This window comes from Rhinolophus hipposideros (genome assembly GCF_964194185.1).
Source record: "Rhinolophus hipposideros genome assembly, chromosome: 7".
NCBI classification, from domain to species: domain Eukaryota; kingdom Metazoa; phylum Chordata; class Mammalia; order Chiroptera; family Rhinolophidae; genus Rhinolophus; species Rhinolophus hipposideros.
This window is the reverse complement of record NC_138053.1, coordinates 12,317,959-12,606,316: the sequence shown is the minus strand read 5'-3', so window position 1 is coordinate 12,606,316 and position 288,358 is coordinate 12,317,959. Positions and strand designations below refer to the sequence as shown.

The following is a 288,358-nucleotide window of genomic DNA, read 5'->3' as shown; positions in this document are numbered from 1 at the left end:
CATTCTTCTGGGGACTAAAAAGATCAGGGAATGTTTACTTTGTTCTTGCTTCCGGACACCTGTGATTTAGGCCATTCTTAAAACTGCTAGTACCCATCGTGGAGTCAAAGGAGATCAAAAGCTGAGTCCCGGACTCCACCTCAAAACTGTGAAATAGATCCCGTTTGGCGTAGCTGAGAACAGAGAAAAGTTAGGCACTGACAATAACCTGACAAGGCTTTATAAACCAGAACATACCTTACAAATGCCAGTTATTACCATCCTTTCTCAAAGCTGTTTTGCAGACATATTTGCCTGAAGACCCCATGGTACTCAAAATAAAGCAACAGTAATTCAGAGGCAATTGTATTCCTTTTAAAAACATATGTTTCATTGCAGTATAGGAAGCTAAACCTCATTTTCTGCTTAATGCCCACTTGACAGACTTGGAATAAAATGTCTGCTATCGTCTTTCAGGTACTGTGGAAGTGGGTGCTGAAGCAGGACTGTTATGGAGTAACCATAGCACAAAATGAAAAACACTTTGCCTCATGCCGCCTCGACGACTGTGCGAATGATAAACATCCAATAAAAGCCACAGCACCAAAACCCAATTAATGTTAGTGTTAAAAAGATGTTCACCCATTTCAGGGAGAAAAAAAAATACTACATAGTTATAATCAGGGGAATGATGAGCTATGGGCAAATAAAAAAGAAAAAACCATTAGGATTCATGGTGGGTAATACATTTACCATTAGTGCTCAGAGACGCACTGAAATTAAAACAGGAACACTAAAAAAAAGAGAAAGAAGGCAAACAGGAACATTGTCTTGTGTGATCCGATTTTCAGAGACAAGAGAATCCAAACCCAGTCATTCTTTCCCAAACCCAGTCCTCCATATCTCACTTATTGATATCTGAATAGATATGAAGATGACTTTATTTCTCCAACTTAAGGCTGTGCTCCTGGTTAAAATACAAATTCCTGGAAGAGGGAGCATTTAGAATTTCTCATCATTGTCCCCGAGAATGAATGAGTTTCTGTTTTATTCTGTGAAATGGGAGGATTTTGTTCCTAAGTAGGGCTGGGAAGGAGAGAGGAGAGGCAAGGGGCAGCCTTGATTCTCTTCACGGTTTGCTTAGGACCAGGGCAGCCTGAGGTATTACGGCACAGGTAGTGGCAATTTATCCAATGCCCATCCTTTTCTGTGGTATCAGAGTCCCAATTTTCATTTTGGGTAAGCATATATCCAGTGAAAGACCATGTTTCTAAATTTCTTCCCATCTTACTCCTTGCAGCTGGGGGTGACTAATAAGATGGAAGCAATTGTTTAGCAGAACTTCCAAGAACACTCCTTAAAAAAGGGACAGGCCTCTAAGAAGCATATATGTTGCTTTATCCTTCTTTCTGCTAGGAATGCAGATGTGATGCTTACAAAGGGCTGGTACTCCAGCAAACAGTCCAGTAAATATGAGGATTATGGGACAGCACTGTCAGAACAGAGAGCTGAAAGGAACCTGGGTTCCCATACCAGCCCTGGACTGTTCACCTTTGGATTTCTTATTACATGAGGAAGAAATATATCTTAATTAAACAACTCTTTTTTCAGGTGTCTGCTACTCACAGTCAAACTCAATTCCTAACTGATGCAGACATTTTGTAGTAAACACACACAGACACACACGCACACACAAAATAAAACAAAATTTAAAAACCCTGAGCACAGTTCTGGACCCCACAACCAAAGATGGATATGAACAATTTGGTACACTTTCAGAGGTGAACCCTGCCTCCACACACACACAAATGCTTTACCTTATCCAAATACATTTATCAGGCATGTGATTACCTGTAGTATTCAACTGAGTTTCATGATAGAAATATTTCTTGTTTTCAAGTAGCTCACAATCTGTGATAGGCTACGCAGATGCAGTCATGGTGAAATATTTGAAAAACAGTAGCTGCAAAGACAAGTTAAAAAGACTAGCCATATTTGGAGAGACTATAAAAAGTGATGTAGAACGTCTATCCAAAAGGATTATTGCACAAAGGATTTTGACCTGGCAGTTCACATATCATGTGAGAACAAACAAGTACCGTAGGAATGATACTGATACTGAAAGGATATTACTAAGCGAAATGGGAGTTTAGAGGTGAATTTACCAAAAAGCCAATGAAGCTTACCCTTCAGCGCCCTTCATTTGCATGAGCCCCTTCCAAGGTCTTAGGAGATATGCTAGACATATGTTCACATGTTTTGTTTTTCTAAATTTTGCAAAAGTAATACATTTCAACAATGACCAGTTCAGATCACTGTTTCTTTCCTGTTGGACTTTCCCTGTGTCGCACTTCCTCTTGTGTTGGATGGTGGCAGAACAACTGAGGCACCTGTGGGATCTAAACAAAAGGAAGTTGAGCTAAGGATGCCCTCAGTTTTCATTTAATGGAACATAGATACCTCGTATAAGTGGAATCCTACACTTTGTATTCTTTTTGTGACGTCTTATTTCACTTAGCATGTCTTCATGTTGTAGCATGTGTCTGAATCTCCTTTCTTTTTAATGCTGAATCATACTCTTGTATGGATATACCACGTCTTGCTCATCTTTTCATTTTTTGATGGATTTAGGTTGCTTCTACCTTTTAATTTTGTGAACAATGCTGCTGCAAACACAGATTGCTAGTATCTCTTCAAGACCCTGCTTTCAATTCTTTTGACTATATCTGATGTGTAAAATTTTAAGTGGAGGATTAGGGTCTCATTGATGCCTAGTTAAAATAGAAGTTCTGGCCCATAAGGAATTTTAAAAAATAATGCATATATGCAATTATAAACACACTACATATATAGTCTTTTTCTTTTTTGGTGGGACTTGCACAACATAGAATATATGAGAATTTCTGTACTTGTAGATACAAACCTACAGCAGTACTTCAAAACATTGATGATTTCTGTGTGTGAAGAAGTCACATTTTATGCATCCAGTTATGAAAAAAAAAATTTTGATCAATCATGCTAGAGGAAAGACTGATTTATCTTTCTGTTTTCCCTATATGAAATGTTATAAAATCATTCCTATGAAGAGGTGATCAAATATTTTGCAATCAAAAATTGTAGAAAACAAGTGTGAGCGAGGTGGGTCTGTCAATTAATAAATTAATTGTATTTTCCTGGATTTTGTGGTGTTCATGGTCTTGTCAGTTTTAAAAAGACTTGTAATATGTTATAACTTTTTATCTCCTTCTAAATATGTATTCACATTCTTACTCAATTTTGTATGTGTAATGTGTTTGTTTTCTTAAAGAGGACCCCTAAATTGTATATATTTTGGGTCCTACAAAACCTGGATCTGTCCCTGTGGGGTTTTCACAGACCTTGGCTCAGGAGGTCTCAGCATCTTTACCTCCTTCCCTCTAGATATCCCAGCTTCTTGTGTCCTGGTGCATTGCGTAGGAAATGTCCATACGGGGTATTCAGGCCCAGATTGAACAAAGCCTATCGCATTGATGGGCACTCAGTCATGAGGTGGTAAGTGCTAACCAAGCGGACTCCTCTTGGGCCATCCACCAGAGTGATCAATGGGGGAGGGCTCTGGGCACAGGTTTGAGAGGTTCGTGCCTCACTGAAGGTTGGGCAGTTGGTGGTAATGACGTGGCTCCCAGGAGCTTTTGTGAACTCATAGTTCCTTTCAATTTTCGGACAATTTCCTCAGGATAGGTTCTCAGGCTCCTTCACTAACTCCTCCCTCCACACCCTCTGCCCAACATACCTGATTTCTTTTGGTCTGGAGAAAATCCTACTTCTTTCTCTGAGTTTTTATCAGAGATACTCCTTCTCTTCTGAACATTTTATCTTTTTCTGTTATTCTTTACACATAGATTTTAATGGCCTCTCAAAAATAGACCCTGGGGTCCTTAGCAGCCAAAAATTGAATTTTCATTTCCAGGGGTGGCAGGAGGAGATGTTAATCTTCAAGTCCTCCCAGGGGAATAAGAGAAAACCTCTATGTTCTATCCCCTTAAAGCAGCAATGCAAGGGAAGACATACCGCATTTAAGTTGCCATATTAAAAGAACCTCACTATTCATACCCTGGCACATAAGTCATAAGGATTAACAGAACTTAGAGTTGTAAGTGAGATTAGTGATCCTCTCGTCAACTCCTATATTTTACAAATGAAGGGCGGAAAATGCCCAGAGGGTAAATGATGCCGCTAAGGTCACTGCCCTGGGAGCCACAGAGCCAGCTAGGCTCCACTCCAGGCTTTGTAGTCCCCAGTCCAGTGTGGTTTCTCTCTGTCACCTTCGTGTTAGGTGTGGCAGAAAGGTTTAGATAGAGTTGTGGAATGCCATATTAATACTATTTTGCAAAAATGGATTTAGACATTTCTGCTGGAGGTTTAAACAAATTGAGTAAGTTCTCATTCATTTGAGTTGGCTTGAGTCTGGCCTGCCTGGAAGCTTCCGAAAAGGCTAAATTGTTAAGATCCTTTTAGCCTTCATAGTGTATAATTTTCATTCATGTGTCCCCTTAGCAAGAATGTCATGGGACGACTGGTTGGCTCAGTTGGTTAGAGCGCGGTACTCATAACACCCAGGTTGTCGGTTCAATCCCCACCTGGGCCACTGAGCTGCGCCCTCCACAGCGAGATTAAAAACAGTGACTTGACTTGGAGCTGATGGGTCCTGGAAAAACACACTGTCCCCCAATATTCCCCAATAAAAATTATTTAAAAAAAGAAGAATTTCCTGAGGCATCTTCTATAAACAGAGCATTATATTGTGTACACAGAATAACAGAATGGGAGACAAAGTGGAATGTAAAACATGGAGCTCTGTGATGCAGGCAGACCCCTGCCATTCAGGTGCCCAAGCTAAAGCGCTGGCTCTCCAAGGTATAAACTGTCCATTGCTAGTATGTGGAGACAGAGACAGGAGTGCAGTTTCCAGGCTCTCGGCTTCATGTGGAAAGGTGCTGGCTCAGGTAGTAAATGGCCGTCAGCTGTGGCTAGTTGGCCATCAGCTGTAACCAGTGAGCCATTGGCCACTAATATAACTGCCATCGCTATGCTAGCAGCGAATGGTGGCTGGCAAGGGCAGATTGCGGTTAGCACGGCAGATTGCTTTTGGCAAGTGAGGTTGGTTGGTAGAGAAGCAGATGGCAGGTTGCGGATCGTGTGGCTCCTGCCTCCTGTGTCTCCAACCCAGCCGCCAGCAAAAATATAGTGGTCTGACTCCCCTATCTATGGCTCCGTGGGTGTTCCTTTTTGGCCTCACCATATCCTGAGTTCTTATGTGGGGAGCGGGACTAGAGACCCCACATGACACCCCATGTGACACATAGCATCTGTGTAGGCAAAAATGTTCAATGGACCAAATTTTTCTCCTTAAATTGAAATGTGTGTTAAGATTCTCTTATAGATTTTTAAGAGTCATATACCATTATTTCAAATGTTTTCCAAGTTAGGCCACTGTCATGCTGGGTCTCAGCTCCTGCTCCCCACACAAAAAAGCAGGACATGGTGAGGCCAAAAAGGAACAACAACAGATATGGATAAGGGGTTCATACCACTATAGTCTCGCTGGCAGCTCTCGGCCTCATGTGGAAAGGTGCTGGCTTGGGTAGTAGATGGCCATCAACTGTGATCAGAAGGCCGTCAGCTGTGGCTAGTTGGCCATCAGCTGTAACCAGTGAGCCATTAGCCACTAATATAACTGCCGTGGCTGGGATAGCAGGCACAGATTGCAGCTGGCAAGAGAATTGGTTGGTTGACAGAGAAGCGGATGGCAGATTGCGGCTCCTGCTTCCTGTGTCTCCAACCCAGTCTCCAGCAAGAGCATAGTGGTAGGACTCCCCTATCTATGGCTCCGTGGGTGTTCCTTTTTGGCCTCACCATATCCTGTGTTCTTGTGCGGGGAGCAGGAGCTGAGACCCTGCATGACACTGATATCCCCCCATTCTCTTCCTTGCCCTTGTCCCCATTTAAACCTCTGAGAGGTTTTGAACACCTTAGATTCTCATCAGATGGGGGTATGTGTGTGTGCTGAGGAGTAGGTGGGGGGAGATAGGAGGAAGCTGATGTGAGAAGAGATTTGGATGAATTCCAGAGAGAGGGTCTATGCACCTGCTTCTGAAGTAGAGTCCCAGGAAGGTGATAAAACCCTTAACAGAAAAGAAGCAATTTGAGACCAAAACTGCCATGTAACTTTAAGACAGAGTCCTAAGGAAGTTGAGAGACCAGAGAGGGAATGTCTGCACAGTATCCAGGCCTCTAGGGTATGGACAGCTTTGTAGGTCCCTGTAGGTTTTCATGTCTGAATCAAGCAGAGAATCACAAAGTGGTTACAATGCCTACATGTGTGGCATGGAAATAAAAGATGGAGTCAGGTGGAAGATGTGTCATCCATCCTGCAAAGACTACAACCAAGGCCCAGATACCTCCCTTCCTGAAACTTGTTATGACATTGACCTTCTGAAACTTAGCTACAACCATAGGGCAAGGGGCAGAGTCTCCAACTGACAAGAGAACTTGCTGCTGTCTGGAGAGGATTAGGCCTTCTAAATAAGAATTAAATTTTACTACAGAAGCATACAGTTTTCTTTCTGGCAGCCCTGAATTTATTCACTGAGATTCATAGCCATTATACCAGTTTATTTTTTCTTCCTAAACTATGTCTTAAATAATTACTCTTGTTTTTGTTTGAACTGTTGAAGTGTCACAGGCAGGATTCAGATAAAATTTCACACAATATTCCTAAAACTGCTTGACTCTCTGTGGTTGACTCTCAACTAATTTTCTGGTAACTATACAGTGTTCGGAAATGTCAGTCTAAAAATTTGACACAAGGCTTGGCAGAAATAAAGCCTTTAGCAAAACCCACCGGAGCTATTCTTCAAATGACTGGACTCTCTGCTGGAAACATATCTGGGCAGCTTGTGGTCGGTCCTGGATATGTTGAGACTCTCCTGGAATTTACAAAATGTGAAACTGGAATTTCTCAATGCGGTGTTAGCTAAACTCTTGTGTACTGAAAGCAGAACCACCTCAGTAAAAGGCAAAAAAATGAAGGAATAGAATATGTCCTAAGTCAAAGCTCCCCGGCTCCCTATTTGCTGGAGGCAAGGAAGGTGAAAGGAGAATGAGGGAGTGACAAGAGGCCAAGTGCTATAAAACCACCTAAAACTGTATGGCCAGGAAGCTTCAGGGTGCCTGGCTTTAGCTGAGAAGTGAGGATGGGAAGGCCACTTCAAGAGTGCAGATGGAATGCTTTATAGGCAAAAAAGTCAAGAGGGCTGTGAACCTCCATTGGCACTTAGGCAGGTGATCAGAAAAGGAGACGGAAAGAAAGGACACATCAGGGTTTCTACCCCATTTAAGTCTTGCACAGAACTAGCATCTTCCCCCTTTTTAAAAAGTTGCAGTAAAATCCACATAAAACTAACCATTTTAAAGTGTACAGTTCAGTAGCACGTGGTACATTCATGATGTTGTACAATACAACCACTTCCTGTACCTTGTTCCAAAGCATATTCATGCCTCCACAAGATAACCCTGTGCCCAATAAGTCCTCATTCCCCTCTCCTCATTCCCCTCTCACCCTAATCCCCGACAACCACCCATCTGCTTTCTGTTCCTATGGATGTACATTTTTCTGGGTATTTCATATAAATGGAATCATATAATAGGGGACCTTTTCCATCTGGCTTCTTTTACTTAATATAATGTTTTTGAGGTTCATCCACATTGTAGCATTAGAATAGTTCTCCTTTGATATACTACTTCTGACGGACCACAGGAAAAGTAAAATTTAATCATACGTGAATATCACAGCTTTGGAAAGTGGAGACTTAAGGTCCAATTCATTTCCCCAAGTATACACCTTCCTCTCTTGGAGTCTTCATTCTCATCTGAAATGGGTGTGGGTTGTTTTTTTCCATCCAGTCTCCGAGAAACGGGGGAACAGCTTCTGATTTTGTGTAGGGAACAGTCTCTCCCCGACACAATAATTGGAGCTCAGGTAATGCTGATTCAACTTCCTCTTTCTGGAGTGGGCATGGCCTTAGGTTGTCCAATAAGGACTTTCAAAATGGACACATATTCCAGTTGCAGGGGTTCCTCTTGGAACCACAGAAATGTGTTTCTTTTCTCTTGGACATGACGCTGAAAGGTGCTAGCCTGCTGGATGTCTCCATGTGGAGCCAAGCCAATATAAAAGGAAGGAGAAGGAAAAGAAGTTGTGAGAGCTGAATCCTGGGGACATTGTTGAGCCCCTTTGTGCATCATTAGTTATAAGCCTTTTTTTTTTTCCTTATGGCAGTTTGAGTTGGATTTCTGTCACACCCTGTCCCTGCAAGGCGTGAACTGACCACACTCACCTAGGGCTGGGGCAATATGGTTGAGAGCATTCTATTCCAAAACTCAGGAAAAACCTCAGTGATCTTTGAGGTCAGCACCTCCATATTCTGTGTCTTCTCAGTTTGCCGGGGTAGTGCTTTACTCTGTTATAGAAGTAGTGGGAAAGTACAACACTATCGGAAATTCTGCTATTCACCAGCCTATGTATTTATATCTATATCTTCAATCTTAGGTACTTTTAGTGTAAGTTTATATGAAAGAGAAAAAAATTCTAAACTTCTTTCTCTTTGGTTTCATGACATTAGATCCTTGATAGAGATACTCTTTGGTTCAATACATTGAAGGATAGAATTTCATTCAATAGCATAGAAAAAAATGTGGGTCATTTTACCAATAAAAACCAGGAGGAATAACATTTTTTATCATCAAGGTCTTTCTGATGCAAGTTGTCATAAATACTGCAGGTAGATAAAAATAGTCTTCAAAAATTAGAGTGGCTTTTTCCCTCAGTCTTTTTCGATTCTCATGTTTCACACTAATAGTTGGAAACTTTTCATATTCCTTAAAAATATTCTCCTTTCCAACATGACTCAAAGTTTTAAGATAAACTATCAAGTCAAGTTTGGTAACAAATAAAAAGGAGATGTTTCCTTTCACTTTTCTCTTTTGCTTTAACTTAAAAATTATAGAGGAATAGTCCTAAGGGCATATTCTTTTAGTCAAGGATTTCTCTTTTCATTGCAGAGATTCACCTCATCTTTGGACCTCTTGTGAAGAGCACCAGAAATTGAATAGCCTCATCAAATGGTATCTTGGCATGCAGAAGTTAATGAATCAATTTCTTTCAAAATTTAGATTTCATACATTTAAAAAACTCTAAATAATCTAGCTGTATGTTTTCACAGGTTGAGTTGTGTCCCTCAAATAGATATGTTGAAATCCTAATTCCTACCACCTTAGAATGTGAACTTATTTGGAAATAGGGCCATTGCACATATAATTAGTTAAGATGAAGTTGTATTACGGTAGGATAGACCCCTAATCCAACATAACTGGTGTCCTTATAAGAAGACAGCCATGTGAAGACAGTGACACGTGGTGAGAATATCTTCTGACAATGAAGGCAGACAATGGAATTATGCAACTATAATCCAAGGAACACCAAAGATTGCTAGCAAACCAGCAGAAACTACAAAGAGGTAAGAAAGGATTACCTTACAGGTTTCAGGGGGAGCATTCGCCCTGCTGACATCTTGATTTCAGACTTCTGGCTTCCAGAACTATGATGCAATAAATTGCTGTTGTTCAAGCCACCCAGTTTGCCCTGTTACGGCAGGGCTAGGAAACCAACACATAATTATATTTTTATATAATTATATTTTATGTAATATTTTTTGAACAATGACAGAAAAGAAGGGTACCATTAATAAGACCCCTATCTCCATATCAAGTGGCCTCAAACTCTTTGCCACTTCTACTGTGAGAATGAAAACCATCTTTAGCCATCAGACTGTTGATATTCCAGAAAATGTCGACATCACTCTGAAGGGCCACAGAATTATTGAGAAGGGCCCCAGAGGAACCCCATGGAGGGGCTTTAACCACATCAATATAGAACTCAGTCTCCTTAGAAAGAAAAACAAGAGAGTCTGGGTTGACAAACGGTGGATGTCTTAGTTTGGACTGCTCTAACAGAATATTATAGAGTGAGTGACTTATAAACAACAGAAATTTATTTCTCACAGTTCTGGAGGCTGGGAAGTCCAAGATCAAAGTACTGGCAAATTCAGTGTCTGATGAGGACCTGCTTCCTGGTTCATAAATGTCTGTCTTCCTGCTGTGTCCTCATGTGGCAGAAGGGGTGAGGGAGCTCTCTGGGGCCTCTGTTATAAGGACACGAATCTTATTCATGAGGTCTCCACCCTCACAGCCTAATTACTTCCCAAAGGCTCCACCTTCAAATACCACCATATTGGGGATTAGGTTTCAACATATTGAGGGGGGAAACAAACATTCAGTCTATAGCAGTGGCGAAATGGAAAAGAACTGGCTACAGTCTGCACTGTCTAGAGTCGTGCACAGAACATGATCAAGAGTGAGATGCTGGGCTTCTGCTACAAGGTGAGGTCTGGGTATTCTCACTTCCCCATCAACATCATTATTCAGTGGAATGGGTCTCTTGCTGAAATCTAGAACTTCTTGGGTAAAAAATACATTTGTGGGGTTTGAATGAGGCAAGGCATTGCTTGTTCAGTGTTTCAAGCCTAGAAAGATGAATTAAGTCTTGAAGGAAATAACATTTAATCTGTATCATATCTAGCAGCTTTAATTTAGCTGCTTTAATTCAGCAACAACAATTAAAAGCAAGGATATCAGAAACATTTTGGATGGCATATGTCCCTGAAAAAGGAACAGTGCAGCAGGCTGATGAATAAGATCAAAGAGTTTTCTGGTACAGTAACAACAAGATGCTGGATGATCCCTAAGAGCGATTTGTGTTATTTTAAAGATACACTAAAAAATATATAAAATATCCTCTATTGATTTAGGACTTTATCTTAAAAGAGAGAGAAAGAGTGGGGGGGGACCCAGATAGGTTATTAAGCAATATTATAACCAACGATCCTTAAAAAAAAAAAAGTCTGGCAATTCCATATTATAATGTAGAGAGTATAATTGTGATAGAGCTCAAAATACCCTGAAAGCATGATGGGAGGCAGGTGGTACCCTGCATAATTGCTGTTTCTTTGCACCTGGTCCAGCTCCTTCTTAAACCCAGAGGTTCTCACACTCTTAAGTAATAACCTTCTTGGTGGGATCTCTGCATTTTCTCTGTCCCTTCCCCTTTCTCCTACTTTCCTTTGTTCTATTAATTTTTATTTTTATAAAACCACCCAACAGGTTTTATAAAAACACTGTGGCCCTTTAGATGGGACACCAAGGATAGAACCAATTTATTTTTAACGTGATTTTTCTACTATTTTTGCCAAACTATGAAATAATCCAAACACACCAGAATGTGACTGTCAGCTCCTTTGGAGAATATCTACAACTTGTAGCCATCCCTGGGTGGCGCCTTGAGAGTTGCCATGGTGACTGCCTAGTGCAGTTGTTCTAAACCCTGGCTGCACATGAAGATAACCTGGGAAGATTTTAAAGGCTTCTCACTCCAGACCAATTAAATCAGACACTCTAGGAATAGGGCACCAACTCCAGGCACAAGCAATTTGTAAAAGATCCTCAGGTGAGTCTAACATGTGGCCAACGTTGAGAATCAGTGGCTTAATGTCATGTTCTGTCATTGTTGGAGTCTAAACACTGTGAAAACAAGAGGTAGAGGTGAGCACCCATCTCTGTTACGCTCTCTGCTTTTTGTTTTATTGGAGTTATATAAAGCCTAAGTGGAACGAAGACTAACCTTGGTAATTGTCATGGCAATGCCCTAGATTTTTCTATCAAATCCAATCTTATTTAGGAAGGGAGATGCAGGAGTGACTCTAGGGAAGTTAAAATATTTCTGGCTCTGTTTAGAATACTCAGCATTAAATTCAAGTTTTTTTCCCCCATAAAATTTTAAACACTAAAACTTTTAAAAACAGCAGATCTCACCTGAATTAAAAAAGTCATTAATTATAAAGTGTGCTTGATCGCAGAGAATTATCTAAAAAATCAGCATCATGTACATCCTTTAATGCCTCCTGTCTACTGAATGTGAGTTCTGCATATTGATCAAAAATCTGCAAATTTGTCTGCTTATGCCTCATCACTCCCTTCTTTGAATATGAAATAAGTGGGATTTGAAAATCATGGAGCTGGGAGGGACCTGTGGAAACCATTTTCTCTAGTCCTCTGACTTTGTAAGTGGATGCCTAATCTATTAAGATAGTCAGGCTACTGTGGTCATGTGTGAAATTCATGAACGCTCTGGACTAGCTAGTGTGGACTACTGACACATCCTTCTAATTGTCCCTTTTAGCTCAACATTGCTGTTAGAGTATTGCTCAACGCCAATCAAGTCGCTCCCTTCCTTGCTTAACATTCTTCGAAGACTCTGTGTTTGCCTCAGGTCCAAATTCAAACTCCTTAGCCTCACCTACAATTGTCTGTGAACTGATTTGCCCATTCCCTCTGCAGATTCATTTCCTAGAGCTTGCATTTCTCACTTACCATTACCAGGATTCTAAGTAGTCTAAATGCAGTTCTCCAAGTGTGTGCTATCTGCCACCATACATTTGCACGTGCTATTCTTCCCTCCCACCCTTTCTCCTCCCCAGGCCCCACTCTGGTTTAAGCTGTTGTTTCTAAGTCTAGTTGTGCAGGACACAGCTCCCTGGCTCATGCTAGTATTATGAGCTTTGCGCTCCCCCTGGCTGAGGCAGTCAGTCACCGGGTTGGCGATCTGCCGCTCTCAGCAGCTCACGACAGCTCTCACCGGCTGCCGGCCACTCACACTGGCCACTGGCCGCTCATCGCAGCCCACAGCAGCCTGCAGCAGCCCATGGCAGCTCACGCTGACCTTGGCTGCTCACGGCAGCCCAGCTCTAGGGAGAGCCATTGTTCACAGTCTTAGCTGTAGAAGGTGCAGCTCACTGGCCCATGTGGGAATTGAACCTACAACCTTGGCTTTAGGAGCACAGGTGCTCCAACCACCTGAGCCACTGGGCAGGCCCTCACATGCTATTCTTACCTTCTGTGATGCTCTCTTCCCCTGTGTAAGGAGACCCTTTCTCTAGTCTCCCATTTGGATAGTTTCGTAGCAGGTTGTAATGAGCAGGGAGACATCAAAGATTGCAGCACAAGGTGTGAAAAGTGGGAGAGGACTTACTGAGATGAGGGTAAAAGGTTGGATGAATAGTATTTACATCCTGAAATAAAAGGCCTTCTTAAAGGTTTTTGTGTAAAGAGCTTCAAAGTTACATATAAGACCAATGTCAAATGTGTTGATAATGGAACTCTCTGGGGTGGTGTTTGTAGTAGTGGTATTTCAGGGTCCATAGTGGGAGAGAGAATGTTTTTTTTTTTTTTTATCTATCTATCATCTATCTACTTATCTCTCTGTCTATTGATATCATCTGTTATCTATCTATCTTTAGTTGGATTTCAGGTGCAGAGGTTTAAATTAACCATATTTCTCACTTTTTGGCACATTATTACCATTGGTCTACACATAGATGTTATTCAATTTAGTTTTTTTTTAGTTTATTAAAATTTGTGCTTACATCCTTACCTTTAATCCCTTCTTCCCACATAAGGTACTATTTCAATGTATTTAATGTGGATCCTTTTATTTGTGTGTGTCCTTTGGGGGTACATATATTTTAAATGTACTTTTAGTGATACTGTGTTCTAGATCTCATTCTATCTATTTTTCCACTGGGCTTTTAATATTATACATGTTGTATATCAGGTCTGTGGCCTTTTAACTGCTTCAGCCACCATACTTTACCTACCCACCTTCCTTTCCCTGTCCCAGGTAATGAGCACCCAGGTAGTCTCCAATTCTGTCCCTACAAACAACATTGAGATGTCTATCTTCCTGTATGTCCCCTTACAGATGTGTGCGAGACTATCTTTGCGACAGATTCTTAGGAATGGGTTCTAGCTCTGTGCCCACTTAATCTGACCAAATGGCACTACAGATTTGCCAGAATGTGTACCAGTCTACATGCCCACCAACAGAGCGTGATATCTTTGCCCCTCCTCCAACACTTGGCATTGCCCAGCTTTCCAGTATCTGCCCATATTACAGGAGCTAAGTGATGCCTTATTTTATTTTTCTTCTTTGAAATGGACTTTAGTTTTTAAAGCAGCTTTAGGTTCATGGCAGCATTGAGGGGAAAGTAAAGAGTTCCCATGTGTACCCTGCCCACTGCCAGCCTCCCCGTTGTCAACATCCCACACCAGTGAGAGACATGTGTTATGACTGATTAATCTATATTGATGCATTATGGTCACCTAAAATCCAAATTTATATGAGGATTCACTCTTGGTGTTACACATTCCGTAGGTGTTGACAAATGACATGTGACATGTATGATAACATGTGTCCACCATTGCAGTTTCATATAAAGTGGTTTCACTTCCCTGAAAGTCCTCTGTACTCCACTGTTTCATCCCTCCCTCCTCCCTAACCTCTGGCAGCCTGATCTCTTATAGCTTTGCCTTTTCTGGAATCATGTAGATGGAATCTAGAAACCAGTCTAGAATGGTTTCTTTCACATACCATGTAGTAATATGCATTTAAGATTCCTCCACACCATTTCTTGTTTGCTCACTTCTTTTTAGCACTGAGTAATATTTCATCGTATAGATGTACCACAGTACATCTTCCAAAGTGGCTGTACCATTTTGTATTCCCACCAGCAATGAATGAGAATTCCTGTTGCTCCACATCCTCACCAGCATTTGGTGTTATCAGTGTTCTCGATTTTAGCCACTCTAATCTGGTAGGTGTGTAGTGGTATCTCATTATTGTTTTAATTTGCATTTGTTTAATGACATATGAGGTGGGGCATCTTTTCATATGCTTTTTTGCCATCTGTATATCTTCTTTGGTGAGATTTCTGTTCAGGTCTTTTGTCCATTCTTTGATCTGGTTTTTAATGTTCTCATTTTGAGTTTTAAGAGTTCTTTGTATATTTTGAATAACAGTCCTTTATTAGATTTGCAAATGCTTTCTCTCAGTCTGTGGCTTGTCTTCTCATTCTTTTGACAGTGTCCTTTGCAAAGCAGAAGTTTTTAATTTTAATGAAGTTGCTTCTCAGTTATTTCTTTCATGGATCATGCCCTTGGTGTTATACCTAAAAAGTCATTGCCATGCCCAAGGTGATTTCGATTTTCTCCTCTGTTATGTTCTAAGAGTTTTATAGTTTTGCATTTTACATTGAGGTCTATGATCCATTTTCAGTTAATTATTATGAAGTGTGTAAAGTCTGTGTCTAGATTCATGGTTTTCTATGTGAATATCTAGTTGTGCTAGCACCTTTTGTTGAAAAGACTACCTTTTCTCCTTTGCCAAAGATCAGTGACTACATTTGTTTATGTCTATCTCTGGGCTCTCTATTCCTCTTCATTAATTTACATTAATGCTCTCTATTCCTCTTCATTAATTTACATGGGTACGTCTGTTCTTTCACCAATAGTGCATTGTCTTGATTACTGTAGATTTACGTACGTCACTTTCAAAGAGTATCCTGACTTTGTTCTTCTCCTTCAATGTAGAGTTGCCTATTCTTGGTCTTTTGCCTCTTCATATAAATTTTGAGTTAGTTTGTTGATATCCACAAAATAACTTTCTGGGATTTTGATTGAGATTGCATTGAATCTACAGATTAAGTTGTGAAGAACTGACCTCCTTTTGGTTTCATTTGCATTTCTCTGACTACTGATTGGTTAGAATAACTCTCCATATGCTTCTTAGCCTTTTGGTTTCCTTTCTTGTAAATTACTTGATTATATTCTTTGTCTATATCCTTCCGAAGCGTTTATCTTTTTGTAGTTGCTTTGCAAGATTTCTGTATGTACTCTAGATATTAGTACCTTATTAGTTTTACATTTTGCAAATATCTTCTCCCGATCTTCTTCTGTTAACTCTAACTATCATTTTGTTCATTGAATAGAGATTCTTAGTTTTGCTCTAATCAAATGCATATATTTTTCTCTTTATGGTATATGTCTTTGGGGTTTTGTTTAAAAAAGTTCTTTCTCACTTCTAGGTAACAGAGATATTCTCCTATATTTTCTCCTCTTAACTTTATAGTTTTGTCTTTCACATTTAGATCTTTAAGATACTTGTGACTACCTTTTGTCTAAGAATTGCTTTATTTTTCTTCATGTAGTGAATCCGTTTTCCTAATTCTGACTCCAAATAATTAATTCTTTCCCCATTGATTTGTGGTGCCACAAACTGGAAATCAAGTCAGAGTCTGGATTTCATTCTGAGTAGGTTTTAGTCTGAGTCTGAGCTTTCTGTCTTTCTGAGTTTTCTATCTTATTGCTTTTATCTGTTCTTTCAGTATAAACCACACTTTTTAAATCATTGCTTCATTAAACACCTGATTGTCTGTTATGGCAAGTTTCCGACTTAGGTTTTCTTTTTTTTTTTTCATTGCTTAGCTATTTATGAACATTTGTTTTATAAAATTTTTAGACAAATTTATCAAGTCTTCAAAAAAATGCTACTGGCATTTTGATTGGTATTTTGAATTTGTAGATCAATTTGGGGATAATTATTATCTTTATAATATTGCCATCCCATTCAAGAATATGAATTATCTCTCTATTTATTCAGGTCATCTTTACAGTCTTCATTGAATTTCTATTTTTTAGCATAGTCTTAGCTAAATTAATTCCTAGATCCTTATAGTTTTGAACTATAAGTGGTGCTTTCTCTTTATATTTCCTCACATGCCTATTATGTTTTTGTAAGTTAAAAATTTTTAAGTTGATGTTGTATCTGGCAACTATGCTTAGCTAGCTGAGTAGTTATGGTAATTATTCTAATTCTTGTGAATTTTTAAAGGTAGATGATTGCATGGTTTCCCCCATGTCATTTTATGCCTCTGAATTATCAAAAATTTGGTGGCTTAAGACAAAAGAAATGTAGTCTTTCATTAGTTCTGGAGGCCAAAAGTCCAATATCAGTATCAGTATCAGTGTCACTGAAGCAAATTGAAGCAAATGGTCACACTCTCTCTGGAGGATATAGGGGAAAATGTGTTCCTTGCTTTTTCTGTCTTCTGGTGGCTGCCAGCATTCCATGGCTTGTGGCCACATTACTCTAATCTCAGCCTCCATGGTCACATTGCTTTCTGTCCTGTGTGTATCAACTGTCCTTCTGCCTCCCTCTTATAAAGATACATGCGATTGCATTTAAGGCCCATAAATATAATGCAGGAGAATCTCTCCATCTCAAAATCCGTGACTTAATTGTCTGCAAGTCTTTGCCCTATAAGGTCACATTTATAGGTTCTAGGGAATAGGACCTGGTATCTTTGGGGCCATTATTCAGCCTACTGTACTTTCTCAATATGATATTATATACACCATATATATATATATATATATATATATAATTCAGCCCCCAATCTCGCATGTTACTTAATGAGGAGACCCTAAGACTTTCCTACTAAAGTCAGGTACTAAAGTCAGGTACTAGAGAGAAATCATATACTTTCTACCCCTATATAACATCATTTTGAAACTGTTATCCATTGTAATTAGATAAAACAATAGAAGGATACAATAGGAAATGAAGAATTAGAACTATGTTTTCAGATGACACAATTATACATCTGGAAAATCCAAAAGAGTTAATTAAAACTTACCTCAAACAATAAAATAATTTAGTGATATAGCAGCTTATAAAATTAACATTCAAAAATCAATAGCCTTTGATAGAAACAAAAATGAATTACAAAATGTAATGGAGGAGAGGATCCCTTTAATGATCCTTCTTATAAAAAGAAGCTAAGTGCCAAGGTAAAACTTGATTAGAAGTATCCCAAACCCATACGTGGAAAATACATCTGACAGTTACAAAAGTCGATTTCAACAAATGGAAAACTGTGACTTGTTCTTGGATAGAAAAACTCCACGTAATTTAAACAAAAAAATCTGTTTATTTTAATTTATAAATTTATGAAATGCCCAATAAGAATATTATCAGAGCCCACCCCTCCAGAGTTATACAAGTTGATTGTAAATTTATCTGAAAAAACAAACAAGCAAGAAGAGCTAAAACTCCCCCAAAGAAAGGAGCAAATGAGTGAGAGAATGGGAGGGTTATAGTTAGTAAACATTACAACAAACCACAAACCCTTTATAATTAGAATAGTTTGGTATTGTCACATGAATAGACGGGCAGGCTAATGGAAGAAAATTGCAAAATGAGAAGTAGACTAAATCGCATATAAAAATGTAGTATGCAAAAAAGACAGCATCTCAAATCAGAAGGGAAAAATAAATTTTTTAAATAAGTATTTTTAATAATAGAGGAAAGATTGTGATTACTTACAAGAAAGATTAGCAACAATTAGGAAAATTTAGCATAATATTTGTCAATGGAACTCAGCTGACCAAATTATTAAAACATTGTTCCTTGCTGTATAGTTCTGGATGGGTGTCATAGATAATGGTTCCATTGTATACACTTTAAACTAGAGCTATACATTTTTAATAAGTTGAGATGCTGTGTAACCAGTGTTGTGCTGGTAAATAAATATGTTTAACACATATACCTATGCATATGTGTTTGTATATATGTACATAATATGTATACATGTATACTATAAATTTTACTGATACAAGGATGTTTAGCAAGCAATTCACAAATAGTAATAAAATATACCATTTTTGCAAATGCCATATAATTAACTGATTCTTATAGAATGCTTTCCTTGAATTTTGCCAAATTCTTCTCCATAATCAAACTATGGTTGCACTTGATGAGTGTAATTTTCACATGAATGTAGGTATAACAGACACTTTTGTTTACATTGATGAACAAGACAGAAGTGAAATGAGAAATACATAATATTGAATCTTGACTTATTTGTCAACTATGTGAGCGACTTCTTTGCTGAACAGGATGATGGTTTTTAAATACTGGAAGATTATTCTTCCAATAAATACTGGAAAATTTATTCCATAAAATGTTCACAGTGTAACAGCTACAGACACAACACACATTAAAATTAATCTACATTGCTAACATGGTCTCCTTCATTTTCTTAAGTCTTGACCAGGAGTTGGCAAACTTTCTGTAAGGGCCAGATAGAAAATATTTCAGCTTTTTGGGGGCCATGTAGTATGTGTTGCAACTATTCAGTGCTGCCATTCTAGCACAAAAGCAGCCATAGGCAATATGTAAGCAAATAAATTTTTATTTACAGAAACTGACTTGGCTTTGGCCTACTGGTTATAGTGAATCCTGTTCACCACAGTCAACAAAACAATACATTAAGCTCTGGTTTCAGTATTGCTACCTTCTCTGGTGTGAATGCTTCCATCGTAGCCAATTCCTCACTGTTAGTATAACGTCTAATACCAATTTGAGAAGAGATGTACAGCAGCATGTCATTCTATAGTATTTCCACCATATAGATGCTGTAGATATAACTAACCTCATGAGCCTTGATAATATTAAAATATGTTAAAATAACTAGGAAGTGATGAGTTTTGAATGTTATTAGGTTTGTTTTTAACATGATTTATTTCATTGTAAGTGTATATAATCTATTTTGTAATAATGGCTATGCTTAGCAATCAGCTCACAACATTCTGAAAATTGAACAATCAACTCCCCTGAGCTGTCATGAGCCAGCTCTAGCACACCACTGTTTGTAGCCATATGGGAATAGAGAACATTGGATCCACTATCTATAGTATATAGCACAATAAATTCCAAATGGATCAGAGATGTAAATGTAAAAATAAAATGAAACTATACATGTACTAGGAAAGACATGGATGGATTCCTCTATAACCTGGGAGTGGGGAAAAGTTTCTAAACTATGGCTTAAAATCCAGAAGCATGAAGGAAAATGAGATTACATTACCTTCATAGAATGAACTGAGAATTATTGTTTCTGTCTGCATTTTCTAGAATATCATATATAACAAAGGAATTGTGGTTTTGAAAATTTGATAGAGTCCATTTTGAGAACATCAAAGTCTAAAGATTTTGGGGATGGAGTTTTAGCCACCAGTTAAATTTCTTTAATCTTTGTGAGTCTATTTTAAATTCCCTTTTTCTTCTTGTACCAGTTTGGCATTTTATACGTTTTTCAGGAATTTGTCCCTTTTACCTATTTTTGTTTTTTTAGATCAATAACTATTTGCTCATTTTTTATTTACTTTTTTGATTCCCTATTTTGTTTACTTTTGTTGTCTCCTTTTTTATCAGTCTCATCAGGTTTATCTTGGTAATTTTTATAAAAACAGAGCTTTTAGCCTTAGTAACCTCCTCTAAAAAATTATTATTTTGTTTATTTTATTATATCCTTTTCCTTTATTGGGTTTGCTTCAATGTTCTATTTTATAACTTCTTGAGTTGGATGCTGAGCATAGTTCTCTTCAACTTTTATTTTTTCCTGATAAACATATTTAAAGGTATAAATGCTCTTTTAAATACTACTTTACTTATGTCTCTTACATTTTACCATGTTCATGTTACCATGTTCATTCAAAAATTTTATTTTGTATTTGTTTTTTTCATGTTTATTCAATTTTAGATATTTCTCATTTTAATTATAGTTTCATTTTGAAACTATGAGTTATTTATTAACTCATAGTTTTAAAAATATGGGACATTAAAAATGTCGTGTTATTCCTTTCTAATATTATTTCACTGTGTTTGAAAAATATAATCTACAAAATATTGTTCCTGGAGAGTTTATTGAGACTTCCTGTAGGCCTAATATATTCATGTAAATATATGTGTGCTTCTAAAATGTATATTTGCTATTTGTTACATGAACTTTTATAGCATGTATTTCAAAAGATGACTATTATACTCAGCATGCCATTAGAACATGTCTATTAAAGACCCAAACAATATAATTAATAGTATAAGCCTATACTTATACTTTTTAGATAAAAATCTGCTTAATTTTTGTTTGTGTAATTCATTTCTGATAATTGGGTGTTAAAAACTACAAGTATTTACATGTCTCTCTATTTACACTGTCAATTATTGTAACCAATTATTAAATACATTCAAATATGTTTGTGATGATTATATCTTCTCACTCTATTGTTTTGATTACCTTTTGCCTTAAATTATTTTTTGTCAGCTATTATGATTGGTGTTCCAGATTTCTTTTTATTTATTTATTTAAATATTTTTATTAAAATATAGCTAACATCCATTATATTAGTTTCAGGTGTAAATCATACTTATTCAACAGTACCCATCTGGCAATATACAGAGTTATTACTGATTATATTCCTTATGTTAAAGAAGTGATCGCCATGATAAGTCAAGCAACTATATGACACCATTGCTAACATGGTCTCCTTCATTTTCTGAAGTCTAGACCAGGAGTTGGCAAACTTTCTGTAAAGGCCAAATAGAAAATATTTTAGGTTTTTTGGGCCATGTAGTATGTATTGCAACTATTCAGCTCTGCCATCAGAGCACAAAAGCAGCCCTAGGTAATATGTAAATAAATGCATGTGGCTTTAGTGTCCACTTATAAGTGAAATCATATGACATTTGTCTTTCACTGTCTGACTTACTACACTCAGCACAATACCCTCTAGGTTCATTCACGTTGTCACAGATGGTAAGATTTTATTCTTTCTACGGCTGAGTAATATTCCATTGTACATGCTATGTACCACTTCTTCTTTATCCATTCATCCATTCAGGGACACCCAGACTGCCTTCATATCTTGGCCATTGTGAACAATGCTGCAATGAACATATAGATGCATATGTCCCCTTGAAGTAGCATTTTGGGTTTCTTTGGATGAATACCCAGAAGTGGGATTACTAGATCTTTCTTTGTCTCTTGTTATAGTCTTTGTTTTAAAGTTTATTTTGTCTGGTATATGTATTGCTACACCATTTTTTTGTTTGTTTTCATTTTCATGAAATATCTTTTTCCATCCCTTTACTTTCAGTCTGTATGTGTCTTTTGATCTGACCTATGTCTCTTGTAGGCAGCGTATGTAAGGGTCTTGTTTTCTTCTCTATTCAGCCACCCTATCTTTTCATTAGAGCACTTAGTCAATTTATATTGAAAGTAATTGTTGATAGGCATGTAGTTATTGCCATTTTATTATTCATAATTTTGATTTTTTTCTTTTTCTTTCTTTTTTCTTTTTCTTTTTTTTGTCTTAAAGAAGTCCCTCTAAAATTCCTTGTAATACTGGTTTGGTGGTGATGAACTCCTTTAGCTTTTTCTTGTCTGGGAAGCTCTTTATCTGTTCTTTGATTCTAAATGATAGCTTTGCTGGGTAAAGTAATCTTGATTGTAGGTCTTTGCTTTTCATCACTTTGAATATTTCCTGCCAATCCCTTGTGGCCTGCAGAGTTTCTTTTGAGAAATCAGCTGACAATCTTATGGGAGATCCCTTGTAGGTAACTAATGGCTTTTCTCTTGCTGCTTTTAATATTCTTTCTTTATGTTTAACCTTTGGCACTTTAATTATGATGTGTCTTGGTGTGGGCCTGTTTGAGTTTATCTTGTTTGAGACTCTTCTGTCATTGTATTCCTTATTTCTGACTGTGTTTTTTTTTAATGTTTTTTCTCTCCCATTTTTTTTTTTGTTGTTGTTGTTGTTGTTTCCTATCTCTTTGTTGAAGTTCTCCCTGAGATCATTGAGCATCCTGATAACCAGTGGTTGGAACTCTGCGTCTAGTAGATTTCTTGCCTTCATTTTGTTTGGTTCTTTTTTTGGAACTTTGTTTTGTTCTTTTATTTGGGACATATTTCTTTGTCTCCACATTTTGGCTGCCTCCTTGTGTTTGTTTCTATGTGTTAGGTAGGGCTGCTCTATCTCCTGGTCTTAGTAGATAGGCCTTATGTAGTAGGTGTGCTGTGGGGCTCAGTGGCACAGTCTTCCTGGTTTCCTGAGTGGCACACTTCATGTGGGTCCCTTGTGTGGATATTGTGTGCCCTCCTTTTGTAATTGAACTTTGGTCGCTGTTTGCATATCAATAGGAGAGACTGACCCTCGAACTCATTGGTTGTCAGGATTGGTCATGACTATAGTGGAGGAGCTGTGGTGCAGGGGCTGACCCTATAGAACAGGATCTGCTTCTGGAGGGCTCTGGTGCCTGCCCAATCTGCCCCTTGGGTGTGTCATTCTTTGAGGCAGCTGGGTGATGCTTCAGCTCATTTTCAAGGTGGCCACTGGGTGAGGCCCAGGGCCATCTGGAAGGGGCCCCACTCCATGTCAAGTTCAGCTGTATCCCGTACCCCAACTGGGACCGCCTGGCAGGAGACTGCACTGTGCTTGGAAGTGTCTCAAGAGGCCAAGCCATGAACCAAGGCTGGCTGCCGCTAGTGCCAGGTTTAGGGCTGCTCAGCCAGATGTATGGGACATGCTCAAGCCAGATTCTGCTTGTCTGAATTCTGTGAACCTTTAAGGGATCTTAGGAAAGTCTGCAGCATGAGCCAAAGCACGTGCTTTGTATGGAAAAACCACTGGAAGTGGCTAGGGTGTGCCTGAAAGTTGAGTGGGGTGGTGTCTCAGAATCACCAGGGTCTGGTGAACAAATGGTGTCAGCCAGCTTGATGGAGACTCAGATCTGATAGCCACCTGCATGCGTCTGCATCTTGGGAAGGGGGTGGGCTCAACGAAGAAACAATGGCTTCTGCCAGCTCCTCCATTCGGGAGAAGGCTGCCCCTCTGGCCCTCGTCCTGAAGCCAGACAACTCAGTCCCTCACCGCCCACCCCACCACCCCATCCCATATGTCCCAGTCACCTCTCCAGCTGCTACCCCAGTTCTAGAGCTCAGAGTAAGTGATTATATTGGTGAGTAAGTCCATGCATATTCCCTTTGAGAAGAGAGCCTGGGACTCCAGCTGCCCTCTGTCTCACTCAGCCATAATCTCTGTTGATTTTCACAACCAGAAATTATGAGGACTTCTCTCCTTGGCACTGGAACCCTGGTCTGGGGAGGCTGGTGTGGCACTGGGTCCCCTTACTTCTTCAGGGAGGACTTCTGCAGCTAAGATATCCCTTCCAATTTTTAATGGCCAGCTCCAATTCCAATTCCAATTTTTAATGTGAGACCAGCTCGTTTTGTGCCTGCTCCTCCTACCAGTCTTGCGGTGGCTTTTTCTGTATGTCCTTAGTTGTAGGGCTTTGATTCAGCAAGATTTCAGGTGATTCTCAATGATGGTTGTTTTGTAGCTTAATGATTGTGAGAGAAGGTAAGCACAGCGTTTACCTACTCTGCCATCTTTACTGGAACTCCCAAATTTCTTTCGTGGGTTTTTGTTTGTTTTCCTTTTGTGTTTTCAACCTTTTTGAGTCTTTTGGTTTAGAAGGTTTCTTAAAGACACCGTACTTTTGGATTTTGGTTTTATTTTTTAATAACAACAGAGTGTTTTGTTTTTATTTGTGAGTTAACTTCATTTACATTTATTGTAATTGTTATCACATTAGAAATTATTTCTCCTATTAAATCTCATATTTTCAATTTACTATACTTTTTGTTTACTGTTGCCTCAAAAAATTATTATATTTTTGTTCAAATGTGGCTGCTCTTAAGACCCTTACTAATGTTTACTTATTCTTAATAAATTCTTAATCTTACCCACGTGTGTATATTCCTAACTAGACAAATAAATTATGAATTCATGTGTGTGTATGTATAATTGCTATTGTACACACACACACACACACACACACACACACACACACACACCTCAATGGTTTTGCTTCTCTGATTGAACACTGACTATTACACGCTGATACAGAAAGTGAAAAAAATTAAAAGGAGACAAGGAAAATTCCAAACCTAAAAACATGAGAATAAAATTTTAAAACATGAAAAGCAAGGAATGACTTTTTAAAACTTCCAGAGATAATGAAGAGATCTTTAACTAAAGTAAGAATTGGATTAAACAGGGGGCACAAGGTGACAAAGGGAAAAAATAATTTTTAAATATTAAAACAAAATGAATTTGAACCTAGAATTTTATACCCAGCCAAATTGTCTTCAAATGTGGTAGCTTAAATATATACGTGTGTGTGTGTGTGTGTGTGTGTGTGTAAAATTTCAGATAAGATTGAGAATAAAGTTATACTGAAAACTTGTGTTGGACGTAGTCTCAATATTCAAGAAATATGGTAAAGATGATAAAATTCCTTGGTAAAGTTTGTATTTTTTATTAAGGACCAAAATGAGAAAAAGAACAAATTTACAAATGCATCTAAAACAACATAGAATTAAAATTTGAGATAATGTCAATATGATAGGAATGGGAATTGCAGGGACTTACCTTATAAAACTATGAAAGCTAATTAAGCAGTCTCTGTAAGGCTATGGTCTTTATTTCCAATGTCAGAGCTTTAAAACTATAAAACAGACAGTTGGGAAGGGAAGATGGATGTATTGTGGGAGTGAGGAAGTCAAGCTGGCACCCACAAGCACAAGATGAAGCCTGTGAGGACAGACCAAAACTCATGTTAGTTCTTGTGGCGTCTAACCTTGACTGTATGTGTTTATTGCAGAAACCAGACCCTTTCATCACAATTGCCAAACACATACCTTGTCCAGCAGTTAGAGAAGTTTAGCAAGGATCTATGGAAGGTGGAGCAGTTGGAGGCTCCACTGCTACTTCACATCGATGAGATGAGCTAGCAGGTAAGTGACAAGAGGCTTCAAACCTTTCACAGAGATCTCACTATGGTCCACCATGACTGAAAATATACAGGAAAAGGAATTTTGGGAAACATAGTTCAGTCTAGCCAAATCGACATAGCACAAAGTCACTATTCACAGGTGTCAGCACTTTTCCTTCCACCCTCCATAACTCCTAGGTTTCTTTTGTATTTTCTATCTTTTTACCCTTTTCTGTTGACTTCTAGGCAAGATTCTCATCTGATGTTTAAACTCACTGATTTATTCATGACCTTTGTTCATCTTGTTATGTATGTTCTCTATTGTTTTGTTCATTTCAACTCTTATATATTTCATACCTAATGCTCAATTGGGTCTATATATATATAATTTTTTTAATTTATTGGGGTGACAATTGTTAGTGAAATTACATAGATTTCAGGTGTACAATTCTGTATTACATCATGTATAAATCCCACTGTGTGCTCACCACCCAGAGTCAGTTCTCCTTCCATCACCATATATTTGATCCCCTTACCCTCATCTCCCTCCCCCCAGCCCCCTTTTTTCTTGTTCTTGCTTCATATTGCTGATAACTTTAACCTCTTAATAGATTCATCTTCATTATTTTAATTTCTTGCCCCTCTCATAATTCTAATTTAGATAGTTTATATTGTTGAGTTTGTGGTTTTCTTATGTAGTAGTTGTTTTTGTTATATAAATTCTTGGTTATTTTGGCCCAAGTACTCCTCCTCCCCTTGGAGTATCTGTTACTACACATAGTTATGATTTGGGAAATGGTTACAGCTTAACCTCCAGTTGATGTACCTGTAGGTGAGTTAAAGCCAGGAAAGAGAGCCTCAGAGGCCACAGAACTGATGATAATCACTTCAGTTTGCCCACCCTTGACAAATAACTTCTCTAGTGCGTACAGTCGTGAGTGGCATGATGATGTTTTGGTCAATGATGAACCACATATAAAATGGTGGTCCCATGAGATTATATTGGAGCTGAAAAATTGCTATTACCTAGTGACATTGTAACTAGTGATTACCTAGTGACATAAGGTCATAGCACAATACATTACTCACATGTTTGTGGTGGTGCTGATGCAAATGAACCACCCGTGCTGCCAGTCATATGAAAGTATAGCACATGCAATTATGTACAGTACATAGTACTTGATAATGATGATAAATGACTATGTTACGGGTTTATGTATTCACTACACTATACTTTTTATTGTTAGAGTGTACTCTACCTACTTATAAAAAATGTTTGATGTAAATCAGTATGCTGTGTTACATTGGCAGAAGCCTTATAAATCTCGTTTATTGCATCTCTTGACTGCATCATTTTCTCTTGTGCTTGATTTAATCTTGTGTTGTATTGTACAGCAACATGCTGTATAGACTTGTAGCCTAGGAGTAATAGGCTATACCATATAGCCTAGGCATATGGCCGGCTATACCATCTAGGTTTGTATAAGTGTGCTCTATTACGTTTGCACAATGATAAAATCACCTAACAATGCATTTCTCAGAGTGTGTCCCTGTTTTCTAAGTGGTACATGACTGGATTTCCCAATTTAAAATATCCATAAGCAGTCTCCATAGATTTGCTCCCCTGGCTTTGGGGGCTTGGAGTTTGGAGGGGTGATGAGACCGGGAATTGTAATGGTGACACTAAATCTTCTATTTTGAGATTTGAATCTTTGGTATAATTCAATTTAACAGGTGTCATTTAGCTTGGGACAAAAAAAAAAGTTTCTTAAAATTTTTCTCTGCTTCTTTTCTGCCAAACCTTAATGACTGTTTCCTATGCATTCACTATGCATATCAGTTTCAAAGGTTCTGTTTACTTCTGCCATGCTGGCCCTGTGACTTGGGAGAGGTTTTGGATCTGTATGAGACCCACTCCTGGCTCCAACTTAAACCTACATAACATATGCAAAGGTGGCTATAACCAGTTTAACTAGCACCTTCCCTCACCCCAATGGTCAAAGCTAAACTCAGTAGAAAATTACACTACAGGCCAAAGCAATTTACATCCTGGTTAGAAAATATAAAACTTCAGATGACACAAAGACTTGACGCAGTAATTTCCAGCAGACTCTACCCAGCTGGCCCTTCTCTTTAATAAATCTTCCTTCTGTAATTCTACCTGCCTCATAAATTCTTTCACAACCTGTGAGTGAGTAGCCACAACAAGGGGTACAGCTGTGAATACCCAAGGGTAGCTAGTTGGTCAGTACACACTCACCCTTTTCATTCCTCCTTTCTCCTCCAGGGATTTTGCACTGGTGTTGTTGTACTCTCCGGCCCCCTGCCCTCTCCTCTGTCCTTGCCAGTTTCTGCAGTGATTGGCAGGATGTGATTGTCCACATGGGGGAGAAGTGAGTGCAGGACAGAAAGTTGTTCTTTTACCTCTCTCTCACAGCCACTCTGGCTGTCTTCACCTCAGGCTGAAGCATTCTCTCCTTACCTCCCATTTCCTGCTCCCCTGACACCACCCCTCACATAATAATTCCTGAGTTTTCAGACTCCCCAAGACTTCTTATAATATTGTATTTTTTTTTTAAATTAATTCCTTAAATCCAAGTTTCCCTCTGGCTTCTGTAGTTTCTCTAGGGGTGATTTTCAGGAAAAAGCCAGTGGCCAATGTAGGTTGTCATCCTGACAAGATGAGAGAATGGTTTACAGAATGAGCCATAGAAAGGGGGAGAATTTGAGACAAATGTATGAGTCTTAAGGAGAGAGAAGCTACAAATGTACACCAAGAGATGCTTTTTTTCTGCATCTAATTTTTTAATTGTGATTAATGTGTATATATGTATCAGGCTTATATGAAAACAGCAGTCTTAACCCCTTCCTACTTCAAAATTCTGTTTTCTCAAGGCAACAATTTTCAATATTTAAAAAAAAACTTTCTTCTGGTGCTTATCTCCACATTCTAAGTAATATTCTTGTATGATTATTTCTTGATTTTTCTTTTATTTATTTATTTATTGGGGTGACGATTGTTAGTGAAATTACATAGATTTCAGGTGTACAATTCTGTATTACATCATCTATAAATCCCATTGTGTGTTCACCACCCAGAATCAGTTCTCCTTCCATCACCATATATTTGATCCCTCTTACCCTCATCACCCACCCCCAACCCCCTTACCCTCTGGTAACCACTAAACTATTGTCTGTGTCTATGAGTTTTTGTTTCTCATTTGTTTGTCTTGTTCTTTTGTTGTTTTTGGTTTATATACCACATATCAGTGAAATCATAAGGTTCTCTGTTTTTTTCTGTCTGACTTATTTCGCTTAGCATAATACTCTCTAGATCCATCCATGTTGTCACAAATGTTCCTATATCATCTTTTCTTACTGCTGAATAGTATTCCATTGTGTATATATACCACAACTTCTTTATCCATTCATCTATCGAAGGACATTTTGGTTGTTTCCATGTCTTGGCCACTGTAAACAAAGCTGCAATGAACATCGGAGCACATGTGTCTTTATGGATAAATGTTTTCAGATTTTTTGGGTAGATACCCAGGAGAGGGATTGCTGGGTCATATGGTAATTCTATTCATAATTTTTTGAGGAACCTCCACACTGCCTTCCATAACGGCTGCACCAGTCTGCATTCCCACCAACAGTGTATGAGGGTTCCTTTTTCTCCACAGCCTCTCCAACACTTGTGACTATATGTCTTGTTGATGACAACCATTCTGACTGGGGTGAGGTGATATCTCATTGTGGTTTTTATTTGCATTTCTCTGATGATTAGTGATGTTGAGCATTTTTTCATATGTCTATTTACCATTTGTATGTCCTCTTTGGAGAAATGTCTCTTCAGGACCTCTGCCCATTTTTCAATTGGGTTGTTTGTTTTCTTGTTGTTGAGCTTTATGAGTTCCTTTTATATTTTGAATATTAGCCCCTTATCGGAGGCACTGTTTGCAAAAATCTTCTCCCATTCAGTTGGTTGTCTCTTTATTTTGTCGATGGTTTCTTTTGCTGTGCAGAAGCTTTTAAGTTTCATATAGTCCCATTTGTTTATTTTAACTTTTACTTCCATTGTCTTTGGAATCAAATTCATAAAATGCTCTTTGAACCCAAGGCCCATAAGTTTAGCACCTATGTTTTCTTCAATGCAGTTTATTGTGTCAGGTCTTATGCTTAATTCTTGAACCATTTTGAATTAATTTTGGTACATGGTGATAGATAGCAGTCCAGTTTCATTCTTTTGCACGTAGCTATCCAATTCTGCCAGCACCATTTATTGAAGAGGCTGTCTTTCCTCCATTGTATGTTTTTAGCTTCTTTGTCAAAAATTATCTGTCCATATTTATGTGGTTTTATTTCTGGGTTCTCAATTCTATTCCATTGGTCTATGTGTCTGTTTTTCTGCCAATACCAAGCTGTTTTGATTATTGTAGCCCTGTAGTACAAGCTAAAGTCAGGGAGTGCGGTACCTCCAGTATTGTTCTTTTTTCTTAAGATTGCTTTGGCTATTCGGGGCCTTTTGTTGTTCCAAACAAATCTGATGATTTTTTGTTCTATTTCTTTAAAAAATGCCATTGGGATTTTGATGGCGATTGCATTAAATCTGTGTATTGCTTTGGGTAATATGGCCATTTTAACTATGTTGATTCTTCCAATCCATGAGCATGGAATGTCTTTCCATTTCTTTGTGTCTTCTTCAATTTCTTTCAAAAATGTCTTATAGTTTTCAGCATATAAATCCTTCATATCCTTGGTTAAGTTTATTCCTAGGTATTTTATTCTTTTTGCTGCAATTGCAAAAGGAATTGTTTTTTGTATTTCTTTTTCTGAGATTTCATTGTTAGTATATAGGAATGCAATGGACTTTTGTACGTTGATTTTGTAGCCAGCAACTTTACTGTATTCGTTGATTGTTTCTAACAGCTTTTTGGTGGAGTCTTTAGGGTTTTCTATATATAGCATCATGTCATCTGCAAAAAGTGATAATTTAACTTCTTCCTTCCCAATTTGGATGCCTTTTATTTCTTTCTCTTGCCTGATGGCTCTGGCAAGGACTTCCAACACTATGTTGAAAAGCAGAGGTGATAGGGGACAGCCCTGTCGTGTTCCTGAACGTAGAGCAAAGGGCTTCAGTTTTTCACCATTAATTATGAGATTAGCTGAGGGCTTGTCATATATGTCATTTATCATGTTAAGGTATTTTCCTTCTATACCTATTTTATTAAGTGTTTTAATTATCAATGGATGTTGTATTTTGTCAAATGCTTTTTCTGTATCAATTGATACAATCATATGATTTTTGTCCTTTATTTTGTTTATGTAATGTATCACATTGATGGATTTGTGGATGTTGAACCATCCTTGTGCCCCGGGGATGAACCCCACTTGGTCGTGATGAATAATATTTTTAATGCATTGTTGTATTCGATTTGCTAGAATTTTGTTTAGGATATTTGCATCAGTATTCATCAGAGATATTGGTCTGTAGTTTTCTTTTTTTGTGTTGTCCTTACCAGGTTTTGGTATCAGGGTAATGTTGGCCTCATAAAATGAGTTAGGGAGTACTGTCTCTTCCTCAATTTTTTGGAAGAGTTTGAGCAGGATTGGTATTAGATCCTGTTTGAAGGTTTGGTAGAATTCACTAGTGAAGCCATCTGGTCCTGGACTTTTGCTTTTGGGAAGGTTTTGGATGACTGATTCAATTTCGTTACTGGTGATCGGTCTGTTTAGATTTTCCAGTTCTTCATGGTTCAGCCTTGGAAGGTTATATGTTTCTAAGAACTTGTCCATTTCTTCTAGGTTATTGAATTTGGTGGCATATAGTCCTTCATAGTATTCTTGCATGATCCTTTGTATTTCTGTGGTGTCCGTGATAACTTCCCCTTTTTTATTTCTGATTTTGTTAATTAGTGTCTTCTCTCTTTTTATCTTAGTGAGTCTAGCCAAGGGATTGTTGAGTTCGTTAATCTTTTAAAGAACCAGCTCTTTGTCACATTAATTTTTTCTATTGTCTTTTTGTTCTCTATTTCATTTAGTTCTGCTCTGATTTTTGTTAGTTCCTTTCTTCTGCTGACCTTGGGTTTTACTTGTTCTTTTTCTAGTTCTTTAAGTTGTAACATGAGGTTATTTATTTGGGATTCTTCTTGTTTCTTGAGATAGGCCTGTAATGATATAAATTTCCCTCTTACAACTGCTTTCGTTGCATCCCAAAAATTTTGGTAGGATGTATTTTCATTGTCATTTGTTTCTATGTATCTTTTGATCTCTCCTCTAATTTCTTCTTTGACCCAGTCGTTCTTTAAAAGTATGTTGTTTAATCTCCATGTATTTGTGTTTCTCCCTGCTTTCTTTTCACAGTTGATATCCAATTTCAAAGCCTTGTGATCAGAGAATATGCTTGGTATGATTTCAATCTTCTTAAATTTGCTGAAGCTGATTTTATGTCCCAATATGTGGTCTATCCTTGAGAATGTTCCATGTGCACTCGAAAAGAATGTAGAGTGATTTTTTAGGATGAAGTGCTCTATATATATCAATTATTTCCATTTCATCTAATGTGTCATTTAGGGCTGCGATTTCGTTATTTATCTTCTGTTTGGATGATCTATCCATAGCTGTCAATGATGTATTTAAGTCCCCTAGTATAATTGTGTTTTGGTCAATTTCTCCCTTTAGTTCTGTTAGTAGTTGCTTGGTATATTTCGGTGCTCCCTGATTGGGGGCATAAATATTGATGACTATTATGTCTTCTTGTTGTATAGTCCCCTTTACCATTATGAAATGTCCATCTTTGTCTCTTGTTATCTTTTTCACCCTGAAGTCTGTTTCATCTGATATCATTATGGCTACAGCTGATTTTCTCTGGATACCATTTGCTTGGAGTGTCAATTTCCACCCTTTCACTTTGAGTCTATGCTGGTCCTTATAGCTGAAATGTGTCTCTTGGAGACAGCATATGGTTGGGTTTAGTTTTTTGATCCAATCTGCTATTCTGTGCCTTTTTATTGGTGAATTCAGTCCATTTACATTTAGGGTGATTGTTGTTATGTGAGGATTTCCTGTCATTCTATCTTTGGTTTTCTGGTAAGACTGTGTCTCCATTGTTTTTTTGACTTTTTGTTGTCTATTATTTCCGTGTGGTGGTATTCTACGATGTTTCCCTCTGTTTCTTCTTTTATTACAGTATATATTTCAGTTCTGGATTTTTTTTAAGTGGTTACCCTTAAGTTTATGTAAAAGAAAGTTTGATATTTAGAGTACTCCATTTTCTTCAGCACGCTTACTTTCTCCATTCCCATATTCCGGTTTAGGCCTTTACTCTCCCCCTTTTTATGTTGCCACAAATTGTCCCTGTTGATGGTGGTCGAATAGCCTCCTTTAGTATTTCTTGTAGTGCAGGCCGTGTATTAGAAAATTCCCTCAGCTTCTGTATGTCTGGAAAGGTTTTTATTCCTCCTTCATATCTAAAGAATATCTTTGCTGGATATATTATTCTTGGCTCATTATTTCTCTCTTTCAATAGTTTGAATATTTGGTTCCACTCCCTCCTGGCTTGTAGAGTTTCTGCTGAAAAATCTAGTGATAATCTAATGGGCTTTCCTTTGTAGGTTACCGTCTTCTTTTCCCTGGCTGCCTTGAGAATTCTTTCTTTGTCATTGATTTTAGACAGCTTCAATACAACGTGCCTTAGAGAAGGCCTGTTGGGACTGAGGTAATTAGGTGTTCTATTTGTTTCTTGGATTCGAGGATCCGGTTCTGTCCACAAGTTTGGGAAGTTCTCATTAACAATTTGTTTGAATATATTCTCTGTTCCCTTCTCTCTTTGTTCTCCTTCTGGTATGCCCATTATTCTTATATTGCTCTTTCTGATAGAGTCAGAAAGTTCTTGTAGAGTTCTTTCATTTCTTTTAAGTCTCAAGTCTCTTTCTTCTTCCATCTGTGTAATTTCCAGGTTTCTATCTTCGATGTCACTGATTCTTTCTTCCATCTGGTCAACTCTACTACCTAAGCTGGTTATTTCATTCTTAATTTTTTCTATTGAGTTCTTAATCTCCAGAAATTCTCTTTGGTTCTTTTTTTTAAATTTCAATCTCTTTCGTAAAATGCTCATGTTGTTCTTTGATTGCGTTTCTGAATTCATTAAATTGCCTTTCTGTGTTTTCTTTTGTGTGTGTGTGTGTGTTTTCTTGCATCTCGTTCAGTTTTTTCAGAACTGCAATCTTGAATTCTCTGTCATTTAAGTCACATATTTTCATATCTTTAAGTTTCTTTTCTGGAGACTTTTCACTTTCTTTCTGAGCTGTCTTGTTGCCTTGGTTATTCATGGCAATTACTGATTTATTATTTCTCTTCCTAGACATCTACAGGAGTGGCTTCTGCAACAGGTTGATAGGAAGAGGTCTTTCTTTCATTTGGCAATACTTGTTGGTAGAATGTTTTATTTTCTCTCTGACTGCAGCCTTTTTTTCCCCTCTCTCACACAATAGTGCTATGTTTTCTCTGCACTGTTCCAGCTTCTCACACAATGGCGGGGATTCCCTGGGAAATGGGTTTCTCCTCTGTTAACTGTTCGCATGAGTCATAGGGTGCCACGTCCCTGTGTGGATGTGGAGAGCTTTTGAAGTTCCAAAGCTCTTCCTGCACCAGATTCAGAGCCCGTATGTTTCAGCAGTTCTGTTTATTCCTGCAGGGATCCGCCCAGATAAGTTGGGGCAGGGGCAGGGTGACTTGTGAGTTGTGGCCCAGAGCAATGGCGGCGACCACCACAGCCGGTCCTGCTTCCATAGCTCCCTCCCCTTTGCTGGAACTAGTTGGGCTGCAAATCTGTGTCTGCGGTCCACAGTTCTCAGAACAGCAAATATCCTGTCCTTTTGATCTGACACTGCTACTTTATCGCTTCTAGCACCAGGCAGTTGGGGGTGGGGCGAGCTCTGGGAGGGTAGGAAGGGGGCGGCTAGTCTCAGTGCCTAAGGCTTCCTTTCTCCGCTCAGCAGTGAGGGCTTAAACCACGGTTTTCAGCCTTCTTCCCTCAGTTTTTTCTCCGAGGTCTCTGCTGTGAGTGTTGGTTCAGCCGTGTTATATGCTGTCCCCTCAGCCCTATGGGCCATAAGCGGAGCCCTAGCAGTCCGAGTTCTTCCCTCTCCCGCAGCTGTGGTAGTTCCAGGATGCAGTGAGCTCGGAGCACTGAGCTAGGTCTGCGTCCTGCGCCCACGGCTCCATCTCAGCATTTCTCTCTTCCCTCCTCCCCTGCTCGCATGATTCTCTTACCTTTAGGTGAATTTCTGTAGTGGGCCTCTTCGTCTTGCCTGTCTGCTGTGCAGGGAGTCCTTTGTGGAGTTATTGTTGTTCGATTAGTTGTAAATTCCAGGGGAGCTTTACAGAGGCTCACCTCATGCCGCCATTTTGAAGACGTCTCTATTTCTTGATTTTTCAATGTTAGATATTATCTTCAGCTTCCTAAAGTAGAAGATGAGGACTTAGTGCCTGTACCTACTGTATTTTCCTTTGCAAAGTGTTCTCTTCCCCTTCTTAAACAGGCCTGCTAATATAATTACATCTCGGCTTCTGTTATCAACATTGAGTGTTTACACCATCATGCCCAGGCTACTCACACCTCAGACATGTAGCTTGCTAAGATTACATTTCCTTAGTTATACACCTTTTCATTTTCTTAGGGTTAGTACTTGCCTTTCTTCTCCCAATTGTTCAGTGCTCTATGTATCTATCATAATTCTCTGGATACTTTCAATAGAGTTGAAGGCATCAGTAATCTATCTGGTTCTCCCCACCCCTCAATCCCATCCCGTTGATGTAAGCTCTGTCTTCCTGCTCGCACAAGATTCTGTTTAAACCTTCCCTTCACCATCATCTTGGGAACTTCTTGTGCATGCCTCCTTGTATTAGATATCCTAGTATTATCTAATTTTGTATCTATCTCTTTCTTGATTCATTCCCTTGTTTGGTGGAGAAACTAGTATCTTTTGGTTGCTTCCAAAAGAAAGAATCCATAAGAGGTAAAAATTCAAGTCTGCATATAATAGTCATGTTTCATTAAGGCTTCCTCAGATTTGTGAACACCCCTTTCCCATCATTTGAACAATTTCCCATATTATCAATTCTACATTCTTTTAAAAAAAATTTTATTAAGAAATGTTGGGGAATAGTGTGTCTTTCCAGGACCCATCAGCTCCAAGTCAAGTAGTTGTATTCAATTTGGTTGTGGAGGACACAGCTCACAGTGGCCCATGTGGGAATCGAACCAGCAACCCAGGTGTTATGAGCACCATGCCCTAAACTACTGAGCCAACCGGCAGCCATCTACATTCTTAACAAAGAACATTTTTCAGGTCACTTTTAGGTTGCTAGCCAGCAGACATATGATTTTGATTCCACCAGTCAGCTGCACGTGTGCCAGAGTCAGAACCTTGATCCAGAATTACTTGGGAATGAGGCAGGGCCTGAGGCAGGGCCTTACCTTCTGTTTGGCAGATAAGGCAGCACAGCAGGGTTCTGGAGTCCAAAGTATGACTGCAGCACCTGATTGAGCTGCCTCCTGATGATGGCAGATGTACAGGTTGTGTGACTCAGTTCCTTCTGTCGGAGGCAACAACTCCCTCGATGGGCAGCTCTGTGCTGTGGTGCTGGGGTGTCACTTCCGGAAATACAGTTCATTTCCTCCCCCTCAGTCTGTAAGCTCTCTTTACCTCATGACTAGTCCTGTTGGCTGAAACTGGTGTCTGAGTCTATTTGGGCTCCTATAACAGAATACCACAGACTGGGTGGCTTCAAACCAACAGAAATTTATTTCTCACTGTTCTGGAGGCTGAAGTCCAAGATGAGGGTGCCAACGTGCTCAGGTGCTGGGGAAGACCCTCTGCTAGGCCGCAGACTTCTCACTGTGCCCTTACATGGTGGAAGGGACAAGGGAGATTCTTGGGTCTCTTTCATAAGGGCATTAATCTCATTCACCAGGCCTTCACCCTCATGACCTAAGCAAAGCACCCACCCTCCTGCTCCAAATGCCATCACATGGGGCATTAGGATTTCAACATTTAATTTTTGCGGGGACACAAACATTCAGACCATAACAACTGGCTGGAATAACTTCTGTATTCAACTCACCTGGCCAATATGCCTTGTATGCCTAAAGGTGTCTTGATTCTACTGTGAGACATGAGAATTTGATTGAGAATAGAATTCTAATTTGGAAACCATTTCCCTCAAAAATTAGAAAGTGTTTCTCCATTGCCTTTGGCTTCTTGTGTTGGTGCTGAGAAGTCTGAAGCCATTCTTTTTCCTGAGTCTGTATGTGATTTATTTCCCTCCAAAGCTTTTTTTATTTCAATGTAGTATTTATTCTTAATTTTTTTGTTTTCATATTATGGAATCTACAAATGGTTATATTTTAAAGGGTTAAAGAGTTCTGTATATTGTCATATGAAAATAACTGTTTTCTGACTTTGCCCCTCCCCCCATTTCCTTAGCACTGGAAGCAAGCACTTTCACCACTAGTACATGAATATATAATTAAATACATATTAGCATACATGAAATGGATCCCAAGGAGTCTTTAAACATTCTCACATTTGGCTGTTATTAACCTTTTCAAGAAAGCATTATACGTAAAAGTAGATGACTTCCTTGTACCTAAACAGACCTGAGGGTATAGGGGTTGGAGATTCTGTAATAGTACTAGTTGTTGATGAATCTTCCCTCTTCTTTTACTCATCTGGAGGTAGGATCTCAGCCTGGGCTGGGGTCTGAAAATAGAAAGGGCCTCTATTTCTAGGGGGTGACAAGAGATCAGGTGGTTTGGGTTTCATGATGTTCCTGGCACCAGCAGGGATGGGGCTCCTGATGGGGAAAAGGCGGTGCAGTGAAATCGAAAGAAACTCAGTAGGAAGCCAAAGAGAGCTGGCATGGAGCTTCTTGGCAGAGCTGAACACGAAGCGATTGGAATCCCCCTCCATGGAAGCAGAAGAGCCACTGTAGCCCAGGCAGGGAGTGTCCTGGCAGAGGCCCGCCTCAGCTAATCACTTTGGGCTCTGGTTAAGCACCAGCAGAAGCAGCAGCATCAGGCAGAGGAAGCAACTCTAGGCTATCCAGGCTTCAGCTGCCTTCGTTGTGCCTGTTTATGCTCAGCCAACCAGCTTCAGTAACTGTGATTAATTTCTCCAGCTATAAGGGAATACCTTTGGCTCCAAACTAGCAAAGCAGTGAGATGGGAACAAGCAGAATTCCTTCCTGAGACTACTTTAGCATCCTGGAATTTCTACATGTATGGAAGAGGCAGGGGGATCCAAGAAATAACCTGATTTCCTGCTAATATGAACATTGGGGGCTTGAGTGCAGCGTCAGGGACCTCTTGGGGCAAGGCTGGCTTTTTTATTCAAGAAACAACCTGTGAAATAAGACATACCGGTAACACATATGATATTTTGCCGATATTATCTCTCAACTTATCTTGACACTAGCACCTCTGGTTACCTGTTTTTATGGACTGAATATTTGTGTCTATCCCCCACCCCCAAATTCATATGTTGAAATCCTACTCCCCAGTGGAATGGCATTTAGGAGGTGGGGCCTTTGGGAGGTGATTAGGTCATTAGGTTAGAACCTCCATGAATGGGATTAGTGCCTTTGGAAAAGAGACCTCAGAGAGCTTTTGACCCTTTTGCCATGTGAAGACAGTGAAAAGACGGCCACCTATGAACCCAGGGAGTCAGCCCTCACCTAACACTGGATCTGCTAGCACCATGATGTTGGGCTTCCCATCCTCCAGAACTGTGAGAAATAATGTTTGTTGTTTAACCCAGCCAGTCTAAGATTCTTGTGATTCAGTTTTTGTGTTTTTTTAAGCACTTAAAAGTGAAAGGTTGGGGAGAGAAAGAAGTGCAAACTGGGAGGGATTGGACCTGACATGATTTCCTGTACCCAAAACTTCATTGCCAATTGCCCCTATCAAACCAAGGCAGTTTCTACAACTCATAAAGATAAATATTTATCCAATTTCTATATTTCTTTCATGCAGAATTGAACTTTTTATCAAAGGTAGAAAAGAAAAGCCTAACAGCTTAAAGCTGAACATGAGAAGCTCTGACCTTAGTTTCTCTGAACAATAGCCAAAAACAAAACATTAAACACACACACACCCATAAAACCAAAACCCTGAACAAACAGAGACACATGGTGCATCATTAGATTCATACACTAGGGAAAATAACAAACACACTTTCGACAAATAATAATAAGCCTGATAGGAAATGTGGAGTATTATCGGCCACTAAAGCTTTTCTGGACATGGAAAGAGGCAAATAGCCCAAACCAAGCCCCACATCTGTGACTCTTGCTAAATTGCCTGTCTGCTCCATCACAGCTGTTTTCAAGGTCCTGGAAATCAGTTCCCTGGCTTAAACCAAGGTGAACTGGACCCATGGAATCTTTCAGTCACACTTAATTCTGCCATCGTCATATTTGCACAAACGTTGTGTCAGCGGTGCTGATGCCTTGGGTGATGTGGGGCTGTAGCTATGACTGTGACTAATGAAGGACACATTTGTCCTTTGTAATTAGGGAGAAAGGGCATTGGAGAACAGTTCCATGTATTAAATGGAGGGTGTAGGTTGGAAATGAACAAATAGATTCCAATAAGATAAAGGAGATTATTTAAATTTGATAGAAGTGGTTATAACTTGAAGAAATTCAAATATGAGAGGTTGTAGTCAGGCCTTTTTTTTTTTTTTTTTTGCTAGACAAAGCAAATCTCGGAAGTAAGCCAAAGTAATCAATGTATCAACTCAAAAGAGAACAAGATATGGCACTTGGAAAGGAAAGGTAATAATGGCAACAATAAAGTTCAGGCTGTGTTATTTTTTGAGACTGGTTCAATAAAATGTATGTAACATTAGCAATTTCTTGGAAAAAAACCAATCAACTGCTCTTCTCTTTTTATCTGTGGCTCTGTATTCCATATGAATTATTCACTACTGTGGTTAGTTCCTCGTAGCCAGCGCATCCCTGAAGAATTCTGGGATGCTAAGTAACAATGAAAGTAAAATTTGTAATATTTTATTTTAGGATAAAGTGTTAATTAAAGCTTTATTTATAAACAATCCTATTTGTTTTTAACCTAAATCCTTCCTCAATTTGAGCTACTGATTTCACTCCTTTCAAATCTTGGATTCTTACTACGCGTGCTGTAGTCTGGTACATTATGCCATCTTTTTCAATTTGAAATACCCTATGCACAGAAAGAGTGATTTTTCCACATTGCTTGCTAACCTGTTATCTTTCCATAGCCTCTGTGGGAATGGTTCTGTGATGTGTTACACTGAGAGCGAAATCAAGCTTGAGGCAATGTTTTCAAGGGATTTCTATTTACTCAAGCTGGGTATCAGAACCCTAATGTAATATTCAACACAGGTCTATTTTGTACCCGTATCTGTATGACATAATTTTGAGGATCTTTTTAATGGAAAGCTTTATAAAGACAATAATCTTTTTTGTTTTATTTTTTTGTTAAATGAAGAGTTATACTTCTCACAGTAACATTCATTCCATTATATGTATTTATTTTTTTAAATAAATTTTATTGGGGAATATTGGGGGACAGTGTGTGTCTCCAGGGCCCATAAGCTCCAAGTCATTGTCCTTCAATCTAGTTGTGGAGGATGCAGCTCAGCTCCAAGTCCAGTCGCCATTTTCAATCTTCAGTTGCAGGAGGCGCAGCCCACCATCCCATGCGGGAATTGAACTTGCAACCTTGTTGTTGAGAGCTCGCACTCTAACCAACTGAGTCACCTGACCGCCCCTCTGGAAGCTAAGCGGCAGCTCATTGTCTTCAATCTAGTTGTGGAGGGTGCAGCTCACTGGCCCATGTGGGAATTGAACCTGTAACCCTGTTGTTCAGAGCTCTCGCTCTAACCAACTGAGCCATCCGGCTGCCCCACAGTCATTCCATTTTAAATGAAAAGGTTGTTTTCCTTAATTTATTATTATTTTTTTAAATTAAAGTTTATTAGGGTGACAATTGCTAGTAAAGTTACATAGATTTCAGGTATACAATTCTGTAATAAATCGTCTATGTCTCACATTATGTGTTCACCACCCAGAGTCAGTTCTCCTTCCATCACCACATATTTAACACCGTTTACCCTCTTCTACCTCTCCGCTACCCCCTTACCTTCTGGTAACCACTAAACTATTATCTGTGTCTATGAGTTATGTTTCTTCATTTGTTTGTCTTGTTCTTTTGTTGTTTTCAGTTGTATATCCGACATATCAGTGAAATCATATGGTTCTCGACTTTTTCTTTCTGATTTATTTCTCTTAGCATTATAATCTCAAGATCCATCCATGTTGTCGTGAATGGTACTATTTCATCTTGTCTTATGGCCAAATAGTATTCCATAGAATTATCTTTTGAGACTAGTGAAACCAAATCCTGAAATTAAAACTATTTATTAACATCAGTATTAATATAGACAACAAACTAATAAGCTGTCATAAAGTGGACTTTGATCTCATTTTCCAGTTCTCTGTCGTTTGCATGAGTGGCTCAGGGAATATTTTCTGTTAGAATGTACATTCTTCTGGGTTCCCCTTTTACTCATTAACAGTCCATGCTCTTCAACGTCCCAGGCTCTCTGTTCTGGGATGGGCCTGTGTTGCTATTTTCTCAGCCTCTGTGTATGTCAGGGTTAAAGTCTAGGTTTTATCAATTGTTTCTGTAGACCTCCTTGAGTGTGGAATGCTCGAGAATATACTAGTGTCCTACTCTACTTATGTACCTGGGAGCAACTGTGGATTCTGCACCAGCCCCTCCATTCTCTCCTTCTCATCTGAGCATTGCCCTGCATCTACCCTCTCTCTTCCAGCTGTCCTATAGTCCTCTCACTGCTACTGTCTTCGGTGCCGTGGAGGGTTCTATTCACCTGCTTTTGGCTGAAAGAGTATCTCCCTCATGGAAGTGAGGTGAAATAAAGTCCTCTATTGAGTGGTACCAAGATATTTCCTACTCCACGCCATTAACAAGTGGCATTGTTACACAAGCAACAGTGGCTCTGGAGACGTATGCTTCCTGTCTACAATGCATGAAAGGATACCACAAAGGTGTGTGTTGTGGAAGTTAGGGAAAATTGCTTGTACCTTCATAACCAACCAATCAACCAACCTCTCTCCCTGTCTCTTTCAATCCCTTCTTTCCTTCTCTCCTTCTCTCCTTATTCCTCCCAATTACTTTGGAAAGAAGTTTGACTTACCACATACTGGACACAAAAGTGGTGGCTTCTTAGCCCATATTACCACACATTCTCAATCTTGACTCTGCATCAGATTCATCTCTAACAGCTTAAAAAAAAACTATTTTTAAAAAACTATTTTTAAAATTATTGTTAAAAAACTATTAAAAAGGAACTAGAAGAGCCCCGCTTCTAAACTACTGAAACAGAATCTCTGGGGATGAGCCTTAAGAAGTCTGTATTTTTTAAAAATCTCCATTCTGGTATCTCAAAAATCTGAAAATGGAACTACCTTATGATCCAGCAATTCTACTCCTAGATATCTATCCGGAGAAATCCAAAACCTAATTCAAAAATCTTTATGCACTCCTATGTTTATGGCAGCACTATACACAATAGCCAAGACATGAAAACAACTGAAATGCCCATCAGTAGATGACTGGATTAAGAAACTGTGGTACATTAATACAATGGAGTATTACTCAGCCATAAAGAAGAAAGCAATCTTACCATTTGCAACAACATGGATGGACCTAGAGAACATTATGTTAAGTGAAATAAGTCAGGCAGAGAAAGACAAATACCATATGATCTCACTTATGTGAGGAATCTAAAGAAAAGAATAAGTGAATGAACTAATCAGAAACAGTTTTGGAGACAAAGAGAAAAAACTGAGGGTTGCTAGATGGGAGGGGGGTGGAGATAAGGGGGAAGGTGAGGGGATTAGAAAACAGTCAGTAACCACAAGATGGCCACAGGATTCTGAAAATTAATTTGGGGAACGTAATCAATAATGTTGTAAAGATTTTGTAGGGTATCCGATGGACACGTGTCCCATTTGGGAGACCACCTCAGGGATGATGTAGATGCTTGATCACTGCACTGTACACGTGAAGCTGAAGCTGAACAATAATGAATGTCAACTACAAGTTTGTATGTATATGTATGTATATATATATATATATATATGTATATATGTGTATATGTATATACTTACAAGAAGCGGAGTACAGCATTAGGAACAGAGATAGTGGAAATGTAATGGGTCTGTGCGATGTCAGAGGGTTAGTGGATGGGGGAGGGGGGTTCAAACAATGTGAGGGATATGAAAGATAAACGTCTAAGTATTACTTTGTTTTATGCACCTGAAACTAATAATAAAAAAAAACTCCATTCTTTAATAAATACTCTAATGTGAAGCCAGGTTTGAAAACAGCCTGAACGTTGCTTGCTGTAGCCATGATGAATCAAATGCTAAAACTGATCACCCTGGTTGTGTCGGAATTGGTTTAGTTCCATTTAGCTCTCTCTTTGATGGCCTGGCTAGAGGGACTTAATAGTGACAAGGTTAAGAGTATGAATTGTCACATCAGATGCTGAAGTTCAGCTCCTACCTCTGTGTGTTTTTATTGAGCAAGTCATTTAATCTTGCCATGTTTCAGTTTATTCACCTGTAAAACAGGCACTAAAAATAGTACCTACCTCCTAGACTTGTTGGATAATTAAACAAGATGAAGCACTGAGAACAGCACCTGACACATGGTAAATGCTGGCGGAGTATTAGCCATTACCATTTTATGACCATGATCGAATCATAGAGGTCTCCTAGAGTTTGAAAGGACTTTAAAAGATGATGTGGTCCTCAGTCAGTTGGATATTATTATGATCCCCATTTTACTGATTAGAAAGCTCAGGTTCTTAAGTGATGTGCCTGCCCAAGATGATTCAGGATGAAAATAACAATTATAATAATTACAATAACAAGTACTATCTATTGTATGGTTATTACATGCCAAACACAGTATTAAGTGTTTTATGTACATTACATCATTAACCAGGTGCTTTTTAACCATTAACATGCGTACAAAATCACTTGGGGGGCTTGGGAAAGGTGTATTCTGATTCCGTAGTTCTGAGATGGGGCTCAAGAGCCTACATTTCTGATAAGCTTCTAGGTGGTGGTGCCACTGCTGCTCCAGGACTCCCACTTTGACTAACATGGGTTTAATCCAAACAGCAACCCTACCTGATGGGCATTATTTATTGTCCATACTTCACATCTAGTAAAATGAAGCTGTGAGGATAAATGACTTTCTCAAGGTCAAGAAACTTGAAGGAGGAGCACTGCAGCCTGGGCTGATCGTCTCATGCCAGAGCCTGCCTCCTTAACTCCCACACTTGACTTCATTCATGTGCATGTACCAGTGGTGTCTATGCCATCTGGCTTCTCCTGCTAAGCAGCAGAACATAGAGCAAACACCATACGCTTCGCAAAGTTCTTTAAGTCACATCTCTAGTTAAAGCAGAGACACCTATGGAATGTTTTATGTATTTTTTATTGCACATCTGACTCTTGGCCCTTTTAACCAGAATGACCCATCCATGCCTGTGCTTTCTCTTGCCCACAGAAGAAAGTCTTACATTTCACCTGGAGTTAAACCTAATGCTCAAGTCGCCCCTGAGCTCTAACCCTCACTCCCACCCTTTTTAATTCTGACCTTCTTTGGTGTGAACCCATTTCACCAAGTTTAGAATTCTTGGCTAAACATACTTAATTTGTATCCTCCACAGTCCTGTGCTTTTTCTATCTTGCCCTACGTGGCTCCCTTGAAGAAGACACTTGTTGCTCAGGCTGGAGGAGTAGTTAGCTGACACTTCCAGCTGTTTACTCCTTCCGGTCTGCTTCAGCGTAGGAGCCTGAGCCAAGCTCTTCTCTGGCCCCAGGCCTCACCATTTCCACTAATGCCTTCTGTGGGCACTCTGTGCTCAGAGCTCCTTGTTGGGCTGGCAGAGATTTTTCAGCTCAGCATCATGGTTTGATGGTTCTCCATGCCCAATCCTACTTTCTCCTTTTCTTTTCACAAATGTTACTCCCCAGTACAGTAAACTTTTCGTGTTCCTACTGCCATCTCACCATCTGTTCCCTACAGGCTTCAAACACTTCTCATGACTGAAGTGAGAGCTCCCACTCAACCTAATCCAAGTTACTGACCCCCAACTGGTCTCTGACTATGTCTGGCCTGGTACTCCCTAGATGTCTATGACCAGGCAGGTGTTTAATTATATATAATCACTAAATGAACAGGTGCGTATTGAGTAACCATTGTGTACTCATATCTCCATAAGCATAATCACCTCTTCTAAATGTCTGAGATAAAGAATAAGTGTGGCAAATTTATATACTATGCCTCTATTTAGCCTTTGGTTTTATGGTGAATTGTTTGTTAGTTTAAACTTTAGCAATTACATACCACATCATAGGATCATTGAATGCTGCCTACAAAATTATAGCGTTGTAATGTAGTGAAGGAAAACAAATGTCACTGAAGTAGTTAACCATTAGAAGTGACTAGCTATGTCTATGATGAAAAAAAACAATGACCATGAGTCAGCAACATTAAACTAGAATCCAAAAAGTAAATCACATATTGGACACAGAAAGATAAACACAGAATACTAGACTCTGAGGGTTGGTTTTTGTTTGTTTTTCTAGTTTATGAACACTACACAGAATTCTGGGTCTTGGTTATATTATAATTTCAAGTAAGGTGACCGGCAGGTGTCAATATGATTTAATTTGATGGGCTCTCAGAATGACCCTCTGCCCTCAGCCAAATCTATACATCCCTGTATTGAGGGGTGTGGAGTTTTGAAGGGGGCAAGGAGGCTAGCGAATGGTCATTTTTGAGTGTGGACCATTCCCTAGAAGTGCAGGCCTGTGTCACTGCTGTTTAGAGGTGCGTGGCTGTCAGTGGAGAGAAGATGAAAAGAAGGTCTGGGCGTCCAGGGGAGAGAATGAGCTCTTTCAGTCTCTGGAGAGGGAGAAATGACGGAAAGATGGAGATAGTGTCAAGGAAGAAGTAAAAGACAAATGCAACTGTAATTTCAGCAGACTTTAGGTACCATGAGAGAGTCTTAGGAGACCTGCAGAGAGACTAAAAGTAAGTCATAAAGTGAAGAGCTGGGCAATAATATCTATGGGATGGGCAGAAAGTTTTGAAAAATGCATTATTAAAGGTCAATGAAAGGAAGTGAACTACTGAAGAAATCATGAGCTGTTCTCTGGGAAATGGGCTTTGCTTGCTGCAGAAAGGGTAATAGGTTCGAGCTAACGTAGACTTTCTTGTCAACAAAAACTGACATTATAAATTAACAAGGGAGGTTGTGAAATTCACATCCATTGAAAATAGCTCCAGGATGGCCTGGCACAAAGTTGAGAAAACAAGAAATAACCAATTTTAAATCCCTTTTAGCCCCACAATTCTCTGATTTATGGGAAAAAATAACGTCTTTTTCTACTTCACCTACAGTCTGATGTGCATGTAGCGAGGTCTGCGTGTGTAGTTTTCTGAATAACTAGCCTAGAAACCCACCAGAGCACACACAGAGAGGTGACTCTGTCACCCATGGAGCAGCTAAAACGACATCAATAAATCATCAAGTATGCCCAAGAGGGCATTATAAATCACTTAGAGTTGCTATTAATATTTTAGACATGTTCATTTTTAGCAGTGTGGTAAATCTCAGTGTTTGCCTCACATCTAAGTCAGCACTTCATAACTGAAATATAAGGCTATCAAAAGTGATTTTAGATTTTTTTTTTTTTTGCTAACCATGTAAGGATTAAATAGAAGCAGAGAACTGATTGTTGCTAGCTTCCTTTTCTCTAAAATGCCTGCCTGCCACTTTGGAGTGCAGTAGTGTGAGAACCGTTGGTCTTCCTTGGTAAGGATGCAATGTGGGGATTTCCTTCCTGATAATTCCCCTTCTGGCTGTGGAGCTCTCACTTTTCAGGAATGTGGCAGTGTGGTGGCTGGTCGGTCAGGTGGCCAATTCATGCCAGGTTGTCCAGAACTTTCCTAGTTTTAGCCTCCCAAATCTTAAGTTCCAGGAAAGACGTCAGTCTAGGTCAAACTGGATTGGTTGCTGACCCAGGCTGGTCCCACATTCAAAACAACATTCTTTGGCAGTACTGGCCCAGAAAAAATGGTGGTTTTCAACACAAGTCATCTTTCGTGCCTTCTTATTTTCTTCCTGTGACCTGCAGGCCCCGCACTGTTGACGTCGATAGTGGTTTTATTCTTTCTCCAGTTGGTCAGAGAATCCTGCTGGACAACCCACTGAGGGTATCTACTTCTTTCATATTATTAAAAGCATCCCAACTTTTTTTAAAATGAAGATTTATTAGGGTGACAGTGGTCAACAAAACTACATAGGTGTCGTGTGTACGATTCTATAATATATCATCTATCTATTGTGTGTTCACCACCCAGAATCAGTTCTCCTTCTGTCAGCATATATTTGATCCCCTTTACCCTCTTCCACCATCCCTCCTCCCCCCTCACCCTCTGGTAGCCACTAAACTGTTGTCTATGTCTATCAGTTTTTGTTTCTTTATTTGTTGGTCTTGTTCCTTTGATGCCTCCAGTTCTATATTCCACATACGAGGGAAGTCATATGGTTCTCGACTTTTTCTGTCTGACTTATTTTCCTTAGCATAATAACCTCAAGTTCCATCCGTGTTGTCCCAAAAATGCATCCCAACTTATTAATAAAAACTACCTTTTACTGAGAATCTATTTGTGCCCAGCAGTGTGCTAAGTATCTTACATTACAATATCATAGATCTTAACGAAAACCCTGTGAGGATGATATTATTACTCCTACTGCTTATAAGGAAACTTTGATTTAGAAGGTTAAGAAATTAGGCAAAGTTCTCAGAACTGGTCGTTGGATGCTATCTTTATTCTAAATCCTATAGGTTTTTTTCTAATCAGAACTTGATCCTTTTAGGAACTCGCCTGCTAATACTCATGGCTTCAATGAGTGGATCTCGTCTAATAGATACTATCATGTTTGTGGTAACTCATACTTCATGAATCATGACTTATTAGCCATGACTTATTAGACTTATTAGAATTCTTAGAATTCTCTCTTTCTCTCTCTCTTTTAAGCACTAAGAGCCAATTCAGGTCGCTGCCTTCAGGGAACCAATGAATGGAGGTCTCAGAATAGGGCTGCACAGACTAATAGCTCCTCTTTCCCCAGTGGTGGTGAGGAGTAGAGACTGAATCTACCAGGACTCTTGATTGTGTGTGATACAAAGTTGCCTCCAGCTGGACGAAGGAGAAGAGAGTACTTACTGATCCCATAACTGAAAGTTGTAAGAGCTGATTCTGGTACTAATCAGTTTCCTCGGAACATTGGGCTTCTCCATCTCTCCGTTCTGCTTCCCTTTGTGTTGGCACCATTCCATGCAGCCTTGCCCACTACAGTGATTCCCAGGAGCTTTTGGCTTGAAGTCTTTCAGCTTATCAACTTCAGGAGAATCCCCGAATTTAGCCTACGGGATTGATGGAAGTCATGTGTCTGTCTTTAAACCAATCACCAGGGAGGTAGACCACATGGCTAAGCCCGTGTCACACATCCACACTTGGATTTGGGGATGGGATAAAGTCAGACTCCTCTGAACCACATGCAAGTGGGAGGGACACACCTTGTCAAAGGAAAATGAGGTTGATTACAGAAGAAGTGGGAGAAATGGGTTCTGAGCAAGGAAAATGAGAGCAGGAACTTGAAATGGTTATTTCAATTGAGTTGGTTTGAAGATGAAATGAAAAAATATAAAAGCACTTTATAAACTAAAAAGTACTGTGCAATTAAAAAAAAAAAGTTTGCCTTTTATTAATTGATGTACCGCTCCACTCAGAGTTTAGAAATGAAAGGCTTTAAAAGCCTGCACTTTGATTTGATTAGTAGATCATTCAATATAAACCATACAAATGAAACCAGCACAGCCTTCCTGCGGAGTACAGCTGTGCCATGTTTTCCCCCCCCCCCCCCCCCAATGATCTTCTGGAGGAGAGACTCATGGAGGGGCTGGGTTAGGAGATGGAAGAGGAGCTGGAGAGGCTTGTCTATCAAGAAAGGTCTATGGTCGGGTGGCTGGTTAGCTCAGTTGGTTACAGCATTGTGCTAATATCAGCAAGGTTGCTGGTTCAATCCTTGCATGGGCCACTGTGAGACGTGCCCTCCTTAAAAAGAAATAAAAAGAGGTCTATGATCAACCAGATGTGCTTTCCCCCTTCACACCTCACACTTTATTTTAAAGATTAAATATTGATTTTCTTAATACAAATGAAGTTTATATACAATTTGACGTAGGTGAAATGTGCTAAGTTCATCACGTAAGCATCAACTTTAAACGATTGCTCGTTGATTGGATTTCCCCCCCTTTTGTTTTTTGGAGAGAACTTTTGTTTTTCCTTCAATGTTTCTGCTGTACAGCCACTCCCATGGCTTAGGAAGTTTCTGCTCAGATGTCAAAGTCCAGGAAGGCAATTTCTATCCAAGTGTATTACCTTCATGGAACTCCTCAGAAAAAAAGGCAAGGTGTGCCCATGAACCTAAGCCTTCCCAGGGCTTTTCCTGCTTGTTCCATTGGCCTCGAATCTCATCTGACTCCGAGAAAACAAAATTCCCTTAGGCCACATGATTCAGTTATCAGGAGAGAAAGTATCTGTGCAATGCATCCTCTCCCTTTCAAATCCCATTTATTCTGTCTCCTTCATATTAAATGCTCATCTCCACTGAGAGTGTTCTTTAATTAAACCTAGAAACACTCAGAAAGGGGAAAACCTGACTCCCCAAAAGATAGAAAAACACATGAATATATACATATAATCATAGCTTTTATGGATATTTTATTATAGAAATGTATGTTTTTAAAAATTAAATAAAAGAAGTAAACAGAAGATTAAAAAGACTCCCATATTCCACTGCTCACATATTAGCACTGAACATTTTGGAACCTATGCTTTCAGTTTGGGGAAAAAGGAGGGCCTGATATTTGCATATTTTTTTTCATTTATAAAAATAAGATCATGTTAAAACATTCACTTATAATCTGACTTTTTTTACATAAATGTATCTGATTAATATTCTTTTCTACAGCCATCATTTTCATAAAGGAGCTGTGTCTTATTTTTTTTCTACTTAAACGTCTACTTTAACATATTCTTGAACAGAATAGCAATTGCTACATACAAATGTATAGAGATTTTTCTCTTTGCATTAATAACTTCCTGTCCCTGCCAAGAGAGATGTTTGTATTTTAATATTGCTCTTCTGTAGACAGTGCCTTAGTGTGGGAAATAAATCTAACAATTGGGCCCATGGGAGACGTTTTAAAACAGAGTTCACTTACTATTTTCTTCATGGCACAATCTGTCCATCCACTTGCCCATGAATTACCCTACTCTGAAGAGAAACACTTTCTTCCCTGATGAGTGTTTGTAGAGGAAAGGGAGGAATCCGACTCAATATTCATTTTAATTGTCATTGAGTAACCATCTCCCTGCTGATGCTTGGCACATTGTATCAATGTGAACCGTACCCTTGAACAGGTGCATGACTGGTATACCAGCTACCCACAATCACATTTTAAAGGGTGTGCTCCTCTATGCAATTGTCTGTGGCACACAATAACATTGCATTTTGGAAAAGGAACAAGGAGACATCCCACTATTTGGATATTTCTGTTACTTGTGTTCGTCAGAACATTCCTAGATGAGCCAATGTATTTTTTTTGTAGGGTGGAAAATGGCATTTCACTAGCTAGACAGCACCAACCTACTTTAGAATTGAGGAAATATGATATTTAACTTGGGTAAAATAATGCCAGGAAGGGCATGTGGAGAAAGGAAAGTTGATTGGAAATGCCAGATGTTGTCAGTTTGAAAGTGGTCCAGAAGGCTAACTTCTAAGAACCAGGGAATGAGCCTGGATGTTAGATCGGAGCGGGGCAGTGCAATAGGAACCAGCTTGCCCTTGGGAGTAAAACCTATATCTGAATATTCTGTTACATGCTAGGCATGTAATTTGCTTCTGGTATCTCATGGATTGCAGAGACCATAGCAAAGCAAGATCTGAGGTTCAGGAAAGGTGTCAGGAGGCAAATGTTTGCAACAAGTCAATTCCCACCTCATACAAAAAGCTGTAGGTGTGCTAATTGAAAATATTTGGAATGAATCTCATCTGCGACTATGACAGCGAGCAGTTAAATATGGTTTCCTTGGAAGGGCCAAGCTCAGAATTAAAGGTCGATCCCAACGTTACCCCTGGGGCATCCAAAAAGCCATGGAAGGAGTAAAGGTAAGTGACGCTAAGGGCATAAAAGCCTGGGCAAGCCAGAAACATTTTAAGAAATCTTATTTCAGCCTGAGTGTCACGTTTGGTGGGGAGCAGTAGGAGGTAAGACTGAAGAGGCAGACCGACCCTGTGGAAGATTTTAATGTGCTGAAAGATGTGTTCTGTGGGTGATGGGAAAACGGTTGAGGTGTTGAAGCAGAAGTGTGACAAAATCAGTCTTGCCATGGAGATAGATTAGTCAGGCAGGAATGTGGGGGATTAAAACCTGGAGAGGATTAATATGGAAGACCGACCCATGAGAAGGCTAGGGCAATACAGACAAAAAAAGGTCAAAGATATTTGTTTGCAGCACTACTTACAGGGACAAAACACTAGAGATGACCTAAATAGCAACCAATAGGAATGGAGTCATCCAATCATGAAAAAGAATAAAGCAGCCCTCTCGACATACTGATACGGAATATTCTCCAAGATATGCTAACTGAAAAGAGTCAGGTGCATAGCATGTATACTATTCTAAATATTTGAATGACAATAAGGGAAAAATAAAAATAAATGTATGTTTGCATATTGTATCAGGTTAGCTTTGGAAGGAACCCAGGAAGGGAAAGGGGTGTAGGATTTGTTGCACAGTCTTCTGAATTGTTTAAATATTTTCCCTGTTCCAGAATTACAATTTTTAAAAACTTATTTTAAAGTCATATGAAATAGCCTATAAGAGAGAGGATAGGATTTAAAAAAAACAAACCAAGTCTCTTCATTTCAGTGACTAGAGTTTCCCATTTAGTGTACAGCAACTTGAACCATTTTCTTAGTATCTCTGCTGTATCCCCCATCTATTTTCTGGTCAGGTGGGAGATAGTTTGTGAGAATGGGAAATCAGAGTAGCAAATTGGGACGGAGGGCATTCTTGGAAATCTTCCCCCCCTTAACTGAAAATTCTCTGCCATCACATAGAAACCCACCCATCTTCTCTCTTCCTCAGCCACATAAGCCAGTTTTGTGGAGATAAGAATAGGTAATAATTTTTAGGTGGCACAGTATTTTGGATGCCAATATTTGATGAATAATACAAATTTTATTTAAAAATTGTTGTTATGACAACTTCAGTGAACACTAGGGATTTCATGTTGTTATGAAAAAAGAGTGCCCTCCCCCCAAGCCCCAAGTTCACCCCTTCAAAGCAAGGTTAGTTCTTTGGTGGTTTTTAAATTTTTAACTTCTGGATATAATGTGTAAAGTAAAACCAAGCTGAGATCTCACTCCCTGTGGGTTATTCATGAGCTTCCCTTTTGTCCAAGAAGCTTGTTTTCTCATGTTGTTTTTAGGCTTTGAAGAAAAAAAGAAAATCCTAAAACTCCGTGGTACAGATTTTTCAACCTCCCTGAAGCACCCAGAATTGTCTTTTTCTCTCCCCTTTCGAATCCAGGGAAACAAGCCCTTTTTTTCTTAATATGGTTTTATTCACACATCATTAAGCTGATTTACCATATTACGCATCACTGTAGGCTTAGAAATCATGGCTTTCTCTCATCCAGAGAATGAAACAATTATTCTGAGTCTACATAATAAAGGGATTTTGCCCAATTTTGAAAGTACACACCACTGGGGATTTTCCTAAAATCCCTGACTATTAAAGTTCACATGGTGGGGGTAGGGGAGTTATGGAGAGAGAGAAAATAAGTAAATTATAAATGCAACAAATGACATGCTAAACTGTAAAGCAGGAATGTGTGGCCCATAGGCCTCCATTGGCTAACATAAAACATTTCTGAGGAATAGTTTTTACCTGGGTTTTCAACATTCCTTGTTTTCCTGTGGAAAGTGCATGTTGTTGGATGGGTTTGCCCTGTGTTTTAGAATTCCCTGATTCCAAATTTGCTCTCTTAAAACACACACACGATTTTTGTTTCCCTCAGTAAGTGCTAGAATTTTAAATATTCTATGGTTTTCTCTAACACAACAAAAAGAGAAGAATCAAAAATGATTATCCACTAGTGTTTGGCACTCAGAGGCAGGATCATCCACAGTAATGAGCCGAAACACATGGCACAGTTTGGAGATGAGTAAACAAGAGGTCATTATCGCCCGTGGTGAACATCCCCATGGAAGTTAAGACAGTGACACGTCCTAATCAGAAAAATAAATGACCAGCTGCAAGGTTAAAAGCTCGTCATTCAAGGAGTGTCCTTCCTATATTTTACAGCATCTGGAAAGTAACTGCATCAACATTAACTACAAACTCATCTGCAAGGCTTGGCAGCATTTCTCTACTTGACACCTCTCTAGTCACTCATCTTGTGGGTCTGAGTGTGTGGGCTATGCTCATCAGAAGACAAAGCCAGACGTGATAACCAGCGGGATTTTACTGAATGGATGCTTGCCAGTGGATGCAGAGATGCACTGGGGGAACTAGAATATTCTGGCAGTCTGTATGTGCCCTTCTCTAGCTTTTTCAGACCCATCTGTTCGCAGTCATCCTTTGGCTTTTTGTTTTTATTTTAAAGACCGTTCCTTTTAGAGTAGTTGAGGTTCACAGCAAAATTGAGAGGGAGGTTTCCCATCTACCCCCGCCCTCCTTCTCCACATGCACAGCCTCTCCCATTAACAACATCCCCCCATAATGGTACATTTGTTATAATCGATAAACCTGCCCTGACACATCATAGTCACCCAAAGTCCATAGTTTACCTTAGGGTTCACTCTTGGTGGTGTATAGTCTATGGATTTGGACAAATGTGTAATGACATGTATCCATCATAATAGTATCGTACAGAGTCTTTTTACTGCCCTAAAAATCCTCTCTGCTCTGCCTGTTATTCATCCCTCCCTACTCCTTAACCCTGGCAACAACCTACCTTTTCCTGTCTTTACAGTTTGCCTTTTCCAGAATGTCAAATAGTTGGCAGATTGGCTTCTTTTACTTAGTAGCATGAACTTAAGTTTTCTCCATATCTTTTCATGGTTTGATAGCTCATTTCCTTTTAGTGCTAAATCGTATTCCATTGCCTGGCTATACCACAGTATATTTATCCATTCACCTATTTATTTATCCAAGAAGGACGTCTTGGTTGTTTCCAAGTTTTGGCAATTATGAATAAAGCTGCTATAAACATCCCTGTGCCGGTTTTTTGTGTGGATATAACTTTTCAGCTCCTTTGGGTAAATACTAAGGAGCATGATTGCTGGATTATAAGGCAAGAGCATATTTAGCTTGGTAAGAAATGACCAAACTGTCTTCCAAAGTGGCCGTGCCATTTTGCATTGTCACCAGCAATGAATAAGAGTTCCTGTTGCTCCACATCCTCACCGGCATTTGGTGTTGTCCTGGATTTTGGCCATTCTACTAGGTGTATGATGGTGTCTCACTATTGTTTTAATTTGCATTTCCCTGATGACATATAACATAGAGCATCTTTTATTGTCCGTATTTGCCATTTGTATATCTTCTTTGATGAGGTGTCTGTTAAGATCTTTGGCCCATATGTTTTTTTATTTTGGTTATTCGGTCTTTTGTTTTTGTTTTTTTTTTATTGTTGAGGGTTTGTTTAAATTTTTTTTTTTAAAGGAACCAAATAAGAGGACTTCTTTAAATATTCAAAATGAAAATGAAAATGCGACACATGGATACTTCTGTGAATTAAGTACAATTTACTTGAAAAGACTTCATTAAAAATGGCTGTTCATAATATACCTGATATTCTCCAGATATGATATAGAGTAAAAATTATAGGTTTACAGTGAAGTCAGATGTATACATTCATAATGTTCCTTATAAGCAGGACCTACCCACAAATGCAATATATTGGAGAAGATCTTCACATATATTAGAGAAAAATGTCCAACTGAAAAATGCTGGGAACATCCTCAGAGGGCAGCATGCTAAGGAGCCCATATTATGTTCTATTGACTCTTTGAGCTCATCAAACAATTATATTAACAATGGATCCTAAGCTATTCTCCTATGAAGGTTTTAATGTCCCAAGTAGAAGGCAGGACCCCCTTAGCATCTAGCACAGAACTTTCCACTGACTATTGTTCAGCAATTACAGAAGATAATCAGCTCTAATGGTCACCTGTGCTTCAAATTTATTCAAGACAGGTTGTGTAGGTTCCCCAAAGTCAAGATTCCCTGTCGTGTATATTTTACCAAATGACAAATGGAATGGAATTGTTAGATGACATGGATGGCTTTGTATTTGAAAAGTGCTGACAAAACTCACTAACTAGGAGAAATTAATCCATCAAAAGCCTCTACAGCATAAGGCTTATAGCACATGGCAAGGACCCAATGACTTGAAAGTAAGAGATAATACTCAATGATTGGTAATAGATTATTGCTTGTCAGACTGAATGAGTGAAATGTGTGGCCAAACCAGTGCCTGCTTGATATTTTAGAATCCGTTTTTCCAACTGAGCAATGTAGACTCCTTCCAAAACAGTCATAGCAGTCCTAAGGCAGCCTGAGCTTTTGATCATAATGTGTATCAGACAAGAATTTGGGAGAGCTGAAGAAAAACCTATCTGCAGTTAGGTAAGAACTAGGGAGCCTGGGAAATACATTTCAATTTACATGTCTAAATTCCAACTACAGTGTTTCTTCCCTCGAATACACTTTTCATAATTTCCCAATTAAAATGTATAAAACAAAGGGATGAAGCTCAAATATGGAGAGTTGAAATACCTTTGGTATATAGAAACTCCTTAAAGATACTTCCATTTAACCTTACACTACTCTTTCTTGTTGAATTCAGATATGTATCTGTTTGGGTTCAGACATCCCCTGAAGAAATGATAACATTACTCAAGTTCGTAGAAAAGCAGTAGCTTGAGATGAGTCAGAAAAGATAAATGATGTTCACACCAGGGGAGATGTCAGTTCTACACCTGACAGTTGGAGCAGCTCAGATGTGGCCCATGAGCTCTGTATTTGAATAAAGAGAACTTGTTTCTTGGTTTGAAGAGGTAGAGTTTAACTTTTATGTGGAAACAGGGCAGATGCCTAGGGGAGTGTTGGAGTGATATTGACCTGGCTTTGTTGAATGTGGTACCAAATGATTTCCCAACAATTTCTTTAGAGATTGATCCCCAGCCTCATCTTCCAAGATATGGTAACCAGGGGCCCAGACAATGAGTTTCTAGGGTTCTCGAAAAGGTAGGAAGGAATGAGTGCCATTCAGTCCCTAATGCCAGACTTGGCTTGTTTTGGGAGTGGTAGCTGGGCATTGACTCTAGTTCAAGTTCAGTAATAACCCTGGCACTGGTAGGTATGGTGACCTGGTAGTTGACCTGAGTAAAAAGGTTGCATGATTAGGCTCGAATATGATGACTGAGATTAGAATAAAGTTTATCAGAAATCTGTAAATAATTCATAGTGACAGAGCTAAATGTATTAGTAAGTGGAACTAAGATTTTATCATGGTGGTAGGAATATGCTTTTTGCTTCTCTAACATAGGGGAGGCCAATATTTTCTTTCCACAGGGTTTCCTGGAAGTTGACAATCTTTTGGGTTATATCATTCCCCGAGCTGGGAGGTAGAAATGGCCACTTGACCTGCTGGCACTGACATCGTCTGACAGTGATCCTGCCACAGAATTATGAATTAGACAGACCTGGGGAACTGGAGAAGGGGCTCATCCCATGGTCCACAGTGATCCTACGGCATCTTTTCCTTAGAGATGATAGCAGAGCTCTAGTTTCTCTGGGGCCTCTTTGCACAGAGGAGATGCCCTACCGAGCACAGCACCTCAGCGTGATCGCTGCTTCCTATCCCCAGAAGGCTGTGACTGCGGGGTTTGATAAGCAGAAGCATCTCAACAAGGTATGACAGAGTGGAGGGTCCTGGCTGAGGGCTGAGGCTGGGGGATTCCCTTCTCACATGGCCTTTTCCCATTTACTTTAAATGTCACTGAGCCATGAGGCCCACCTCATCTCCTGCCCTGTTCACATGTGCAGAACTGGGCCACAATACAACAGTTCTATCTGCCCTCCCTCTCCTCAAACACAAGTGTTTAAATGATCACACTTTCATTTCCCTAGTAATGTAGGTTTTATGTCCCTCTGCTCAGGATCCTTCCTCGGGACTTTTGGGGAGAAGAGTGACTATAAAAGTCTCAGAACAGGCTCCAGCACCCCTGCTGGTAGGAGGCAGATGGCAGCAAGCAAAGTCACCCTTGGACTCTGAGTTGCTTCTCTTTATTTAAGGTGCTTGGGATATTAGAAAGTAAAACTGCCCAAACAGAGTTCCAAACATTGTGGCATACTTTGGTTAGGGCAGGCAAATCAATATTTCTAACATCAGAAACCCTACAAAGACTCTCTGTATATTCTCATTTGGAGAAAAGGTTAAAGTGTATATTACCCTTGTAAGAGTGAGACCTGAGCTAACTGGCCCAGATCCCCCTGTGATGAGTCCGGGGAGCTAGATAGTAGGATTGAGGCCAGGTAGTTTGTGAACACTTAGAAGAGGGATCAGTGATGATTTAGAGGTTTAGCTGCAAGTCACAATATCCTGAAAAATAATATCTTAAACAAGACAATTTATATCTCTCTCACATAAAAGGAAACTGAAGATAAGACAATCCAGGGCTAGTGTCAGAACAACAGCGTCAGGAAACTGCAGTTGTTCTGCTTTATTCTGTGTGAGACTTCCATTCTCAAGCCACCTCACAGTCCAAGATGGCTGTTTGGGCCTAGCCATTATATCCCTAGTCGAAGAAGCAGGATGGAGGAAGGAGAGAGAAAATATGTACCCCACTCCCTTATAAGATTTCCGGATCTTGGCACACAACACTCTTAGCTCATTAGCCAAAACTGGTTAAGTCCTATGCTGACTGAAAGAGAAGCTGGGAAATTATCTTTTAACAATGCATCCTGCTTAAAAGAAATACAGCGATCTTTTACAAGGGAGTAGTGGGGAGTAGATTTGGAGAGGCAACTCAGGGCGTCTGCAACAACTAGATAACCCGCATGTCCCCGTCTCATGAGCTTATGGATTAAAGTTTTCTTTAATTTTTTGTGTCTGAGTTTATTGGATCAAAAGGCCCCACCATTGCCAGGCATTGGCCCTTCTTCATTTCAGTTTCATGTTTACTTCCCCTTGCTGCCTGGTTATCTGGCATCCCTGTGCTTTGGCTATTTTTCTCTGTGTTCATCTCAGCCATTGTTTACTGCTGATCTGCTTGGTAGGTAGAGATAGAATCTCAGTTCATAAAACCTGGTGTATTAGTAACGGAATATTACACTATCCCAACTCTATGTCACCATTCTCTTAAGGAATTCAACTTCTGGTTTTCTTTGAGGACCTTGCCCCAGAGATCTTACCTAGTACTTGCAATTCAAGTGGGCTCCCTGTAGCAGGATAAAAACTCATGTTTTCTCTGCCTCACTTGCTTTGATGCCCCCTGCAACCAGGAGGCCGTGCTCTGGATGGCGTCTCTCTCACTGATCTCTGCTTCATTCACGGACATAGTCCATGCTTGTGTTAATCACCTCGTTCAATCCTAGGACTTCAGAGGCTGCCAACTAGGGCCATGGGATGATTCATTATTTCATAGGATAATTGTTTTGGTAGAATAGCTAGTCTTTCAGATAAAAGTTCCCTGTGCTTTTTAGTCTCTGCTGATTTTAATAGAATTAGTTGAACCGCATGGATCTTTTCATCCCTGTATGGTTGGAGACCAGCAGGGGCTTGGGTCAGGAAAAAATGAAGTGTTGCAGGAGAAGAGTGCAGAGTCAGGGCCAGAGGGAAGGGATCTGGAATGTTGCATTCTCTTTGGACAAGAGAGCAGGACTTACTGGCCAAGCACACACTGCATAAATGCTGTTGGAGGTCCGAGTGACCAGTGCAGGGGCTGGCTGCCAGAGACAGGTTTCAGCCTCACTTGCAGAACAACCAGGACTCCTACTAGATCTGTCATTACGTCTCAGTCACCCACTTACTCTCCAATGTGACTTCTTTAATAAGAGAGAAAAAAGGTGCAGTTTTAGCTGTGCTTCTGGGAATTTCACAAAAACCGAAGAATGTGTAGGGGATATTATCTGAATGTTATCTGTCAGTGTGATAGGGCAAACAAACTGATAATCATGTGATTAGAAAATTATCATAATCTTTATTTGGACTTCATCGAGGCTCGTGATCAATTTATCCATGATATTCTTGAATTTGAGGGAAAAGATGTAGTATCTTTGAACCTGATTGAATTAGCATACCCAGTGGGTGCTAATTAATGGAGGTGAGTGTCTAATGGGTGTCACTAGGCTCTGTCCTTGCCTAATGAAAATATGGAAGGTATGCTAATCAAGTTTTTAAGTAACATTAAATTGGCAGTGATAGCTAATATACTAGATAGGTTAGAGAGAATCAGGATGCAAAAACATCTCAAAAATCTGAAATTGATGATGTGAACTTAACAATATGAAGGTTAGTGAGGAATAAATGTGGTACCTCTCTGGAGTCTAAACTACCAACCACACACATACACGTTGAAGGAGACACACTTAGGTTTACCCTACTTGAGCAGGATTTTAACTGTCATTCATTACTTCATTCATTCATTCAACAAATATATTTCAAGCTCCTTCTTTGCTCAGTGCTGGGGCTTTGATGATGAACAAGGCAGACATAATTCCTTTTCTTATGGAAACAATTAAATAAGGGGAAAAAAGGATGACACATGCAATGGTAGAATAAAAACAGTATCGTAGGAAATACACAGCTTTAACATTCAGGGAAATTCACCTTGAGAAAGTGACTTTAAAACTCAAATCTGCAGGATGAGTGAGAGTTGGCTTCCCAGGCAATGGGGAGAGAAAGAATGCTCCAGTAAGAGGGAACAGCATGTGTAATGGCCTGCAGGTAAAACGACATTAAACTTGAAGGAATGGGAGGAGGTTCATTAAGCCTGTAACTTGAAGGGTGGGGGAGTAATGAGAGATGAAATTGGAGAGGGAAGACTGGGGTAGGTCTGGAAGGGTTTTGCAAGTCACTTAAAGAGGTAGGTAGAAGTTTTGTGGGACGGTAAACCATGAAATAGTCTTAAGCAAGGAAGTGACTTAGATTTTCATATTGGAAGGTCTCCACCAGCTTCAATGTAGAGAAGGGAGGAGGAAGGAAAGAACATAGCTAGGTGCCTAATGACCTGTTAGGAGTCTGTCGCAGTCACTGAGGTGGCCTCCACTAGTGACAGTGCAGATTGAAAGAAGTGGCAGAACTGAAAAATATACATAAGAGGAATCAAGGACTTGGTGATGGTTTGGATGTGGGGACAAGAGATTATTCAGGAGTGACTCTCAGGCTTCCGTACAGCTTGGGACAAGTGGGTAGACAGTGAAGCCATTTTCAGATTTGGGGAAACAGTAGGAGAGGAGCATATATGAGAAGAAGGTGATGGAAATGTTGAGTTTGAGGCATTAGGTGTTTAAGTGATGATGTCTGGAAGGCAGTTGGATAAATCTAGAACCCCAGAGAGATTTGGGCTAGAGATACAGATTTGGGAACAAACTCAATAAGCCAACAAGAATAGTGGATTCAATCTTCCGCCATATTTACAAAATTAAAGAGTCTAGAATAAGGGAAGTGATTGATAGTTCTGGCTCTGGAGTACAAGGAGGCACAGGGCCTAAGAGCTCTGGCCCTGGTCAATCCTGGCTGTGTGAGCCTGAGGGTAGGGACTTATGCTTTAAAGTTGTAGCTTCTTCATTATATACTGGGGATTATAAAACCAGTTGCTACATGGTATTTTTGTAAGAATCAAATAAGATGATGAATATAAAATGTGTAACAGTGCCCGGCAAATGGTAAGTGTTCGAAAAATGATAAGTATTGTTGTCATGATTGTTGCTGTCATTGTGTTTTACTCACTGTTTGAGAGAACTTACTTTAAAAGGGATTGGAGACTGCCTTATTTTAGATGAGACACTGAAATACTGACAATTAAGTTTGCGAACTTGTTGTAACGCTCTTGCTAACCTTCGTTTTGATATCAGAGGGATTATTCATTATGAATTTGTACCAACTGGACAAACAATTCACCAAGTTTACTATTTGGAAGTGCTGAAAAGGCTGCGTGAAAAAGTCAGACGACCTGAACTTTTCGCCAACAATTTATGGCTCTTGCATCAGGACAATGCACCAGCTCCCACGGCACTGTCTGTGAGGGAGCTTTCAGTCAGTAAACAAATAACTGTATTGGAACACCCTCCTTACTCACCTGATCTGCCCCATAATGACTTCTTTCTCTACCCGAAGATAAAGGAAATGATGAAAGGAAGACATTTGGGTGACATTTAAGACATGAAAGGTAATACGATGACAGCTCTGATGGCCATTCCAGAAAGAGTTCCAAAATTACTTTGAAGAATGGACTAGGTGCCGGCGTCAGTGCATAGCTTTCCAAGGGGAGTACTTCATGTAGCACTTTTTCTAGGGTGAGTTCGAGAACCTAATTGTCCGACCTCGACCTCGTATGAAGATTTGTCACATTAGGGATGGTTAAAGAGCTTGGGATAAGTCAGCTTGGTATATAGGAAGTTTAAGATAGCATTTTTCAAATACACAAACGATTTCCAAAAGAGAGAGAAGATAGAATTCCCAGTGGTACCCCAGAGGATAGACGTGGGGTGCACTGACAGGAGTTTTAGGGAGACTAACCTCTGAGCAATATAATGTGAATCTCCTAATAGCCAAAGTTCTCTAAAGATAGAATAGTGGTTGGGGGAAGGAGGGAGATCCTTATCTCTAAATTAAGGATCCTATGATTGCAGTTGGAAGAACCATACCTGTTACTGGAGGCGGGGTCAGATACCACCTTGTGAAATGTAGAGTGATTGCCTTAGTTCGAATAGGGGTTTATTTAGGTCCTGGTGTCCTCAGAAAGTTCATTGCAATTTATTATAACATTCATTCCCATACTTGTTCTCTAACGATAAAAGAGACTGTTTTCTCTACTGAGCGGGGCAGCAGCTGAGATTTTTTTCACATAGAAACAAACACCTCCCTCCCGTAAGCCTGCCTTCACATCCAAAATGCACACAGCACGGTGCAGGGGTAGAGGGCACAGAACCACCTGGAGTGCTGCTGGGAAGTTTGTTTTTTTTTTCCACTGATCTCTCCTGCCCCCTGAACGCATCATTATCCTTTCCCTGCTGAGCAGTCTCCTCCCCTCTCCTCCCTCCCTCCAGGGTACAGCTTCAGGGAGGCACAGTGATATGTAATAAGTAAGAGGAGGTCAAGACTTTAAATCTCACCATCCTGGGTTTATTTTCTGATAGTAAAATGGAAGGAAAATAGAGTGAACCTCCATGATTTATGGGCCCCCTTCCGTTCGGAGGTTTTCCAGTCGCATCTCTGTGCTGTGCTTGACATTTATGATGTAAGGTATTAATATCTGGAAAGAAGAGCTATTGGTGCTAATTATTCAGACCTGCTCTGACAGTGAACTGGTGAGCAACACTCATATGTCAGATCCCATCTATGCATTAAGCCTTTAACTCAAAATAGGTGGGAATTATGAGGCACTCGGAGCTTTCCCTGTATAGATTTCACAGAAAGACTACAGGATATATTAGTAAATCAGCCATGATAGAGTTGCTGAAAAGTGAGCCAATAACTATCTGATATATGGCATCCTCAGGGAAATCTTTGACTTAAGAAATGTGCCAGAGACACTACAATGATACCACAAGGGAGGGAAAATGGAAATGGTGGGACTCACTTTTCTTAATTCAGAAAGGAAAATGTTTGCCTCCTCTTCTAATTCTTCAGGTTGTCAGATGTGCCTTGGTTCTAGTAGCTATTTGTAAAATTAATCTTTTTAACAGTATCAAACAGACTGGGTTTTTACACTTGATAAATTTTTGATGTTGGGCCTTTGAAATATGCAGTGAGGTGATTTTTTTTTTTCCCCTCTCAAGAGTTTCTCCTCAGAAGCCAATGTTAATTTGCAGATGCCAACACATGACAAATGGTTTTATCTAAAAAGATTAATACACATTAAATCAACACACAACTAAAGACTCATGACTGTATAGACTTTTGTCATGAGAGAATCCAGGCTTTGTGATTCTGACAGAATGTTGGCAATCCTCTTCTCATGAGGAATGGTAGTTGGTCAGTTAGCCTTGTAGAACTTGTTAGTGCCTAACCAACAGTCAATCCTATCTGTTAAACTGCAGTGTCAAAGAACGCGGAGTTTGTTCAGGGAACAATGTGCTCAGTTCCGGGTGATGATATGGGATTGGCCTAAGGCAATTATGGTGAACTACACTTGTGCCAGCCAGGAGGTGTCCTAATTCTGGCCAATGAAATATAAGAGGTTGTAGGGGTTAAATGGGCTGCAGGGGGAAGAAATAGTGGTTTCTGGAAAAGAAATAAAAGGACATCATCATGTGGGAGTTAGTCCCTTGTCTTTCTGCCCATTTTCTTCCTGATTTTGGAGTGGTTGTGAGAAAACTGGTGCCTGGAGCTAAGCAGCCACGTTGGGCTCCAGATTGGAGACCATAGCTATTGCTTTGGGTGGCAGAACAGAAAGATGGAAAGAACCTGAGTTCTTTCTGACATCATCAAGCCACCAAACCACTCTGCCTACCTCTGGATCCCTTTTTAAACAAATAATGATTGTCATGATTTAAGCCATTGTTAGTTAAGTTTTCTGTATATTGCTGTTAGGACTATTCCTAACAATTACAGTCAGTTAAGTTTATAGGCCTGGGAATTGTTCTTGCTCTATTTGTTTAATTCACAAAGTCTGACTTGCACGTAATAAAACAAAATGGTGAACAATATATAAAGTCATTCAATAAAAAATGAACGTCTATTATCCCAGCTCCCAGTACCATCCCCAGAGGAGACCACTTTTAATTGCTTTTGTTTTTAGTCCACGATGGTTATGACTATAATTTAAAGTAATTTGCCCATTCTTCTATTCCAAACATATTATTTAGAGAGTATCTATTGCCTCTCCACTCTGAAGGATGAGAAATGTATCTTTAACTTCGATTTCCTCCCCATATTTATTACTTTAGCATTACATTTATAGTTTTAAATCAATAAACATCATTTTTCATATTTTTACTATATAAACATTATTAAATGCAGAATCAAATGAAGTGGTTCATCTCTAGAAGAGGGAATGCAATCCTATATCACTGAGCTATTCAAGGGAGTGTGAACAAGGGAGTGACTGACTGTGAACAAGGGAGCGTGTTGTAGGCATTGAATTCTCTTTCTTTACACTAACATTCTTCAAAAATCATGCCACACTTTAGTTGTTCATACTTGTACATCAGTTTCTTGAACAACTGGGATTTTTTTCATCCTAAATTGCTAATTGCCTGACCTCTTTCTTGTGGAGAGTGAAAACACAAATGTTTTCATTATATCACTAAGATAACTTCTTAATCATACTATTTGCTGAATGGAAAGTACTATTATTCTCTTAGATGTCTGACTTCCTATTTTAATTTGATCAGTAACACATTTCTGCAGAACTACGTCTTTAGTAGTATTGTCTTTAGTAGTATTGCAGATGAGAAGTTTGATGCATACTTTATTTCAATTTTCTATAAATTAACTTTTTTTGATGCTTTTTTAGACTCCCTCCCCTTTTGGCATTCAATGCTATAAGGATAGATTTAGGAATGAGCATCTATATGTTTGCTTAATACTCAATCTTAAATCTTATTTTTTTCTTTTTTGAGTTCTGGGGATTTTTTTCTATGTTTTTAAATTAACATCTAATTCACAAACCATAAAATCCACCTTTTAAAGCACATGGCTAAATTGTTTTTTTTTTTTGTATATTCACAAAGTTGTGCAACCATAACCACTGTCTAGTTTCAGAACACTTACATCATCTTAAAAAGAAACCCCATAACCATAATTAGTCATTCCCCTTTCCTCTCCTCCCCCAGCCCCTGGCAACCACCAATCTACTTTCTGTGTCTATGGCTTTATCTATTCTGGGTATTTCATATAAATGGAAATATCTAATATGTGGCCTTTTGTGTCTGGTTACTCTCGTTTAGCAGTGTTTTCCAGATTCATCCACACTATAGCATATCAGTATTTTGTCCTTTTTTATGGCTGGATAATATTTCATTGTGTTCATTTCATAAACACACTTTGTTTATCCATTCATCAACTACTGTTTCTTTAATTATTTTTCCTGTGCATTTTTTCAGTTGTCTCTTTCTGGTAGTTTCGTTAGCTGGGTGTAGGACTTCTTATATGATCCTGTATGATTTTAACTTTTCTTTCATATCTTTGATTTCTTTCTTTTTTTTTTGTTCAAAATTTTAGTAGATTTCCTTGATTTTATTTGTCAGCCCTCCTAATACCTATGAAAAATTTTTAGTAACCATATTTTTAATTTCCAGCAACTCTTGTTTTCTAGTTGTTCCTTTTTTATAAGAGGCCTCTTTTACATCTCCCTCGGTAGTCATATCCACTGTGTTGTGAATTAGATGAAATAAGGTCCCTGAGAATGTCTGGTACTTGGTGTGTACTTGGTTTACATAGAAATTTCTCTCCCTTCTACTTCTAAATTGATCAGGCTAGCTTAATGCCTTTGCTAAGATGGAGCAGGCCTTTCCATTGGTCACCCCTCTGTGCTGTTAGACAAGTGGACAACTCTTCAGTTGCTGCAGGCCAGTCATATGTCACCAACTTTATCCTTCTTTCCTTTCATGGTGTGTGCTTCCTTTTTAAGTTCCGGTTCATTGTGGCATAATTTATACACCGGAAAATTCACCCTTTAAAGATGTTCAGTTTGATGAGTTTTCATTAAGTGTATACAGTTGTGTTCCTACCACCATAATAAAGATAGAGAATAGTTTCATCAACCTAAAAAGTTCCCTTGCGTCCTTTCTCAAATGTCTCTGCTGTGGATTTCTTTGAGGGTTAGTGATCAATCCTATAGATTCCTGTCATGGGTTTCCCCTGTGGCTGTGTGGGTCTTGTTTTCTCACAAGTGTCTCTCATTTTCTTACAAGTGTATCTCCTGACCATCAGAGCCCAGGGGTCTGACTGTGAACTTGGTGGGCATGACAGGCTAACAGGAAGCTTTTCCTTTAGGGCATGTGGGTGTGGAGTAGGGAGGCAGCACTTCTGCAGCTCAAATTCCAGAGTCTCTAATTGCTTTGATGCAACAGAATAGGAATGGGGTATGAGGAGATACTTGGAACAGATATTTTATAAATAGTCCTTTATTTAATTTCACTAATGACTGCTTTGCATCCTATTTCTGCTCTTGTTACTTGTCATCTACACATTTAGGGTCTCCTCAGCCTTTGCCATAAAGAATGGCTCCCACCTCTGCTATAGCCATCTTCCAAATGTGTTCTGGGTTTCACCTTTCTTCACTCTGGTTTATCCAGTAATAGGTCCCATCCTCTTTCTTGTTACCAGAAGAAACAAGAGGTCCCATCCTCTTTCTTGTTACCTCTTTCTTCTTACTAGAAATTTATCAAAATGTGTTTCTCAGGGATACTCTTCTTGCTACTCACAGTGGTCTCATGACTTCATTCATGCTGTATGTCTTTATGGTAAGCACCATGTGATTTTTGCGAGGGAATGGAAATAAACATTCCATTTCTCCAGTGTGCTCAGTGTGCCATCTTGAAGTATAAGTATTCAAAGGACCAATTCATAAGAATCTATAGTAAATCTGAGAGGTCAGCAAGTAGTCGAATTAACTGGATATATGCTCAGATAAAACATTTCTTCAGGGAAAAGAACTGTGATCTCTATCTGTGAACCAGCTTCACGACTCCCATTACCATTGGTATGTACTTTGGTATTCAAGTTATTTATTTATTTTAGACAATAAACTTATAGACTCTCATAAGTAGTTGCAGGAAGTATCCCAAAGACACAAATATCAACACCTTAGAGAAGTATAGTTTAGTTTTAGCCATACTGTGAATATGGCCTTAAAGTAAGTTACTTCATCAACACACATAACATCTTTGTGATAAAGATGGAAGTTACAATTTAATTCTTACTAACGTAGAACTTGAAACAGGGCTGCTTGATCCGGGTCATAGAGAAGTTCAAAGGGAGTCAAAACACTATTAAAATCACTAGCGTGGATATAAAAACACAGAATATGCAATGCCTCAATTTCCCTCCCACTAACTTTTTTAAAGAAATGCTTTAAAAAAAAAAGGAGAATCAATTTAAACCCACAACCAAAACACCCCTTTCTCATTCTAAACTAGGGGTGTCCAAACTGCGGCCCACGGGCTAACTACGGCCCGCAATCCATTTTTAATTGGCCCACAGCAAATTCCAAAAATATATTTAATTTACTTAAATAAACCAGGTGAGACAACATGTACTTCACCTCAAGTGAGTGGCCCGGCTGTTTGTATATTTTACCTCATATGGCCCTTGGTAAAAAACGTTGAAAAAAGTTTGGACACCCCTGTTCTAAACCATCATTACCGCTAAGATAGCTTTCATTTGTTTTTTTTTCCCCCTTTTTCTTCCTTAAAATTGTATGGGGGAGGAAGAGAAGGCTACTAAATCATTCTCTGTTTGAGTTGCAAAGAAGAAGGCTTCCTGGAGGCAAACATTTCTAGTGGATGGGCTGTTGTCTCCTCACTGTGAGCTCTTGCAGTTATAATATTCTGGCAATAAGGACTCTCTATTCCATGAGGAGGGAGGGGAACAAGAGTGAGGCCATCCCAGCTTTCAAAACTCTTGAGAGGTTAGTGCCCAGCAGATCTTGTAGTGGGGAGGGTGTTGAAACCCTCATATTTGATCACCTTTTCTTCTGGGACTTAGCTGTGATCTCTTGCCTTGCCCATCCCATGGAGCACCTGGACATACAAAAGGGCCATAGTAGGGATCTAATGAATTTGAGATGGTGAGAAATCATAAGCCCTGTCAGTGATGCTGTCCTGCATGATAAGTTTGCTCCCATTACATGATTTTATACAGATCAAAGATGTTTTGGGGACAGCTCTCTCCCTAGCAGTGGAATCTAGCCTAACTCAGGCATGGATGTCAGTCTGATTGGAACAGGAGGCTTCGCCTTCATATGGGCTCAGTTGTCTTGTTTGTAAAGAGGGGATCATAGTACACGCCCTCCTTACATGAGCTAACCCATATACCAGGGTCTTTGGGCCTGAGTTTCGGAAAGCACAAAGCTCTCTGCAAATGTAAGACGATATTACCATGGCTTCTCTTACCCCTGTTCTAGTTCCCTTCCTGGCCCTGCCCACAAAAACCAGCTGCTCCTGTTTCTTCTATGACCTGTGGAGGCACCGTGGGCACTCATGCATTCGGTTCTGACAGTTTATGTCAGTAGTCCAGGTCACTCAGCAGTTAACTACGCCCTCCCTGCCTGTGGGGCTGGGCAGCCCTTCAGCAGCCACCCTCTCTGGAATTAGACTCTGCCCCAAGGTCTGCCTCACTGTGGCACCAAGACCTTGTAAGAGCACAGCCACCTCTCCTGGCACGGTCATTAGAGCCTCAGGGGCCAGCACTGCACTGGAGAGGAAGCAAGAGGGGGAGGCCAGTCAGTATATTCAGGGAGGGGCTGAGTGTGTTTGTGTGTGAGATACAAGGGTGAGGCCGAGATGAGCTCACGTTTGAAGAATTTGAAGAATTGGGTGGGAGAGAATGTAGAACAGGCTGAGGAAAGGTGAAGCACACCTTTCAAATGGGTGTGAAAGCAGCTAATGCTGTGTAAGCGAGGAGGAAGCAAGGAGACCAGGATGTGCTGTCTGTGAACTTCATGTTGCTTGTTTATTTTCAAGTCACTTCCGCCTCTGCTCCTTTGGTATGTGTGCATATTTCCCTCCATTGTGTCCCTTCCTCTCTGCCCTTAGCTGGAAGGGGGATGGGAGGAAACGAGGCTACTGGAGGGTAGAGAGAGAATTGCACTGCCCTCTAGCAGCCATAGCAGAAACTACAGCGATAACCTAGGTTTCTGTCTAGACAGCAAGAAACCTTTAAAAAAACATGTCTTTTTGCCTAACACTTGGGAATTTTTTCCCAAAAGGAAAAACGGGCGATAGAGGTAAATGAAAAAGACAGGCATAAATAAAACAAAGGGGATCATTTTTGTCGTGATTAAGATTTCAGTGTTTGGTAACTGAAAAAGTACTGTGGGCAGTGGATAAGACCGTCACATTCCTTCCTGTCGTGTGCCCACCCGGTTCTCCAAGTATCAAGTAATATGGTAGTTAGCAGCAAAAAGGCATATTGGTGGGGTTTCAGGGCATGAGATGCCTTTCACCAGCAGCCTGAATTATTCCATCACATTTTCTTCTCAGACTCAGTTCTTAAAGCCCCACTCATTGGGAAGAAGGTTGGAGCTAGAAGACAAGGAAAGATGAATTAAGTCAAAGACAAGCTTTAATATTGAAATCCTATTGAAATCCTGGCATTGATAACTTGGAGTCCACAGACTAGGAGCTGACCTCATTGCCATCCCCTTCAATGTTCAACTTCCAGAGGCAACAGCAGAGAGGTCCAGGGCTGAGTGACTATCACAGGGAGGGACTCAGGTGAAATTCCGCTCTGGAAATTCCTGATCTTGTACTTCGTCCACAGGAAAAAGAGGAATCACTGAGTCAAGAGATTTACAAAATGAAGTGAATGTAAGAAGAGAAGGAACAAGTGTTGAGTCTGTCAGGAAAGGAGAATGTATGATTAACTGAACATTATTACATTCCAGGTGTCTTACATGATTATATTACTTATCCCTCCCAACAGCCCAGTGGAACAAATCAGTTTTATGATCCCATTTTCCAGATGAGAAGCCTGAGGTACAGAGTCAATTTGCCAAAGTCACCTGGCTTTGGCTTTGTGGAGCTTTGTGAGAGCTTTATGGTGCTCCTAGCCTCTGTTGTTACAAAGCTTATATTATTCTCCTAATGGGAAGCAAGATATATATATATATATATATATATATATATATATATATATATATATACACACACACACATATATATGTGTGTATATACATATATGTAAGATATTTGTGTATATGCATATAAATGTGTGTATATACACAAGATATGTGTGTATATACATATATATACAAGATATATATATACATATATATGTGTGTGCAAGATATATATATATACATATATATACATATATACATATGTATATATATGTATATATATGTATATCATGTTAGCATGTCCTAATTACCCAACAGAACTACAGTGTCTTAGTCCTGAAGAAGTATCTGAGGCCGCCTGTTATATTATATCTCTTTGAATATCTTCATTTCAAAGGTGAAGAGACCAAATTGCCCAGAGCCAGGCAAGGCAGGCTTGGGATGTTGAGTTAAGGCCAGCATGGCCAACTGCAGTTTTCTAGCCCATCCAGGCACCATCTTGGTGACTCTCCCTCATCTCGCACATGAGGTCCATCTTAAAGTTTTGCACGGTCCGACTCTGAAGTATTGAATCCCTACTCTTCTCTCTCCTGAATCTATATAGTAGTCTCTTAATTAGTATTTCTAATTCCATTCTCTACACATTAGCCATAGTGAGCTTTCAGAAATGGAGTCTGTTGCTTCTCTGCTTAAAGCACATCAAATATTTCCCTTACTCTTAGATTAAAATCTAAACTCTTCACTGTGGCTATTAGGCCCCGCATGAGCTTTACTGACCTCACACTACTAACCTCCATCTCCATCCTGCTGGCTGTTTCTTGCCAAATTGGCCTCCTTTCTGTGCCTTGGACACATTAGACTCTTTCTCATCTCAGGAAGAGATGCCTGAAATGCTCTTCCTTGGAATCTGGTTAGCACGTTTTACATCTGTCAAGTCTCTGCTTAAATATTAGCAAAGCCTTCCCTGACCGCCTTACTCTAAGTACCCTCTATAGTTACTGTTTATCGCATTACCCCATTTCTTTCTTTCATAGCATTTATCATTATCTGTAATCTTCTTGGTTGTCTGTGTACTTGTTTATTGTTTTCCTACATTAGAATGTTAAGTGTCTTGAGAGCCGAGACTTTACTATCTTGTTCATCACTGTTTTCCAAGACTTAGACCAATGCCTGACACATAGAAAATGCTTAAAAATATTTGTTGAATGAATAAATGACAAATAAGTTCAGGCTTTTGACTCCAAGCCAATGTTCCTTCCTTTGCTAGCTCACTAAGATACTAGATTTGTGACATACTTGGGAGATGGAAAGCCGCAAGTTTGCCCCCAGGGGGCAGTAAAATCAGGAGAATGGACAACGAAAAGAGAGCCTGGACATGGGATGAGTGTGGGAAGGATGGCAGGGACGGAGCCTTGGCTGTGGCCTGTGCCAAGATCTTCAGTGACTATTTCCTGATTTATCCACAAACATTTGTGATGGAGTCTTATTACACGTACCAGCAAATTCCAAAGCAGCGGTGACAGCAGAAACGAATGAAGGGTTAAGGAAGCAAGCCCTGAGAAGAGAAAGTAGCTTTTGGAGAGCAGTTCCTTCAGCTCAGCCATTTTTCATGGATTTCAAATAAGGGGTCAGATTTTTATTCGCACATTTACCTTGAAAATAAAAAGACTGTGAGGTGTTTTCAAAAATAGAAATTATTAAAGCACACTTTTAAGTTTTTCTTGCTATTTTACATTTTTAGCAAGTGCAGTGTTGCCCGCCCCCCAAGCCTAGGTGGGATATTCTGAAGTATCAGGAAGCTCACTGCCCAGCAAAATTATCCATTTTACTTAAATTTCCTATAAGTAGCTGAATGCGGCTTTAAAATGCTAAGAATTAATATCAACAAATACTCATGGAACATTTATTATGTTCAGACCTGTGGGCTTTGACCATAATTCACAGACTTCAAGGACCTTGAAGACAGGCCCCCAGTTTTGTTTGTTTTAGTATCCAGGGGCCAGGATGTGATGGGCCTTCACAAAATATTTGCTGAGAAATGAATACATGTAGTACTATGCTAGGTAGTTGGGAAAGAAACAGTCACTGTTCTCTGAATTTGTAGTAAATGTTTAGTAAATTTTTTAAAAGGTGTAGGCAGGGGGAGCAGACCGGAGGTTGTAGCACTCTGTACTACAGGGTAAACGTCCCGGGAGAAGTGCAAACCAGTAATTTAGTAAAGGAAGAAATTATGACCTATGATTTCAGGATCAGGGAGGCTTTTGTGAAGGAAAATGTGTTTAGAGATAGAGAAAAGGGGCACTCACTTATTGAATGAGTGAATGCATTTTGCCAAAGGGCAGAAAATGCCAAGCAAAAAGATAGGCAGGAAAGCTAGTGAGTAGAGCGTCGGATTCGCACAACAGAAGAAAAGTCAGTGTCTGGAACACCAGGCTGACGAGACTGTGCTTTTGCAGCTCAGACTCCAGTAGAAAGAATTGGTATCGGAAGTGGGGATAACTCTTAAATCACAAACTGGAGTGTGCAAGATATTCCTCGGAGCCTTCATTCCACCTTGCTGAAAGTAACTTCAGGGTATCACTTAGCGGCTCTCTCTATCTTCTCCTTCAGTATCTCAGAGACTTTCATGGTTCCTTAAAAAATAGAGGAACTTGCCCCGAATTTTTGGCTCGTCATGGTAGGCTTACTGTCAGAGCTGTCACAGACCCTTAAATGGTAGTGGCTCCGCTACTGTGCTTCTTAGGCTGCAGGAATCTTCTTCACGTGGGAGCCCTAGTGCCCAGGGTATGGCCTCGTTAAGCTCGGCACACAGTCATGCCCCTGGGGGGCTCTGTCTTCCCCCCCCAGGTCCTGCCAGCAGCCAGTCCTTACTGTCTGTGGAAACCACCAGGCAATCTCTGTTCTCTCCTTCGCCGCATCAGCTTCTGCCACCCTCCTCCAGCACCATCTACTTCAGGAACTCAAGCTCTTAAAGACCAAATAGCAGGCAGGGATAGTAGGGAGTTTGTTTTCAAGCTTCTACCACCAAGATCCCTGAAATAAGGCAGCAATTAATCTGGCTGCTTGCTTGCAATAGGGGAGAAAAACACTGGCATTAAAAAGCATAGATTAATAGCTCGATAAATTATCCTACATACTCATATACTTGATTGAGGGGACAATGAGAAGCCGCTGAAAGTTAGTAATAGTATTCATATTTAGTGTTCACTTTTTTTCTTCCATTAGGTTAAGGATGGGGGGCAAAATGCAAAGCAAAAACAAAAACATGGTGGCGGATACTAGAATTTGGAGAATTGGTAGACACGGACTTACAGGGAACCCATTTAATATGGCCAGCTAATCCCCTGGCTGCACACCTCTATTTTCCCCTCATTGTGTTTAATCAACGGCTGAAGCAGGTGGCCCTATTCAGGGGGTTCAGAGGCTCCCTGTTACATCTAGGTGGGAATAAACTCTTTATTTTTTCCCCACACATTATATTAATTTTGAAGATTATTTAAGAGGAGATTTTACTTAGAACCATTTTCAAATAGGGTTCCTGGGTTGGTAGAAATTACACTAGGTCTCAAGTAATGGAAACCTAGAAAACAGTGACTTAAAAAATTAGAGGCCTTATTATTGTCACTTACATTTGGAAGTAGGAAGTCTAGGGCTGGTTCTGGGGCTCTATGAAGCCCTCTTATATTTCCACTCAGTAATCCTTACCATGTTCTTGGGGCCTCCTAGTCACAGCATGGTTGGTCCCCCCTAACATGTTTCCAGGCAGGAAAAGGGTAAGGACAAAGGATCCAGTCAACTGAGGCTATCCATCTTTTTCAAGAGCCTTGCCTGAAGTCCTTTTGGCTTTCACTTATATTTTATCAGCTCAAACTGTATCATGTGGCCATTATAGGTACAAAGGAGGCTGGGAAATTCAGTTTTCTGTGGGGCACATTGCCACCCTGAGAAAAATTAAGGTTTGTTAATAAAGAAGAAAGGGGAATAGATATCAAGCAGGCAAGTAGCTATGACTGCCATATTTCATATATGTTGCCCTTTTATTCAAGTTAATATGCTTTCCAGGAGGACAAACCAAGTTTTAGCAAACATAAGTAAATTGTCTGCAAATTCTTCTCTCTTCTGTGCATATAAGTGATTTTAGTATTGGTATTTCATATTATGCATATTATAATTCACCTCTATTAGCATAGATTGTCCTGAATTGATTGTATTTGTGGATGCATGTGTGTAATTATTTGTACAGCCACCTCTAATTGCCAGTTCTTTTTTTTTTTTTTAAGATTTTTATTGGGGAAGGGGAACAGGACTTTATTGGGAACAGTGTGTACTTCCAGGCCGTTTTTCCAAGTCAAGTTGTTGTCCTTTCAATCTTAGTTATAGAGGGTGCCATTCAGCTTCAAGTTGTTGTCCTTTCAGTCTTAGTTGTGGAGGGCGCAGCTCAGCTCCAGAGCCATTTGCCGTTTTCTAGTTGCAGGGGGCGCTGCCCACCATCCCTTGCGGGATTTGATCAGCAACCTTGTGGTTGAGAGGACGCATTCCAAGCAACTGAGCCATCTGGGAGCTCAGTGGCAGCTCAGCTCAAGGTGCCCTGTTCAATCTTAGTTGCAGGAGGGCTGCCCACCATCCCTTGCGGGACTCGAGGAATTGAACTGGCAACCTTGTGGTTGAGGGCCCACTGGGAATCGAACCGGCAGCCTTCAGAGTTAGGAGCATGGAGCTCTAACTGCCTAAGCCATCGGGCCGGCCCCTGGCCAGTTCTTTATGAAGCGTCTTTTAATGCTTTCCTCGTCTTTCACTTTCTACTTCCTTACGTGCACCGTCTCATCTATATAAATACTTCAACAACCACTTATTTCCAGCTCCCAAATCTTTATATCTGAGCCAGTTTTTACTCATGATTGTGCAGTCTGATATACTTAACTTCATTCAGGATACTTAGTCTCAAGGGTGCCTTCATTTCACATGCCCAAGGGAATTTATGGTCTTTTCCTCCCAAATTTTTACCTCTTCTGTGTTACTCACCTCAATGAGTGTACATGCTGATGCCAGAAACCTGGAGTCATTCCCGAGTCCGCCCTCACATTCCCTCCTCCCCACAACCATTTGATGTATACTGAATATTGTCATTATGTGTCCTCTTCTCTCTAATCCATTGCCACCTCTTGGGTTCACCTATTTTGGACCAGCTGCTTTTAGTTACCTTGTTGCCACAATAAATAGCTGTTAAATTTCTTCAATAGCTTTGCATGTAATCTAGGATACACAGCTCTTCGTGATTTTTTTTAAATCCTTGTGAATTTGTCCAGACCTTCTAAAAATATGAGCCACTGTGGATCACTTGAATGGCTGCCTTAGCACTGGGTGCTGACAATTGATTTCAGTGCCTACATGTGCATTTGTGTTTTTATTGTACCAATGGGTGTTACTATAATTATCAATAGCCTACACAGAAAAGAAAACAGAGGAATTTATACCTCAAAATGAGGTATTTGAAATGGATAAAGTTCAATGGATAAAGTCACTCTTTAGTTATATTAATACAGGTTTTATCCTAGTCCAAATAAGTAAAACCATGACCCAAGAGACTGAATTCAAAGGAACCTGTACTGGGTGGTCAGTCTGATGTTAGAAGTAGTTGTATGTTTCCATACAAATGATATCATCTGTCACATTGAATTAATACCATTAATAAATGTTCTGATTTTGTTAGTTTAAATTTAATATGCAAGTTTTTATAGTTGCATGAGAGCTATAATCATAAAATGTTTGTACCTAGTTTTAGGTTTGTACAAATTTAAATAGCAATGTATTAATATTAACAATATCCCTGGGGCACTCAGGTCTAAGAGAACCTTTTCTTTTAGAGCGGATACATTTATCACTTAAGGGAACTAGAGCAGGGTCAGCAAACATTTTATGTAAAGGGCTGGATAGGAAATATGTTAGGGTTTAGCAGCCATACAGTCTTTGCTGTAACTACTTGACTCTGATATGGTAGCTTTGTAAGTAGCCATAGATGATATGTAAACAAATGAGCATGGCTGTGTCTTATAAATCTTGATTTACAAAACCAGGCAGCAGACCCATCTGGACTTCAAGTACAGTTTGCAGACTCCTGGCCTAGAGAATACCATCCCAGTTCCATGGCTTGACATACAGTCTTTTCACCTGTCTAGACTCATCTCCCACCCACTCTTCTGAGCAATCCTGTGCTCTAGCTACACAGAGCTGCTTGCATTTCTCAAACATGTCACATTCTCCCATGATTCCGTGCCTGAGACTTCCTTCTCCACCTTCTTAAATGGACTAGCTCCTACTCACCCTTGATGATAAAACATAAACATCACTTCCTCTCAGAAGCTTTCTCTGGCCCATTGTAGCTGAGTGTATGCTTCTGTCTGCTCTCTCCGTGCCTCTTTATATTCACTCTGTACTACCATCACCTTTTCAGGAAACATACCTGTATTGTGATTGGGCATTACATGATTATTTCAGTATCTTCTTTTCTAGATCGAGCTCCCCTGTCTCTGCAGCATGAGCTACTCCACCCTTATAATTATTACCTCCTACCCCCAAATTTAGAGGATTAATGGAATGAACAGGAGGAAATATAAAAAAGGGTGAATTTCGTATGGACCTCGTATTTACCCAAAGAAACTGAGGGGAAAAAAGAGGTCCTACATATGCCCAAGTTTTTCTTAAATTGTCAAAGTTAGGTATTTTTCCTTCTATGGAAATTGGGGTTTGGAAGCTAAATCAGTTTTGGATAAATAAAGGGAGTTTTACGTTTGTACCTCTGGGTTTTGTGACTGTAAAATTTATGCCTGTGATAAAAGTTGTTTAACTTGACAAATGGAAGAAATCAGTTGAAAAATAACAGGCAAAGAAGAAGAAAAAGAAGAAAACATATTGTGTATGTTTGGGGTAGGAGCAGGTAGACAGTTGGACATAATACTTGAAGTCTGGATTTGGGGCAAGAGAAAGCCCAGAGCAGGCTGTTTAGGGAAGCCCAGAGCAGGCTGTTTAGGGAAGCTATTTCCACCACCTAAGAGTGGTGGAAAGGGTGGGGGTTGGGAAGTAACCCTGAGCTCTGGGCAGGGTGAGATTGGGGCACCCGAGGGCCAGCAATACTGGATATTGGATTTCCATCCCCCTTTGTTCCTTTGCCCTCCTCCATCCACTTCTCCCTGCTCCCTTCCTCTATTTCCATTTTCTCTAGATGTTTCCACCCTGCCCTGTCTTCTCCTGAACGAGCTATAATATAGTACCAAAGTAAATATTTTATTATTTATTTAAATTTTCTTTTCTCTATTCTAAAATTTTTATGTAGGTCCATTGATTTCTCTCTTCTTAGCCAAACTAATAACAATTCAAGTCACTTTTAACTTTTAGAAATTGAAATATTTTTCTGTATCACTTGTAGGAAAAAAGTGATTTTCACAATGGTTACACATTTTAGGAAAAACTCACATCATAAAAATACAAAGTTAAGGATTACTCCTTTGTTCTATTTGACAATGTAATTATTTTAGTTAAAGGAAGAAAGAGTATATTAAAAAGTGGGTAATTATATTAATCTATGAACAACTAACAGTGAAAATTCTATAGGGAAAGGAAAGTTCTTTTTCCACAAAAGAATAGTGGGATAAGAGCAGGGAGAACTCCTAGGTCTGCCATGACCACCACCACCACCGCACACACGATATACATATACAAGATGGTGGGTAACGGTACTGCAGCCGAGTTTCCTAACCAGAGAAATATCTTTGAAAATTTAAAACCCAGTCGCAATTGTAAGATTTAAGGACTGATCCTAAGACTAGATTAGATCCTTGACTAATCCTCAGATCTCTGAGCAGGCCTTTTTCTATTTGTGATTTAGATCTTTCTGTGCGAGTGTCAATATTAGACATACACTTACACACCAGACACAGCTCACATGTTTATCACTAATGAACAGCAGGTAATAAAATCCTCAGTGGGAAACGGCATTGGACACATTTCATTGTTCAGATTACTGTTTATTATTTTGGAAATGTGAACATTTGTCATCTGATTGTTAAAATCAAACTCTTCTGCCCTAAGTAGTTCTCATTAGATAACGACATCAGTGATTTTCTGCAAACATGTTGACATTTTACCATGTTATGTTTCAAACAGGGTCCAAATTCCAGACCATGTGTTTCATAGAGACTTAGGATCTTCCTTAGAATTAGCACATGGAGCTTGGTGGTCCTTTACTAGAAATATCAGCATCATTACACCACTGAGAGCTTGTTGTGAGCCTGTGTTGCACGTGTAGCCACTCAGTGCTTACACCCACCATGTAAGATGAGCTCTGTGATTCCCCATGTTATCGGTATGGAAGCGGAAACAGAAAGGGTAACTTGTCCAAAGTCACACAGGTGGTGAGCAGTAGGGCCAGGATACCATCCCGGACAGCCTGGCCTTTGAGGCCTCCATGCTTTACATCCTCTCAGAATTCTAATTCCCAAATGTGCCGATTTTCTCTAATCGCTTCAGTATATTCCTTTCCCGTCTGTGTCTATTTATGATTTATATCCACCGTTCGTGAATAAAACTGATAAAGCTTGTCTGTGTAAATGACCTGTGTTAATGTTTCTTGGCATTCACATGGCTCACGGGGAAATAGAAATCATATTTGCAGCCTTTGTCTGGTTTCCTCAGTAATGGATTATGTCTACAGGATATGAATTCAACTGGTTGAAAAAGTGAAAGAATCATTATTAATAACGGTACAACTGACATCATATGGCTCTGGATGTGACACATTGAGAAGGACACAGCATCACCTATGTGATAGTACTGCCAAAATGTTTCATCTGAATCTAATCACGAGGAAGCAATCAGACATACACATTAAAGGACAGTCTGCAAAGTAGCTGGCCTGGACTCTTTCAAGGCATCAATGTCATAGGAGGTGAAAAGGCCGAGGAGCTCTTTAAGGGTGATGGAGATGAAAGCGACAAGAAAATGAAATGCAGTTCTTGTTTGGATTCTGGATCCGGGGGATGGGGGGGGGGTGGATGGGGGGGGGTAAACCACTGTACAGAACATTGTTGGGACGAAGAGGGAATTTTGAATATGGACTGTATATCAGATACTATTAAATTCCCTGAGTGTGAGCATTGTATAATGGTTGTAAAAGAGCAAAGGAGAATGCCTTTGCTCTTAGGAGACAGCACATACACACACACCATACATAGAGAGCAAGTTTCGATGTTAACAATTAGTGAATCTGGACCAGTGATAAATTGGTGAATATAGCCCTATTCTCACAACTTTTCTGAAGCTTTCACATGTGCATAATTTTTAAAAGTATATATCAGAGTAGGGAAATGAATGGATATATATATATATATATATATATATATATATATATATATATATATATATATAAAACAAGATTTGCCCAGATTTGGGTGTGATTGAAGGTGGGCATCAAGTGTGTGGAGGTTTATTATATTATTCTGTGTACTTTTCCATATGTTTGAAATTTTCCCTAGTACAAAGTTTTAAGAAACAGAAAGATTCAGTCAAATTAAATGGTGCTGTTTCTCAATAATCGAGAGGATAAACTACCATGACGATTTCCTTTCTGCATCTTGCCCTCACCCCTACTCCCACCCAGACCCAGCTATCATTTTCCCTTGCCTGGATCCTGATTCCACCATTTTTATCCAGACTGAAGCCAAAGTGATTTTTTTTTTTTTAATGCAAAACTGACTTGACCAAGCCTCACTTGAAACCCTTCAAGTTCTGCCCATTGTTAGGAGGAAACTCACCACCCTGCAGAGCCCACCCACCCTTCTGCCCCACTCCCCCCACCACCCTCTTTCCTTGGGTTGGTTCAGCTCCCGGTAAGTGTTGGTCTCTCGTTCTTGTCCTATACTACTTAGTGCTTAATCAGTCTTTATATATCACTGCTGTGTGGAATCCTTTCTGGGTCTATCTGATTAAGGGAAAGCCCCCAAAGTGAGCTTCTATGGTAGTGGGCACATTGCTTGGGTAACATTTATTATCCCGACTGGAATTATAATTCTCTGTGATTAGAGTCATGCTTTCCTCTCTCACTACCCTGCAAGCGCTCGCTTTGTTTTGTTCACTATGCATTCATAATAGGTGCTTGCTGTTGATATATGTATTTTTAGCACATATTTAAAAAAATATTTTTTCACTACAAATGTTTAGAATTTTTGTCTTTATAGAGTACTTATCTCTAAAAGGACGGATTGTCTCCTGAAGTTTCATTTCAGTTCTTTCTTTTTATTTTTTTAACTGAGGCTAATTTCAATTATTAAGTTGATGTGATCCTCTCTGACAATATAGAAACACAATTGTCATAATGCTCCTTGAAAAATTGGTGAAGTCACTTGGCTTCTGTTTCCTTCGTTGTGTGATATGACTTCATGCAAAACGATATAGCAGTTCGCATCATTCTGTCAGTCCCATCAAGGAAATATTGTTTTCCAAAATTAAAATTATGAATCAGCTCACAAGAGGATGTCATCAAATAAACAAAGAATCATCGCTTATATTGCACTGCCAAGTGTTTGATAAGCTTAATTCCTCTAAATGCATTTAACTTTAATGAAGAGCAATACAATTTAATAACAACATAAAATGGAATCGTTTATCTTCCAAGTCCTAGACATGGGGCAGATGTCTTCTCCTTAATATATTGTTTCAAATGGAAAAGGTTTTTCCTTTTCCCTTCTTCAGATTTGTCTGTCCTCATTTCTATACATGTGATTTGGGGAGTGGTCTATAGGTACATGTTTATTAAATCACTCATCAGTCTGTAGTTTTCACAGTTGGAAATCTCTGAGATTTGTTGTTCCAAGTTCCCAAGGCAATGATATTTATGTGACCCAATAAAATGTGGTAATTATTAGAGTATTAGTCAAGGTTATTTTAGTTACAAGTGACATAAAACCAAACTTGAACTGACTTCATCAAAAAGGGGAATTTACTGACAGACATACTGGGAGACCAAAGGTAGATGTTAGTTTCAGGGGCTCAAATGAGTTGAATAGTCATCTCTCATCTCCTGGCTTGCTTTCCTCTGTGCCTGCTTCATTCTCAGGTAAGTATTCTCCTTACACATGGAAAAGGAATGTTCATGAAACAACTTAGTAGGTTATTCACTGATATAGGGTGACCTTTGGATATTTACAAATGGGGCAAAGGGGCTCCAGCTGAGCCAACACTGGGGTTGGAGTCTGCTTGGGTGTCTGTGTGATCTGCATTTTTCTGTTTTGGTTTAAGGAGCGGTTTTGTTATAAGGCCCTGGGAGAGGGGCAAGGTGAGAAGGCAGCACTTGGTGCCATATCTCCCACTTGACCCGAGGAGTAGTTTTTGATCCTCTGTGAAAAACAGAATTACAGTAGAAGGTGAAATCAGTGCAGCATAGTTTTGGAGCATTAAGGGTATGACAGCTTTGAAATGCTTCCAGGAGGCAACATCAGTGCAAGACAGGACAGCATCTCACAGAGAAGGAATGATAAACCCAAAGGCTATAGTTTCATTCCTGAACACCGTCTGGAGACTCCCAGAGTTCCTTGGGTATCTAGGGAAGAGAGGCAGAGTAATGTGCATGACAGTACCAATAGATTTAGCCCCTCATTTTGTGGAGGGAGTTTCTAATGTTTTATATGGATAGATTACATGACCCCTAAAGGTTTCTTATAGAGAAGGAAACAATGCAGAAGACACTGTTAGAGCTAAATCAGAATAAGTGAATGTGAAGATACAAAGAAATAGAATGTTGTGTGTTGATAAATATTTGAAGTTGATAACTCAGTAAAATATGCAACTTTATGTACAAAGCCAGTGGCATTATCACAGGATGTTTTTCATTTATTGCCTATAAGGAAGTCATGTTATTGCTCTGTATGGGCTTTTAAAGATAGAAGCTGTATTAGGAGAGCCATTTCAGACATGTTGCAAATAACTTAGCAACATTAAGATTCCTCATAAGGAGAACACTCTTCTTATATAACCTCTTCTCTGGTTAAAAGCGTTTAAAAATTTTAAGAAGCATGTATAATGGAACTGAAGGGATGTATACATTCAAATCAGTCATATGGTCTGCAAAAGTTAAGTGTAAATTGCTATCTAGGTAAAAACCTCTTTTGTTACTTTTGTTTGCATAAGCTTAAATTGGAAATAAAAATGCTGCCAGCACAATTCTTATTAAAGTGGATTTAAGATTCCAAATGAAAAGTTCTTCATTTCAAAAAGGATAAATACCACGAAGCCTATAGAATCATCTGAAATTATTAAATTACCAACTTAATTACTGTTATTATTTTTTTTACTATCTTGGTTGTTTATTTAGTAAATCGTAGAAGGTATGTTTGCAATGAAACTGAGACATACCAACCAATTATTTTCCATAGACATTTAGAAATTAATAACCTGCTGAAAAAATGGTGATGGGTTTTGGTCTCCCTTGCCCCAAATTCCTGGCCCTCATAAAAAATATAGCCTAATTCATGGGAAGAAAGGATTAGGATGGGGGTCAGATGATACATTTTTTAGCCACCAGCATCTGGCCAAAAGTGCTTGATGTAGCACTACCACATTTCCAATGTATATTTATGTACTGTACCATTTGGGCATTATAATAAAATTTTTTATCTGTCCCTAGAGGCAACATTGAGTTATATATTAAATGACTATTTTCTTTGTTTTCTGCTTAGGTATGCATGTAATGTGGTAGCATAATATATATTCCATACTTGTTTCATTCCTGCAGAGAGATAATATTTTTGCAACTGACAGAGTAAAGACATCCTGTGTTTCCAGAATAAGAGAGAACATATTGGAAGGATAAAATGCAGATGTTCCCAGTGTTTTTTCTGCCTTGTGGTTGTATTCAGTAGAAGTTAACTTTCATGGGTATATTTCTCTGTCCTTGTTTGGGCAGTTGGACACAGAAGTCCACAGTAAATTCAAGATTGTAAAAGGTGGTTTCAAGTAAAATATTTAAAAACATTTTTAGTGGTGGGAAAGCAACCAGAAATTCATTTCTCCTTCCCCCTCACAAAAGGCTCTTTTCATAAGAATGTGGGAATCAAAATAACTTTCCCACTTTTCTATAAGGAGGGAACTTGATGTACATCAAATTTTCCTCTTAAAGAATTTTATTTTTCTCAAGTGAGGAATAAATATAAAATTTGTCTAGTTTAGGAAAAACAAATGGAAACTTCTGTGGAAAAGGTGATATCCTAACCACATGTTTGATCCCTTCCTCTTTCCCATTTCAAAAAGAAACAATTTAAGGAATGTAAAAGGAATATAAAAAGATCATTGCATATCATCACCAGAAATTTCTCACCCATATCTATGAAACTGAGGAGTTTTAGCTGGAAATGGTATGTATAGGTGGGAGTGGATTAAGGGGAGACATTGATGAGCCACTACTCACATTTTGGCTTTTCATCCTGTAAAAACTAACTCTTCTTCTATAAGGATAAGAGGAAAATTGCTGGATAAGTTAAGAAATTCAGTAGTTCAAGTGAGGGGGATCAAATATCAGCATTCAGATTAGATAATCTCTAGTAAAAGACATACTGTATAATAAAAGGAAGAATTTGGGGGTGGGAGAGCTAATTTTCTTAGTCAGATTCAAAAGGGTCCTATATAAAATAATTTTTTTTTAAGGAACAGTACTTTATTGGGGGAACAGTGTGTACTTCCAGGACTTTTTTTTCCAAGTCAAGTTGTTGTCCTTCCAATCTTAGTTGTGGAGGGTGCCGTTCAGCTTCAAGTTGTTGTCCTTTCAGTCTTAGTTGTGGAGGGCGCAGCTCAGCTCCAGGTCCAGTTGCCGTTACTAGTTGCAGGGGGCGCAGCCCACCATCCCTTGGGAGAGTCCAGGAACGAGAGTCCAGGAATCGAACTGGCAACCTTGTGATTGAGAGGACATGTTCCAACCAACTGAGCTATTCAAGAGCTCAGCGGCAGCTCAGCTCAAGGTGCTGTGTTCAATCTTAGTTTCAGGGGGCGCTGCCCACCATCCCTTGTGGGACTCGAGGAATTGAACTGGCAACCTTGTGGTTGAGAGCCCACTGGCCCATGTGGGAATCAAACTGGCAGCCTTCGGAGTTAGGAGCATGGAGCTCTAACCGCCTGAGACACCGGGCCGGCCCCTAAAATAAAATTTTTTAAAGTGCCAACTTTCTAGAAAAGTTTAAAAATTGAGAAACAAAAGATAGGTCTTGGAAATAAATTAAAAAAAAGAAAACTACATGATATTTTACCAAAATGCAAAGCATAAACTCCAAGATTTGGGAGTTCAAGAGAAAAATCAAGAGGAAGAAAATATTGAAGCAGGAGAGGCAGTATTATTATTACAGAAGGAAGGAAGATATTGTTATGGTAGAAATAAAAACAGTACGCATGATGAAAAACAATAATCAAAGAAACAAAAGAAGACAACTTCTTTGACTTGAAAGATTCAGTCTTAACATGGAGAAAGCGCCAAAGACTGGGTAGGTGTAGTGGGAAGAAATCATACTCAGGCGGTTTTTCATGTCCTGGACAAAGAACAAATGCTGGAAGCAGTCAACGAGGAGAAAAAAAAGTCACCATAGAATGAAAAATCTTGAATGGCATTAGACTTCTTATTTGCAACACTAATACTAGAAAACCTCAGAGAAATGTATAAACTTCTGGAGAAAGAGCATTATGTTCCAAGAATTATATACCAAACCAACCTATTATCTAAATGCAAGGACAAATGAAAGCCTGGTTGAGATTTATAAGAATTCAGAAATTATATGACTCATGTATCCTTTTTGAAAAATATAACTTAAAATAGATCTTCAAGCAAAAACTAATCAAAACAAAAAATTTAATAAAGATAGAACATTTTGGAAAAAAGAGCAGTGAGCAATAAAATTAAGTATAAGTCTACAGAATTATTTGTAATGTGATTATGAAACTAAGTATAATTTGTAACAAAGGATTTTAAAAGAAAAATGTATATTTAAATAATGTTCCCTAAAGATATGGGGTGAAGAGAGAGGTAGAGAAAGAAAAAGTAAAGTGTGATAAAATTGTTATGTCAAACAAGGAGGGTCCATATTTGTAACTGCATTCTTGATATTGATAGAGAATAATTTAAAATATGTTTAAAATTTTTTAAATAATACCAATTTCAAATGAGGCCATTAGAGAAGAAAGAAAAAAACATGTAAAGTGTTATTCTAAAGGATGGCAAAGTGTGTGTGTGTGAGTGTGTGTGTGTGTGTGTGTGTGTGTGTGTCAGAGAGAGAGAGAGAGAGAGAGAGAGAGGTGTGGAAGGAAGTGGGGGAGAGACAAGAAAATATAATTAAAATAATCTATGAAATAAGATGGGAAGAATACAAAGAAAAATATCAATTAGTTTCCTCTATTAACTTCCAGGCCATGATGGAGTAACTGTTATTAGATTTACTCTTCCACAAAATAACTTTTGTGTAACCTGAACAAAATACGTGAGGTGACTATTTTTAAGCATTAGAAAATAGGCAGTGCAAGACTAGTGTCCTAGCAAAACTGGAAATATGTGAGATGAGCACCACATTCAACTTGATTTTATGTTTGAGTGTACTTTCCTGAATGTGGTACAGAAAGATTGAGCCCATGTAAAGAATATCAGTCTTACTGAGCTGAGGAAACAGAATTTGAAACAAAGGTGACAACAACACAGCTGGAATTTGCATGGTAGGGTTCTCCCCCCCCCCCCCCCCCCCCCGTCAAACAGAAAACCTGGTCCAGGAAATCAATACGGAGGAGAAAGGAGAACCATTAATATTTACTTAACAGAATCAAAACTACCTAGGAGTCATTCATCCAAAACACGTGTGGTTCTAGTCTCTGATCTCAAGGACTCTTAATCATGGCTTGTGCCTCAGATCTACCTTTAGCATTCTATCCCCTGGGGATCTTTATAAAAATATGAATGTCTAAGTTTTAGTCTTCAAGTTTTTTGTTCAGCATGTCTGTATGTATAAACCAGGACTCTAGATTTTGTTGTCAAGAGTAATGGTATGAAAGGATATCCATGACATACGGAGACATAAAAAAGGTACATACACGTATTCCTTTATTTTTGAAAGCTCACTTTACACCACTTTGCTTTTACAGAAGACCTGTATTAGTAGTAGAGAGAAATGAGCAATACAGAGGGGAGGTTCCAGAAGTCTGTGTGGAGATTTTTCTTAGCAATTTGGCTAAGAGCTGCTTTGGGTTTTGCATGTGCAGGTTAGGATTCTGTAAGATCTCAAGATTCTGAAAGACAGCAGCTACTGTGGAGCTAAGAAACGAATGGAAATGCCAGAGATAATGCAGTGCTAAAATATGTTGGATTTTTAGTCCAACCACAGTGGAAAGACTTCATTGAGCACACCAGGCATTCAAGTGAAACTCCAGAAAGGCCACTCTTTAGAAACAAGGTGTAAGACTATATCCTAGGATTAAGGTCAAAATCAATATAGACTTGCTCAACTAAAGCATAAAACAAAGCTGAAGGACCAAGAGAATGAGTTGGTTATGTAGTTTCTGGCCAGAACCAAACACTACACCTTTAAAAGAGAGAGAACATAACACAGATGTGCCATAATATATCATTCATAACATATAGCATACAATTACAAAATTACTATATATGCAAAGAATCAGGAAAATATGATCCATAATCAAGATAAAAACACAAGCAATAGAAACAGATCCTGATAATGACTCAGATTTTGGAATTAGGACACAGTTTTAAAAATGGTGATTATAAAGTGTTCAAGAACTTAAAGGAAAACATGCACATAATGCAAGAATAAGAGGAAAATCTGAGAAGAGAAATACAAGCTATAAAGTGTCAATTAAAAATACTAGAAATGACAATTTCCATCAATGGCTTAAGAAGAGATTGGACACTGCAGAATGAAAAGTATAAGAACTTGAAAATAGATCAATAGAAAATATCAAAACTGAAAATAGAGAGAAAATAGATTTCAAAAATGAGCAGAGCCTCAGTATCTTGTGGAATGATATCAATTGTTCTGCATATAATTAAACTCTCAGAAGAAAAGGAAAAAGAGGATGAGTCAGAATTATTTGAAGAAATAATAACAAAAAGTACTCAAAATTTGGTAAAAAAAAAGAATAACTGCACATCCAAGAAGCTCATAAAACCCAAAGCAGTATGTCTTTCAAAATATTATTCAAGAATGGAGGTTAATATTTTTTTAAGGTGACTGTAACCTGAAGGAATAGTAGTCATGGCACTAAAAAAAAACGCTAAAGAAAGTTCACTGGGCTGAAGATAAAAAGTTAGAACCATAGAAAGGAATGAAGATCATTGGAAATGGTAAATACATGGGAAAATATAAATGAATTTTATTTTCTTTAAAAGATAATTGACTGGTTCAAGCCAGCAAAAGTAATAACAATGTGTGATGGCATATCTAACATATATAATGATAAAATGACAATAAAAATTGGGTTGGATAACTGGAATTCTATTGTTGCAAGATTCCTATATTTTACATGAAATGTTATAGCATTCATTAGACGTAGACTGATGCGTTAAAGATGTATACTGTAATCCCTGGAACAATCACTGAGAGAGAGGGAGGGAGAGAGGGAGAGAGAGAGAGAGAGAGAGAGAGAGAGAGAGAGAGAGAGAGAACCAAAGAGGCAATAAAATGGAGTAGTGAAAACATTTCATTGGCAGAAAAGAGCCAACAAAAAAACAAACATGAGATGGAACAAATAAAAAGCAATTTGCAAGACGGTAGAATTAAACCCAACCATACTAATAATTATATTCAATATAAATGCACTAAATATTCAAATTAATAAGTTTCAAAATAAAAAAGGGTCAGTTCATCAAGAGGATACAACAATCTTTAATGTGCATCACCTAATAATTATGTTTAACATAGCTTCTGACACATGTAACTGTTGTTAATGCAAGGATGACTCAACACAAGGAAAGCCATTAATGCAATTCACTACATAAATAGATCAAAGGAAGAAAAACTCATGACATTTCAATATGGGCAAAAATGCATTTGCTAAAATTCAATAATCACTCTTGAATGAAAAGCAAATAAACAATAAGTCTTGGCAAGTTAGCAATAGAAGGAAAGTTTTTCATAAAGCTTAGCATAAACCAAGAGCAAATATAATATTTGATGTAAAGCATTAGAAGCATTCCTACTAACATTCGGGATAAGGTAAATTTACTTCCAGCATTGTTACTATTTGACCTTATAATGGACAGTCTAACATAATAATACAAAAAAGAGCAATATGATACATGAATATTATTTAAAAAGACAGAAGTATAGTTCTTTTCAAAAAAATATTGTCTTGAAATTTCAAGAACAAATTATTAGAATAATGAAGAGTTCAGTATGACATTTGAAAAAAATTCGAATAGAAAAAAATCAATGCTTTCCTATATATTATCAGCAATATATTAAGGAATGAAACAGAGTAAAGGGAACCTATTCTCAACAACAACAAAAACTATAAAATGACTAACAAATATAAGATTCATATGTTAAAGTTTCAAAACTATAGAGAACAGATAAAAGAAGATCCATTAATGGCAGATACATAGCCCTTTCCTAAGTAGAAAATATTTTTGAGATATTAATCCTTCCCAAGTTAATTTAGAAACATAATCATTATTTATCATGTTTACAAGCTGATTCTATAGGTCAAAGGATAGAGAAAATAACAAGTAATCACCTGGGAAGTTCTGAGAAGAAAGAAATGGGAGAAACTCCTCTTTCAGAAATTAAAACATATTTGAAAATATAATTGTAAAATATAATTGATTAATATGACTGAAATAAAATTTAGAAACAGGAGTATGTACACTGGGATTCAGTTAAAAGCATTGACCCTCAAGCCAGCCCAAATAATAGCTGTGTATTCTTGGGCAAATTACTTGAACTCTCTGTGCCTTAGTTTCCTTATGTGTAAAACCGAGACCATTATGCCACCTATATGTAACAGTTGTGAAGATTAAATAAATTACTATACATAAAGCACTTAAAAAATTAAGATCTGTTTCTACTACTCCAGCAGCAGTTTTTAATCAAATGATCAGTTAAAGAGTATCTTTAGCGTAGCGGTGAAATATAAAGGTGAATTATTTTTTGTGAGTCTATGTGTTTAATTTTTTTAATAGTAGGATGATAACAGGAATGAGATAGAGAGCCATCAATCTGATAATTAACTTTACTTTTCCAATTGTGTTCAGTTTTCTTTCTTTGCACAGTGAATTCTCTTTCCTCTGGAATGAAAATGGAAATTTTTTTCTTAACCTCAGCATAGAGAGCAAGTAACATTTGAGTTAACATTAGTGGTCTCTCCTTTGGGAAAGACAACGTTGAGCAGATTGGATTGGTTTTAAGGGATTGGGACCTACATGAGGAAGAAGAAATTTAAGAAATAAGAAATCACAGGATGATAAAAGTTGTTTTCAAGCACGGAGCCATTTATATTCTACAAAAATTAATCAGAGAAAAAAGTTTTAAGTACTTTCATGTTCCAAGTTATATGAACTTTGGGTTCATATATTATTCATATTATTCATCAGCATAGTATTCATCAGTAATTATTTAAATTTTATTCTTTGTTTCAGATTTGGAACAATATGACTTTAGAAGACAGGTAAGGGAAAAAGTATAGGGCTGCAGGTCAGAATTTCTGAGAATTTACCCAAGTTTTTCTTACCTAATTACAGATCTTTTTTTTTTTTTTTTTTTTTTTTTTTTTTTTGATTAGGAAGGCAATGGTGGTTAGAGTCAGTGGAGAGTGGCTGAAGAGCCACAGGTGTATAGTAAGCCCTCTGATCTGGATTGCACCCAGGAGCCCACTGCAATGTAAATTCCATTTGTGAGATGATTTGAGCATGAACTCTGAACAATTCCACGTGAGAACAAGGAGGAGAAGTGGGTGACTCTGACTGTCCATGATGGCAAGACTGGTAAACATGGGGTGGGGTTGAGAGTCAAGACAGTCATGCCATCCTTGCCACCCACTGGCCAAAGAATGAGTCTGCATCATTGGGATATATACTTCTAGGGTTAGGATTTTCTCAGTCCATAACTTGTTTCTTTTTTTTCTATGACCCAACCATCTTTATTTTGATCTTCCATTCTATTTGATGGTAGAAAATTTACCCAGTCAATTTTTCCTCCTCTTATGAGAGGTTTAAGGCATTAGGAGAGAGGCCTTAGTTGCACCGAAGTGTCAGGTGGGGAGACTGTGGCCCCAGGTGATCATCTGTCCTATGTGCCATTTGCTGTAATGTAGGAACTCATCTGTGTCCTGGCTGTCATTACCCTTCTGTGGTGGTGTCTGCATTCCTACATCATCTCTGGTTTTGTGTGGTTCTTCCTACTGTGTCCCCTCATCATGGCTGCAAACCCCCTTCCCCGCTCACCCCGCCCTCCCAGGTCCACCGCCCATGTACACTGAGCTAAATTGTCCAGGGTTTAGAGGTAACTTTTGGATGATATCTCATGGCACTCTGGGGATGTAGGAAACTGGGGAGTTATCTCAAGCCCTCTCTGCATAGATAGGCTGCCACTTCGAGGCTCAGGGCATAAATTAAGATGCTTCCAGCTGTAACAGGAAACTTATCTCCAACTGCCTTAAGGCAAGTTATTAGCTCCTATAACAAGGTGAACTGAGCTTCAGGGTGTGTTGATTCAACAGTCTAAAAATGCAATTAAAGATTCAAGTTCTCTCTGTCTCTTTGTCCTGCCTTCTGCCTGTCATCTTCATTCTAAAGCATGCTCCTATTTTGTTGTATGATAGCTGCCTGCAGGAATTAGGGCTTATTCTTTTATATCTAATTGGCTTCTCAGGCTTCTTCCTTAAAAATGAAGAAGAACTTCTCAGAAATCTCTGGCAAACCTTTCTTTATCTAGTTGGAATAACTGGGTCACGTGCCTATCTCGGAACCAAGCTTTAGCAGAGAAATGGGACTACCCTTACACCCCAATCAGGCTGAACGCTGAAGCTTAGGGTGAAATCACTGTCCCCTTAGGTGTTTGGCTATGCAGAGGAGGGCTGAGTACCTGAACATAGTATGGGGTTTGTTAGGAAGAGAACAAGGAGGGTGAATGTTCTCTAGGCAACAATACCAGTCGGAATTTAATTAGGAACCCCACATCAGTCTAGGAATTTCAGGCAAAGTAAGATCTAACCCAGAGAATTAAGCTACAACATTGTCGCAAGGGATGAAAGAGAAAAGGAAGGGGAGTTGGGTAAGGCGGCGTGAGTCAAAGTTCAGGAGCTCCAGGAAACCGCTCCTGCCCCTGTAGACCACACCTAAGTCCCAATTCCTCTGAGCCTATGCCCTGCTGGCCCTGTGGAGCCAGCCACAGGGACACACGCTGCCATGGCCACAGCCATAAGCAGTGGCTCTGCTTTCCTTCTTCCCTTTAATCTTACTTAAACAACAACACTAACACAAAACCACCAGATTTACTGAGATATAATTTATACACCATGCAATTCAACCAGTTAAAATATATACTTCACTGGCTTTAATATACCAGGCGTGCCAAAAAAATGTATACACATGACTTGTATTCATCTTTTGTTATTGGTGTATGTTGAGTATTACAATTTTAATACAGTTTTTTCCTTTCTTGAAATGTGTATACATTTTTTTGGCACCCTCTGTATTCATAGAGTTGTACATCCATCACCACAATCAATTGTAGAACATTTTCCTTACCCACCCCCAAAAGAAACTCTTTCCCTTTAGATATGCCCCCCACCCCTAATCCCTATCACCCTAACCACCTCCTCAGCCCTAGGAAAACACTAATTTACTTTTTGTCTCCATACATTTGCCAATTCTAGACATTCATATACATACAATCTTATAATACATGGTACTTTGCGATTGGATTTTTTTCACTTAGTGATTGGATTTTTTTCACTTAGCATAATACTTTCAAGGTTCATTCATGTTGTAACATGTGTCAGTACTTTGTATTGCTGAATAACATTCCATTGTATGAATATACCACATTTTATTTATCCAGTGATCAGTTAAAGGATATGTGGGTTGTATCTGTTTTTTGGTTGTTATTAATAAAGCTGCTATGGACATTCACACACAAGTTTTTGTGTGGATGTGTATATGTTGGGTATACATTTAGGAGTGGAATTGCTGGGTCATTTGGCAACTCTAAATTTAACCTTTTGAAGAATTGCTAAACTGATTTCCAAAGCGGGTGTATCATTTTACATTCCCACCAGCAGTGTATGTGTATGAGGGTTCCAACTTCTCCACATCCTTACCAACGTTGATTATCTTTTTTATTATACCTTCCTAGTGGGTATGAAATGGTATCCCATTGGGCTCTGAATTGCACTGCCTCATGGCCAATGATGCTGAGTGTCTTTTGTTGTGCTTATTGGCTTATTTGTATATATTTTTTGGAGAAATATCTGTTCAGATCCTATGCCCATTTTTTTAATTGGATAACTTGTCTTTTTTATTATTATTATTCAGTTGTAATAGTTCTTAATATAGTCTAGATAAAAGTCCCTTATCAGATATATGATTTGCAAATATTTTCTCCCATATTGTGGTGTGTCTCTTCACTTTTTGATAATGTCCTTTGGTGCATATAAGTTATTTTGTTTTTCTTTTTCTTTTGCTGCCTGTGCTTTTGGTGTCATAAGAATCCATTGCAAAATCTGAGCTTATGAAGATTTACCTCTATGTATTCTAAAAATTTTATAGTTTTCGTTCAAAGATTTAGGTCCCAGATTCATTTTGAGTTAATATTTATATATGGGATGAGTTAGGGGTCCAACCTCATTCTTTTGCGTGTGACAATCCAATTGTTTTAGCATTTCATTTTAATCTGTTCAAGTCCTTTCCACTGGCAGGACCTCAACTGAAACCTGCCTGGCAAAGGAGATTGGGAAATGTAGTTTCCAGACTTCTGTCCTCTGTGATACAAGGGAGAGCTCAGAAGGATGGCAACCGGTCTTGTTTGTCAAACAACTAAAGTAAACATTATTCTTCTGGGGGGGGGGGTTGCTGACTCTTTAGTGTCTAGACAGAAAGCAGGCTACAAGTCTCATTTTATTCAAAGACCCTAAACCTAGAATCATTTTATCACCCTCAAATCTTTAAAGGATATATACAGGATATTGGGCCCCAACTCACCTTCTTCTATTTCTCTCCTTTCTGTTCTTGCCTCTCTCAGTCGAGAGAATTCCAAAATCGAATCTAAGAACAAGTCTGTCATATATCTTTCCAGATATGTCTGTTTTACATTATTTTTTTCTCCAGCTCTATGTTTTTCTTCTCCTAGGTTGGGTCCTCAAGCCAAACTGCCTGGACTAACAAGCAGGGCCTTGATAGAAACGGGGAAAATTTTGGATTAAAACTTTGAAGTTTTATCCTGCCACTTATGGTCATGCTGCTGATGGGGTGGAAATAGAGATGAGGTGGGTATGGGGTGGGGCAAATTCTTATAGTATCTGCTAACACTAACAAAAGCCATGGTAAGACAAAAGTGCAACAGTAAAAACTCCTACAACTTTAAGAAATACATGTGGTACTAGGTGTTGTCTACTTTTAAAAGATACATCGCATTGCTTTTCTTAGTTTTGAAATAATTTGAAACATACTATGATAAGCTTTTTAAAAGAATGAAAGAAAATCTTAAAGGTATGAGGCATTATTTCAGATAGATTATTAGATAATAGAAAGTGGCATTTTGCCTGACAGGCTGGAAATATGGTTTCATAATTGATGTAATACTTCAGACACTTTGGGGAAAGGAGAGAGATTCTTAAGGGGGAAATGAATAATTATAGATAAGGAGCTCAAATTAATAGGTAAGGAAGACATTGATGCCTTTGGTACAGATTTCCAGTTATGACTATGTGGGTATTAGGGATAACTTGGTGATGATTTTACAACTGTATTTTATAATAAGCCATATAGACTGAACCATTTAAACATCTTGGAGACTTTAATTTATTCAGTTTAAGAGCTTGGTCGAAGTGAAAAATAATAATGGAAAGAAAGCTGTAGGATTGCTTTTCCTGAATTCTAAATTCAGCTCAAACATATTTCTAATCCTCTATGCCACAGATATTTTCTTGAAAATGCATTTGAATTGTATAATCTGATCACATTTATTAATGCAGGGATTTAGATGGGCATAAACATGCTTGCCGTATTTTACTGTGTCAATTTTTAGCCTAAGTAATCCTGTAAATATTTAGCTAATTATATTCTGTCGGAATATCAAGCTACTTAATTTAAATCCAGTATGATCATAAAAGGCGGGTAAATGTTCAGTGCCAGCAGAGGAGATCACATTAGCCAAGGCAAAAGAGACGGCACCCTGTGAACAGACCTGCACAAGATCAAATCCCTATTATATTCCCGATAGAAACCCAAACGGAACAGACTGAAGAGCAACACAAATTCACAGCCATCGTTTTTCCGTGGTATGCCCCAAAGACGAATATTATTGCCCCCTTAACTGATTCTCTTATGAAACTAGATGGGGAACATTCCATTGCCAATTGTATGAAATGTCCCTCTCCGTTTTAAATTTAGGTCCAGATGACCTCACATTACATATCAGTATAAATGGAGAAATTTTTAATGAGCAATAGTAAAGGAAAGCACTGTGCGCACACTCAAGGGTATGATAGCAACACAGCTCCCAGGGGCAATTTAAAAAACGGAGCTAGCATATTCAGAGTGTCGCTTACATGCAGAGCATACTATCTCATTTAGTCCTCGCGGCAGGCCTAAAAGGAAGGCATCATTATCCCGAGATGTGCAAACTGGATCAGAGATATATTAGAATCTAGTTTGTGTGATTCTAAATTCTGTGCTCTTTTGGCTGTTTCATTTTGACAGCACTCTTTCAGGTACCAAAGACAGAAGGAAACACAATTCAAATTAGCGTTTGGGAAAACAAGGAACTGGCTTGTAAAACTGAGAAATATAGACAGGATCCTCCTCATTCAGCACTGTCCAGCGTGGCTGGACTCAGGGGCCAAGTGGAACTCCTTGTCTGCATGTCTCAGTTCTACTTTCCTCTGTGTTGTACTCACTCTCAGGCAGGCACTCAGGAGCTCCAGCCTCAGCCCAACGGCAAAAGAGGTCCTCTTTCTTAGTTGGATAAAAAAGTCCCAGGATTGAATCTCATTGTCCTGGTTCGCTCTATGTAATCCTAACCACACACTATAAGCCATTTGAATGTAAAGTAAACGTGCAGGGCCAGCTGTTTCAGAAAATGTGAATTCTAACTCTTAAGCTTTATGTATAAATGTTAAAAATGCAGACACAGACTGCAGAAAGACCGGACTATTTCTGAGATTTTTTTTTTTTCCCATGTGGATCATGGATATAACCAGATAACTATAGTAATTGCTGCATCACACTATAAGATCAAACATACATATTCATTTGAATCTAGATGATAATGTATTGCATAACATGCTTTTAAAAAATATATTTGAAAGAGAGGAAGGCCAACATTTATCAATTACCTAGTACGTATACACAGGCAGAATGTAGGCACTTTATATCTACTTTCATGTTGCACAAATGATTCAGTAGGCCCTAGCCACACGTGGCTATTTAAACTTAAAACTTTAATAAAAATTAAATTAAATTCAGTTCCTCAGTGACATTAGCTACACTTTGAGTGCTGAATAGCCATGCAACCAATGGCTACCATGAGGAATGGCATAGACATAGCACATTTCCATCATTGTAAAGCTCTATTGGACAGCTCTGAATGTCTCTCTCAATTCTTTCCTTTTTTTTCAGAATGGAATCTAGCAATGTTAAATCATGTTAAGTGATTCATGTTAAACCCCATGAAAAAACAGTCCAGAATATGGTATTTTCTATAAGAAAAATGATCTGAGCTCTTAGAAAAGTCATTATCAAGGGCAAAAAAAAAGTGGTGGTAGAAGGTATTGTTCTAGATTTTAAAAGGCATAAGAGATGACAACCAAATGTAATGTTTGATACTGGTATAAACAGAAACTTAAATTTGTGTGTGTGTTTCAATGAGGAAATTTGATAATGGACTAGATAGTAGATAATACTGTGGAATTATTGTCAATTTTATTAGGTGGGATAAAGATAATGTGGTTTTGTAAGAGTGCATTCCAACTTTTTGGAGATCTGTGCTGAAGCATTTAGAAGTGAAATATCTTGATATTTTCCATTTACTTTGGAATAATACAATAAAATAGAGAGAGGGATGAAGCAACTATGGCACAATGTAAATAATTGTTAAATCTAGGTGCTGGGTTCTACTGTTTCTAATTTTGATGTATTTTAAAACTTCAAAAATGAAAATACATTTGAAAAACTTTTTTTCAATAGTTTTTTTTACTTTGGTGTCACACTTAGAAAATGTTTTCTTACACACAAATTTTAAAAATAGTCACTGAGACTATCGTCTAGTATCTACTGGATCATTTTCTTTCTACAATTTTTTTTTTAATTTTCATTACAGTTGACAATTTACTATTGACATTTACTATTCAATTTACTATTTCAATTACAGTTGGCATTTACTATTATATTAGTTTCAGGTAGTAGTTAGACGTTTATATAACGTATGAAGCGATTCCCCCAATAAGTCTGGTACCCATCTGACACCATACATAGTTATTACAATATTATTCAGTATATTCTCTATGCTGTACTTTACATCACTGTTACTATTTTGTAATTGTCAATTTGTACTTATTAATCCATTCACCTTTTTCACCCAGCCCCTCAATCCCTTTCCAATCTGGTAACCATCATTCTTTTGTATGGTCAAGTAATATTCCATTGTATATATTTACCACTTCTTTTTTATCTAGTCATCTGTTGATGGGCACTTAGGTTGCTTCCATATCTTAGCTATCGTAAGTAGAGCTGTAGTGAACATAGGGGTGCAGATATCTTTTTTGAATTAGTGTTTTGGATTTCTTCGAATAAATACGCAGAAGTGGGATTGCTGGGTCATATGATGCTATATTCTTAACCTTTTGAGGAACCTCTATACTGTTTTCCATAGGGGCTGCACCAATTTGCAATCCCACCAGTAGTACATGGGGGTTCCCTTTTCTCCACATCCTCGCCAACACTTGTAGTTTGTTGACTTATTAATGATAGCCATTCTGACAGGTATGAGGTGATATCTCATTGTGGTTTTAATTTGCATTTCTCTGATGATTAGTGACGTTGAGCATCTTTTCATGTGTCTATTGGCCATCTTTATGTCCTCTTTGGAGAAATGTCTGTTCAGGTCTTCTGCTCATTTTTTAATTAGGTTTTGTGTGTGTGTGTGTTTGTTTGTGTGTGTCTGTGTGTGTTACGTTGTATCAGTTGTTTATACATTTTGGATATTAACCCCTCATCAGATACATCAATATCTTCTCAATGGGTCATTTCTTTTAACACTTAAATCTTTTATCTATTTGAAATTTGTTTTGGTGTAATGTGCAAAAGAAAGATTACTTTTATTTTCAGGTAGTCAGATGCTAGTGAAGATTTGCTGTTTGTTTCTCTAAATTCACTCACCATTTTTTTTTCTAGAAAGAGCCCCTAATTTTCATTTAAGGATACACATTTTTTTAATTTTATTGTCATGTGTTTTGGGTAGTTCAGAAACAGAACATTATAAGCCCGATATTCTTTAATTTACTCTTGGCTAAAAAAACAACTAGGACAGAAACCACTGTTTTTGTTAGTAGTTTGACAGGAAATAGAAAGACTGGTAGTCTGTTGAGATGTGACCAGGCAAGCCCTAAGCCAGCCATTAAATTCCTTTACACAGATAGGAAAGAAATTTGGAGAGTATTAGCATATCTGTGACCATAAAATGAAAATTTATGTTGTATGTTTGATATATGTCATATCAAAAGGTAGAGTTTATATGTCTGTTTCCTAAGAAGAGTGTTAATTCACAGCACAGATAAGAACATAGAAGCACTATCAAGCAGAGACTCCATTACATGGACTCAGATACTTACAGAGCCATTATAGGGGCTGAAGGAAGCGAGGCAGGGAGCCAACATTCACTTTGACATGCATCACCCCAGAAAATTAGAGAGTCTCTGTTTGCCAGAGTCAGGAACATGCAGGAAACTGCTGTTCATCTCCTAGTACTTTATAGCTCCAGGATGGGTGGAATGGCAGAGGCAATGGAAGCCCCTCCCAAAGCTCACACTTGGGAGGCCTACGCTATGCCTTTTACTGCTGCCAGAGAAAGAAGAAAAATGACTTCAGCTTTCCCTCTGCCTTTCAAGTATCACATGAATTTATCTGTAAGATGGAGTCTAAAAATGCATCCAGAGCTCTGCTGGCCAGGGTGTCAAAGAAATATACTCCTCAAGCTTCCAATCTCTGCAATATAAGGAAGAGATAGAAGAATTTCTAAAGCTGGATGACAACAGACAAATCCAGCAGAAAGGGTAAGGATCTTTCCTACAATATTCAAATGTTTATTTAAAAAATTCAAATCATTATGAAGTTGAAATATTAAGAGGAGACTATGTAGGAATATTTGGTGAAGAAAGCAATTTGAAATTGCAAACCATGTTTGTCACAGAGGATTGGTTTCACCTACCAATTGATAAGAATTAACTTCCTATGACATCATCTAATCTAGCACGGCTTCTCAACTAGTGGGTCAACCTTCCCTAGGGATGGCCAGGAGTGGCTGAGCTGGGCTGAGTAACCAGAGAAGCCTCTCCAAGGGCTCCAAGTCCCTTGTTTATCCCAGTATGTCATATAAACAGAACTATCCTCTTAATGTATTATGAAAAAGTCTTCATAGCACTGCATTTTAGTAAAACCATCTTTTGTTGTTTTCTTGTGGATTATATTCCTGAATGTGAAGGCTCCAAAATGAATTAATGTACAAAAAGTGTAAGGAAAGACTCTTTTAGGACACTCACTCTTCACTTGTGTGAATATATAATGGCCATATCAAGCTGAAAAATCTCAGGGTATAATATTAATATTCCAGAGAGTAATGTTAGGTAAATGACAAAGAAAGCTGATAAAAATTCCCTGGGTTTTCAGAAAAGTCACAGCCTTGATTAATTAATTCTTTATCTGCATCTCTTCCTCCCTTTCTTTACTTTTATAGCATGAGTGAGACAATTATTCTAGTCTGAGCGATAAGAATGAATCTACTGAGAACCATATTTGTACAACTCGGTGGTTTGGGCAAATGTACTAAATGAATTAAAGAAATTCATGTTCAGAAGCCTCTGCTCTTAACATAATTTTCTACTTAGAAAAGATAATTTCCAATTGGAAAATGAAAAGTCCTCTACTGAATTATAAAAGTTTTATTTAAAATGTATTCACTATTTTTGAGAAATCACTGTATGCAAGGATACCACTTGGTGCTTGAAATATATCAGTAAACAAAATAGGCCAAGAGCCCTGACCTTGAGAAGCTTATATTCTAGCGGGAAGAAGACAGATATCAAACAGTACACATACAGAATAAGTAAATTATATAGGATATTAGAAGGTGAAAAGCAATGTCAAAAAAAAAAAAAAAAAGGAAAAGTAGAGCATTTGAAAGGGGCTTAGGTTTCTGTGGGAGCAGGGATGAGTTACCGTAGCTCATAGGAAGCCTCACTGAGAAGATACAATTTGAGTCAGACATGAAGGAGATAAGGGAGCAAAGCACACATTCCTGGCAGAGAGCCTAACAAGGGCCCTTTGGGGGAAACATGTCTGGTGTTTCTGAGGAAAGGAAAGTGTATCACTGTGTCTGGAGTGAAGTAACAAGAGGACAGCAGAATATATAAAGAACTCCTACGAAGTGAGTCTGGGTGGTGAACACATAATGCAATATACAGACGATGTATTATAGAATTTGACACTTGAAACCTATGTAATTTTCACCATTGTCACCCCAATAAATTTTAATTAAAAAAGACCAAAAAAAGGATACCTACAACTTAAAAATAAAAACAATCCACTTAAAAAATGGATAATTGCTTGACATTCCTCCAAAGAAGATATACAACAAATGAGCAACAACTTTTGAAAAAGTGCTCAACATCACTGATCATTAGGGAAATGCAAATCAAAACCACAATGAGACACCCCCTCACACATATTTATATGGCCACTGTTTTAAAAAAAGGAAAATAACAAATGTCAGCAGGATGTGAAGAAATTGGAACACTTATGCACTGTTGGGAGCAATGTAAAGCGGTGCAGTCATGTGGAAAAAAGTATGATTATTCTTAGAAAAATTAAAAATAAAATTTACCATGTGATCTAGCAATTCCACTTTGGGGTATTTATCCCCAACAACTGAAATATCTCTAAAAGATATTTGTAAACCTATTTCCTAGCAGCATTATTCACAAGACCCAAAAGGTGGAAGCAATCCAGTGCCTGTCTACAGATGAATGGTTAACAAAATATGGTGTATACGTACAATATAATATTACTCAGCCTTAAAAGAGGAAGGAAATCATGACACATTCTACAACACGAATGAATCTGGATGACATTATGCTAAGTGAAATAAGCCAGTCACCAAAACACAAATACTGTATGATTCTGCTTATGTGAGGTACGTGGAGTAGTCACATTCATAGAGAGAGAAATTAACGTGGTTGCCAGGGGCTAGAAGGGAGGGGAGAGTTATTCTTTAAAGGGTGTAGAATTTTAATTTTGCAAGATAGGGTTCTGGTGATGGATGGTGGCTAAAATATCTAGAAACTCTCAGAAATAGTGCTAGAAGTGACATGAGTCACTTTCCCACCCTTTTGGTATATCGGGTCATTCCCAAGAAGATGCAAAAACGTAGTAATTCCTCTCACCTCAGAAAACTCTCTTTTGATCCTACATCCCTTAATAATTACTGCCTCATTTTTCTGTTATAGTTTAGAGTAAAATTTGAAATAGTAGTAAATACTCTGTGTCAAATACCACTTTTCCATGCTCCTAGAGGAAAGGTATATCAGGCACCTGCTCCTCTATGGAAATGTGAAGGACCAGAAAGTTCCTGTGGTCCCAGGACTGGCAAGAAGGAATACGAAGCCCAAGTTCAGCCAATGAATGCTCTCTCCTCCAACTTTGATCTTGAGAGTGTGATGTAAGGACTAAGGAAAGAAATGGTTCGAGTTCCTTACTCTCAGTGAGGATAGTATGATCAGGCTCTTTCTTCTCTGAATCCTCAGCTTTGATTCCTTATTCCCAGTCCTCCAGTGGAGTTCCTTATTTCCAACTTTGGTCCCATAGCTTCCCGTCTCTTTTAGAGTACTTCAGTATCTTCCCCAGTTTTATTTTTATTGTTAGTCAGTATTGATTTTGTTACTTAAGAATAAGAACCTTGACTGACACAGGTAAGCACTGGTATTGCAGACACAAGGAGATCACACCACAGGAAGTGTCTTGTTTTTCCCTGATACTCGTATCATTGCCACAGTCACTTTTGGTCATCTTCTGTGATTTTCTTTTCACGCACAGTTATGAGCATCCTCCATGTACAGAATGCTTTGATTGATTTATTCCAAATTGGAATCGACTTATTTCTTGTGTCAAATGTTATATTTTAAAAGGCAATGTCAGGAAGTTATCCATTTCTTCTCTTCTATCAAGTTCTGGCCTTGGTATAAGGAAGATGAGGCCTCTTTCCTATTGAAGCACTTCTAAGCGTGATCCCACCCCACAGATAGTGTTTTACAGGAATATCCTACACAGACATGTTGTTGATTCAAGAGCTTCTCCAAGAATAGAAAATATACCAGTAGTGCTTTTACAAACTGACAGTCCAGATACATTTGAGAGTCATCAAATAAATTTAACACTGAAATAAAATCAAATAGAATAGAACTTAGCTACTTAAAGTGCAGCCCGAGAGACACAAACATCCACTTAGGAGTTTTTTAAAAATGTAGACCTCACCCCAGGTACTGAATCAGAATCACATATTAACAAAATGTTAATTTTTTTTAATATGCACATTGAAGCACGAGAAGCACTAGACTAGAAAATATCAGAGGACATGACATCTAGGTGTGTTTCATGAAACTTGTTCCAATTATATACACATGAAGATATGAATTTAGTCATGATGAAAAATGTACTTCTTACTGCAGTAAATTTTTTTTACAGTAAAAAAAAAAATTTTGGAGCGAGTGACGTAAGCAAGATGGCCCAATAAGACATCTCTTATCATACAGCCCCTCTCCAACAACAACAATTTAGCATCAATCCATGGACAAAAGTGACTGTGGGAGCTGTGGGATCTGGCACGAGTGGCCAAACGACCCAGGAGGAGTCTTTTCCACCCACACGTCAGGTAATAGGCATACGGATCTTGGTCATGGCTTTGGACCCTAAAATGGCCTGTGAAGCAATTTGGCCCCTCTCAGCGAGGTTCAAGAGCCCCTGGTGAGCACTGATTTGGACAATTACCCACAAATGACAGAGCCTTTGGGAAGTCCAGGAGTCCAGCAGAGAGATTCTAGCACACCAATGGAGCAAAAACAAATCCAAGATTGCACACACTGGAGCAGGTAAGAGGAACAGTTTAACTTTATGTGTTACCATTCCCTTAGGGTGGCACAGCTCAGTGCCAAGGGAGCCCTTTTCCATCTGTGATTCCTCTTTGAGGAAAATAAGAGCATAGGAATGAGCACCTGGCTTCCTCAGCTGTGCAGGATGCTATCAAAGAGATCCATTTCTCTTTGGCCTCATCCAGAGTACTGAGTTGTGAGCTGCATGACTGGGGGGCAGTGAGCAGATCGGAAATCAGCAGCCAGGGCCCAAAACATATCGGAGGGATGTGGAACCTACTAACCATGTCACAGACTCTATTGGGGGGGGGGACTTCCCATAAGCCACTGGGAGTTAAATTACTATAACAAAGCAAGTTTTTAAATCATAGATTTAAAGACATGATTGAAAGTATTACAGAGAGGAAGTCATGGGTATAAGAAGGCAATCTTGTTTGCTAAGAGATAGAACTGCTAGGCTGACTTGATTTTCTTTATCGGAAATATTACCAGACAGGTAAATTGAAAGAAGGAGAGTACATCTGGATTTACAAGGTAATTGAAAAACAAACCCCACAAAATCCTTGTGCCTCAGATGAAGAAAGTGGGCTGGATGTAATAGAGTTGTATTTTTAAGTGGCTGAATGACCCTACTACGTAGGTGTGAATAAATATAAATGGAATACATATAAATGGAATAAATATAAATGGAAAATATAAAGTCTTTGTATATGCTTTTGACTTTTACCCACCTACACAAGTTTAATAAGTATGTGTTCAAGAGCATTGTGGTTTGCTGATCAAATTTCAGATTTCTTGATTTTGAATTAGCTAGCTAATATACTAGGACAAGAATTAACTCCACCAAGATCTCAGCAAATTCTAAAATGGACCATATACAAAAAAATGGAATTTCATTGAGCTAAATGAATAGTCCTGTAAAATTACTCTGAGAGTACCAACTAATTGCATAAATAGTATTTTAAAAGTCAAGCTCAATCGTGAATATGAAAAATAATTGGAGTTTTAGTAGACGATAAATTCTATGTTAACAGAATAGTAAAGCTACCAACAACAAAAAAGCCCATTTAATCTCATATTATGTGAATATTTCTTATAATATTCAGAATAAAGGCAGTAAAATTCTTGCTCTTACCCAGGTTGTTTAGGCTTTATCTGAAATGCTTTATCTGAAATGCTTCATTGGGGTACTATATGTGTATCATCCAGAGTTCTTTAGATGAAAACAACAAAAACCAAGTCTATCCAACTCAATCAAAATAAATAAAAATATACCAAAAAAAAAAATGTGAAGGAATTTGTTCAAAAGTAGCTCCTGAAAAACTCAGAGGCAAATAACTTCCTTTTCTGGCCATCAAGGCGTAACTAGACCGGACTTATACTCCTGTCCTGAACAACGAAAAAGTGGATAAAATATATGAAACTACTCCTTTCAAACACTGGGCAAGAGGATTGTGATCTCTGAGAAAAAGTGAACAAACAGGTGAACCCTGGAAACAATCACTCTGGCTTTCTGACTAAGATACTCCTGGACCGTGGTGCAAAGAAGCATAGGCGAGACAGACATTGGAATTCAGGGAGGCTGGAATTTGAACGGCGGTATACCAAAGAGGAGAGAATTACCCAAGGAAAGACCTCCAGAGATTTGCGTAAGGTCCTTCTGTTGCTGAATTCTCAGCCATAATGAAAAGGGTGAAACTGTGTAAGACTAGGCACACACCAATCTGAAAGATGGAAACTGAACAATTCCCAGAGTCTTTGCAGGACTGATAAACAGAGTGAAGAGTGAATCGTCTTCAGTGAACATTTGGGGGCATTCAATAGGGACCCCAGAAAGGTCCTGTCTTATTATAAATGTATTCGTCTGTGTCTAGTCGGGAAGTAGAAACCACACAGTGGGTTAAACGGGATGGGGTTTCATGTAAAGAATAATTAACTCTGATAAAAAGTGACTATAAAGATATAATTCTACATAGTACTCCAGGGCTGAGAAAGAGCTGAAGAAAAGACAAAATTGGAAGGGGCTCAGATCTCACTGCAGAAGGTATACTTTGGTCCATTGGACAGCAAAGAAGTTTGCTGGTTTGCCCAGGTTGGAGCTCTGAAGTCTCTAAGCTGTCAGGTAACAACCCTCTGGAGTGTAGACAAACCATGATTGTGGGACTAAAGAAGGAATTGGAGTGCAGGTGTGGGCAGGAGGTTTTGGGGTGATGATGCAAGCAGAAGACCTCAGGGCACTTAGTTTCTTTGCAGAGAGGGCTGTAGGACATTTATTGCAATGCCAGAATAGGGCTGCAGGTCTTTTGAATAGATTTTAAAAATTGATGACCCTCTTGACATAGAGTCACAAGAAAATAAAAATACAGACCATTATTCCTCCTAAATATAGACACTCCTGGACAAAATTATAGCAAATCCAATCCAATAGTACATAAAATCTGTAATACACACTGGCCAAGTAGACATTAACTTAGGAATACAAGGCCATTTTAACATCAATTAAATCAATTAACAAAACAAAGGAGAGAAACCATACAATTCTTTCACTTAATGCAGAAAAACATTTGACAAAATTCAACAGTCATTTATGTATTTTTTTTTTAAAAAAAGACTTTTAATGAAGAGACTTATTCAACTAATAAAGGGTGTCTATGAAAAACTTCAGCTAACATCTTACTGGTAAAAATCTATTTTTGTTATAAGATGGGGAACAAGGCAAAGATATATTAGCTTTTATTACTTTTATTTAACATTGTACTGGGCATCCTATCAAGAGTAAAAAGTCAAGAAAAATAAATAAAAAAAGCAAAAGTGTATTTATTTGCATGTAGACCATCCTAAGAAACGAAAAAAAAAAAAAAACACTATTAGAACTAATAAGTAAATTTAGTCAGTTGTAAAATACAATGCTACTGTATAAAATTCTGTTATATTTCTCCATACTAGCAATGAGCAATAGGAAACTAAAATTCAAAAACAGGTCTGTTTAAAATAGCATAAAAATTTTAAAAGTATGTATAAATAGCATAAAAAATTTAAAAGTATATAGCGATAAATTTTTTAACATGTGAAAATCTGGTATGCTGAAAATTATAAAATATTGCTGACAGACATTTAAAAAGACCTAAATTTATAGAGAGATACAACATGTTTACAGATTGGAGGATTCAATGCTATTAACATGTTGATTTCCTTGAAGTTATCAATATATTTAAAGCACTAAACCAAAATTCCAAAGTGAGTTTTTAAATATTGACAAGCTAATTCTGAAATTCATATGGAAAATTAAAAAACAAAACAAAACAAAACAACAACAACTCCTCCTCCTACCCACAAATCTAAAAGAGCTAAATACGTTTTGGGGAAAAAAGGAGAAAAGTGGGAAAATTTATTATACCTAAGTTGAAGTCTACTACAAAGCTACAGTAATCTGGACAGCGTGGTATTGGCATAAGAATAGAAATATAGAGCAAATGAAGATAGTGACTGCAGAAATAGACCTATTCTCACATGGCTAATTGATTTTCAGTAAAAGTACCAAGGATTTTTCAATGGGAAAAAGATAATCTTATCAACAAATTATGCTGAAACAACTGGTTATCTATGTGAAAAATAATGAACATCAGCTCTTACCATATACCAGTCACAAAAATTAACTCCAAATGGATCACAGACCTAACCATAAAAGCTAAAACTATAAAATTCTGGAAGAAGTCATAGGAGAAAATCTTCATGTTCGTGGGAGAAACAAAGATTTCTTAGATAAAACATAAAAACCAGATTCATCAAAGAAAAAAAATCGATAAATTAGACATCATCAAAAAAAAAACCCCAAAACCTTTTGCTGTTTAAAAGATAACATTAAGAAATTGAAAGACAGACTAGAGTGTATATTTGCTATACACATATCTGACAAACATGGTGTTCAAAATATATAAAGAGCTCCTACAAACCAATAACAAGAATACAAATGACCTAATTAAAAATTGGGCAAAAAAATTTGGACACTTCATCAAAGAACAAGTGGCATGTAAGTACATGAAAAGGTGGTAAATATCTTTGATGGTTACCATCGTTAATCATTAGGGTAATGCAAATTAAAACTATAATGAGATACCCAGGGGAATGGCAAAAATAAACATGACAGATAGTATCAAGTTTTGCTGAAAGGATGGAGCAACTCTCACGTTGCTGGTGGGAATGTAAACTTACATTATTAACTTTAGAAAATAGTTAAACAATCTCTATTATATAGTTAAATACACACTGTATAAACCAGTAATTCCACTCCTATAAAATAAGAGAAATAACAATATACGAGGTCTGACAATTAAGTTCACGAATTTGTTGCAACGATGTTGCTAACCTTTTTTGATATCAGAGGGATTATTCATTATGAATTTCTACCAACTGGACAAACAGTTAACAAAGCTTACTATTTGGAAGTGCTGAAAAGGTTGAGTGAAAAAGTTAGCCGACCTGAACTTTTCGCCAACAACTCATGGCTCTTGCATCACGACAATGCACCAGCTCACACGGCTGTCTGTGAGGGAGTTTTAGCCAGTAAACAAATAACTGTATTGGAACACCCTCTCTACTCACCTGATCTGGCCCCCAATGACTTCTTTCTTTACCTGAAGATAAAGGAAATATTGAAAGGAAGCATTTTGATGACATTCAGGACATCAAGGGTAATACAACAACAGCTCTGATGGCCATTCCAGAAAAAGAGTTCCAAAATTGCTTTAAAGGGTAGACTAGGCACGGGTATCATCAGTGCATAGCTTCCCAAGGGGAGGACTTCGAAAGTAACCATAGTGATATTCAGCAATGAGGTATGTAGCACTTTTTGTAGGATGAGTTGCTGAACTTAATTTTCTTACCTCGTATGCCCACAAAAGGACTTGTCCAAGAATGATCCTACATAGCAGCTTTATTTACAATGAACCTAAATTGGAAACAACACAAATATCCATCAGCATTTGGTGACTGGGAAAACTGTGGTCTATCCATACAATGGAATAATACTCATCAATAAGAAGAAACAAATTGCTTATATAAACAACAACATCGATGAATCTCAAAAACATTATGTGGAGTGAAGGAAGCCAGAAACAAAGGAATACATTCTATACGATTCCATTGTAGATACTCTAGAAAAGACAAATCTCATCTATAGCTACAGAAAGCAGCTCAGTGGGCCGGGGATGGGTTGGGGTGGGGAACTGACTTCAGAGAGGTACAGGGGAACTGTCTGGGGTAATGGAATTGTTCATTAGCTTGATTGTGGTAGTGGTTACATGGGCGTATACGTTGTTTAAAACTCATCACTGTATACTTAATATGAGTGCAATATGTTGAACGTAAATCATGTCTCAAAGTTGTTGTAAAAATGAAAGGAAGTGGAACAAACAGATTTCATAAAGCATACAGCTTTGGGGACTGAGTGACATAAGCTAATGGCTAATCTCTAGAACACTGTCATACGGATAAATCAGCTCTAGATTTATTTGTTCTTGGGCCACTCTTATCAAAGTTTGGATTCCTGGCAGAGAACGTCTGATGGGACTGGTTTAGGTCCTGGACAGGGAAAAACTGGACCATTTTGATGGACATTCCCATGCAGTAAGCACTAAGTGTAGCAGGAGTGGTCTCCAAAGAAAAATACGGGTACTGTTAACCAGATGAGGGGGCTATGAAGCCTGGTAAACAAACAAACAAAAGCAGTTTCTCCCTGTTTGTTTTCTGGGATGACCAATGAGAATTAAATGGTGAGCGACTTCATACATAGATATGTTCATTTGTTCCAGTCAAGCATAATTTTGAACATGGATTATTTGCCGGGGGCTGTTACTGAGGGGCGGCACAGGTGCACTTGAGGTCTCTCTAAAGAAAAGGAGTTCACGCTAATGTAAGAGAAACCTGGTAGGAGAGGATCATTTGGCATGGATATAGACGACAAGCTGTTTTTTTCCCCTCTTTTGGAAGTGGGGGAGGATAGAATTCAGCCAAACATAAGAACTTTCCAGCAATTAGAAGTTTTTATCTACTCGGGTCCTCCGGACGCGGAAAAAGTCTTTAATAAGGAAGAGGAAGGTGGACAGAGAAGTAGGTTTCAGAATTCACGTCCTGCCCAATCCACAGAGGGAGGACTTTTCATCGACTTAACTTTCTATCATTGGGTCTCCTGGGACCTCCTGGGCCAGTCGGCAGAGGGAGCCCTTCTCCAAGAAATTTCCTCGCGAGGGCTCGCAGAGATTTTTCCTGCGGGTCCGGGGAGTTCGCTCTCCGCCGGGCCTGTGCAAAGCAGGCTCCATCACTCCTCCCCATCCCCCCAACGCCTCGCCCCACCTTCCCCACCACTTTGTTGCCGGTTCGCGCACTCTGATATCGCTAGGTCTCCCATCCCTTCGTCCCACATTTGCACTCCCCGGCCGTGCTGGGAACGTGCCGTCCACTCCAGCTGGTCATTCGGGTGCTGTCCCCAGTTGCCCCAAATCCTCATCGAGAGTCTAGAGCACCTCCAGGGGTTTTTAACGCGGGGGTCGCACTGAACGTTGGTGGGGACGCAGACGTGCTCTCTCTCCGCCGCTCTGCGAGGTGACCCCAAGGTTTGACAATTGCGTGACCCGACTATCGGCGGGCTCACTCTCGGGCGGTGGAAGCCGCTCCGGGCAGAGGCGATCCGCGATCGGGGCGCGGGAGTCAGGCCGGGCGGATCCTGCCAGTTGCGCGGCGCCAAGCGACGCCCCCCTCCAGCGGTCACTGCCCGGGCCGCAGCAGCTGCAGCAGCGGCAACTGCTCGCCTCCCGGCCCCGGCTCGGATTACTCCTCTCCTCCTCCTCCAGCATCTCGGGCCAGACGGGGGAAAAACCTCCTTCAAGTTTGCAGCGAGCACTTTTCCCCGTGCGCAAAGCTGGGGGTCTGGAAACGCACGGAGACCGGCCTCCTTTCCCGCGTCTCCACCTTTGAACCTGAACGGAGACTCCCCAAGTGTCGTCCTCTTCTGGGAGGCTGCCTGGAGGGGAACTGCGCTGTTTGGGACAGATTTTGTTTCTCGGCTGGCGCTGGGTGAAAACCAGGGAACGAGGGTTGCGTTACGAATCTCAGGATCACGGGACCTGGGTAAGAGTTGGGCAAACTCAGTTTTGGCGGCCGTTGGACCTTGGCCGGACGCTGGATAGTTTCTTATGGGCAAGGGGGGGGGGCACATTTTCCTTCGCCAGGATTCCCTGGTGCGGGGTGAGGTGGGGTAAGAGGAGCTCAGTATGGGTTGGGAAACAACACGGAAAGGGTCTCAAGGCTTTATTGTTTGCATTTCGTCTTGTTACTTGGGTCTGTGGAGGAACTTCTGGGAGTGTTTTTCATGGAGGCATCCCCATTACGCATTTTATTTTGCATACTTTCTGCCCTTATATTGCCTTTTCTGTTTGTTCTGTGTCGACGGGTGTCAAAGCTGGGCGAAGAGAGCTGTTTTAGGGGGAATCAGACTGAGACTGAAAAGCATTTTCAGCAGGGCCCTCCCTTTGAGATCAGCTTTACTTCTCCTGTGGAATCTTGTTTTCTAAACTTCTTTCTCCGGTACTCGATATTCAAATGGTGCGGATAGACTTGGGATAGTATGTCTCCCAGCGTTCTCAGCTCACTTTAGTAGTCACTGGCTGGGTGACTTAGACCAGAGGGGTCTGGAATGCCTGGTCCTCAGGGAATGTTGAGAGGTGATTCTTCAAGCCATAGTCACCATAGAAAGATCTGCCTTGCGTTGGTCTTTTAAATTCTTTTGATCTAGGACTTTTACCCCTGGTTTAAGGAAATATTTTGTCCTTTTTTTTTTCTTTCTGGAAATAAGAGTGATGTCACTGAGTAAATGAAGTATGGTGATATACTTCATTTCATACTTCATACTTCAGTACTTCATTTCATTTGATATACTTCATTTCATACTTCATACTTCAGTAAATGAAGTATGGTGATATATCTTTGATGCTTCTTTAGAAAATATCCTCACACAAGGACCCAAACTTTTTAGGGGAATGTTCAAGTTTGAGATTTTATTAGTCCAAAAGTTCTTAGGCAGTGATATATATGTATGCTGTCCTAAGACAGAGGAGAATGACATTCTTTCTTGGTTCTCCTTTTCTTTCTCCTTTATATCCTGGGTCTCACCTTGTGTATGGTGGGTCGCAAAGACTGGGATCAGATCATTTCCTCCAGAAATACCCACTTCCTGAGGTGACTGCTCCAAGAATTCAGCTTGCACAGTGTTCTCCACTCTGAGTTCAAAGAGTTCAGTAGGAGGTAAGCTCTGGGACCAGGCAACCTGGGGTCATCTCTGAACTCTGCCACTTTGCAGTTGTGTGATTTGGGGCATTACTTCACCTCTCTATCTTCATCTATAAAATCAAAATTATAATAACAATGCTTTCACCAGAGGGTTGTTAAAAGGATTAAGTGAATTAATGGGGGTGGTGTGTTAACAAGCTTGGCAGATAATAAGTACGTAAATATTAATTATTACTATTATTATCGTTATGCTAACATTAATAACTTTTGCTGTATCAGGATAATAATATAGGTTTCATTAGCTATCAGTAAGTTTTAGCTTTTATTCCTATTTGGATGGCCTTTGAAAGCTGCGCTCATATGGGCTTTATTCCCACTTTGGACATAAGGTCTTGTCAAACTTAACTCAGACACGATCTTTGCATTGCTTTCTGCTGGGTACACTTCACAGGAAAGAAAGGTGCACGTGGCAAGCCTGGGATTTGTAGAGGAGGGGTCATGGTTGGGTACCAAGGGGTACTTGGGACAGACTAGCAGGTGGGAAATCTATACTTAGTTTACAATCTGTAAACTACACTGCCTTAATATTGTATTAATATACCTCCTTGAACTTATTTTTTTAGAGATCAATCATTTATTCAGTACATATTTATTAAGCACTGATTACATTTCAAGCACTACTCTAGGTTATACATCATTTAAGTTCGTTGGCTTCATTTAAAAAATGGCTGTGCATGAGTATTTGCTTTAACCCCTCATTTTAAGCATTTTAAGCTTTTCCTTGTGATACCCTATAAATTAAATCCCAAATACTTTTTAGCTATAATGATTTCAGTACCTGTTAAATGAAAAGCACGTGTCGTTGAGGAATTGAACATATATTCGGTATAACCGCTGGCAGAGTACTTCTCTCCTCAGCTTCATCATATGTAAACTTGTATGGGGAGGTGGGGAAAAAACTGGATAATCTGATGTTCCTTCTGGTTATACAATCTTTAAATTAGCAGCCTTCCTTCATTGCTGGTTGTTTTTAAACTTTTTTTTCTTTTAACATTTGTCACTTCCCTCATTGCATGTTAAAGTGAGTAATGACACTGATAATAAAGCTGGAAAAGCATTTAGCTCGGCCTGTATTTCATCAGACTTTGATGTACATCAGAAGCACGGAGAGGGGCTTGTTAAAAATATTAGATTCAAGTGAGAAGTTGCCAAAATTTGACTATTTTTGACCTACATAAAATAGCAATTTCATATCGTTCAACGTAATATAAATCACAGCTCCCTCTGCTTTGATTCAGATACAGTTAATCTTGGGTGAAGTGTGAAAAGTCTGCAGTTTTACAAGTTCCCCAGATGATTCTAATAGAAACCCAAGTCATGTGCTCATTTAACAGCAGTGGGTTGACCATTCTCATGATTGTCTCCTTGGTATAAAAGCATATTTCTAAAATACAAATCTGATCACATCGTTCCTTTGTTTAAAAATCTGTGGCACCCCCCCCGCCCCACCACCTCCTGATGGTGAACATTAGTGGCAGCAAGGTGCTTATTGAAAATGCAGGTTTGAGGGCTGTACCCCTGATGCAAGGACCAGGAATCTGCCTTTAGGAGATCCCCTAGCCAATCTGGTGGAGATGACCTCAACTCGTGATTGGAGAAACAGTGGCTTGTAGCATGAAGCTTAACTCTCCAACATAATGACACAAGGCCAGGTTTGCATTGTCTCCTCTGCCTCCCTGTTCCCCAGACCTCTAAGCCCCACTGATCTTGATCTTGTTACTGTTCTTGGAGAACATTTTGTCTGCTTTCACTCCTCCCTGACCTAATTGTGAGTGAACTCTGCTGGAAAACGCTTTGCTCCTCTTTTTAGTCTAATCAACTATTTACTACCCATTCATCCTTCAAGGTACAGTTCAAATAAGTCCACCCCTCTGGAACATTTCCTACGTCTCTCACATAAATGTAGTGAGATCTCCTATGATTCCTATTGTACTTTGCAGATAGCTTTAACAGCACCTATCACATTGAATCAACTGTGTTATCTGGATGATTCTTCAACGGATTGGTGAGATTATTCTAAGATCATTCCTTATTCTAAGCTTTTATCCAAATGGCTGGCATGTAGTAGTTACATAATAAATGCCTAAAGAATGTAAAGAGTCAATGAATGAATGAATGAATGGTAGTTGACATTTTCTTAGCACACCGAGTGTTTGGGACAGTCACTATGTACGTACTAAGGGTTGTGGAGAAGCCGGTCAAGAATGTATAATTTGGCTAGATGTTACTCTACCAAGTGAGTAATCTAGAGTGGAAAAAGGACAAGACAGACTATCCTAAGAAGACTTACGAAACACCAAATGCTACTAAGTCATGTGACGTGTTCAACATTACGGAAGCACTATGATTCAAGAGCCGAGTTTCTCATACCTTTGGGATGGTTTTGGGTGTGACTGACAGGGCACTGAAATGGAAGTGTCAATGCCAATAAAAACAAACAAACAAACAAACAAACAAACAAGCAAACCCACTTTTGCCCTGTGCTTTCCAGTTTATAAATACCTTTTTTTTTTTTTCATCTGAAACATGGTGACTCGTTCAGTATTATTTTTGCTACTTTAGTTCAGGACACATTCCTAAAAATAGGTCCAAAGATTGTGCAAAAGCCTACACATTACAAGGGATGCTGGCCGTATAGAGCCAATTATATTATAAAATTTCTAATTATATCTTGCCATTTAAACACAGCATTCAGTGTTTTTACTCCTTTATTTAATTTTTCTTTCTTTAAATTTTCTACAACTTTGGTGATTTCCTTCTCATTTGAACAATCATTGACCTGTTCAAATTCAATACATGAATGATTCTGATTAAAGATTTGCATTTTTGGCATGACTAATAACTTCTCATTTATGTTAAGTTTATGAGACAAAAACTTACAATTACTATTAGGTTTTAAATTTTTTTATTTCCCACTCTTTTTTTGTAATAATGGCAATATACAGTAGCAGTTGAACAAATAAACCAACACATCATAGGGTAATGGCAGATATGGTGATATTGCAAAAATGGAACTTTTAGCTGATGGGCATCTCTATGAAATAAACAACAATCAAAAAGTTCACTCATAGGCTGATGTGTGAGAGTTCCAATGACACAGAGCAGGAAGGTAATAGCATCAATGCATGAAGTACAAATGTCCAGATTGTTTAAACTTCAAACAAAGCAATATTAAGAACTGCCTGTTATTCTCAATTTCTCAAGGATGTGGATCCAGTATTTTGTTTTAAAAATTAGCTTATTTTAAGAATTAACTAAGATTCATTGGGTTCTGTTGATTTGTCTTCTTTTTCATTTCTGTTTCCAAATGAACTTTTTCTACTTTAATTTATGCTTGTATCTAGCTGTACTTTTGTAGACTCTTGCCTAGTCTTCTAATGTCTTCATTCATTCATTCATCCATTCATTCTCTCTATCTGAATTTCCCAAGATGTTGTGTTTATGTCTTGTCTCTCTTTTCTTCCCAATTTAATATTATTTTTTACTGGGTCATTCCAACTCTTTTTGAAAATAGTTATTGCAGAGGATTAATTTATAAAACAATAAATAAAAGGATTTCTCATACTATGAGGAAGAAAGACAGAAATCAGTGTGATTTTATTTTATACAACTTTATTTGTAAAATTTCAAGTCGTCGTGTGGATGTTATTTGATAATGCATACTCTGTGCCATTATTAGCCTGTCTGGAAAGTGTGAATGTGATAGTATATCCTGTTATTATTGATGTTCATTTCTAGTGATTTCCTCTATTGTTTCATTTCCAATGATTTATACTGCTAGATAAAGAAACTATGTAAAGCATTTCAGCCACCTCAATTTCCTACTCAGAGGGCAATAAATCGTACCCTTCCTCCTTCTTAAGACAAAGAAAACAGTATTTCAGTTTGGAAAGCCTCCTCTTGATAGGTTCAAGTGCAGGATATTAGCATCTGTTAGAAACATCTTATCTTTAGGAGCAAGGAGGCCTCATACTGGAGAGTGACTAAGTTCCTTGTCTTCAACATCCTGGCTGACCTGGATTTGCTTAGTTCTAAAACCTCTCCACAGGTGATCATTCCCATGATGGACCCTTTAATTACCTTTACTTTTGGTAAAGAATCATGTTCCTCTTTTTTAAGAAATAATTTTTGATGGCAAATCGAAAATCAAGATGCACAAATTTAACTTGCTTCTCACAGAGCTAAATAGAAGTATGAACTCTTTGTATTGGGCCCGGGGGAGTATTTCTACAATCAAAAATGAAAAATTTTAAATGTCTACCCTCATTCATATTCTCAGAAGGGTACTAGATTTATCTTTCTGGAAAAGGATTCGATGACAAGATGTGACGTCTCTGTTCTTTAAAAAAGTAATTGCTTGGAGTTTTATTTTTTGCTTCACCAGATATTTATTAGGTGTACAGGGCATAGGGATAAATGCTATGTGGAATCAAGATACTTGCTTTAAACAAAAGATAAAAAAAAATACCACTGACTGTGTAAGGCTGGGTAATAAGTGGGTGGTTCTGAGAGCTGCTCCAAGAGCTCCTTCTAGAGAGAGGATTCTGTGTGCTCAGCGAGGTTTCCTGGGTGTGGGGGGCTTTGAAGGAGAGAGGGCTTTGAGTGGATGGGGGTATTTTAGACAGAGGAGTGAGCGCAGCAAACATGTAGCTGCAGGAATTTGCAATACATTGTCAAGTTATACTGACTAAACCATTCTACAGGAGGGGTGAGTTCACATTTGAGAATCATTTTATGACAGCCACACACAGGGCCTTAGGACTAGACTGCTTGTTCCCACAGCTCTGTGTGCATTAAGGGAGCCCCTCATATTACACTGATATTATTTTATGATATAAACCAGATGTTTTTGGGGGCATCCTATGGGAGGAGAGTCGAGCAAAAATTGAGCCCCCGTTCCGTGAGAAGGTGTGAAATGAGAAAACTGTTATTTCTTTCAGCCACTATGGAGCTTCTTGGGGGTGAGGGTGGAGACAGGGCTCGTGTTTCTTGTAGCATCATTTGGTTCTGAATTCATTTTCCCGTAAGAAGTTTAATTTGAAGATGATCTTGCCATACTACTCTACTGTCTCTTTTAGCATGAAGTGGTCCACGCAACCATGGACATCACTTCACGTCTCCTTTACTTCATGAAATATCACCAAACATGTGGCTCTGAATGGCTGACTTTCAAGGCTTGGAGTGATGGAGGAAGTTCACATCTTAAAGCTAGATATTGGACATGCTTGCTTATTAAGAGCCATTTGTCCATTCCACCACTGGAATTTCCCACCATCCATCCTTTTCTGAAGGCCCCGGCCTCTGCCAGCACCCCCATCCTCTCCGTCCCTCTCCCTTTATTTTGCTCATTGCTGACCTGACACCCACATTCCTACTATCTTCTGAACAGCTCTTATTATTATTCAATTTCCTGTCTCATTCCCTGCATTCCTTAGCACCATCATCTTTCTCACCTATCTTGTTCGCCTCCACACACACTAAGATTTGATTACTATGGTATAAAGTATTTGCCCTTTCAGAATCCACCCCCCCCCCAATCTCCTGTACATTCTTTGAAGAGATAGTGTGCAATATCAATCCATTAGTGAGGTGAGAAATGCTTGAGGCCTCTGTTTGGCCTGTGTTTTCAAACTTTAGGGCCCTGAGAATCACTGGCAGATACTGGCTCCCCTCTAATGATTTGGATTCAGTAGGGGTGCAATGGGGTCCAGGGATGTGTATATTTGACAAGGTATTCTGACATAGGTGGTCCGTGGATGCACTATAACCCTTGTTAAGGAAAGCTATTCTGCTCCATTCAGAAGGCATGACTTTTCTTTTTTAATATTGTAGTGACTTGGTCAGAGTGGGTCACAGAGAATAGCTGGTTTGTGAGAACCCATGCCTCTCCGTCTCTTCTTGGAGGGACAATGGCTGTAACACAACACTGTTCATGTGACAGCCAGAGAAAGGGGCCCATTGTTTGAGGGTTGGCTGATGCTCCATTCTGCTTCAGCCAGCCATCCAACTGAGCTTGGTAGCCCCAAGGAAACAGACACACTTGAATCAGAGAGACAAAGAAAGGAGGTCAAGCCCTTTCACAGTTAAACTACTTGCAGCAATGTGTCAAGAGGTAGAATTTGAGAAGGAAAAAAGTAATTCTGTGGAAGCATCATTAATTTGCTGGTTCAGGAGCATGAGACATGGCGTTAGTGGAACATGAGTTTATTAGAATTCCCAGTTGATCTTTGGCCAAGATAGAATTGTTTTCTGCTATGGCTGCTGACTTAATCTGATAGCAGAGTTTTATGATTGATTTTAAAAATTAAAAAAGATCTCCCTTTGTCCATGATGGCAAAGGCACATTTCTCATCCTCTTTCTCCCAGGTTCATCAAAGACAGGTATCTGTTTGTTCTGAAAGCCCTCCTAAATCAAGGCCGTGACCTCAGACAATGATTCTATGTTCCAGAGTATGGTAACCATGTACATGGTCTATTAATAATTTTCTTCAGAATCTAGATTCAGGTATCTATTTGGAAACTAAGAAATGTTTTGAGATTGAAATACATTTAAATCCATTAGAAAGTTGTTGATCTATCTGGATGGTTTGAGGTTGGAGGACTCCCCAGATGTCATTTAGATACCATTCCTCACCCCCAACTCCCAAACTGGAGGGAAAGGGTTGCAAACTTCCTGTAAAGAGCTAATCCAGAGCTCAACAATTGGCTACATTCTTTGTGTCAGAAGAAGAAGATTCAAATGCAAGGTCATAGCTTCAGCAAAGGTCGCAGAATTTTCCTGCAAGATTGTTCTTTTAGCTTGATTACTTCCTTTATGAAAAAGTATGTCATTCATTCAGCCTTTGCCTCCGGGTTTCTTTCAAAGGGAAACTCAGTCCCTAGTTCCTGCAGATATTTATTTGTAGGTGGATTTTTTTTTTCTTTTTTAAAGTTAGGCACAGAATGCAGCCTTGAGTGACGCAGAACGGAGAAAGCCTTTTCTGAACGTAATGGGTCGTGGTGAGCCCATTTAGTGTTCAAGCAGCTGGTGCTCTTGCCAAAGGAATCCTTTTGTCTGTGAGATAAGAGGTTTTCTAACTGGGAGTATTAGGCTTAACGAAGTTTGTACCTAGGAGATCAGCAACATATGATTTGCTTGAGGTCACTTAGAGTTTCGTGTAATTAAGTCTGTCATTGCACCTTGATTATAGACTATCATTGTAAATCCATTAAAGAAGGAGAAGCAAGTGGATTGCAGAGAGGCAAGTGGCCTTATTTTCTTCATTATGTTTCCACTTCTCCTTCCCCTTGCATTTTGTTTATACTTCTCTGAGTGCATATTTGGTTTTCACCAATGATACAGATGCCTTTTAAGTGGACAAGGGGAAGAGGAGACTGTTCTTTGCAGGTGGCAAAAGGATTGTGTGGACCGTGCTCCTGATTAGTTAATTAATTTTCAATTCATTGTCATTAGGCCTATTCATTTGGCTCCATTCCAACTTACTTAGAGAGAGACTCAGAGAGTCTCTCTCCTCAGTGCTGTGAGGGATGAAAAAAATAGGGAAGTGATATGTTGTCTTTTATTGTCAAGTGGCACATTTAATACTAAATGTTCATATCACAAGTAGCACATTTAATACTAATGTTTTTGAGGCATAGGATGCTTGCTGGGACTTAGTTTTATGTCAGAATGAAAGCCCTGCCCAAAGGGCTCTGAGATGCTAACACTGTTCTATTTCATCTGGGTGCTGGTTGTGTGGGTGTGTTCATTTTGTGAAAATGTATTGAGCTATTCAATTTTGATTCGTGTTCTTTTTTGGTATGTATTTTGTACTTCAATAAAAAGTTCAAAAAAATTTTAAAGTATCATGTTTAATGTAGAATTAAAACTCTAACAGTGGTGAAAAATGGTAAATTCTAGGAAACCCAATAATTTGGGTCTTGGCAGGGCTGGGAGGGCGTGAAGCTTTAAATATCCATAAATTCGTCTTTACTTCCATACTCAGAAGAGCTACATGTCAGAAAGCATGGACCAGCACCATCATAGTTTATTGTTTTACTTTGCTAGACACAAAATCCAGTGCCTAAGAGGTGAACAGTGTTAGCAGAGCCCATCCTTCAGAATCTAAAACAAAAACACTCCTTCAAGTGGGCCAACTAGCAAACCTTCCCATTTCCATGCACGGCCCTTTTCCTGTTCCTTGTGCTCTGTCCAGAAAAATCAGAAAAAGATGCTATGGATCTATGGATCATGGCTATTTTTGTGAACTTTTAGATGACATCTCTCCTGAAGTCCAACACTGGAAATGCTTTTATTTTTTTTCTCCCCATTTTTCTCACTGGAACAAAGTGACATGAGGTGTGGAGTCTTTGTCTCACCTCTCTCACTTATTTCAGCCATCACTTCCTGAGCTCACAATGAGCTCCAGGAGCTATCCCTGTGAAGGTGGAACAGCCCTATAAGCAAAACAATACTTCTGGCATGAGAGCAGCTTGTGGTCTCTTTTCTATCTAGAGGACATCAGTCATTATCAGTGAGGATCACTGTACTTATAGAACATTCTAGCTTTCTGTTACAGTATGGAGCTGGTATAATCAAATGGAGAGAATGGGAACTTTTTGTTTTCTGAAGGAGAATTTGGAGTCCTTGGCTTTCGAGATGCTTATGGCACATCTGTGAGAGGTCTGAGTATCCATTCTATATACTTCCTTCCAGCATTGAACTTAAAGGTTAACTATTGATTTACATGAGCACATGTGATTAAAGTTGTGAGTTGAGACAAGATTTTGATGGTTTGAGTCTACTCCTGCCTGGCCCTGTCATTCACGTATGAAATGTAACTACCTGGGTTGGGAGCCCATCTCTGCCTTTAAAGCTTCCTGACTGCGGGCAGGCTACTTAACTCTAAGCCTCTTTTCATCACATCTGAAATGATAATAGTATATATTTCAAAGTGTATTACATTTAACATAGTGGTAAGCACATAGTGACTACTCAATAAATATTAGTTATCATTATAACACCAAACGTTAAAATAGGGAAGAATATTAATATATCTGGGAATAAGGCCTGCTTGTGCTTTTTATGAAACAATCATCCTATAATTAAATGCAGAAATTAGAAAGTATAGTCTCTGATACAAGACATAAGCTATAAGGAATTTAAAATATAATACAAAAATAGTTAAATTTACTCATAGGCATGAGTGTTTTTTAATGAAGGTAGTATTGTATTTTAAAAAAAGTTATCCATCTCAACTGTAGAATAAAGATGAGGCTTCTAGTTAATGAATTTATTCTTCCTTAGTAAGATGTCAGCAGAATTGAAAAGTGTTCAAACAAAAACAAGTACACAGTTTCATAGCAATGATATTCAAAATAACCAAAAGATGAAAACAATCCAAATGTCCACCAGCTGATAGACTGGAGACACCAACAAAATGTCATATAATCATACGATGGAATATTATTCATCCATAAAAAGAAATGAAGGATGATATGTATTGTGGCATAGGTGAACCTTGAAAACATAATGCTAAGAAAGAAGCCAGACACGAAAGGCCGCGTATTGTGCAATTCCAGTTATGTGAAATATCCACTAAGGCAAATCCACAGAAACAAAGAATAGATTAGTGGTGGCAAGGGACCGAGGGGAGAAGGAAATGGGGAGTGATGTGTAATGGGTATGGGGTTTTCTTTGGGGGTGATGAAAATGTTCTGGAACTAGGTAGTGGTGATGGTTGTACAATGTGTTTAAAATGATGAATTTTCAGGTATGTGAATTTTACGTCAAATTAAAAACTTTTTTTACCTGTATTTAAAACCAGTCAGCCGACGTTTTGCATTTCCATGAGATGGATTTAGATGTTTTGCATTTATCTGCATCAGGCAGTTGATCAGTGCTCACGGTGTGTCTACTCTGAGCCAAGCTTTTACTGCATGTTGGAGAGAGTACCAGAAATGAGAAGGTGTGGCCTCTGCCCTCAGCACACTGCCAGTCTGTGAAGACAGGAAAGGATGAGGAAGCAGGTGACATACGTAAAGTGAATCCATCTTAATATCAGGATGAGATCACTGTCGTTTGGGTGACAAGGCTTCTCAGAAGAGATGGGACTTTTGAAAGACAAGTGAGCTTCATGGAATCAGAGAAGAAAGAGAGAGTTGGTAGAAACGCACGAGGCTGGGGCTAAGGTGGGTGAGGGCAGGAGCAGGCAGAGACAGTCAGTGAATGTTTGTATAATGAAATATCAAGTAATAAGTTTGGAAGTGTAGGTTGGAACGAAGTTGGAAAATTTTTGAAAGCTGCTGAAATTCTCCAGGCAGTGGGTAGCAAAGGATTATCATTAATGATAGGACTATAAAATGAAATAAAAATGGGGAAGAAAATAGGGTGACTATTGCTGTAATTTCACTAAATCTAACACAATTTGTTATTCATTTATTTAACAAATATTTATTGAGCACCGATTATGTTCCATATGATTTTCTATGTTAGGGATAAGGCAATACCTAAGATAAACAAGGTCCCTGCCCTCTTGGAATTACATTTCAAGCATATACATTTCAAGCATTGACTGCTTTATCCAGTGGACAAATGTACTTTGAAAAGTTAAGGCACAAGTGTGCTACAATGTAGGAATATGGAGCATGGGTTCTAGATCCAGACTGCCTGGATTTGAATCCTGGTTTGGGCTATTGTTTACTAGATATATGACTTTGAGCCAGTTACTCTAGACTTCAGTTTCTCTATCAGTTAAATGGGGGATAATAATGATAGCTCTCTCATACAGTTGTTATGGGGCTTCATTGAAATAATAAATGAAGAGGACTTAGGACACTGTCATGTGACAAATGTGCAGGAAGTTTTATTTGTTTCTATCTGATTGATTAATTTCTACTCAAGGGTTGTCTAGGTCACTTCTGTTTTTAATTCAGTGCAGCTATTACAAAATCTTGGTGTGTTGCCTCTCAGGTCTATGCTGTCTTTAATATACCATACTATTTTAAATATTGAACTTGTTGAATTGGCGTATACAGTCTGACTTCATAATTCAGGAAAGCCGCAAAGCTCCTCTCTCTAACAAACTACAGTCCTGATAATGGCTGGGGCAAAAGCTCCCAGATAATGTTTCTTCTACATTCTGAATCAAGAAGTCTTTTTAAACATCTTGGCCTAAGAGGTATTGCCTTTTTGTTATTAGGAGTTTGGTGATAAGGAGTTTGGTTGATATCCCAGACCTTAGCACATCCCATCTCCCCCTGGAGATACAGCCACAGTTTCAATTTAATTTCTTTGTGTTACTTTGTCACAGTGCCACAGGCCACCTCTACTCTCTGTGCTTCTATGTCCCTCTCTGTGAATTAGGGTGAAATAGCCAACCACCTCATCAGTAGGTACATTCTTAGAGTGTATCTAGAAGGAATCCTTGGAGCTTGCGAGAAGAGACTGCATAAACTTTGAGGACCTTTTTACTTCAAGAATAAATTGATTCTGGAATGTAAGCTCCTTGAGGACATAGAATCGATTTTATATACCTTTCTAACCCCAAATGGTCAAGCATAGTGCTATGGACTGAATTTTGTCCATCCCCTCTTCCCCAAATTCATAGGTGGAAGCCCTACCACACAGTGTAACTATATTTAGAGATGGAGGCTTGTGAGGAGGTGATGAAGGCTAATGAAGTCGTAAGGGTGGGGTTGTAACCCAATAGAGCTGATGGCCTTATAAGAAGAAGAAGAACATCAGAGGTCTCTCTTTCCATCACGAGAAGAAGGCCAGCTACAAGCCAGGAAGAGAGCCCCCACCAGAAACTGAATCATCCAGCACCTGGGTTTTGGATTTCCCAGCCTCCAGAACTGTGAGAAATAAATTTCTGTCGTTTAAGTCACCTAGTCTATGGTATTTTGTTATAGCAGCCTGAGCAGACCAAGACATGTAGGCTTTTTCTTTTTTCTTGCTTTTTTAAAAAAAAAGTAGGATAGGAACTTAAATTATGGCCCTGACTAATTTTGAGATTATTCAGAATTACAAGGACGCAAGAATAACCTGAAAAAGTGAACCTGACCTACAATCTTAACCCTCGTTTAAATGGATAATCTTTGACCTTGCCTCCCACCGTGTAGCAGGGAGGCCATAAGGAGCATCATTGCTTGACTACAATGTCCCCAGGACCCTGTCTTTCCTTCAGTGGAGATGCCAATGAGTGGTTCCGTAGTGCTTGAGAACCATTGTCTGGAGGTCACAAGGTAAGGGAAGAGCCTGGACAATTTATACTTTGGACTTGCAGGTTTTGAAAAATTGATCTGTAGGATGCTGCAGAATTGGAGTGGGGAGTGTGTGAGGAGATGGAATGGAGGCCGAGCCAATGAGGAAGCACTTGACCTAGGCTCGGAGGGGGGGGGTATTTCCTCCCAATAAGTAGCGAGCCTCCTTTGAGAAGGGTGATGACTGGGCCTGAGCCCAGCCAAGGATTCAGGTACAGAGAGTTCCTCAGCAGAGCTAGTCAGATGGTGTACTTTTTATGTTGGTGAAGACCAGACTGGATGGAGCAAAGGCACTTATTTTCCGACATTCAAAAACAAAAACAAAAAAAAAGCTTGTGATGTGGAGCTCTGCCAATTGAGGGCTACAAAAGAAACTCCGGGCCTTTCTTTCAAGGCAGTGTGAAAATGATCTTTTGTATTTTTGTTTGTGCAGCCCCTGGGGACCATTCAGAGGTCCTCCCCGCAGCCCATCACTGCTGTAGAGTTTAATTTTGATGATCGCATCCTGTAAGCTAACCCTCTAGGTCCATTTGTCACCTGGCAGCATAATTGCCCTTGGTTGAGGATGTGGTATTGTTATGAAATATAGAGATCTTCTGAAAGTGATCCCTTACGTTTGCTTTAGAATTTCGTGTCGCCCCATGCAGCTCTCTCCCTAAATGACAAGAGTTGCATCTTTCTGAATTTGTCCAGAGGTCAGGTGTAGCACACAGGGACATTAACTCTTTCTATCAAAGAACGATTTCTTAAAGCTAGACCTAAGGAAACTCCTGTCTGGCTGGAGAATTTGGAAGAGCATTTTTCATTTTTTGTCCAGATTGTACTGTGTGTGACAACGAGGCCATGGAATTCGGGCTACAATGGCAGGTAGTTTCATTCACTGGCACATCAGGGAGACCAGTGTTTCCTGGGGTTAGTGGCTGATTTCCTTTGATGGTGACCAGGTCAGGCTCCACTGATGAGAACATGGCAACCGAGGCCTGGCAAGCAGATTTCCAGAATAAAGTGTCAATGAGTAGAGAAAGGGCTGTGCAAACCAGGTGAGTTTTGTCCCTGAGTTCTAAGAACCAGTTCTTTAAAACAAGAGCAGCTTCCCAATCTCTGTGTAGGAGTTGAATCCATCACCAGTAAGACCCCAGGCAGAGCAGAATCCCCCTTCGGCGCATACTGGGAGCACAGTGCTTCCATGGGGTTCTCCCTGAGACACGAGGAGATGACCGAGCCTCTGCCTGGCTCTGGCCATTGTGCCCACAAAGAAAAAGCTTTGAGCAGTGGTCCTTCCACCCATTCTTTTTGGCCCCGCAGTTGTTGGCAGCTGTGCAGCTAGGAAACGTGAAGATGCTTGAGGGCAGTCAGTGTTAGGCCCAATCGGGAAACCATGGTCAGAGGACAGAATTCCAGATGAAGAAAAATTACTTAAGGAAAGACTGACTTTTAGGGAGTTTCACTTCATTGACTCCTTATCTTTTCAAGTTTTACCGTAAGTGTATTTTATGCTGAGTTGAGGAGAGTGGTGGAAGCACCCAAGTTTGAAATTCCAGCATTACTCATGAGTGTAGCTGCCCACTGTTAGAATTGCATCGATTTTGTGATTTCTAACCCAGGTGTGAATAAAAAGTATTAACAGTGATGCAGCTCTCAAGGCCAGTGTCACCAATCCATTAAATTGGGGTGGGGGTGGGGAGGGCAGGGCATGGCCTTGAGTGAAACAAATAAATCCTTCTAGAGTGAGGGAACATGCTTGTGTCCCCGGAACTCTATTAGGAAGCCCAGAATGGTGGAAAGAGTATTGCATCTAAAGTCAAAAGTCTTGTCTTGAGATCTACCTCTGTCATGGTTTGATCTTAGACACTTAAAAAAACTTCTTGTTTCTTTCTTTATAAGAAGAAGAAGGCATAAGGTCCTTTCCAACCCCACGAACTTGACTAGGAAGGCTCTGGGGCTGCGTCTGGAGTGTGGGGGTGCAGCTGAGTGGGCGGGTGAGAAAGGGGTAGGCGAGGCTTGCTGCACCTGGAGGGGAGTCCCTGCTTTCCCCGAGCCAGCCGTCTGGCATGGCCCTGGAGCTAGACACCAAATGGAAGAAGCACAACTGTGTGACATAAACAGCTTGCTCTTTCTGCTGTCTTGTATGCCCTGGAGAAGCCGAGTGTGAGTTTGGGACAGCTGTTTTCCTGGAGGCTCCTCCTCTGTGTTGGCTCGTGGTTAGGGCACAGCCTAGCACTGATGTGTGGAACTCTTTCCTCTTAAAGCATGACTGAGCTAAGTCTCAACATTTAGGCAACTTCAGACCAAATCCAAACCTTTTTTTACCCAAGATGGATACAGCTTCTTCCATTCCATGATGACAGATCTTTGAGAAAATATGTAAAAATGAATTGTTCTTTCTCTCTTTCTCTTTCTTAAACTTATACACAAATTCCAAAGAAAGAAAGAGAAAGAGAGAGAGAGAGAGGGAGGGAGGGAGGGAGGGAGGGAGGGAGGGAAGGAGGAAGGAAGGAAGGAAGGAAGAAAAATTTATTAGCTTTTGAAAATTTCTATGAAGTTCGGTATCTCCTTCTATTCCTCAAGAGACCTTGAAAAGAGTGTCAGGGGATGGCTCAGAGCTTGAGTTCAGGAGTGTGGTGTGTAAGCCCCAGTCCTACTCCCCTGGTTGATAGAGAATCAGAACTCTATAATCCATGCCACATGCGGTGACCTGAGCAGACCCTGCTGGACAACAGAAGTCTTGCTGTCTCCTCACAGAGCAGTTGCTCAGAAGCCATTGTACAGCTGTGCTGCTTTGTTGGGAAGTGCAGTGTGACTTGATCTTTTAATCTCTTTTCTCCCTATAGGTATTTAAATAACAACTGGTCTGTAGGAGTACCTGCCAGAAGGGATTGAGATCAGAATTCTACACTCAAAACAGCACTGTTTTGTGTAACCTTAATTCATTAGCAATTAGAGGGGTGGGGGGAAACTAAAATCCCAAAGCAGAAAATCCTAGTGGAGGAATTCGAAATTGAAATTGAGGAAGACAAGTTCCTCTTAAACCTCAAATTCCTTAGAACTTCTCTGAGAAAGTAAGAAGCACACACATGTCCAGATCCCTAAGTCCGTCCATTCCAAGTTAAACAACCTAATCACTGTTTTGAATTCGGGCAGACAGTAGTGGAGAGCTGGCATTCTGACATTGCACGTTGGCTGAAAAATGTTTGATGCCCTTTGGTTTCCGTTTACTTAAAATTGAGAGACAGTTCAATTGGTCTATTTTGGTTTCTGTGTCTGGGTTCTGGAGAAATTGTCATCTGTTTTACATCTCTCTAGGAGGGTGGAGAGGTGGCATTCTGGCTGACTACCCCGCAGAGGAAGCAGTGATGGGGTGGGCCAACATGGGAATCACACTGTAATTACATTTGCCGACATTTGCCTCCTTCCACCCTCAAGTTTTAGCAACTAGATTACAAGTCTATGAGTGATCCATGGAAGAATGTGTGAATAGTTGTTTTAATCATGCACACAGGTAATAAAAAGAAGCAAAATAGAAGTCCCTACCTCTTGGGCAGACATCTGTTACTTACTCCTTAGAACTTGGCTTGCTTCTAGATAGTTCTGTGTGTGTGTGTGTGTGTGTGTGTGTGTGTGTGTGTGTGTGTGTGAGATAAAATAGACATAACATAAAATTTCCCATGGTACCCATTTTTAAATGGATAGTTCTGTGGCATTGAGTACATTCACGTTGTTGTACGACCATCACCACCACCATCCATCTCCAGAACTTTTTCATCTCCCCAAACTGAAACTATCCCCATTAAACAGCAACCCCCCATTCCCCTTGACCCCAGCCCCTGACAAGAACCATTCTACTCTCTGACTATGAATTTCACTACTCTAGAAACCTCACATAACATGTATGTATTATATAATATCATATAATATTTGTCCTTTTGTGTCAGCCTTATTTCATTTGGCATAATGTCTACAAGGTTGTTCCATGTTGAATCCTGTGTCAGAATTTTCTTCTTTTTAAAGGCTGGATAATATTGCACACTATGTATATACCACATTTTGTTTACCCATTTTATCCATTAATAGACATTTGTACTGTTTCCATTTGGGGGTATTGTGAATAATGATGCTATGAACACTGGCGAACAAATCTGTTCGTGTTACTGCTTTCAGTTCTTTTTGAGTATATACCTAGGGGTAGAATTGCTGCATTGTATGGTGATTCCATGTTTAATTTTATGAGTAACCACCATACTGTTTTCTATAGCAGCTGCAGCATTTTGCATTCCTACCAACAATGAACAGGGTTCCAATTTCTCTACGCTTGTTATTTTCTGGTTTTTGTTTATTTTGTGTTTTGATAATAGCCATCCTAAGGGTGTGCAGGGGTATCTCTCTGTGGTTTTGATTTACATTTTCCTAGTGATTAGTGATGTTGAACATCTTTTCGCGTGCATATCGGCCATTGGTAACCCTTCCTTAAAGAAATGCCAATGCAAATTCTTTGCTCATTTTTTAATTTTTTGTTTGTTTTACTATTGTTGAATTGTAGTTTTTGGTTTGTTTTTTTGTATTCTGGATTCTGATCCCTTATCAGACACATAATTTGCGAATATTTTCTCCAGTTATGTGGATTGCTTTTCCACGCTGTTGATTGTGTCCTTTGATACACAAAAGTTTTTAATTTTTATGAAGTCCAGTGTATCTATTTTTTTCTTTTGTTGTTTATGCATTTGGTGTCATATCTAAGAAATGATTGCCAAACAGTTTTTAGATATTTTTACGTATAGCTCCTTACTCTGTAATACCACAAAAACCATTACTTGTGGGTATTTATCTTTTGAAGGAATTTTGCTTTGAAATGGCTCTTTTTTACTTGTTTGGAAAATGGCCTTTATGTAATTTCACTTTTTTGGCCATGCTCTACTGTCTCTTCTCAAGCGATCACAAAGGCTCATTTGTGGATAAAGGAAAACGATAGAGTGAGGGAAAGGCTTAGTTTGAAAAGGGCCTCAATCATTTATATTATAGGGGCTGAGGAGAGAAAGGACAGATTTAATAAGTCTGGGGAATATGAGAGGGCCCTTTAGCAATTACAACGTGCGCGACGTGCAGGAAGTGTATCACACCAAACTGGACTGCCATTTGTCTGAGAATGCTACAATCTATTTCCTAAAGCCCCCCCCCCCACACCCTTTTTTCCCCTCAAGCTGGAAAGACTGTTGAAAAGTGGGTAGGCCCTAGAGGCAAACCTCTAGGGAACTGATGCTCTATCCGAGAACAGAAAGTTGTTTCATATACACTTCTCCAAGTGTATAGACAGTGGCTTTTATAAATGTACATTCCTTTTCAGAAAATACTAACTATTCTTTTCATTTTTATCATATGTTGGGAAGACTTTGCTAACAGCTTAGACAATCTTTTTCCTGCTTACCAATTTCTCACACTTTCTTTACTAGTATTTCTGGATTATATTCCGTGCACAAATCACCACTAAGAGTAGCCACACCTCAAAACCACCATGGACATTGCTTGGCATAAAAAAGCAACTGGGGAGTGCATCATACATTTATACAATCTTTTTTTTTTTTGTAGTTTTATTTTATTTTATTTTTACATCCCTCACACCGTGAACCCCCCTCCCCCCATCCACCACCACCCCGACCTCACACCGAGCCATCACATTATACACCTAAAATTATAGTTGGCATTCATTAATGTCCAGTCTCTGGTGTACAATGCCATGACCAGGCATCCACAGCATCCCTGAGGTGGTCTCCCAAACAGGACACATGTCCATCGGACACCCAACAAAATCCCCAAACATTTATACAATCTTATTCGCAACGAGCAAATTAAACACAGAGAGAGAATGCCTCAAGGACATTGTCCTTTGCACTTGTTTGTTCCAGAAGAATGTATTTACAAGGCATATATGTTTTTAGTCTTTTCTCCTTACTTACGTTACAAGCATATGTCACAACTTCTGTAGCATTGGGCTCTTGTTTACTTTAAACAAACAGGATTAGGTGAGCATTGGTGTGTTTCTCTACCTGCTGTGTATTCAGATATGAGATTGTTTGCTACCGTGTGTGTGTGTGTGTGTGTGTGTCTGGGCTGAAGAGTGGTTTTCTGTGCCAATAATTGTCCTTGTGCCATTTCCTGCATAGTAACTTGACTTAGGGATATGGAGAGCGTTGAGTGTCTGGATTTTTGCAATTAAAAAAGGTTGAATGATGGCACACTTTATGAAGACAAAGGTTATGAAGACAAACCTTTTCAAATGAACTGTGGTTTAATTAATAAATGCCCACTTGCCTACGTACACATACTTGAAGGAATCCATGAACTCGGTCAAGGAACAACGGCAATTAGTTTCTCTAACATGTATGTTACAGCATGAAACATTAAATTCCTAAAATCCAATTTGGTGGTCGGTTCATAGGGCCCAGGATGTGCAAGGAACTAGGTCTCCTGAGAAACTGGCTTCTTGGTGTTGCAGGTTAGCTGCACTTTTTAAAGCCATAAAGACCTAGGGAGCTAGAAAATGCTTTTCATCTGCAGCACCCCATCCTAACTCCTAATTTTAATATCTGCAAGGAGGCATCACAACAAAGCCACAGCTCAGCCCTCCTACTCTCACCTTGCTCCTTCCTCTCACCATGGTGCTGTTTATCATGGGCTTCAGGGAAGCCCGAAGGACAGAGAGAAGCAGAAGTAAGAGCAAGTGGCCCAGGCCCTGCTCCCAGCTTAACTGGCACCAGGAAAAAGTGTCTTCAGCTGGCATGGGGGCTTGTGCATACCAAGCTTTGCTTGTTTGCCATGGAAATCTTGGTTGTAACAGAGACCGATACCATTCAGGCAGTGAGCAGGAAGCTGCTTTTATGGGGAGGTTTTTTGGCACCGTGTCTGACATACACTCCAGTCAATCACGGTAAAGTGCCTAATAACAGATGTGGTAATTAAGCCTGAAGAACTCTGTCTCTATTTTCTCGTTTTCATTGCAGGGAATAACAAAGTGTCTCATTAAACCCCCAATCACGCTGATTTTTGAATTTGGCATACCGATGTCATCAAAAATGACATCTCTGCAAGGGCTTTCTTCCTAAGACCTTGTTAGCCAAGGGTGCTGCCGGGGAAAGGTTGGATCAGTTTTGGGGAGGACGGTTCTGTCTTTCTGGGCTATCACTTGCACTCTAGTACAAAGCATATGCAGACTCCTGGGGAACAACCAGTTTCCTGTAAGTACCTTGGATATAAATAAACAGTTTTAGCTTTTACATGCTTGTGAGAATATAAAATGCTCCCTGATTCTCTTAGGTTCAAATTATACTGCTTATAGCAAGAAATTAACTCCAGCTTCCAACCTTAGAAAGGTTTCAGATAACCTGAAACTATGGTACATTACCATATTTTAATAGGATAAATTATCTTAGAAAAAAAATGTAATTACATCTGAAAAGGTCTGTCTTTGATTATGGCAGTTTCTAAGGCAAATGTCTTCATTAAGGTTGTTTTTCTTTTTCTTTTTTTTTTTAATGATGAACGTGAATCTGGCTCATCATTATAGAAAACGGATCTAAGAATTTAATGACATAGGATAGGTAAAAGTATATGTTGTCAATAGTAAGAGAATGTGGCTCAAGACTTCCTTTGGGGATCTTCCTGGATTGTTCAGAGCTGGTTCTCAGAACCATGTGCTCTTGGGAAAGATGGCCATGTGCTTTGCCCATTTCTGACACGTCTCTGCACGGTTACACTCTTGGATAGTGTAGATTTGGAAGATGCATTTATATTGGTGGAGATGATTTTTTGTTTGTTTTGAATCCAATATGGCTATAGGTATAGAAATTTGGGCAGACATTTTGTTTTAAATATTTTGAAAAGGGCTTGAATCCCATTTTATAAAATTATTAACTCATGTCTTTGCCTCCTAATGCGTAATTTTGAGTTTTTCAGGATATTTCCAAGAGAATATGTACTTCTTCAATTTAGATGACTATATTCTTCAATTTAGCTCTCTTAATCTGACCTAATGAAGCAGATGATTCATAGAACATAATTAAGATTTAATTTAATTTCAGTATCATTAATAAAGCATAAACTTGACCTGCTCATCTGATTAGCCCTGAACAAGTAATATGTGTGTGTTTGACATTTATACACACACATACATCTAAAGGCATACCAACCTTAATGGTACACCATATATGTTTACTATCTGATACCTAATATGTATTTATAATTCACTTTTTACCACCTTTTATCCATTTAGACATTTTCCGCCATTGATGTCAACTATATTTCTTGTCAAAAATGAAAGTAGGCATGTGAGGACTTAGATTTTACCACATTAAAACGTGTTTTAAGAAACCATGTGTATATGCACCTTGCATCAAAAAGTGAGACTTCTCATGTACAGTAGGAAAGACTTGTGATTTAAGCAAAGACACTGTTATGGGTATTATTTAGTTGCTGGAAAAGCAAAGCTTTTCTTTAAATCAGACTCAGATTAGTTTTCTTATATTTTCTCTAAGAACAGTGAGATCTTCTGGGATGAAATAGCTCATGTTTTAGTTTCAATTACATTGTAGGGGGGATATTTCTATGAATTTACGGAGATGCCTTTTATTTATTTTTTATTTTTTAAATTAAACATTGGTTAATAACATTATATAAGTTTCGGGTATGCAATTCTATCATACATCATCTGTATATTGTATTGTATGCTCACCACCCAAAGTCTAGACTGCTTTCATCACCTTATATTTGACTCCTTTCACCCTCTTCATTCTCCCCCCACCCTTCTTCCCCTTCACCCTCAACCACCAAACTGTTGTCTGTGTCTATGAGTTTGTTTGTTTATTCTGTTTGTTTATTTGTTGCTTTCTGTTTTATATCCCACATACGAGTGAACTCTTATGGAGATGCCTTCTAGAGGAAGTGAAAATTTGGACAAGAGTGGCCCTGAGCTAAAGCGCCACCTCCTGGAGGAATAGATCACTTCAGGATCATTTCTCTAAATTACTCCCGCTTCCAGCTGAGGACATATGTTTTCCCCAAGTAGGAATCCCATTGTCAGTTATTAGTCTCTCACCTCCAGCCTCTGGACTCATGTCAACTGTCTGTGACCGGCAGGATACGATCCCCTCACTGCCCTTCAGCCTCACAGCTAACTGCCCAATATGATATGCGATGTGAGTGTTGAGCTCCCTGTAGCCCCAAGTTTTGATCTAACACAGCTAACCATTTATTGAGCATGTGTTATATTCTCACAGAGGGGGAGAGATGTAGAAGTCAGGGAGGAATGGAGAGGAAGATAAAGACAAAGACATGGAAAATTTAAGTAGCCAGAATTGCTCAAGTGATATATAGAAGTGATAATATACATGTGAGAACTTACATGTCAGTTTGGACTTTCTTGCAAGGGCAAGCTCTTGAAAGCTTGAAAGCTTTTAAGTACAGAAGTCTGATTTCAAGTAGCTTATAGTCTAGTTGAGGAGATGGGGTTGGTTATGTCAAAAAATGACCAGCAGCTCAAGGTAACATGCAGCTATCGGATGAAGGATGTAAAGAGTTGGTTCGATCAGAGATTTCTATGCAGTTATTAGTGAAAAGACTAAAGAATATTTTTACGTACGTCCTAAACACGTCATTAACTAGATACGGAATAAGAGAATAAAATATTGCAAAGAGAGAAAATAGGTTGACAGGAAGCTTAGGTAATGGTTTGAATTTCAAACAATTAGGGAGGTTTACGTGTTGACCCAGATTCATAGAAATGAATCATACATAGACCCTTTCAAATTAGCAGGGTAGAAAAAATATAATCCATGCAAAAAACTATTTCCGTCCTCCATAGAGTTTTCAATTGAGATAATCTTCATGTATAATTTAAATCCATTAGATTTTATTTTTCCTTCTTAAATTAAATGATTAGAAAGTTTAAAACCTTGAACAAATGACAGTAATATAGTTTATAGGAAATGCTTCTTCAGAAAAAGGACATTAATGTATTCAGTCTGATGGGGTCCACTTAACCTTGACTGCTTTCTGCTGCCTGTCATTTCCAATATTTATGATAAAGTGAAGATACTGCTATTGCAGATTTTGAAATTTAAGAAAAAGAGCCAAGGATGAGAATTTATAATAAAGGCAAAAGGGAAATGACATTTTAAAAGAACAAGAATGGAAGAAGGGAAGAGATTAAAGAAAATGTCATCAATTGCAAAGCCTGTGGCCCTGCAGAATTCAGAATTCATGGCTTTAGTTCAAATACCTTTAGCTTCTTTGGTTCAAATAGCTCTCATAGAGTTACCAGAATCCATTGAAGAATAAAGGTGTTATTTACCACGAAACTTGTAATTATTTTGATATTAATGTTGTAGTTCACTTATTTATTTATTCTTAACATTATACTTGGTGTGCATGGGTACCCACCTGTGCCTCACATTTCCTTGCCTCACTTGGGTAACATCCAAACACTTATGAACATTTGGGGTCCATGGCAATGCTCTTGTACTTGTAGTAGTCACAATGTGATCTTGATAGGAGACCATCAAAGACCTTAGTTACTTCTCAAAATTAAGCTTCAACATATATGGATCCCTTTCTGTCTATATTTCAAACATATATTTTAAATCACTTTATAATAAAATCTTTCCCTTTTCTAAACTGTGTTTATATTATGCTTCATGAACACGTTGGAGCAGGGCAGTCCTTCAGTTACTATAGACTGTAAAAATCTGCTAATCATTGAGGGTTCATTGTGGGGTATTCCAAGACATTGTTTTTCTGGTGAAATTTGCTCAGATGGGCCTCTTTACCAGCCTGCACAGGCAGGCCCTAGGAATTGTGCTTTTCAGCCAGGGGGACTCTACTCTTCCAAAGAGTTCTTACAAGCACAGCCATTGAGAATTTGGTTCCATTGCTCTTTTGGGCCTGGCTCCTGTACCTTCCTTTGTTATTTCTCTTGCCTGGCTCCTAGCTTAGCCTGGACCCGCCCTTTGCTGTTCCCAAATGTATGCTCATGGTCATCTCACTTTGACCAGAGCTGGGATGAATACCAGGTCCACAAAAATCATGACCAAATGTACCTCTGTTTAAGGAGGGCTACTTACTGAGAATAAAGGAATGCTAAATGAAAAGAAACCGTAAGCTTTTAAATGAATTTACAGAATAACAGACTATTAATTAAGCCTTTGAAAGGATCCATAGGTTCTCTTCAAAAACAACATACATTTTTTCTCTAATTAAAACTATTTTTATAGCAAAGCTTTCATTGTTATATTTATAATCACTAGTATTGCAATCATTTTGTTGCGACTCCAGGATATTTTTTTTTGCAGTTGTGTAGTTCAGTAATTAAATGATATAATCTTGACATTCCATTTCTTCCCTTTTATATTGGAAAAAATTTTAAGATTCAGAACAATTGATTTACATAATCTGAGCTTTATCTTTCCTATAGGTTACTCATTCAGTCAATCAATCAATAGTCAAGAACTTAAGTGCTCCATATGTGACAAGAAACTTGTAGAGAGGGCCGGTCCCGTGGCTCAGGTGGTTGGAGAGCCATGCTCCTAATGCCGAGGTCACCGGTTTGAATCGCACATGGGCCACTGAGCTGCACCCTCTACAGCTAAGATTGTGAACAATGGCTCTCCCTGGAGTTGGGCTGCCTTGAGCGGGCAGAGCTGCCGTGAGCTGCTGTGAGCGGCCAACTGACGACTGGCAACCGACTACCTCAGCCAGGGGGAGTGCAAGGCTCATAATACCAGCATGGGCCAGGGAGCTGTGTCCTACACAACCTGACTGAGAAACATCGGCTTGAACCGGAGTAGGGGTGGAAAGTGGAGGGGGGAGGTGGAAAAAGGGAAAAAAAGAATTAAAAAAAAAACGTATGTAGAGAGATGAACAGTGTACTGTTTTGACATTAAGGAGTTTACTACTTAATGGAGAGATGCGTAAGAAAATGGTGAATAAAATAGTGTGTGTTACTACTCTGACAAAGTCCACATCATCTACTCCCAGGATGCCCCGGGGATCATGGGAGCAAAGAAGAAAGAGGCTTAGATGGGTCTGGGAGCTCTTCTAAAAGGAAGTGACATTTAACTCTTGAAGAATGAATGAGAATTAAGTTGACCGGATAGTTAAGGGCATTTCAAGAAGAATGACCAGCATGGGGAAAGACATAGAGGAGTGAGAACATGTAATATTGTGTGAAATTCAAGTAATCAGAATTGCTCAAGTGATGTGAAGTGATATATACATGTGAGAACTTGCCAGGTAACAAGACTGAACTCAGATCATCTTGAGTGAATGAATGACAGTTTGGACTTTATTGCAAAGGCAAGCACCTAAAAACTTCTCAGTATGGGAGTGTGATGTTCTGATTTGTGTTTTGAAACAATTGGTGGCAGTATGGAGGACAAATTGGAAGTTGATTGGTAAAAAGGATAAACTGATCAAAGTGAAAAGCTCATCAAACGTTAGTGTTTCTAGGCCTTGGTTTTAAAACTTGCTATCGGTAAAACCTATCTATCTTTACAATAAGAAGTCAAACTAAAGGACTAATACTACTTAACTGCTTATTGCTGTATTTAGAATGTGGAATAAAACTAAATTAGTGATAAATGATAGGGACATATATTTCTCAATTCTTTATTTCATATTCCAATGTCAAAATAGAATTCAAAAACTTGATGACTCTTTTAGGAAAGCCAACCCAAAATTGACCGTTTCCTCATTCTTGATAGAAGTTTTTGCTAAAATACAAAAGTGATAAACAATTTAAAATGATGGAATCATAATAAGTAGGTACAATTGGCATCACAGGCTGAAATGAATTTAAAAGTACTTGGAAAGCAGATAAAATTGCCAAATGATACGTTTTTAAAAAGTGGTAAAATCATCCTAGAATATACAAAGCTTATAAGTACATGAGGTGAGAGATGACAACTCTTGCAAAAATTTTGCCATTGCAAAATTAACTTAAGCCCCTCCAAAAAATGAAAAATAAATTAAGAAAAATATTTCCAATAAACAGATCAGGCATAATTTCTGAGCATGAGAAATAAAAAAACTACAATGCCCATAAAATTTGTAAAACTATGTCTTATTTCAAACTAACAAGTGAAAGTCATCCCCCAGAACGTCAAAAAAAAAAAAAAAAAAAAGGTATTTTAAGGTACTTTAAGGAACATAAGGAATGCACAACTACCTCATGGTACATGTTAAAAACCCATGGCTTGAAATATATATATTTTTAACCGATTTTTATTTGTCCAACTTACCAATTCCAAATCTTGCTGGAGAAGACTTACCAGACTTAAACCTTTTTCTTTTTGAAACAAGTTTTTCTGTTCTTAAATTCTTTGTTCAAGTTCATATCCTCTCTATACTTTTTATTCTCTAAATTCATTCCTCCCTTCCTCCTCCATCCCTCCCTCTTTCTCTCCCTTCTTCCCTTCACCATCCTCTTTGCCAGGTGCTGTTCTCGGCACCAAGAATACCACAGAGAACCAAAAAGACGCTGTTGTACTGAAGAAATTGGGAGACGTCCATTTATCTTTGATAGTCTTTTGCCATGGCCGTTAACAAAACTTTTATGAAGACTGTGTCTATTCTTCTCCTTCAATGTATCGAGTAGACATAACTCCACTGTGAGCACCTCCTCCTTGGAATGAAAAGGAGAAGTCACAACCTGCCTTATTAAAGTATTGATCATTTCATCAATATTTTAGTGTTGAGCTTTTATAAGAACCCAGGGCCTATAATTTATATATTTGCATTCTGTGCAAACTGGTATCAGCCACTGAAAACAAATGTAATTGTGTTTTATTATATTTGTGTGCAGCAATTTATAATGTTGTGCAAGACAAACTGACAAGATCTTGAATTTCGGCCCAAAATTAGCCTAATGAGGAGCTATTTGTGACCTAGAGCATGCACTTAATTTCTCTGGATCACAGTATCATCAGCTGTAAAATTAAGAGTATTGGCCCAGCTACCTGCTAATGGCTATGTTCACATAAAAGTCAATGGATTTTAGACATTCTGACAGTTTATTAAAAAAGCAAATGGAAAAAGACTCTTAAAAATAAGTTTGCTTGCCATTGACGCTGCTTTTGGGGCTGATATCTCCTAAAGGAAAACAAAACAGAGAGAAAATGAGTGACAAGTCAGTGATCAAAGTTTGATGCTAAACCAGACTAGAACGTCCCTCAGTCTCTATTCCTTCCTGTCCCCATGGCATCTAGGTTCTGCATTTCCCTAAAAATGGCAGAGAAGGACATGTAAGGAGATGCAGGGAAAGAAGAAGAGAGAATTATGGATTATATGAATGAAGGAAGTAGTATGGAGAATGAGTCTTAATTTTTCTATCAATACGAGATTGTTCTCAAAGCTGTTATTCCGGGTCAGACAGGGTCACTTCTTGAATAAAAGATCTGTCTAGATGCCACAGGAAGTGGTGTTGCTACTTCAGCATGTGGCAATTTATCTACAAAACAAAGCCCTATTTTAAGAGTCATAAAGTTGGGGTTTGGGTTTTGGCTTCTTATATTTGCCTATATACGTGACTGGTGAGGAAGCGGAGGTGGGAGGGAGGGCTGCCGAAGCACTTTCTCCTGAATGTTCTGGCCAAATGCAACTTTGAATAATTATGTTCTTCCTCCTACTTCTACTTCCTCAGCAGTTTCCTCACATTTTGCCTCAAATCTTCAAAGCTTTTGACCGTGTGGGCTTAAAACCATAAGGGCGCAAGTGTTCAGACTCCTCTGTGGCCATGCCTGCTGCAAGACTTGTCTGTGGTCACTCTGCAGCCTGGGCTGGATTAGGGGTTCAGAACCGAGTAACTCTGGGATGACTGGCGGTTGAGACCTGATGTCACTGATGATTTGAAACATCTGTACAGTAGAAATGTGGAAATACCTTATGTACTCTCTAAATCAGATTCTCAGTTTGACCAGGAAACAGCTTGGTGACTTGGAGAATCTCACTTTTAATGAATTTGCATTTCTAGAAGCATTTATTGCTTCAACACACAGATGGAATAATATTTTAGGAAGGCTTGACTTGGATTGCTCAGCTGTGTCCCACTAGTGAGTATCTCAGGAGTTGAGGGTTAGCATAATGACCCAGAGTTAGGAGAACAGGTGACATATGGATGGCCCTTGTCATGCCACTGGTGGGGGCAGAATGAGTACTCTCATTCTTCCTACTGTAGCAGCATGTGACATTGAAAAGAATCTTCCCAAGAAAGAGACCATGCAAATACTTAGGTTCCCCATTGTTCCTATCCTCCTCCCAACCCCTTGTGCAAGTAAAGACCTTAGATTCTGATGACAGAGAATTATATTTTTTCCTCTTTCCATTTATTACAATTTGACTTTTCCTTTCTAAAGGTAATTGCCTTCTTTTGTCATTTACCTATTGCAATTGAATTTTTTTCCTCCTTACATTGTGTCAGGGGGTTGGTCAAAACTGAAATGTTCAGCTTGTTTAATCAGTATTGTCAGTTGAAAGGGAAAAAAAAAATCAATAAGTCTCCCTTTCCTCTTGGGCTGATCAAGTTCTATTTCCTGATTTATTTTTCTTAAACCTGTTCACTCTTGAACTGTCTGAGATCTCATAAAGTGCTTGGATATTTTACCTTGGGTAAATCTTAAACACAAGTGTTAAGATGGTGTTAAATGATATTCAACACCATTCTGGATCTGGCTCCAAAATTTCTCTTCCGCTTGTTGATTTTTCTACTCTGTGTTTCAGACAATCTTGCCATTTGCCTTTCCCCCTGGGAAGTCGCTCTGTCTTGCCTTTGCTTTTTCTATTTCTGGGTGCAACCTCCCCTGCTCCATCTACCCAGCAGAATCTTCAATAATGCTATTTCTTATGCCCACTCACTAGTTGGAAATACTTTCTGAACTCCCATACTTATTTTGTAACCTTCTTTTGACCCTAATGATACTTCACGTTGCCTTGTCATTACTACCCATGTGATACTCCTCTCACATTAGATTATAAACTCTTTGAGGGCAAAGATGGTCTTCACCAATGTTTGGTGATTGAAAGAACACGTTTGTTCTTTAGCAAAGGCTTGGAAAAAATTTTGTAAAAGATTTTTGTTTTGTTTTGTTTTGTTTTGTTTTAAAAGATTTTATTGGGAAAGGGGAACAGGACTTTATTGGGGAACTGTGTAATTCCAGGACTTTTTTCCAAGTCAAGTTGTTGTCCTTTCAATCTTAGTTGTGTAGGGTGCCATTCAGCTTCAAGCTGTTGTCCTTTCAGTCTTAGTTGTGGAGGGTGCAGCTTAGCTCCAGGTCCAGTTGCCGTTGCTAGTTGCAGGGGGCGCAGCCCACCATTCCTTGCGGGAGTCGAACCGGCAACCTTGTGGTTGAGAGCCCACTGGCCCATGTAGGAATCGAACCGGCAGCCTTTCGGAGTTAGGAACAAGGAGCTCTAACCGCCTGAGCCACCGGGCCGGCCCCTGTGAAAGATTGTTAACATAATTACTTTATTAGGATAGTTGATGAAAATTAAATTAGGTCTGTAGATTAGATGGTAGTATTGAAAATTTTCTCATTTGGATAATTGTGTTATAATTATATAGGTGAATGCCCTTATTCTTAGGAAATGTACATTGAAGTATTTAGAGACACAGGGGCATGGTATGTACACCTTACTCTCAAACGGTTAAAAATATGCATATATATTGCATATATATGTGTACGAGTGTGATAGAGTAAATGTGGCAAAATGTTAGCAGCGTGAGTCTGGGTGAAGGGAATTCTTTGTTCTATTTCTGTAGCTCTCAAATTTGAAATTATTTCAAAATAAAAAGTTAAAAAACAAGATAATAGTTAAATTTTATATACCATCTAATCAGAAATAATCATAGAAAACTAGGTCAAATGTAGGAAAAGAAAAGAAACATGTATTTATATGTGAAAGAGTAACCCAGAGAAGAATACAGGATGCATTCATTTAATGTTTTATACTTGACCTGTAGCACAGAGCACATAATGAACTCTCCAAATCATTGTGAGACAGCTCAATTCTTCCAGATAGTTGTAAGCTAACTGGTTAAGGATAAATGGCAGGAAAATCTGGGGCAGTGCTTTGTGTGCAAAAGCAGCAGATGCATCTCAAAACAGGCCTTGTGAGGGTCATGCCTCTAGGAACAAAATAATTCAAACTGTAATTAGAAGATGATGGGCTCTTGCCAGGAGTTAGAATGTAGGGAAAAGATTTCCGAATCATTGCAGGTGTTTTCTTCTGTGTACCACTGTTACGGGAGATGCAAGAAAATAGTGGGCATCATTGAGAGCTATTTTGGAAATCAAACAAAATATTTTTGGTATGGACATATTGAAATACAGGCATATTTATTATCCATTGCTGTGTATAAATTACCTCGAAACTCAGGGCTTAAAACAACAAACATTTATTATTGCACAGTTTTTGTGGGTCAGGAATTTGGAATAAGCTTAGCTGGTGGTTCTGGTTCAGGGTCTCGTGAGGTTGTAGTTAGTATGTCAGCAGGGACTATAGTCACCTTAAGGCTTGACAGGGGCTGGAGGATCTACTCATATGGCTGTTGTTAGGAGGCTTCAGTTCCTCGCTGTTTTGATCTCTTCATTGGGCTGCTTGAACATCCTAATGACATGGCAGCTGACTTCCTGGATAATGGTGATCCAAAAAGCAAAATGGAAAGTGGGATGCCTTTGATGGCCTAGGTTTAGAAGTATAACTCTGTCATTTTTGCCATATCCTATTGGTGACACAAGTCTACTATATTCCTTGTGAGATGGGCTTACTCAAGGATGGGATCACTGAAGACTGTCCTGGAGGATGGCTACAGCGAGAGGGTATAAATAGGGCTGCCAAAGCTTCATTGTTGAAAAAAAGGAAGAGAGACTACATTTTATAAAGGGGATAAAAGAACTTTTTTGGGTGGACAGGCCAAAACAAAAATTACGATTCTTCAGGTTGAGAAGAATGAATGGATATGTTATTGAGGAATATTAAATCTTGAGAAATTTAGGAAAATAAATGTGATTTTATTTACCAAATTCTGGAATGAGAAGTAGTGTTTGAAGCGTCTTTTTCTGTCCAAAAAGAGATACATTATTTTCCCAGTAGAAGATCAGTGGAATCAACTGAGAAAATATAACTGGGATTCAGAATGGTTTAAACCCAAAACAGTTGTCCCTAATATCAACCATATTTTCTATTATTTCTCCCAGTCCTGCCAATTCTTTTTTTCATTGGTTTCTTGTGTGCTTCCCATTCCTTAGGCTACCGCCCTGGGACAGGCAGTTCCACTCAACACCTGCATGCACTAACCTCCACCCACTTACTTTGCCTGGAGACTCTCACTTTCCCTTGGGATTTTGCACACCTTCTCAGTGTTAATTTACAAAAGACCTCTTTCGTCAAATAATGCACCCTGCTCAAAGACTTCAGTGTATTCCACAGCAGACAAGAAAAGATCGTCTGAACTTTTTAGCCTGGTGCTCAAGACTCTTCATCACTGAGTCCACCTACCTGTCTAGCACTGCTTCTCAAGATTGCTTAAGAGCTCCTGCTCTCCATCTTCAAAGCCCGGCTCACACCTTTCTCTTTGCATCATGGCCCATGGTTTCCATTTACCCAAAGGCTTCCTGTTATCCAGATGTGATGATGAGGACAGGCTGCAGACATTGTAGTCACCAGCCAGACTTGCTCGAATCTCTGCTCCGTTTTAATTGTGTGATTTCAGGAGAAACATTTGATCTCAGCCAATGAGATCGCATATGTGAGGTGAGAGGCATGAGATAGACCTTCAGTGATGTCTAGTTCTTTTTCTTTCACAAGCTTCTGTTCAAGTTGGACCACTTTCACGAGACTTCACTGCTCACATTGATTTTTTCCCCCTTCTCTTAAAACTATAGCAATTTATTTCTACATTGACTCATTTGACAAATAATCATATCTTATTTATAATTTTTCTCCCAAGTAAATTTTGAACTACTGAGGGCAGTGACCATGCCTGATAAGTTACAACAGTCCCCACAGTTGCTTGCACTGTAGATTGTTAGTGAATATTGTTTGTGCATTTTTCCCCCTATATTTTGGTGATGGATTCACAGGCACATTGTAGAATACTTACCAATGTTGATGACAAGTAGGTGACCAGTGTCTCCCCCAAACTACCCCTGAAGGCCACCTATAGGGAGTGTGTGGTTGGCTGGTTAAGTAGGTGAAGCTGTACCTCTGTGTTCCCCCAGCAGTGTCTTCTGGGCTTCATGATGGCGGCATCATACTCTACTGAAACGGTCCATTTGTGGTCATTGGTGGAATAGTCTGGTGAGCTCCCGCAGGGTGGGTACCTCAGTATCCATCAGGGTGGGTACCTCAGTACCCACCTGGCATCCTCAGGGCTTTGCCCAGTTTGTGCTTGATGTGAAGTGCCCAGTGAATGTCACACTGCTACTGAACACTCACTTCATGCAATATTTAGGGATTTGGGGGGTTGTTTATGAAATTATTATAAGTTTATAAAATAAGATTTGAGAATTTTAAAAAATTGTTAATAGCCCTACCCATTTAACTTATATTCTTAGATGCTTCCGAGGAATGCTGTGTGACTGCTGTTACATCATGACTTAATTTGACTTAGAAGAATATCTTTGTTGTGGTAATTGATGTTGACAAAATGACATGAGGCCCTCTAGACAAAAAGTATATGTAATATCACTTGTGCTGCTTCAAATGAATAGTTATACTTGGGAAAAGTAATATGCTATTAGAATAACTAGCTTTGGATGATGAAAACAGAAATCATGACAGTGCCTTAGGGATTTCTTTTTATCAGCAAAGTAGTATTTCCAGGGAAGTCCTCAAGTGAGGTGGTTCTCAGGGCAACCAGCAAGCGTTACTCTTTTGACATCTTTAATACTCTATTAATAGTTATTTGGGCCAGCCCGGTGGCTCAGGTGGTTGGAGCACCGATCTCTGACATAATGCCCAAGTGGCGGGTTTGATTCCCACAGGGGCCAGTGAGCTGCGCCCTCTACAGATAAGATTGTGAACAACAGCTCTGCCTGGAGCTGGGCACCCTTGAGCAGCCGGAGGTTGGTGTGTGCTTCGGTGGGCTACTGTGAGCCACGAGGGCAACCTACTGCCTCAGCCGGGAGGCAGAAGAAGGCGGGGGGGGGGGGGGGGATATTGTTATTTAATATTCTATTCATAGGCTCAAAGCTCCAGGAAGAACACAGCACACTATTTTCTGCCCCACGTGGGCAGCCTTTCTGAAGTAGTACAGGGAAAAGCTAGTTACATCCTTTATAGATAACATGATAGAGGGATCAAGTGAAACAGGTAGCTGTTGGTATCCAGGGAGTGGGGGTGGGAAATTGTAGAAATGTGGCTATTCTTCATCAAGAAATTAGTTTTCATTTAGAGAACTGTGAGAGGATTTTAGGGACATGAACTTGAGAACAAAACGGGTGAGGGCACCCAAGTTGTTTCTATGTGCGCGCTTCATGATTCGAGGAAGGAAATCGATTTTAGAACCAGAAAGAATCATCTGGAATCATTTATCCTTCTGTTGTTGCAAAAATAAATTAGCAAGTCAACGCCCCGTTATTTACTTCTCCCTAACACCCTGGTAAAGCAACTACTCGCTGTCATCAGAACCCATTGTATTTTATTCAACCCGGTTATTTACAGAGGTTTTTGTGGTGGAAGCAGCAGAGCCTGTCTTCCTAGAAGTAGGAGGCAAGAGTTAAGTCTGCCTGCTGTGTTTCCTCTTTCTAAGAGAAGCATCTTAGCCATGCTAATCAGTTGTACTGATTTTCTGTTTTGATTTTTCCATAATAATTAAGTGAATGATATGGAATGCAATCAAGTTTGGCACTAGGGGGTTCATGCAAATGACTATTTTTTTTCACGTTTTGAATTTATTAAATGGAACCAGAAGGAAAGTTATTTGAAGACGAAGACCGAGTGGGTGGAGTAGCTTAACACCCAATTTAGAGTTTTGAATATTTTCAAAATGTCTATTTTAATGCAGCAAATCACCACTGTGTCAGCTTTTTTTCTCAATTGAAAAATGCTGGGTTTTTTTTTTTAAAGATTGTATTTTGTTCTCATTTGCTCTCCAAGGGGAAGATTATAGTGTAAGACAAGATAACCCAGCTTAAAAGAGAGAAAAGAGGAAGAAAAATGTATTGAACTTTCTTCCTTCAGGGTTGACAGAAAGGGAAAAAGGTACCCACATTTACTCATCAAAACCTATAGAAGAAAAACAAATAAAATAGGGAAAGAGTATACGTAATGCCTTATCCACTTTTTATTTGGATAATTAAGCAAGATGGAATATAATGTAAGGTTTCATTCCTATAGTTCTTTACAGTTCATCGGCGTATTTGTGAATTATCTTCTCCATCTATCACATATACATAACATTTGAATTATTTTCTTAACTGGTTTTTACCAGGTTATGTGAGTTTGCATGATCCCAGCATCTTGATCTAGCAATTCTCTTTGCTTTTGACATTTTATACTTTAATATAGATTATTCTAGAACTCAGTTAATTTTCTAATTTTAATTTGGAAAATGCTTTGGTAATAAGAAGCCAAGTGAAGCATATATACTAGTACATTTTTTTAATGTACTCATATTTTCTCTTCATGAACACAGCTAGCAGCTTTGCAATACAGTTTGATTTTTCTGTATGCCGCATTTCAAAAGCAATGAGGAGGTGACCAAATTCTGCTTGCCCCCACCCCCTGCCATCCCCTTTGAAAAGTTAAAGCCTTCAGAGAGCAATGCATCAAGTGTGAAGCAAGAAGGCATACCAAAAAATTAGTATGACAATTTTTACATTAAAAGAGAACACACAGACTCATCCTTTTACTTGGCAATTTGATTCATTGCTTATAGCAATTTCTAACTTTACAGACTAAACATTTCTAATTGGGAAATGGGTGGTTTAAGTCTGAGGTGGTGACTCAGGATATAAACTTTTTAGTCTGGGGTAATTGTGAGTAGATGGCAGATTACTGCTGACCAGCCCTGTTTTGTCTTTGAGGAAAGAATGAAAGTGTTTCACACTTCATTGAAATGAAATACTTTCCTGACATAGATAAAACAATAAGACAGAGAAATACTATTGACCATGCTTATTTGTTACAATCAAATATATTAAAGTTTCTCTTATTTTGATGGATGAGGAAAATGCTAGCAGTGTTTTCAACTGTGAAATGAGGATAATAAAAATACCTGCTTAGGTAAATTAATGTGGGGATTAAATAGGTAAATCACATGGAAGATTCAGCACTGCTTCTGGCAAACAGAAATCATTCAGGAAATGTCAGCTGTTAATTATCGTTACTTCTTTAGGCATTCCTGTTAAGTGGAATAGCTTCATTAGTTGTATAATGTTAAGCTTCACATTTTACAACTTCATGATGGTTAGCCTGTGAGAAACATCAATCATTTAAATTAACTTACAAGCCATATTTTGGTACCCATTTATGTTTTATGTGTTGGAATTATTTCATGATGATTGAAATCCCCTCTAAAAATTTCACAACCTCTTGTAAGTGGCTTACACCATCTTTGAATTATCCTACAAATGAACATGTTTTCTTTATTCCAAATCAAACATTTTCTTTGGTTTTAGATCCTGTGGGGTTAGACATGACTTGCCATAATACTGTAATACTTAAAGTACTTGTCCTTATAAACAATCTTGAGTTTGAAGAATTTAGTACTTCTTTGTTTGATCTATGAGTATTCTCTTGAATTTGAAGGAGACACTATTTCCTAAGGTTGGGTTTTTGTTGGTATTGTTGCTTATGTGTCTGTTTTACGATAAACTTATCTTTTTAAACCACAAGATTATTATTCAATCAAATTGGTTCCCAAATACTAAAAACTGGTAACCTCATGGTGTGGAAAGTTAGTACAACGTCTCAAAATGCCACCTCTCACCCAGGAAATAAATGCTTTAGTCACATAATCTGGCCTGTTTTTGCAGGTTTCACTAGTTTACCAATAGACAAGTTAATTTTAATCAATTATATGATTAATTTTAATTAGTTAATGCTCATTTTCTTTTTAATTAGTAAATGGATCAGCTATTTCTAATTCCATATCCATTATTATAATGAGTATGTAAAATCATTTTATATAGCGTGACAAACTTTTCCTTCTTATTAAGTGCTGAATTCCTGGAGGTGACGAGGAGGGTATGATTTCCAGATGCATGCCAGTACAACTGTTACACACTTGAGCTGACCTCGCACATTGTAGGTGTTCAATAAATGCCCACAGAGGACTTCATGTGAATATTGCAGAGGAGCCTCAGACTTGACACAAGCTGTGAATTAAAGCTTCATCCCCCCAGAAGGGGAAGGCTTCTGTGTTTCCCACTTCTTTGAGGGGCATACTGTCCATCCAAGGGGCTATACCAGAAGTCCCTCCTCTTGCTTACTCCTGTGTTCAGTCACCAAGTCCCATTGACGTTACCTCCTAAAAATGTCCCAGACTCAATTCCCTGCAACCCCAATGTTGCTTCCTTAGTTCACCCACAGTCCTGTCTCACCTGACCTCCCTTACCTGACCTCCCTCTTACAGTTTCTTCCTGCAGGTCACTCTCCCGTGTATACAGACTGATCTTTCTGATGTCTCTCTGCACCCTTTACTAGCCTCTCTTACCTTGGATGAAGTTCACATACTTTGCAGTGATTTATGAAATCCCTTGTGATGTGCCCCCTGTCTCTTTCTCCAGCTGACTTAATTTGAGCTCCCTAAGTGTGCCTGACACCCCCCACCCCCCCCACCTCCAGTTCCCTCTGCCTGGAACCTTCTCCCTTCTATCTACTTTGCTGGCCTGTTTTGCAAACATGTTGCTGTTTGTTTTTCTATTATGGTCTCTCTTCCTCTCAGTAATACCGGGTCTATTTGCTCTAATACTGACCTCCAAAGAGCTTTACACTTTTTTCTATGCACTTATGTAGAAACCTCTGTGCGATAGCTGGTTTTGTTTTTATTCAGCATGTCGAGAAACTGAAGCACTGACTATAAGAAATGTATGTCATGATTTTTAAATCATAAACATCTTCATGAGAGACAGGAACCATATCTGTACTTTATGTCCAGTTTCTGCTCCGTGCCTTGGATAGAGTAGGTATTCAGTGCACATTGAATGAATTATTGAATAAATCTCAGTGTGAGCCTGAGGTGCCTCTCTCTTGGTCAATGAAGCTTCTGTTTCATCATTTATCCTCCAGGACAAATGAGGCCAAATTCCTCTGTGAGCACTCTTCTTCCAGAAGGGAAATATGCCTGGTGAGAGAATCTGGAAGGCTGTGTTGCTCTGAGTTGTTTGGGTAGATTCCTTCAATGTTAGCTGGCATGAATGAGAAGCGCTTTTGTTGCGGTGGCAATTAGTGATGATTTGTACATTTAATAATTTACAAAACGGTAGGCATCCTGCACTACAGAAGAAGTACCTCTCTCTCCTGGACCGCGAAATCTGGTGACACATCTATTTGAATACATGGCTTGTTATGCATGTTTCAGCCCTGGTGACAACTGGTACCGAATGCTTGCTGTACTGAAAGGAATTCTGTTTGGGCCATTTTAATGCATCTCTAATTTGGATTTTTTTTTCTTGTAGGTTGTGTTTCAGACAAAATGGTTATTTCTTCGAACTCCTGCCTGGGCTTTATCTGTTTATTATTGTGCCACTGGATAAGGAGATCATGTCCTCTGAATCTTGAAGACCCTAATGTGTGTAGCCACTGGGAAAGGTAATAGTTCTGAAAGTAATCTGAGAAATAATTTCTGATAAGTTCCTTTATATACTATCCTTATCAGTCTGATACATAAAATTAGGATTTGAGAAGAGATCGTGAAATGACTTTTATGTAAAAATCATTAGTTATGACTAATAAATTGGGTAGTATTATTCACCTTGGTCTTATAGAATACCTATTACGTGAAAAAAACTTGAAATATTGATTCTTGCACAGGTGCAATTGTACGATTTAGGGAAAACATTAATACCTCAATTAAAACAAGCTTCCTAAGTTCTTATTGTCTCTGCTCAGAATCTATTTACAATAATTTGGGGAAGCTAGACTTCTGCATGGGAACCAAAGAGTGAGTACTGGAAGACAGTATGTAATAATGTACTTAAATGTTGAAATATATGGCTTAAAAAAATTGTGCTGAGGTGACCTGTAAAGGGAGACATGATTTTTAGAGAACCTGGCAAAGCTGCCTGGAGGTAGTATCACCTGAGATGTTCTTAAAGAACTGAATAAAATGAGTGGTAGCAGGGACCAGGAGGGGTAGCTTGAAACCAGTGCTATGCGGACATCTAAAGGCCGTGCCCACCAACACTGGAGTCGGTACAGTATTCGAGGAGGGCACGATTGAATAGATTACATGAGAGCAGATGATGTAGTGTCCAGATCTGGGCAATTTGCAGTAGGAACCACAGCGGAAGTACAAAACAATAGGTCATTCTCAGGGATCTTATAGTCCCTTTTGGAACACAAAAATAGCACAAACCATCTAGTGGCAATTATATGCAGTCTAGTATAATTTATCTAGTACAATTATATGCAGTCTCTAATATACTCTGCTCTAATGTGCTACTTGCATTGCTAAGAAAGTATCTTTATCCCAAAATAACATCGCAAATCCACGTTTTTCAAACAAATAGAAGATGCCAAGTACTAGAGAGTAATATGTATTGTTAATAGCTGTAAGTGAAATGACATCAAACTTTTGGTTTTTTTCCTGTCATCTACAGCACCTTGACTAATACCCCAGAGAGCACACATTCTAATCATTGTTGTCACCCACTGGTAAGATGCACAGAGCTCAGAGCCTATCAAGACAGCAGCTCTAACTTACAAGAAGCGGAGTGCAGCATTAGGAATAGAGACAGTGGAAATGTAATGGCTCTGTGCGATGTCAGAGGGGTAGTGGATGGGGGGAAGGGGGGTTCACACAGTGTGAGGGATATAAATGATAAACGTCTAAGTATTACTTTGTCTTGTGCACCTGAAACTAATAAAAAAAAAAAAAGACAGCAGCTCTATTCTAGGGGCACACTGGTTCCTTACTTATAATGTTATTTTTTGGCCAGGGCTTGTTCCCATCTCCACTGGCAGTATTACAATCAGGGTAAAAAAATATATTTTCCTAATTGATCAATTGATTTATATATCACTATGAAACTTTCAGCTGTGGAGGAAATATGTATATGTAATAAAGTTCTATATTTTTGTGGCATTAACTATATTATACAGAATTTAAGAGGAGGGAATCGCCTATTATATAATCTTCACAGCACCTTTCGTAAAACATTTCACCAACAAAGTGCATAATATTTATTAAAGTAATAAAAAAGTAATCAATTAATACATGAATGGGTACATATCAAATTTAGGAAAGGGAGTGTCCACTGGTGGTTGAACTTCTTGGAGGATGGTAGCTTAGGAATGGGAGGAAAAACCAATTTGTAAGATACCATGAAATGAATGTCAACAAATCTTGGTAAGACATTGACTATCGGATGTGAGGGAGACAGGAAAGGCTGAGATTTAGAACCTGCTGGGTAATACAGTGGGGGGTGTCATTGTACATATGGAAAAATAAAAGGAATAGAGTTCATTTGAGAGAGAAAAGATTAGTGAGGTTTACTCTGTTGTGTTCATAAGATCAGTTTGAAATATGGGCCTGGAAATGTTTGGGAATGTGGATCTGAGAGCATGATGAGATGTCAACAGGTGAACTGTCTGAGGGAAAGGCTATAAAGAGAAAAGAATCCAAGACTTCAAGTAATCTAGCTCCCACTCAAACATACACATTTTGTCCTGATTCCTTGCTCAATATTTGACCAAACTTGCGGACGCTTAATTACATTGGCTTGTCCACTCTTGATGAGACCCTGTGTCTAAAACATTGCCTTGCATATGGCATATGCTCAGTAAATAATTGTTGAATGAGTTTTCACTTTCTGATAGGAAATAAAATTACTAATATGGACATCAGTTGGGGGAGTGGGAGAGAGGGAGAGACAGATAAAAGGCACATTCATTTTTAAACATAATATAATTTCACTGTTGCACAAGTAATTAGAGTAACCTCTAAAATACTCACTAATGGGGAGGGAAATTGGGCATGAAAAAAAAGAGAGAAATGATGGAGATTTTTTCCTGACTATTTTTTCTATGAACTGCTAGAAAGAAGCATTGACTGCTTCAATGTTCTTGTTGATAGATTTCCTGTTACAAGACTAAATAATGATTCTTTGAAGAAAGGTGAAAGAAAGCAGAATTATTTTGACAAGAATGGAGAAAAGAGCATGAATTAAAATGATCAAGTAAAGGTGCAATGACAGGTTCTTCTGTATTTTCAAAAACTGAAATGGGCTTGAATGTGGAGAGGATGATTCTCTTCAAGGACAAAATTCTTGGTAGTGGGGCTCAATAGGGCTCATTGTAGGCATTCCTTATCCTAAAACCCACCTGTACCCAATGGTTTCGAGCCATGGAATCACCTGAAGCCTTGCTTCTCAGAGTGTGGCCTGTGGAGCTGGGGCGTGAGCGTCTCACGGGAGCTTGTTGGAAATGCAGAGTCTCGGGCTCTGCCCCAGCCCTACTGCATCAGAATTTCTGCCCTAATGCAGCAGAAATTCTCAGAAGTTGTCCATAAAATGAAATTAAGGAAAATTAAATAATTTAAGATACACAAGGTATGCTTGTTATTAAATGAATTCTATACAGCATCCTTTTGGAAAATGAATAAATCTGTTCCTTCTCCCCACCCCCTTTCCCTGTTCTGTAAATTAAAGTTCTTCCGATCATTGGGGTTTCTTCTAAAGAAGGCGCAAATAAAGAGAAGCCATTCTTCGCCCCACCAACCCTTGGGGGTGGACCACAGAACTGGTAGTAATTGAAGCAGCAGTTCTGAAGGGAGCAGAGATACAAAATCATGATTATTACCATAACTGATTAAAGTAACAAGATAATTTAAGCAGATAAAATGTAATTAACCACTTTGGAACGTGTCCAAGTGATGATGGCTTTTTCCCCCCCTTGTTCTTTGACCTTAAATTAAATCTTGCTGGAGTTCCTCCCCGGATAATACTTAATAGGTTAAAATCACGGTGATGATATGTTTTCAGGGTGTTGGAGAAGATTAAACAAACAAGCAGAAAGATAAAGGGTTTTTGCCTCTCCATGCTTAAAATAGTGCAGAATTGAGATCAGATTCCTTGTATACCACAGTTTACCACTCACTGCCTGCTTTAGAAGCTTCAGATCTTCTAGTGACATCTCAGAGGAGACAGACGGGCAGGATGGTGTTTGGGCTGTGACATTAGTGCTGTCTCTAGACGGACCACTGGCACTGGGAGCTCAGTGTTGCTCATTTGTGATGCAAACAGGAGTGGACTGGACAATCGAAAGGTTCCTTCCCTTTAAGAGCAGCTGCTGATGTATGTGAAGGTGTGAATGGTTAGCAGAGGTGCTATTTAAGTCCTAGTAGCAACAGCCCAGCCACTGTACGAGGAAGCAGTGATGAAGGCCAGAGCGGGAAGGCCCATTGTCAAGGACGTTTTCCTCCGGGTGGAAGCACACAGCTTCCAGAAAGTGGCCCCTGGGAAAGTGGCGACTTAATTGTCTAATAATAGATGGGTGTTGAGTAAATGAGGTATAATCACTTATGGAGTATTTGGCAGTCAGAATATGAAGGCTATTGACTAACATGGAAAAATGTTTATGATGTATTCATATGTCCTCTTAAGTTTAAAAAGCAGGTTTCAAAATCATGTGCACGGTATGATTATAAGAATGTAAAAAGGAAAGAAAAATTAAACTAAAACTGTAAACCCTCAGAGACTCTAAAGAAGTACAGTAAAATGCTGTTGGTGGTGATGTAAAAGTTATGAAATCCTCTCCATCCCTTTTTTAAAATTTATTTTTCAAGTTTCGTAGTGTGACTATACTACCATTAAAAATGAAAAAAAAGAGAGAAAGATTGTGTAGAAAAAAAGAACGTATATAAAAAGAACACAAGGAAAAATAAATTTGGGTTGAAAAGAATTTAAAACCCTTCTCCTGTAAACTTGAGTAGAAGCTTTATTTCTGGCCACTGTGAAAAGTAATTTGTATTCAATCAATTCTGAATGGAGTTTGAGCCTCTGAATAATTTTAAACTTTTATTTATTGTTAGTGTGTTTTTCCAGGACCCATCAGCTCCAAGTCAAGTAATTGTTTCAGTCTAGTCGTAGAGGGCGTAGCTAACAGTGGTCCATGTGGGGATTGAACCAGCAACCTTGTTGTTAAGAGCACCGCGCTCTAACCAACTGAGCTAACCAGCCGTCCCCCTCTGAATAATTTTAATGCAAAGAGTCAAGATCGAAGAGAAATGCTCAAAACAGTGAACTTTATACCTTTGTATTTTCACACACACACACACACACACACACACACACACACACACAGAGGGTACCAAAAAAATGTATACACATTTTAAGAAAGGAAAAAAAAACTGTATTAAAATTGTAATACAGTGAATGACACTAGCATTCATTTGATTAAAGCCATCTTTTGAGTGAACGTCATACTACACATTGCTACTATAATTCAACTTTGAGAAGTAATACATAGATAATGTCTCTTAAAATGTGTACATTTTTTGGCACCCCCATATCTGTGAAAGCCATATCACATTATTTTCAGTATTTACATACTGGCCTCTCTTGAGAGCTGTTTGAGAGCACAAATTGCATAGGAGTTGTTCAATAAATGTTTGTCGAACTGGAATCCTAAATGGTTTGATTACTCTTTTACAGAGGAGAGCTTTCTTTATATCTTAAAACCAGAGAAACAGTCTACAAATGTATACAGTTGGTGAGCAGCAAGTGGCAAGAGGAATTTCCTGGACTTGAACATTTCCTCTTATTTAAGCAATCTTCTAGGCTGCTAGAAATTAGCGAAAACATTTTTCACATATTCTTGTGGAGTAACTTCCCCTACCCACATCGAATGGGATGTGTTTGGCCGGGATCCAGTTGTTGTTGATGATCACTTTTGCTATAAGGCATTCAGACCTTAACAACATAACATGGCCTTTGGAATTTTATGGAATACTGCATCAGGTCTAGTTCCAACAAACTAATTCAGTTAAGCTAAATTTAGTACTGTAGAGCCTAGTAGCATGCATTCCCCCCCCCACTCGCATTCATTTAGAGTGGCTTCTTTTTCATTCCTATAGCACATGTGGAAAGTTGCTCTATTTTAGATGATTGGATAAAGAACATGTGTACATGTATACAATGGAATATTATTCAGCCATAAAAAAAGAATGACATCTTAACCATTTGCAACAACATGGATAGACCTAAAGGATATTATGCTAATTGAAATAAGTCAGACAGAAAGACAAATGCTTTACAACTTCACTTATATGTGGAATCTCAAAAACAAAATAAATGAACAAACAAAACAGAAACAAACTCATAGATACAGAGAATATTTTGATGGTTGCCCTCTGAAAGGGGGCGGTAAGGGGGCTGGGTGGAAAAGGTGAAGGTATTAAGAAGCACAGATTGGTAGTTACAAAATAGTCATGGGGATGTAAAGTACAGAATAGGGAATATGGTCAATAATATTGTAATAACTATGTATGGGGCCAGGTGGGTACTAAACTTATGGGGGCGATCACTTCGTAAGTTACATAAATGTCTAATCACTATGTTGCACACCTGAAATTAACATAATGTTGAAAATCAACTGTAACTGCAAAACAAAAATAAATTTTAAAAAGAGAAAGTTGCTCTATTTTGCTCACGGGTAATGTAGGACCGCACCTATATAGCAGTTCCATATACAGAGGACATTCATTCTCTTTGCTCTTCACTTGAAGTGGAATGGAGAAATAATTCTGCAGACCTCAAAATTCAGTTATTTACAAGCACCAGGGTAGGAAGGGGGAAAAAAACTAGCGAGGAAGCCTTAGAATTTTCAAAAACCTGAATCTCAGATTTTTGTTAGGTCTGAAGAAAATATTGATAGTTTAATGTGATATTCATTCCAAAAACATTTATATTTTGATAGAGGCCACCCAAAAGGAGTTATGTTACAAATGTAGGCAACTGCATACTCTGTGCTCATCTGAACCTGTTCTTGCAGGTAGCAACAGGTGTCACCTATTGGAGTACCAGGAAATAGTCATCTAAAATGTATGTTAGAAATTCAGAATGTCAGGTGGGAATGGATCTTCAAGACCGTCTCTGACTCCCTGGTTTTAAGATGTAATAATCAAAACCCAGGGAAGTGAGGTTATTTGCTGAAGGTTGCCCGGTTTCTCAGTGACAGATCAAGATTATAACCTTGACTTCTTCTAATCCAGCGATCTTTTCAATAGAGCCTATTTGCATCTGGCAAAGATTTGTGGAGGATTCCTGCGTTTACCTAGAAATCAAGTTGCCACGTCCCAGAGAATGAACACAGAAGTCCTATTGAAGCCAAAGTACATAATGACTAAGAGACCGGATGGGGAAAGAAAGCCCACTGTTTGTGAGGCCGACACCACATAGCTTTTCACTTGAGAAGGTTCTGCCCTCTATCTAACCTGAATTCTTCATGCTGGAATTTCAACCTCATTTTTCCCCCTACCTTCTCTAGTTAGTTGATATTTCCTTTTAATAAACTTGGGCTATTGATTTGCAGCAAGTGAGTCTGTGATTGTAGCCCATTTTATTTGCTAGTGTGAATTAAAGATTTTAATGGAAATCTTTAAGAGTTTTAAAGAAAAGAAAATAAACTAGAAAAGAGAATTCTCCAGATTTTCCTGGAGGTAGGAACTCAGAGCTCTTGAGCATGTCATAGATTGCTTTACCGTGAAGAAGTGTGGAACTGAGCATTGAATGTTCTTTATATTTCATGGATGTTTTTCACCCACACTTTTAGGTCCAAAGGAGGACATGCTTTTACTTTTATAAGAAGCTGTTAGTGAGAATGTATTGGGAAACAGGCTGCTCAAGTAGCAGCAGGTTTGATATGATTACTTCAGGCTAATTGTCTCAGCAATATGTTTAGAACTGGGTTTAAAGACTTTGTAGTTTTTATTTAGAAGTTGTATGTATTCCACTGCCTGAGAAATAGAGTAGGCACACAAAAGCAAATTATTCCATGTTTCAACCCGAGAAATATGCTCTTTCTGATCTTCCAGAATCAGTAGCAAAATGTACTCTGTTATGAATACTCAAATTGTCTCATTGCTGATTACCCTTATTATTTGTGTGCAGACTTAGACAGAAAACTTTTTTGTGACACGTTTTGTTTATTCCTGAACCCCTGGGGTAAGAGGTTGGAATTAAATACAGAAAAAACATATGGTGATATGTTTTGAAATTTCGGAATGACAGAGTTTATGGTGGGTAGTAAAAAAGAATTGTTTTTGAAGTTTATAGTGTGAACTCTTGTTTTTTTTATAAAATATATGATTAATATTGGTCCGTTTGGGGTTCAAATAAAAATATGAAAACATGGAGGTTCTCTGTTGAGTCAGTGTGTAGCTGCAAATGGAGATAATGGAGCGTATGATTGTTTTTTTGTACACAATATATCATTAATGTAAAAAAAGAGAAATACTGATTCCTTATCTTTCCTTTTCTTTTCAGCTACTCAGTAACTGTGCAAGAGTCCTACCCGCATCCCTTTGATCAAATTTACTACACTAGCTGTACTGATATTCTGAACTGGTTTAAATGTACTCGACACAGGTAATGAAAGCTCAGCTATATTTATGAGTTTGGCTAACTGGAGAGGATAACATATCTCTGTTTGATAACAGAGATATTAAATACTTGAACAGATGCATCCATTCTTCTAGTGAGTTGTTCCTGAGTGCTTGCTATTTTCCTAGCCTGGTTCCAAATCACAGGAGACACAGAAAAGCAAAAAGGTTGTCCGTGCCCTTGAGGAGGTTACGGAGAAAATGACAACTGGTTACCATGCTTTGATTAGCAAGAATTCATCCAGCTTTTAGGTTGTGCAAAATAAGCAGATCCACTCTTAAATATAGACATGCCGGGTAGCAAGAAACATATCTCAGCATATGTTTCTACTTGAACATCTGACTCGATGTAGGCTGACTTAAATTCGACCTCAACTTAAGTAATGTATACCACATACTTTTTCTAGAAGTGTGAAAACAGAAAACAAAATAAATTAAGTATTAATGTTAACATGAAAGAGAACCGTGATACATTAATAAAATACTTATAGCGATGTAAGTCATGGGTTTAGTATGGCCCCTGCTGATTTATGTTGCACTAAGTGATGTTATTCGCAATGTCATTTCCTCAGATGAGCTTTCCTTGACTATGCTTTCTAAACTAGTATCCCTTCCTCTCATACTCTATTGCCTTAGTCGGGCTTTATTATTTTTTCACCATTTAATCATTACCAGTCATTATAGGATATATTTGTTTAATGAGTATCTTTACTTAAATTCTACGGGTCTGTCTTGCCCAGTAGAATGTAATTTCCTTGAGGGCAAGACTTTATATTCTTTTCCTGACTGTAAGCTATTTCTCCAGTGCATAGAACAGTGCCCGGAATATAGTAAGTGCTCAATAAACATGTGTTATATCAGGTTACTGCAAAAGTAATCGTGGTTTTTGCAATTATTTTTAACCTTTTAAAATGCAATTACTTTTGCACCAACCTAATACATACAAACCAGTGAATGAATGACACTTTAGTTAAATGTGAGGTTCTTGTTTACCATGCTTTTTTATAGTCAGGTGAGATTGCATTGTCACAGACTTTTACAGGAATTCTCTGAATTCTTCCTTTAAAATATATGTAAGGGAATGATGATTAGATAAGTGTCATATCTGAAACTAATGCTTTTCAAGATATCTCAAGATGAGGGAAATAAGGAAGTCATGAAACTTCCGATCCCTTGAAATAAAGTATAAGTTGGCTTAAATGGGCAATATTAATGTATTCTTAGCAAATTGGTAAGAGTTAGCATAATATTGGTCAAGACATATATTCCATGTTTCTTCTTTATCATCTTGGAGTGCTTTGCTTTTCATACTTTTATTATATTTAATAGCTCCTTCGTGTTAATGTAAATTCTTTATTTCTAATCAAATTGCAGGTCAAAAGAACTAACAATGTGCTTTCCCCCTCTATATAGAGTCAGTTATCGGACAGCCTATCGACATGGGGAAAAAACTATGTATAGACGCAAATCCCAGTGTTGTCCTGGATTTTATGAAAGCAGGGAAATGTGTGTCCGTAAGTAAAACCTTCATCCCTTTAAGGTTCACATATTTTTCCCAGTACTGGTTTACATCTATTAATGGCAGCCGAAATGGCAGCCGAAATGAGCACCTGGGATCACTCCCTTTGACTCTTGGCTGCTTTCTTGGTCTGGGTAAGGGGGAAGCATTAACTCTGTCCCTCTGTCCTATCAAAATTTTCCAAATGAATGTCACTTGAGGAGAAAACAGGGGTTATAGGAAGATGATTCAAGGCCAGATGCAGCAATGTTAATTACACTTCTTCAATAAATGTCTCTTTGGAAATTGGTCATTAGATTTTGGTTACAAGACAACAGAGATATAACTTTCTTGCAGCAGCTGACCAGAGTCCTGAGTCAACTTGTGAGAGACCAACATGTTCTTTTCTGGTGCATAGGATGATGGGGCTTATTAAAAGTAGAGGAGCTTTCACAATACGAAATGACTAAGTCTGGGTCACAAAGTAGACCTTCTTTTTTCACGATCATTTTCTTTTTCCCTTCCCTTCCCCATCTCACCAATTCATTGAGAGAAATTTGATATTTTATGAAACACTTCAGAAAATCCTAGATTATCTTGTGGGGTGCAGTTTGCAATTGAGGTTTCTTACCATTGTGTATAGGACATGTAGAAGACAGATCATTAAAAATGATTTTATTCAAATATTTTGGCTCAACCACAGCTAGAGGGGCACCTTTGCTTTCTGGGCTGAGACACTGGTGTTGAGTAGCATAGAGAGAGACAGGTTCTGCTCTAATTTGAAGGCACTAGGAATGATTGGACACATCTGGGCTTAGGAATCTGCAGAGCTGGATGATAGTACTGACTGTGCCCCCCCTCAGATTGGTGACCTTGGATATGCCATTATATCTTTTTGAGGCTCCTTTGAAAGAGAAGGCAGCAGGAAAAGAGGAAAACCAAATACGAGATGGGTTAACTCCATTGAAGAGGCTAAAGGCCTGAGTCTACAGAAGCTGAGCAGGGCTATTGAGATGGATGTCACTCATTCATGGGGTCACCAAGAGTTGGATCCAAGTCAATGGAACATCTCTCTTACAGACACACACATACACGCACACGCACATGCACATGCACGCGTGCACACACACACACACACACACACACACACGGCTTGGACCAGTATCTTTGTCCTCCTCCTTTCAATCCCTGGATTCTATTCTTTATGTAGATGGCGACGAGTCTTCAACTTTAATTTAGAACCAGGACTCTATATGATAATTACTGTTTATTGAAAAAAAAATTAGAAAGTGTAACTAAACAAAAAGAAGAAACTGAAAATGCATTGTGAATGTCTTTCCTGGTCAGTAAATGTACTTCTGTAACATATTGCAAATGTCAGCATTATTGCATTATAGATATTTATTTAACCAATTTCAACTATTGAATATTTATGTGATTTCCAAGTTTTACCTACTATGAACTGACTGCTCTGGAAGACATTACTGTGATCAAATCTTTGTTCATATCTTCAATTAATAGGTAAGGATAAATTCCTAAAAGTAATATTGCTGGGTCAGAGGTTTACACATATTTCTAAGATGTTTGGTGTGTTTCCAATTTATGACTCTCATCAGCAGTGTATGAGAATATTTGTTTGTTTATACCCTGTGCCAATTTTTTCTTTGCTAATTTTTTCTTAGTTTGCATATCTTTGATTCATAATGATTACCAATAAGAAAAAGTACATGTTTATAACCAAACATCTTAGAGAATAATCATGAACTGATATCTATGGCCCAGGACGATGGGACATTTTCAGAGGAAAGCACTGAGTGCACACAGAGTGGAGAGTGGGGAGGCCTGGCTGGCTGGTGTCCTTGCCAGTGTTTAAATTTATAAGCACAATTGTCAGCATACTGGGAGAGCAGTTTTATTTTCCAGGATTCATTTCTATTAAACAAGGTCATAGGAATTACATATAAAGCCAGGATGCTGATTGATCATGTGACATAGAGCCTGAAGAGGTGCTTGGGCCATCTTCTGGCCATTCTTTTTCTCCATGAAGGCCTGGCACACGGAAAGCTAGATTTTACTGGCAAGCTGGTGTGGGGAGCTAGGATCCAAGAAAGTTCAGTTAGAGTTTCAGTATTTCGTGGCCCCAGCCTTGCATAGCCCCCAAACTCTGTCTTTTTATTCAATAGGGCAGCCCATCTCAGAAAGCTGTCCAATTCTACTAGTACCATCATACCTGAAAATTATAATGGTGAAAATAACTTTTCCTTTATCGCACACTAGACAGGTTGCAAGGTGTCCTCCTTCTTGCTGAGATGGACACCTCTAGGATTTGCCTCTAAAATGCTCCCTTTTCTAAGACTTCTTGGCTGACCAACTGCCCCAGGAGACTGAAACATTTTTCCTTTAGATATGTTAATATGTTTAATCAGCATACTGTCTAGTCTCTGAGGCCTGGGAGCTATTTGGTCTCTTGAAGGGTATTTTGCATCTCTCCATTCTGAGGTCTTGATTTCGTAGCTTACCCCAGACGACCATCAAGCTTTCCTGATTTCCTTGTTCTTGGAGTTGCCTCCAGTACATTTGTACTCTCAACAGCTGGCACCGGTGAGGCACCCTTGTGGGTAGAGAAGGAAGAAGAGAGAGCATACGATTCCTGGTTCTGCTTTCATAATCTCGTTTTCAACTAGGTTTTGCTGTCAACTAGGCACATACCACAGTCACCATTTTTAACTGTTTCTAGTCACCAAAAGGAATTGAAACACAGGAATCAGTTATCATTTTAGTTTAATTTTTGGTAGTCAGTTTACCTAGAAGACAAAAAAGGATGGTTTCATGCAAATACCTGTATTTGAAAAAGTCTCCTTTAGGTAGCGGAGAAGTTCTTTCTGGAGGGCAAGTCCCATCCTCTCATCTCTCCCCACCCCTGCTCCGTCCTGCCCAAGATTATGCATTTCCGCTAAACTCTCAGGCTGTGCAAAAGCTGCTGGTCCACAGAGTACACTGTGAGTAACGAGCTCTGTATCCAGAAGACAGACGGATGGCATCAGGCAGGCAGAACCGAAAAGGACAGTGTAGGGAATAGCATGGTTACAAGCCTTTCTTAAGAATCTGGTTGGGAAAAAAAAATGTATCAGAAAAATTTCCATAAAGAAAATATTACTAGACATGAAGAGGTTTATGATTCCTTGATGAGGTTTTAATCTGATCATAAAATTAATTGAACTTTAAAGTTTACTCATCCTTCAGGGTTGCTATTCTTTCCTAATTGATGTTTCGCTACTTTTGATTTGGAGAAATAGAAATGTTAATGAACAAATGCCCAGATTAATAAAATAGTTTTAAGATGTGTGTGTACATTTATATGTATATGTGGTATGTATGTAGTATGTGTGTATATGTATATGTGTGTTTGTGTATGGTTTTTAAAATTGAGATATAATTAACATAACATTTTATTAGTTTCAGGTGTAGAACATAATGATTCGATTTTTGTCTATATTGTGAAATGATCACCACAATAAGTCTAGTTAACATCCATTGCCACATATAGTTACAAATTGTTTTTTCTTGTGATGAGAACTGTTAAGATTACTCCCTTAGCAACTTTCAAATATACAATACAGTATTATTCACTATAGTCATGATGTTGTATATTATATCCCCAGGACTTACTTTTATAACTGGAAGTTTGTACGTTTTGACTACCTTTATGCATTTCATCTTACCCCCTGCCTCTGGCAACCTACAATCTGTTCCCTGTGACTATGAGTTTGTTTTTTTGTTTCTTTGTTTGTTTGTTTTTGATTCCACTTAAGTGAAGGCATATAATTTTTGTCTTTCTCTGATTTATTTTACTTAGCATAATGCCCTCAGGATCCATCCATGTTGTTACAAACAGCAAGATTTCATTCTTTTTTATGGCTACGTAGTGAGAGAGAGAGATAGAGGGAGGGAGGGAGAGAGAGAGAGAGAGAGAGAGAGAGAGAGAGAGAGAGAGAGAGAGAGAGAGAGAGAGAGAGAAATATATCTTCTTTATCTGTTCTTCTATTGATGAACTCTAAAGTTGTTTCTATATCTTGGCTACTGTAAATGTGGGGGTACAGATATCTTTTCAAATTAGTGTTTTTGTTTCCTTCAGATAAATATCCAGAAATGGAATTTCTGGATCATATGGTAGTTATGTTTTTAATGTTTTGAGGAACCTCCGTACTATTTTCCATAATGGCTGTACCAATTTACATTCCCACCAACAGAGCACAAGAATTCTAATAGGTGTGAGGTGGTATCACCTTGTAGTTTTGATTTGCATTCTCTTGATTACTAGTAATGATGAGCACCTTTTCATGTCCCTGTTGGCCATCTGTATGTCTTCTTTGGAAAAACATCTATTCAGATCTTCTGCCCATTTTTAGATTGGATTGATTTTTTTTTTTTTTGCTATTGAATTGTATGAGTTCTTTATATATTTATCAACCCTTTATCAGATATCTGATTTGCAAATATTTTCTCTCTTTAGTAGGTTGCCTTTTCATTTTGTTGATGGTTTCCTTGCTATGCAGAAGAAGAGTTTTAGTCCCACTTGTTTATTTTTGCTTTCATTGCCTTAGTTTTTTGTGTCAAATCCAAACAATTATTGCCAAGATTGATGTCAAGGAGCTTAACACCTATGTTTTCTTCCAGAAGTTTTATGGTTTCAGGTCTTACATTCAAACTGTTATCCACTGTGAATTGATTTCTGTGTATGGTATAAGGTGGAGGTCCAGTTTTATTCTTTTGCATGTTGCCGTCCAGTTTTCCCAACGCTATTTATTGAAGAGACTATCTTTTCCCCATTGTATATTCTTGGCTCCTTTGTTGTAAATTAATTGACCATACATGCATGAGTATACTTCTGGGCTCTCTATTCTGTTCCATTGATCTATGTGTCTGTTTTTATGCTAATATCATTCTGCTTTGATTACTTTGGCTGTATAATATAGTTTGAAATCAGAAAGTATGATGCCTCCACCGTTGTTCTTCTTTCTAAAGATTGCTTTGACTATTGGGGATCTTTTGTGGTTCCATACACATTTTAGTATTATTTGTTCTATTTCTGTGAAACATGATATTGTAATTTTAATAAGGATTGCATTGAATCTGCAGACAGCTTTGGGTAGTATGGACAGTTTAACAATATCAATTCTTCCAATTCATAACATGGAATATTTTTCCACTTTTTGTGTCTTCTTCTATTTCTTTTGTCAATGTCTTATAGTTTTCAGTACACACGTTTTTCACCACCTTGGTTCAATTTATTCTTAGACATTTTATTCTTTTTGATGGAACTGTAAATGAATTTTTTCTTATTTTCTTTTTCTGATTCTTTCTTATTAGTGTTAATAATAAATTTTTGATTTACCGAAGTTATAAATCCAAAAACTTCATTGTTTCTTAAGCTAAATTTAGCATACAGATGTTTCATCCATTAGTATCACAGACTTTAACAAATACATTAAAGGGCTTTGACAAATGTTTTATAAATATAAACACCATCAAGTTTTTAAAATGGAATCTGTATATTTGATAAATTCAATCTTCATTTTAAGTAATCTAGCTGCCAGCCTGACAGACTGTCCTATGTGCTTAAATACTTTTTGTAAATCTAGTAAGTTCAACTTACAAATAAGGTGAAATCTTAAGTTCTCTTAAATGTTGTAATATTGTATTTGTAAAATTTCAACCTTAAAATAACATTTCTAATCAGTATTCCACTACACATTTAATAAATTCGAAGACTGACTTTTGATTCTAAAAGGCCACATTCTTTTAACTATTACAAATATCTTCTTAAATCTAAAATTATAAATACTATAGATTTTGATTCTTTCACACATTTCTATATTAAATTTAAAATATTCACAAGGCTAAACGATAGTTAACCTCTAAGGAAATAATTTTGTCATTTCAGGTTTTTTGGTTTACTTTTAAATAAAATTTTGTTGGTCTCTTTTCAATTTGCTGAAGTTATTTATCTATTTATTTATTTTTAAATTACAGTAAAAAATACATAACATAAAATGTACCATCTTAATCATTTTTAAGTATGCAGTCCAGTGGTCTTAAATATACTCACATTGTTGTGCAACAGACCTCTAGACTTTATCTTTCAAAACTGAAACTCTATACCCATTAAATCTTAATTCTCCTTTTTCCCTTCCCCAAGTCCTTGTCAACCACCTTTTACTTCTACTTTCTGTTCCTAGAATTTTGACTACTTTACATATTTCATATTTAATTTAGATTTTGACTACTTTAGGAATATGGTATTTGTCCTTTTAAGACAGACTTATTACACTTAGTATAACATCCTTAACCTCCTTCATGTTGTAGCCTGTGACAGGATTTCTTTTTCAGGGGTACATAATATTCCTTTGTATTGTTTTCTGAAGTTTTTTAGGTACCAGAGGACATGGCCCTTGACGACTACCTTAATGAAACATACTGAGCCCATTGTCTGTTTTAGATGTTGTGTCCTGTGTCACTTAGATTTAAGACGTATTATTTCCTAGTGCCATTTGTGTTTCGGTTTCAATGATAGGAACAGGCTGGTGGATAAAGTGAGACTGATTGGTTTCTCAGAGGCCAGAGAAATGCTGATTGGACACAACAGGTGGCAGCGGAGAGAGTACAGGCTGATTTCTGTGCTCGTAAAGGAGAGACCGTTTGAGACTGAAACTTGAACAGCAAATGCCAGGATCAAATCAGCAAAAGGCCCAGGCCCTTCGGGGTCCCTCCCCTTACCCTCAGCAACGTCATGGGGATCCATTCTCTCTTCACCCCAAAGTTCCATTCCCCTCAAGATCTCAACTGTTTGCAGCTCCAGGGATGGTTTGGAGCCAGGGCGGCCTCCTGTCTTCTCCCACGGCCCCCGCTCTGAGCACTGAGGAGAGAGGAGTAATTTCTGGTTCTCTGGCATTGAGGGAGCTCTAGGCAGCTCGAGCTGAGACCTGGACCTGTGATCTCCACAGTACTGCAGCTGTGGAGTAAATGAGCGTTTGAAGCTGCCCTAGGCACCGAACCATTCGTTACAACATCAGAACTCCAGGAAAATGTGTTTGCAGGTACACACACTGATTTCCAAACACAACTTTGGAACCCAACCTATTAGCAAATGCAGATTGCCTATAGATTTGGTTTCATGGGACTAGGAAAAGCTCACAGGAAAAGTGGCAGCAAAGTGGGACGCTGGCATCTCTCTGTCTGTGGGAAGGATTGGTTGAAGGAGGTATGGCCAGGAGATAAGTCTGACCATACAATCTCACTCCGATGTCCTTGGCTTCACCTTGATTGATGGGAGAGAAAGTAGATAATTTTAATCATGGCCGTTTGCAGCAGAATCGCAAATGGACCAAGGGCATGGCCAGAGGTCCCTTCTCCAGTCCAGCTTCTGTGCCTTTGCCCAGAAGCCCAGTCTTCTCCTGCTGGATACTACAGCAAAGGAAGGGAACATTCTGATGACTGTTTCATTCGTGGTAGACTTAACTGTCTTACCCCATGTTTGTTAGGTGGAGGAGTCAAATGCTAACTTTTAATAAAGCTGTAATGGGGGTATTGCAGGCAGTGTGTCTTGCAAGGAAGACATAGGAGAGGTTTGAGACTGGGTCACCCACTCGATTGCCATGTAGGCTAGTTCCGAAGGTAAATCAGTTCCCATGGATGTGCCCTGCCTGTCTTTGGCACTCGTTAAGAGAACTTTGGAACAGTAAGTAAGAAGCCTTAACTCCCACACACTGAACTGTATATGATTTCCTGTTCTTAGCAAAGAGGAGTGTGACAATTGATTACCATAGCAGTGAATAAATATTCACAGCTGATTTTCAACTTGGCCAATTTTATGAAAACCTGAACTGGCTGTAGGCAAATAAGAGACAAGAACTGTGGTTGGTGTTTATATAAAAATAGTTCTTGCAAACAAAGAATTTCAAACAAATTCTTGTTTGAATGTCATGCTTCAGTGAGCAAGGCATGTTAAGCCCAGATTTGGGGTTAAGGGCTTCAAGACACATGCAGCTCACTCACCCAGGGATGTTTTCCTTCCAGGAGACAGGTGCACATACAGGTAGCACTTTAGGGGGCCACATTAGACTATTTGCCATACAACCCATACACTTACCCCTATTTCTTCGTTTTGTTTTGGAATACTGTTGTATTAGATTGGAATTAACCAAAAGCTTCCCTTTTGGGAGAGAGGGTACCATGTCTTGGAAGCAGCTACCTCAGACATTGTGTTTAGAAGGATTCTGCGGCCCTGCCTGTGCTGAGAGAGAGAACAGAGCGACCCATTAGTGATTTCTGTCATGGTCTTCGGGTGGCCCAATTGCCCCACACTTCCCATCCCTGTATTAGACTCTGTCTGACATCCTGTAGGGAGCATTTGGAACCTCTTGAGTCATGGAGATATCAGCTGAGTTTCCTGAATCATGCCCCTGGCCGCGGGCTCCTGTTATACCCAGCTTCTCTGTTTCACTGGGAAGTACTAGTATGTACTTGGTTCTGCTGTTGTCCCCAGGAAAATGAGCTTCCTCTTTGTGAGCTGGAATATTTGCCAAGCTACTTTAGGATTATTTTGTCAGAAATCTTGTGTTGGAATGAAAAAAGATTTTCAATAGCCATATGTTGCCCCAGGGTCAAGCGTAGGGGGGGCGTTGCTTTAAACGGGCAAGGCTTTTGGGAGGAGCTGCTACTTGTTTCTTCCACCTGGAGATGATGGAAGCACACATTTAATTCTTTATTTTCATGTCATTTTGGTCTTTGGCTGCTCAAAAGTCTGGGGCTCAGGTTTTTAGGATGCAAAGAGCTGGAGCCAGAACCACGTTTGTGAATGTGAAGATTCAGCCTTTGGCAGACTGCGTGTACGGGCAAGCTGGGCTTCTGGGGGGGATTTACAGGAATGCAGTGAGGGCTCAAGGAGGGGAAGAGCCTCTCTCTGAATCTGGGAGCAATCTGAGCTTTCTGCTCTAGATTTGTTTGACTCTCACAAGCTTGTTTCATAATAAAGTTGTGGTCTTGTTATATATTTTCAAACCATCTCAGGGTATAGACTCTTTTAAGCAGATCTTTTTGAATACAGATAAAACTAAGGTAATCTTGTTAGGCTAGCCAAAGAGACCCTGAACTGACAGCATTCAGATGGTATGTCCCTAAGTATACGTCCCCGTGATGCCCTTTCTGCCACTGGCAGTGGATTTTTTCATGTTTCCATAGGGACCCTGTATTCTGTTGCTATGGAGCCCGACTTGGTTCAGAGGAACCTACCAGTAAATACTGGGAAAGGCCCTTTGTCCACCTACTGCACCCGCAGAAATGCCAATTTTCCCACACATCTACTGGAACCTAAACGTCTGTTTTCCACTTTGGCTCATTGGTCTCTGCTAGTAGCGAAGATAGGACATCTGATAAACAATGCATGAAACCTGTGTTGCCTTACAGATTGCCAATGTGTGCTCACTAGTTAGGATTTTATAAACAGAAACCATGAATTTAGTAATAATTAAAAACACTATAAGTTCAAGCTAGTCTTGGTCTAAACAGATGGAAATCACATCTGCTACCTATTTTTTTGCTTAAGAAAGCCTGACTTTAGAGTCCCATGGACACAGGGCAAAAGGGAGTTAATGAAACATCCCTGTTTTATCTGTAAAAAATGAGTTCCTGTCATTGCAGTCTTCACAGGACAGGTAGAATTTTTACAGGCCTTATAATTTATGCAGCCTCCTTGTAGGGATAGATAATAGCTGCTATAAAATCTCAGAACAGGGAAGCAATTTTTATCGCACAACAGTTCAAATCTTTTTAGAGCAAAGTAATTTAAAATTAATGGAAAAAAAACACATTTTAATCTAAGTGACCTACCAGAAAACATTGACATGACCAGGTGGTGACAGAACTTGCATTTTTCAGTCTGGGATAGAAACTGTTGGCACTTTTATAGATAATCCCGTGGTAAACCTAGAACATCCCTCTGGGCCACACACAGAGATGCTGGAGGGATACCAGTGAAGACGCACTGACACTATTCTTTCCTTAAGCAGCAGAAATAGCCCAAGTTCTAGATGTAGCTTTTTTTTTTCCTTGATGACTAATTCTTTAAAAAGATTTGAAAAAAATCAGCTAGAGCTCCAAGACAACCACCGCATAGAAAAGCAGTCTTATTAGTTAGATCACAGAGGACAGCACGATCTGAAGGTGGGCTTCCCTGGCCAGCGGGGCACGTTCGAGAGGCAAAGATTGTTATGGCAAGTCTAAAGATACGGCAGCCAAACTGATGTTTAAGCCTAAAAACAACTTAGTTAATTTATTATACTTAGCGTGTAATTGAAGGACAGAAACGGAAGTGTGCCATCTGAAATGAAATCTATCCGGGGAGGAGAACAATTTTCCAGAATCTTGGACCCTGGCATTATCTGGAGTTGCATTTCCCTACTGTGAGCTACTGAATGCTTGTACTGCAGAGTTCACTGTTGCATTATCCAGTAAGACTGGGAAATTCTTAGTGCTGGATCTCCTTTCTCAAAGATTAACTTTTGTCTGTTAAAGGCTCTGGGAATGCCTGGAGTAAAGGTATGTCTCAAACTTCTTTGATCATCGAAATCCTTCTTCCCCCCTTCCCAATCTTTCCCTCCCCCTTTTTTTCAAGAACCTGATGGAATAATTTTTGGAATCTCTTTTGGAGACTAATACTTTAAGGGATTTAGTTTGCTTTTATATAACTTTAGACTGGTAATTGTAAATATTTCACTTTATCAGAGACTTTTGGATCTTTAATGTCTTGTGGGTTTTTAATCAGTTTTATTGAGATATAATTGACATATAGCATTGTATAAGTTTAAGGTGTAAACTGTGATGATTTGGTACATTTACCTATTGCAGAATGATTACCACAATTTATGTGACTCGCTTTATTGCCTGATATTTACTTTATTGGAGTAGTCTGGAACCGAAGCCGCAATCTCTCTGAGGTATGGCTGTATACCACGTTTTCTTTATCCATTAATCAGCCAAAGGACATTGAGGTTGTTTCCATATCTTAGCCATTATGAACACTACTACAATGAAGATGGGAGTGCAGCTATCTCTTTGAGATCTTGGTTTCATTTCCTTTGGATATATACCCAGAAGTGGGATTGCTGGATCATATGGTAGTTCTATTTTTAAACTTTTGAGAAGTTGTCATACTGTTTTCCACAATGGTCGTATCAACTTACATTCCTGTTAACAGTTCACAGAGGTTCCCTTTTCTCTACATCCTCACCAACACTTATTTATTGTCTTTTGGATGACAGCCATTCTAACAGGTATGAGGTGGTATCTCCTTGTGGGTTTGATTTGTGTTTCTCTGATGATTAGTGATGTTGAGCATCTTTTTGTGTACCTGTTGGCCATCTGTACGTCTTCTTTGGAAAAATGTCCATTCAGATCCTCTGCCCACTTTTTAATTGCATTATTATTTTTTTGCCATCGAGTAAATATTTTCTCCCATTCAGTAGATTCACTTTTCATTTTATTGATTGCTTCTTTTGCTGTGAAGCTCTTTTGTTTGATATAGTCTGACTTTTTTTCTTTCGTTGCTTGTGATTTTGGTGTCATATCAAAAAAAATCACTGCCCACATCAATGTCAAGGCACTTTTTTCCTGTTTTCTTCTAGGAGTTTTATGTTTTCAGGTTTTACATTTGCATCTTTAATCCATTTTGAGTTAATTTTGGTGTGTAGTGTTAAATAGGGGTTCAATTTAAGTTTTCTGCATGGGATTATCCAGTTCTCCCAATACCATTTATTGAAGAGACTATCCTTTTTACCTTGCGTAATCTAGGCTGTCTCATCAAATGTTAGTTGACCATATATGTGAGAGTTTACTTATGGACTCTCAATCTGTTCCATTGGTCTATGTGTCTATTTTTATACCATTGCCATACTGTTTTGATTCTGATAGTTATGTAATATAGTTTGAAATCAGGAAGTGTGATGCTTCCAGCTTTATTCTTTTTTTTCAAGATTGCTTTGGCTATTTGGGGTCTTTTGTGGTTTCATACAAATTTTAGGATTGTTTTTTCTGTTTATGTGAAAAAAGTCATTGGAGTTTTGATTGGATCTGTAGATGGCTTTGGGCAGTATGTACATTTTAACAATGTTAATATTTCTGATCTATGAACATAGAATATCTTTCCATTTATTTGTGTCTTCTTTAATTTATTTCGTCGAAGTCTTGTAGTTTTCAATGTACAGGTCTTTCACCTTGGTTAAATTTATTCCTAAGTATTTTATCGTTTTTTAATCTATTGGGAATGGAACTATTTTCTTTAACAGATATTTTGTTGTTAATGTATAGAAATGCAACTGATTTCTACATATTGATTTTTGTATCCTATAACTTTGTTGAATTCATTGATTAGTTCTAACAGTTTTTGGTGGAGTCTTTAGGATTTTCTCTATATAAGATCATACTATCTGTCAACAGAGACAATATTACATCTACTTTTGTGATTTTGATGACTTGTTTCTTCTTCTTACCGGAGTTTGTTTGGTGACTTATGAACTTTATGAATTTAAATATCCAAATCTCCCCCCAGATTTGGGAAGTTATCCCCCATTATTTCTTTAAATAAGCTTCCTGTACTCTCTCTCTCTTTTCTTTCAAGGATTCCAATAATTCACAGATTGCTTTTTTTGATGGTATCCCGTAGATCATGTAGGTTTACTTCTTCATTTTTCATTCTATTTTCTTTCTTCTTCACTAACTGGATAATATCAAAATATCTGTCTTCTATTTCATCAATTCTTTTTTTGCTTGATCCATTCTTTTGTTGATGTTTTCTATTCCATTTTTTATTTCATTCATTATATTCTTCACATCCAGAATTTCTCTTTCTCTCTCTCTTTTTGTGTGTGTGTATGTGTGTGATTTCTATCTCTTTGTGAAACTTCTCTTTTTGCTCATGTATTGTTTTCCTGATCTTGTTGAGTTGTCTTTCTGTGTTTTCTTATAGCGCATTGAGATTCCTTAAAACAGCTATTTTGAATTCTTAATCAGGTAAATCATAGATCTCCATGTCTTTGAGGTCAGTTACTGGAAGATTATTGTGTTTTGTCGGTGGCATCGTATTTCCTTGAAGTCCTGTGCTACTGTCTTCACATTTGCAGCAGTCATCTCCTTTAATCTTTACTGGCATTGGGAGATAAATACCTTCTGTCAGCTATACTGAGGATTCTGAGGCTTTCTCAAACCTCCTATTGATAAGCCTGCTCCACATATTTTGCTTCCTCTTGTGGCAGAATTCTTAAACTTGTATGTCTTCTCTGCATCCTGCAACACACCAGGTCAGGTATTTACAGCCTCTCTTTTGCTTTCCCAAGGGCGGAGCTAAAGCTCAAGGTTTGTGGTCTCTCCCTGGCCCACAGATTGGAGCTGGCTTTCTGCATGTTCTTACTAGCCATCCGCCAAAGCTTGTTCTCACCATTGTTGGGAGAATGCACAAAGAGCTGGACACAGAGTGAAGGTGTATGTGGGTGAGGTGCATGGAGCATTAGGAGTTCCCATTACCAGTTGGGGGTTTATCCGCAGACTAGGCATCCCCAGGGGGGCTTCTTGATGGGCTCTGCAACACAATAGGATCTACTTTCCTTTAATGCCCTCTGAGATTCCTCTCTGCTGCTCTCCCAGCCTCTTCACTTTCCCCAGTCATGCAACTCACAACTCCATACTCTGGCTGTGGCGAGAGAGAAATGGGCCTCTTTGACAAAGTCTTACACAACGGGGGAAGTTGTGCTCTACTCACATGCTCTCACTTTTCCTTGCACAAGAAATCACAGGTCACGAAGGCATTGAGCTATGCTGCCTTGGGCGATGTGGGTAAAATCTAATTTTTCCTCTTACCCTCTTCAGTGTGTACAAACTCGTTTTTTCTTTTTCTTTTTTGCTGTAATGATATGCTGGAGCTGGAGCTTCTCTGCTGGAATTCTGGAGTCCCACAAAGGCTCTCTCATTCACAAGTGATTGTCTAAAGACAATGTTCTCCAGGGGCTCCTAGACCATGGCCAAAATGGACTGGAGACAGTTCACAGGCCACTGCAGGGTCCACAGCTGGGACCAAGATGCCTCTTACCTGATGCATGACGGGGCAAGACTCCTTTCAGGTCCCTTGGCATATGGTGCTGGATCCCATACCTCCCACAAAGGCATGTTTGTTTGTGGATGGATGCTGAATTGTTCTTGTTGAGGGAGGAATACCATGATGGATGTCTTTTTCAGGCATGTTGTTGATGTCATTTCTCTTTAATTTCTTCTAAGGACAGTCATATGTCTGTTTTCACAACTCAAGAATGGGAAAATTTTAATTGGGTCATGACAGAATATAGAAGTCACTTCTTTGCCCTCACCATGGCATAGAAGATGTACCCATTTACTGGCTTCACCACTTAGGTTCACCAGTGGCTGGGCCTCTCCTCCAAGTTTTGCACTATTATTAACAGAGATATTTCATGACAAACAGTTGTTCACCAAAAGTAAAGTTGTCAATGAGTATGCATGTGATACAGATCTTGATAATCAATTCAAAACAGCTGCACAAATAATAGATTTACAGTTGATACAAGGGAAAATAATAAAATTGAGAAAAAAGAGCAGTTAAGTTTAAAATGCAATCTGTCAAAGATCTTAAAAGCTTTATTTTGAATAGTTTAGGACCTTCACTGATGTTTTCGCAAGGCAGGTCAATGCTATATGCCAGCGATGGCAGACCAACAAGCTGGATGATTTGATGTATAACGATAATTTGTTTGGTCTACATTGTGTTTTACATTTAAATAGTTTTTAACATGAAACTTAGGCCTTTCATCTTCCATGGGAAAAATAGGTGATTGGTTAACACTGGCTTGGTGTTCTTATGTGGTAACAGAAAGGAGACAATAAAGGAAAGCTGACTTTTTATTTAGTTAGTTTTAATAGAAATAACACATTACATTAGTTTCAGTTGTACAACATAATGATTCAATATATGTAAAGTGAAATAATCACCACAATACGTCTAGTTAGCTTCTGTCACCACATATAGTTAAAACAATACTTTTTGTGTGATGAGGACTTTGAAGGTTTACTCTCTTAGCAACTTTCAAATATGCAATACATTATTAACTACACTCCCATGTTGTACAGCATATCCTCATGACTTATTTTATAACTGAAAGTTCGTACCTTTTGACCCCCTGGAGCTGCCCCTTTTAGTCATGAGCAAGTGCTGGATGAGCTTTCCCAGGTCTTCCTGACCTGTGTAGTCTTCTCATGGATTCCACCGGGCCCCTGGAGACATTTGAGTCCGTGTTCCTGAATTTTTGGTGGGGTGTTCTAGTAGCAAAGGGCTTGCTGCCAGCTTTCTCTCAGACCCTTCATTTTCCCGTTTTTGAAGAAATTCTACCGTTTAATTTATACATTTGACTTAAGCCTTCGATACTTCGATACGAAATGCAAATGTCCCTGACAAGGGAAATAACCATAGCTTTATTATTAGTCATTAACCCTTGAATATGAAAGTCCATTTGTTTCCAAGCTAGTGTAGATGGCGAAGGAGAGTACACAGAATATAAGGGTACCAGAATCTAGGAGGAAATGTCCAGGGACCATCACAAAGGAGGGAGAGGGGCACGGACATTGAATGTGACAAGTGGTGAACTTGGTGTTTGCCGTTGCCCTCTTAACGTCCCCTGGGGCTGGCCTTTATTATTAACATGTGATTCAGATATATTGGATAACCAGTAGCAAAGTATCTGAAACAAGTGTCAGCAGGACGAAGTGGGGCAGACTAGGGGAAATGCTATGCGGTGGAAAACATGCTGTGGGAGAGAATATTGGTGAAAGAATTCCATGGCTCTGCAGAAAGTTGTTGGACCAAGAGGAATGCCGTTCTAAAAACAAGAAGAGACTGATATGGCACTTCTGGTAGAATCACCGTGTTTCCCTCACAGACATAAACACAACAGAAGCAGGAAGGAATTAATTTATCCCAAATGAAGGTATCTTCCTTCTGGTTCATTCTCTAATCTGTATGCTCATGATTTTGAAATCCTTCTCAAATTGAATCAGTTTGCAGTTGTATCAGACCAGTTATAGGTTGAGTTGTTAGAAATTTGTGCTTAGGAAAGTTAGTTTATTCCAGTGCTTATTAACTTTTTTGAAACTATGGTCCATTAGGATCATATTACTTCCATTACTTAAATCTGATTTAACCTAAAGAGACACAATGTGAAGAGTCGTGGCCAAAATAGATAATGCCTGTATATGTGTGGAATTAAGCTAAAACCTTTTTCCACTTTCAAATAAATGAATAGGATTATGTTCCCCACAGATGGTATTTCAATCCCTTGCGTGGGATCCATTACAATAGTCTATTTCAACATAAACTTTTTTTTCTGTATAAGTCATTCACTTTGTAGAGGAAAAGCTTAGTAGAACATTGCATTGTGAGTTTTAGTATTAGTATTTCCTCAAATAACTTTCTTAGGAGGGTCTAAAGCCAATACCTTCATAAGTATTTGGAGAACCCATCTATCAATGACAACACTCTCTTACTGAAATTTCAAAGTATTTTAGAGTTAGCTCAGATTTTTTTTTTTTTTTTAAATTTTGCCCTCTTTTGTATATGAGAAATCTCTTTGCCCCTCCCTGGAAGTTCTCACACGTAGTTTTCTGTTTGTTTGTTTGTTTGTTTGTTTTAATAGCTTTACTGATGTAACACTGACATAAAATAACCATGGAAATTTAAATGTACAATTTGATAGATATGGCGTATGTACAACCATGAAACCATCACCTCAGTTATGATAGCGAACCTGTTCATCACATACAAGCTTCTTTTCACACTCCTGTGTGATTCCTCCCCTCCATCTCCTACCTGGCCCCCTTTTTCTGCAGGTAACCACTGATTTGCTTTCTGTCACTCCAGGTTAGTTGTATTTTCTAGAGCTTTATGTAAATAGAATCATACAGTATGTTCTCTTTTATGCCTGATCTCTTTCATTCAGAATAATCATTTTGTAATTTATCCATTTTGTCTGGATCATTAGTTCATTCCTTTTTCATTGCTGAGTAGTATTCTAGTATATGAATATAGCACAATTTATTTATCCTTTCATGTGTTTATAGACATTTGGATTGTTTCCAGCTTTTGGTAATTACAAATTAAGCTGCTCTGACAACTCCTGTACAAGTCTTTGTATGGACATATGCTTTTATTTCTCTCGTGTAATAACTAGGATTAGAATGGCTAAATTATTTGGTACATGTACACAAGTGTTTAGAGATGCTTTTTTGTAATATCCAAACAGGAAACAATCCAAATATCCATGAATGTTTTTTGGAAACTGCCAAACATTTTCAAAGTAGTTGTCCATTTTAATTCTTGCTTAACAATGTATGCACATATTTCAGATCATACACATGATACAGTCTTTTTAATTTCAGTCATTTGAATAGATATGTAGTATTATCTTATTATAGTTTTAATTTGCACTCTTCTGGTGACTGATGTCATTAAACATCTTTTCATGAGCTTATTTGCCATTAGTACATCTTTTTTGGTGAAGTGCTCAAATTTTTTGCCCATTTCTTGTAATTGAGCTTCTTCTTTTACTTTTAAATTTAGTGTTCTTTACATATTCTGGATACGAGTTCTTGATCAGGTAATATTTTTTGAAAATATTTCTTCCATTCTGTTACTTATCTTTTCATTCTCTTGGTGTATTTTGAAGAGCAGAAGTTTTTAATTTTGATGGACAAATTTATTAATTTCTTCTTTCGCGGACTATGTTTTTGGTGAGGATCTAAGAAATCTTCCAAATTCAAAGCCACAAAGGTTTTTCTCCTATGTTTTCTTCTATAGGCTTTATACTTTTTAGGTTTTACATTTAGGTCTATGATTCATTTTGAGTTAATTTTTGGTATATGGTATGAGATTATATATCTACATTTATTTATTTACATGTGGATATTCAATTCTTCACTGAATTGCCTTTGTCAAAAGATAATTGTCAATTTATTTATAGATTTATTTCTGGAATCTCTACTATGTTTCATTGACCTATTTTTCTATATGTATACCAATATCACACTTTCTTGGTTACATAGCTTTATTAGTCTTTAAACGAAGTGACATTGGTCCTCCAACTTTGTATTTCTTTTTCAAAGTTGTTTTAGCTATTGTATGTATTTTGCATTTATATATAAATTTTTAAAATCAGCTTATCAATTTCTACCAAAAAAATCTGCTGCAGTTTTGATTGGTATTGTATTGAATCCATATATCTGTTGGGAGGGAAATTGATATCTTAACAATACGGAGTCATCTGACTCATTAGCAAAGTCTGTCTCTCTAGAGAGAATATATATATCCTGCTGTTGTTGGGTGGAGTATTCCATTAGTAGGTCAAATTGTTTGATAATTTTATTCAGTTCTTTAATTTCTCTCAGCAATGTTTTTAGTTCTTAATGTATACGTCTTTCACCTTTTTGGTTAGATTTATCCCTTAGTATTTCATATTTTTGGTGGCTTTAAATGGCTTTAAAGTGTTCAATTTCTGATTGTTCACTGCTAGTATATAGAACTGTAATCAAAATTTTTATATTGGTTTTTATCAAAAACTTTGTTAAACTCTCATTTTTTTGTAGATCTCATCATACTACATACATGCATATATTTATGTAATTTGTAAAGGTAGTTTTGCTTCTTTGATCCCAATCTGGATGGTTTTTATTTCTTTTTTCTTGCCTTATTACACTTGCTAGAACTTCTAGTACAATACTGGATAGAAATTATAGGAAATTTTCTTGTTCCTAATCTTAGGGGGAAAGCATTCGTTCTTTTAAACGATTGGGTATAATATTTGTAGTAGGTTTTTCATATTTGCCCTTTATCACGGTGAGGAAGCTCCTTTTGGTTCTAGTTTGTAGAGAATTTTTATCAGGAATGGATGTTGGATTTTGCCAAATGCTTTTCTGGCATTTTTTGAGATCATAATGTTTTGCTATTATGGATATATATTTTTTTTAAATTTAGGAACTGATGTCTTCCAAAGAGGAAGTGTGTTAGGAATCATGTTTAGCTGCAATAGATATCTGAAAAACATAAACATATACACACTTGGGGTTTATTATTTTTATGTAATGAGAAGTGGGTGGTATACGGCATTCATTAATTCATGCAAGGGATTCAGAGCAGTGTCCTATGATTCTCTGGGCCCTTCTCTCAGATCGCCTGATAGCATTTGCAGATTCAGTCATTTTGTCCACACACCAGGCATCAGGAAGGAGAAAGAGAAGAGAGATGTCACTTACCAATTAAATCTGTCCTCTTACACTGTTTTCCACATGGACACTTCAATCCAGAAAGAGGGCTGGAAAATGTAATTTATTGCTGGTCACATTATTGTCCTTGGTGAAAGTTGGATTCTGTTAATAAGGGTGGAGGGAAGAATACACATTTGTTGTACAATTAGCAATGTCTGCCGAAGACACTGCTAGTAATTGTTCTTAGTACTTACCCTTAAGAGTGGAGGGACAGGAACTTTAGATCTGGATTTTTCCCCCATTACATTTACTAAGTGTAAATTTGTAGGCTCCCAGTGTTCTTTCACCCTCTATGACTGATCAGCCATTCATGCAGGTTTCATATATGAACCACTGGTGGCTATGGGGCAAGAGCTTCTGATCCCAAGCAGTGGGTTATGCAACTTCGGGGATGGGATAGAAGGAGAATGGAGTATGAGGCAGCTGTTGTTGGCCACTCTTTCCTGCAACTTTATGACAAAGGTGTCCACTTTTTCAGTTCAGAGTTTCTCTCTTTCATGAGACCCACCTTGATCTCACTCCAGTTGGAATTAATTGCTTTCTTTCAGCAACTTAAAAAAAATCTACTCTATTTTTTTAAGACAGCTCTATTGGGGTATAATACATATACCATACATGTCTATCATTTAAAGTGTACAATTCAGTGGTTGTTTATCTATTCACAGAGTTGTGTGAAGATCACACAATTTTAGAACATTCCATCACCTCAAAAAAAAAAACGCTGTATCATTAGCCATCACCCCACATTCACCCCTAATCCCTTCCAGCCCTGGACAACCACTAATACCCTTTCTGTCTCTGTAGATTGGCCTATATAGACATTTCATGTAAATGGAATCCTTAAACGTGCTCTCATAGTGTATTGTTATTACCCTGTTATTACTTCTGTGATTACCCCTGCATTTTGCTCTGTGTTTATTGGGTTTGAGGGGCCCATATGCTACTTCCTCTGCAGACTAAGAGTTCCTGATTTACCATCTTTGTATCACAGTAGTGCCTAGCGATGTGTCTGCTATTTCAGTGAATATTAAATGGAAAGAAAAGAGAATTCCCTTCCCTTTTATAAGCAAACACAATAGGGTAGGCTGCAATATAATGTTTGGCGAACATGAAAACAAAATTATTCCTGTCCGTACTTGAACACTGTAGTAGCAATTAGATTTTGTGAAGACTTTGCATATAACTGGCATCAAACATAAATATGGAGTGGATAAAGTTTATCTTGGAAGTCCATCCTTAGCGTTCTCTCTCTTCCTCATTTCACTTCTAACTTCTAACTCCTAACCATCTAGTACACCTGCCCTAGTTTCTGACCCAACACAACCTTTACCACCTTTTCACCCCTGCCCCCTCCCATTAAAACTCATCATAAGTTTTGTTCTACTGGGAGTCAGGCACCAGGGTTTAATCCTACTTTTGCCTCTGACACCAGCTATAAATACTGGGAAAATCATTCCATTTTTCAAGTTTCAGTTTCCTTGTCTGAAAAATCTGGGGGTGATATTCAGTAGAGATACCTTTAATTCTAAAAATCTATGTTCCTTAATAGCAACTCAGAATAAATGAGCAAAAACAAGATTTGTGACTTATGCTCTTTATTTATAAGAGCAGAACAAAAGGAAATTCTGAGGGAAGATGGATTAGTTGGAAGGTTTGTGTTTCTATTGAACAGTTATTTTCAGGAGATGCTTTACTCGTAGAAACATTTTTTCAACTTAATTTAAATGAATTGATTATATTATATCCTTTAGGACAACAGTAGCTACCGTGTTTAGAGAGAGATATAATTGATTTATAAAGGAATCTTTGTCTGCTCACTCCTATTTTCACTTTTTTCCCATACTGGGTATAAATCAGAAGGGAAATGTACGTGGCAGAAGAGAAAACTATTGAGTATAGTTAGTAGCTCTCAGTATTAAAGCCACGTATTTTAAAGTGAAAGGAATGAGGTCCATGGCACTGGTAATGGGATTTAAATGGATTTAGGAACTAAGGCTGACAGAGGAGCATAATTAGAAAAGATTCCAGGGTCACCATGTCAGTCCTCACCTGTTTTTCAGGCAGACAGGCTGTCCAGAGCTTTCACTTCAAAAAAAGGGCATACTCTTCTCATCAGTGTCTCTTACTATCTAGCTCTTGAGGGCAGAGAGGCTTTGGCTGCTCCTTGGAACTTGATGTGTCTACAGCAGTATACTTATTGTTTTGTATATTCAGCTTACATCTGGTCTCCAAAAGAGTCTACTGAAAACTTTTCTTAAAGAGAGATGTGAGAAACAAATCATATTGGACATGCCATCTTTGCTAGCTAGCTTTTCCTGGTTTAAACTGCCGTTTTAAAAATAAGAAGAAAGGACATGAACAGGAAACAAAATGACTGCTGTCATTGCTGTGAGAGCCACACTGATGAGGGGTCTTTCGCATCTGTCCTTGAAATCTGAGCTGTTGAACATTTGCTAAGGAGAAACTCTGTTCCTTTTCTCTTTTCTAGTTCACTTTGGGATTTTCTGCAGGTCAAATTCATGTCTTTAGCCTTCCTGGGTTTCTCACGTAGAGTTTTCGTCATGGAAGCTCAACAGTAGGTGGCATCTGAGGCTTAAAGAGGAAAGACAAGGGCTGGGGTGGGGCTCCAGCTCAGCTGATCCTAGAGAGAGAGTCTATGTCTATCAGCACATATAAGGTCTGACAATTAAGTTTGCTAACTTGTAGCAACGATGTTGCTAACCTTTTTTGATATCAGAGGGATTATTCATTATGAATTTGTACCAACTAGACAAGCAGTTAACCAAGTTTACTATTTGGAAGTGCTGAAAAGTCTGCCTGAAAAAGATGAAAACGACCTGAGCTTTTCACCAACAATTCATGGCTCTTGCATCACGACAATGCACCAGCTCACAGGGCACTGTCTGTGAGGGAGTTTTTAGCCAGTAAACAAATAACTATATTGGAACACCCTCCCTACTCACCTGATCTGGCCCCCAATGACTGCTTTCTGTACCTGAAGATAAAGGAAATATTGAAAGGAAGCCATTTTGATGACATTTGGGACATCAAGGGTAATATGACAACAGCTCTTATGGCCATTCCAGAAAAAGTTTCAAAATTGCTTTGAAGGGTGGACTAGGCGCTGGCATCGGTGCATAGCTTCCCAAGGGGAGTATTTCGAAGGTGACTGTAGTGATATTCAGCAATGAGGTGTGTAGCACGTTTTCTAAAATGAGTTCGTGAACTTGTCAGACCACGTATGCCATAGTTTTCCTGCCACTTGGTGAGTTGAGACATCAGAGAACTAGGAGAGTTTTACAGCTTATTCCGTTCTCTTCTTTTGGCTCCTTTTCTTTGCTCCTGTGGGTCTTACTGGTAATTGGTGAAGGCTGTTGCTAAAGTGGAAAGTACAGAGCTGGTGGGATAAGTCTATGGAGCAGAGATGGCAGTTATGTGACAGAGTCTAATGCTGTTTATAGATTCTGCACCATGGCAATAGAATTTCGTGTTCTTACCTTTTAGAATTTATGCCAACAATATTTCCCATGATTTAGATCATTATTTGACTGTAGGCTTCAATACTCAGAGGTAATTCCATTGCCTTTAGCTTTAATTAAGAAAAAATCATTAGCAAAGCAGAAGTCCCTCTTCTAATTCCTAATTAACTTACAGACAAATTTGTTTTCTGCTGTTTATTCACGTTTTGCCTCCAACTTTGGCCAAATGTTAGTTAGTTCAAAATTTTCATAAAAATATTCTAGAGCTTAAAATTACCATCATAGGATTCTTTTTGAATCTATTATAATTGACTGGAGTTCTTGATGTTCATTTCATAAAACACAAAGTTTATAACATCAGGAATCAACCATGAGAGAGAGAGCATCTGTATGATTATTCAGCAGTCTCAAAGCATTCTGAAGGATATCTCCTCTAAATTTTACACTTAGAAATTTACTTAATATCTTTTTTTTTGGAATTAACAAAACAAGAGCAACAAAAAAACAATTGATTGGAACCCAAGAATATGCAATTCTGATTCTTAATCCTCTTGAATGCATGTTTAACATATGCATTTCTTTACCCATTTTGATATTGGAGGAAAGGTGCTAGGCTTGCCTGCTCCATCTTACCTTTCTTCCTAGTTGATTCAGGTGGGTACAATGGAAATCGTTTGGGGTCACTCTGGGATTAAGAGCCAACACAACTACAGCTAAAGCCAAAGTTTAATATGCAGCCTCTATGGTGACTATGAATATTAAAGACATAGTTTTGGGGGAGAGAAAGATGAGTGGTAAAAGAATGTAAAAGGAACATAAGGAATGAAAACAAATGAAAATATACAGAAGAAGGGAGAGTACCAAATTGAGACCTACATATAGAACACCCCCAAATTCCTTCTTTTATTGTCACCCAATCACAGGTAGATATGAAACCCTAGGTGGCTCTGATCCAATCCCTTGTCCGGGGAACCCAGAGATTTTCAAATTTTCAAATGGTAGAATTGATTCTTTTGTCAGAAGGAATCTTATATAATGCACGAGATATAAAAACAAAGTAGTGGCATTTTATTCAATTTATTTAAACTAAAAAATAAAACAGTTTATACCCATTTCTCCTATCCTTCTACCCACACCTCTAGCAACCACAAATCTGTTCTCTGTATCGTGAACTTGGGTTTGCTCTTTTAAGAATCTACATATAAGAGAGATCGTATGGTATTTGTCTTTTTCTGCCTGACTTATTTCACTTAGCATAATGCCCTTGAGACCTATAACCATCTTGTCACTAATGACATTTCGTTCTTTTTTATGGCTGAATAATATTTCATTGTCTATATATACCACAGTTTCTTTATTCAGTCATAGTCACCCACTGATGGACCCTTAGGTTATTTGTATTATTATAAATAATGCTACAGTGAACATAGGGGTGCATATATCCTTTCAAATTAGTGTTCTTGTTTTCTTTAGGTGAATACCCGAAATGGGGTTGCTGGGTTATATGGTATTTCTAGTTTTAATCTTTTGAGGAAACTCCAAACTGTTTTCCATAGTGACTACACCAATTTACTTTCCCACCAGCAGTGCACAAGAGTTCCCTTTTCTCTACATCCTCACCAACAATTATTTCTTTTTGATGATAGCCATTTGAACAGGTGCGAAGTGATACCTTATTGTGGCTTTGATTTGTATTTCCCTCATGATTAATGATGTCAAGCATTTTTTTCTGTCAAGGCCATCAGTCTGTCTTCTAAAGCAGTAGTTTATTAATATAAAAGTATAAGTTAACATTTATAACATTTCCTTAGTATAAAATTAATTGGTGAGAATAAAACTCTTTTAAATAAACATAGAATTTGAAATTCGAGGATATGGGTGACACTTTTTTTCATCAACCACCATATTCAGTTTCTGTGTTTTCTTTTAAATACACACTATCAGAAAACTTGTTTCATATTAAAGGTAAATAGTATCTGATTTTTAAAACTTCTGGAGACATACAACCGTATTTTAAATAGTTTTAGTATGTTGAAAGAGTAGAATTGATAAATTGGGATCGGAAGACTGATCACTAACAATATGTTGTAAACAGAGATGTCATCAGTACATAAGACAACTGAGTAAAAGCACTTTCATTTTTATATATTTACAGTGGGCATCAGCTCACCTCACTTACAGACACCTCACTGCCTGTAAGGCAGGAGTGTCCTGTGTGCACATCCTACCATGTAACATGGTGCGGTACAGAACTGCACAACAGTTAGACCTGAGCCTTCTGTGTCATTTAATTTATCTTCGCATACTCCACTTATAGTAGTTTGCAGGCTCGTGTGCACATATCTATATTTTAAAGAGTGAACAGTACAGAGCTATGAGCTTATAAATGAACGACACATCTGTAATATCCAACACTGGCATAATCGTGGCAGGAGACACTGAACCCTGAGGTTGGCACAGACTGACTTAACCTGGCAGTATGTCAACATATTGTAGGACTAGTGTGTTCATATGTTAGAGGCATAGTTTGCTTTTAATTGCAATTAGATATGTAATAGTCTGAATCAAACAGACTAAGCATCTCCTTCAAACTGTAGTGTCAAAATCTCTATTCTGGACCAAAGTCCCAAGCTCATCTAGCCTGGCACCCCTCACCAAAATGCCTGGGTGCTAAAGAATGATTCTGATGATGGAAATGAGCCTGCATTTCCTGAAATTTATGGTCTATTTTGTTATGGTGTCCTCTACCTTTTAGTTTTTGTAATAAATTTGTATTTTTCATTAATGTATTCCCACCTAATTCTCAGAATCAAGTTTTAAAATCTTAGTTTGATTTTTTCTCTCTCTCTCTCAGTCTCCTCTCTCTCTCTCCCCCCAAAGCTATTACTCCAAACACTACACTCAAACAGGTCTCATTTCCATTTGTTTTTCTTTCTGCCTTTTGTTTTTCCTTTCTCTTCCCCTAAAGTGCCTTTCTCTTTTCTCTTCATTTCTAATTTCCTTCGACAAAGAATTTAGAAGTGATTATCATTTTCGGTCCAGCAATAAATATAATGTATATACACACACCAATGTACAAATCACATAAAAATAGTTAATGACATGGAAAGATTTTCCTATTATTTTAAGTAGGAAGGCAAATTGAAAAATATTATGATTATGTTTTGTTTTATTTCTTTGAGGAGAAAAATATATAGGAAAAAAATTCCTGAAGGTTCTACATACACAAAAATGTTACTAGTCGGTAGAACTGGGGATGAGATTTATTTTGCTTACTGTTTTTTTTTTATATTTGGACAATTGACCTGTTTTGCTTTTGTAATAAGACATGAATTAATAAAACGTATCTCTAAAGCATAGTACATCTTAACCCATCTTTATATAAATTTTTGGAATACCTTAATCAAAACTCTTCCAAGTTGTTCTCACAATTACTCACATATCCAGGTATTTTAAAAAATGTTTAATTAATGTAAGTGGCACTAAGGTCAAAATTAATGCTCAGAACCGCATATTTTTGAGATCCCTTTCTTTCAGCCCAACGAAATTTGCTTTAGAAATCAGCAGATTACCCAATCCAGTCACGTTGGCAAAGATACTCCTCACCTCTATGGGTTGGGTCTCACCTAAGATATTTACTAATGAAAGACGAAATTGAGATTTACTCTTAAACACCTGAGTAACATTTTGTGTATATTCTCCTCAAATAGAACAAGGGCATCTAATTCTGCCATGTCATAGTTGTGAATAACATGTGCACAAAGAAATTTGACTGTTGTTTCTAGTGAAGCTGTTATATAAAGGGGATATACCTCTCGGTCTGCTCAGTCGGCCCGGACTTCTGATATTTTGCTTTGTGGTTTGTTTCTGCATTCACATGCGCATAGGCTTCTCCCGAAACAAAGAGGATATATTTGGTAGTCCCTGATAATTTTTTAAAAAGTGGATTAGGCAATTTTCCTTGAAACTTCTTTCCTAATTCAGCGTGAAGTCGAATTAAATAGTAGAAACGAAGGAATTTATTTGGAGAAATCAAAATAAGAAGAGGAATTGTTTGGTTACACCACAGTCTGTCAGAGGGCCGAGGAATGGATTGAAGAAAATTATCAAGCATGCATGTTGTTTTTAAGTGATACTTGAGACTGGGATGTGAAACAGCTGTGTTGTTGGGGTTTTTTTCTCGTGCCAACTCTCCTCATTTGATTGATTTTCTCCCTGACAGCCCACTGTGCTGACAAATGTGTCCATGGCCGCTGCATTGCTCCAAACACCTGTCAGTGTGAGCCTGGCTGGGGTGGGACCAACTGCTCGAGTGGTAAGTTTCCAGCTGCTGGTGTCTATCTGGGGATGTTTGTGCCGTATGGGCCTCCTTGTCTGCAGATTACCGTGAGCCATGGGTTTCCCTTTTCATCCCTATGCTGTGGATTCCAGACCCATCTCCTTAACAGTTTCTTTTACATCTGTGAATGTATCATATACAGAACTGTTTTTCTAACTGAGTATAAAGAAATGTACTTGGAAAGGAGATTCCAATAATCTGATGCTGATACTTCTGTAAATACAAATGCATTTTCCAGAGTAGAGCAGTGGTGGTAACACAGCTATTGTATTCTAACTTGTGTTTTAATTTGTTGAGTTGCCTATGATACTGTCTTGGTGATTAAAATTTACCACCTGTTGGTTTAAACGGAGAAGTAAAATTGATATTTTTCAATGCTTAGCATAGTTATCTCTGCATTCTGAGATGCAAATAATGAATACTCGCGGAGATAACTTTCGGGAGAAACATTGGTAATAAATGAAAATTCATGAACAGTTTGGTATGAAATTAAACATAATATAGTATGTAATCTGTCTGTTATGTTAGAATTATAATTCTAAAATAATTATATTTTGGACTATAAGAGGGTTGCACTTAAAATCTTGTATTCTTTACTATGAGTATTAAATGATGTAATGCAATGTAATAAATACAGTTACTTTTCTAAATTTCACAGTTGAAAGTTAAGTTTTCTGGCTCACTTGTTGCGAGTGTAAATGCGTATACTTTCTGTTCCTTTATACTTCTATTTGCCTTGAGAAATGTGGGAGGGAATCAAAGTACAATTAAATTATAATGCATGAACCATTATGTTTAGAGAAAGGAAATAATAGTTTTAAAAATTAGCTGACTTTCAGGATAGCACAAATTTGTCCTCATCGCTGCAAAATAATATTCTGAAACTAGTCCAAAAGGACTTCAAGCCATCTAGATAAGCTGGCTTTAAGAAGTTTTACTTCCTTACATTTGGAATCAGGAGATGACTCTTTATCTGGTTAGAACTACTTGTTTTAGAGTTGTGATCTCTTGACTGTCCCTAAAACAGCATCTCCAGGGGTAGTACTGTGCTGTCTGTGCACAGACATCCTGTGTGAGAGTCTTTTTATTGTATCTTAGAGAGAGAGAGAGAGAGAGAGAGAGAGAGAGAGAGAGAGAGAGAGAGAGACACTGAGAGGTTTCCAATTCCAGTGGGTAAATGTCTTGCAGCGTTTTGTTTTGCTTCTGTTGGAGATTGAGACGAGAGCGGGCATTTTGTTCACATGCTGTTGAGGCAAAAGATTTGGGATGTGGGATTTGGCTCCTGTCCATTTTTCTGGCCGACTGACCGCAAATGCGATGTGGCTTTCATTAACTTTTCCAGCTTAAAAATCAGTTGTGCCTACACATTTTGAGGGAAAAAAAATACATTATTATATAAACTGGTGGGAAAGAGAAGAGTGGATGTAGTCGTCGTTTGAAAATTAGATTTGTTACTATTTCCAGGGCAAGAAAGCTGTGGAGTAATTTCAGTTGTATTCATACTTTGTCTCAGAAGAACTGCAGCCTATCTTGAGCTAAGAGATCAGACACAAGAGTGTTTGTGTAAACAAAAGAAAAGCCTACATGGGTTTCAGTCTCTCTAGAATTTATTTAGGTCTTCTAGAAAATAAACTGTTGCTTTATTTTGAAGTTTAAGCCTTAGATCTAGAAAAATATAAGCTGCTTTGTTTTAGAGTATATGGAGTTTTGAATGAAGCCTTTAGAATACTGAGAAAACATGCTCTTTCAACTCTGGAAGATGGTATTGAGGCAACTTCTAGTTTATTCTCTATAACTCATGTTTTGGCTTACTTATGATGAACAAAAGCATAAATAAATATGGCCAGATATCTGAAGTTTTCAAAGATGTTCTGAGAAAAACCTTTCTGACACGTTTTGGAAGCACATCAGAAAATGCTGTTTTGAATTCCAGCACTGGGTCTCGTTACCGGGGTTTTGTCTGTGGTAGTTACTCCACTATCTCTCGTTAGGAGTTGTGTAATTTAGTTACTATTGGCCAGATAATTCTTGAAATTATTATTTCAAGGAATATTATTTCATGAAATAAAATGCATGTTCTAGAAATCTACTGAGTAGCCGAGTTAGAATGGCCTGATTTTCAAGGATTCAATTTCTATATCCCCTCTTTCCAGATTAGTTTTATCCTTATATTTGATGATACAAGTTAGATCCATAAAATTATTGCTTTGATAATCAGATTAGTTCTTTGTATCAGGCAGTGTCCAATCAGGAGACAGAAACCACAATAATTGTTTTTTCAAGAAAACCTTTTATTCTGAAACAATTTTAGATTTCTAGAAAAGTTGCAAAGATAGTAGAGCATTCCCATATACCCACATCCAGGTTTTCCCCTTGTTAACATCGTACCAGTAGTTTGCCGTACTGAGAAATGGACATTAGTACATTGCTATGAAATAAACTCCAAACTTTAATTTGTATTTCATCAGCTTTTCTATTAATGTCTTCTTTCTGTTCCAGGATCCAATCCAGGGCACCACACTGCATTCCATTGTCATGTCTCCCCTGTCTTGTCTGGTCTGTGACAATTTCACAGTCATTGTTTTTCATAACCTTGACAGTCTCAAGGAGAACTGGCCAGGTGACCTATAGAATGTCCCCCAGTCTCTGTTTGGCTGATGTTCTTCTCATGATGAGACTAGGGTTATGGGTTTTGAAAAGAATACCACAGAGTTGAAGTCCCCTTCTCATTACATCATATCAGGGGTATCGTGACATTCATATGATGGCATAATGATGTCATCACTTCGTTAACCTTCATCACATGCTGATGTGTATGTAGTGTTGGCCAAGTTTCTCCACAAAAAGTTACTTTTTCCCTTTCCCTACTCTGTTCTTTGGAAAGCAAGTCACTAAGTCCCGTTTTTCCTTAAACATCAGTTTAAGGAAAACTGATGTTTTTCCTTAAAAATCCAGTTTTTCCTTAAAAATCAGGATCAATTATTCCAGGCAAAGGAGTAACTCCTTTTATTTACAATAAGAGCCTAAAATGACCAGATGGCAATAAATTGATAACTGTTGCACAGACTTGTCTCTCTGTAGCTTCTTTCCTTCAAAATATCCATGGGAGATTAAGGAATTAACAGAAAGTTTCACATGTACAGGTTTACGAAGGCTTCCCTTGGAGATTTAATCTGTTTACCTTGTCAGTGGAAGGAAGGATTCCAATATGTGATATATGGTTAGTGTTTCTGGGTCTCAATGTATTCTCTGTATAAAAAACCAGGGTGTCAGAGAACTAACTGTACAAAGGTGGTTCCCCTGGAGTGAAATCATGGTTTATTTGACCAGATTCAGACATATTGCTTCTTTTTAAATTGGATTAAATTATTTTTTTCAAAAAAGCACACACGTTTTATTTTTATTGGCATCCTAATTTATACCCTACCCTATATGACATTAATCTATTTTACCTCCATCTCTCCTCCTTCCTCTATTCCTCTCTCTCTCTCTCTCTCTCTCTCTCTCTCTCTCTCTCTCTCTCTCTCTCTCTGTCTCTCTGTTTTCTCCCTTCCACCCATCAATTTCTCTGTCTGGTCATCAACTCTCTATTCCTCTTCCTCCCGCAGTGTATGACAAACAACTCCTGGAGGGCAGGGGCTGTGTGTTGTTAATCTCTTTAGCCTCTTGAAGCACAGTAGATGTTTGTTTCATTTAATTAGATTGAATGTACTGTATGATTCTGAGAAGACCATTCAGGTGTTCATGATGCAAACTTTCACTGAGTAATTACTGTGTGCACAGCATTGCGTTGGGTACTAGGGATGAGGAAGCACACGTGGGACAAGCTCAGCCTTTGAGCAAAGTAGACAGCAGTGTGACTGTCCTATCCTGGGAAAGAGAATAGCCTCACTAGAAGAGGTGGATTGAGGAAGCTAAAAATGGAAGTTGGTGAAGTAGCGAGAGGTTTTCTGGGTGGACAAGAAGGGCCTAATGTGTTGCTATGGGGTACGGCGTACTGAAAAGATGATAAAATACAGACTATTCCAGAAACTTAGCTGAGAAGCCAACGAGAAGGAGCCAAGAGGGAGTTAGTAAAAGACAAATGTAGGTTTAAGAGAAAGTTTTGTGTTTATTTGCTTTTGTTTGTATTTTAAGGTGAAAAAAGACTTGGAGGCTGAAGGGTGGTGAAAGAAAAGAGGGAGAGGCTGGAGACTCAGTTGAGAGAGAGGATCATTTAACTGAGGGAACAAGGCTCCTGAGAAGATAGCTGGGGGCTGGCATGGATCCCCAGAAATGATGAGCAGGAAGAAGTACTTTGCATTCCCAGCAGAATGCAGAGGAAAGAGTGGCTGGCAAGGATGGCAGCAGGCTTCTGGAATCGGGGTGCTTGTGGGCCAAGGGAAAGAGAATCCAAGGGAGTTCATATTTGATTACCTTTCTTCTCTTGGTAAACCGGGAGGAGAGACAACCAGCTGATACTAAGGGGAGCAGAAGCTGGGTCGTGTTGATGAGGATGACAGCAGTTCTCCTTTAAAAGTGAGCACTTAGTATGTGCCAAGCATCGTTGTAAGGACTTTACGAGAATGATGTTTAATGCTCACAACAGACAGTGAGATGGTTACAATTCTTCTTATCTTACAGATCAGGGAATGGCAACGCAGAAAAATTAAATGACTTTCCCAAGTCTAGTAAATGGCGGAGACAGACTCTCACCTCATTCAGAGCCAGGAACTCGACCCCAAGGGTATGGTGCCTCCTGAAGTTGGAAAGGAGATTTAGCGAAAGTGACCAGGGACACTGAGGGCAGTGAGAGCAGGAAGCCGAGTCTGACAACAGCAGACAAATATTAAAATAAATTTCCTGGGAGATGTTGAGGGCACACTGACATTAGAGATGATGAATTTAAAATGACATCAATTTGGTTGGACTCATTTGTAATATTTAGAATGTTGGGCCAGATTGTGTTTACAATCCCTTCCAAGCCTGTGATTCGATGAGTGCTTTACTCTAACAAACACATATATGCAATCCCTGAGACCTTCTTTTTGTGTGGCAAACCCTTTAAAACTTTTGTAAGAGTAGCAAGAACACATCAGTTCTCTCAACCTATCTAATCCTATTTATGATTTTCTAAACGTCTGTAGAGAAGTTTATTTCTCCTCTGGTTATAGGGCATATCCAAAAAAATGTGGGGAAGCCCTAAATCAACCAGCAGCCCACAAATAAGTTTCAAATGCCCTTTTCCGAGGCTTTTGACGTTAGGACCAAAGAGAAGCACCAGTGGAAATGCGTTTTAGTTTAGAAAATCCAAACTGGGGTTTATTTAGTCACCAATAGCATTTCTTTTTAAATGTAGTTGGAAGTAGTGAAAGTATGCCTTGGAGGCAAGACTAGCTCAAACATTTTCAGAGACCACGTTAGGAGCACTGAAACCTTTTATATTAAAGCTCACACGCTGTGTAGCACGGAGTAAGTAATAAGACTTTGCCTGCAGGATATTCGAGTCAGGGAATGCATTTGAAGGATAATACAAGCCAGAAATTGTAAGGCACAAAAAGCTGACTTATTCCCCAGAAAGGCTTGTTGTAAAGGTCTATTGACTGGACACAAAAGTTGGATCGATGTTGTCTGGGGAGAGAAGTCACTCAAAGCCCTGTCCTCTGTGCAAGCCATTCACGTACCCATGGCTCTGTCAGAATTACTTTAGAAATCAGGTTGATGGAGCAGCAAGAATAAGAGTAGATGACTGGGGTTCCCTGGCAGGACATGGGTGATGGGTGAGAAGGACTGAGCTCGGAATGGTTCATCACAACTGCCTGGAAGTAATTTCACTGATGGACTTGCCCCAATATTTTGATAGGTTACAAACAGAAACTGCTGGTTTTGCCTTTCTGAAGGAATCTCAAATCTGGGTGGTTCCTTGTTACTCTCTAGAGGGGCAGAGAGCCTCCTTCACATCCCACCCCAACCCCATGTTGGAGTAGAACCACAGTAGCCCTTGTTGCTTTCCTTTCTGTGCTGTTTCGGAGTCCCACTTTCCTTATGCTTAAAATAAGGATAAGAGTATCTACTTCCTATGCTAGTGAGGATTAAATGACATAATACCTGTTTAGTGCTCAGCACTGTGCCTGGCAGCGCAATAATGCCTCAGCACTTACTTGCATATTCTTGTGTGACAAACTTGGCTTCCCCCAGACTTCATATCACTCCAGTCTTTGAACTGGGCAATGGGTGGGGCGGCTGTCTGTGGACATCTCATTTCATCCTGCAGGCCAGCAGGAGCCTCTCTCTGTTCCCTGTCGCTTGCCAGGAGGCTCCCCACACAGCCCTGGTACAGTTTGTGTGTGTGTGGCCGTGTGTGTGTGTTACTCCCAACCTCCGACCATGGCTGTCTGTCCTTACCAGATGAATTTGTGTCGGGTTTATATTCCTTCTGGCATACTGAGACATGACATTTATGTTACACATGCTAATGAAGTCACGTGCTGTAGCTCTAAAGACAAGGCTGGGCTGTCATGTTATTTAACTCCATTCCCCATCATTTACTGATTTTTTTTGGTTGTTGTTTTTGTAACTTTTTTGGTTTGCTTTGTGTAATATCCCCCCACATCCGTTTATCAGCTCATCTCGATTCAATCTCAGCATATAACAAAAGCAACCTTTTCTCACTATGTCTACCACTGTCACGCAAATCCAAGCCACCATCCTCTTTTAATTGGTGATCACAATAGTCTCCTTGCTGGTTCATCTCCTCAGACCCCACTGAAATCAGTCCTCTCTAGTGGGACCAGAGCAACCTGTAAAAATGCATTTCAGAGCAAGCTGTTCCCCTCCTCAAAACTCCCCTGTATTTCCCTTTATAATTAGAATACACTCAATAGCCCTCACCTTGACCTACCAATCCCTGTTGGATTTGTCCCACCCTACCTCCCTGAACTCTGGTCATCCCACTGCTGCTGTGGGTATCTCACGGCTCAGCCTCTGCCTTCCTTTCTTGGAGCCCAATAGTTTTCTTGCTGCCTTTGCACTTGATATTTCCTCTGCCTGGAAGACTCATCTCCCTGGATCTTTACATGATCTTTACATTGATCTTCTTTAGGTCAAGTTGGTTTCAGTCTAAGTGCTCCCAGCACGAGAGGCTTTTCTTGCCCTCCATGTATGGTGTTCCCCCATTACTCTCTACCACATTTCCCTGTTAACTTTTTTATGGCACTATTTAAATTTTATTTATTTATTTATTTATATCTCTCTTCCCCTCCAGCATGTAAGCCCCATGAAAACATGGATTTTTGTCTGTTTATTCACTGCTGTTTAGCTCATTTATTCACCTCACATCCAGCACAGTGCTGGGTACACACAAAGGTGCTCAGTAAATATTTGTGGAAGGCAGGAATGAAGGCATAAGTGTTCCAGGAGCAGTAATGCATATTAACAAATGAGATACAAGAGATGAGTGAGACTCTGCCACTTCTTTCGAAGTCCTTTCAGTTTAATAGAAGAACTGGAAGCACATACAGAAATAGATAAGCAAAGTATCAGGAAAAGTTAAGAGAAAGCGGTAAAAGGTCTCGTAGAGAAAGGACGTGGCCTAAAGTCTTTCCTTTGGTGGCGTTCAGGGGACTCAGGCTCCTGTGGCTTCAGCATTCACCTTGTCTATGTGCCATGTAAGCTCATTCATCCTTGATAACTTAGCCGAAGATTCCTTGCCCATAAACTGGCCTCTGTAATGAAAGTGTAGAAAGCAGGCAAGAGGCACTGGATGAACTCAGGAAGATGTGGATGTAGGAGCTCCTCCCCTCAAAAGAGGAAACGTTGTAGTATAAGCATCAAAATGATCATGCACATGGGATTGTGACTTCTGAAATGGTGGCCCCAAGACTAAGAAAGGTTTTGCAAGTCAGCCTTCATTTGAGTGGGGAATGCTTAACCATCTGCCATCTAAACTCTCACATTACTTCTCATGGTGGAAATTTTGTATGACAATATAGAGCTTAGCTGTTAATTTGTACCAACGTGGTGTGTGAACAGGAAGAAATGAAGCAAAGAAATTCAGGCCGCCAGTTATTTCAAATCACATAGCAACTATTTTCTGACAGCAATAATGTGTTCCCTGGCCGTTCTGCTTAGAGTGAAATAAAGATAGTGTATGTATCAGGTGGTCCTGTAGCTTCACTTGTTACCTTACCTGTAAAATGGGGTAGGCTAACGCCTGATTTTTGTAGAAATATGTACATCTCATCTTTTGGAGTTATGTTGTTATAATAATTGCCTGAAATTAAGTGCTTTGGTTTAGTTTATAGTCCGATTCATTTGAAATACTATGTTGGAAGAGAGCTCTGTGGATCCCGTGGAGTACCAGAAAGATGAGTAAGTGATTTTAGAGCAAATTAAGCCATAAATATCACTGGAGACAAAACTGAAGCTATCCAACTTCGGGCACATCATGGGAAAGCAGGGTTCTTTAGAAAAGACAATAATGCTGTGAAAAATGGAAGGCAGCAGGAAAAGAGGAAGCCCAAATACGCGATGGATTAACAGAAGCCGTAGGCTGAGTCTACCGGAGCTGAGCAGGGCTGTGAGGACAGGACATTTTGGGCATCCCTCATTCACAGAGTTATCAGGAGTCAGAGCCAACACAGCGGCACATGACACACACGTCTTTCATGACTATGTGTGGTTTCTTATTGTTTGTGGTTGTGTCAAAGAATTTTTTTTAAATACTTGAAAATTTCCTCAGTGCAAATAAGAAAAAAAAAAAAATCACAGTTTTTCCTTCTTTAGTCCAAATACCTTTTAATTCATTAAAAACCTAGCTGACATTTTAAAGTTTGAACATCTGCATCTGAGTGCTGGAGCACATTAATCGTATTTGACATGTATTAAACTAATACAGGGTAGAAAGTAGTAACACTATGAAGACTATTCCAATAAATAGTAGAGATTATAAGACCCTCACTCTTAGACCACAAATGAATGGTATCATCTAAAAATTCTGTGAAAACCTAATAGTTTTACTACTCACTACTGTTCCACATGAGTAGTAGAAGTAACTTCCAAAGAAAGTTTAAATTTTAATGAAATTGATTTGAACTTGATATTAGTTATAAGTGCGAATTTGTGTTCATATAGTAAAGAAAAGCAGCCACTAAAAAAAACTTTGTGTTGTAAAATTAGTATTAAATAAATCAGATTTATCCATGCTGTAAATTAGTTGTTTAGAATAATTAGACGTCATCAAAGTTAAAAACTTACTTAAGACAGACGATACCATAAGCAAAGTTAAAAGAGAAGCAAGAGTCTGGGAAAAGATTTTTGCAATATATAAAACAAATGATTAGTATGTAGAATATGTAAAGCATTCTCACAAATCAATAAGAGAAAAAAACTATCAATTTTACAACAGGCGAAGGATACAATAAAGTAATTCAGAGGCAAGAAAACCTCATTGGCTAATAAGCCTATCGGAATATGATTCTTTGCAAAAACCAGTGAAATGCATAACAAAGAAACAAAATGTCATTTTCACCCTCAGATTAGCAAAAGTTAAGAAATCTGACAATATCAAGTGTTGGCAAAGATGTGAAAGGAAGTTTCCATACACCCCTCTCATGAGAATAAATTGATAGAGTAACTTTAGAGAGAAATTTGGCAGTCTCTAGAGTAAAATTTTCATTTGTGAACACCGTACGATCCAGTAATTTTATTTCTACTTTTTAATAATGTGTCTATATGCCTTAAAAACCCCCTTGCATACATGTACCATATATTCTTTGCATCTTTGTAATAGTGAAAATTTGGAAATAAAAACTAAAAATGGCCATGAATATGATAAAAGATAAATTTTTGGGAAGCTGTTAACGTAGTAGAATGCTATATAGCCATTCATTTCTATAAATCCGTTATGTAGTATTATGCTTTATTAGCAGATGTATCAATATTAGTAGGCCTCAATACCATAATATTGAGTGAAAAGGGCAAGTTACACACTGATATATGCGTTTTATATAAAACATATAAAATAATACAATATGTTTCTACACACAACTAGAAGTATACACATTAAAATCATGATAGTGGTTATCTGTGGGGAAAGAGTAGGGAAAGAATGAGAACCAGGCAGAAAAGAGACAAAGGAGATTTTATCTGTAGTGTTTTATTTCTTGTGTTAAATAACGAAGCAAATGTGATGCAATGTTCACAACAGTAAATTCTAGGTGTGGATTCATGAACCTTTGCTGTAGTATTACTTGTAGTCTTCTGTAGTTAATTATTTTTCTCTCAAGAAAACCATAATACATTTTTCAGACCATCCAGTTGGCATTGAGGGTTTGAGGAGTAGTTTTCTCATTGTGGGATTTTAAACAGATTATTTAAGACCTCAGCCCTTTGGCCTTTCACGTCCAGAATGAAGATGCTAAGTACTTGCTCAGTACTTGGTCCTTACTACTTATCCTTTAATGCTCACCTCAAGCCCCACCTCCTCCGGAAGCCATCTACTATCCCTTTTCTCCTCGGCCCAAAGGTACGGTACCCAAAGGTCCTGTGTATTCTTCAAGCATCCTGTACGCTGCAACATTGAGTACATTCTTTTCTGATAAGTCTCACTGTGGGCCAGTCTCTTCCAATTGATAATACGATCTTAGCTATAGGCTATGTCTTAGGCAGGAGCAAGTAGTCAATGCTATAACATGCAGAACTTAGCCATAGAAGATGCTTAATGCACTTTTAATGAAGGAATAAATGAGCAAAAGAACAAAAATATGGCAACACTTTAAATAAAGCAAGACATCCCAGCATGGCTCCTCAGTTTATTTTTCTTTTGACTTCAGCGAATAAATGTAATCCCTCCCCAAATCCCTTACTTAATCACAGCCTACAGTTTATATCCTCGAGGTTTTCCTGCACTGTGAGTAAGGTCATCAATACACTCTGATAGACAGACATCAACATTTATATTTGGACACATTAAAGAATAAACGTTTCACGCCCTTTTTGCAGGTTCGTAATTTGATATAAGCATACACTGAAGTTATAAAATGACAAATGTTGCTTTGAAAATTCACTTAGAGAGCAGTTTTGACAGAACAATCAAGGTCCTCTCTCAGGCATAGAATAATATTAATATAAACAGCACTGGGGTGGCTGTCCACAGTGAGTTGGCACTCTGTCAGCTTTCCAGCGGGTTTTTTGACATGTGAAGGACGTGAGGTTTTAGTGCTTTCAGAGGACCTGGAAAATACATTTTTATTGTTCTTCTTCATGGATGGAGAAGCTTTACAAAGTTGTTTTCTTTCTAAAGCACGTGATATTTTGAATGAGGGTCTTTTCTTCTACGTTAACAAAGGGAATTATACACCATAGCCTTGTTAGTCTGAAGCATAGGGAACAAAATCACGGGAGATAAAAGACCCCAAAGGAACCAAGGCTTAGAAAGAAAGGGTGTACGTTGCAGGAAGAACCACGTTTTTTTTAAATCCTTTGAGGCAGCAGAAAATTATTTGGTTCTCTTCTAAAAGACATTCACTCTGTAAAGATATTTTCTTGAAAGTGACTTATGTGTGCTTTGTCTATATATTAGAATATGAAGGGCTGAATTTTCTTTGCTATTAATTTCTCTTCTAGGCACAAACTTTCCTATGTTTAAAGTCACTGGAGAACATCATGGCAAGACTCCATGTAAAAATATACTTTCAAGTCAGTGTAGCTGACTGATATATCTGAACAGACACTTGACATTTGTATGTCAAGGGCACTTCCAGTCTTAGTTACTTCAAACAGCAACCCCGGTGAGGGTAGTTATGTATTATAAGCTGACATCACTTTCCCTATGATAAACTTGACTTCCGAGTTTCAATACATTTTCCTGCTGTATGTGGTCGAGATGTATCCACAAGGTCCTTAAACCTTGTATAGTTCTACAGTTTGACTTCTTAGATCCTAATGGATTAATCTAGTGGATCCTAGATTAAACCAAGACAAAAAAAAACAAAAAAAAACAAAAAAAAAAACAACAGCAATTAAAAACTGAACTGCTCAGTTCATCTGGGGTTTGTTTAGACCTAATACAAGAGAACAGAATTGGGTACTTTTGTTGTTCTCTGTGATTCAGAACCAATTGCTTTAAAAAAGCAACTTTTGCTTCAAAGTGTGTTTCAAGGCTGCTCTGTGGTCTTGTGGGCATAGATAACCTGAGGCAAAATTAAGCCATTGGGATGGGTGCCTACTACTATGGCCAGATTCTCCAGATTTTATTTATGCCCATCTTTTCTTTCTTCTTTTTTTTTTTTTTTATGCTAAGGGAAGGATTACTAAGAAGTTAATGTATTTATGTCTCAGTTTCTCCTTTTACATTTCTGGGCCCCATGTACCAGCCTATACCTCCAGATACAAGTGAGAAATTTCTAAATCTAGTTTTTAATTGGCAATTAAGAATAGAATGTAAGGTAACGCTAGGTTTCATTGCAGGCCTGAGCTTTTTCCAATTGGCTTTTATAAAAAGGGATGAAAGGGTGATCCCAGGGCTTGTTTTTATTTCATGGAGTTACTGAGCAATTTGTTTTTGAAACTCGCATTGTGAGAACCAAGTTGTCCTTTTTGGCATGAATGATTCATGCAAGACAAACAAATAATACAAACCAACAACAGGCCTGTTATTCCAGTGTCATATACAGTGGGAGGATGTTTTTCTAGAGTGTTCTTTTTCCTGGGTAGATATTCCAATGTGTGTCACCCATGACAACAAGTACTTTTTGTGTAATTAGTACGTTCCACCATCCCTGTTTTACAAAAAGAAAATTAAGTACAGCAAAGGTCGGGGACTTGCTCAAGGTTCCACGGCTCTGCAGCAGTGGTGGCTCGGATGGAGTCCAGGTCTGTCTAATCATTATATTCCCTCCTTGAGCCAGATGGTGATGGATGAATTTCATAACAAGGTGAACTTGATGGTAAACATTACTACATCACTCCTTTCTCAAAGGGAAAAGTGATGTCATCCTTTCCCTTCCCCCTACTATTTTTTTTTTTAATGGAGTCATTTGAATGAAACTGTGTATTAACATGTCCTTGTTCTTTCCTCTGTTGAGTATCTCTGTCGGCATTTCTGTCTACGTCTGTGTTCCTTTTCTTATTCTTTATCTACACAAAGACAAGAGATTTACTAAACTCTCCCATTTCTTCAAAGATGGTTCCTAATGCCTTGTTTTTGTTACTACCATGTGTGGCTGCAGACATGTTGGGACATCCCTTATCAAAACCATTTTTCTGAACCTGCTACTAACACTTTGAAACCTGGGAACTGTCGTTTTAGGCAAACGAGGATTATTTCTCAAACATCTGTGAGATTTTGTCCTACAAGACCTAAAGGAACACTTTTTGGAAAGCAGGCAGAAGCAGTTAATGTGCACTGATATCAGTTTTGTAACTGATGAGCGTCACTCACTCAGGATGGTCTGTATGGTGAGGGGGACGGTCACAGCTTTGGAGACCTTGGTAGGTTGGGGTTCAACCCTGGCTTTTGCCCCTTGAGCATTCAGTGACTTTGAGCAAATTATCATCTGAGACCATTTGGCATGTGAAATTTGGAATAATTATACCTACCTCATTGGGTGTTGTTGTGAGGTTTAAATAAAATAGCTGCTGAAAGCTGACTCATGTTTGAAACTCATACCGTCTCAGAACCCCTTCTTTCTCTCCCCATCCTTTGCATGGAAAATTGGACTGAGGATTTGAAATGGGTTAGGAGATGAGAATGTACCTAGAATTGTTATGATGGTTTTACATGTCTGTCTGCTTGTGAAAGTTAGTTATAGTGCCCTGAATTCACAATCACTTTCATTTATTCCCCAAATATATCTTGAGCGCCAACAATGTGCAGATAACATGTGGGCCTAGTTTTCAGATCCATGTACTCTGAAAACTAATGACATCAATACTATTTTCACAGTGAGCTTACTGGCTATTTGGTTTGTATAGAATCATTATCCACTTACAAAAGCTCTTCAGATCTGACCATCTCCTTAATTTATTTCCTTTTCAAGAAACACCCTATGTTCTCACTACTGAGGTAATTTCCTATTTTCACTGCCCCTAAATATTGAGTCATTGGCTGACCCCATAAGCTTGCTCGTGAAAGGTCTGATCATTTGCTGCTCTGTTTTAATAGATCATATTAGACCAAAAAAAATAATTGTGGGATATTATGGTTAACCAAAATGTATAATTTCACTACTTCAGGAGCAGAATGGTCTCCTGAAAAGTGCTTGGACTCTTGTGTGCAGAAAGTCTTGGATTTGAATACTGATGACACCCACCACTTACTAGTCATGTGTTCTACTTAAATTTTCCCATCCTAAATATCCTTTGGATGTTAAATGTGATAATGACCGCCACCTTGTTGTAATTGCTGTGAGAACTGGAAAGAGGTACGTAAAGCACAGAGCACAGAACCTGGTCCCACATAAATGCTCAACAGATCAAACCATTTGAAACACAGTTTTGTGCCTTTCTCTTAGTGCCAAAAGGATACATGTTCATTGTATAATATTTAGAAAACGTAATTAATCCAAATGAATAAAAGAAAAATCACATATACTCTTAAGATCCAAAGGTACCCAATGGTACCATTAGACTGTAGAGCTTTTCAATATCTGTCTCTCTATCTCTTTCTGTCTCATTCTCTCTCTTTTCTCTCCTTCCCCAGATGTTAGGTTCAACCATATATAATTGCTGATATTTGGCCATTTTTGACCTCAATTAATGACAATTTTATCTGGTTCATTCTAATAGATTGCTAAAATTGGATCATATGGTACATATCATTTTTTAACCTATTTTTTACAATTATGATATTGCTAATATCTTTGAAGTTCATTAAATATTCTTCTATAATACCACTTTTAATCGATGCGTAGTATTCCATTATGATTATACCAAAATTATTTCCGTCAGTCCTCTATTACTAGAAAATTAGGTTTTCAATTTTTTTGTTATTATAAACAGTGCTGGGATAAGCACCCTTATAACTTTGTGGGGAGTAAAATGTAGTGGTTTAGAATGCAGACTCTGAAGACAGGAGGTCTTGTGCCTCACTGCTTACTATCCAAGTAACTTTAAGCACGTAACCTGGATCATGGTTTCTGCATCTATACAATAAAGATAGCAATACTTCAGAGGGTTACTGAGAGAGTTCATCTATTTTTAGTGCTTACAACAGTGGCTATTGGCGTGTTCTAAGTATTATTAATTAGTTAACTATTATGAATTGTCATTGTTGTTACACATACATTTATTTATTTTGGAAAAATTCCCAAAGAGGAATTTATGAATAAAGGGCTTTGGATACAATTTTCCAGACTAATCTCTAAAATGGAGAGATTAGCGGTAATCTGCTCTCCCATAGTAATGCCTCAGAGTGTTGGTTTTCATGAAAAGGGAGAGCTTATCATCACTCTCATCGCTATTATCTTACTTTGTGACTCATGAGGCACAGCTTTTCACAGTTCAGTATCCCTGAAATCAGAATACTTCTAACTGTCATTGTCAACCAGGTGACTGGTTGTATGAAACCTTCTGTTGACCACTGCTAAGACCAAGAAAGGGTGTCAGTGAGTCTTAACACCTATGAAATTCAGTTTCATTCAAGAGATATGAGTGGGAGTCATGGAATATACCAGGGGTGCCAAAAAATGTTCATGTTTTAAGAGATGTTATCTATGTATTACTTTTCAAAATTGAATTGAATTATGGTAGCAATGTGGAGTATGACATTCACTCAAAAGATGGCGTTAATCAAATGAATAGTAGAGTCATTCATTGTATTGCAATTTTAATACAGTTGTTTCCTTTCTGAAAATGTGTATACATTCTTTTGGCACCCTCTGTATGTAATGTCATTTTCAGAGACCGTCTCAGATTGGGTCTGAGAAGTGTATCTGAAGGATAGAGGTTTCTGGGCTGAGCTTAGAAGAATGGGGAGGACAGATGGAGGGAGAGGACATATCTAATATCTCTCCATCGCCCCTTATTTCTATACTTACTTCTTGTTGTGCACATAGCTAAGGGGAATGATAATGGTCATGATACAATAGGGTAGAAGTCCAATCAGGAATTCATGAACATTTGCTGTTTATAAGTTTTTTTGGTGATTGTGTGTATCATTCTCTCTGAATGTAATATCTTCTACAACCTCCCTCCTCTTCCAGTCCCTCCTCTTTGTATGCATAAATCCTCTATCCTTTATGTAAATATGGTCTTTAACTCTCAGATTAGACGTCATTTTAGCTGGGAAGCCTTTCCCGACTCACCAACAGTGATTAAGTGTCATTTCTGCATTTTCCATCGTACCTAGTCCATATCCTCACCATACTGCTTATCAGAGGTGTTTTATTGCCTCATCACTTGATGTCTCTGTCACTAAACTGTAAACTTCTAGAAAGCATGAACTCCTTTGCTCTTCTTTGAATTATAGGCCAGTATAGCAGGTAGGTAGGAGTTATCAATGGAGTGAATTTCAGTACTCGGCCCATGAATGTAAACTGTGGTTATCAGTTGGAAGTTATAGGCATGAGAGCTCCCTGGTGAATCTGTAATCTTGAGAGGATCCAGTGCTCTGCCAGTTGTCACTAACGGTTGTAACATGGACTATGTACTTCTGATATTATTCAGTAGTATAAGATTCCTTTTATTTCGAACTTACTATGAGAGCTTAATAGAGCAATTGTCCGTGCTGCTGAAGACCCTCATTAAGCTGTCTCCTGACACATCTGCAGGGATCTGGGCACATTGCGTCTGATAGCCTATTTCTAGCTGTTAGCACAGTCAGAGCTGAAACCAGAAGCTGAAAATGAGTCATCACTGCCTTATTCACATTTGAATTTTTAACAGTTTAATCTGAAACAAAATTGTATTCATTTACCTTTCCCCATTAAATATTCAAGCTATTTCCATGTTAACTACATGTTTTTTTTAACTGGTCAGTGGGAGTAACCAACCCAGCCATTTTTTCTTGAGAAGTGAAACACTTGCCCCTTGAGATTAGAGTAAGGTGTTAAATAAAAGAGATTGGATGATTTGAATTCAGACTCTCTCCAAACTGTCTGTGCTAATACAGCACTTGAATTCATGGTAATTTGTTAAACTTGGCACTAAACATGAAGAACAAATTCTGCTTCTTGTTTAAACAGTCAACTTACCCTTGCATTTGTAGTAACCAGGGCAGAAAGTTGGCTTTTATGCGATAAACTATGTAACTCCCTGGGACACATTTAAAAATGGATGTGTTGAAGTAGTTAAATATGACAAAGGAAATCAGGAAAGGAAGTCACAGTGATGTCTAACTTCAAGCCAGGCTTCTGTGCCCAACTTATTCTACTTCTTTCCTATTTGTCTGTAAGTTTCTATATGTGGATTCCGCCCCCCCACCCCCACCCCAGCATAGCCTGTGTTGGTACTCAGTGAATACTTGTGAGGCCCATGTATCAGTGGCCTTTTAGGGAAATACAGACCCAAAGGGACAGGCTGTCACTTCAAAGCATACCACAGTGCTTAGACATAGCTAGGAAATTAGCCATGTCGGCATGATATTTCTTTAAAAGCCTGAAACCCTTTCTTTGATGCTGATAGTTATCAATTTCTGCTGTAAACTTGCTTCTATCGTGAGCTATATTAAGGGTTTTCATTTTGTTTTTTAATCGAATCCTAAGAAAATAGAAGTGGTTTCTGTCTGACTGTTCTGCTGGGAGAGAAGATGTTGAATGGGATGTGGAAATGGGCCATGGAGAAGAGGAGAGACCAGTTCTGTGCCCTCATTACCTCTTCCTACCGCTCTTCTGTGGTTGACAAACACATTCTGTAAAATGTATGTGTTCTAGCCCATTTGTATTACAGTGTCACAGTGGGGAAAGAAGAACTCATCATACTTTTTTAAAATCCTTTCGCTATCCATGATCTTATCAAGATAATCTTAATAGCTAAAGTTGTTTTTTGTATCAATTAATCGTCCATTCTACATAAGGAAAAACTGGATATTTAATTTACTATCTAAGGCTCCTGGAAGTTAAGAGGGATATGGAAACTTTGGAGAGGGTTTAGCAAAGAAATTGAATAACTTTTTAAAGGTGAGTAAAAGTACTGGGGCTGTAGTATTTAGTCTAGCAGAGAGCGTGGTCAATGATGCATTCACATTTCAGGAATAAGATCATTTATAATATATAGAACAGGGAGGAACTGGGTGGACTATACAGTGAGGAAAACAGGAGAAAAAAGGATCAAATTATAGGATAATGGATTTGACTTCTGTGGAATGAAGATTTTTCCTTACTCTTAGGATTGATGAACCAAGTTACAATGGACTATGTAATTTACTTTGGTGGACCTTAAAAACTGAATAGATCTTTCTCTAGCTGGGATAGCTGAGAGGATGTAAAGGAACATACTAGGACAATTTTTCTTTTTTTAAAGAATACATCCTAGATTGAAAGAGTTGCGATTGAAAATTTTCTTTATCCATATCCACAGGCAATAAAGAAACAACTCATATGATTAACAATTAGGCCTAAATATCATCTTGGAACTGCCACCTAATCTTATTTTATGAAAGAAGATTCTGAGTTCTTAGTTAATTGCTTTCTTGATCTGCTTTAGGTTCAATAATTCTCTCATTGTTTTAATTGCGTTAAAGTGTGTTTATTAAAGTACTAATGAGACCAAAGCCGTACTGATTAAAACCAGAATTATTCATTTAAACCTTGGAAATTATGAAATGAAAGGTAGGTTCTCATATTGGAAGGTGAATCCTGCACGTGTAATGAGTTGCTTGCTGTGTGCCTAGTTTATCTTTTTTTTTCCAGTAATTTATTCCAGATCTATTGAAGTTACAACATTTTTAGGAAACGACACTTTTTTTATCATAAAAGCAATTTATCCTTAGAACTCTAAGCAGGGTGCATTTTCCCTAGTGATTTTATAGCATCTAATTAATAAATAAATGCATGGCTGGCTAGGCAATGCATAATAAGAGTAGGTTTTGCTTATCTTCACTCTGTACAATTTTTCGAATGTTCGAGATTGAGGGTGTTTCTTCTTCCCCTGCTCTACTTTTCCTACTCATTGACTCAAATTGCAACCACTCTTTCTTTTCTTCAGAATAGCACTTTTAAACCTATCTTTCAATTGCTGTTTTCTGCCTTTATCTTACCTGGTTTCATGGGCCTATTGTTTCATTATTTGCTGTCCATTTCTGGTTTCAGGTTTGTCTTATTTTAGAAATAAGTCAGTGAATTTAAACATTTTAATCATTTTTTTCCCTGCTTTTTCTGGTTATCTCCCAGTTACACATTTTTCGATTGATACCTTGAAAGCAGATCTGCTGTTTCCTTTGAGAGAGCTCGGCCCAGACCTGTAGCAGGGTCGGTAGTGCTGCCTGTGGGTCCCATCTTGCTCCTCATGATTACTCATGATTGCTCCTCATGATTACTGTCAGGCTCCCTCATGGATCTCCTGATCTCCTGCCATTCTTTTTGCCCGGTGTTCCTGCCTCTCCTGGTCAGCTCCTTCTGCCCTTTCCTCACACCATAGCCAGCTGACCTTACTAGGAGGCAAATCTGCATTGTTCCTCGTTGCTTAAAATAGTTTTACTACCAATCCCTGATCCACAAGATGCAATCCAAACTCCTTAGTGTTCGTAAAAGCTCCTGCATGAGCTGGCCATTTCCATCTGCCTAGCCTGTCTCCCCTCCCCCCACAACCACTTATGCTCTCCCCCAGCCATTACCCTAGCCACATCCAACTCAGCACTCCAGGAGCAGGGAACAGGCTGAGCAGAGGCATGGGGTTGGAGGGTGTCGCTATGCTTAAGCAGTGGAGTGATAGGAAATGTCTCACTTAGTGTGTGCGCACCAGTGTGTGAAGCATGGCCCTGGGTTGGTGCTGGAGCCCTGAGGCCCAGCTAAGGAATGGCGATGAAGGGGTCATCAGGCTCCTCCCCGAGGGAGAGGAAAGCTAGTTCTGAAGGGCTTGTCGTTACCCAAACCCTTACCCTGATGCCTTCCACTGTTTTCTTTCCCCAACCTCAGCCTGCGATGGGGATCACTGGGGCCCTCACTGCAGCAGCCGGTGCCAGTGCAAAAACAGGGCCCTGTGCAACCCCATCACGGGGGCTTGCCACTGCGCTGCAGGCTTCCGGGGCTGGCGTTGCGAGGACCGCTGTGAGCAGGGCACCTACGGTAATGACTGCCACCAGAGATGCCAGTGCCAGAACGGCGCCACCTGCGATCACGTCACAGGGGAATGCCGATGCCCACCGGGATACACTGGAGCCTTGTAAGTGACATCCTGCTGAGCAGCGTGGTGGAGCTCACTCAACTTCTGTAGTCGTGCTGCTGCCACCATCATACTCCTGTGCTTCTGTGTTTGTTGCTGCCTGGAGTTACTGAGAGGGCGGGAGTCCAGGCACAGATGCAGAGCTCAGCAGGGATGGCCACTGGTGTGCCTGTGGTTGGACCCTTGAACATCTGAGCCCAGCCAGAGTCTAAGGGCCAGGTTCCATGCTTTGCTTCCAGCAGGGCTAAGATAGAGAGGACCAGGATGTTGTACTGACAGCAATATTTTGGAGTTGTTGGCGCAGGTTTGAAGTTCCGCTTAGATTCTCCCACAATCTCATTCATTTTATTCTAGCTGGCAGTTAATGGTCCACGTTGTTTTGCTCTGTGTGGCAAATTAAATTAGCTGGATAAAACTGGGTGGCTTCAATGCCTTATCGAAGAGGACAGGGACACGATGTTGGAAATAGTCCATGATAAAAGGTTAACTGGGTTATTGAGTGTGTCAAAGCAACTACTTCACCTGCACTACTTTATTTTGTAGGAAGGGCATTCTTCGGTTTGCTTGTACAGATGGTCCCCAACTTACAATGGTTCAATTCACTATTTTTCAATTTTACGAAGGTATTAAAATGATGCACATTCAGTAGACACTGTACTTCAAATTTTTAAGTTTTAATCTTAGCTGGACTGAGCGATGTGTGGTATGGTACTCATGATTCTGGGCAGTGGCTGTAAGACATATCTTCCAATAAGCCATGTGATCATGAGGGCAAATATTCGATACTCTACAGCATATTCATTGTATTAGATGATTGTTGCCCAACGGTAAGCTAATAGAAGTATTCTGAGCATGTTTAAGGTGGGCTAGGCTAAGCTATGATATTCGGTAGGTTAGGTATATTAAATGCATTTTGAACTTATGATGTTTTCAATTTATGATGGGTTTATCAGGACATACCACCATTGTTAAGTCAAGGAGCGTCTGAATTAGCAAACAGAATAAGAGGAAGAATTTGCCAGAAAAGTAGGAGACAGAAAAATTTTATTTCCTTACTGAGAAAATTACACTTGTAAATCACACAACTAAAACTTGGGGGGGAAATCTGGCTGATTAGGTAAATATTTCCTGCTGGCAGTGGTACGGCTGTAAAGTAGAGCTGAAGAAAAAAAAATTGCATTAGCCTAGAAAGCCCTGATTTTCAGAAGAATGGATGATCATCTCAAGCTATTTAATTGTTAATATTACTTTTATCGGTTCTTATCAAGGCCGCAATTGAATAGGGCTTTGGGAAACTTGGAGCAATTTCACAGGAGAGCAAAAAAACGACAAAAGCTTAGAGAAGAAGATTCACTCACACAATATGGGACGGGCAGGGGGTTGAAAGAATGGAGACTGGTCAGTCTGAAGAAGAGAATGCTGAAAATTGATTATGAAAAATACATGCAGAAAGTCGGTGGTGATATGCAAGCATTTCAGTCTCCTTTGACTTTAGAACAAAGGCACAACTAACAGTAGACTTCAACTGTAGCACATGGGCTTTTTAAAAAGTTACATGGAAAGCTCCTGTCACCAAGGAGTGTTTGTCCAACCAGAGTCGTCCTTGGTGCTCTTGGATAGGACAGATGCTCCTCAAATTGAAATGGTTTCATTAGAAAATACCCCCAAACAAAGGGAAGAACTAGGTGACCCCTTCAAGACCCTTCCAGCCAATATGACTAATGCTCTTGACGTTAATGAAGTGAACACTATTGAACAGAAAAAACTTGTCTATTTTAGGGCCCTGGGTGCTGTTGTATCTGTGAACCTAAGGGTTGTGTGGTTGGATAAATAATGGTGTCCTTTGTCACACGTTAATCCCTCAGCTGTGAGGATCTTTGTCCCCCTGGCAAGCACGGCCCGCAATGTGAGCAGAGATGCCCCTGCCAAAATGGAGGAGTATGTCATCACGTTACCGGGGAATGCTCTTGCCCTTCTGGCTGGCTGGTAAGCTCCTCTCTTCCCTACCAAAGTCACCTATTTCGGGGTAGTCAAGTGAAAACGCCTGTGGAGGACTTTAGCACAAAAGAAAGTTACACTGATGGTTAAAGGTTCCAAAGTGGGAAATAACCAACCATTTCCAAGATAGGATCCTTCAGGCCAGAGAAGGTAGAAAGTGATTCAATCCTGAACTTGAAATTCACTAAGGGTCCTTACGGGAAAAGATAGTAGGCCATCTGTCCTGCATTTCCCCTTAGGATATACAAGGGAAATACCCGCGTCTTACACGTGACAGCCAGAGCTGTTAAACACTGGATGTATTTAAATAATCATTTTCATAATTATGTTCTGGATCACTATTGAGAACATTGTTCTCAACAGAATCATTGTTATATGATTCTGTCAATTAAGTTATCAGGTTATATAAATCTGGAGACACTTTGAAGTAAACCACGTTTCCCAAGTGTTGCAGAACTTCTCAGAGCCTTAGTATGACAATCCAAGAAGAAACTATAACTCACCATACTTACCAAACTTTGACCACAGTGCTCTTTCTTTATGTGGCTTCACGTCGGCTCAGTGTTGCATGGAATGTACAGTGTCAAAGCTGGCTTACTGATGAGACTTCTCTGAAACCAGGAAATAATATTGATCCTTTTTTCTCTGAGTTGATTTGTACATGTGTGCTGGAAGGCAGAAGATGAATGACCAATGTCTGTTTCCTTCATTAACAAACAAAAAATAAAAGAGCAATTCACTTCATGATTACTTTCTATCTCCATGAGCTGTAGGGAAGCAGTTCATGAAGGGTTACAGTGACTTCTTAACTGCCAAATCCATTCTCATTCCATTCTTCCATTCTCGTGGGCTTCACTTCTCCAAAGCTTTGGACACTGTTGTTCATCCACCTCCCTTTCTTAAACTTTCTCCACTTCTCTGATAACCCTCTCCCTTACCTCTCTTACTAAAGATCTCTTTTCCTAATCCTCCTTCTTCTACATACCACTTTATTACAGTATTCCCTAGGTTTCAGTCTTGTCCTTCTTCTCCTTTCTCATTATAAATCTTCTCTGGAAATTGCATCCAGACCCATAGCTTTAACAATCACCTGCTGATTTTTCCACATCTTGACTTGACCTCACCTGAGCCCAGGCATGTTATCTGTCACTAGCCTTTTGGACACCCCAGCCTAGCTTTAGACACGAAGCCACTATCTGTCTGGGCTATGCCCAAGCTGGAGCCTTAGGAGCCACTGGGATGGAACTGGTGTGGTCTTGCCCTTGTTATAGGCATAGAACAAAGGAGAGCTGAGTCCACTGCCCAGTGAGAATCATAGGAAGTAAGGGAGAGTTCCAGATGTTCAGACCACTGGGACAAGTGGAAAATAAATACCATGTTTCCCCGAAAGCAAGACCGGGTCTTATATTAATTTTTGCTCCAAAAGATGCATTAGGGCTGATGTTCAGGGGATGTCATCCTGAAAAATCATGCTAGGGCTTATTTTCTGGTTAGGTCTTATTTTGGGGGAAACACAGTATCTGAACTGAGGTGAGAGTTAGAAATGGTAAGCAGGCAAGACAAGGTCTGATTCTGGAGGCAGAGCCTGGAGAAACCGTATGAAGCAATAAGGCCAGAGCGAGGGGGCCTTTTATTGAGCGCCTGATGATGAGGCGAACAAGGGAGCTCTTGAAGGAGTACTGAGCGGGTTCAAGCAGGCCCATCAAAGTCAATGTTAATAAAACCAAGCTTGTCGTACACCGAAGCCTGTCCTAAGGCTACTCCTCTTGTACTTTTTTTTTTTTTTAAATCTTAGTTAAAACCAACATTTTTCTCTTAATGGCCCAAGGTAGAAATGCTGAATTATCTTTGACTCCTTCTCTTCCTTCATTTCTTATATTCAGCCTTTTGCCAGCCCTGTCATTGCTTGGTCCTTGGTAAGGGAGGGATTTTGCTGGAGTAGCAGAGTGTCCAGAGAACTGTGTGTTCTTTGAATGAGGAGCTGTAGGCTTTCTACTCCTAGGACTTCTGTGTGAATATTTAGTGTAGAGTCACCTCATCTTGAGATTAAAACTTTCTTCTTCTTGGTTGGGGTCACGATGTGAGACAGTCGTACCCACAGGCTTGGATTGTGAGTACCAGTAGGTGGGCACATGGCCCTCTCCACCAGCCTTTCATATACCGTAGGCCCTCTACTTTGATAGATGCTCCTTACTAAATGCTTCAGGTCCTTTTTCTCCGTGTGTAGCTGAGCTTCCAACTTATACTTCTCTTTACAACATTGTATTTGTGCTATCATCCTAGGTGCTTTTCAAAGATGAATGTGTCTTCCTATTACATATACACACACATATGTATTTCAACTAGTAGAAATAATGTCCTACTTAAAACTGTTTGCTCACATGAATCCTTCTTTTTCATAAACATTTCAACAGCATTTCTGAAGTTTACGTGGGACCATTACAAAATGTGAGTAGTCAGAGTAAGTCCCTGAGAGAGTAGAATTTTCACCAGGACCCCTGCTTACCACAGACTGACCCTTAGCACATTATTCCTTTAGTCATGTTAATATGTGGTGTTCCAATGGGGGGATTAGAGTTATTTTTACATATGTCTCCCTCACCACATTGTCAGCTAATTAAGGGTTGTGACCTTATCTTTGATTCTCAGAGTTTAAGCATTATGCCTGATGCATAAATGATTCAGTTAAGCATTGATTTGAGTCATCTCTTAAAGGGGTTTTGGTTCCAAGAGTCTGTGGAAGAACTTTCCCTGTTTGTAGATAGATAGAAACCAACAGAGGAGATTTAATTAGCACACCAACTGCCTTTGTGTGTAGCCAGGAGTTAGAGGAAATTTATTTTCTTATGCTATCCAGAATAAACATTTACAAAACCATCTGGTGTCTGCTAGCCTCCAATTTCAGAGTGCCCACGTCTGCCTTTTTTTCAAGAGAAGGAGAACAAAGTGACAGCTTCCAACAATTTTTAAAATCCCTGTTATTTGGGATATGTTGTTTGCTCTGACAATAACACTAATAAATAGATGGTAAGCTACAAGCCCAGGTCATGTAGCCAAGTGAAATAGAAAATACTAGTGTATTTCCTAGATGTATTGGTACAGTATCTAATTCTTTTCCACATAGGATTGGAATAAATATGACAGTGCCTGACAAGATGGATACCCTCTAGGGTCAGGAGACATGTCTGAGTTACTCTCTTGATTTTTTCCTCCAGGAAATAAGCTTTCCTATTGATCTTGGCCCAGCAATGTTTGTTGAATGTGCTGAACTTAAAAGCGTTTTTCTTCTGAAATAAAATGCCTAGGTTCATCCCATAGAAATATTTCCTAAGCAATGTTATTGTTCATTCAGGTACACAAAATTTCTATCTTATGTTATGCTACATTGTAAGAAATAAAGCCAATGCTAATGTTTTCTCTAGAACATATGGTAAAGCATTTGGATAGTCCATGTGTACCAGATGTTGTCATTTATGTAATGGATACTCAATAAGTATTGTTGACTTATACGTGTAAGACACTTAGGAGGATTTATACATTCCTTAGGTTACCATAATACTCCGATGTAACTCTGTCTTCAGCTGTAGTTTTTTAATGTGAGTATTTCTATTTCTTAGGATGACTCTTCTGCCATCTTTTATTGTATCTTGAGATTTAGGCTTACTGAGTAAATAAGTCTATTTAAAATTTTTAACATTTGTAAGATGATGAACAGAGTTTCTGGGTTCTAAAATCCCCTTCATCTAATGTTCTTGCAGCTCTTTTTCCACACTCGTCCTTCCCTTTCTGTTTCTTCTCTTTTCTCCCTCCTCCTTTGGCCTGTTCCCTGGCTGGAGGCCCATCTAATTTTCCAAGTCTCTTTGAATGCAGGGCACAGTGTGTGGTCAGCCTTGCCCTGAGGGTCGCTTTGGAAAGAACTGTTCACAAGAATGTCAGTGCCATAATGGAGGGACGTGTGATGCCGCCACAGGCCAATGTCATTGCAGTCCAGGATACACAGGGGAACGGTAAGGGACAGTCTTGTATCTCTCTGTTTGTAATGGCATGAAAGGAAAGTTTGAAGGGTCAAAGGAACACCTCTGCTACTGTGTATCTGTTAACTATTCTATAATGTTCCAGAAGCATCTATAAGGTATCAATGTGTTTGACAGATTCTTTCCCCAACTCAATGCATACAAACTGAATCATAGACAGTGATGGTGAATTGAAGATTCACCATCATTAAAAAATAATAATAATAAAAATAATAATAATTAAAGCATTAAAAAATAAATAATAATAATTAAAGCATTAAAAAATAATAATAATAAAATGTCAACCATCTAGAACCCATGATGAATATGTGGTTGTAAACAGCTGAGTGTTTAGGACAGCCTCAAGCACCAAACTTTTCACCCTGTACACACATTTGGATAGATTTATTTTTAAATGGGATGTGTACTTAGGTATCTTTAAAACATATTGGGCATAATGTTACTTTTTTATGATTAGGTATTCTATTAAGAACATTAGTCATTTTATTGTGCTGTAGTGACAGAGTAAGATCCGATGGGACTTGCAGGGCTCTCTGGTTCCACATGATGTAAGAACAAATGATTGTGTTCCCGTGGTTCTTACATTCACTGTTGGTCATTTTTTGTGTTAGATGATAAAGTATTACCCTCGACGGCTTTGCTCACCCTAAGTCTTCTGATTTGCTCTTTTGTCTGTTATATCCTGAAAGACTGGATAACCAAGCTCGTTGGATATGTATGTAAAATTTGAGAAAAGAGACTTGAGAGGCAGAAGAGTATAATGGCTAAAAACAAAGATTTTGGAACCTGTGTCCTTAGAAATAGCCTTATCTATAATGTTCAAATAATAACTATACTTTCCTCTAGGATTATTATAAGGATTAAATAAGTAAATTGAAGCATTTAGAACAGTGCCGAAACTTATTAATATTAGCTATTGTTATAATTGAGTGACTTCTCTGAGCTATATAAATCCTAGCTGTTTAGGAACTGTGTAACTACTATCATTATTTTATTGTGATATCTGTGAACTAAGAATTTCTTCAACCTTTTTTTCAAAATTTTTTTTTTTGTTTGTTTCCAACACTCTGGTCTAATTTTATGACTTTTAATAAGATACTATAGGGTATTTTTCCCTCTTCCCTCCCAATTAGACTCTGCACTTTCTTTTAAATTTATTTCTAAGCATTTTGTAATTTTTGGAAAATCCCATTTCAGTTTCTATTTAGGTATTTCTGGATAAAGGAAAACTTGCTTTTGAATATTTACTTTTTAATTTAGTCACTCTACCAAACTTTTCAGTTCATTCTAATGTTATTTTTAGTAAACGCTAAAATTAATTTATCGTCTACAAATAAAGATAAGTTAGTTTCTTCTTTTCAATATGTATAATGATTATTTCATTTTCTTGAATTATTGCATTAATTAAAACCTTTAAATCAATGTTGACAAAAAGCGATAAAAGTAGGAATTCCTGTCTCGTTCCTAATTTTATTGGAAATGGCTTCTATATAGTTTCATGTTTGTTATTGTTTCTTAGTAAACTGTTTTTTCTATGCTCAAGTGTTTTTTTTTTCTTTGAGCCTAAGTTTTATTAAGAACTTTTGTTAGGAGTGTCTGTTTAATTTCATTAACATCTATTTTATCATTTGTTAATATAATTATGTATTTTTCCTTTAATTTTTGATGTTATGTATTATTGACACTTTTAATGCATGGTTTTCATAACACGTCATTAGGCTACTCAGAAAGTTTTCGTGACCTACATCCTGGTTTATGGTTGTATTTTGGGTAGATGAGGTTGTTAGATGAGTTCTGGATCCATGTGGCATTACATCTTATTATAGAAAGGTGAGTCAGGAAAGGAGAGGCACAGGACCAAGCAGAATCCTAAATAATAGTTTTGAGTAATATTTTAGGGCACTAAAAAAATTTAAATAGAATTATTTTTTGCCCTCTAGAGATTTAAGACTCAAATTCAAGGGAACATAAAAACAACAAACATTTAAGGCAAGCTTATACTCATCTTATTTGGAATACAGGGAAAGGGAATAACAGCTCATTTTCAGGTGAATTTTAGATTTGGGGTAAGGAAGGCAAAGAGCCAGAGAAAGAAAAGGAAAATGAAGAAGGAACTTGCTTCTTGAGTTATTCTTGTAACTACTGTTTTCGCAATGAACTGATGGCATGTTCTCTGTTTCCAATTAGGATATGCCCATCCGGAGTGTCTCTCTCTCTCTCTCTCTCTCTCTCTCTCTCTCTCTCTCTCTCTCTCTCTCTCTCTCTGTCAACAAGCTCATTTATCACAATGAAAGGGGAAAAATGCACGACTATGGGGCAATTTGTGGTGGTATGGGAAAGGGGCTTGGGGGTCCCACCTTGCCATTTCCCGTTTGGAGAAGTCAGCGTAACTTGATCACTGAGGTTAGTTAGGCCAGAGGGCTGCTGCCTGGAGGAGCAGGTACCACCACAGGCCTTGCCAGCGGAGCATTCCCAGGATGTGGGAACTGCCATCCCAGACTGAGGGCAAACAGAAAAAACAAAACAGGCACCTTGTATACAGGCAGGGCAGCTCATGGGATACCCAAATAATAGGCTTGGGGTTTATGGAAAAATTGTGATAAGGGAAGTGTAAAGTTGCACAGCCAAGCAAGAGTAAAGAGAAGAGGTTTCCATATCCTCACAAAAATTTGTCTGGAAAGGTTAAAAGAGTGATTTGCATGCTGATGGGTTGCCATGGAATCGCTCAGGCCTTTGATTGCCCTGCTGGGGTCCATGCCCATCCTTGGTGCTCTGTAAGTGTTAGCTGGACGGAGACATCTGTGGAGCAATTGTGGATTCTGTTAAGGTGAAGCCCAAGACTCTCCTGCCACACCTAGTGTCCATTACTACCCACAAAAGAAGGATGTGGGTGAAAGTAGATAAAGTCATAAATAATAGACAGGAACTGGGGGCATGGGGGTGGGGAGGAGACGAAGCACTGGTCTTCAGTGGAAGAACTCTTTCCCGTATCTAGGATGGTGGAAAAGTTGGCTCGTTCCCAGTGCTTTTTATATTTTCTTCAGAGCAGCGGTTCCAGATGTTTGAAAGGCAGGGTCTGATCCATCGATTCTAGCTTTAATGAGGAATGTGATTCTTTCAAACTAAATCATTGTTGGGCTCAATTATTCCAGTCACTCTAGGGAGGGACATGCTGAAAAGGACAAGGGAGGGAGAGGAAGCCCGTATATCCTAACTCATTTCTTTTTCCATAAGTTCACAATGAGATGCAATATAATAATCGAAATGGTACTAAAACATGCCTGTGACCCTCGGTTGGTTTGGGAATTGGTGTCATGTTTTATTAGTCTATCTTCATTTAATGCTTATTCATTTTTCCCAATTCCAGGGCATTATTCAAAATCTAAAAAAATATATATAGGCACTCCAAATTTCTATATTTCTACTGTGACCAATATTTATTACTGTATCTTTCTCTGCTTCTCTGCCATCTCCGAAGAAAATGTATTTCGTCTTACTGATTCCTAAGACAGCTTTTCTATTTCCACTTGGGGCCACAAAAGCAACATTAAGGGTATAAAATGTGCTGGGAAGTGATGCTTCTTTTCACTAAAGGGCCCAAAAGGGAAGATGAGATTGCTTGACAAAGACTTTTCATTCAGCCAATCACAAAGGTGGAAGCTACTTCATGATTGCATTTATTTTCAAGATGGAAAATGTCTACTTCTAGAAAGATACCCCACCAGTTTAGCTTCGTAGATGGAAGGAGACACAACTATTATTAACAGGATTCTCTTATAAGCACAACACTGACAAAAAAGAAGAGGGAATATGAACCAAGCTTTCTGTCCTGGCTACTTTAGTAAGTCAAATTCAAAAATGGTTTTTCGCCATTTATAACACAAACTAGTAGTATATTTAATTATAGGTTAGAAAGATAAATATGGGTCAGGACCAGCTATTGTGAATCTTGTTTTCCCAGAGAAAAGGGAGTCTCTGCCAAGATATGGTAAAATATGCACACTGGTTCCCTGTCATTTGGTAGCTGACATTTTTCCAGGCTTCCCATCTATACCCAGTTCACCCACTTTAAGAGTTGTGCTTTTTACTAAGTTTAAAATCATGCAGTCCAATGCTTAGCATTTGGGTTTCTTTTCAAGTCCATGTAAGAGAGAGAAAGCAGTATTATTTTACCTTATCTTTTTCTTTTTGGTACTGACTTGCAAGAAAATTTGGACAGATTGCAGAGTTGTCAGCATTAGGCAGAGCTACGATGAGGCCAAATTATTGTACCTCAGCATTTCTTTCTATAAAGTTTACATCTTTAAGGAATAAACTAAGCTTATTATAGCTTCTTACAAGTTAAAAAAAAAATAGAGTACCTTTTAAAAATAGTCTGGTCTAAAAATGGGTAGACTTGTGTAACACATATCTGATTTTATGCTAAATGTTAGTGCAATTACTTCCAAACTTATCTAACAGCTTGTTGAACTGTTGATTTGAAGGCTTTGACTACTCACAAACATGCCTAAAGATATCTAGAGTCTATGAAACCCAATTTGCAAGAGGCTCTTTTTCTTGTCTCTATCACATTAAATATACTATGCTAGAGCCAGTTAACCAGAAAAGAAAGTATCAAATGATCCTCAAGATTTATCCTCTACACTTACGTATAATACTGTGGTTCCCCGAAAATAAGACCTAGCCGGACAAAATAAGACCTAGCTCTAATGCATCTTTTGGAACAAAAATTAATATAAGACCTGATATATTATATATCATATTATATTTATTATATTTATTATATTATACCCGATCTTATATTACTATAAAATAAGACCGGGTATTATATTATATTATATTATATTATATTATATTACAGTATATTATATTATGTAAGACCCGGTCTTATAGTAATATAAGTAGTATATAACTATAAGTAGTATAGTAATATAAGTAGTAGTATATTATGTAAGACCCGGTCTTATAGTAATATAAGACCGGGTCTTATATTAATTTTTGCTCCAAAAGATGCATTAGAGCTGATTGTCCTGCTAGGTCTTATTTTCGGGGGGAAATGGTAGAATCCCTGCCCAGCCATGGTATTGTTAGCAATCACACCCTATCATTAAAAATATGCAAAGCTGTGTGGAAAACATTGGCTTTTCAGACACTTTGCTGTAGCTTTCAAGCGTGCTTGAATTTCTTTTGCACTTGCTGTGCTTGCTTTATATTGATCTGAAAAGTGCAATGTTGACTACACTTTAGACTCTGGTTCTGGCATGACTTGTGAGCCACACAGGAAGTGGTTGCTGAGACTCCCAAAGTGTTACCCTGCTTGTGGTGAGTGCTCTGCTGGATGAGACCCCAGCTCCCTCTTCCTTGGCAGAAGGCGTTCCTTCTGCTGCAGAAAGCGCCATCGAGTTACATTGCCTGGTCGGAAAGAAACTGGACTGGCTGAGAACTAGTCATGCTTTCCATGGAGAGATGATAATTTTCTCTTTTCTATCCTGTGTCTTCGAACAACTCAGCTTCCCACCTGATCTAACTTACCCGAGCATGTCCTTCCTCTGGGATTGAGCTCTAATGTCATTTTAAAAAAGACAATAGTGAATTTTTGAGGTCTGATATTTTTTCCTTGCCATTTGGCAACGCGTCTTCCCAACAGAGAACAATACCCCACTTAACAAAAATGTTGCGTTAGAGAACTCCAAGCCTTCCTGCAACCTACCAGCTCCTGCTCACCAGGTTGGAAGCAAAGACACCTGATTTCAATAGCTCAGACTTTCCCTGATCTAAAGAGGATTTTCTTTATTTGTTGTATAACTTTCTAAATGAGGAACAGTGATTACCATTCAGCTCTGAAAAAAGCAGACACATGGCTGAGATTAAATGTCAACATGAAAGCCAACAGAATTCAAATTTAGTTTCAAATTTGCTGCAAAGTTTTCTCTTTGGAACGGGGAAAACACATTTTTTAATTTCCTAATTATGGGCCGGAGAGTAACATTTGGACAATTTCTTTTCTCCCTTTCCTGATATCTACCAAAATGCCATATGTACCTTTAGCACGTGTAATAATGCAGGGTCTCCGCTCCCACTCCATGCACAAGAACGCAGGTGAGGCCAAAAAGGAACACCAACAGAGCCATAGATAGGGGAGTCATACCACTATATTCTCCATGGCGGCTGGTCGAGACACAAAAGCAAACATCCGCCAGTACCCCAACAGAAGGTCTTCCTGCACCCCAATCTCGCTGGTGGCTGGGAGAGATAGAGGAAGTAGGATCCCCACAATCCGCGATCCGCCATCCGCGCTTGCTAACTCCACTTGCTAGCCATAATCCGCCATCTGCTTCTCTGCCAACCAACCAGCCAACCAACTAACCCCCCTAGAGTAGCCATGGCAGTTATATTAGTGGCTAATGGCTAACCGGGAACAGCTGATAGCCACCCAGCCACAGCAGATGGCCATCTGATTACAGGCTGATGGCCATCTACTACCCGAGCCAGGACCTTTCCACGTGAGGCCAAGAGCCTAGAAACAGCTCTCTGGGACTCTGTCCCCACAGCAAGCCACGGCATATAAAACATGCCTCATGTCCCAGATTCGTAATTTGTTTTTATTTCTTTGAATGGGTCATGTTGCTATCACTACCCTCTGTGGTCACAGTAATTCATCTTGGTGCTTTTCATACCTGTATAGGGACAAACACAAAATAAACATCAAGTCCAAAAAGCAGTTTCAATTTATACATAACAAAGCCATTTTGAATAGACTGATTGTTTTCACATGGTCCTAATGAATGTAACTTCCGCTTCTGCCTTCTGTTCGATAGGTGTCAGGATGAGTGTCCTGTTGGTACCTATGGAGTGCGCTGTGCTGAGACCTGCCGGTGTGTCAATGGAGGGAAATGTTATCACGTGAGTGGCTCCTGCCTCTGTGAAACAGGCTTTTCTGGTGAGCACTGCGAGGCACGCCTGTGCCCGGAAGGTCTCTACGGCATCAGATGTGACAAGCGATGCCCCTGCCACCTGGACAACACTCATAGGTGAGGGTCAGTTGCCCCTGGAAGGAAGTGTCCACTATTGGGAAGGAGAGATTGGCAGAGAGATTCCCACGCCAAGACCTTTCCTGCTTCTGGGTCATCCTGGGCAGGAACCACGAAGTAAATGGACTTAGCGGGCGGGGCGATGGTGCAAGTCAGAAGTGCTAATATTGTTAGATGGTCGCGGGTGGATGTTAAATTCTATCTCTATTAATGGCTCCCAGCAAAAATTAAGCTTGCTTGTGTTATTAGAACATTTCCCTAAAAGGGATTCTGTGACATTCCTTTAGAAGCAAAGACGCAATGAGAGACATGGGGTTTTAGTATGTAAAAATATCACAAAATGATTCTCACGGCAACATATTACTTGACAAAACATCTGTGTAGAGAGGAAGTGTACTGGTGGAAGTTTTGTGAAAGTGCTTCACATGTGGCTGTCACATGTGAAATAGGTTTTTGGAATTGATTACTCTGACATAGAACTCACAGGGGTCTTTTAGTTCAAAACATCTCTCAAAGAATGTACGAACAGGAAACCACGATCCCACCCACCCTACTGTACATTGTCTGTTCCTGAAAATATCTTTCCACCCCCTTACTTCCTCTCCCGCCCCCAAGGTCCAGATACATATCACTTAGAATTCTGGGTCTCCATGCAGACTGCTGGAAAAGTTGAATTTGACAAAAATGTAGTGCATTATATAGCAGTTCAGACATTATGAGAGTTACTTCTATTTGCATTCAACACAGCTATTACTCCATTCATGCTCCTAAAAGATAACTTGTGGACACATCAAATCTCAAATGCACAAAAGTTAAAAGTAAACAGAAGCCTGTGGTGGGTTTCTGCTTTAAACCATTGCTAGGAGCAAAAATATGGACTTTGCTCTGCGTGTGTGTGTGTATGCGTGTGTGTGCTCATGCATGTGTGTGTGTTACATTTTAGTGGGAAATATCAAAGAGGTACATTCTTAATATATCACAAGCAATTTTGTAAGCTACTTCAGTCAACTTTTGGTTTTCTTTATTGGAAAATACTGCCACTCTTTACATGTAAAAATTAAACAAACATCTGGGCAGTAAAAATGAATAATCTCTACAGGATTTTGTTGGTTTTAACCCCTCTAATGTTTAAGGAGCTGGCAGGATTAGGGACAAGTCCTGAGTCTAGCTACCTTCCTTGCAGTAAGCCTTGTCCCAGCAAAAGGTAAGCCTCGTGTAGTGGTAGCTAAGAACTTTTTAATAGCACTGTGCTGTGGCATTGTATGTAGACACAGCCTGAAAACACATAGATTACAAAACTTACACAAAGGAGCTCTGCTACGAGAAGATTGGAGAAGCAGAGAAAATGTTGATTTTGTTGAAATTGGGTACCATGATAGTAGTGGCAGGTGCAAGTGGACAGTTACTTACCATCAATACCATGCTAATTTTAACATAGATCCCATGTACCTAAGCATGCATGCTTTATCAAAGAAACACAGTCATCCCTCAGTATCTTTGGAATATTGGTTCCAGGATCCTCCATGGATACTAAATCCACAGATGCTGAAGTCCCTTATTTAAAGTAGCATATTATTCGCATGTAACTTATATTTGCATATAGGCTACAGCAGGTCTGCCTACACATTACTTCATTTGCATAGATTCAGCATAGTGCTCAGCATCTAGCAAATTCAAGTTTTGCATTTTGGAACTTCCTGGGATTTTTTTTTCCCCGAATATTTTTTTATTTGCAGTTGATTTAATTCATGAATGTGAAACCCATAGTTACGGAGAACTGACTTTTGACAATCACATAGGTCAAAAGACCACTAAGATTCTATCTAATAATATATAACAAGTAATCAGAAGATTTAAAAACGAATAGCCTCTGAAGTGCTTCCCTAAATAATGAAAGCTACTTTTAAAAATTAGCTTTTACAAATTTCTGTTAAAACCAGTTGAATGTTGAATAAATGAGTCCGTCTTGTTGAATTCACAGTTGGAACCATTCATCTGATTCTTACATTTTGAACTTCTATGTACAATTCCTGGAAACACAAGATTCCTTTGAACCAAAGGGCATAGAATCTTTGTATTAATTGAAAATCTAGCTTGTTCATTTTGCCATTTAATCAAGCATGTGGAACTGGCTATTACATAATTCATGATTTATATTTATCCTAAATGCTTTCATTATGCTTAATGAGATAAGTAAGGCAATGCAAACTATTAGTTTACATTGTCTTTAGGTAAATTTTGAGTTCTGTGGATGTACATATTGACATATTGCAGCCATTTGTTTGAGTAGAGGTTTGTGTCGGTTAGCTTTCACTGCATAAGAAAACAAGAAGCTACCCCAAATTTAGTGGTGTAAAACAACAATTATTGATTAGCTAATGATATTTTGCTTGACTATTTGGGCTGGGTTCAGTTTGGTGGTTCCTCTGCTGGTCTCCCTATGTTCACCTGGCAGATCAACTAGAGTGATTAGGCCTGGAATTCCTCATTCATGTGTCTAGCATTTGGCTGGGTGATAGGGATGACCGAGCCATATGTCTCTAGCATCTAACACAGGCCTGGGCCTCTTTACGTGGTGACTGACTTCCAAAAGCAGCAAGAGACCGGGGAAGCTCCAAAAAGCAAACACTTTGCAAATGTTTGGTTATGTCATGTTTGCTAATGTTCCTTTCAACAATGCAGGTCACACAACCAAGTCCAGATTCAATATACTCTGTCTCTTTTTTTGTTTTGTTTTTAAAGCTTACATACTTTTTTTTATTATTATTATTGGGGAAGAGGAACAGGACTTTATTGGGGGAACAGTGTGTACTTCCAGGCCTTTTTTTCCAAGTCAAGTTGTTGTCCTTTCAATCTTAGTTATGGAGGGTGCCGTTCAGCTTCAAGTTGTCCTTTCAGTCTTAGTTGTGGAGGGCGCAGCTCAGCTCCAGGTCCAGTTGCCGTTTTCTAGTTGCAGGGGACGCTGCCCACTATCCCTTGCCGGAGTCGAGGAATCAAACTGGCAACCTTGTGGTTGAGAGCTCGCGCTCCAACCGAGTCATTCGGGAGGCAGCTCAGCTCAGCTCAAGGTGCTGTGTTCAATCTTAGTTGCAGGGGGCGCTGCCCACCATCCCTTGCAGAAGTGGAGGAGTTGAACCAGCAACCTTGTGGCCCAGGTGGGAATTGAACTGACAGCCTTCGGAGTTAGGATCATGGAGCTCTAACCGCCTGACCCACCGGGCCGGCCCTATACTCTGTCTCTTGATGGGAGGAGTTGCAAAGAACTTGTAGCCATTCTTATTTTTCAATCTTTCATAGGGTTGAAATGAATTTAAATATATTTATAGGTGAGGTTAGTGTTTTAAATTACAACAATATTATTAGAGCCTAAAGATATTCACTGTGACCTGGACTTTTCAGCTGAAAACTAACTCTAATGGTGGAAATAATTTTGAGCATTTGATAATAGTTAAATTTGATAAAAGTCAAATGATATAACTGATTTTAGTTGAAAATAAAATTTGTGATTTAGTAAGATTCCACATGACATATTTATATTAGCTCTTGTTAATAAGGACATTTAATAGCTATGGGCAATCAAGATGTGCCTATTTGCAAATGCTACCTAATTAGCATTAGATTTGAGCATTAACAACATCTAAGGAAATGAACAAAAGGAATTTCAATAACTCATTCTATTTTAGCCAGTATTGTATTGGACTCTTATAATAACTGAACTCTTAAATTGAAAATTTACTAGAAGATTTATCTCTAGTTATATATGTGTATAAAATGATAGATATCCATCCCTATAGGTGAATAATCCTATTTTCATATACACAAAGCAACCTGTTCTTTAGACAGAAACCAGGTAGGAGTATATCACCTTTTAATTTCTAATCTGCTGCTCTAACATCAACACGTAAATCTCATTACCAATTAAGCTGCCTGCATGGGAACACATCAAATGCCTCCAAAGTGCTCTGGCTTCCTACACCTAATTACAAATTGCAGAATACTAATTTTGGTGTCAATCAATCTAGGAACCAGAGTGCTGTACTAATGCTCTCTGGGGGCCATTGAATATCAATTTCTCCATCTGCCTCTAGCTTAGTTCAATACCCCGTCCTCAAATTATCTATTTCGTTTAACATTTATGTCTGTACCATGAAAATTACTTCCTTTTTAATGTAAAGTACTATTTTCTAGTAAAAATGTCCTTTTTTTAAATATTATGTTTAGATAAGGTAAACTTTTAACCAATCCATTACTTGAAATATTTCATTTCCTTTTCTTACATGTAGGGCCTTACTGAAGTTAAGTTAAATTTGTCCCTGTGTTTTGCCCAATACGGGCTTTTATTGGTCCTGCTAACTTTTTATCTATGCTGTATTCTAAACATTAGCAATTCTTTTTCATATCTAGCCCTCCAAGCAGCCTGCTACCGAGCTTCTTTTTTCTTTGGTGGACAAACATACAAGTAAATCTGAGTTCGAGTTTGATTTCTGCCACTGCCTGTGTGAAACTGAATAAATTACTTACTCGTTCTAGGTCTCTTTTTCCTCAGTGATAAAACCTTTGGAATGGTTGTGAGGATTAAGTGAAATCATGCACATGGATTGCTTAGCATGGTGTTAGCACACATTCAGGCTCAGTGACTATGAGCTGCTAGTCTGTGCATTCACTTACAATATCATCATAAAAGTCACGTAAGTGAGTGTTCCCTGAAGTTACTGTTGATTCCCTTAGGCCTTGACTTCGAAAATGTTAGGGGAAAAGTTAGGGGAAATCTTGCCTTTGTATTCAGATATACAGATTGTAATTTAGCATTGCTGGATGACTCAGATATACCAGGGAAAAGCAGATTAGTGTTTGAAAGCAGGATCCCTGGAGTCAGACCCCACTGCACATCAGCTGTGACAGTCTTACTTTATCACTCCATCAGTATTTACTTTAGTCTGTCTGTGGGACAGGGACAGCTAACAAAATGCACTTAATTCTTGTCCTCGTGTAGCTCAAAGTCTAGAGGGGAAGGAAGATGTTAAAAGATTGTACAAATAAACACAAGATCATAGAAAGAGCAGGGTGCTATGAAAGAAAATGACAGAAAAGACTTGTTTTCCATGTGAGTGGTCAGCGTAGGCCTAAGGAAGAGATACTATGTGAGCTGAGACTGGAAACCTAAAATGAAGAAAGCTAGACAAAGAGTGAGGAACAGCACTGTGGGCATATGGAATAGCCCATGCGTGGCCCTTATATTGAAAAACCTCAACACTTTTACAAACTAAAACTAAAACAAATCCACTGCAGTTGAGCATAGCAATGAAGAGAGAAATGATGAAAGAAGAGGCTGGGGAGCAGGCAGTGACCAGATGGTGGGAGCCATGGGCTGTATTTAAGGTGATCATAAAGCTGGTGTCTGAGTGACCGCCTGGTTTAGGCTTATTGTCCTAATGTAATTATTAATAATTCCTTTTTCACTCTTAAAAAAAATGTCCTGCTTTAGATAATTATATAGTCACTCTAGCCATGGTAAACAGTATAGATTTTATCCTAAGTGTAGTGCAGAGCCTTTGAAGAGTTTTAAAGAGAATGATACAGTGTGATCTACTTTTTAGGTGATGAGGCTTGACTGGATACAGGGAGAAAAGTTGGAAGGTTGTTCAGGATGTTAGGAGATAGGTTGGCTTGGAGTGAGATGGTGACAGTGAGGATGAAGAGACGTAGATGAATTCAAGATGAATTTTGGAGTTAGGATAGTTAAGTGTAGTGATGATGTAAAATAGTTAGGATATGGGAGATGAGGAAGAAGGAGTTATCAAGAATAACTCTAAGATTTCTAGTTGAAATAACTGAGTGACTGGTGGTGCCAGTACTTCATTGGGGATGATGAGGAATAGACACTGAGAGAGGAATGAAGAAAGGGAAGAACACGGGCTCACTTTTTGACATGTTAAGTTTGAGATGCCGCGGAAATAACAGAGGTTTGCTTACGGATAAGTGATTTGCCAAAGGTTAAATAGCAGATAAGTAAATCTGAGTAGATCTAAGCAGATTTGAAACTCAGCTCCTTGTCTTCTGAATCTAAGCCTTCTACATCCAAGTAACCATCTTAAACATAGAGCTATACTTAGATATCTCTTCATGCCCTGTTTCCTGAATAATGCTTGTGATGAATGCCTAGGCTTTGCTTGTGGGTACTTATGAGATATGACAATTAAGTTCACGAACTCATCCTAGAAAAAGTGCTACATACCTCACTGCTGAATAGCACTACAGTCACCTTAGAAGTACTCCCCTTGGGAAGCTATGCACCAATGCCAGCACCTAGTCCACAGTTCAAAGCAATTTTGGAACTCTTTTTCTGCGATGGCCATCAGGGCTGTCATCGTATTACCCTTGATGTCCTGAATGTCATCCAAATGGCTTCCTTTCAATATTTCCTTTATCTTCAGGTAAAGAATGAAGTCACTGGGGCCCGGATCAGGTGATGAGTAAGAAGGGTGTTCCAATACAGTTATGTGTTTACCGGCTAAAAACTCCCTCACAGACAGTGCCGTGTGAGCTGATGCATTGTCGTGATGCAAGAGGCATGAATTGTTGGCAAAAATTTCAGGTCGTTTTCATCTAACTTTTTCATGCAGCCTTTTCAGCACTTCCAAATAGTAAACTTGGTTAACTGTTTGTCCAATTGGTACAAATTCATAACGTATAGACTATGATATCAAAAAAATGTTAGGAACATCATTTTGACTCTTGATTTGGACTGACAGAACTTTTTTGGTCATGGAGAATTGGCTGACTTCCATTATGCACTTTGATGCGTTGTGTCAGGGTCGTATCGGTACAGCCATGTTTCATCACCAGTGATAACACAGCCCAAAACATCGCCTTGCCTCTCCAAAAGGTCTTGGCAAGTTTCGGACTCTTCTTTGCTTTTGTTCATCAGTGAGCTCCTTCGGGACCGTTTTCACACACACCTTTCTCATGCCAAGATTTTCAGTTCCTGTTTCTCTATCAATGTTTACTTGGTCTGCTATGCTTCTCACAGTCAGCCAATGATTTTGATGCGTAATTAGCTTAATTTTTGCAATTTTTTTTATCAGTTCTGCTCATTACTGGCCACCCTGATCTTTCTTCATCAGTGACATGGTCTCTCCCCTCAGAAAAATGTTTAATCCACTTGTGCACTGCTGTTTTCTTCATGGCATTATCCCCATAAACTTGGGCTAATACGTCCCTGATTTCACTTCCACTCTTGTCAACTTTAACAAGAAATTTAATGTTTGTTCGTTGCTCTTATTCAAGCTCAGACATTTTCGCAACAGCACACAAAAACACACAACAATAATGAACACCACTCAGCATGACACTGTCATACATCGACATGAACACAGCTTGAGACACTGACATACCAAGGTTATGAAACCTTACGGAGCTGTTTTTACAGTGCTGCCAATGTAAGTGCATGGTGGCAAGTTCGCGAACCTAATTGCCAGACTTCGTAGTTGGAGTAGGGTCCTAAAACTATCTTTAAATAAATTTCTGAAAATGGTGGAACAAACCATCCAACCTACAGGGCTGAGATCCCCACTTGACAGACTAGGATGTGAGGCCAAGAGAGGTTGTGTGCTTTCACTCGGATTACCCAGGTGGGGGGACAGCTTGAATTACATCCTCAGTCTTCCTCCCTCCCAGAAAATTGTTCTTTCCAAGAGATGAAAATCTATGATCGGCAACTCTAATGAGAGGTCCTTCAGCAAATGTCTGGATGTCACAGTGGATTTTGTTGTTGGCCCCAGTTAAGGGAAGTGTTCTAGCTCTATGAGGGGAGAAAACCCAGCTTTAACAGTCTTCCAATTGCGAGCAGAGTTAGGTTGGTTGTTAGGATTTTCCTGTGGTGGAAAGCACGTGTGTTTTGAGTGCCACAGGGGGCCCTATTGTGTCAGCAACCTCAATAGCATGTGCATCTTAGCGCAGCTGATGTGTCCATTTGCTGTGGAGCGACAGCTGGCTCCCTAGCCCGCCAGTGCCACTGCAGTTTCAGGTAGAGACAGGTGCTCTGCCCCAGGTCTGTAGTTCTAAGGGAACAAACAGGCGGAAAAGGTTGTAGCTTTTGGGAGTTCCTTGGACATCACCCTGCCTAACTGATTGGTATTGCTTATTGGATGGAGACCTTTAGATCTTTTCTTCGAGTTGACTTTTTATTGATCAGTGCTTTCAATTTATGAAAATTAAATTTTCATAAATTTTGTCTGAGTTTCAGACAAAAGGACCCAGTTTCAATCATCATCCTATTAGAGCGTGATGCTGATTTCATGTAACATTTCTGTAGTTCCAAACAGGTTTGGGCCAATTAATTAAATATCACAAAGCCTGGGAATGAAGTTGAAATTATTGTGTGTGGAATTACCCACACATTTAGTGATCATGGCTAAAGCAACATTTGCATGGGCCTTGGGTGTCATTTACCCAAAAGTGACCTGCTCCTTTCATCCATGCTCTCAGCTGTCACCCCATGTCTGGAGAGTGTGCCTGTAAGCCAGGCTGGTCGGGACTCTACTGTAATGAGACGTGTTCTCCTGGATTCTACGGGGAAGTTTGCCAACAGATCTGCAGTTGCCAGAATGGGGCTGACTGTGACAGTGTGACTGGAAAGTGCACCTGTGCCCCAGGATTCAAAGTGAGTGGCTTGGGCTCTGGAGGAAGGATTTGAGGGGTGCAATGTGGGGTATGTGGATACCACGATTTATATGACCTTTTCTGCAGTACAATGAATGTACTAAAATCAATCCCATCATTAACAAGAAAAAGAGTAAAGTAGTAATAAGTGATATAAATAATTACCTTAGAATGATTACTGGGAAAGCTGGGAAAACTATAAATGTGGCATTAATATTTAATTATTTAATTAATATGTGCTATGAAGTATGATGTATTTTAATTATTACCTATGTCATTACTTTAGTGTTTTATAGGTAGCAAAGAAATTACTTTTCCAAGTGTAATATATATTATTGTCAACAGTTTTTGTCTTAATTCCATGTAATTTGGAGCCACCTAATACATCAAGTTAGCATTTATTATGTATTTACATGCAATGGTTAGTAGTATGAATGTTTTTTGGTTCCTTTGAGAATCTGGACCTTACGAAAATGCCTATATGCCAATAGAGCAGAATTTTGTCTGGTTTTCAGGATTTCTTAGCTGCAGGTTAAAAATCTTTGTTTTTAAAGGAAAATGGGTTTTTCTTGAATCATTTCCCCCATTTTAAAGAGAATGGTAAACTGTGAAGAATGTCTATTATTCCAGAGCCCATAATGCGGAACGAGTGGATCATAAAGTCTCTGAGCTGAGAGGATCTTTACAGGGTTTTCTAACCTATGTCACAATCCTCGATTGAGCCCTTGTCTAGCAGCCTTGCCTTAAAGAGGTCCTTCTGTTTTTAAAGGACCTGACCTCCAGTCACCATTGATAACCGACTTCTATGGTTAAGGGGTTCAGGCTCGCTGTCCGATAATAAATTGAATCGTGCTACCCGCTGAGTGTGTGTGCTATCCCTTTGCTTCACTCACTAATCATATTACATACTGTACAAGGAAGTTAGGAAGCATTGCAATGTAACATTTAGTTCATATTTATCTTTATTTATTGACAGTAATTGTACAGCTACAGTTTATTGTTATATATCTACTTGTTTGAACAAGGGCGAAAGGTTTTATATTTGCTACAAAGGAAAATTAATGAAAGCAGCAGGCTTTTTTTGGATTGTATTCAATACTGTATCATAAACATAAGCCAGCTAGCATTGCCCTTGAATCTCTCAATTTGCATAGTGGTGACATTATAGCAACTTTTTAAAATGCAATGTGTTCAAATGAGAGAGGGGGTAAAATTAGCATGGCCAAAATACATTTTTGTTTATTTGTGTTGGCCTTCTTTCAGTTGGTAGAATCGCATGAGTTTTCCTGTTTGTGCCTGTCTAGGGAACTGACTGCTCTGCTCCGTGCCCTCTGGGAACCTATGGGGTAAACTGCTCCTCTTTCTGTGGCTGTAAGAACGATGCTGTCTGCTCTCCGGTGGACGGGTCTTGTACTTGCAAGGCAGGTGAGTGGATGAATCTTTAATCTGATCCCAGTCCTGTTATTTCCTAAAGTCACAGGAAAGAAACTTTGACTAGAGTGCTAGCTCCTCCTGTGCCAGATTTTGGTACCTGATCTCTGAACGCCCCTCAGCCAGAGTGGGCGCTCCTGTTTTCATGAGTCAACAAGAAGAGGCTCACAGGAAATGATCTCTGAAGTCGCTGCCAGCTCCAAAAGTCTGAGTCTGCGCTCTGGGGACAAGTCAGCTAAGCAGACATGGGTCTGCACCCCTAAATTCACTGGTCTGGAGTGGTCGTGACAAGAAATGCAGCCACTCACTGATTTTACGTGAGGGCCAGCATGTGTCTATCCTGGATACTTACTGTTCATGGTTAACGGGGTCCTACTCTCAAGACGGGGTTGTTCTTTCAAACACAAACCTTCCTTCTCCCTCCATACAAATATTTCACTTTTCCGACCTGAACAAAGCTCAGCATTCTGTGGTGTGCATGAAGGGGCCCCCATTGCATGTCCTTCCCCCAGTGAGCCCAACAGTGCTGGCATCCTGTGACAGACCACACAACACACATGCTATTGGGGTGCTTTTGTTCATTTCTGATAGAGGCTTTACGTGGCAGAGCCAGTGCTCTCTGTGCTGGGGCGACACTGCTGTGCCTCTCCAAGACGTTTTTAAAGGGAAAGCAACTTGGAAAGGCTCAGCAAAACTCCCTGCTGCCTTTGTTTCCTCATGTGCTTTGGTGTTCTTGTCATGGCAGGCTGGCACGGGGTGGACTGCTCCATCAGCTGTCCCAGTGGCACCTGGGGCTTTGGCTGTAACTTAACATGCCAGTGCCTCCATGGCGGAGCCTGCAACACCCTGGATGGGACCTGCACGTGTGCACCTGGATGGCGAGGGGAGAAATGTGAACTTTCCTGCCAGGTACGACCGAACCAGTGCCCCAGCTGGGAAGGCCTGGGAGCTGATGCCAGAGGGCTAGCCTGATTTTGCAATTTTCCTGACTGAAAGTGTGTGAGTGCGTACCAACCACAGTAGCTATTAGAAGAACTGAGGTGTTTGAACTCAGAGTGGATATAGGGGTAAGGGAAAAGGGCTAGACATGGAAATTGGTTACGTAAGGTTGTAAGAATCATTTCCTTCTTTTCCTTCATCTTTACTCAGGTTCCCCTCAATGCCCCCCTCTATTTTTTCTGTTCTTATACACCCTTCTCTTCCTGGCAGCCAGTCAACAGCATTTGTCACACATGGCAGTATATGCCTGTCAACTTTCCAAATATGTGTTTCCATTCTAATGGAAATCCTCCAACCTTCAAGGTGGAAAGTGGCAGGAAATTGAAAGGGGGTGATGATGGTGTCATGGAAATACTCATTGAGATGGTTAAAGAAGGTTTGGAAATAGCCCCCTTTAATGTAAATATCCCTGGAGTCACAAAAATCTTCAGAGATTTTGATGTGGGGATATTTTCCTGTGACTGCCCAAATGATGTAGGTGATGTTGGATCTGCCGGGATCGTGTCTCGTGAAGCCGAAGAATGGAAACACGGCAAAAAGTTTTAAAAAGAGGATAGCTTATTAGAGGCAGGAGAAGAGATTGCAGCTCCCGAGCAGGAGGGGGTCCCGAATGGGAGTGTCCCATGACTGAGGCAAAAGCTCTTACTTTTTTTTTTAAAGATTTTATTGGGGAAAGGGAACAGTTCTTTATTGGGGAACAGTGTGTACTTTCAGGATTTTTTTCCAAGTCAAGTTGTTGTCCTTTCAATCTTAGTTGTGGAGGGCACAGCTCAGTTCCAGGTCAGGTTGCCGTTGCTAGTTGCAGGGGACGCAGCCTACCATCCCTTGCGGGACTCGAGGAACCGAACAGGCAACCTTGTGGTTGAAAGCCCACGCTCCAACCAACTGAGCCATTCGAGAGGCAGTTCAGCTCAAGGTGCCATGTTCAATCTTAGTTGCAGAGGACACGGCCCACCGTCCCTTGCGGGACTCCAGGAGTTGAACCAGCAACCTTGTGTTTGAGAGCCCACTGGCCCATGTGGGAATCGAACCGGCAGCCTTCGGAGTTAGGCGCACAGAACTCTAACCACCTGAGCCACCGGGCCCCAAAAGCTCTTACTTTTATACCTTCCCTTGCCTGCTTGGGGAAAGAGGCTGGAGACTTCTAATTGGATTTATCTATCAGGTTTGTTAACGAACCAACCCATTCCTACCTATCAGATCTGCTCCTTTGTCCGGCCAGAAGGGATTTGAGATTATCTATTAACCTTAAGGTGTTCTCATGTCCCTGTCCTGGAGTGAAGGAGACATTCCAGAACCTGGAGTTTCAGGACATGGCTGCTTTTTGTTTATTCCATCAGGGACCTCCCTATCTACCTAGTAATCATACTAACTAACCTGTCTCAATTTCCCTAATTCAAGGCTGACTCCTTCCCTTGACCTTCTTTGGAGCTATCCATCTTCAGAAATCCTTTACTGTGTCCACCACAGGCTGGACAGGGTGCAAATGGGAAGTTCATTCTATCGTAACAAGCTGATTTCTCTTCCTGAATGAAGTGCGTGGCTGGTTTCTTTTCCTCTTTTCCATCACTCCTTCCTATCACAATTCTTTTCCCCTGAGTTATTAAACATTCTCTCAGTGGTGTGTGTGCTCTGCCTCCCAGAGATCATCTGGAGATCCTCTGATGACAAGATGACACCGTGACACCCTGAACAGGGCTCCTCGAGAATGGCCTCCCACCGAGGTTCTTTTCTCCCCGGGCTTCCTCCTCATTAAGTGCAACCCATTCCCAAAACAGAGAGAGGATCGATCTACCCTGGGCTGCTTTGTGCCCTGCAGACCCTTAGGACAAAGTTAAGTTAGCTTTGCTGCCTCTCATCCACCAGTGAAAAAATTATCAGTGTGCTGTGATGAGCTTGAAGGTCACCTTTCACTCCCAGTCTGATTGTGGACAGAACAAAGCCTCTGGCACAATCTTGTCCCTTTTTGTTTATCAGATGACTAAACCAGCAAAGGATGGTGGTGGTTTAGTGGCTCATACTGCAGCAGAGCTAAGTCCTATGCAGCTCCCTCAAACATTAGTGGGGCCTAAAAAATGGTTTATTTTATTTTATTTTAATAAGTCCTAGACAAATGATTATGTCATCTAACACCCACTGCCTGTTTTATGCTGGTTCTCAGGTTCCTCCCTCTTGGTAAATGTACATCCCATATATTTCTTAGTGCTTGTGTGGTGTGGAGTGTTTATAGTGCTCTCCCTCCACTCGTCAGTATCTGGCCTAAAGGAGCAGGGCTTAGGAACGCAGAGATTTCCACTCCTCCCCCACAACTGATCACGTCCACGTAGAGTCATGTCTGCTGGACCACCAAACTGATGTGCACGTGGAAATTGAAAATGTATAGGTCTGGGAGGGCACGAATAGGAGGCTGGCATTTAACTATTTTATAAAAATCTTTAGGAACAAAAGAAAATATGTTTAGGAGTTGTGGTTTCCAATAAGAAAGATTATTTTAATTAGTTGGTATATTTACATTCTCCCTCTATGCAGATCAGCATATTAGCATAATTGATTTCACCACTCATATATGCCCTAACCACTCATATGTAAACTAAAACATAAACTAAGGTTTGAGGGAGTTTAAAATACTGACCTCCCGGAGCCTACATTTTAGGGCAAGAAGACATGCAAAGAGGTGATGATGATAATGTATGTGGCTGAGAGGTGTTAGGGAGAGGAGGAGGGTACTGTACCTGAAATGGCTGACTGTGGCCCCTTTTGTCTCCCATTGTGGGGTTCCCCATGGCCTCTTCACTGTCTTCCGTGCAGGATGGCACATATGGGCTGAACTGTGCCGAGCGCTGTGACTGCAGCCATGCCGATGGCTGCCACCCCACCACAGGCCATTGCCGCTGCCTCCCAGGATGGTCAGGTGAGAGCCAAGGAAATGGAAAATGTGCCAATCTATGCATAGCGCTGTTCCTTGCTATTTCAAAGGAGCACACACAGGTCAACTTTTCAGGAACAATAGGAATGAAAGCAGTCTCCAGTGAGCTGACACATTTTTACCCCAAAAATACTACTGCTAGGGTTAATTAATCCATAATCCAGGAATGATTATTTTGTTAAATCATGCAGGGGCAGTTCTCCTGAGCCTTCCTGTAAGGTCCAACTGTCAGAATTTAGGCTAGCAAGTGGGGAAAATGTGAATTGCTGTTAAGAGTTTAGTGAGACCTCTGTTGTATCTTTGAGCATTGAGGAAAGGATGATTAGAATAAACCATAAGAATGTAATTAACTTCACCTTACTGAGGCAAAATATTACTATTAATATGGTTAATATGCAAATATAAAATATTCATTACTAGAAATAAAAATTTCAAAACTTAACTTTTTCTTATAAGAATGTTTAAGTCATAAAAATTCATAGTAGGATTGAATAACAATTTTCTAATTGTGAGGTGGAAGTTTCTCCTTATTTATGTGACCTCATGGTTTCAGCCAGGAAGTTGATCAAACTAACAGGAGTCTTAGAAGAACAATGTTTTTGATTGTGATGTACAGCCTTGGGACATGGCATTGAGCGCCCAAACAAATTGAGACCTGGTTCTTTTTTATACATCAAATAAAGTCTATCCTAAAAAAAACACAAACAGAAAAGCTAATGAACTTTTAACTACTTATTAAGAAAAATTACCAGTGGGAATGCAATAGGACAGTTATTGAACATTGCAGTGAATGAATTGAATATATATGATCATTTCTACTGAAAGTAACATAAAATGTTGATTGCTGATGTGCCAATTTAGAGTGAAACATTTGTGTGCTAGGGACTGGATGACAGGTAGATCAATGAACCTTAACTTGATTTAAAAATTCTGTTTGAATTCATTTGTGTGTGTGTGTATGTGTGTGTGCATGCGTGTGTTTGTATACATATTGTATTTGCATCTAAATATATTTGTATATAAATTGAGAGATGAGAGGGAGATTTATTAAGACAGAACTGTTTCCCTATTGATGCTTCAGTATCCTCCAAAACAGTTTTCAACTTGTCCTCTAAAAGAGAAATTGGGGGTAACAAGCTAAGTATCCTCTTTAGTGATAGTTCGTATTTTCAGATGGTGGATCTTTCAGAAGAGAATCTTATGTCTTCATACCTGAGATGCCACATTTAGGAAATTATGAGAGTCAGGGTGGTCTTATTTTTTTAGCAAAAATACATACAAAGAAGACTCTAGAGAAATAATAAGTAATGCTTACTTACTGAGTGCTCACTTCAGTATCACAACAACTCTATGAGGTAGGAAATATTACTTATTTTTACTTTTTACTTACTTTTTACAGAAGTAAGGAAGGGAGTTCTTACAGAAGTAAGAAGGGAGTTGAGGCAAGGTCCCAGAGTCGGTAAACGTGAGAGACAGGATTTGTCCCAATGCTCCTCACCACATAACCAGCTCTTTTAACTGCTACACCCAACTGCCATATGCAGACTTATTCCAGGAAGTGCTGGGCAACATGGCAGTTATGCTTCACTATGGGTGAAGACTTTTAAGCATTATGTGAGAGGACTATGGTGATCAGTGCTGATCACCAGCAACCTTTCCCTCTCTTTATATATAAAACAGCTTTATTGAGATATAATCACATACCATAGAATTCACCTATTTAAAGTGTACAATTCAGTGTTTTTTAGTATATTCAAAGAATTGTACACAGTCACTTTTAGAAGATTTTCATCACATTCAAAAATTAGTACTCAGTAGCAGTAATTCCCCCATTTATCCTCAATCCTCTCCTCTAGACAACTACCAATCTACCTTCTGTCTCTGTAGATTTCCCTATTCTGGATATTGTATGAATTCATACAATATGTGGTCGTTTGTGACTGGTTTCCTTCACTTAACATATGTTTTCAGGTTTCATCTATATGGGAGCATATAGCAGTACTTCGTTTATTTTGACTGCCAAATAATATTCCATTGTACCACATTTTATTTATCCATTCATCAGTTGATAGACATTTGGGTTGTTTCCATTTTTTGGCTATTTTTAATAATGCTACTATGAACATTTGTGTAGAAGTTTTTGTGTGGATGTATATATATTGGGTATATATTTAGAGGTAGAATTGTTGGGTCATATGGTAATTTTAACCTTTTGAAGAATTAAAAAGAATTGCTAGTCTATTTTCCAAAGCTGCACCATTTTACATTCCAACAGCAGTGTATGAGGCTTCCAATTTTTCCATACCCACACTGTCATTTGTTATTATCTGCCATTTTGATTATAACCAATATTGTTGGTGTAAAATAATATCTCATTGTTTTTGATTTGCACTTCTCCAATGAGTAATGATGTTGAATATAATTTCATGTGCTTATTGGCCCTCTGTATATTGTTCAGGAGCCAATATCTATACAGATTTAGAAATATGTATACAGATTCTGTTTTTATTTTCAATTGGGATATTTGTCTTTATTATTGAGTTGTAATAGTTCTTTATATGTTCCAGATACATGTCCTTTATCTGGTGTATATATGACTTACAAATATTTTCCCTCATTCTGTGACTTTTTTCTTTTCACTTTTTGATGGTGCCCATTGCTGCAGAAAAGATTTTATTTTGATGAAGTCTAATTTGTCTACTTTTTTCTTCTGTTGCTTATGCTTTTGTCATCAAATCTAAGAAACTATTGCCTGATCCATGGTCACAAAGATTTATGCCTATGTGTTCTTCTAAGAATTTTGTAGTTTTAGCTTTTACAGTTTTAGCTTTACATGTAGGTTTTTGATCCTTTTGAGTTCATTTTTATATGTGGTATGAGATAAGTGTTCAACTTCATTCTTTTTCATGTGAATATCTAGTTGTCCTAGCACCATTTGTTGAAAAGACTATTCATTTTCTCCATTGAATTATTTTGACATCCTTGTCAGCAATCAATTAACCATGAATGTGGGAGGGTTTATTTCTGGACTCTCACTTCCATCCTATTGAGACATATCTATCCTCATGCCAGTACCATACTGTTTTGATTACTCTAGCTTGGTAGAGTTTTAAAATTGGGGCGTGTGAGTTCTTTAACTTTGGTCTTTTTTTTCCCAAAGATTGTTTTGGCTATTCTGGGTTCCTTGAATTTTCGTATGAAGTTTAGGATCAGCATGTCAATTCCTACAAAGAAACAAGGTGGAAATTTAATGAGGACTCAACCTATAGATCAACGTAGGGAGTATTGTCAACTTAATAATATTAAGTCTTCAGATCCTTGAACATAGGATGTCATCAGTAACTTCTTCAGTAGTCTTTTAGTTATTTAGAATTTGGTGTGAGTTTCTTTGGCTTCTGTCAGCAGTAAGCTGAGATGAACTATCATGTACTTGATTTCTAGTGTCTGAGAGTTACTTTGGGAAACAGGCCAAGGCTGGGGTAATAGACTATGTTTTCTGTCACTAGGAGCTACCCACAGACATGAAGACTCCCTGGCCCTCTAGTTCCTCCCTGACTTGTAAAAGCTGAAATAATTCAGACTTCACAATAATGAAGTTCCACCTTCTCATGTTTCTGTTTTGCTCTAAGTTACTACATGTTAAAACTACATCACACCAGGAATTAAACCAGATTCTGTGACTTCACAAGAGTTCTTGAAGTTGTCAAATGGAGTGACCAGCACTAAGTGCTCAGTGACTGCAGTGAAGCGAAATAGCATTTTTAACACCCAGCAAATTCAGAACTTTTCTGACAGAGAAGCCACACCATTTGTTTCGGGCAAAACTTCCCCAAATCCACTTTTGGAAATGTGAGGTGTCCCTGAACACATCCATCGCTCCTTCAAAGTATCCACCTCCTTTGATGATTTAGAACCAGCCTGTGAAAGGCGTACATACACTAGTGTATGCGAGAGAGTCAGGAGATATAATTTGGCCTGAAGCCAGTCAAAAAATGTGTTAGTTGCATTCCACAGTCTGGGTCATGGGGTAAGACAAATGATCCCATCTGGCCTTAGACCTATGGAGCTCCTATGAGAATGCAGTGGTTTTGTCACACAATATAATCTTGTAATGCTCAGTCCATCCGTGACTGGTCTCCTTCTCCAAAGGGGAGAAACTGTTGCTGCTTCCTGTCTGTCTGTCATGTGTTGCCCACCATTTCTTTGCTTCGTAGCCCCAGTGTCTTATTTATTGGGGTCTTCTGTGTGGGCAGTTGGTCTGCAAGTATCTAACATTTAATCTGCTGTGAAATGTGTTTTTTTTTTGTTAGAGAGGTCTTCTCCTACATTCACAGAACACACTTAGTATAAGCAAAAGTATGTCGAGGAAAAGAGACTTCCTGAAGTTCCAAAAAGCACCCTACCATTGGACCACGAATTGGCTTATTTTCTAAAAGGAAAGAAGAGTGGCCTCTTTATTATTTACACAGAACATAATTGCATTGTCAACACTGGATAGGCTCATGATTTCTCATCACAAACTTATTTTAAGTACCTTATATAGACCTTTTAATAGAATATAAATATATTTAATATAATATAAAGAAAGCTTTGCTTTCCATTGAAACACTGGTTTCGGAGCCTAATAAATAGCATAAGCCAGTGGAAGCAAGTTCTTTTGTTTCTTCTCTTCCCTATTGCTGAGACTGCGCTAGGTGAAATTTAAGAATCACCAGACAGGGTAACAGTGAAGCTTTTGTGAAGCAATCAGTGAATTCTAACATGGGACCTGGGCTCTTCCCCTAACCAAGTCAACAAAATAGCGTAGAGGCACTTAACTGCTGAGGACAACTCTGTGAGAATGGGCTGATCAGGCCTCTGGATTTTGAGCCAGAGACAGGGCTCAGAAGACCTTTATCCTTCCTTACAGAGAAATTGACACACCTAAATTGAGGAAATCAGGTGCTAACCTGATATACTAAGGAAGTCGGCTTGCCTTCTTACATGGGGCTCATCCACCACTCCTCATAACTCCACCGTCTTTTCTAATGTTTGGCTGTCTTTCTTCTCTTAAAGGAAATGAAACTCTTGTTTATTTCTACTATAAGTGATGGTCTCATTTTACTAAGGCATAAAAAGTTCTTCAAAATGTACTACCACATAAGTTAACTGAAACAAAAGTTGCTTCTGACATCCCAGCATTTCCAAAATAAATGTACCATTTTTCAAAAGAAAAGACATGTAATTTATTATATGAGGTAGAACAATTAAGTTCATGAACTCATCTTAGAAAAAGTGCTACATACCTCATTGCTGAATATCACTAGGGTCCCCTTTGAAGTACTCCCCTTGGGAAGCTATGCACCGATGCCAGCTCCTAGTCCACAGTTCAAAGCAATTTTGGAACTCTTTTTTCCTGGAATGGCCATCAGAGCTGTTGTCATATTACCCTTGATGTCTGAATGTCATCAAAATGTCTTCCTTTCAATATTTCCTTTATCTTCGGGTAAAGAAAGAAGTCATTGGGGGCCGGATCAGGTGAGTAGGGAGGGTGTTCCAATACAGTTATTTGTTTACTGACTGAAAACTCCCTCACAGGCAGTGCCCTGTGAGCTGGTGCATTGTCGTGATGCAAGAGCCATGAATTGTTGGAGACAAGTTCAGGTTGTCTAACTTTTTCACGCAGCCTTTCCAGTACTTCCAAAGAGTAAACTTGGTTAACTATTTGTCCAGTTGGTACACATTCATAATGAATAATCCCTCTGATATCAAAAAAGGTTAGCAACATCATAGCAACAAGGTCCGCAAACTTAACTGTCAGACCTATGTGGTTATTTAAAACCTTAATTTATTGACATTTTTAGCCAATGGACTACTTTATCAAAAAAGGGACAGATTGCAGTAAAAAAAAAATGGGGGAAAAAATGAAACACCTTTCAGGATATAGGCTGTGTCCTGGGCTCCTTCTCCCACACCTCTGCCACATACACCCACACCCACACACACACACACACACACACACACACACACACACTGCTATAAAATGAGCCTGGCTTTTCAAAATGAGTGTTCTGAGATTCCAGATGTCAATGAAATATAATTAGCTGTGTGTGTCTGTGTGTGTGTGTTTCCATAGAAGTGGAATGATTTGCCTTATAAAGTATTTTCCAAAAAGAGTAGGAACATGCTGACATTTTTTTCTTCCTTTCTGCTCTGACTTCAGTCAGTCAGAACACCTCTTCAGTGAGCGTTACAGCGATCAATATTTCATTCCAGCTTTCTGGAAACATACAGTTTCCAGCCTGGTTCTCAACCATTGTTAAGATCACTGTCACCTCCTAAGAACTCTTTTAACTTGCATATGCCCTGTCCCCACCTCACAGCTACTGAATGACAATCTGGAGGGTGAGTGCCTTGCCAGCCCATAAAGCACTTTTTGTACAAGTTTGGAGAAGGTTTGGAAATCCCTCAGGGGGCATTTCTTGGCAGGTGGGGTACAAGCTGGATTTTTGCCCCAGTTTAGCCCTGTGGCCAGGGGCTCTGCAACAACCTGCACAGCCTTACTTGGTGGCCCTGTCGGTCATTTTAAAAGTTGTCCTGTTGGCCTGTGCAGTAGCAGTTACTAGTCGGTAGCCTGGCCTCTGCTATGCCTTGCTACTCTTGTTATTGAAGAGTAGGGGGCACTCAGGGGAGCATTTCTGTGACAGAAGCCTCATAAGCAGTCGCAAAAGACTGGAGGAGTCTTAGGGATGCATTCATACCAGAAAAAAAAAATTGTTAAATGCCAAACCAAGAGAAAAGAGACTAGGATGCCAAAGCAACCTGTAGGAGTCTCTGGAAAGAAAAAGGGATTAGCAGGACATGATGTAATGGAAAGAAGGGGAAAGGAGAGGAGGAAGAGAGGTAGGGTGTTCATCTGAATGCAGATAGGACGGGGGACATTGGAAGGAAGAAAACCTTCAGGTGAGTTTATGAGAAGAGTCTGGCTTCTCTGCTCTTCGAGCAAGCAGAACTCAGCCTGCAGTGGGCCCAGCCCCTGTCTGGAAGAACAGCCCTCCTGTTTTAAGTTTCCCCAAACACACCGGGTTTGACCAGCTGAGTAAGTAAACAAACTACCACTTCAGGTACTGATCTGTCCTAAATCTCACATGTGGCTTAGTGATGCCTGAATTCTTATCCTGGGAGAGCCTCCCTTTCCAGTGACATGTAAGTGCAAATTGAAGTGCAAATGAGTTTCAATTAACATGCGTGTCCCCAGTCAGCCACAAGTGCAAATAACTAGCTATCTGACTTTTTAGAGTATTGAGAGGTAGAGAGGGTGTATGCAGGAGCTTAGGTCTGTCTGTCTACATGGTCTTGGGGGCAGGGGAGGGAGTCGTATAAAAGCAGAATGTGGGGTCTCTGAAGTCAGGGTGCAGAAGGAGCTTGCCTTCCCAACAGAAAGGCTGCAGGAAAATACCAAAGTTTCCAGACCTCCCTATCTGCCCAGCAGTCTGTTCTGTTTGTTTTTATCTGGGTCCAGGTCAGGGCTAAGATGGGCCAAGCTCTCTAGTGTTTTCCTTTTATAGCACAAATGCAATCATCTTTGATTTGACTTAGCAGGATGTTTTCTTTCAACTTGGTTATCCATATTAAGCAGGTCCTTTTTAATGGATCTTTAAAATTCATAGTATCCACATACTTGACAAATTTAACAGCCATTTGTTGAGTGTCTCCAAGTCCTATGGAACCATAGTGCTTAGGTACTGGGAACAGGAAGATAAGAGCAGTGTTTTCTCCTGGCTGCAGAAGGAAGCTCTCGTTCTCTGAGGGCAGACTCAGAGGTGGGCAGAAGTGGTGACACTAGTGAAAACCTTCTCACACTCCAGTGTGCTGCCACTTTGTTGACCAGGGGATTAGAAAAGCAGAAAAGTGTTAGGACTAAATCCTGTAGTTCCTCCCTCCTATAATCACCAAGCCCAATTATTATTAACAAATCTCTCTCTTTGCTCTAATATATGTGTAACATCTTGCTGCTCAGAAATGAGACATCGAATTGAAATCATTTCCTTCGTTCACTAGTGCCCCAAATAACGCAATTCTGGCATAAGGAATATAAACAATTAAGCAAGACAAGGAGTTGGGGTGTTATCTCCAGGAGGGGGAAATAGTGACACCCCAGATGATTCATTTTCCGCATTCATGCAATCACAAAGACGCAGTGAATGCTGATTTCACATGGAGGCGGCTGGCACACTGCATCAGCCATTAAAGGCACAGAGCCGCTTAGCTGAAGTTTATCACGATCATTCAGCCATTGCCTAGCAACTTGTGAAGGCTATCAAGGAGCTCTTTGTCCTCAGGCCTGGCAAAAGCAGTCCTTCACAGATCTCCTTATCAGCGTTAGAACATTTATGGGGGGTGGGGAGGAAGGGCTTCCGTTGAGCCAGAGATTCCTGTAAATTTAAAGATACCCCCTTCTATTTTGTGCCTTCTTCCAAATGTTTTAAAAAGTTGTTTCCTGAAGTAGTTTTTACTAAAGCCTTTGGGAAACATTCCAATAGAATTTCCTTAAGATGTCCCATAATCCTTCTATTGCTTCATAATCTGGGCTAGCATTGAAAAACAGACCCGGGCTCATGAAAGTATATCTTCTCAGAAGTAAGCAAGGCTGACATTTCCACCCTCTTAGCTGGGAAGGGTCGCCACTTCAGATGTACAAAATATAAATATGCTAGGTTTCCTGCTTTGAGTGCCCCTCTCGTCACTTCTTCAGGGAAGGAAGAATGATATGGTTGCTCCATCCTGTTGGAAAATGATCCTGAATATCATGTTGAAAGAAGGGCTGGGCTTATTGATTCATTCAACAACTGTTTAACACTTTCCACGTGCTAGGCACTGTAGAGAACAAAATCAGGCACCGTCTCTCCTTCATGGAGCTGCCAGAATTCAGTAATTACCCCGGGGTGGAGTGTGTATGAGGTAGGGGGTGGATCTTTTATCTGTGTTCTCTCCTGTATTTCTCTGGAACTCATCTTCCCCTGCCTCCCAGCTGGCTCTGATTTAGTTTAAGACCTTGTCATTTTTTTACATGGATAACCCCAAACTGCCTCCTGACAGGTCTTTCTTCCAGGCTCATCCTCTGCCAACTATCTCCTGCCCTTCTATAAACCCCAACTTTAATTATGCACATCTCCTACTTCATCGTCCACTTGGTCCCTGTTCATACCAGGAGGAGGAACCTTACACTCCACAGTAGGGCATTTCTGGCTTTGATCGATGTCAGCACTCCTGGATGTCACCTCCCTTGCTCTTCCCAGCCCCCATTCCAGCTGTCCCCGACTTGTGATTCCTGAAGGATAAGACACTTACTTCTTTGGGCCTCTGAGGCTTGCAGCCACCTTTCCTTTACCTTGGAACCCTCCTCCACTTTCCCAAACTGCTTCCTCCCCTGACGGTGATTCCCAGACAGAGATGGGCGTGCCTGTTCTGGGGCGATTATCACTCTAGACTTGAATGTTTTTAGAGACCCTCTCGTCAGCAAGCAAGCAGCTGCCAGAGCTGTTGAATGTTTATTCAATTGAATTATCTTTTCTGTCTTTGACAGACAAGGAAATGAAAAAAGTCTTACAGGACTCCAGCAAAGTTGTCAAAGAGTAGGATGAGATCAATGGAAATAATAAAATTCAGGCATAAAACACATACACACACAAACACACAAAATGGTTAAAGCAGACATACAATTCTCTATCCTGGAGAAAAAGTTTCACTGCAGGGTTAGCTTTCCATAGAGGTCACATCATAGCCATATACCTAGTGTAACCTAGAGAAGCACTTAGCCCAGTATCCCCTCTGTGAGTCTCATTGCCTGAAATTCTACAATTAGAGATTTATTTCTTAGGCTCTTAACATGTATATCGCTGAAAATATTAATATTCTCTAGAGAAGGCAATACCTCAGCAACAATAGATTTATCTTATCCTTTCCCGACTATAAGATAAAGGGAAAGATAACAAGAGGTCACAGAGGCCTGAAGGGGAGGAGTAGTGATATGAGAAAATGATGCTTCAGGAGGAAAATGGACAGCTTCACACTTTTCCCTGGAATTGCTCCCTGGCGGAGACATACTTTGTATTTGCCTTCAAATAGATTAGACATTAATATGTGCAAACTATGACTCATTTTTACTGATGATAGAGGAAAAGGAAAAGGATTCAATATTTAGAGGGAGTTGGTAATAGAATTGTTATAATTTACTTTTCAAGGAAAGACATCATTGCAATTGTATAATAAAAGTTATTTGAAACAGCTTGGTTCTGTTGAAATATGCGTATGAATGGAGACAGAAGATTTGATAGATGATCTCTGGAATTCTCTGTGATTGTCTAGAAATGAAATGATGAGTAAATCATGTGAAACAAGCTTATCTTTGCAATGGATCTCCTTGCTATATCTTGTGCCTTGTTGCTTATATGAAAATTACCTCGATAAAGTTGATCATGATTGATGGTTATGCTAGCCAGCTGAACAAACCTATTAGGGAATAGGAATCAGATGTGAAATAAAGGATCACTTATGCAGGTTTGTCAATCTGCCCTGGAATCATTTTTCTTAACATGCTCTGATTGAGAATGTGCGAAGTTATATATAAATCGTGATAATCTCTAATGGAAAAAAGCAGCATATACTTTTTGACCTGATGAAATGGTGTACTTCATTCCATCTTAACTGCATTGATTAAGTGTAATGTGAAGGAGAGACTTGGCAAGTAGCTGATAAACTAAATCACCATAAATTGCTACATCTCCCCCTTCCCAAAGCTCCTACCACCCCCCCAACACACACACACAAAAGAAGTGCCAAAAAATCAGGAATAATATTCAGGATGGTTTTCAGATGAACAAAGTAATCATTCACCTTCTACTAATCCAAAATTCCAACTGGGATTTGTGTGGGTGGCTCTAGACTAAAATGACCAGGGTGTCGGAATCTCTACGAAGCAGGTGTCCCCTTGTCAGCTGCTGTTAAACAGCAGTCTTGGCTCACTGGCAGAGCTCAGGACCTGAATTTGAATAGACTGAAGCCTGGAGCAGGTTACCTTTATTGGTACTTCCTTCAAATTCACAAAGCAAAGTTTAGATGTGCAGCCGCCTTTCAACGTGGTTTACTCCTCCATACAGTTGATGGCTTCTATTATAGTATCGGCATGAGTCAAAACACCACGTAAGATTCTACTGCTGGTGAATCACATTTGGGGAACAGAGAGTTTGCAATTCCATCCCAGCTTTTCAAAAGAGATTTGGGGGAAAAAAGAAAAAAGATTTCATATTCATGAATTCGAGGAAAGAAATATCATAGTGGGCCAAAATTCCATATTTTATTCTATGGGGAGCTCTTAAAGCCCAATCAGCTTACAACAGGTCTGATCTCCTTTCTTCGGCCCACAGTCCAAGTTTAACATAACAGCCTATTGTTGGTTCCAGCTACACACAGTAAGGTCTGTGTGCTTTCATGCCTACTTAACAGCCTTTACCATGTGGGAGACTTACAGACGGAAAAAAGCAGAACAATCAGAAGTAGAGTTAATGGTCCAGCAGGAATTGCTGTGTACCAATTAGCAGTGTGCGCGTTATGGTTGTGGCTGCTTCTGCTTTAGGGTTCGGACCACGGTAACTTTTCTCCTAATCAATGTAGAAGCGAAAACTGTAATACAAACATGGCCTTCTCAGCTTCCTTGGTGCTGGGTGCTGTTAGTGTTCTAGAATCCTTGAGTGTGTGTGTGTGTGTGTGTGTGTGTGTGTGTGTGTGTGTGTGTGTATGCTTCTTCTTACCGTGTTTTCACTTGGTCTAATCAGCAGTCGCCCGTTCACTACTAATTATAACTCTTTCTTATTACCTCTCAATGCAAAGAGCATTTCTTTGGGTTGTGAAGAATTCAGACTTTCAGGAAAGAGGTCTCTGTTGTGTGTCAAGTACAAATTTACAAAAGACTTTCATTTACTTCAAATAAAATTTGGTTTTTATTTTTATTTTTGCACCTTGGGCTTCTCTTTATGTTTCTTTCAGGCATTTTATTCTTTCGTGACTGACTCTAAAGTTTCTCTATTTCCAGAGTGAGAGTTAAACACCTATATATAGCTTCATAATGATCAATAGCTTAGACAACAGCTATAAATAACATTAATTGTGATAGTTCACCTATAGTTACCCAATGTCAGACAAAATTTTTAAAGAGGAATTTGGTGGCACAGATTAGTGTATATTTCTGTGCTGCACAATGTATTATCAGAATATTTTAAGATTGTGTTTATTCGTTTGCTCCAAAGGGGAGGTTTTCTTTGTGTAAAACAATTTAACCACCTTTTATTTCTCCTTATCTTTTTACACTTTGTCCATTTCTCTGTAAAAATAAAGGAGGGATGAAGTCGCTAAAAACTAAATGATAACAATATTTTTGATCACTTTTGCCTTTAATAGAGCTCTTGGGCTTCCCCTTTGCTCCCTCCTCCTAAAGAAGAAAATCGGTATAACAAAGGTGTTTTTTGCCTTCTTTTTTATAACTATGTAAAATGGTCCTAGGATGATTTTAGAGTTATGATACATGATCACACAACATGATGGTGTATTGATGTGTATACATGTATTTTCAACCTTGCACCACATCCGCTCGTTCTTGCCTGAGATAACTCAGCGTGATACCATGACCTTAGTTAGTCCTGTCTCTGACTTAGCATCCCACATGTGCCCACCCACTCTGCCTGTCACTCAGCCTTGCATGTGTGCACTGTTCCAGGTATCCACTGTGACAGCGTGTGTGCTGAGGGACGCTGGGGCCCCAACTGCTCCCTGCCCTGCTACTGCAAAAACGGGGCTTCGTGCTCCCCTGACGATGGCATCTGTGAGTGTGCACCAGGGTTCCGAGGTACCACTTGTCAGAGAAGTAAGTGCTTCCTTAGGCAGCAGTTTCCATCTCTTCTTCTCAGGGTACCGTGTACAGAATTATTATCTGTGTCCCACCTCTCAGTTCATAGTGATGCTCTGTTGCGGTCCAGGGCAGAGGAGAGTGTCATAGATCCCATTGTCCTTTTGCAGAGCTGTCCTCGACAGCACTTCCCCAGGAGCTTTTTTCCTTCCAACCTTCAGGACTAACTTAACAGATGGGGCTTTATTCATTGTGGGGTTTCGTTGTCTCATTGTCATCATCACCAGGATGTGTGTCTTGATCCTGCCTTAAATCTTACAAATGGTGTTCCAGAAATCCACTGACCTGTAAATATTTTATTCAGCAATTTTGGCATTGGTCTTACTTCAATTACTAGAAGTCAACATCAGCCAAACCTTGCGGCAAATCAAGCACCCTGCTTATAGTTTTAAAGTCAGTGCTATGGGGAAAATAGAATTGCGGAGTTAAAAGTGGGCGATGTTGACATTGATCAGTAGAATTTTTCAGATAGGAAATGATCCATAAGATTTGACTAAATCTTTCAGTAAATGTAACCAAGAAAGGAATATACTATAACTAAGTGTAAGATACATTATTCTAATTTTAATTACTTTTTTTTTTCATTAAGAGCTCTATGCAGTCATCTTATATTTAAATCCAAATAATGTCTTGGGAAGAACCTACTTATTTAGCATTTTTCTTATTCACTTTTTCAGTCACAATCGTTAACCTGGACCATGTTGAGGGGAACAATCTTTTAATACTGACTGTAGATCTATTTATTGCCAGTAATGACTCTTAAAGAATAAAAGATCAACACCTGGCTTGAGAATATTTATTTGGGCCTTGTTAGAATTTAGTGTTTTATTTCCTTCCTTCATTTATTTGTTCAGCAAAAGTTCTTCAAGCCCCTCCTCAAACCTCAAGCTAATTGGGGCTATAAATGGGAAAATAAAGAGGACTAAGTCATTTGCCTATCCTCAAGCAATTCAGAATTTAGTGACTTCTTTTCATTATTAAAAAATACCGTCGTTCCTTTGGTGGTGATTGTTTTATACTGGGAAAGTTCTCGGTATCATTATATATAAAAAAATATTCTTTTTTACCCCTAACTTGAACTAGATCTCAATGTGGATTATGAAGGAAACACACCTCAGAAAAGATAACCATCGATTTCCATTCTGTTTTCAGTCTGCTCTCCTGGTTTTTATGGGCATCGCTGCAGCCAGACATGCCCACAGTGTGTACACAGCAGCGGACCCTGCCACCACATCACGGGCCTGTGTGACTGCTTGCCCGGCTTCACAGGTGCCCTCTGCAATGAAGGTAAGGCACACGGGCCTTTTGGAGAAAGAGGTGTTGATGAGCACGCCCCATGCAGTCTGTCCTCAGGCTTCCCAAGGACACGTCTTCAGCTATCAGCTATTCATGCCTCGGGTACGCTGTGTTTGCAGCTTCTGTAAATATGACTTTGAGCTTTGAAAAAGCTGGCTTGCCACTCCAGCTTTATTCTCTGAGCGGGGGGATACTCTTCTGTTTTAATTGGAAACAGCCTCTCATGAAAAATCAATATGAGGAAGGATTTTGACTCCCTGAGCAAGAAGTTATAAAATCAGAAATGTGATGATGTCTCCTGCTTGTGATACGTTAATGAAAGTGTTTGACTTCATATGTTTGCACAAATGAGCCCATTCAGGATGAGGGATGCTGTCGAGTGGCGGCAGCTACGTACTAAATGGGCGACTGGGTTGATGACCTTTGAAGTCGTTTCCTGTCCCAGGAGTCTAGGGTTCTGTGAGATGAGACAGTAATTGTGAATTACTGACCTATAACTTATTCACAGTGTGTCCCAGTGGCAGATTTGGGAAAAACTGTGCAGGAATTTGTACCTGTACCAACAACGGAACCTGTAACCCTATTGACAGATCTTGTCAGTGTTACCCGGGGTGGATCGGCAGTGACTGCTCTCAGCGTAAGTCTCATTTGAGAATAATTGATCAACCATTTTTATTTGTTTCTTTTCACATTCTTTAGGATTGAGGTATGAGTAGTTATATAATCAAGAAGAAAACATATGAATAATTATGAGATACATTATTTTAATTTTTAAATGGCTTTCTTTCCCCATTAAGAGCTCAATGCAATGGTCCTGTATTTAAATCTCAGCAATGTCTTGGAAAGAACCTAAATAAATAGCACTCTTGCTTATTCACTTTTCAATGAGAATCTGTAAAATGGGGGTCACATACTCAGAAAGTCTGTTCTAAGATTCATTCCAGACCTCAAGTGTCAGCTATTATTTTCCCTTTTTTGTCTCGGGAAAAAATGGTTACACCATGATGGGAGACTTTTTTTTTCCACTTTTAACATTACCTCAGATGTATTTATTGTCTTCATTGGGCCATAGTCCATACTGGGTAACCACATAGAAATTATAGGTGGTCCTCCTTTTAAGCAGTTATATTCTTGGAACATTAGTATGAATAAAAAGGTTTTGTTTTGTTTTTTGAGAAATGAAATCATTTTACCCCATAACCTTACATTAATATTACACGGATACTTTATCCAAGGTTCAGATGGCCCTTCAATAGGCAGTGACCACTAAGATTTAGTTTAGTTTAGTTTTTTCAAATCTAAGATTTTAAACAAAGATTTAAAAAAAAATCTTAGATGGGATCTAAGATAAATTAAGATTTAGTTTTATTATTTTCTGCTTTTTCTAATTAAGAATTTTTATAAGTAAAATGCTTACATACAACTGGGAACCTTAACATTTAAAACAAGCCTCTGGTGACAACTCTGGAATGGGGGAACAAGGGTCAGTTTTAGAGATCAAAGAAATGAATTGCATGACCTTGGGTCACTTAACCTCTCTCAAGTCACATAATTTTTTCTATCTGACTTCTGCTCAAACATCCTCTCCTTGGAGAGGCCTTCCTTAAGGGAGCAGCTGCGTCATTCTTGTTCCCTTTGGCCAGCTTTTTGCGTTTTTTTTGTTTTCCATAGTACTTAGTACCATTGGTTTTTGGGTTGGCTGGTTGCTCTGCCTGCCTCCTTTACTAAAATATAAGCTTCCAGAAGGTAGTGTGGACTTCCTCTCATTCTCTGCTCTCTCCTATTTCCTGAACAGTCCTGGGCACAGAGGGCTGAATGTGCATTCCTTAAATAACTAAACCTATCAACTTGAGATGATTTTCACTCTGCCATCTGTGAACGGATGTGCGCATCAACAACAATGGCACTGTCCCAGTCAACATTGCCATCTGGGTTTCGGTCAGACTGGAGTAGTGTGCTTTCTGTCCCAATGCTCACTGCTGACCTCTGACATGCAAGGAGATGGGGAGGGGTGGGTGGAATTTGCTCTGCCAGGAGCTGGCCTCAGAGCTCTAACCGCATCTGCCCTGTGTGTTGCCATTTCAGCTTGTCCGCCCGCTCACTGGGGCCCGAACTGCATCCACACATGCAACTGCCACAATGGGGCCTTTTGCAGCGCCTACGACGGGGAATGTAAATGCACTCCTGGCTGGACGGGCCTCTACTGCACACAGAGTAAGCGGCCAGCCTGATGAGCCCTCCCCTGGACCCCCGAACCCCCCACCACAGGGAGCCACCCCAGGCAGCACGAATCCTCACCCTTAGCATGCACGGGCTGAGTGCACCAGGCATTTCTGGCATTGGAGTGTTTCATCTACGCCATGACTTCTAGACATCTAAATTCTCTAAATGGGGAAGAGCTGCCATGTCCCAAGTTTTAGGTATCTGTCATATCAGGACAGTGAGGTGGAGCAGTGCTACCCATGATGCCTTGTTTCTCCCCTCTTCCTTAACCAGACCCTATTGGTATGAAGCAAGCTTCCTATGGTGTATTCTAACCGCACAAAGGTTAGGGTAAGTGACCGTGATCAGAAACTAGAAGTAAAGGTGACAAGCCTCACTGCCTTTCTTCATGTATGCTATGGGGAAAAATGAGTTCAGTGGTTCTCAAACTTGAGCCAGCTTCAGAATCACCCCGATGGCTCAGGAAACAGACTGCTGGCCACACTCCCAGAGTGTCTGACTCAGTAGGGCTGGGCTGGGACCTGAGAATTCACATTTCTAATAACTTTCCAGGTGGTGATGCCTCATGCTTGAAGAATCACTAGTTCTTTTTTCCCTTTTACTTCTCATCGTGTCCTAACTATTTCTTCTTCTATGAGGTGTTTAGCATCAGAGGTTATACAGAATACTCCACAGCTGGCACCGTTGGGGGGAAAAAGACTGTTCTGTACCCTCTTGCCTTCAACTGAGTAAAGGAGATAAGACAGGAAAGCATGTATTATGGTTCTCATTAATAGTAATATATAATTTTAAATCACAATAATGAGCTGTGAAAGAAAGATGGGCCTGAAATTTGGCAATTCTTGTTTAATACTGATTAGAGAACATAGTTAGAGAATAGGCTGAACAAGTCTTTTGGAATGTTCTAGAAGGGGTATAGACCTTGAGCCATGATTTGAAAAGAAGAATTGGCAAGGAGAGAGATTGTCCCAAGCATATTCTACTGATTGTATATATTCATATAAAGGTTTTTGAGCTCCTTAGAGAAAAGTACTTGTAAGTTATTGCTTGTAATTCCAGAATTAGGGCCCGTTTCAAACAGAGGAGCTTTGTAAGTGGGAGTAGCACAGCACAGTGGGAAGAACATGGTGTGGCGGGGGAGACTCCCTGCATTTGGATCATGGCCCCACCACCTTGCCATTTGCTGGCTGTGTGACTTGGGGTCTTCCGGTCTCAGTTCCCATGTAGAGGGGAAATATCCATCCTTGTAAAGATTCAGTGAGAGGATGCGTGAGAAGGATCCAGCACAGATTAGGTGCTAAATAAGTACCTACTTATGGCAGTGGTGACTGTGGTGTTCTGGCCTCTGTGTCTGCCTCTGTTTCCTGAAAGTTGAGCTTTCATTAAAACCTCCCTATAAGAAAAAGGGCAAATAAAAGGGACATGGGATACTTGGAAACAGCCATTGAGCTAGCCCGCATTGAAGCTTTCTTTATCCCAGAGGTCCCCAAAACACTCTTGAGGGCAGCTGCTGGCCCGTGAGAGTCACCAGGGCTTGTGTAAGACCTCAGCCCAAGGGCGCTTCTGCTCTGGGTCTTGAAAATTGTGCAGCAGTGTGAGGCTTATTGCTTTTTCACAAAGTACCCGTGAAGTGCAGGGATTTTTGAAGTTCAGCATTCTACCCCACATCTCGGTGAAGGAAATAATATTATCTGAGTTAGTTATAGATATGGTAGACAGGACTAGTATCAGAGTTGGAAACGGTCTGTACTGTAAGTAAAAGCGTACATGTAATTTTATAATATAAAGTACCCATTTCAGTCCACGTAATCTGTCCAGGATTCAAGTAGTAGAGTAAAAGAATGAAAGGAAATGCCCCAGACTTTTGCAGGGTGGGGAGATGCCTTGTTAGGAGACACTAGTGTTTCCTCCAGGGGACCCGGGATAGTTAAACTGCCAGGTATGGGAGCGGTCGGCCTTCTGCTGGTGAGTTACAACCTCCTGTCAGGCGCCCCATCTTGAGACTTCAAAGAAGGCTTTGTGACAAGCTGAGACACACAGTATTGTCTTTATTCACTCTCTCGTAGCTCAAGGTTTAAACACAGACATGCTAGAGGAAAGAGCTGTGTTTCTCCTCAGCAGCCTCTTGACTCCTGCTGTCCCTTCTTGCACAGGATGTCCTCTGGGGTTTTATGGAAAGGACTGTGCGTTGATATGCCAGTGTCAAAACGGAGCTGACTGCGACCACATCTCTGGGCAGTGCACTTGCCGCACTGGGTTCATGGGGAAGCACTGTGAGCAGAGTGAGTATGAGAGTATGACGTCCCTAGACGATCTTTCGTTTTTCCTTCTTCTCTAGAATCGGCTTTCCTAGATAATTGAGAGTAGTAAGGCAGAACTCACAACTTTGAAATTGTTTCAGCTGATAGCTGGTCACCAGCGCGGTTGACGTCCCCTCCCGAAGACCTGGCCACCTTGGGGTCCTTGCTGGCTGTCTTTTCTCTCAAAATTTTTCTTCTGAATAACTACTCAGTGCTCTGGGTGGAGGGGGCATGACGGTACGACTGAAGACAGAATTCAAGTTTTCCATCTGTTCATCCTGGCTCCCTCTTCCTTTCCTTATTTTTGGAACATGGCTGCTCAGAGGTTTAAAAGAGCCAGGCAAGCTTTCTTCATGGCAAAGGCAGAGCCTGGGTCACACAGAAGGAGACTGCGTTGGGTGGGGCCAGGCTGAGTGTGCAGGTGTCAGAGAGGCTGGAAGCCCAGGGCCAGCCCCACTGTGGGTGAGCGAACAAGTCCATGGAGACATTGCCATCCTTTGCCAACTTTCTCTAGAAAGTACTTTTATAATGTTTCTGCTAACAACTTCTCATCTTAATCTTCACAACCTTCAAGACAATATATTGCCTTAAAATTCTGTTGTAAAAATCCCATCGTGGGAGAATACGCTCTGTTGGAATTACCCATCCTTGGTTTATCCATTTCCGCCTCACCAGCTATGCTTCAGCTTACAGGGGTTAGGAGAACATTTAGTTTTAGACTGAGTGTTTCAAATTAGTTTATTGTTCCTTTCCTCTGTGACTTTTGGTGTTCAAGAGGAATAAATAAGGGCTTATAGCTTATGGGGCCCACTGTCTAATCATAATGGCAGAAAAAGGTAGAGGAGATTTCCCTGCCACCAAAACGTCCATTCTTGGGAGTTACGCGGCTGTAAGAACAGTGTGGCCTGGAAAGATTGATCAGTACAGCAGGATTATGGCAATAAAGCATCCGTCTCCCTCAACCCCTCCAGCACCTCGCAGCACCACCGGACAGCCCAGTTGTCTCAATCTTACGTGCTAAACCCTAGAATACCTTTGCATATCCTCCTGCTTAGCAAATATAACAAGGGTGACATCCAAGAAGCAGCCTAGACAGAGAAGGCCCGATTTTAGTTTTGCTCCCCAAGTTCATTTAATCATGAAACGGCTACTGTCACACAGTTGCCTGCACACCCTTTTGTGTATATAAATATTTTGTGTGTGTATACAAATGTCTAAACATATGTGAACATACATATATGCAGAGAAACCAGAATAGGCTCCTACCTGACTTTCCCTTGAATGGCATACTGATTATGGTCTTATTAAATAAAAGCCTCTTAAGTGCTTCCATGATTACTCTGAACATCAAATTAAAACATCCCTATTTTTGGAGACTTCTCCCAGTGCTCATTTGTAAGCAGAAACCCTCTGTTGGACAGAGAAATCTGATAATAATAGCACATTGCCCCCTGCTGCTCACTTTACCCAAAACAATCACTGTTTTGTCATGATTTTTAGATTTAACGTGCCTATGCTATTCTTTGAAATTCATGCCCAAACTTAGTAAGACTACATCATAAAAAACCCCACTATTTCAGTCTCTCAGCCTTCCACCTGCAAATCCAAATTTTGAGCCATTCTGTGGTAAGTGAAGTTCTTACCTAGAAAATTGACAAAACTTGCCCCCTCCCTCTCCGCCTACTCCCAGCTAATCCAAGTCAGAATGCGGGAGGGTCCCTGAACCTACATGGAAATACACTTGTTCTCAAGGAAGCATTTCTAGTTTATACTTTTTGGCCGGGTCCCCTTCCATCTCACAGTTTGGCCTGGTGCAATCATCTCAAATTGCCCCAGTGATGATTCCCATCAGTTCCTTTGGGACTCCACAGACTCTACACACCCATCTGGGAAGTGGGTACATAGAAGCTGAAAGTGTCAGGAGCTGTAATGAGGGGCTCAGTCTCCAGCCCTGTATCACCTGGCCTGTGCGTCCCACCACGAGTCAGGGAATGCTGGCCAGCTCTGGGGCACCCTGGGTGGTACAAGTCTGGCCAAATAGGGATCCCTGAAAGGGCTGGCCTCCAGACACACAGGGTCATCCAATAAGAGACAGCCTTGTCCCAGATTCCCAAGGCTGGAGAGCTATATTGGGCTTTCATTTCCTTCTCAGAGTGCCCTGCAGGAACATACGGCTATGGCTGTCGCCAGATATGTGATTGCCTGAACAACTCCACCTGTGACCACATCACTGGGACCTGTTACTGCAGCCCAGGATGGAAAGGGGCACGATGTGATCAAGGTAAGGCTACTAGGAAATAATAACTACCGCCTCGTCTCGTATGACCACCACCTACCACCCAACATTAAATATTTTCACCTGTGTTATCTGAGGTAATCCTCATCACTCTGCAAGGTATAACTGGTCATTTATTTAGTTGTCAGATGCATGCCTTATTGTTGCTGTCCCGCAGCAACACAAAGTATACGATCTGATAATATCTGACATATGTATATATCCATGAAACCATCACCACAATGAAGATAATGAACATATCCATCGCTCTCAAAAGTTTCCCCATGTCCCTCCCTGCCACCACTGCCCCCTAGATCCCAGGACATTCCGTCACTATAGATAAGTGCATTTTTTAGAATTTTACAGAAATGGAATCATACTGTATACGTCTTTGATTTTGTTTACTCGACGTAATTATTGAGAAATTAAACCATGTTGTAGTGTGTTAGTCGTTCAGTCCTTTTATTGCTGGGTAGATTCCATGGCATGGATACACCATAATTTGTCTGCCCACTCACCTGTTGACGGGCATTTGGATTGTTTCCAGTTTTTGGTTATTACAAATAAAGCTGCTGTGAACAATAGTGTACCAAGTCTTTGTATGCACATATGCTTTCGTTTCTGTTAAGTACATTTCTAAGAGTAGGATGATTGGGTCCTTTGGTAGGCCTATAGTTAACTTGTTAAGACCTTTGTGCCCATGGTTTTTAACTAGGGTGTGTGTCATAATCACCTGGGAATTCTTGTCCTCTACATGGCCGCACCTGGGCAGTTCTGATTCCCGGTGAACGGGGCCTTTGAGAAAATGCTTCTGGTGGCTCGGAAGCATGGCCTCCAGAGAGTTCCTACTGTGTGCTGTGCTCCTCAGTCGGTAATAAGGATGATAAGCATCTGGGGTGTAAAGGCTTTAGAAAATCCATAGTGTTGCAGGTGAAGTCATCTCACACTGGAGGCTATGTAGGTACTCATCTCATTTTCCTTCATAGCTTTGACCTGCTCATGATTTATATTTGACTGTCATAATATAAGATGCGATAGCCCACGGTCACATTATCATGTATGCACTGTAACCACACTGCGCTGACCTTGGTGCTCTGTGGGTCAGGGCAGACTGTCTTATCAGGAGGTCCAGCATTAAGAATCACGAAGTCACAGGGACATTTGAGCTGGAAGCCCCTTCATGAAGGCCAGTTTCCTTACTTTCAGATGATGAAACTGCAGCCTGTGAGCTTAAGGGAAAGTTCAGAATATGTGGATCAATTTTTTTATTGTTGTTGCCAGGTTTCTTAACTCGTAATCCATACCTTTTTTAAAATTAAAATTTATTGGGGTGACAATGGTCAACAAAATTACATAGGTTTCATGTGTACAATTCTATAATACATCATCTATATATTGCATTATGTGTTCACCACCCAGAGTCAGTTCTCCTTCCATCACCATATATTTGACCCCCTTTAATCCGTCTTTAGTGTCCTTACTTGATGAAACAGGAGGAAGAACTGTGGGAAGCTAAATTTTGAATGCTAATGAGTAAAATTTTAGGCTGATGTTGTCAGGTATTACTGGGACAGACCTTTCTGTCATAGAAGATAACTGCATAAAACACTATCTTCTGAGGTAAAAGGTATATTTAGATCAGGATAAGGAAGATCCTGACCTTGGACTGGAGTTATTCTTGCTTGAAAGGAAAATTGCTTTACTGTTACAAATGCTAAGGGTAGGCATAAAATTAAGTTAGGCCGCTGAGACATTTACGAATGAGTCCCTCAGATGCTTACTACTGTATAGTAAAGCACAATAAAAAAATCCGATGAAGTATTACTCCCAAGTAATTGTCAGTCATAATCTGGAATATGTGAGAAGCTTCCAAATCCTGCTGTTGTATCTTGGGGCTCCGGAACTCCTGTCTCTTTTTTGAGGCTTAGAGCAGCTTTTCTCTGGGCACAGACAAGCCAAACACCATCTGAAAATGAGGTATGTTTGTTTTCCTTTCCAGTTTTGTATCCACATGTTTCCAAATTAACATTTCATGAACTGAAAATATCCAGGTCTTAGCACAGTGGGAGATTTTTATAACTAGAGAGCAAACATTTATCCAGCACCTTGTCTTATTTCCTCACTTCTCTTTTTCGCCCTTTTTTAGCTGGTGTTATAATAGTTGGAAATCTGAACAGCTTAAGCAGAACCAGTACAGCTCTTCCTGCTGATTCCTACCAGATCGGGGCCATTGCGGGCATCATCATTCTTGTCCTGGTTGTCCTGTTTCTACTGGCATTATTCATTATTTATAGACACAAGCAGAAGGGAAAGGAATCGAGCATGCCAGCAGTGACCTATACCCCTGCTATGAGGGTCATGAACGCAGACTATGCCATTTCAGGTAAGACTCGAGCCATGAGAGGCATTTCAGTCCTTGCAAAGTAAGGTTTCATCCTGGTTCTTCGAAACTGGGTGTTTAGTGGTGGTGTCCATTGTTACTGTCAATTCGCCTTGAGGCAATTTTGTTTGGAAGAGATACGTTGTTAGAGATGTGTTTTATATATTAACAGTAGTAAAATCATCACTGTTGTCTTCTATGAGGGGTTTTTAATTAGACGCATTATGTGGTTGCTTTAGACTTTGGGAATTTCAACCAGGAAGAAGCTTTGCTGGGCACCCAGTCCCAAGGTTTTGTCATTATGTGGGGGACATGGAGGAGAGAGGAGAGGTGGTTGTAACTTTACCAAGGTTATGGAGCCAACCAGGGATGAGGACCAGGTCTTCGATCTCTGGCCTTGGGTTCTTTCCATTGTTCCTTTCAGCCTGACCCTCGGCCAACAAGAATCATTAACTGCACAGCAACCAAGTTACATAAGAAACGGTTTTGCTTTTGGTAAGATCCAGGGCAGTTCTTTAAGAAAACTCCTTTGAATTTTCCTTTCTGTCAAAAGTCCCCATAAAAGTAAATTTTTTAAGTGACAAGCTCAATCATCAGAAGAAGTAACCACTCAAACTGAGGTGTTTGGAAACTTAAAATATTTATTAATTTTTCGGCAATCACTGAAGGATTTCAAGGGGGTCACATGTTTATAAATACACTGATTCTGGAGGAATACATAAAGTAACTGACTTACTTAGTAGTACCTTTCTAGTGCAGAATATTGTGTCAAAAACTCAAGTGTATTAAAAAAAAAAAGGAAGAGGAAAAAAAAAAAAAAGAGAAAAGTGACTGCAAAAGTAGCTTCAAAGGAATGCCTTCCCAGCTTGCACAAGCCCCAAAGCAAAGAGCAGTTAGTTACCTGTGGATATTTTCACACTTTTCAGGGAGGCAGGTAGGAAGGCAGACTCCTGCTGCTTCTAGCAGCTTTGCTGAGTATGCTGGGCAGGAGGGTATTCTGCCCAGCTTGTGATGTGGAAGCAGTCCAAACATTTGTTCTTGTTCATTTGCTTCCCCTTTTTCCACTCAGATTTTTCGGGGAGTCTTAACCGTTTCCTCCTCTTCTTGCAGAAACCCTCCCTCACAGCAATAGTGGCAATGCTAACAGCCATTACTTCACCAATCCCAGTTACCACACCCTTACCCAGTGTGCCACGTCCCCTCACGTCAACAACCGGGACAGGATGACCATTGCAAAGGTGAGAGGAAATGGCTCACACTGCTGAAGGTGGGCAGGGGAAAGAGGAAGGAACAAGAAGATATCTAGGGCTGCTGTTTGCCAGATGCCGTTCTAGGGACTTTATATCATTTATTCCTCTAAACAATCCGGTGTGCATTAGGATCTCAAGTTTAATGACAAAAAAAAAACCTGAATAATGGGGAATTTAAGTCACCTCCAAGCATAGCTCCCAAGCTAGTGAGTGAAGCAGCAGTGATGTGAGTCCAGGTCTCCATGTCTCTACAATTTGTACTATTTCCATTGCACCTCTTTGGAAAAAAATGTTTCTAATATTGCATGAGGTTTTAAAATAATGTCTCACAGCAGACCTACAGCCGACTCAAGCCTGGGTAAAATTGCCAAGTGTATCTTTTCTGACCACCTGTGTCGTGCGGGGCGGCCTGCGGGGCCTCTGGTCCCGCTCCCCACATAAGAACGCAGGATATGGCTAGGCCAAAAAGGAACACCAAGGGAGCCATAGGTAGGGGAGTCACATCACTATATTCTCTCTGGTGGCCTGGCAAGACACACGCATAGTAGCCACACAAGCCACAGTCTGCAGTTCACTTCTCTGCCTGCCAACCAACCAACCAATCAACACAGCCCCGCAGTTACATCAGTAGCCAATTGGCTAACCAGTTACAGATGATGGCCAACCAATCACAGTTGATGGTCATTCACTACCTGAGCCAGCACCTCCCCACGTGAGGTGGAGAGCCTGGAAACTGCTCTCTGGAACTCTGTCCCCACAACCTATCTGCTAGTACCCTTTCCTGGCCACCTGTACTTTCATAACAAACAATAACAACAATAATATGTATTTATTTAGGTTGAACCACATGAAATTGCATTTTTGTAGGTCAATGATCAAGTAGGAACAATATGCTGAGCATTTCTAATCATTTTACAAATAGAAATTCATTTAATCTTCACACCAATTCTGTGAATTGAGAGTGATTCTTATCCCCATTTTATCAATGCACAGAGAGGTTGGAGACCCAGGGCTGTCAGACCCCAAGCTGCTTCTGGAGACCACCCAGCTCACCTCACGTCTCTATTACACTGCTCTGAAATCCCAAACATTTCTCCCTCCCATTTGCACCCGGATTATATTTCCAATCTCCATGGTCTAGTCCAGCTCTTCATTAGAAGAAACCCAAGCTAATTTAATTAATTCGGTTGCAATTAAGTTAATGCAGCTGGATTTTAATTATAGTGCCTCATAGTTAAATAGCACTTCACATTCTCCAGGGACTTTCATATTCATCATTCCATTTGTTCTCATTCACATTCAGGGGGAGAGGCAAAGTAGATAATCTTATCCTCCTGTTTGTAGCTAGGAAAGCGGCTTGGAGTTGCTTGTGACTCATACAAGATCATACAGTGTTTGATGGGAGAGCTCAGACCAAGATTTTGGTTTTTTTCAATTCAAAGTTCCATGTGTGTAAATCCAAACAAGATCTAATTGGCGCAGAGTATGTGAAAGGAAGAAGTTGAGGCAGTGGAGGCAGCAGTTGAGGCCAATGGACATGCACTCCTGCTGCTGGCTGGGTCCCACCAGGCCGGAAGCGCTCATCCCGCCCCACTTCCACCCAGCCTCATTTCAGGACCAGTCTTTGATACCTGCCGTGGACTTACTTTCCCCAGATCAGTGAGGCAGTGCTGTGCCACACTGTATTCTCTTTTCACATCTTGGTGTTGTTTATATTCTTAACAGTCCAAAAACAATCAGCTGTTTGTGAATCTGAAAAACGTGAATCCTGGAAAGAGAGGCCCAGTGGTGGACTGCACGGGCACGCTGCCCGCGGACTGGAAACACGGCGGCTACCTCAACGAGCTCGGCAAGTTCCCCCAGCTCCCACCCTGGACGAGCACTTTTATCTTTAAGTCACCTCACAGAGTCACAGATTTATGTTTGTGCCAAAGCGATCTATTGACAGCATTCACGAACAAACAAAATGATAGACTTATACCTGCCCCAAGTGCCTTATCTATCCAACAGTGATTTGGTTTCTACCACACGCCAGGTAAAATGAGACAAGGATCTCTGCCTGCTTGTAGCTTACATTCTAACTCTACATGTATTAACTTAATTCTCATAAGTACTCTACTAAGTAGGTACTATTATTACCATCATCGTCTCCATGTTACAGTTAAGAAACTGAATCATAATGAGGTTCAGTAACTTGCCCAAAGTCTCAAAGCCTATTAAATGGTAGAGCTGGGACTGGAACCTAGTCAGCTCAGAACCAGGATCTGTGCTTCTCTTTGCTCTCTTTCAATATGGGGTCCCCATACTTGAGGCCCCTTGCCCTTTTAGGTGAGGTGGTGGCGATATCACCAAGAATAGAGTAAGTCAGGGGTTCTCAAGCATTTGGGAATCAGGACCCTTTCACACATTCTTAAAAGGTGGACCCCAAAGAACTTCTGTTGATAATGGATTCTGTCTATTGATATTTACCATCTTACAAATTAAAACTGAGAACATTATAAACAGTTATTTATTTATTTTTAATAACAGTAATCTCATTTCATGATAACATAAGATGCATTTGATGAAAAATTCCTACATTAGAAAGAAACAGTGAGAAGAGTGGCCCTGTTTAACACTTTTATAAACCTCTTTAATGTCAGCCTTAATGGAGGACGGCTAGATTTTCATTTTGTATCTGTGTTCAGTCAGTAGTGACCTCACACTTGGTTTAGCTCCTGGAAAATTCCATCACATACCTGAGAAAGAGAGTAAAAAGTACAAACAGTGTTGTTGTATTATGATGAGAAAAGTTTTGATCTTGTGCCCCTCCTGCAAAGGGGATGGATTTCCTGGACCACACGTGAAGAACTGTCGGGATTTCCGTATACCCCACTGAGTATATGGTGCCATTTCCAAGCGTGTGCACCTTATTTTCAAGGTGGAGCTTGGTGATATAGTAACTAACGTGTATGAGGTGCCTTGTTTGTAACAAACCCTTTCATGTGTATTTATGTGGTGGTAAGGTCACCATAAAACCCAGTTAAATTTGAATTTCAACTAAGCAACAAATACTTTTAACGTAAACATATCCCAAATGTATGGAGCTTGAGGTATACTTACACTAAAAATTATTTGTTGTTTCTCTGAAATTTAAATTTAACTGGCCTTTCTGTGTTTTTATTTGTTAAATCTGGCACCCCCTACTGGGCGGGCCCTGCCATGAATATTGTTTTATTGAAGAAAAACGCTGGAAGGCACAGAGAGGTTAATTCTCTTGTCCAAGATTTCATGGAGAGAAGGGGGTAAAGCTAGGTCTCACGTGGTCTTCTGACTGCTGCCCCTCTGCTCTTGCTGTGAACCCCATATATGTCCAATCATCTGAGCCAGATGTAAGAACCAGTCCTTGTGGGCTCTGAAATCCCTTCTTACTACAGAAATGCAAACATCTAAGCAGGAAAATAAGTACAAATTCTCAGCTTTTATCTGCATTCTACACCGTCATTATCAATGGGCTATGTATTTTTGCACACTTACAGTAAAATTATTTATGTAACACACTTATTCACAATATATTTATTTACAATGTGTTTATTGGTGAAATTATTTATCATTAGGGATGCTTTTTAAAAGTCTAAATTACATTAGTAATTTAGCTCAAACAAGTACTTGAATTAATATTCAGTAAAATACCACCGAGTACTCCTGAGGGAAGAGTCCTCTGTTCCACCTTCACCTACTATAGTTTGTTCTGATTCCAGAACACGCAGTCACTGCAATAGACACAAATCTCTGCTTTTTGTCTAAATGAGACCCAAGGGACTGATTGTTGGGAACATAAAATCTTCATTGGAAATTCTGGATCTCCTTGGTTTGTTCCATTCCAAGAGTAATTCTGCATTTAATATCCCTTTAAAGTTGTTGCACAGAAAAAGTCTTCTCTTACAAACAGAGCAAGGCACATTACAGATGATGAAGTGTGTAGATGTTTTACATGGTGGGGAAGTTGTGATGTTGGCTGAAAGAGCCCTGAAGTTGACACAAAAGCTGAGATCAATTCCTGATTCCATTATGTGACTCTGGACTAATAACCCTCTCAAGATTGATTTGTTCATTTATAAAATAGGGATAATGATCGTGTCCTGACTCCTTGTATGAATTAGATTAAACTGAGCATTTGACAGCACCTGTCCAGGGACTGGGACATATGGGGGTTTATGAGGAAACTTACCTGCTCCCTTGTTAAAACAGCACCCGATCTTCCAAGGCAGTAAAGAGAGAGAATCTGGCAGGGGTGTTTTGTCTCACAGCCCAACTCTTGTCCCCTAATTTACCATCTGCCCCAAGCTGCTCTCTTTAATCCCTTGGGGAAGGCTCATTGCACAGCTAAAGCCAAGATGTACATTTAACAAGACTTTGGTACAGTTTGGAAATGGCCGAGGGAATTTAGCAAAGAGTAACATAGACAGTTTCTTGATAGGGAACTCTCAGAGGATCCCATTACAAAGTCTGGGCATCCTCAAGACCACCCTCAGGATCAATAATTTGCTAGAAAAACTCACAGAACTCACCAAAAGCTGTTATACCTGTGGTTATAATTTAATCACAGCAAAAGGATACAGATTAAAATCAGCCAAGGAAAGCGACAGGGACAGAGTAAAGGAAAATTCAAAGCATGACACTTCCCGTTGTCCTTTCCCAGTGGAATCACAGAAAGTGCTAATTTTTCCTGACAACAATATGTGACAAGACACATAAAGTATTGCCAACTAGAGAGGCTCACCTCAGCCTTGGTGTCCAGCGTTTGTGTGGGGTTTGGTCACATAGACTTGTTGGCTGTCCATGTGGTTGACCTTTAGTTTTATTTAGAGGTTGAGCTGATACCATGTGACCCAAAACCCCTCCCATAGATCACTTTGTTCTATTATCCAGTTCGATTATCCCTAGGCCTCTCCAGGTAAATAAAACACTGGGTGGGGCATTCCAAGGAGACCTCTCAGGAACCAAGGGCAAAGGCCAGACCTCCCTTTGGTAAGGTTAATTCTGCCTAAGTCAGTGTCTTTCCCACTGGCTGGAAGTTTGGCTAGACTTCACAGCCCAGACCCAAGAGAGTGTGCCTGAGAGAGGAAAGCATTCTTATTTCCTGTTTCACAGTGACATATTAGACACATCCTGTCCCTTTAGTAGATCCTGCCTCTTTCTCCACAGAAGTGTGCCCCCATAGGACATCACCACCAGAACTTAAGTTTAACATCACTCTAAGAAATACATGCACAGTGGCAGGGGTCACTTATTTACCATTTCTCATACTTATTTTAATGTCCATCACAAGTTATGACTTTATTCTGTTTTTAACCTAATTCTCTAACATTCCTTTAAAAGATCATTGAAAAGACCTTGGAATGCTTACAGATAGACTGAAGCTGGGGGTATACTGTATGGTACAGTAGGTGTTACCGTAATTGACACACGGTTCATTTATTTATGTGGCGCTTCAGAATTTACAAAGCCTATGCTCTATGTCACTTAATGATCGCCACAACCCCGTCAGGCGTGGAAGGCAGGTTTTGTTTTCCTCCTTTTAGAGATAAGAACACTGGCACTCAGGGAGTTCAACATCTTGCCCATAGTCATGTGGCTGACAAGTGAGGAAATTAAAGTCCTTTCTCTGAGTTCTAGTCCTGGCTGTGTTCTCTCCACAGTGCAACCTTGAACCAATATACTGATTCATCTGTGCCTCAGTTTCTACCCTGTATTGAGCAGCTTTCCCAAAGTCACTGTAAATGAGCAGGAAACTGATCAGAATGATATATGCATATTTTTAATTCTAAGTACAGAAGACATCTGGCACGAGTGATCTGGTGTAAAGGTTTGAAAAGCAGCAGCCTTGGTTATTTCCTGCAGTGGGTGCCCAAACCATCTCTCTCCATGACCTTGAAATATTAGATGGGCTTTCTCTTGCTTTCAGTTCTCAGTGGGTATTTGTTTTTTCTTCCTTTATCGCAGGTGCTTTTGGGCTTGACAGAAGTTACATGGGAAAGTCCTTGAAAGGTATGGTGTAAATCTGAGGAAGAAACACATTTATCAGAATGACAATTCTTAAAACTATTTTTACCTCAGAGACTGAGATAATTTGCAAAATGAGCAAGAGTGGCAGTGTAAAGAAAATGTAGAATTGTTGGTGTGGTTAATTATTCCAACAAACACTCTTGACTGATATATCAAGAGAGTGGCCATAGGGTCTAGTGAGAGCAGAAACCTGGGAGGACAAAGGTTTCAGTTTGTTGGAGAAACACTCATATTTCCTTCAAAAGAAATATGGCTAATGGTGAGAGAGAAATGTAAGAAAGGAAACAGCAGGGAAAATAGGAAGAGAGCAGCATGGTTCCATGCCCACTGAGGCCTGCTCTTCAGGAGGAGTTTGAGTAATAACTTCAGGGCCCCAGTATTGAGGGTGTACAAGGAATCCTCACAGCACAAATGTCTTCCTCACCATAACAGAACCTTCTTGTGCGCCTGGGGCCATCAACAGATGGTTTCTTGATTGAAGCCTTTGAGAATCCGAGACTATTAGTAAAATAGAATGGAATTCATTTTATTTGAGTGTGATAATCAAAATAAAATTAAATCCATGATGTTTACATTGGTACTCACCTTAGAGAAGAGCTAAAATTACTTGATAATCTTTTATGCATTATAGCAATTTTATAGAAAATTATCTCCAAAATAAGTGGAAAACATACGCGTGTAGCATTATTTTCACTGTATGTAATTTAGAAAACTAGCTACAGAGAAAAGCTGCCCACGTAAATTATGGCCAAGAAGAAAAATAACATTGTTTATCAAACAGCATTTGCTTCTTTGCCCCCCATCTCTCTTCCAGACTTGGGAAAGAATCCTGAATATAATTCAAGTAACTGCTCCTTAAGCAGTTCTGAAAACCCATATGCCACTATTAAAGATCCACCTGTACTTATCCCCAAAAACTCAGAGTGTGGTTATGTGGAGATGAAGTCACCAGCTCGGAGAGATTCCCCGTATGCAGAGATCAATAACTCAACTTCAGCCAACAAGAATGTTTATGAAGTTGGTGAGTTCTCCTAACCAGAGAAAGAAGCTAGTATAGGAATTTAAAAAAATAAATAAAAAACAATTTTAAAGTCTTTGAGAATGCACCAGCAGTTCACATAAACCTTATTGAAAAGAATAGCTCATGTTTTAAATGTAAATTGTGTTTACAATTGGTGTCAAATAAATTATTCAGGGAAAATATTATTTAGAAAATTCAAAGGAAGTTTTGCTTATCTCCCACCTGGTCATCCATCTTTCGTTTTGTAACCATAGTGAATATTTTAGCACACATGTGAAATAGCATATGTATCATATTAGCAAATATGTCACGTTAGCCAAAACAGATGGTTCCAGTGGATTAAACAGGTGGTTTCAATTCCTGGTTGCATTCATTATATTAATAAAATGCTTTTAGCAGAATGAAAATTTTTACTTTTAAATTGTCTAATATGTCAGTAATATTCTCAGTTGTGAATCTGATACAAATTAATAAGAATTCAATTTAAACTTTGAGTAATTTTTATTGCCCCTTGCAAATACCATTGAGGGAAAGTTAAAACATATCAGAGCTATCATTGGCTAGATAGTAGGGCTATATATTTTAATTTTTCTTTCTATCGTTCTATCTCACTATGTATGATTTAAACTTTAAAAAAAATGCTCTACTACTTGTAAATGAAGTGGCTAATTTAGCTATAGTCACTAATAATTCATTTTATGCTCCAGACGTGTCACTGAAAAGGTCTATAACTATTTTTAAAGTATTAAGACAGCTTTTTTAAATGAAAGGCTTAGTGAACTAGATTTCTTTTTGAAAGGTCAATCACAAGTCCCCTTTGAACTGTCCCATAAGCCCACCACTGTAAGATGGGAACTCATCTGAGAGCCTGAATCCTAACGTTGTGAACCTGTGTTTCCATGAATTGAGTTAAACTGTAAAGACTTCAGTCTTCTTACCTGTAGAATAAAGGGTCTGCACTAGATTATATCTCCAAGCTTTTTTCAAATAATGATTTAGATCCACAGTTTCTATATATTCCCTTGATGTCTTCATCCCAACTGTACAGTCATCCTTTTGTTCCGAACACCGTTTTTGTGTGTCCGTGGGTCTGCCAACCACAGAATAGCCACCTCTATGTCACGATGAAAGGAACATTTGTTTTTAAAAATAATATTTCTTATATTTTTATGAAAGCTCCTCTTGTGTGTTGGATATTTGTAAGAAATGCCATATTCTATTTATCAAAATTTTTTCATTGATGATAATGTGCCCCTGATTGTCACAGAACCTACAGTGAGTGTTGTCCAAGGAATATTCAGCAACAATGGGCATCTCTCCCAGGATCCATACGACCTCCCAAAGAACAGTCACATCCCTTGCCATTATGACCTGCTGCCAGTCCGAGACAGTTCTTCCTCCCCTAAACAAGAGGATGGAGGCAGCAGCAGCAGCAGCAGCAGCAGGAGCAGCAGCGAATGACACCAAAGGACCACTCGGTAGCCACTGGAACCCTTTCCAGAACTGCAGTTCAATGCTTCTCCATCCTTGAGTTTGCCACCATTTATGAATGTTTATGTACATGGTAGGCAATTGCTGGTATAAACCAGAAAGCTCAAAGCTGAGGCTGGCTGACCATAGGTCCTTTTGTACAGGTGGCTTGGAAGGAGATAATCAATATGAGTCCCCACTCTTGTTAGTTTTAGAACTGCACCTATGAAGCATGACTCACTGTAAAATCTTGGCTACAAGCATGACCTTGCAGACCTCCTTCGAAGACATGGTTGCAGTGGACATTGGTATTACTGCTTGAAATATTTTCTTTCTCATTCGCACTGTAGAGCTATACCTAGAATTGTGCAGTTTACCATAAAATTTAGTGTGAATCACTAAACATGTAGAGGAAAAGGAGCATTTTATTGAGTCCTGATTGTTTATGTTTTTTCAGCTGAATTCAGAATTGCAGGGATACTATGAATCCAGGAGGAAACGTTCTGTCGAGTGGCATAACTGGTTAGACTTTGAATAAATTCTAGAAGTGGATAGCAAATTTAAATATGAAAACCTAGACTTTTTTAGAATGAAGAAATGTACCATTAGAATTATTTTAGAAATACTAAAATTATTACAGGAATCAATATATGCTAGGCAGAGGTGAAATTTCTGCCTGTCTGACCCTTGTCCCACTTTAAATCCATGACATTATTCTGATCACTGTCCCTATCATACACATTCACCCCTTGAGATCCATAACATATCAGTAATTATTTCATAACTATAGAAATGAAATAATTTTATTTTTGACAGACTGGATTGAATGAGTGTATAATGATTGGAAAAGTTGTAAATTTTAAGTGTAAGGAGACACTTAAGTTTTGTAAACCATTAGTAATACATGCTGTAATATAGAATTAGCAGAAAGTTTTTATTAATTTCTCCCTAGAAGTGACTGAAATATTTTTGTGCATATTTGAGAAAAGGGCACTTTTCTGTTATTAATTGTTGATTTAGAGAAACTATGCTTAAGCTGGTCTTTTGCATTGCTAATATGACATGTACCCCATTTTTCTTTAATTTGTATTTTCACGTTTAAGTTGTATATTCTATGTTTTGTAGTGTTTGAATTGTTAATGAAAAAATATTGTATGTTCATTGTTTCTTGTATTACTGCCACTTATCTTTTTGCTTGATAAAAATGAATTTTTTTTTTCTTTTGGAGGGAGGAGATGAAAATATATATCGAATCTATTGAAATTGGTCATTACTGAAATAGTATAGAAACCATAGGTGAATGGCTTATAATTGAAATAGAGAAGATTTAATATTCCAAAGTGGAGTTCCTTTTGATCTGTGCGTTCTGAGTCTTGGCTAAACCAGGGGTAATGGGAGCAGGAAGCTATCCTTACTAAGTGAGTACCACACGCTGATCTCACTAAAGACCTTCAGTAGGGTTGATCATCCAATCTGGGATACTTCTGAGAGTGAATGAGGACATTATTAATAATTATCCTACAATGGACTTTCATCTAGACTGTTCCAGGCAAACCAGAATGATGCTCGTCCTGTGCATTCTTATCATGCAATAACGTTTTTCACCCCAAGGCAGTTGTCTCATGAGAATGCCCATATGTTGCAAGAAAGCCAGTTTCTCTTTCTTTGACCTATGTGAGCAAGCTGAAGGGCTGAAAGGCTGAGAAAGGAAACAACTTCATAAGAGAAAACAGGGGTCTTCAATATTTTAAAGACACGCACTGTGGTGTCCTGTCTCATGAGTCAATGAACAATATGTACTGTGCACCTGTTCTGCCAGTAGTATACATCTCACATTGCCCCTGCCAGTTATCAAGTTGGGATGTCCAGTGATTTCATAGCGCACACCTGCTCCTGCATTGGTGGTTTGGTCAGGTGGATGATAGAACAAACATCTTAGGGCATTCCCTCCTTTGACGGCTGTTTCTTTTAGGGAACCCCAAAGTCGGTTCAAGGAAATATGAAACTGCTTGGAACACACGTTAAAAACAATTGGTTTATGCCAGCAGTTAATCACTGCCTGATCTTGATGATAGGATATAGGTGAGTGAATAGCCACAAAAAGTCCTTGCTGGTAAGAAGAAAAAAAAAAGACATTTTTTTCCTTGCTTTTTAAAGGATCATTCCCCATTGCTCCCTGGAGCTACAAAGAGATTCCCCATTGCTCCCTGGAGCTACGTAAGAGAACAAAACAAAACACCCATTTCTTGTGTCGTTCCACTACCAAAAAAAGGTAAGAAAGAAATATAAAAGGCAATAGCAACTGAAGGGAAAAACCTGGGCAGCAGATGTGGACTCAAAGGGGCACTGCCATCCTTTCCTGAGCAATCTTTCTCATAAATCAGTTGCTCAGGACGACTGCTGTCCTGAGCCAAGGGATTCTCACTTATCAGGGTTCACGCAGGACATTTCAAACATCAGAACACACACAGCACTTTGGATATTGTAAAACTACATATTATATCTGCCTAGTTGAGAAGTCAAAATGTTAGATTTGGTAAAGAGAGAAATACTTTTGTCAGAATGAGAATTAAAGACAAGAGGCTCTGACAACTTTCCCCCCCTGCAATGACAATCTTTTGGAACTTTTCCAGATACGTTAAATGTAAGTTGATGGTGACGTCATTCTTCATACTTAGTGAATCTATTCTCATAACCTTTGAACCCGTGTTAATTTGGGACCCTAAACATAATTTCTTCCCTGCGTCCTACAGAGGTCAAAGATGCAAATGAGTTTGGTAATACCTGGCTAAAGCCATTCATGCAGGAATGTCAGCAAAACTGTTCTTCTTTCCTTAGAGGTTGATGTATCAGAAAATTTGTAAAGTATTTGTATTTATATATAAACACATCAAAACTGGCCCAAGTGATAGCTCATATGCTTGCTTTCATATGGGGAGTATGCTATTTGTAGTTAATTATAAGGGAAATTTCATAGTGATTTACAATGCTTGATATAAATTCCTCTGCCATGCTAGAGTAGTAATGTTAGCAGAGGATTTAACGTGTTTAGCATTATCTGTATGGGAAATTATATTCACCAATTTCAGGAAAACCAACAAAATTTTATGACAGTTATCACCTGTCCCAACCAAATACATTAGCACAATAACTGTGTTGTAATACAAAAAACTTTATGAAAATGTGATCATTTTGACTCCAGTTAGCCACAGTGGTAGTTGTCAATTATTGGGATTTTTAAACCATAAATATTGCAAAAATTGCACAAAAATATCACAATACCATTTAGAATTCATGTGGATATTAAAAGTCTACTACTTATCCCTTAAAATAAAATGAAATCATTAAAAAAAAAACTTGAGTTTTAAGGTTATGTTTTTTAAAATAACAAATTTTCTATCTCTGGGTAACATGTTTACTATTCAAAATAAATATTTGAGAGATATTTTGGTCTTAAAGGCTTAATGTCTTGAAGTGTACATAAATATGCAAATGTGAATCACATGGTGTGGACAGGTGCTTGTTTATTAATTAAAGATTATGGCAAACTGCCTTTTTAGGGTCCTCTAAAAATTGGTGTCCTAACACTGGGTCTGCTTATTCTAGCTGAGTATTTAGTCCAGGCTTCATTTTGAACAACTCACAATATCTATTTTTAAAAGGAAAAAAAATAAAATACATTCGAATTTTCTTTGTTGTAGCAAACAAAGACAGCTTTCAGTGTTAAAGTATCTCTTATCCAAAGATGATAAACTTTCAGCAGTGTTAGCCTACGTTGTCATTTATATCACCAAATGAGTTTATAGATTAATGCAATAAACTTTCTAATAAAAAACTTTGAAGTAGTGTTTATTTTTATGTTTGATCCTATTGCTAATTAAAGAGAAGAAGAAAACTAATGATCCTACTGGAAAAAAATATCTTTTCATGTGTGGCCTCCTAATGCTTTATATATACATTTAAAAAGCAATTACATTTTATTATGTTTTATTGCTTGGCTATATGCTTTCCCTTCAGACTTCTTGTTCTTTAAGGAGAGAGGCAACACTTTATTCATATTTGGATCCCTGGAACCCAGGTTAGCGGCTAATAGATCTTCTATAAATAGCGTTAGATTATCTTATGTGGATTTGCTTTTTAAATTTCAGTAGACTGTTAATGCTTTCATTTATAATAAAACATTTTGAAACATTTGCTTTATAATACTGTGTTCTAGGTATCAAGTAGGAATAAAACATTGCTACTTCTCTCAATAACTGTTTATTTGCTGAGTGCCAAGCACATTTGGGGATGCAGAGAAATACAAGACATGAGTTACTCTCAAGTAGCTCGTTATTATTTATTAGGGAAATAAATCATCTTGCTAGCTGTGTGACTTTGGTAAGTTACTTGACTTCTCTGGACCTTGGTTTCTATATGGTATTATGTTGGAAATACTAGTATCTATTTCAGGGGGATTTGTGAGAATTTAATATATACAAAACACTTCAGTACCTGACACATAGTAGATGGCTGATAAAGGTAGGCTAAATAACTATTGTGAAAAATTAGTTAATAATACCAGTTTGCAATAACCAGATGAGTTATGAGGCTGGTAAATCAGAAGTGAGCTTTTAATGAATATTATAAAACCTGCATGTTCATGTGACTATATCCTGATCTATTGTTGTACTACAAAAGATTCCATATATTTTACTTACAGAGTAGTAATTTCGGAAAACAATAATAATATGATTTCATTTCAGTAATGTGTTATCTTCCTAAGAACTATGAATGCTGTTAAAATGTTTGGATGTGGTTTTCTGGGAAGATAGTGACCTGGTCTTGCATTCCCAGAAAAAGTCAAAGGCTGGTGTTGGCAAGCTGAAGACGTTCCACACACAGTGAGACCTCCAGTCCTTGAAAGAAGGTGCAGGCAGGGGGCAAAATGTAGGCAGGGAGTTGCTGGGAGTTGATGGGGGGGGGGGACTGTGGAGAGGGTGTATGGGGAGATACACAATGAGAAAGTAGGGGGGAATGTCTCTGTTGTTTGCTTTCTGCAGCAGTGAGAGGCTAACTGTCCCTTGCATGATGGCATCTCAGGGGGGCTAGTTTCCATGTTGGGCTAAGATCAGACTTTCTCTACTTGGACTTCTGAACTGAAAGGCTGTCTGCCACTTACATCAATCAAGGGGCAAAAGGGATCACGGACTGCCCATTGAAGGAAAAATATATACACTCTGACCAATACACAAGAAAGAACCAGAGAGATCCACAGAATTGTTGAAAACCAGCACACTACGGTATCAACACGAATAAGCAGAGAACAATCACAAATTACTTAATGGGAACATAGCAACCCAGGTAGAAGGAAAAGAAGCTAAACAGGAAAACTGCAATAAAACTCTATTATGGAGGTGGAACCAATATGGACAATGGAAGAAAACCCAGATAAAAAACAAAAACAAAGAAAAACTCTTGAAGGGATATGCTTGTAGGACCAGAGAAAATTTCCTGGAACTGAAAATAATTTCCCAATTTAAAAATTCAATAAAACGATGTGAAAAGAAAAGGAGTATGGTAACTCCTGAGACTGAATTCACATTTTGGAAAATAAAATGCAATGGAGTAAAATTCCAAAAATGGTAATCATGGGTGAGAAAAACAGGAAAGACTGGTCCAAGAGACCCAGTGTTAAAACAATTGCTGATTCAGGAGGACAGAAAAGAAACCATGGAGAGGGAATCACATAAATAACAGAAGAAAATTTCCATAAACTGTTTCCTTCTTTAATGTGACTGTCACATCAGATCTTTCTTTCATATGTGAAAGGATCTACTGGCTAAGAAACAGAAGAATGAAAAAGTATGGAGAGACACATCCTCGTGAAATTTCTGAACTGTAAGGATAGAAAAATAATCTTCAAATGGTACAAGCAGAATTAACAGCTTGCATACAAAGCAAAGATAATTAGATTGAATAGAGAAAGTGTTGGGTGGGAGCAGGAATGGGGAGGAGGCCAAGGTGGAAAAGGGTGAGACTGCCTGACAAGTTGGGTTATGGAGCTGCCCGCTGTTTTCCAGCTACAGCATCAGCTGCCCCTCTTCCTAAGACAGTGTGGCTACTTGACAGCAATTGTTAAATAGCCCCCGTTCCATTCTGCTTGAAATCTCTGACCCAATAAGCGTAACCAAGAAGAATCAGTGACAGCAGGAAAAAGGAGCCTATGTGACAGACTGGCACAGAATAAGCTACAGATACCAAAGGACCAAAGGACCAGTTTCTCTCTTTTTATTGAATTACTATCAAGGAATCAGCAAAAGCGTGATCAAGAACAAGACTGGAAGCCTAGTCCAGCAGCCAAGATTAGAGCTTTCCCCTTTCTTGTGGAAGACTATAATTCACCTCCCACTATAAGCTGCTGGCTGGTGGCAGCTTGTACTTCCTTCTGCCAATGGCCTGGACTTCATTACTGAGGGTAAAGCAATAGAAAAATCCACATCTGCCACAAAGTGGCCATTCTCCCGTGGTGTATTTGTTGATTGACATATGACTGAGAGATTTATGGAACAAGAGATCTTCACATACTTAAAAGCAGAATTTGAAGTCCACTCATGTCTTGTAACCTCTACTAAAAACTCCACAATACAGAGACTATACTGCAGAACTAACACTTGAGTTTATTTTCTAGGCTTCTACCTGGCTGTATAGTTTCACTGTAGCTGCATCTTGGACATTAGGAAAATCAGGAGAACAGAGAGGAACCCTGTCCTCTCTGAAGATCCAGGCCTGATCAGGGACTTGAGACATTGCTTCCCAAGTGTTTAGAATAGAGCTTTAGATGCCACACTAAAATTAAGGTAAAGAGTGCAGTGACTGTAAGCGAAAGCCAAACTTGACTGACACAGTGGCCATGATGTATCACGTACCAGTTTGGAGGCTTAATGCGGCTTCAATGCTTGGATTCTGCCAAGCATGCCACATCACAAAAGGATTATAAAGAAAGCAGAGCTAGTATTTGTCATCAGCTTCCAATGTTCAGAGTCATGTAGTAAGAGTGATTTTATAGTTATGGGGAAAGAGATCATCTTTCCTATTACCCATTTTATATAGAATTCTGGTAAACCTGTCTTGACAGTAATGTATTTTTATATTGTATATTAATATCATCAGTATATCAGCAGGCAAATATAGAGGAAAACCAAAATGATTAATTATTTTGCTTCAAATTAAATATCTACATTTTGTGTGTCATAAATAAGAACAAGGTTTTAATTTTTTTCTGTGCCCTGATGTTTTGTATATTAGCAAATATATCCAAGATTGGGTGAAATTTAATAATTCAACGTAACGCTTGAATTGTACACATTGAAACATGCAAGACCTTTTTTATTTTTCATACTATCAAACTTTAAGGAGAAAATACAAAAGGAACAACTTGTTTTTAAAGATAAAGAAATTTAGAAATTTAAAGATAGCTTTATGGTGTTGTTTACATATTTATGGAATTCTAGTTATCATTTAAAAAAATGTGTTATCCCCAAAAATATTGGGAGGATTTTAAAAAAAATAAATGCTGTTGGAACTGAGGAGCTAGTACAGACTATTCTGCTTCAATGTGTTTATCTAGAACATCCACTGGCTCTTGTGCCAATAGTAAATAGAAAGAGAAAGTGGAGGTTATCTGTATGCAATTTTTCTTAGGCAAAAGGAGCTTAACTAGTGGGAGTCAAATTATAGTCTTCAACAGGAAAGGGAAAAACTCTAATCTTGGCTGCTGTTCAATAATGATTTCTTGAGAATGGCCTACCCTGACCACCTGTGTGGGATGGAATTATCATCCTATTCTCATCCTATATCCTATTACCTTGCTTGATTGTCTTCTTGAGGCTTAGTATCTGAGGTTATATTATTTAACCCTTTGTTTATTCATTTATTGTCTGTCTTTCTAACTAGAATGTAAGCTCCATGAGGGCAAGGTTTTTCTGTATAGTCACTGCTGTATCACCAGAATACTCAGGGGTATTTATTGAACAGGGGTTCAATAAATATCGATTGACTGATTGATTAATTAAATGTATAATGGCTTCTGTTTACTTTGCCAATGCCAGTTTGGCTTTGTTTTTCCTCAGCATTCTTTTTAGGTGAGTTGGAAATGTTTCTCCTTCTGTCCCACCCTACAGTTGCAGTAATTCATGATGAGAGCTGCAAGTTCAGGAAGCTGGTAACCTACAGAAATATAGGCTAACAAGAGCCTGTCTATCAAGCAAAATTCAAAGCTCATGTCAGTTCTTGATACTTTAACCCCAAAGCTGAGAGCCCCAGCTCCAGCAGTTTTAGGTATCAGAGTATTTCCATTGTATTTTTAAATAGCTATTGCTAGACAATGCATTTTAATTGCAAATGTTACACTCAGCATCTCTCAGTCTGTGCCCCCATGGGCCCTATATTATAGCCAAGTTGTACTAGTTGCTGGATTTCGTTCCCCCTCCAGCGCCCACCATCTTCTTCCCTGTATTTCCCCCCTCTCTGCTTTTGTCCCTGTGGCTACCCCTGCAACATTTGCACCAAGATCATGCTTTCAACAGGCTGCTCTCAGGCAATGATTGAGTGCTGGAGGAAACTAAGGAAAGCCCTTTTCTGTAAAATGAGGGCCTCCTTTGATAGGCGACTTTGACTCAAAGACTCCCATTGGCCTGATCTAAAACTTCCTGAGAACTGCACTTGCTATCAAAGACTCTTCCTTCTCTCTCTTTCTCACAGGACCAGACTTGCATCAGGCTAGAGAGAATGTATGACCCAGGTGTACCTAGGTAAAAATATACCTGGTGGAATCCGCTCTGTGGAAAGAGCAGATTCTGCTCTGTGGAAAGAGCAGATGTGTGGTCTGCTTTTTGGTGGCACGCTGATTCTCTTACTTCAGGCGAAGCCGCCTCCCTTTCCTTTGTCTCAGCCTGGTGACCCCAGAGGAATGTGGGTCAATGTTTAAAAACCAGCTCTCTGAGAAAAGCAAAAGTCACTGATGTGTGGCGTTTTCTCATTTCCATTGTGCATGTGCTCCCACTGTGGCCAATTCGAAACTGCCAACATGACATCACTGAACGTGATTAGGAGGAGATGCTCGGTGGGGAACACCACCCTTCATTACGTGGTGTTTCCACAATCTAGACACAAGTGACGTGCATAACTTCAAAGGCATGACTAACAGTAAAAGGTAGCAAAATAGTAAAAGGTAGTAAAATAAGGAAAACTTTGAGTGTTTCTTTTTTAAAATGTAAGTTACTGAATTGTAAATTTATATACTTTAATTTTAATAATGGCTATGTTTAACAGCTGACTCACAAAATTCCTGAAAATGTAACAATCGGCTCTCAGAAAGCCTGTAGGAGCTTCTTCAGCACGTCACCAAGTTACCACAACCCTGATTTCTGATTCGGCCAAGCAGGGGAACATGATCTCAAAACACTGACTTTCACTCGCACAGGGTCAGAGCACATTTTCTCCTGCCTTTTAATTTTACATTCAGAAAAACTTAGGCCCAGGAAGCATTTACCGAAAATACCATAAGCTGGGTCTCCTCAAATATATATATATATTTCTGATGTATTCATTTTACCAGAAAAGATGATAGGAACTGGAGTCCTTCTTTCTTAAAAGAGCCTCAGACTAATTATTTGGCCGTGAAGAACTCCTCTTCATAAGTGGCTTTCCTGTGAAGCATTGACTTAGAGGCTGAATTTACTGAAGGGTCCTCGGTTCCATACAACACATGAACTCTTAGCATGAGGATTTGCTTATGAATTGCCATTCAGAAAAAGCACACTTATGCACAAAGCTATTTAATCATGCCATTGTTTATAACTGCCCACCAAGTTCCTTAACTTTGTAGTAGAACCCACTTGAGACTTTTTCCAGGATAGATGCCCAACTAATAGAGACCATTATAAGTGGACAACTATTTTGTAAGAACGGGACTGAGTGTCTTCTTTACATTGCACCAGTTTTAAAAGATTCACTTTAATATTTCTACTCACTAAATAGCTGGGCGATTGATAAAAGCAACTGCTGTCCTTTACACTTGAATTATGGCTGTAAATTTATTAAGAAAGAATTGTCCTGAGTATTTTATTTGTATCACAGGTAGATTTTATTTCTGGCAGAAAGTAAACTAGCATTCAGTTACTTGACAAAGATAACTTTAAAACACACAGAATGAAAAGCAGGAGTTTTCTTACTTGCCTGAGATGTTAAAAGAAAACCTTGACAGCCTCAGTTGAAATGTTGATCTCCAGAAAGAAATGTATTATTTAAAAGGTGGAGAAAAGGAAGGAAAAAAGCTAGAAAGCTAGGAAAAAATACACAGAAGCCCAAAATATTTCTATTTTTTTTCCCTCGTGGAGGAAGGTATAAGGTAATTGCCAATGAATAACTTACCCTGGAATTAGGAACACGCATGTGACCATATTAATTATGAGAAAATGTCTTTTGGTTTTTAAAGAAGGGCTATGTCCCTTAGTAGGGTAACTGATTCTTCTATGAGCTCAGCACCTGGTGTATATAAAATAGGTTTCTATTAAATTATTTGGATGGAATGAACAAATATAAGAACATAATGTACTTGAGACACTTTTAAAGCAAAAGTCAGTATTAATATGCATGAATAGTAAAAAGCCGCAGTGCCATTAAACAAAACCTTAAAGACTAAGCATAATCTATTAAAACATTGTCATGTAACTCTATATATTACATAGTACAAGACAAATTTCCTTTTTGACTGTTACTGATTCTAAAGGCAGACTGATTTCAGCCAAGACTTCATCTCTTAGATTAATCGATTGCATCACCACTCAAGGTGATGATGTCAACGAAAACATTTCCTTGGGTGTTTACATCCTGAATTATTCACTTCTAAAAATCTAGACTCACCACTTTATTGTCAGAACTCTTATATTTTTAGAAATTGGTTCAGAGAGTAAGGGAAAACATGTTCTCCAAGGAAAACCTCAGAAGAATCTTAGAAAACCAGCAACTGCTCTGAGAAGCAGTGGCCCTTTATGACAGAACTGGTGACCTCAGCTCTTATGAGTGTGACCAGCCAGAATCCAAATCCTCTGGTCCTGGTAGATTTCTTCTTGACATTTTTACTCACAGCTGTTCTCAACATCTTGTTACTTAAAGCATGCAAAAGTGGAGAATGTTGCTTGTACATAGCCATTACTTTGTTGATTAGAATAGAAGCATTAGTCATTTCACCCTTCTTTGAACTGCTCCGCCATTTTCCTCTCATCAGAATACATACAGGCCTCACCATCTCTTTCAAACAACGTTGCTTTATCACACAAGGAAGATATTGCTATTGTATTGAAAGAATTCTGGTCTCATTTTTATGGTTAGTCAGTCATTACTTAAGACTCCGTATTTATTTTACCTTTTCGTTATGTACCTTACGATCTTCATTTTTGCAGTACTGTGCAAGTGACTTTTATTGTGACTACTTCAAATTCTTTCTAGGATTGAGAGGAATGTACTCTAAATCAATATCATTTGAGAATGACAGAAACAAGAGGGAATGTGGAGTTGTTAGGATTGGTGACAGATTTCCAGTTTTGCCACTTTATGTGTCTTTGATCAAGGCAAATCATTTCACTTGACTCTAGTTTTTGTCTCTGAAAAGAAAAGATGTTGACACTGTTCTTTCTCATAAACTGTACTTATGCGGTTCATTTCTGGGCTTTCTATTCTGTTCCAGTGATCTATTTGTCTATGCTTTCACCAACTTTCTCTGTTTCATCTCTGGTTGAGTGTCTGACATTAACCTGGGGGAAATTCTTGCCTGTTATTGGTTAAATATTCTTTCTATTTCTTTCCTTTTTTTTTTTTCTGTCAGCTATTTCCACTGTGTATATGTCACACCATTTTATAGCTGTCCCACAGTTCTTAGAAATTCTGCTCTGTTTTTTTCTCTTCTTTCTCTTTGCTTTTCAATTTTAGAAATTTCTATTGTCCTACCTGAAGCTCAGAAATTCTCTCCTCAGCTGAATGCTTCAAATGCATTCTTTATTTCTGTTCGTGTTTTTTGTTTTTATCTCTAGCATTTGTTTTTTGTTCTTTCTTAGTATTTGCATCTCTCTGCTTACATTAGCCACCTGTTCTTGCATGTTGTCTACTTTTCCATTAAATCCCTTAGCATATTATTCATAGCTTTGTAAAATCCCTGGTCTGATAAGTCCAGCATCTGTGTCACATCTGACTTTGGTCTAATACTTGCTTAGTCCCTTCATATTTACTTTGTGCCCTTTTACTATGCCTCATGTTTTATGGAAAGGAAGACACAACATATTAGGTAAAAGGAGCTAGGGTAAATAGGCCTTTAGTACTGTAATGGTAAGGGGCGGGGGAAGGGAAAGTTATCTATTGTCCTATGGCTGGTCTCAGCTTTCTGCTGAGCCTGTGGCCCTGGGCTATGAACTTTATAGGTATTTCTTAGTTTCCTCCCACCTCCTCTTATGTGGGACAGGATGGCAAAAAGGGGCTGGAGACAGGTATTTCCCTTTCCCCAGGTCAATGAGGCTCTGGTTAACTAGTGTCACCTGAGGTTAGGCATTGCTAAGAAGAACAGAGTGCCCTGGTGTGTTTCAAAATGGCTCCTTTCCCCCTGCCCTGCCAGAGCATGAGGGGGGTTTTCCTCCAACAGCCTGTGTGGGAACCTGCTTTAAGTTCGTGGAGGTGACCCTTATGACCCTTATGACCGGGTCCCCCTCGAGTTTCTTTACTCTCGTACTTGTCCACACTGAGTCTCCAGCAATTTGTTCATTGCAACTCAGCTTTTCCTACCCTGGCCCTGGTTCCTGCAGAGGTCTCTGTTCAGGTAAGTTGTGATTCTCTTTATCCAGCTGTACGTTAAAAGCATTATTCTTACCCTTTGGGAGCTTCTAGTCTAAATTAAATTCTCTTCCTTTTATGTAGCAACCATTATTTCTGGTGTATGATGGAATAAGCCAGGAGAAAAAATATGAACGCCTTTTCTTCAGTGACTGCTAGTCTTAGAATCCATTAAAAATTCTAAACTATTAAAATGCAACTATGCCTCCTAAGAATATGGTTCACATTATTTATTAAAATAGTCATTAAAATAAATATAAGCAAACATGCTTTCACTGCTTGAGCCAGACTGCTGCTTATTTAGCCAGACTGCTGCTTATTTACTTATTTAAGGAATACAAAGTTCATTCAAACTGCCCAATTCTACACTTTTTGTCCCTTCTATTTTTCGCATCCAAACATGTATGGAATAATGGCTGAATCCTTTCCTGTCAAGACACTGCCAGGCAATAAATCACTTTCTATTTTAAGCAATAAGTGATTTCATTTATCTCTAATCAAGGCATCCACATAGTTGCATAAATTGGTAAGACAAATCCAAGAGAAATAGGGGTAGGATACCACTGTTAACCTTTTATTGCTTTGCAATTATTTTCAGATACCTTGTTCAATGTTCTCATTACTTTTCAATACTTGCTATCATCTCTGCTTCTCCTACCGGAGAATGTTTTGCCCAGATTCAACATCATATGCGATCTATCCTAAAATTTTTTTAAAGTATTTGCATGGCTTAAATGAAAATGGAGTATGGTCATTTATCACTTTTGAAAGCTAAAGAGTTTTTCACAGTCCTTTAACACATCCATGAGATGGAACTAGGCTTTTTTTACACAGCTCAAAGCTTACATTGGAGTGTAATGTGTTATCATGTCCACACAATTATAATGCCTTATGGCTTTGCTATTTGTTTTTCCTAGCATCATAAAGTTTCTGTGAGGCAGCCAATATGAAGTACAGAAAGTCCAAACTCAAGATATCTTGGCAGTTTCTACTACAGGACTTTGAATTCTCCTAGCTCAAAGCATCAGAAATCAAAGGGGTTATGCAAGAAGTAGAGTTCTACCTCACTACAAACTCAGGAAGTAGAAATTCTTCCATATTTGGAATGGAGAACCTAAGCTCCTGCCATAGACTTGTATCCAATCAGAGAAGAAACTCTGCAGGGACTAATCACCAATTTGCCAAAGTATCCCATGCACATCTATGTGATGGGTGCTCTCTAACCCAGCAAATGTTCATATGTGTGGACATCCAGGTCAGAGAAGACTTGGAGAGGTAAACATCAGTTTGCCTTGAGCCTTAGTTCAGTTAGATTCTGGCTTAGCTACAAGCATGTATGAGTATGTCTGAACTGGATTGGGTTATGAAGAAAAGCTTGTCTCTAAAGAGTTTCTTGGATGTCTGACCTTGGGATAATTGCAAGTTTTTTTAGTAAAGAGCAGTTAATTTGAAAAGTTCTGACACTTTTTAGAACAGAGGTTGAAGTTTGGATTTTGCAGCAACTGTACTGTTGTATGCCATTGGGAATAAAAGTTAATATTCATCTCTAAACCTACTACTCTGTTATCATCATGAGGGAAATAACCCAACAGTCCTCATGGAGAGTCTCTAAAAGGAGATTCTCTAAATACTCATTTCATGGACTTGACAAAGAATTTAATTCAACAATACAGAACTGTACACCTGAAATCTATGTAAATTTACTAACAGTTGTCACCCCAATAAATCTAATTAATTAAAAAAATTTAAAAAAAAGAATTTAATTCAACTATTAAGAAGGCAATTACAGGGTCAAGAATGAAAAGGGAACCTTGAGTCATTTAAAGAGAGGTTGCAATTCCCAAGAACTTACGTGAGACTGATTCTGTACTTCCATGACATTTATGACGGAAGATGTCTCATGGGATTTATAACTTAGAGCATATAGGCTGAACTTAGTTGTTGTAAGATTGGTAAACATTTGTTGGGGATAATAAACTGGGAAAAAAAAGTCAGAGAAAATAATTTAGCTGGTCTTACAATATGTTTTAAACCCAAACACTTTCATCTTGTTATTTTTATGACTATTTATAGTTACTTTATTTTTATTTATTAATTCAGTGCTTGTTCACTGTTAATTGTTTGCTTTTAGTGTCAGGTTTGCTTTTAGTTGCAGTGGTAGGAAATTTATATAACTTGCAAAGTGATCCCCCTGATAACTCTAGTACCCACCTGGCACCATACATAGTTATTATAATATTATGGACTATATTCCCTATGCTTTACTTTACCTCCCCATCATTGTAAATTGTTTTAGTCCAGAAAAAAAAATAAAATGAAAAGTTACCATCCAAAAATAACCACTAATAACATTTTGTTCTTAAACACACAACAAAAGAATCATACTATATGCACTATTTTGCGATCTTTTTTCACTGAGCATTTTTCTTTATCATTAAATATTGCTCTATATCATATTTATAATAGTTTTTGTTAGTCTGTTCTATTTATTCACCATATAATTTACTTAATTACTTATCTTTAGATATTTATGTTGTTTTTAAATTTTCAGTACATGTTGTAGGACAGCAGCGTAACACAGATTCCTTCAGTCTTAATCAACTTAAGAAAAATATTTAAAAGTGTAAGATCTGGGTCAAAGGACATAAAGTCTGAAGCATTTGATGCCTGTTGCCCTGTTTTTTAAACCTTTGGAAGGTTTAGTATCAATATATCTATGTGTGTTTTAACCTTAAGAAAGCAGTGGGAAAGCAAGTGGCTAGTAAATTCCCATTCCACAATGAGCAAATGACTGGTTTTCTTGTCGGAAAATTTCAGAAATTGATGCAAGATTGAGTAGAGTTTAGGTAATGTCTGATGTCAACTTGCAGGCAATAAATTTAATGAAAGGAAACATTTTCTCTCCCTTTCCTTCAATCTCTCTCTCCTCTATATAAGAATTAGCCAACTTTCCCTTATCACAAGGACAAACACCTAAGGCAAAACTCACCAACAAAGCCTCTAGCTGGTGCCTAGGGGCCTAAGAAATTAACGGAATGGGGCTAATTAGCAGCAAATGGAATAATAATGAGAAAAGCATTTAGTAAGAGGTTTAGGGAAGAAAAATTAGAGTGGTTGCATGTTTATTTATAGTGGGCACTGAGAGATGCAGACCATTGATTAGGCAGAATGGTAAATATTTGAGAAGGGGTCTTAGAAGGAGGCTACTTTCCTTACCTTTGATTTCTCTATTTGATTAAACATACAGTTAAAAAAACAAATATATGGTGATGGAAAGAGAATTGACTCTGGGTAGTGAACAACACAAGGTGATACACAGATGATGTATTACAGAATTGTACACCTGAAACCTATGTAGCTTTACTAACAATTGTCACCTCAATAAATTTTAATTAAAAAAACAAAAACTACTGGAAAGGGCCATTAAGGCCAGATTTCCAGGGCCCTTCAGACTCAGAATTGCTTGCCCACTTTTGTCAAGACCACATGTGGTTAAAGGACTGAATTCAATTCATGAAAGGAATGGCTAGAGGGAAATGTGGGTGGGGGGAGGGGTGAGTGGGTTGTAGAAGAAAGGTGTATGAAGTGAGAAAATTGGGGGTTTAAATTGCAAAACAAGCAAGAAAGTAAACAAAAAAATTATTTTCAAAGAGTTTTTACTTGGTTTATTGCAATTTTCTAAGTAAATCTTTTAAACAATTATTAATGTGCCACCATAAATCACACTATCAGTTAATGACTAAAGTGTGAAAGATGATTTATTTTTAAAAAATTATTTTCTTACATTTATTCCTTCTTTTCATAACCAAGAAGAAGGTCTCTACTAAATCCATGTTATTTCATTTGTCACGAATTTTAACTCTGAACTTAAAGATATAAGAAAACCCAATTTCAGAAACAGTAGTGTGAATCATAGGGACAAGGTAATTGACATTTACCATAATAGTAAGTGTAGTGTTAAAAAAAGTTCAACTAAGTAAATTTGAAGATCTCATTGGCTTTATTAAGCAATTCATGAATGGGGCAGTACCCCATCTGGTAGCTAGAAGGTTACTCCGAGATGTTGTACAAAATAGAAGGTCTTCATAGGAAAAACGATGGGGCAAAGGAGCTGCTGGTGATAGAAAATAAAGGATTATTTTTGGGTTTGGGGCAAGGACATCTTTTTTTGGGGGGGAAGAGAAAGGGAAGGGTTTGTATTATATAGATTGCCTCTTCTTTCTATGGAGTATAGAGAGGACCTATATGACAGATTACCTTACTGGTGCTTGACCAGAAAATTCCAGAGAGGTTAATTAAGATTATGTTTCTGGGAGAGGTTGAAACTGCAATTTGATCAGATATTAAATCTAGGTTGGGTGTCAAGTGCTCTTAGCATGAATGACGCCATTTTAGGTGGTGATTTTTTTGTTTTTGTTTTTTCCTTTCACAGTAGGAATCACTTACTTGCAATGTATACATTAAAGTATGGATATGCCTCAGAATTCTTACATAGCCCTTTGACCTAATTTAACAAATTTTGACTAAGAATTAATTTTGTGACAGGCATTGGTGCTAGGCAATAAGAATAGAAAAATAAATAGACTTCAGTTAAATTATGGCATGCTAAGCTGTTTCTGCTCCCTTGTGCTCTATTATCTTGTATGAACTTAGGCAATAGCAATACCCAGATCCTCCATCTATGGAAGAACATGCCAAGAGCAGTGGAAATTGGCGAGATTAAAGGTGGAAGCCAAGAGACGATGCATTTTTCTTCTGATCATTTCAGGCAATGAGCTCTCCCAAAAGTAGTGTGAACTTCTTAAAAGTCTACTAACAACCTTTTATTTGAGAAAGTACAATTAATTTGAATGTACCTGGGAGCTGCCCAAATCTCCTGGGTCCCACTGATATTGATGTAGGAAATTTCTGTGAGTGCCGGGATTGTGGTCTCGTGAAATGGAAGAATATAGAAGCGTGGACCAGGGAGAGGCAAGGAGTTGCAAAAGAGGATAATTTATTAAAAGTAAAGAGTTGCAGCTCTTGGAACGAGAGGGGGTCCCCGACTGGGGTGCCTAACATGGGGCAAAAAGACTCTTATTTTTACATCTTTCCTTGTCCGTTTGGAGAAGGGAGCTGGTACCTTCTAATGGAATTTGTCTATCGGGTTTGTTTTGTTTGCCCACCCTAAAGGAATTAATGAACCCATTTCTATCTATCAGATCTGCTCTGGTTTGTCTGGCCAAAAGGGATTTATGAGATAACTTATTAACCTCAAGGCACTGTTACGTTTTGTCCTGCAATGAATCAGCCATTTCAAAACCTCGAGTTTCAGGCTCTGGCTGTCTTTGTTTATTCCACCAGGGACCTTCTTTTCTGCCTAATAACATGCTAACTAACCTGTCTCAATATCACTGAAGGACACGTGAGGTAGAGGCATTTAGAGGTGACCATCCAGCTCTGAAGATGATAGCCTAGGTCACCTAATCACATGAAAATTTGAACACGTGGGACTCTATTAGCCAAGCAGACTTCTCCTTCACCAGGGAAGAGGCATAGTCACATGACAGAGTGAGATAATGAAATGCATGTTTTAAATATACAGTAATTTAGAAAGATATTTTCCAATATCTAAAAACTGTTTTAAAAAATACATTTAAGAATAAAATATAGTCTCTCAAATGGAGAAAAAATAGTTGACTGTTATTAAAGTCACTTTATGATAAAATAAAGGTTAAATAAAAGTTGGAATTAAAGTTTTTCAATAAAATATAATGTTATAAACCACAACAACATAGAAGTTGGACTATGACAATGAAAAGAAGTTGGTAGAATGAGGGAAAGGTGAGATATTGATTGACACGTTTTTTACAGTAGCGGAGTGTTAAAAAGATATTGTCTTCAGATGATAGCTCAAGAAAAGGATGTTATGTTAGTTAAAGATATAACTGAGAAGAACTAAAAATAATGCAATAAGCAGAAGCCAGATGGTACAGTCGGGGGAATGCCCATCTCAGTAGGAGATGAGAGATAGTATATTAATTACTTATTTTTATAGCGGAAAGTTAGTAGATGTTACCTAAATCAAAGAATGGGGATATATGTAAATTATGTGAAGTTATAAAGGTGACAAGTCACTGGAAGCAAAAACAAATTTTCAAATTATTGGAAAGGAAACAGACAAACAAAAGTGAACAAAATAAATTCAATAGAGCAAAAGATTAAAATCTAAAGAAGGCATAACAAATCTAAAAGAAGGCATAAAGCAAAATGGTAGAAATAGGATTGAGGATTTATGTCATATACAAATGCAAATAGTATAAAATATTTGTTAAATAAAACATGTTAGAACCACATAAAAAATAAAACTCAACTATATTGGATACACAAAATGCACATTGACAATAAAGAGACTCCAAAATGTTACAAGTGAAGAGATGAGCAAAATATACCAGGGAAATATTACAAAAATCAGGAATTTTGATGTCAATATCAGACAATGCTTAATTCAGGGTAGAAAACATTGAATAAGACAAGAAAGATGATTTTTTTATCAGTCAGTGTTTCAATAAACTATCAAAACATATATACCATCAGAAATCATAAATCAAAATGACAAACACAAGAAGGGGAGAAACACAATAGTCGTAAGAGACTTTTCCAGTTAGTCCATGACAGAGCAAATAGACAAATAGATAAGGATAGAATGGACGTAGAGAACATAATGAATAAAATGATACATTAACTCTATACTCTAAAAGCACAGAATATACCTTAAATTCTGCTCCTGTAGTATTTTATGAAACTGCCCACAATTATGCTATAAAATACCTTACAAAATACAAATGGCAAATATAAATATACTATGGACTGAATGTCTATGTCCCCCAAAATTCATATGTGGAAGCCATAATCCCCAAAATAATCATATTTGAAGGTGGAGCCTTTGGGAGGTAATTAGGTCATGAGAGTAGAGCCTTTATGAATGGGATTAGTGTCCTTATAAAAAGAGATATGAGACAGATTATGTCCTTTCTTCATGGAAGGATTACAGCAAGAAGGTGGTCATGTGCAAACCAGGCATAGGGCTCTCACCAGGGACCTAATCAATTGTCACTTTGATTTTGGATTTCTTAACCTCCCAGAACTGTGAGAAGTAAGTCCATGTTGTTTAAGCCACCCACTCTATGGTAATTCTGTGATAGCAACCCAAACTGAGATATTTTTAAATGCTCAAATTTATCCGTACTTTTTAAAAATACAAATTTAGACAAGATGCCATGTTTCATTTATCAGATTGGAAAAGATCATTGTGTTTAGTTAGTAGTTTACAGAATTGTCAAAGATATGGTAAAAGAGAATATCATACACTGTTGATAGAAGTAAAATTAGTAAGCCACCTAAAATGTAGTTCAGAAATATCTTCCAAAATTTAAAAGTCATATTCCTCTTAATCTAAGAATTCTACTTTAGAAATTTAACATGCAGTTATACTCAGATATGTGCTTAAAGAAACAAGTAGGATGTTTATTGAGGCTTTGTTTATAACAAAAATAACTGGAAACCATCCAAATGTCCACTTATAAGATGGGTTAAATGTCATATCCATAAAAAGGAATGCCATGCTTTTATTCAGAAGGAAGAGGTTGATCATAAGTTCATGAGAAAGGAAAATAAAGAATGTTCAGAATAGGTTTAGTAACATGCCATTGTAGCAGAGGAAGAAACTTTCCTCTACCCTCAAGGTTCTTTTGGCTGGTCTAGTAATCCAGTACACATGAAACAGATTAGCAAAAGAAAATAACCAAATTAATTGCATACATATGTATGGGAACCCCACCTATATGAAAGAGATAGAGACCCCACATACATGAGAGGTTCAAAGATAGAAAGGGAACATAGGTACATATGACATGCTGAGCCAGGGATGACATAAGGCATCTTGGAGCTTCAGACGGTCTGGTCACTGCAGTGAGAGCGCATATTCAGATGTTCAGTGATTAGTCGTTTGCCTTGCTGGATAGATAGCTAAAACGTCATTTCTGGTGATAACTGTTATCATGGGCTGGCCCCTAATGTAAATTCTTCTAGATAGTTTAGGGAGGGGCAGAAGTTTCTTTTGAGCCCGTAGCTCTCTGTTGCTTTTAGCTCAAAATAATCCATATCCCACAGAGGCACATCTTCGGGCAACCCATTCTAAACCCCTACACCACCATGTTACAAACATTTGTATGTGCACAGGAAACTTCTTGAAGGACATACACACAGAAACTAGTGGTGGTTACTTCTGGTGAAAAGACAGTCATTCTGGAGCAGGAGGGAAAGTTGTTTTCATTATATATACTACTGTACTGATTTTTGTTAACCATATCCAAATATTAGGCTTGCAAATTTTACAAAGGAGTAGAAAACAATGAGTGAAAGATAATCATATGTGCCCAGGAGGAGCTTGGAGGTTAATGGAGGAGACGTACACATCAAAATTACAACACGCATGAGAAATGATAAAACAGATTTGTGTAGATGGAGCGTGGAGGAAGTGCCCAAATGCAGTAGCAATTTTCTTATAAAAGTAGGAGAAAGTACTTCCTGATGAATCCTCTCACGTTTTCTTCTTGTTACACTATTAGCATCCTAACTTTTCTGGAAAATAGGCTTCCATTACCAATTTGAAACATGGAATTGTGTTGTGCCTAAAACTGCCAGATTCTCATGAACAAAGGAAGCAAAATCCAAGAGGAATTGTTTCTCAATAGAATACGCCATTCTTGCTGTGGGTAAGAATCGTTCTTTCCTCTAGTCTTCCCTGGTTATTTTTCCCCATTCTCTCCTTTTATTTCTAGTCATCTTGCAGGCAGGATTGGGAATTATGTTGATGGTTTGCTGCTATCAAGAAGTAAAGCAAAGGATGTCGCAGGAGTGGTCACAGACTGTGTTTGTATTTTATGTGAGTTCTCCCATCCAGAGCGAAGATCTGTGTCCTCTGTGGCACTGGATCTGCGGCATGTGACACAATGGTGACAGTGCCATGGCAGTCAAGCTGAAGGCTCTTTGCACAGTGTGACATGCCTCCTTGCTTTGTGCACTTCCAGGGGCTTTGATGATGTGATCCATTGTTAGAAACAAGGGGCCACTTCATCTTGACGTGGACAAAAGGGGTGAATTACTGAAAAGCTTGAAGGAGTTAAGTTTCTCACAATCAATAAACAGTCTGGGAAGCATTATATAATCCTTTAGAAACACATTGATCTTTGGGTTTCTGTTCATTGTCTGTGGGAGTTCAGAATTCCGTGCTTCTGGAAGAAAAAAAAAATGGAATGTTTAAATGGGTGAAACATAATAGCTTATTATATGGGTGAAAGTACTGTGTTTGTGGCCCCCATTTGACAGATTTCCCTTGGCAGTTTCAGAAATCTCCTGTTGAACTTTGATACCTTTAATTCTAAAATGTACTTCAACTCCAAAGTTATTGCATTTCTGCATTGTCACGAAAAGACACTTGATTGGTTTTAATGTCTCTGCAAGTCCCATTGATCTTTTCCTCCCTTGCAGTCTAAGAAATGTTTGAAAATGAATTTATTTTCTATATTTAGAGTCTGTTTCAATTGTTACTAAGAAAAATACTTCCATTAGTTAATATAACCAAAATGAATAGGAAAAAATACCCAACTATCTGTTAGGTGAGTTCTCCCATGGCCCCTTTAAGCTTTCTATTTGGTAAAAGTGAAAAATACCTATACCAGGAAATTCAGACAGTGTTTCTCTATTATTTAACAGCCAGTTTGCAACAAAAACCAAAGCCAAAATACAGTAAATGGGGATTTATAAATCTTTTGAATGAAGATCAGAATTATATCAACATTACGTTCTACATTTCCTAGAAGATTTTTCACTTAAAATGAAGATTATAAAAATGATAAACACAACTTAGAACTAATCACTTTTCTATACTTCAGTCCTTTCATTGATCTTTTATACTACTATTTCTAGTATTAGAAAACTTCCATTTCAATATTCACTACAGCTTTTTCTGTATTCCATGGCAAATAGACCTTAGGATATGTTAAAAACTAAGTTATTGTAATATTATTTTATCATCATTTCAACTACCTACTAAGAGCACATATTGTAACAGCACAAAGAATGTAACCTAACCTGTGTTAAATAAAAATAAACTTTAACTTCATTTACAGTGAGAATTTAGTTTAATACAATAATAGAACAGGTTCTTGATTTTAACCCCTCTCTCTATTAAAACAATTTTACACTGATATTGAATTACTCTTTCATTTGAGAGAATTTTCCGGTGCTGATTTTCCTCTGCCCATATTATATATTTTGTAAATTCTCTGCAATCAACTAATGATTC

The 288,358-nt window shown here is 39.0% G+C and overlaps 1 protein-coding gene across 3 annotated transcripts; it reads left to right on the top strand.

The window, feature by feature from the left end:
- The first annotated feature begins 109,114 nt into the window (after window positions 1-109,114).
- On the top strand, window positions 109,115-266,493 carry MEGF10 (multiple EGF like domains 10). Of its 3 annotated transcripts, XM_081052976.1 has the most exons (26): window positions 109,483-109,620; window positions 110,685-110,793; window positions 147,741-147,873; window positions 155,769-155,870; window positions 157,298-157,398; window positions 184,452-184,544; window positions 204,620-204,866; window positions 206,732-206,852; window positions 210,735-210,871; window positions 217,717-217,929; window positions 226,417-226,591; window positions 227,895-228,015; window positions 228,767-228,930; window positions 231,829-231,931; window positions 244,698-244,844; window positions 246,039-246,173; window positions 246,691-246,819; window positions 248,268-248,396; window positions 250,559-250,687; window positions 252,858-252,986; window positions 255,127-255,363; window positions 256,471-256,598; window positions 258,336-258,459; window positions 262,596-262,640; window positions 263,473-263,679; window positions 264,947-266,493. In XM_081052976.1, exons 3-26 carry the CDS (start codon window positions 147,758-147,760, stop codon window positions 265,138-265,140), a joined length of 3,426 nt encoding a protein of 1,141 aa, XP_080909102.1. In that variant the 5' UTR covers window positions 109,483-109,620; window positions 110,685-110,793; window positions 147,741-147,757; the 3' UTR covers window positions 265,141-266,493. The 3 variants fall into 3 exon arrangements, with proteins under 3 accessions (XP_080909103.1, XP_080909102.1, XP_080909101.1); XM_081052977.1 differs by lacking the exon at window positions 110,685-110,793 and having other exon boundaries at window positions 109,115-109,620; XM_081052975.1 differs by lacking the exons at window positions 109,483-109,620; window positions 110,685-110,793 and adding an exon at window positions 147,556-147,658.
- The last annotated feature ends 21,865 nt before the right edge of the window (window positions 266,494-288,358 follow it).

Excerpts from the sequence above, each read along its gene's own strand:
- MEGF10 (XM_081052975.1), top strand. The coding sequence starts at position 147,631 with ATGCATGTTTCAGCCCTGGTGACAACTG. Across the intron at positions 217,930-226,416 it reads CACCTGGACAACACTCATAG|CTGTCACCCCATGTCTGGAG; the intron begins GTGAGGGTCAGT and ends CCATGCTCTCAG. Across the intron at positions 246,174-246,690 it reads AGGTGCCCTCTGCAATGAAG|TGTGTCCCAGTGGCAGATTT; the intron begins GTAAGGCACACG and ends ACTTATTCACAG.